Genomic DNA, 258257 nt, shown 5'->3' with positions numbered 1-258257 from the left:
GATTGATGCTCATGATATCAATCACTGGATTTTGTATCCAGACTCGATTATTTTACAGACCGCCGTCATATAGCTGGAATATTGCTGACTGCGGCGTTAAACAAAAAACCAACCAAACCAACCAACGTGATTTGACAAAATTAAATGAGAGGCCTTTTTTTCATATGTATAGGTGTGTTGACTTCTATTGTGTACATAGTTTTAGATTGGCTTTATTTGAATATATAATCAAAAACACAGATTGATTTTGAGAATTAAAATACACCAACTAGCCATGCAGATTACAGATTACAAATTTCTTAATGAGTGACTGTGTGAGTTAGTGATAGCAGAGACCATAACATTTATTATATGGTCTCTGGTGATATTGCCCAATATCAAGTACGATTTCATAGTGTTTTCAAGTGTTGAGTATATGCATGATGTGATTACCGTATTCACCGTAATATACGTCACAGGCACTTATAAAATTGGTTGGGGTTGGGGAGCGCTTATTAAAGCCATACACAAGTTAAATTTGTTTCCAGAGATCAAGCGAGGATGGACATACTAAAACATATTCGGTAATTGTCAGTTAGCAATTATATACCCCTTCAGTGCTTTCGTTTTGTGTCCAATATAGGGGGCACGGGTGGCCCAGTCATCTAAGGCGCCGCAATTTGCTGTGCAGAGTTGCGTCCCTTGGGCACGCCAGAAACCTATGATTGTGGGTTCGAATCCCGGTTCGCCCTGATTATGTTTCTAGGTTTGTCAGCACCATACCCGTGCTCGTGGGTTTCACCGAAGTGGTAAACGTCTGAGACCTGCATCATTTCAGGCTTTCCTCCCATATTAAGCCGTGATATAACTAGAATAATGTTAAAAGCAGCGTTAAACCCAACTCACTCACTCACTCACTTGTGTCAAATAAATGTAATATATACAAGACTACATAGAATGTCATGTAACTTTTCAGTCTGATATGGGGTACTTACTTACAGATTACTTACAGATCAGTCTAGAAGTTGGTAAAGGGGTTGATTATTGGAATTGGGCGTTTAATATGGTGAATACGGTATGTAATATGTGATGTGAGTTATGACAGACTTGTGACGAAGAGCTTTTATAAATTATAGAAGTTACAGATATGAACAGGTTTTATTCATCTTATTGTCATGAACACAAATGTTGTACAATGATCAAGCCTTTCACTGCCCTGCTATATGCTCTCTATGCACTTCACCGTCACATGCATCTTATGTTAGAGTTGTGATGGAAATTAACCTTGTGAGCCTAATAGCCTGAATGTCTGTAACATGGAACAACACCAAGATTCCAATTTCTACGATACATGAAGGCAGACTAACATTATATCTTTAAGATGAAAATATTTTAAGATTTGATTTTGTTCATTGTATTTTGATATAAAAGCATGATAATAGGAGGGAACCAAGAGTCACTTCATTTTCAGAAACTATATTTCTAGACTTGCCAAACTATTGTAGATTTTTTATTGGATATATTTTCTGTAGGTGTTGAAGGATGTTGAATGGAGGCTGGGTGAGGCGGATGTGCCAGGGCTAGCAGGCTTGTGGCACTTTCTGTCCTTGTGGCATAATTGCCAGGTTTGTGAAGTTTTCCATAGTGGGAATGTCAGCTGCTAGGTCGGATTGAGTCATGATACTTGACCCATGATACGATACACCATCCATTTTTGTATCATGATACACCAGACAATTTTGTATCATGATACACCACCGTTTTTGTATTATGATCATGATGATACACCATACGTTTTTGTTTCATGATACACCACACGTTTTTGTATATAGATACACCATACGTTTTTGTATCATGATACACCATTCGTTTTTGTATCATGATACACCATTCATTTTTGTATCATGATACACCATTCATTTTTGTATCATGATACACCATTCGCTTTTGTATCATGATACACCTTTCATTTTTGTATCATGATACACCATACGTTTTTGTATCATGATACACCATACATTTTTGTATCATGATACATCATACATTTTTGTATCATGATACACCATTCATTTTTGTATCATGATACACCATTCATTTTTTGTATCATGATACACCATACAAGTATTAGCGTTGTCTAGTTCTGTTTTACAACGAAGAAATTCATAATACATTAATGACATGCATAACACGCTATCATGAGGTTGACGAGGCAGATTGCAGTGCATGTTGTAGGGGTTTTTCACTGTGGGATGTCATACTAAAAGGGGGACAAGGTTTGGAAAAACTGGCAGCCCTGAAACAAATGTCTCAATTTCAATACTACCGTATTTGATGTAATAAGAGCCCCGGGCGCTCTCAAAAATAGAAATAGGGGCCTCTTATGAGATATTACTTTGGTGAAAAAAAAGGATAAATTTTGTGGTTTATGCTGACAGCCTGAAATGTTTATGTACGACAGATATATTTTTTCAGAATTGGATTGCCCATAATTGAGGGTGCATTTAACACACAATGGCATATTATACACGAATAAATAAGTCTTGTGTACATTGATCAATCGCAAGGGGTGCTAGTCAATATGTTGGCAATATCGCTGTGGGCACTTATTAGAGCGGGGCGCTTATTACGTCGAATACGGTAATTACAAAGTCCTGACTAGCATAGCCCCTCTTTTAGTAAAGCAGAAGTTTTTGTCCAATTAGATATAGATGGTTGATAATGCCTTTAGTACATTTCTACCCTGATACGAAGGTACTGCAGATAGTACATGCAGAGAATCGTGATATTGGGATCTTCACCGACAGGCTATGCTTATGTAAGATAGAGCACAAAGACTGTACACATTGGAACAACATGCTTCACTTTGACTTATATATATATTTCTAAGAGATTATAGATTCCATGCACTGTGGCCAAGTTGTCTCACTGTGACGATTTGCGTCCCTTGGCTGTAGCAGGATCTGCTGGTTGTGGATTGTAGTCATAGATTCAATCCTTAGTTTCTCGGCACCAGACCTGGGCTTCTGGATTCCACAAATAGTGTCCTACTTTTGCAACCTGCATGACTTTGCAGGCCTGTAGGAAGAAAGGACCTGCCACACCCCCACCTCTTGAGGCCTGCACCTACACGCCTGCATTTGAATTTCCTCCGACTGTAGATTTAAGGATTTAGTTTGATCGGTATTAGTCAGCTTTATCTCAGGTGCAAACCTGACATTGTTTCATTTTGTTTTTGCTGTGAATGTCCATACACGGTGTGTTTTTAATTCTTACACTTTTGAAGAGTGTGTTTATGTAATCATATTTTACAATGTTTAAATATTTTTTTATACCACACTTCTATGTTCTGGCCAGGTGATTATTTATGAAATAATTTTTTTATGAAGGAATGTTTCAAGGAATAAGAGTGAGTGAGTATGGTTTAATGCCGCTTTAAGCAATATTTTGGCAATATCACAATCTCATTAAAATCAGACCTTCGTTCTCGCTATTGCTAAACAAAGATCTAAAGATATCCCATTAGGGGTCACGTCAGAACGACCTTTCATCCGACTAATCAGAGCGTCACTTACCAGATTATGAAAGTGACAGTTGGAATGTGATTTCTAATCATGCAACCTCTAAAACTTTAACACGGGGTATTCCGAACGATAGTTACAGGTCTAAGGACTGAACCCACACAATCTAGACCATCTATTAGCCATTCCCGAATGTTCTTTTGTACGGGTTTCAAATTTGAAATCGAGAATTTGTCAAAAATTGTTTCGAACAGTAGTCGTCAATTTGAAATTAGTGCCGTAAAGCACGAGAAAGCTGCCTTCTGATTGGTCATTCCATTGGTGGGTCAAAGATCGCGCAAGGTCGGTCTGACGTGACCCGTAAAGGGATGTCCTCAGATCTTTGTTTAGCAGTAGCGAGAACTCAGATATGATTTTAATGAGATTGGGCAATATCACGGCGGGGGATACCAGAAATTGGCTTCACACATATCCCCCATGTGGGGAATCAAACCTAGGTCTTTGGCATGAGAGGCATCAAGATACAAGAGGTAACCATAGCAGACAGCAACATGTTACGATGGAGACGATAATGGAACTAGGACAACGCAGGAGAACAATATGGCTGTTTTGAATGACTAAAATGAAAATATGTGAATAATGCTGTGTAGTTCTACATGATCTGGATTATTACATAATTAATCAAAGGTTTTCGAAATTAAGATCATTAGGGTCAAACACAAACTGAAGCGATGAAGCTCCTAAGTCGAACAACATGCCTGAAGAGGAACATGTTTTAGAAAAACATGTATTAAAACACATTAATACTGTATGTCAACAATGGCTCAATGACATTTCAATGGCTGTGTAACCTTTAAGAGACTCTAACAAATGTTAGTATAATTATTTTTGAACATGGAGTGAGTTGTATGCACACTAAATATCCTCATATTTGTAGAAGTGAAACGTTTAGCGTTAATCAGGCATTTATCACAAATATGTGCATGCATGTTGAGTTGAAGGAAAGACATTTTGTGTCACCATGGTTACTGCTACCATGGTAACTGTTGATAACATGCCGAATTATCAGGTTATTCATGATACTGATATTTGTTTTCTGCTACCATGGTAACTGTTGATAACATGCCGAATTATCAGGGTATTCATGATACTGATATTTGTTTTCTGTTGAATTGTATATAGGAAAAGAGAAAGGTATATTTCATTTTTTTTGTAGGCACATAATAATTATGTAGACACTGCCTTTTGAGAAAGCACAGATAGAAAATGGCTCATGATTTAACTCTGTTATGATGTATGGAAGATTAGATTAATGTTCTTTAAGTTGATGTTGATATATTGAAATGATGTTTTTAAATTTTTTAACATTAGGAATCCCACAATGATTGATATTTTGTATAAGTTCGTGAAATTGAAGATGAGTTAAATTTCTTAGCCATAGTGAGTGAGTGAATTGGGTTTAACGCAGCTTTTAACAGTATTCCAGTTATATCACGGCGTGTCAGCTTAATGTGGGAGGAAAGCCCGAAGTGATGTAGGTCTCAGACGTTTGCCACTTCGTTGAAACCTTGAAATATAATTGGGGTGAACCGGGATTCGAACCCCGCAATCATATGTTTCTGGCGTGCCCAAGGGACGCAACTCTGCACAGCGAATTGCAGTTCCGTGGACAACGGGGCCACCCGTGCCCCCGCTTAAACATAAACATGGAAAGATTAGGATTAAATTTCTTTTTTTAGTAGTAAATATAAATCTGAAATGTTATTGATAAATATTAATTCAGAAAATGAAGATATTATGAAATATTAACTATGTATTGTATCTAAAACATGTTGATTTATTTAATAGTGATTAAGTGAGTATGGTTTTACGCCGCTTTTAGCAATATTCCAGCAATATCATGGCGGGTGACACCAGAAATTGGCTTCACACATTGTACCCATGTCTGGAATCGAACCCGGGTCTTCGGCATGACTAGTGAACGCTTTAACCACTAGGCTACCAGACCGCCCCGATTTATTCAATATCAGATCATGTTTATGAATGCATGTGTGGATGTAAGTTCAACTAAATGTTTGGCTTCATAAGCCTGTTAAGACTTTTGCTAGCCAATAAGTGTGGTTGGTTGAAAGAAAAATAACTAGATTTGTCAAGCTCAATTTCTTTTTTATTCAGCACGAATTTTGGGGCATTATTGGGGTCAGCCGGGTAAGTAGGAAAACATTATTGGTTACAATATTGTTTGAAGTGCAGGATGTTAATAATTTTTGTATATGTATATGTATTGGGATATGCTTCTGATAAGTCCTCGTTCTCTAAGACTGCAGGGGCCATAGACTACGTCCAGTTTTTGCATCGGTCAGTTACTATGTAGGAAGTTGAAACATAGTGACCCCAAGTGTGGAGAAATTGTGTATTGTATTGTATAATTTTAATGGAGTGATGGGGCATTAAAAAATACCGTATTCGACGTAATAAGCGCCCCGCTCTAATTGACATTGGCTGATATATTGGCTGGTGAACAATCCCAATTAGCACCCCTTCAGATTGATCAATGTACACAAGACAAATTTATTCGCTTATAAAATGCACTCGTGTGTTATATGCACCCTTATTATGGGCACTAAAATTCTGGAAAAAATATATCTGTCGTACTTAAACATTTCAGGCTGTCAGCATAACCATGAAATTTATCTTTCAACACTGTTTTTTTTTCACCAAAATAATATTCTAAGAAGAGCCCCCTACTTCTCATTTTGAGAGCGCCCTGGGTGCTTATTACGTCAAATACAGTATGTTAAATCCAATCCTGAATCCAAAAATTTAAGAATGTACCCTTACTGTCTGTGTGTTAACTAAGTTCAAAAGAGTTTACGTTGGTGTACTTATAATGTGTGGACCTGAAAATTAGTGGTATGGACAGGATTACTGTAAGGGACGTGCAGGGATAGGTATGTTATGTTTAATTTATTGTTTTTTATGATACTCAACACTTGTCGGAAATTTACAATGTCTTGTGACGTTTTCTGTTCTATTTAATCCGATTCACTGTGCATGTTTTTGATTCAGTGTATGATGTGTGTTTGGATCCATACCTAAACTCGGTTCATTCCTCGTAAAGTTTACACCATTCACATGTAGTATTTGTTTTTAGTATTTTGTATTCACCTTTTTGTATTTTTCAACTTTTTTTCCTTCTATCTATAAGTCAATGTGACTTGTACCAGTATGTTTTTTGTTCAGTTACGTCAATTTGAAATTTTGTTTGTTTGTGTAAATGTTGTCAATGTTAATGTAAGTTGACTTGGAATTGCCTTTCGTTGGTGTGTAGAGAAGCTTTTATACATATTTCATTTGTTACGGAGGACAAGGTCTACAGTGAACAAGGAGTTGTAATCTGTACGCAATACACCACCTCTCTTCCAGAATCCATTACATTTTAAGGGATTTTGTATTATGGAAAGTTGTTAAAATAACGTCTGTAACATTTTGAAATAAGTAGATATTTATAAAATTTTGGGTTGGCATATCCTTTTAAAAAACAGGAGACTTATATCATGAGTTTGGTACATGTAGGTATCCAACTTATTATATATATCACTTGTGTAAGGCAACAAACAAATAGACATCCTAATCATGTTAGTTGAGCCTAAGTTTAAGAAGTGACGAAGCTGAAAATTGTAATCATGAGAATTATGTTTGCTACAGTTAATGGAAAATTGATGAATTGCATAATATAATTGGTATATCTTAGAAAGTGAATTAATTGTCATCAATCAAATTTCATTAACAGTCTTATTGTTTCCGGATGAAATATCAGTGTGATGCTAAATGCAGAAAGGATTCATTCATACCAACAGTGTGGTTTTGATTTTATTGTTGTAACAGGCACACATGATTGTGAAAATGTTTTTTTATTAATACATGGAGATTAAAAACACTAATCATGATTGCTTAGATGAATAGGAAGTTATGTGAAAGTACATGTTAAAGTCGTGTAGCCATGTGCTTATTGAAATAGATCTGACATTACAGAGAGATGTATCCAGTCATGCTTGTATCATTGACCTCGAGGGAAGGCCGTTGTCTCCTCGTTCTATAAACCACTGGTATTCCTGTGATATGACAGTAATATTGCTGTCTGTAACATAATTGCAAAAGTATGCTATAGTATAGCAGAGATCTTGCTCTCTGCAGTGTAAAAGTATGCTATAGTATAGCTATAGTATAGCAGAGATCTTGCTGTCTGAAGTGTAAAAGTATGCTATAGTATAGCTATAGTATAGCAGAGATCTTGCTGTCTGCAGTGTAAAAGTATGCTATAGTATAGCTATAGTATGGCAGAGATCTTGCTGTCTGCAGTGTAAAAGTATACTATAGTATAGCTATAGTATAGCAGAGATCTTGCTGTCTGCAGTGTAAAAGTATGCTATAGTATAGCTATAGTATAGCAGAGATCTTGCTGTCTGAAGTGTAAAAGTATGCTATAGTATAGCTATAGTATAGCAGAGATCTTGCTGTCTGCAGTGTAAAAGTATGCTATAGTATGGCAGAGATCTTGCTGTCTGCAGTGTAAAAGTATACTATAGTATAGCTATAGTAGAGCAGAGATCTTGCTCTCTGCAGTGTAAAAGTATGCTACAGTATAGCTATAGTATAGCAGAGATCTTGCTGTCTGCAGTATAAGTATGGATGCCATGGGCCTTCCAGGTAAAGTTGTAATATTGCCCTCAGCATTAAAAAGTTATTCCAGACCAAGACTATGACTTCAGTGTAGTTTAATGTTGCTGACTATAAAGTATAACGTCCTCCTCTGGCCTTCAGTGATATATCGAGATATGTTCCTGGACTAGCTACACTGATTAGACCAATCAACCTTTATTTCAATTGCCTTATGTGGTATTATACAATATATGCATACTCATTTCATTTTTATATACATGTATAATCATTGGTAGTGTTTGAGACACGAGAATTGTGTACATGTACGGTAACGCAATAATGTAGTGTGTAGAGCTGAGAAACTATATTCAAAAGTAATGTATTGTTGAGATTATGTTTGAATGTATTGACTTTGGAGCCAGAAAGACATAAATTACACAATGACATTTTTAAAATAAATTCTTTGAATTACGATTCCTTGTTGGTTTGTTTTCATCGTAATATCACTCTGTAGATTCTGGGGGCCACGGGTGGCCCAGTCGTCTAAGGAGCTGCGATTCGCTGTGCAGAGTTGCGTCCTTTGGGCACCCCAAACCTATGATTGTGGGTTCGAATCCCGGTTCGCCCCAATTATGTTTCTAGGTTTGTCAGCACCATACCCGTGCTCATTGGTTTCACCGAAGTGGTAAACGTCTGAAACCTGCATCACTTCGGGCTTTCCTCCCAAATTAAGCTGACATGCCGTGATATAACTGGAAAACTGTTAAAAGCGGCGTTAAACCAAACTCACTCACTCACTGTAGACAGCTTCTGTAGTAGTTTACTGATTCTGGGGATTCCTCTTCAGTAGCAGCATCTGGGGGTAGACTTGGTCTTCAGCCTCCTATGCTTGTCGTTAGAGGCGACTAAGAGGATCGGGTGATCATGATGTCAATCACTGGATTGTCTGATCCAGACTTGATTATTGAAAGACCACTGTCATATAGCTGGAATATTGCCATGTGGTGTTAAACAACAAACCAACAAAATACACTCTCAAATATTTTTGTGTGAAGTCTCCCACCTGAAATTTATTACCAAACTTGCTGTCAATGTAGAAATGAAGTAAGATCAGTATTTAAATTGCCAAATGGGCGGGTCTGTTAAAGAAGTGCTTCTGAATAAATATTTTCTTAGGTGGTAATGCGGTCATCAGCAAAACTATCGCTGTTGGACCAGTCGGAATGAGTGAGTGAGTTGGGTTTAATGTCGCTTTTAACAGTATTCCAGTTATATCACGGCGTGTCAGCTTAATGTGGGAGGAAAGCCCAAAGTGATTAGGTCTCAGACGTTTACCACTTCGGTGAAACCAATGAGCAAGAAGGTGCTGAGTAACCTAGAAACATAATTGGGGCGAACAGGGATTCAAACCCAAAATCATAGGTTTCTGGCATGCCCAAAGGACACAACTCTGCACAGCGAATTGCTGCGCCTTAGACGACTGAGCCACCCGTGCCCCCAATCAGAATGAAGAATTCTACAATGTCATGGATATGATGGAAGAGTGTTTCACGGACCATTTTCTCTTCGTTGTCCAAGGAAGCTTAAATTGAGGCATTCCATCCAGCTCTGCCCAGATTAGACACCTTTAAGGCTGGCCAGTACACATTATACTTCTAGCATACTGCTGTTGTGTAAAGCAACATCTACACATTCATGACATGATTCCAAACTGCTGAGAACATGAAATGATCTTGTGAACCAAAACAAACAATGGTCTATCTTCAGTTTATTGTCAAAAACAAAACCAACCATCTGAGCTTACATAATTTATCAACCACATAATACATGTTAAAAATACCATTTGGATTATCTCATTACAACCTCTAAGAATATCATATGTACATAATTGTTGGTTCTTGAAAGCAATAGTAAAATAACAATCATATACATTAAACAACATCAAAATATCAATAATGATATGTCGGTACAGGACATGTCAAGTGGATGTTCTAAAATTGGATCAAAACCTGACATGGTTAGCAAGACTCAATGACAACTACAATGCTAAGTAAGGATAACATATATATGGATGACGTCGCTCACAACAGTGATAAAGAAATTTTTCATCCATATATCTTATCCATACGCCAGCTTCTAGTTGCCTCTCAAAGAATCTACAATGTTACCATTCTAGTTGAAATCAAAACAGTCATTGTGTGTACCAGTGGAGAGCAAATGAGCTTAATGTCGCTTGAACATGTATTTCTGTGATGTCACCACGTCAGCTTAATGTCGCTTGAACATGTATTTCCGTGATGTCACCACATCAGCTTAATGTCGCTTGAACATGTATTTCCGTGATGTCAGCTTAATGTCGCTTGAACATGTATTTCCGTGATGTCACCACGTCAGCTTAATGTCGCTTGAACATGTATTTCCGTGATGTCACCACGTCAGCTTAATGTCGCTTGAACATGTATTTCTGTGATGTCACAGCATCAGCTTAATGTCGCTTGAACATGTATTTCTGTGATGTCACCACGTCAGCTTAATGTCGCTTGAACATGTATTTCCGTGATGTCACCACGTCAGCTTAATGTCGCTTGAACATGTATTTCCGTGATGTCACCACGTCAGCTTAATGTCGCTTGAACATGTATTTCCGTGATGTCACAGCGTCAGCTTAATGTCGCTTGAACATGTATTTCCGGATGTCACAGCGTCAGCTTAATGTCGCTTGAACATGTATTTCCGTGATGTCACAGCGTCAGCTTAATGTCGCTTGAACATGTATTTCCGTGATGTCACAGCGTCAGCTTAATGTCGCTTGAACATGTATTTCCGTGATGTCACCACGTCAGCTTAATGTCGCTTGAACATGTATTTCTGTGATGTCACCACGTCAGCTTAATGTCGCTTGAACATGTATTTCCGTGATGTCACAGCGTCAGCTTAATGTCGCTTGAACATGTATTGCCGTGATGTCACAGCATCAGCTTAAAGTCGCTTGAACATGTATTTCCGTGATGTCACAGCGTCAGCTTAATGTTGCTTGAACATGTATTTCCGTGATGTCACAGCGTCAGCTTAATGTCGCTTGAACATGTATTTCCGTGATGTCACCACGTCAGCTTAATGTCGCTTGAACATGTATTTCTGTGATGTCACAGCGTCAGCTTAATATCGCTTGAACATGTATTTCAGTGATGTCACCACGTCAGCTTAATGTCGCTTGAACATGTATTTAAGTGATGTCACCACGTCAGCTTAAAGTGGGAGGAATTCCCAAAGTGATGCAGGTCCTGGGCATTTACTATTTTAGTGAAACCAACGAGCAGGGGTATGGTGCTGACAAATATAAAATCAAATCAGGGAGCCTCTTGGATTCAAACCCAAATTTTGGAGAGTTGCATCCCTCAGGAATCCCTAACCCAGGTCTTAAACGGGGTACAACAGCAGAGAGGTGAAGACCTGTTCTAACCCAGGTCTCCTTGGGCTGCAACAGCATATATCTGAGGACCTATTCTAACTCAGGTCTCCTTGGGCTGCAACAACATATATCTGAGGACCTATTCTAACCCACGTCTCCTTGGGCTGCAACAACATATACCTGAGGACCTATTCTAACCCAGGTCTCCTTGGGCTGCAACAACATATATCTGAGGACCTATTCTAACCCAGGTCTCCTTGGGCTGCAACAGCATATATCTGAGGACCTATTCTAACCCAGGTCTCCTTGGGCTACAACAGCATATATCTGAGGACCTATTCTAACCCAGGTCTCCTTCGGCTGCAGCAAAATATATCTGAGGACCTATTCTAACGCAGGTCTCCTTGGGCTACAACAGCATATATCTGAGGACCTATTCTAACCCAGGTCTCCTTGGGCTGCAACAACATATATCTGAGGACCTATTCTAACCCAGGTCTCCTTGGGCTGCAACAACATATATCTGAGGACCTATTCTAACCCACGTCTCCTTGGGCTGCAACAACATATACCTGAGGACCTATTCTAACCCAGGTCTCCTTGGGCTGCAACAACATATATCTGAGGACCTATTCTAACCCAGGTCTCCTTGGGCTGCAACAGCATATATCTGAGGACCTATTCTAACCCAGGTCTCCTTGGGCTACAACATATATCTGGGGACCTATTCTAACCCAGGTCTCCTTGGGCTGCAGCAAAATATATCTGAGGACCTATTCTAACGCAGGTCTCCTTGGGCTACAACAGCATATATCTGAGGACCTATTCTAACCCAGGTCTCCTTGGGCTGCAACAACATATATCTGAGGACCTATTCTAACCCAGGTCTCCTTGGGCTGCAACAGCATATATCTGAGGACCTATTCTAACCCAGGTCTCCTTGGGCTGCAACAACCCAGGTCTCCTTGGGCTGCAACAGCATATATCTGAGGACCTATTCTAACCCAGGTCTCCTTGGGCTGCAACAGCATATATCTGAGGACCTATTCTAACCCAGGTCTCCTTGGGCTCCAACAGCATATATCTGAGGACCTATTCTAACCCAGGTCTCCTTGGGCTGCAACAACATATATCTGAGGACCTATTCTAACCCAGGTCTCCTTGGGCTGCAACAACCCAGGTCTCCTTTGGCTGCAACAACATATATCTGAGGACATATTCTAACCCAGGTCTCCTTGGGCTGCAACAGCATATATCCGAGGACCTATTCTAACCCAGGTCTCCTTGGGCTACAACAACATATATCTGAGGACCTATTCTAACACAGGTCTCCTTGGGCTACAACAGCATATATCTGAGGACCTATTCTAACCCATGTCTCCTTGGGCTGCAACAACAGAGAGATAAAGGCCAATTCTAACACAGGTCTCCTTGGGCTGCAACAACATATATCTGAGGACCTATTCTAACCCAGGTCTCCTTGGGCTACAACAGCATATATCTGAGGACCTATTCTAACCCAGGTCTCCTTGGGCTACAACATATATCTGGGGACCTATTCTTACCCAGGTCTCCTTGGGCTGCAACAGCATATATCTGAGGACCTATTCTAACGCAGGTCTCCTTGGGCTACAACAGCATATATCTGAGGACCTATTCTAACCCAGGTCTCCTTGGGCTGCAACAACATATATCTGAGGACCTATTCTAACCCAGGTCTCCTTGGGCTACAACATATATCTGGGGACCTATTCTAACCCAGGTCTCCTTGGGCTGCAGCAAAATATATCTGAGGACCTATTCTAACGCAGGTCTCCTTGGGCTACAACAGCATATATCTGAGGACCTATTCTAACCCAGGTCTCCTTGGGCTGCAACAACAAATATCTGAGGATCTTTTCTAACCCAGGTCTCCTTGGGCTGCAACAACATATATCTGAGGACCTATTCTAACCCAGGTCTCCTTGGGCTGCAACAACATATATCTGAGGACCTATACTAACCCAGGTCTCCTTGGGCTGCAACAACATATATCTGAGGATCTATTCTAACCCAGGTCTCCTTGGGCTGCAACAACATATATCTGAGGACCTATTCTAACCCAGGTCTCCTTGGGCTGCAACAACATATATCTGAGGACCTATTCTAACCCAGGTCTCCTTGGGCTGCAACAGCATATATCTGAGGACCTATTCTAACCCAGGTCTCCTTGGGCTGCAACAGCATATATCCGAGGACCTATTCTAACCCAGGTCTCCTTGGGCTACAACAACATATATCTGAGGACCTATTCTAACACAGGTCTCCTTGGGCTACAACAGCATATATCTGAGGACCTATTCTAACCCATGTCTCCTTGGGCTGCAACAACAGAGAGATAAAGGCCAATTCTAACACAGGTCTCCTTAGGCTGCAACAACATATATCTGAGGACCTATTCTAACCCAGGTCTCCTTGGGCTACAACAGCAATTATCTGTGGACCTATTCTAACCCAGGTCTCCTTGGGCTACAACATATATCTGGGGACCTATTCTTACCCAGGTCTCCTTGGGCTGCAACAGCATATATCTGAGGACCTATTCTAACGCAGGTCTCCTTGGGCTACAACAGCATATATCTGAGGACCTATTCTAACCCAGGTCTCCTTGGGCTGCAACAACAGAGAGATAAAGGCCAATTCTAACACAGGTCTCCTTGGGCTGCAACAACATATATCTGAGGACCTATTCTAACCCAGGTCTCCTTGGGCTACAACAGCATATATCTGGGGACCTATTCTAACCCAGGTCTCCTTGGGCTACAACATATATCTGGGGACCTATTCTTACCCAGGTCTCCTTGGGCTGCAACAGCATATATCTGAGGACCTATTCTAACGCAGGTCTCCTTGGGCTACAACAGCATATATCTGAGGACCTATTCTAACCCATGTCTCCTTGGGCTGCAACAACAGAGAGATAAAGGCCAATTCTAACACAGGTCTCCTTGGGCTGCAACAACATATATCTGAGGACCTATTCTAACCCAGGTCTCCTTGGGCTACAACATATATCTGGGGACCTATTCTAACCCAGGTCTCCTTGGGCTGCAGCAAAATATATCTGAGGACCTATTCTAACGCAGGTCTCCTTGGGCTACAACAGCATATATCTGAGGACCTATTCTAACCCAGGTCTCCTTGGGCTGCAACAACAAATATCTGAGGATCTTTTCTAACCCAGGTCTCCTTGGGCTGCAACAACATATATCTGAGGACCTATTCTAACACAGGTCTCCTTGGGCTACAACAGCATATATCTGAGGACCTATTCTAACCCAGGTCTCCTTGGGCTGCAACAACATATATCTGAGGACCTATTCTAACCCAGGTCTCCTTGGGCTGCAACAGCATATATCTGAGGACCTATTCTAACCCAGGTCTCCTTGGGCTGCAACAACCCAGGTCTCCTTGGGCTGCAACAGCATATATCTGAGGACCTATTCTAACCCAGGTCTCCTTGGGCTGCAACAGCATATATCTGAGGACCTATTCTAACCCAGGTCTCCTTGGGCTCCAACAGCATATATCTGAGGACCTATTCTAACCCAGGTCTCCTTGGGCTGCAACAACATATATCTGAGGACCTATTCTAACCCAGGTCTCCTTGGGCTGCAACAACCCAGGTCTCCTTTGGCTGCAACAACATATATCTGAGGACATATTCTAACCCAGGTCTCCTTGGGCTGCAACAGCATATATCCGAGGACCTATTCTAACCCAGGTCTCCTTGGGCTACAACAACATATATCTGAGGACCTATTCTAACACAGGTCTCCTTGGGCTACAACAGCATATATCTGAGGACCTATTCTAACCCATGTCTCCTTGGGCTGCAACAACAGAGAGATAAAGGCCAATTCTAACACAGGTCTCCTTGGGCTGCAACAACATATATCTGAGGACCTATTCTAACCCAGGTCTCCTTGGGCTACAACAGCATATATCTGAGGACCTATTCTAACCCAGGTCTCCTTGGGCTACAACATATATCTGGGGACCTATTCTTACCCAGGTCTCCTTGGGCTGCAACAGCATATATCTGAGGACCTATTCTAACGCAGGTCTCCTTGGGCTACAACAGCATATATCTGAGGACCTATTCTAACCCAGGTCTCCTTGGGCTGCAACAACATATATCTGAGGACCTATTCTAACCCAGGTCTCCTTGGGCTACAACATATATCTGGGGACCTATTCTAACCCAGGTCTCCTTGGGCTGCAGCAAAATATATCTGAGGACCTATTCTAACGCAGGTCTCCTTGGGCTACAACAGCATATATCTGAGGACCTATTCTAACCCAGGTCTCCTTGGGCTGCAACAACAAATATCTGAGGATCTTTTCTAACCCAGGTCTCCTTGGGCTGCAACAACATATATCTGAGGACCTATTCTAACCCAGGTCTCCTTGGGCTGCAACAACATATATCTGAGGACCTATACTAACCCAGGTCTCCTTGGGCTGCAACAACATATATCTGAGGATCTATTCTAACCCAGGTCTCCTTGGGCTGCAACAACATATATCTGAGGACCTATTCTAACCCAGGTCTCCTTGGGCTGCAACAACATATATCTGAGGACCTATTCTAACCCAGGTCTCCTTGGGCTGCAACAGCATATATCTGAGGACCTATTCTAACCCAGGTCTCCTTGGGCTGCAACAGCATATATCCGAGGACCTATTCTAACCCAGGTCTCCTTGGGCTACAACAACATATATCTGAGGACCTATTCTAACACAGGTCTCCTTGGGCTACAACAGCATATATCTGAGGACCTATTCTAACCCATGTCTCCTTGGGCTGCAACAACAGAGAGATAAAGGCCAATTCTAACACAGGTCTCCTTAGGCTGCAACAACATATATCTGAGGACCTATTCTAACCCAGGTCTCCTTGGGCTACAACAGCAATTATCTGTGGACCTATTCTAACCCAGGTCTCCTTGGGCTACAACATATATCTGGGGACCTATTCTTACCCAGGTCTCCTTGGGCTGCAACAGCATATATCTGAGGACCTATTCTAACGCAGGTCTCCTTGGGCTACAACAGCATATATCTGAGGACCTATTCTAACCCAGGTCTCCTTGGGCTGCAACAACAGAGAGATAAAGGCCAATTCTAACACAGGTCTCCTTGGGCTGCAACAACATATATCTGAGGACCTATTCTAACCCAGGTCTCCTTGGGCTACAACAGCATATATCTGGGGACCTATTCTAACCCAGGTCTCCTTGGGCTACAACATATATCTGGGGACCTATTCTTACCCAGGTCTCCTTGGGCTGCAACAGCATATATCTGAGGACCTATTCTAACGCAGGTCTCCTTGGGCTACAACAGCATATATCTGAGGACCTATTCTAACCCATGTCTCCTTGGGCTGCAACAACAGAGAGATAAAGGCCAATTCTAACACAGGTCTCCTTGGGCTGCAACAACATATATCTGAGGACCTATTCTAACCCAGGTCTCCTTGGGCTACAACATATATCTGGGGACCTATTCTAACCCAGGTCTCCTTGGGCTGCAGCAAAATATATCTGAGGACCTATTCTAACGCAGGTCTCCTTGGGCTACAACAGCATATATCTGAGGACCTATTCTAACCCAGGTCTCCTTGGGCTGCAACAACAAATATCTGAGGATCTTTTCTAACCCAGGTCTCCTTGGGCTGCAACAACATATATCTGAGGACCTATTCTAACACAGGTCTCCTTGGGCTACAACAGCATATATCTGAGGACCTATTCTAACCCATGTCTCCTTGGGCTGCAACAACAGAGAGATAAAGGCCAATTCTAACACAGGTCTCCTTGGGCTGCAACAACATATATCTGAGGACCTATTCTAACCCAGGTCTCCTTGGGCTACAACAGCATATATCTGAGGACCTATTCTAACCCAGGTCTCCTTGGGCTACAACATATATCTGGGGACCTATTCTTACCCAGGTCTCCTTGGGCTGCAACAGCATATATCTGAGGACCTATTCTAACGCAGGTCTCCTTGGGCTACAACAGCATATATCTGAGGACCTATTCTAACCCAGGTCTCCTTGGGCTGCAACAACATATATCTGAGGACCTATTCTAACCCAGGTCTCCTTGGGCTGCAACAACAGAGAGATAAAGGGCTATTCTAACCCAGGTCTCCTTGGGCTGCAACAGCATATATCTGAGGACCTATTCTAACCCAGGTCTCCTTGGGCTGCAACAGCATATATCTGGGGACCTATACTAACCCAGGTCTCCTTGGGCTACAACAGCATATATCTGAGGACCTATTCTAACACAGGTCTCCTTGGGCTGCAACAACATATATCTGAGGACCTATTCTAACCCAGGTCTCCTTGGGCTGCAACAACAGAGAGATAAAGGCCTATTCTAACCCAGGTCTCCTTGGGCTGCAACTGCATATATCTGAGGACCTATTCTAACCCATGTCTCCTTGGGCTGCAACAGCATATATCTGGGGACCTATACTAACCCAGGTCTCCTTGGGCTACAACAGCATATATCTGAGGACCTATTCTAACCCAGGTCTCCTTGGGCTACAACAACATATATCTGAGGACCTATTCTAACCCATGTCTCCTTGGGCTACAACAGCATATATCTGAGGACCTATTCTAACCCATGTCTCCTTGGGCTGCAACAACAGAGAGATAAAGGGCTATTCTAACCCAGGTCTCCTTGGGCTGCAACAACATATATCTGAGGACCTATTCTAACCCAGGTCTCCTTGGGCTGCAACAGCATATATCTGAGGACCTATTCTAACCCAGGTCTCCTTGGGCTGCAACAGCATATATCTGAGGACCTATACTAACCCAGGTCTCCTTGGGCCTCAACAACATATATCTGAGGACCTATTCTAACCCAGGTCTCCTTGGGCTACAACATATATCTGGGGACCTATTCTAACCCATGTCTCCTTGGGCTACAACAGCATATATCTGAGGACCTATTCTAACCCATGTCTCCTTGGGCTGCAACAACAGAGAGATAAAGGCCTATTCTAACACAGGTCTCCTTGGGCTACAACAACAAAGAGCTGAGGACCTACTCTTACCCTGGTCTATATATGAGTCTGTTTGTTTTGTTTGTTTGTTGTTTAACGTTGCACTCAGCAATATTCCAACTATATGACAGCGGTCTGTAAATAATTGAGTCTGGACCAGACAATCCAGTGATTGACAGCACAAGCATCAATCTATGCAATTGGGATACAATGACATTCATCAGCCAAGTCAACAAGTCTTTACAACTCAGTCCTGTTAGTTGCTTCTTACGACAAGCATGGGTTGTTGGAGACTAATTCTAACCCGAATCTTCAAGGGTTTATGAGAGTGTGTACGTGACAAGTGTTATAAGGCAGTGTATTTTATTGTTAAACAATGGTTGTCACAATCTAATCAAAATCAGATCTTAGTTCTCGCTACCGCTAATCAAAGATCTGAGGACATCCCAATACGGGTCACGTCAGACCGACCTTGCACGAACTTTGACCGACCAATGGAATGACCAATCAGAAGGCAGCTTTCCCGTAATTTACGGCACTAATTTCAAATTGACGACTACGCTTCGAAACGTATTTTGACAAATTCTCGATTACAAATTTGAAACCTGAACAAAAGAACATTCTGGAATGGCTAATAGATGGTCTAGATTGTATGGATTCAGTTGTTAAACCAGTAACTATCGTTTGGAGTTAAAAGTTTTCGAGGTTGCATGATTAGAAATCACATTCCGACTGTCACTTCATAATATGGTAAGCGACGCTCTGATTGGTCAGATGAAAGGTCATTCTGACGTGACCCCTAATGGGATGTCCTCCTTAGCGAGAACTAAGATCTGATTTTAATTACATTGTGGTTGTCACTGTATTACATTGTTTCTGTTGAGATTTGGTAGAAGCTCATTGCAATGTATTTGGTCAAAGATTAGTTGTCAGGAATGTAGTACTACTTTATTTAGATGCTTGTGTGACGTGTAATCTTCCTGAAGACTGAGATAAAGCATTATGGGAACATGTGGAATATTCTATGTTGTGATGGCACTGTGTGGAAAGTTCCAGCAGTTAGTGAGACTGTGTGGGGACATTTGTTGACAACTTTGGCAATGACCCACAAACAACAAGACCACCTGATCCACACTGACGTGTTGGGAAACAAGTCTCAGAGACAATGCCAAAGTATAGATTAGAGGCTGATTAAATGAGAATAGAAATCAAATATTGCTTAATATACATTAAATATACTTGGCACATCAAGTCCTGAAAACAAAGAAATAATAAAACACAATATATCCACAGGCAGTTGTTGCACAATATATCCACAGGCAGTTGTTGTACAATATAATATTATCAACAGACAGTTGTTGCACAATATATCCACAGGCAGTTGTTGTACAATATAATATTATCAACAGACAGTTGTTGCACAATATATTAACAGAAAGTTGTTGCACAATATATCCACAGGCAGTTGTTGCACAATATATCCACAGGCAGTTGTTGTACAATATAATATTATCAACAGACAGTTGTTGCACAATATATCAACAGACAGTTGTTGCACAATATATCAACAGTTGTTGCACAATATATATACAGACAGTTGTTGCACAATATATCCACAGTTGCACAATATATCCACAGGCAGTTGTTGCACAATATATCAACAGACAGTTGTTGCACAATATATCCACAGTTGCACAATATATCAACAGACAGTTGTTGCACAATATATCAAAAGACAGTTGTTGCACAATATATCAACAGTCAGTTGTTGAACAATATATATACAGACAATTGTTGCACAATATATCAACAACCTGTCATTACACACTAATTCTCCAGACAGCACACTATTTTTCCAGACAGCACATCATGACAACAGACTGTTGTTGCACAATACAACCAATTAGTTGGCATTCCACAAATAGTTTCAAGAACAATACATCAATAAACTGATGTAGTGTAACCATGGTAACACAGATTATGTTTAGAAATATAAGCATAAACTCTGCTTATAGAAATAACTCTCCAGGAAAATACCAGTACATATACAAAAGTATAATATATTTTTTTTAAATATGGTCTAAGTAGGGAGACTGCTTTTCACATTACTTTGAACTACTTTGAAATAATGTTCATCTGAATTTATGATGAAAGAAGTGTGAAACAACATACCTTTTAGATGTAATGTGGGATGGATAAACAAAGTATGTGACATTCGTGACCAACTCGTGTTATTCCGGGACAGGCCGAATAGCAACTCGTGCCCCCCTCTTGGCCATTTTTGCGACTGGGTTCCGTCTAAGCACAAACGGGCATAGCTAAAAGAATTGTCAACTCGTTGCGTAATGAGTCACGTATATTTCACCATATATAATATATATTCTAGATGCTGTTGACAACACATCGGGACTTACATTATGATACAGCATGGTTGAACACATTTAAATGTATCTCGGATATATTTTTAAATGCAAGACATATGTAAAATCAAACATTATTCCTGAGGGATTCTATGACCGAAGTGATTAAAGTCATATGCTCATTCTGATTGGTTTGTCGTATTTTCTCATATAACAATCATGGACAGGGGGACGAGTCTTCTTGCAGGTTACGGAAAGACGCGAGTGGTGACGAATGAGGTGTCTGCAGGCTATAGTAATGGCCATGACATTTGGCTGGTGGCAAGGGCAGATAATCATCCTGTAGTTAGGAGAAGTTCTATTTGTATATACACCTTGACGACTGGCTCTGTGAATTTTGTTTGAAGCTAATATGTGTTGATTGGCTGCTGACTTTATTACACTAGGCAGTCACATGACATATGTGATCACAGATGATGGCGGAATGTGGTGTATACAAACCTATGAAGTATTGATCATTATGACCTGATCATAAACATGGGGAACGTGTACAATCTTGCAGGAAACACTGTAAACAGCGTGCACCCTGTAATGATTGTTTTTTCATGTGTTTTTTTTAATGTCGCTCTCAGCAATATTCCCGCTACATGACGGCGGTCCGTATATAATCGAGTCGGGACCAGATAATCCAATGATCGATATCATGAGCATCGATCCACATAATTGGGATTGATGACATGCATCAACCAAGTCAGCATGCCTGACCACCTGATCCCGTTAGTGGCATCTTACGACAAGCATCGTCACCTTTTACGACAAACATGGGTCTACCCCCGATCTTCACGGGTCTTATATTTATGTCCAAAGCCATGCAGTGGCCAGTAGGGTACAACTGTGAATCACCCTACACAACAATGACCTCTTCAGCCACTCCTATATTGAAACACGAAACATATACACAAACATACCCTGATTGAGACATAAATCACAGTACACATCCAACACTGAAATATGTTAATAAATTTAAATTGTAAATAACAATCCACAACGAAATAACAAACAACCAATATTTGTTGCATAAAAACAAAAAAAAACATTTAAAAGAAAATTAATTGTTTTTATTTCTTAAACGACACATTGTTCTTGTCGTTCTTAACAAGCAAAAAACAAATAGTGTTGGATAAAGCTGATTGTTGGATTAATGAGTGTCAGATTAACGAGACTCGACTGTTTATGTGGTTGAATTGGATTTCATCCCTGGACACGAAGATGAGTCACTAAAACTTGGTAACAGGAGGTAAAAAACAATAACTGTTAAACGGAGGATTTTTAATGCTTCGATTGACAGGAATGGTGCTTGAAAAGTAAGAAAGAAAGGGAAATGTGTGTAAAACCTGTAACACTACCACCATTCCCAAATAATGCAACTGAAAATATATAAGGCTAACAATGTGTATATCAGTATGGTTTTGTCAACATTTTGTCAATACAGCAAGTATCCACATGATCTTTTTGAACAAAATGCAGTTTAAAATGCAATCCAAATACCATAAAGGGATTACAACTACAATGACTTAACAAACTAAAGAAGTTTGAAATATTTCCTACTTTTCACACAAACAATAGGTGAAAAACAATCATAGCCAAATACTTTCTTACACAATCATTTTTTCACATTACACATGATGGATTAATATAAATTTTTGTTAAAAATTCAAAGTAGGTGTTTGACAAAGTAAATAAAAAACTTCCAAATCACAAATTCTTTCACAACCTCATTTTGGGCATTTCATCCCCCAACAAATAATGAAGGAAATCCAGACTACATGACTGTCTGGGTCCTAGCCACCCCAGGTCAACTCAGCAGGGTCAACAACCCTACTCATATCTCAACACTGGGTTACAACCCCAGGGCACAAGGCCCGGGCAGCAGCAACCCCAGGGCACGAGGCCGGGGCTGCAGCAGCCCCAGGGCACAAGGCCCGGGCCGCAGCAACCCCAGGGCACAAGGCCGAGGCTACAGCAACCCGAGGGCACAAGGCCCGGGCTACAGCAACCCCAGGGCACGAGGCCCCTGCTGCAGCAACCCCAGGGCACGAGGCCCGGGCTGCAGCAACCCCAGGGCACAAGGCCCGGGCTGCAGCAACCCCAGGGCACAAGGCCGAGGCTACAGCAACCCCAGGGCACAAGGCCCGTGCTGCAGCAACCCCAGGGCACAAGACCGAGGCTACAGCAACCCCAGGGCACAAGGCCCCTGCTGCAGCAACCCCAGGGCACGAGGCCCGGGCTGCAGCAACCCCAGGGCACAAGGCCCGGGCTGCAGCAACCCCAGGGCACAAGGCCCGGGCTGCAGCAACCCCAGGGCACACGGCCCGGGATGCAGCAACCCCAGGGCACAAGGCCCGGGCTGCAGCAACCCCAGGGCACAAGGCCCGGGCTGCAGCAACCCCAGGGTACCAGGTTGTGGTTTCATCTCCCGCCAAAATCAATTCATTAACTCCCACAGGAGTCCAGCACAGCCCTTTTATTATTCCAATTGAATGTTTTTGACCCACCAGGAGAAAAGGGGCCTTATGGGCGCTGGGATACAATTGTGCTATGATGTCTTAAGATGTCAACTTACATCAGTGAAGATCGCCATATGTCATGTCTTGTTTCAAAGTAATAAATATGATTTGAAGCTTGTGAATTGTATTTTTGTGATCCGAAGATGCTGTCGTCTTACAATATAATGAAAAGTCAAAATGTGATTTTTCACCCCCAAGGTCCTTTATCTCATGGTTGGTCACATACATATTAAAGTATTTCTTTGTCATGTTGTTTGCGTAGAGGCACAAACTCAGCATTAATGAATCAAGACAAACAAGTTTCAAGTTGGAGGAGACTGGGCTGTTGTGTTGGTATTTAATGGGTCAGACAATAGTTTCAGTGGATTCTATCATTTTCGTAAACAGCCAAAAATATTTCCAGTGAATTCAAGGAGAGCATCGGGGATTTTTTGTCAGTGTTGTAGTCACCCAGTATCAGAAACCAATATAGTTTCATCCTCCAGAAAGCTATAAATTATATCTCCTTCATCTTCCCTGGACAACACTGAGAAGTGCAGTTGGTCCTAAGACAAATGGTAAAAATGTCATGTATTTTTTCTCAAATTTCATTTTTTTACATTAATTTTGTTTTGAAACAACTAAAATTATAAAAGGACTTGTATAACTTAAATATTTGAATGTGTATAACAAGAGCAACATATGGTTCATGGACCTATCGTCATGTTTCCGATACATATCAATATGTACTGTGTTCTGCAATATTTCACAATACAATTTTAACTGGCGATACTCATCTCTAGGAATCAATAAAAAAAATTCACAGAAGACAACAAAAATATTAATCAATCAAACAGCAGTGTTTAAGGCCAATATGTACATGTACAGCACCATCTTATTAAACAATGTTGTAGTTAGCCATGGTAGAATAGAGATGAACCGTATGTGTTTTCAATGTAGAGCTAGGTTACCTGGAGACTAAACCATGCTTAATTCAACATTTGAAACCTCACACTGTGTCTTTGAAAGGCATTTAGAAGTGATACACATAAGGAGGAGAATTTATGGATGTCAACTTCTTTATATGAGGAACATAACGTTTCGGAGTACATGCTTACTCCTTCATCATAAATCCTTTTCCTCCTGTGTTTGATTCCAAATTATATTTAGTGTGGTTAAGTCTACAGGTGACCTGGCTCTATATACAAAACACAGTAGGTTTATCTCCTAAATTGATGTTCACCACACTTATGGCATGGTCATGATGATGCCAACTGTCATGATAATGATAATAAGTTGACTGACAGACATAAACAATGTTCTATATTTGTCATGAGCATAATATTGCAAACATGGATCGCATTCCGAATGTACATTGTAAATAGGACAGCCATCGGGTGATTATATTTATTTTGAGCCAATCATATTAGATCGTCCATCTATAACCTTAGGGCCGGGGCACAGTCAAAGCTTTACTAATTGTTTTACTTGTGCTATTACATTCAAAGCACCTTCAAATGTTGAAACAGTGAGTGAGTATGGTTTTATGCCACTTTTAGCAATATTCCAGCAATATCACGGTGTGGGACACCAGAAATGGGCTTCATACATTGTACCCATGCCGGGAATCGAACCTGGGTCTTCGGCATGATGAGCAAATGCTTTAACCACTAGGCTACCTGACCGCCCCTGAAACCATGTGTCTGTGAGGACTAAATACACAAGTATTAGAGACGGACTATATACAAATTTCATCTGTTTAAGTAGCACATGGACACATATTGCCGATTAAGGTCACATTCTGCCCACATAGTTTGTCATACATTGTTTAACCACCTTTGACTAGTGTCACCAGTTATCCCCCCTTGATTGAGGCCATGGACCCATTGCACAAAGCAAACTGAGCTCTACGATCATCGTAAGTCTAAGTTAAAGTATGAGAGTTACGATCGCCTTAGATCAAGATTGTGGAATCACTTGTGGAATGGGGCCCTGGACTGATAGATATGGGTGCAAGATCTCGCCACATTTTCTGTTTTCCAGAGTGAATGTTTTTTAGCATATTGTGAGCGAAGATGTTTCTCCTACCCACCTATATTCCTGATAAAGAGCATAATGCATTCTTAGTAAAGTCCTTCTCATAAAGACTGGTTCCTGACAATATTTGCGTTGCAACCCCTTTATTGTGCAGCAATCTATTTTTAGCCGGCTAGGGATTGCCCTTCTGTTTCAAACAAGATATCCATCATTCAGTGTAGTAAATGATATATCAAGGCTTTTGTCTTCCCAGTAAAACAGAAATAAAAAAATTATTATAAACAAAATTGGAAATGTAATCTGACACATACAAATAACAGAGTAAAAAAGGTGACCAATGTATATCATGTATATATTAACTAATGTTACAGTCATTATATAACGTGGATGACAACTGTTACAATGATAACCAGAGTTTGCCACTAACGTGGCTATATCCCCCGCCCCTGTTGCAGAATTTATGACATAATTAAATCTAAACAAACCCTAACCTTTTTTAACCGAGGTGGAACTTGTCATGGAAATTGTCAAAAAAAGAAGAGTTTGGAACCTAAGTCCATCTTGTTGCCATAGAAACGTAAAAAATAAACATTTCAAAAATTTCTAACTAGCAAAAGGCACCAGTTCAGCATGTACCTGACAAACCTGCAAAGTTTGGTGAAAAAATATTGAACGGTTTATGCGTTGTGCTCCGGAAACAAACCCTACCCTAACAGAACCTAAGTCCATCTTGTTGCCATGGAAACATAAAAAATAAACATTTCTAAAATTTCTAACTAGCAAAAGGCACCAGTTCAGCATGTACCTGACAGACCTGCAAAGGTTCATGAAAAAATATTGAACGGTTTATGAGTTATGCTCCGGAAACGAACCCTACCCTAAGAGAACCTAAGTCCATCTTGTTGCCATGGAAACGTAGAAAATAAACATTTCTAAAATTTCTAACTAGCAAAAGGCACCAGTTCAGCATGTACCTGACAGACCTGCAAAGGTTCATGAAAAAATATTGAACGGTTTATGAGTTATGCTCCGGAAACGAACCCTACCCTAAGAGAACCTAAGTCCATCTTGTTGCCATGGAAACGTAGAAAATAAACATTTCTAAAATTTCTAACTAGCAAAAGGCACCAGTTAAGCATGTACTTGACAGACCTGCAAAGTTTCATGAAAAAATATTGAATGGTTTCTGAGTTATGCTCCAGAAACGAAACATGACGGATGGGCAGAACGAGCCCCTTTCTCTAGATAACAAGTTGGCGACGAGCTGAGGTGGCACTTGGCGACACTTGGTGACACTTGGTGACCTTTGGCGACACTTGGTGACACTTGGTGAAGAGCTAGGAACAGCTGACATCATTGTGCTGGAGACTCCACATACAATAAAGTCTTCAAGAATAATGTTGAACGTTCTGAAAATATCAAACAGGACCATCCATCAATAATCACACAGGTTAGTTTCAATACAATAGATTCGTACAAAATGTAAGGTATGCTACATCTTACACTCTACTGAAAACACATCCACATTTACATAATTAAAAACATACACACAAATTTAGAAACAATGATTTCTCAGTATCTTGCATTAATCTCTTATTTTCTCTCCATGTTGTGTCTCTTCATCATCTCCCATCCTCACACAAACCTCCCATCCCCACACAAACCTCCCATCCCCACACAAACCTCCCATCCCCACACAAACCTCCTGTCCCCAAACAAACCTCCCATCCCCACACAAACCTCCTGTCCCCACACAAACCTCCCATCCTCACACAAACCTCCCATCCTCACACAAACCTCCCATCCCCACACAAACCTCCCTTTCCCCCAAACAAACCTCCCATCCCCACACAAACCTCCCATCCCCACACAAACCTCCTGTCCCCACACAAACCTCCCATCCCCACACAAACCTCCCATCCCCACACAAACCTCCCATCCTCACACAAACCTCCCATCCCCCCACACAAACCTCCCATCCCCACACAAACCTCCCATCCCCACACAAAACTCCCATCCACACACAAACCTCCCATCCCCAAACAAACCTCCCATCCTCACACAAACCTCCCATCCCCACACAAACCTCCCATCCCCACACAAACCTCTCATCCCCACACAAACCTCCCTTTCCCCCAAACAAACCTCCCTACACAAACCTCCCATTCCCACACAAACCTCCTGTCCCCACACAAACCTCCCATCCCCACACAAACCTCCTGTCCCCACACAAACCTCCTGTCCCCAAACAAAACTCCCATCCCCACACAAACCTCCCATTCCCACACAAACCTCCCATCCCCACACAAACCTCCAAACCTCCCATCCTCACACAAACCTCCCATCCTCACACAAACCTCTCATCCCCACACAAACCTCCCTTCCTCACACAAACCTCCCATCCCCACACAAACCTCCCATCCCCAAACAAACCTCCCATCCCCACACAAACCTCCTGTCCCCACACAAACCTCCCATCCTCACACAAACCTCCCGTCCTCACACAAACCTCCCATCCCCACACAAACCTCCCTTCCTCACACAAACCTCCCATCCCCACTAAAACCTCCCATCCCCAAACATACCTCCCATCCCCAAACAAACCTCCCATCCCCACACAAACCTCCTGTCCCCACACAAACCTCCCATCCTCACACAAACCTCCCATCCCCACACAAACCTCCCATCCCCACACAAACCTCCCATCCTCACACAAACCTCCCATCCCCACACAAACCTCCCATCCCCACACAAACCTCCCATCCTCACACAAACCTCCCTTCCCCACACAAACCGCCCATCCCCACACAAACCTCCCATCCCCACACAAACCTCCCATCCCCACACAAACCTCCCATCCCCACACAAACCTCCCATCCCCACACAAACCTCCCATCCCCACACAAACCTCCCATCCTCACACAAACCTCCCATCCCCACACAAACCTCCCTTCCCCACACAAATCGCCCATCCCCATACCAACCTCCTATCCCCACACAAACCTCCCATGCCCACACAAACCTCGCCCATCCTATTTCAGCACCAAGCTCCTCACAGCGATAGCCCGTTCGCCAAACCTTCTATACTATCACTGCCACCAGTTAAATCTCCCCACTGTGATAGGTGGCCACAACCATGCTTGCAGTTGAACTCGCAACCGAAAGACTGTTATGTTTACAAACAAGTGACGACTGCCGTGACGTCAAATACACTTACTGCTGCTAGATTACTTTCTTAGTTTGCCTTTTTGAATTTCTATTTCATTAAAACTATCATGTGATTGGTATAGTATGAATGTAAATGAGACGTTGGATGATTTTCCGTCTACAATCTCGAACCAATCTGATTATACAAACAACAAAGTAAATTCATATGGAAAACATGATCAGTCGTAAACCTTTTCAAAATCAAATATGATGGCATTCCCAAAGACATAAACAAAAGTATAAACGTTACTACATTTGGGGTTAGAGGGAAAAATGCAAGATTCTTGTAATGGCCGCGCCCACACTGGTGGCAGCGACATTACTGAGAGTGTAACGAAGGTGTCACGCGCTGGGAAGGAGCTTGTTTCAGCACAAGGCAAGGGCACATAACTCTGACAACACTTCAGTGCCACATATAGGCAATGCTACGTTGTTTAAGTACTATGTTTACGCAATAATGGACTTTCATAAAATGGTATCTAACAAGAACAGGTGTGGTATTGCATTCATTACTCATGTTAAATATGTACTTAAGAGTAAAAAACAATTTTCTTATGTGTAACACCCATTTATTGTGCCCCTCGCACTGATATTGCTAGAATATTGCTAAAAGTGACATAAAACCCCACACTCCGTCGCAGTGGTGACTCAGCATAACACCACTGCCACAGGCTAATTTGCATATCACGTGACCGGACTTTTCTCTTGTTTGTAAACAAACGCGCTTTTTCAGAAATCAGTATAGAACGGACTAATGCAAGTATTTGGTATATGCTTTACATATTGTTTTGCATAATTCTATAGATATGCTACTACAACTGCGACAGTGAGTTGCATGACAATATATATTTATACATCAAAGTGACCGTATCGCTAGCTCTCCGTAGGGCTTCGATGACAGCACGTGGAGCCGTACAACCAATGTAAACAAAGGATAACTTCGCCAAAACAAGTAGATTTTCACGTATTAGGATACTATCTTAATGAACCATAACCATTCTTTGACATTTGTTTATGAAAATGTGTAGACTTGTCAAACATGAAACGGAACAAAAGCATATGCAATTTCTTGAATGGACTGTGAAAGATGTGACGAATCGTCACATGGCGCTGGCCTGTGGCAGAGGTACTATGCTGGCTGGCTGCCGGCCGCATGGGACTCTGGGTAGGAGAGTGGTAAAACCCAATTCAAACAGTTGCTCTTCTGAAAGAATTTAACTAATCAAACCCTAACCAATTGCTCATGAATATTTATAAATTATGCCCAAACATGGGCATTATTAACATTTTATGCATACGCATTAACATACTGGGTAGTGTCCTGACAGTGGTATTTATTTAAGAATTTCTTCAATCAATGGTAATCAAAAGCCTAGTTGTTAGTACACAGTTGCAAGGACACTTAAAAGGTCAAACAGCACCGCTCTTTCTATCTCGGACCTAGTCGGTATCCCAGCTCAAAAATCAACTTTGTTTCCGGGATGCATCAGCTGATTTTATATCTTCTTACCTTCCATTTTGGAGAAGGAAATTCAAGCACACTTGCACAGACATTTTGCATTATTTGTTTCGGGAATGTTCAGTTTGAGTGATCTGATCATGCAGTTGTGTTCATTCATGTAAGAAATGTGCTTCGAAAGGGCCACTGATGGCAAAGCCATGACACTTTTAACTACAGTAATATGAAATAAATCGGGTGATCATTACCTTCTTAGTGGTAAATCATGGATGAACTGAATCTTGACCCACAAGTAAACAGTGTCAGAAATAGTAGCCTGCCCACTTGCCAAATCCCAGTGACTCTTACATTGGGCTTGTAACATTTACATAAAGCTGGTCTGACTGTCTAGTTAAAAACTGTATCCAATACATATTTATTTCTATGAATCAAGTCAATCAGGGCGACATTTATTGTCAAAGTCTGTTGCAATTTTGTTTTCATTTCTTTGTAGATTATTGGAATACGCGAAATTGTAAACTTTTCCTATACACAGATAATGACTGGTATACATGTATATCATGTATTAGTGATGTGCGTGAACGTTTAAGAACTACCACAAACGTCAGACAGTACAGTACCAAGCAACCTATCAGCTTCAAGGTTGTCTAATGGTCTCACACTAATTCCATTCAGGTTAACACAAATATGTAGGCTGCAGTCATAGGGCAAGTAAAATATGATGACGGCTTGCTATATTTGTTATTAACAAGCCCGCCTGGCCAGTGAAGTTTTAAAAATAATTTATACACTGGTAGTAAAGGAAGAGTTCAGTGACTATGTCGGGTACATTTCTGATTTGATCAGGTTGCATTTTGTACACAGGAAAATACCTGGGGTACCAGTGTTAGAAATTGGCACCAGTCCTGTAGTCTTTGCCAATCTAGTTTCTACTGCTACCTTTGTTAAGTTGGTTGGTTGTTAAACGCCGCACTCAGCAATATTCTAGCTATATGACGGCGGTCCGTAAATAATCGAGCCTGGACAAGACAGTCCAGTGATTGATATCATAAGCATCGATCCACACAATTTGGATCGATGATATTCAACTACTAAGTCAGAGAGACTGACAACCCATCCTGTAAGTCACCCCTTATGACAAGCATGGGTTGCTGAAGACCTATTCTATCCCGGATCTTCACGGATCCTTTCCAAAGTACCCTGTATGACACCACCCCCTTCATCATGTTCAACTGAACTTACCCATAAATCTGAGAAAAACTTTAGGCTTGGATTTCCACTCGACACAAATGAAGTAGACCGGTATCCCTGCTGCAACGATCGCGAGACACAAGCCGAGTTCCAGCGGCTTCTGGTAGACAGACAGGCAGATCAGCACTGTAGACAACATCAGCTCCAGTATCGGCAAGATGATCGGCATCTGCAACAAAGACACTTGTGGATGTCAGTTGACATTGGTGGAATGTGGCTCTCTTCATTACTACTCAGTGTCGGTCACCACCAGGCCCAACGTGGTGTGAGGTATTTGAAGTCGCTATGGAAGTTTGGGGCAATGAAAGATCTTATTAGTAGGGCAAACTGAACTGGCTCAGCAATACATAACAGGCCCTGTAATATATGTCAGTGGACTCCTGATTTGCCACAATTTAATGTCTTGAATCTTGGAAGCAGACATGAATTCAGGGTTTTCTGTCTGGTGTCCAATCTGCACTTGATAAGTAGATAAGACACAAGTCAGGTCGTAAATGGCCTCGAATCGCCCTCTTTTGACTCTAAATTCCACTCACTGCCAGGAACAGCACTTGACATTTTACTCACGCTTCAGTCATTTGCTGCGACTTATAATCCAGAGCTCCAGATAACTTATTGAGCAATTGAGTTTTTACTCTGGGTTTTTTATCTTAATTGGGTTATTACATTTTTCATTGGGTAACCAATATTTTGTCACTCATCTATTCATCACTCTATTGGGTTTTTCACACAATTAGTGAACATTTAAAGATTTTAAAAAATTGAAATAATGTTTTAGATGAAATAACTGTTCTAAATATATAGGCTTGACTCAGAAAGTAAATTTGCTCATATTTGTGTTTCGGAAATTAGCTCCTTTGTACGCATGCTGGAAAAACTTCATTGGGTATTTACGCGTGCTGTTTTTATACATTTGGGTTTTTCATTTAATGCATGTGTTTCTGTATGCAAGATAATTGAAAGTAATTGGGTTGTTGATATTTAGGGGGGGTATTTTAAGCAAATACGCTGCTTATCTGTAGCTCTGTAATCACAACAAAAATACTTACAACGATCTCTACGCAGTGTTCGAAATACCTGCCTGCCCGACCGTCCGAGACGGTTTGATTTCAACTCGGGCTGCCAGATTTTCAAATCCCCCTGCCCGACGGTCGGGTTATATTTCATATGTAAAAATATTCTAAATATTTCCGGATGATAAGCATTATTTACATGATGTATTCTAGGATATTAAATACAAATCTAACCTAAAAAGTGTTTGCTATTTATTTTCTTGCATTACTTCATGTTCAACGAATTCGATTTAAAGTTTTAATTAAATTATCCTGAGAAACATATGATTATAGTGGGCAGGCAGGTTTTGGTCAGGGCTGGCAAGTATTTCAGCTAGCCAGTCCTGTGGTCTGGCTGAAATTTTTGGGAGTTTCATACCCTGCTCTACGGGCACATAATAGCCATGGAGCTACAGCACATCATTTCCTGGTGTCCCTGTGCAGGGCCTACCTCAACAATCGCCTCACTAACTATGGGCTAGGGCTGGCTAAAAAAATTGATAATCGAAATTATCATCGATTGGGAGAAATATTAACGATTATCAATATGGAGATTGTGTTATCAATAATATCTGACATAAACTATTGTGAGGAAATAAAGTTTAAATCTAACGAAAACGTCTTTTTATTGTCAATCGTGTCAATTGCCTAAGACGGAAAGCAACTGTTTTTGTTATGTCTTAATCGTCCACAAAGTAATCCCTGCATAAATGTGCCACCACAAACCAGTGACGTGAAATATGTTGATTTCTTTCGTACTTTTTCACAATTTCCTCAGTTACTTCTCCGATATTTATCGATAATTGATCGATATTTTGTTAACGATTATCGATGTCTATGATCTATATCGATGGCAGCCCTAAAACAGCTGTAAGCGCAAAAGGCTTTTGAACTAAACTTAGGATTGCAATACCTAGCAGATTGAGTGTCCGAGTATACAAATGTCATGGGGTGTTGTTCATGTTGTCAACCAATGGTTGTCCAATCTAGACTAGATTGCTTCCAGGCTGGCGTCTGATCTAGTTGCAAACCAACATATCTATGACTTTTATCATCTGACCTTTTCGACCTCGGAGGTGTTTGGGACAATTTGCACTTACCTTGATTGGCCTTTTGGCCATTGGTTTCTTCCAGCGCAGGTACAGTAGAACTATCAGGACAGAGGACACCATCATACACGTATAGAGGCTCATTGCATCAATCAGCCTAACAACAGACCCAGAGAATAAAATGGCCAGTGCTGGAATACTCTGAAATGTAACAGACATGGTTCTGTACTCCCCAGGGAGCTGAGATACAAATTGAATGTTCACTTATTCATTGACAGGGGAAATAATGTCTTGCCTATAGAGCACAAACCTCAGTGTTTTGAAATATTGACATTTTAAACAGATTAAGAGACATAATTCTTAAAGAATTTAAAAACATATTATTCATGAGTGAGTTAGAGAGTATGGTTTTACGCCGTATTTAGCAATATTCCAGTGATATCTAGGCAGGGGACACCAGAAATAGGCTTCACACATCGTACCTACGTCGGGATTCGAATATTATTCATGAAGTATTTAATAGGCATTTAGAAGTTGGAAGAACATGAATACATGAAACTGTTTTATGGATAACAAATTTTATCCATGTAACGAAGCAACAGAGCTGCTTCTTGCCCTTCATCAGGTGAATATTGAGATAGCATATAGAGTTACCAGTAAAGTATGAAACCCAGCAAAAATATCTTGTTTCCAAGTTCAAACCAGCCCCATCACCCATCCTCATCAGCATCCCAGACCAAGGCCCCTCCAGCCTCCAGATCGGCATAGACTGAGAGTCACCTCCAACAGGACCCCAAGACACATCTTTCAGTAAAGGGCCCACCCAGTCAGCATAGACTGAGAGTCACCTCCAACAAGACCCCAAGACACATCTTTCAGTAAAGGGCCCACCCAGTCAGCATAGACTGAGAGTCACCTCCAACAAGACCCCAAGACACATCTTTCAGTAAAGGGCCCACCCAGTCAGCATAGACTGAGAGTCACCTCCAACAAGACCCCAAGACACATCTTTCAGTAAAGGGCCCACCCAGTCAGCATAGACTGAGAGTCACCTCCAACAAGACCCCAAGACACATCTTTCAGTAAAGGGCCCACCCAGTCAGCATAGACTGAGAGTCACCTCCAACAAGACCCCAAGACACATCTTTCAGTAGAGGGCCCACCCAGTCAGCATAGACTGAGAGTCACCTCCAACAAGACCCCAAGACACATCTTTCAGTAAAGGGCCCACCCAGTCAGCATAGACTGAGAGTCACTTCCAACAGGACCCCAAGACACATCTTTCAGTAAAGGGCCCACCCAGTCAGCATAGACTGACAGTCACCTCCAACAAGACCCCAAGACACATCTTTCAGTAAAGGGCCCACCCAGTCAGCATAGACTGAGAGTCACCTCCAACAAGACCCCAAGACACATCTTTCAGTAAAGGGCCCACCCAGTCAGCATAGACTGAGAGTCACTTCCAACAGGACCCCAAGACACATCTTTCAGTAAAGGGCCCACCCAGTCAGCATAGACTGAGAGTCACCTCCAACAAGACCCCAAGACACATCTTTCAGTAAAGGGCCCACCCAGTCAGCATAGACCGAGAGTCACCTCCAACAAGACCCCAAGACACATCTTTCAGTAAAGGGCCCACCCAGTCAGCATAGACTGAGAGTCACCTCCAACAAGACCCCAAGACACATCTTTCAGTAAAGGGCCCACCCAGTCAGCATAGACTGAGAGTCACCTCCAACAAGACCCCAAGACACATCTTTCAGTAGAGGGCCCACCCAGTCAGCATAGACTGAGAGTCACCTCCCACAAGACCCCAAGACACATCTTTCAGTAAAGGGCCCACCCAGTCAGCATAGACTGAGAGTCACCTCCAACAAGACCCCAAGAGACATCTTTCAGTAAAGGGCCCACCCAGTCAGCATAGACTGAGAGTCACCTCCAACAGGACCCCAAGACACATCTTTCAGTAAAGGGCCCACCCAGTCAGCATAGACTGAGAGTCACCTCCAACAAGACCCCAAGACACATCTTTCAGTAAAGGGCCCACCCAGTCAGCATAGACTGAGAGTCACCTCCAACAAGACCCCAAAACACATCTTTCAGTAAAGGGCCCACCCAGTCAGCATAGACTGAGAGTCACCTCCAACAGGACCCCAAGACACATCTTTCAGTAAAGGGCCCACCCAGTCAGCATAGACTGACAGTCACCTCCAACAAGACCCCAAGACACATCTTTCAGTAAAGGGCCCACCCAGTCAGCATAGACTGAGAGTCACCTCCAACAAGACCCCAAGACACATCTTTCAGTAAAGGGCCCACCCAGTCAGCATAGACTGAGAGTCACCTCCAACAAGACCCAAAGACACAAGTTTGATGCATGTTTCGTTTTTATTTCCATTTTCAAAAAAATCAAAAAATCCTAATACTTTAATGTAATACGATCCAATATAGCACACAGTTACTTCCCTTTACATGCGCACTGCTTTACTGCACATCTTGTGTTATGGTCACGGCGGCAATAGGAGTTTATATGCTGTTTATGTAGGGAGGCCCTTTCCCAGGTTTATGGTACGTAACTGTATATTTGGTGACATGCTAGTTTGAACAAGGTAAAAAAAAACACCACCCGCCCGCACTATATTTTGAAAAGTCATTGCATGAGAACCAATTTTTTTACTTGTTTAAGCCTAACAGAGACCAAGGCACCTACCTACCCAAGGTCACCAAACACAAATGGACACCTTGATTACCTTATTGTTAGTGTAACCATAGTCAGCTCCTTGTTATAACACTCAGTCCAATCACCACGCCTTCAGTATACGTACCGTACTCGACGTAATAAGCGCCCAGGGCGCTCTCAAAATAAGAAATAGGGGGCTCTTATAAGAATGTTATTTTGGTGGAAAAAAACAGAGTTGACAGATAAATTTTGTGGTTTATGCTGACAGCCTGAAATGTTTATGTACGACAGATATATTTTTCCAGAATTAAATGCCCATAATTAAGGGTGCATATAACACACGCGTGCGTATTATACACGAATAAATAAGTCTTGTGTACATTGATCAATCGGAAGGGATGCTAATTGGGATTGTTCACTAGCCAATATCTTAGCAAATGTCGCTGTGGGCGCTTATTAGAGCGGGGTGCTTATTACGTCGAATACGGTAATTGTTTTCTCTCCCGCTAATCTCATTTGCTCTTCACTATATTAGTATCGTTGTACATTCATCTGTGAAGATCCGGGGTAGAATAGGTCTTCAGCAACCCATATTTGCCGTAAAAGGTGACTATGCTAGTCGTAAAAGGCGACTAACGAGATCGGGTGGTCAGGCTCGCTGACTTGGTTGATACATTTCATCGTCCCAATTGTGTGAATCGCCGCTCATGATATTAATCACTGGATTGTCTGGTCCAGACTCGATTATATACAGACCGCCATCATACAGCTGGAATATTGCTGAGTGCAGCATTAAACAACAAACCAACCAACATTAATCCTACTTGTGTAAACATAGCATTATGTGTACATAGATCATGTATATCAACTCTATATACTTCCTCAGTATTCACCTGATGAAATGGCAAGAAGTAGCTCTGAAATGTCGTTCCAAAGAATAAAAGAACTTGCTATCCATAAAAAAGAGGCATGTATTCATATCATTTCATGTTCACTATCCTATCCTATTATTCAGGCATATGGACACAACTGTCTTGAATCTCTTAGTCTAATCTAATCCAATGGAATTTCAGACAAGAAACTTGAGTGAGTGATTTAGTGAGTATGGTTTAACGCCGCTTTAAGCAATATTCCAGCAATATCACGGCGGGCGACACCAGAAATGGACTTCACCCATGTCGGGAATCGAACCCGGGTCTTCGGCGTGACGACCGAAAGTTTTAACCACTAGGCTACCTGACCGCCCCGACAAGAAACTTGAACAGGAATCAAACCCTGCATCAGGCAGCTTTCAGCTCCCTAGCTACAGTCTGTTAAACATGGGAACTGTGACAGTCATAGCTGTAGTGATTTGGTTTATTATGGTGATACCGGATTCGCAGGGTGATTCAATATGTGTGCCCCGGTTAACTGATCCAAGGGACACAACTCTGTATACCTTATGAATAAACGCACATAGTGCAAAACTGTGACCAGAGATGGGCTCGTGTTGTCTCTCACTAGTTACTGAGATGAACAGTTTTTTGAATGAAGCTTGAATACTACAATACCAGTGACATGGCTTTGTAAGTGGAAATCTGGGTAGGTTCATTGACTTCGTCTTGCCGTAAAAGGTGACTATGCTTGTCGTAAAAGGTGACTATGCTTGTCATAAAAGGCGACTAACGTGATCGGGTGGTCAGACTCGCTGACTTGGTTAATGCATGTCATCAATCCCAATTGCGTGAATCGATGCTCATGATATCAATCACTGGACTGTCTGGTCCAGACTCTGTTATTTACAGACCGCCGTCATATACCTGGAATATTGCTGAGTGCGGCGTTAAACAACAAACCAACCAACCAACCAATCATTGACTTCGTCATACAACATGCAACTTGAAAACCACCACTTGCAAACTCACAACAAAGAACGTCGCTGGCCACGGTGTGAGGTACTTCCTGTTGATCATACCCATCAGGCCTGGCATATGGCCATTACACCCAGCTGCAAACACCATCCTGGAAACAGGAACACATAGCTGAAATACAACATCCAGCTGCAAACACCATGCTGGAAACATGAACACATAGCTGAAATACAACATCCAGCTGCAAAGACCATCCTGGAAACATGAACACATAGCTGAAATACAACACCCAGCTGCAAAAACAATACTGGAAACAGGAACACATAGCTGAAATACAACATCCAGCTGCAAACACCATCCTGGAAACAGGAACACATAGCTGAAATACAACACCCAGCTGCAAACACCCTCCTGGAAACATGAAAACATAGCTGAAATACAACATCCAGCTGCAAACACCATGCTGGAAACAGGAACACATAGCTGAAATACAACATCCAGCTGCAAAAACAATACTGGAAACATGAAAACATAGCTGAAATACAACATCCACATGATAATAATGCCTGCCTGATTGTAATAACTCAAGCAGCAAATGGATAAATATGCATTTATTTAAAATTAAAGCCGTGCATAATGTGATCATTAAAATTAAAACTACCGGAACAATATGTCAGTTGAAGCGTAAACACTATGTTGAATAAATTAATGTGATAGATAATAATCTAGGTTAGGTGTACAAAGGTTAAATCTACAGGTAACCTAGCTCTACATTTAACACATGATTGGTCCATCTCCTAAATGTACTGGGCAGCTGAGCTTGCCTCCAGCACGTAGGTTAGCCTACCTGGGTTGTCCGAGGATGAGGACATTGAGGGTGCTGACACAGGAAAGAGCCACCAGCACCGAGATGACCACGGATAGAGTTGGGTGCAGGTGATACCCAAATGTCTACAACAACAAACAAGTCAACTGCCATACTTATAAGGTATAATACATGGAGAACTATGTATTTGAAAGTCAGGGCTCGGGTGAACCAGTCACTCAACAACACCAATAGACTCGAGGAGCTATGGCTTAGGTAAAGGCAGATACTTTTAACGGCAACAGGATTAGGATCTCTGGTGTTGGCACACAGCGATACATACAACAGCAACAGCATTAGACTCGGGGAGCTATGGCTTAGATAAAGGCAGATACCTTTAACAGCAACAGGATTAGGATCTCTGATGTAGGCACACAGCGATACTTACAACAGCAACAGCATTAGACTCGAGGAGCTATGGCTTAGGTAAAGGCAGATACTTTTAACAGCAACAGGATTAGGATCTCTGGTGTTGGCACACTGCGATACTTACAACAGCAACAGCATTAGACTCGAGGAGCTATAGCTTAGGGAAAGGCAGATAATTTTAACGGCAACAGGATTAGGATCTCTGGTGTTGGCACACAGCGATACTTACAACAGCTACAGCATTAGACTTGAGAATCTCTGGCTTAGGTAAAGGCAGATAATTTTAACGGCAACAGGATTAGGATCTCTGGTGTTGGCACACAGCGATACTTACAACAGCAACAGCATTAGACTCGAGGAGCTATAGCTTAGGTAAAGGCAGATAATTTTAACGGCAACAGGATTAGGATCTCTGATGTAGGCACACAGCGATACTTACAACAGCAACAGCATTAGACTCGAGCATCTCTGGCATGGACAGCACCACACAGTAAGAGAAGTTTGTGACAGTGTACAGGATGATCACAGTTACAAAAGTCAGACTCAGGGATCTTGGCACATTTCTGCAATGAAAGGGACATGAAACTTAGAACAAACCAACTTTAGTCCAAGCAACTTGCTTCAGTGGCTCATGATCAAGCTGCCTCACCTGATTGGGTCCTTCACCTCTTCCATCAAGATGGTGATCACCTGCCTGCAACATCAGCACAAACTTTTCAATTATATTTCAAACAGATATTTAAATATTCAGGTACAGAACAGGGCTGTGATCAGTCCAAATTTACTACACAGGTACCCTACCCCATCTTCCCAGATAAAAAAGACATAAAAGTCCAGTTTCCACCCTTGCCGAACTTGGCTGGAATTTCTGGCTCGATCGTAGTGCCACCAGTGGCTATTATGAGTTATGTACCTTCTACATCCCTCCTATTCACTCATATCACTTGCATTTTCTTCAAACAAAATGGCGGCACCCAGTCAAGATGATCTGATCGATAATCAAGATCTTATATTGTAATAAAACAAGTAATGACAAGAGTTCTTTTTGTCGCTTGTATATCGTGTCCCAAGAAGATATTATCGTGATGTACTTGATGCACTCCTGAATTGGCTGCACAATATTGACAATGATGTGTTAGAATGTTAAAAAATTAACTTGTTCCTAGGTTTCTTCATTGAATGTATAGTGTAGAGGACTACTTCAGTTTAGGATATAATAACCAAGTGCTACCTCATAACCCTTGTTGTGGTTATTATTATTTTAAATATATATAGTAAAACCTGCAATTAAAATAACACCATATAAGGATACAATTTTTATAGTTTCAGATAATAGTTTTTCTGATCATTGCATCACAATATTTTTTTTATATTATTGGGTATGTTTTAACTTAATAACTGGTAGATTGGGAGAAAATGTGGGTACATCTTTTTGCTATTTCTGGCTTAGTTTACACAAGATAATCTTAATCCCAGCATATAAAACAATGCCTAGCATAAGAATTAATACATTAAAAATGGTAAATCATTACGTCTAGAGATGTTAAAGTTTACATTTTCATTGACAAAGTTTGTTATCTCTTGTTTGTTCATCTGAAGCGATGCGATGAAGTTTTTTTGCCAACAGCAAAATAATTTGATGAAAATGTCATACTGTTCCTTTGTATGGCTACACACTTGGCTGAGGAAAAGGTGGTAACATTTAGTTCTTGTGTATAATACGCACCCTAACTTTAAAGTCCAAAAAGTAAGAAAATGTGTATTAAACAGAAATATATACGGTAAGCAAAAGTGTTATGATGCAATCAGTGTTATGATGTCAGCAACAGTGTTCATTGACTCACCAACCTCCATATGAGAAGTAGCCAGACACGAGGCCGAGAGCAATGTTTCCCGGATCTGTGGTAGTTCCTTCCCAGAACAGAGGCAGTTGTTCCCTGTATCTCTCTGAAACATAAACTCACTGATGTTCATGATGCCAAGGGTTTAATACAGAGGATATAAATTCGGAAGTTTTTCAAGGACAAACTTTAGAGGAACCTTCAAGCAGACATTCACACATAAACTTCAAGCCCATGTTCCAGGACAACCTTCATACAGCGTTAGGGACATGAACTTCAGGTACCTTTCAAGGACAACCTTCATACAGCATTAGGGACATGAACTTCAGGTACCTTTCAAGGACAACCTTCATACAGACTTAGGGACATGAACTTCAGATACCTTTCAAGGACAACCTTCATACAGACTTAGGGACGTGAACTTCAGATACCTTTCAAGGACAACCTTCATGCAGATTTAGACACATGAACTTCAGGCACCTTTCAAGGACAACCTTCATACAGATTTAGGCACATGAACTTCAGGCACCTTTCAAGGACAACCTTCATACAGACTTAGGGACATGAACTTCAGGTACCTTTCAAGGACAACCTTTATACAGCATTAGGGACATGAACTTCAGTTACCTTTCAAGGACAACTTTCATACAGATTTAATCAGGGTTAGAAACTAACAGTTTTTGTCCACTAGTCCTTATAATGATAACATATAGCAAAACCCTTAAAATGGGCCAATTTCTACTAGTCCTTAGGATACCTTTACTTTTAGGCAGTTTAGTAAGGACTATAGGACTAGTGCCAATTTCTAACGCTGGATTTAAGGACATGGACATCAGGCACCTTTCAAGGACAACCTTCATGCAGATTTAGGAATATGAACTTCAGATACCTTTCAAGGACAACCTTCATACAGATTTAGGAACATGAACTTCAGGCACCTTTCAAGGACAACCTTCATACAGATTTAGGAACATGAACTTCAGGCACCTTTCAAGGACAACCTTCATACAGATTTAGGCACATGAACTTCAGATACCTTTCAAGGACAACCTTCATACAGATTTAAAGACATGAACTACAGATAACTTTCAAGGACAACCTTCATACAGATTTAAAGACATGAACTACAGATACCTTTCAAGGACAACCTTCATACAGATTTAAAGACATGAACTTCAGATACCTTTCAAGGACAACCTTCATACAGATTTAAAGACATGAACTTCAGATACCTTTCCAATCTCATTAAAATCAGATCTTAGTTCTCGCTGCCGCTAAACAAAGATCTGAGGACATCCCATTAGGGGTCACGTCAGAACGACCTTTCATCCGACCAATCCGAGTGTCCCTTACCAGATCATGAAAGCGACAGTCAGAATGTGATTTCTAATCATGCAACCTCGATTAACTGTAAAACGGGGTATTCCGAACGATAGTTACGGGCTAAACGACTAAATCTATACAATCTAGACCATATATTAGCCATTCGAGAATTTGTCAAAATATGTTTCGAAGTGTAGTCGCCAGTTTGAAATTAGTGCCGTAAAGAACGAGAAAGCTGCTTTCTGATGGGCTAATGTTGACTTCTTGTCAGTAATTCCATTGGTCGGGCGGAGTTTGCGAAAGGTCGGTCTGACGTGACCCATAATGGGATGTCCTCACATCTTTATTTAGTGGCAGCGAGAACTTAGATCTGATTTTAATGAGATTGGATACCTTTCAAGGACAACCTTCTTACAGATCTAAAGACATGAACTACAGATAACTTTCAAGGACAGCCTTCATACAGACTTAGGGATGTGAACTTCAGATACCTTTCAAGGACAACCTTCATACAGACTTAGGGACATGAACTTCAGATACCTTTCAAGGACAACCTTCATACAGATTTAGGCACATGAACTTCAGGCACCTTTCAAGGACAACCATCATACAGATTTGATATGACAATCTCTGTGGACATTCTGGTTAAGAATATAAGTCCTTGTCTCCCTGTGGAGATTCTGGGTAAGATTATAGGTCCTGAGTAACCTATACTTGACTACACTGGATTGCCTGGACCAGACTTGATTATTTACAGACCACTGTCACAGAGCTGGGATACTGCGGCAATACACAAACTAACATAAACATGACACACATCTGAGAGGAGTGACATTCACAGCAAGACTTACTGTCACAGAGCTGGGATATTGCGGCATTACACAAACTACTGTCACAGAGCTGGGATATTGCGGCACTACACAAACTACTGTCACAGAGCTGGGATATTGCGGCACTACACAAACTAACATGAACATGACCTTCATCTGAGAGGAGTGATATTCACAGCAAGACTTACTGTCGCTCAGCTTGTACATCCCCCCGATGATGATGATGAGCATGGCTATCACCTTTAATGAACTCAGGACGGACTGGAACTTGGTGACGACCTTCATGTAGAGGCAGTTCAGGAACATCAGAATCACTGAAACATGCAGGAAGACCCTTGAAACATATACAAGACAGTGCAGGCGTGATAGTCTGGCATACAGACCCTGAAACAAAAATATCCAATACAATGAAGAAAGTCTCAGGTTTCTTTTTATGATATTTAAAGATAATTAAACAACTGTTTATTTCTGTAAAACATGTTCATTTCAGAGACTAGATGGTAGTCAAAAAGCATTATTCCAGCTATATGACAGCGGTCTGTAAATAATCGAGTCTAGACCAGACAATCCAGTGATTGATATCATGAGCATCGATCCATGCAATTGGGAGCGATGACATGCATTTATGGAGGTATAAACATAGAAACTGGTGTTCAAACTGTGTTAATCTGCAATAGTGCAAAGTGCACACACTAGATTTTATGGTTATATCTCCATAAACATGATAAATGCAAATATATTGAAGTCAATTCTTATAAATTAACGTCCGAGACCTGTATCACTTGGGGCTTTCCTCCCACATTAAGCTGATATGCCATGATAAAACTGGAATACTGTTCAAAGCCGGATAAAACCCAACTCACTCATACGCAATAATAGCATAGACTTACCACAAGTGAATGCAAGTGTACCAATGTGGAGAAGAAAACACTTATTTCAAAACATGTGTGTGTTTAACTCTGCACTCTGCAATATTCTGGCTACATCATAATCAAGTCTGGACCAGACAAGCCAGTGATTGTTATTATGAGCAATGACCCATGAAGTTGGGAGTTTTGAAGACACAAAATCACCCAAGTCACTGAATCTGACCACCCAATGCATTTGGTCAAATTTACAACCAGCCGAGGTTGCTAGGGACTAGGGATGGGTATTGGATGTTTAAAGTGTATCCCAAAATTGTACAATCCACAAGTCCGTATTGTGAACATATCACAATATATAGCATAATTAAAAATTTTGAATTCAGAAGCAATTTGAAACATCAATGCAGAAGTTCAAAAACGGAACAAAACAAGATGCTGGAACAATAAATACGCAGGGTTGCACGTTCTGGGAAAGTGATGACTTGGTGTTACACCACTGCCACAGAAGGACTCCAGAATGAGAAGCCCGTGAAGACGCCGGGATAGAATAGGTCTTCAGCAACCCATGCTTGCCGTAAAAGGTGACTATACATGTCGTAAAAGGCGACTAACGGGATCGGGGGCCAGGCTCGCTGACTTGGTTGATGCATGTCATCGATCCCATTGCGTGGATCGATGCTCATGATATTATTCACTGGATTGTCTGGTCCAGACTCGATTATTTACAGACCGCTGTCATATAGCTGGGACATTGCTGAGTGCGGAGTTAAACAACAAACCAACCAACCAACCAACCAACCAACCAACCAACCAACCAGAATGAGAAAATTACGAAAACATTTCGAAGGTACATGTATTTGGCAAGTATATAACATTAAACACAAGAAAAGAATTGCTATTTGAAATCAACCCAATAAACCGAGGATTAAATCATGATATTGTGATATATATTGTGGAAAGAATAAACCTCAATTTACCGATATACCCTAATACCGCGCACCCTAAGAGACCAGTAACCTGGAATCACCATGGGGTTGAGAACATTTGTAGAAAGTATCACTTTTATTATTCGTCCACTGTCTGGCTTTCAAGGAGGATTCCATCTTGTGAGTCTTAGTCCACCAAAGATTTGACGCCTAGGAATTACGGATCTGGGCGAACATAGAAAATGAATTGTGTAAGACCCTAGCCTTAAGCACGTATTGCACCTTTTGCATTGTGAGTGAGTGAGTTTGGTTTGGTTTGGTTTGGTTGGATTACTCTTTTAGCTATAATCCAGCAATATTATGAAGAGGACACTAAAAATGGACTTCACACATTGTACCCATGTGGGGAATCGAACCCGGGCCTCGAAGTAATAGCAGGTTATTTTGTTTGTTACTCATTGTCCTTTTGAAGAAAGAAAATGAAGAAAAAAACAAGAAATGTCCATCCCCAGAGACACTAGTACTACCTGGGGAGTGGGGACCCGACCCCCTATTACCCTACCTGGGCACCTGCTATAGGTCTCAAGAGTTGGGTACAAAATGGCCGAATAGGAATTGTTTTACCACAGCCCTGGCAAAAACTATTTAGATACACGTATAAAACAATCTGATCACACACTGAAGTTGATAGATGCTTTATCCTTACTCGAACATATATAAGCTTGCGAAGTCAGAAAGATATGTGAATATCAGCAATACTTGTTGTGTAACCATGGAGTTTTATTGTTAATGTCGTTAGACAGTGTATCACGTGACTAACCACGGGTCCAGGTAGTTGTGTGGTTCCGATGTCCTACTGAGGACCCACCCGACCCGAGTACCCGAGTTACCCGAGTTACCCGTCCCTGCCCTAAGAGACACTGACTACACTGAAGTCAACCTGTTCAGATCACATAATCAGGAAAATGTTGTCAAGTTGGTTGTCAAAAACAATGGATGATGTTAATGTTCTTGACTGTGAAGCAATGGGACGTCATATCACCGCATAGCGCTTCAACTGACCAATCACCTTGATCTGCATGAAGAATCGCTAACATGTGCAAATATTGGTTAGTTATTACAATAAATGTATCAACAGTTATTGGTAATATTCTCAGCTGATATCAGCATCACACCAAATTTAAACTATTTATGAAGAATGCAAAGATATTGTGTATAGCTGCGTAATACCACTCAGAATATATATATATGTGTGATAATGGTTATTAGGAATGATAATGGAAAAAATATTCCACCTCATGGCTACATTCATATCAATACTTGAGTGTTAATACAACTGAGTATTCAACATGTTCAAAATATAGCTGAACACGAGATCTTTCATTTGCTTATTAAAATTGTAATAATGGGTTCAACATGTTCAATTCAATACAATAGTTACATGCATATCAGTGAGTGAGTGAGTGAGTGAGTGAGGTTTAACACCACTTTTAACAGTATTCCAGTTATATCGCAGCGTGTGAGCTTAATGTGGGAGGAAAGCCAGGAGGGATGCAGGTCTCAGACGTTTACCTCTTCGGTGAAACCAAAGAGCACGGGTACTGACAAACCTAGAAACATAATCGGGGCGAACCGGGATTCGAACCCACAATCATAGGTTTGTGGCATGCCCAAGGGACGCAACTCTGCACAGTGAATCGCGGTGCCTTAGACGACTGGGCAACCCATGCCCCATATGATATCAATAATGAAGTGTAAATACTAAAGCATAAAACATATAGCGAAACACTAAATCTTTCATTAGCTTATTTATTTCGTAATCAAATTTCCTTGTGGAAACACAAGCGTGCATACATTATATTCAATATACTTGAAGTTCACCAGACCAGTTGAGCTCACGACCTTATCATATGTACATACAATCTAGGAATGTAGGTCACCATGTGACTACAGGTCATCATGGACAATGTATGTCAAATGATGAAGATATTCCAAGGGGGTACACATACTACAGACAGGCTGCCACTGCCACGCCACGCCATACTATTCATCATGTTAACGAGGCATCTTGCATCCTCATGCCCTTCAGCACTTACTGTAGTCCAGACCCACACTGAATCCTATCTCCTTGACAAAGGCAGAGAGCAGATATGCCAATTTCAGGCAATAATGGTACTCTCATCAGAATCAGTGCAATGTCTGCCAATCATGACAATAGGACAATCAATAGGAATCAGATCAATGAGAACACAAGAACAGACATGTCCACAAATGATTTCAGTGGTCCTAGCTTGTCCTGGCATAGAGATTTATCACGGAAAATAAATTGGGAAAAATTATTATTTTGTTCAAAATTTGGAATGTTTAAAAGTTTGTACATACGTAACATAAAACAAAGCATTAAAACCTGTTCCTATTTGTTGGTCTTGTTATAAGCAGCGTTAGAAATTGGCACTAGTCCTGTAGTCCTTGCCAAACTGCCTAATAGTTAAGGTATCATAAGGACTAGTAGTAATTTGCCATTTTCAAGGGTTTTGCTATATGTTATCATCATAAGGTCTAGTGGACATGGTGGACTAAAACTGTTAATTTCTACCGCTGATAAGTGAATACAGGTTACTTCTACAAAGCTATAAAATCAGTTATTAGTTATATATATTAATACTAGGGCTAGGACGGGTAACTCGGGATCTCGGGCCCGGTGGGTACTGAGTAGAACATGGGTACCCACAGGACTACCCAGACCTGTGGTTAGTCACGTGATATATTTTTGAATGACAAAAATTATACAGAACTCTGTGTGGTGACACTACAAGTCACTAATGTTCGCATTTCTTTCTGACTATGCACCCATTCCTTCTGACTTTTATATGTTTGAATAAAGACAAAACTTCAGTGTGTGCATGACCAGATATTTTTATACGTGTATGTAAAAAGTTTTTGCCAGGGCTCCGGTCAAACTATTCCCAAATGGACACTATGTACCCAACTCTTGAGACAGGTGAGTAAGTATGGTTTTACGCCACTTTTAGCAATATTCCAGCAATATCACGGCGGGGGACACCAGAAATGGGCTTACACATTCTACCCGGGTCTTCGGCGTGACGAGCGAACGCTTTAACCACTAGGCTACCTGACCGCCCCCTTGAGACAGGTACGAGGGTTGGGTCGGGTAATACTGGGGTGGGTACCCGGGCAGTAAATTTGGACTTGTCCTAGCCCAATTAATACATTGTAACATGAATTTGGAAATGTTCACCGGTAGTTCCAACCTGGGAATTATTACTGACATTTGCTGCAGACTTAGGGCCATAAATCGGCCTCTGTGCAGGTGTAGATAAATCCCTGCTGACAGCAGTTTGTTATAGAATTTTTCTGTTCTAAACCATCAGGTCCATCTACCAGACTGATGCTCACATAACTGTCTCAGGGACCAAAGATAATATAGACTACTTTAAAAAAGTGAAAGAATACCTGATTCTTTCATATAACTATTGTAACTATGTCAAGCTATGCCAGATTAACTAAATTTTCCCAAGGCACGGGCATTAGCTAACTATAAAAGTCCAGTTTCCACACTTGCCGAACTAGGCTGGAATTTCTAGGCTCGATTGTAGCGCCACCAGTGGCTATTACCAGTTATGTCCCTTCTATGTCCTTCCCATTGACCAATCAGATTCAACCTCTATCACTTGCATTTGCTTCAAACAAAATGTCGGCCCCGAGTGAGACGATCTGATCAATAATCAAGTTGTATATTGTAATAAAACAGGTCTTTCTTAGTGAGGTGCATCAAATCAAATGAGCACCTTGAAAAATAACATGAAACGATTTGGAAAATATCTGTTGACCCTAAGTTGATGGTACACATGCTTTGCGAATCCTGCAAATGACCAATATCTGCACATCAGGTTACGCACCGGATTTTGATTTTGTTATGGGATTTTGATTGGACTATGCATAGACTCGTTAGAACAGCCAAAACATAACTCCATAATTCCAGTCTAGTTCGGCGAGGGTGGAAACTGGACTTTACAGTCAGTTAACTCCCTTGCCTTGGGAAGATGGATTAAATATAGTAATACGAAAGAATTGGGTCTTCGTAACTTCTTTGGAGTAGTAAAAAACTAGTATATTTGGCTGGGATTTTGTTAGCGACACAATATGTTTTTGACTTACTGCTGCAGCTTGTACAAGATTTATTTGCAAGTTTGTAAATGAGAAAGAAAAGAGTATTGAAGCCCTAGTTGAATGAATTATTTAATTGAAGTATTTTCACCACTGTTTACCTCTTAATCATTACACGATTGGTCAGTCATCAGCTCTCTGCTGCAAAATAATTTAGTCCTATTAACATGGTAATGAATCCATTTATTTGGGGAAATGTAGAACACTTTCTGAAACAATGAAAAGGCCCCATTTGTGATGCTGGGATGAAGATATCAAACTACAAAGCCTAAAAGGTATTCATCCTCATAATCCTGTCACCTGGGAGTGACAACTGTTGATGGGACCATACACTTATGATTCTAGCTGTGAACTCAACCATCTTGAGTGTTCCTAGTTTATAACACACATAGCCCATCACTCACACATGCCAGGGATGGAGAGTGAGGACATGAGTTTGTATGTGCTTGAATGTGCTTGAATAGCAGCACATCTGACCCCTGTTCCAATAGCTGTTTTTTTTTCATTTAAAGGGAGCACTTCAAAAGTTAAATGTAGGAAAACATTAATTTCTTACATTTGGAGACATAATTATGAAAGGGGATACAAAAGAAAAAGGATACAAATATTCTACAATTCATTAACTTTATTAAAACACCAGAAGTAGTGGCGCAACACCAATACACCCAGGAAGATTTTTGAACAGGAATAATCTTTCATGTGTTTCAGTCTACGATCGTGATGATTTTAGAGTACAAACACAGCACCAAGAGCTGTTTTTTAGCATAACTTGAACTGTAAAAACACCAAAATGTTTTGGTCGGATTTTGTCAGATGAAATATTTGCAGACATGTTAACCCACCACCACTGAATTTATGGGTGGGTACTGAGTACGACCCAGGTACCCACAGGACTACCCGGACCCGTGGTTAGTCACGTGATATATTGTTTATTGACAAAAAATATCTAAAACTCTATTTCTTTCTGATTATGCACCCATTCCTTCTGACCTTTATAGGTTTGAATAAACATAAAACTTCAGTCAACTTCAGTGTATGCATGACCAGATCGTTTTATACGTGTATCTAAATACATTTTACCAGGGCTACGGTCAAACTATTCCCAATCAGACTTTTTACACCAAAGTCTTGAGACATATAGCGGGTAGGGTCGGTTAATAGTGTGGTGGGTACCCTGGTAGTAAATTTGGACTCGTCCCAGCCCTAGCCTGTACCCCACATAGGCTGTAGGTTTCGTGGGCCTTTAGTTGGGAATACCGTATTCGACGTAATAAGCGCCCAGGGCGCTCTCAAAATTAGAAATAGGGGGCTCTTATTAGAATATTATTTTGGTTGAAAAATAAATTTCATGGTTATCCTGACAGCCTAAAATGTTTATGTACGACAGATATATTTTTCCAGAATTTAATTGCCCATAATTATGGGTGCATATAACACACGAGTGCGTATTATACGCGAATAAATAAGTCTTGTGTACATTGATCAATCGGAAGGGGTGCTAATTGGGATTGTTCACTAGCCAATATATCAGCAAATGTCACTGTGGGCGCTTATTAGAACAGGGCGCTTATTACGTCGAATACGGTAGCTTCTGTTTATCCATACTTTACATATTCCCGGGACTTGAGGGAGCAGTGAGTGAGCACTAGGTCAGGGTAACACTGCTGGAACACCTGATCCATGACAACAACCATCACCTGTATCAGACGTACTGAACATGCCTGTTGTTGGATTGTTTGTTTGTTTGTTGTTTAATGCTGCAATCAGCAACATTCCAGCTATATGACGTCCATCTGTAAATAATCGAGTCTGGACCAGACAATCCAGTGATTGTCATTGCATTGATCCACGCAATTGGGTAACGATGACATACATCAACCAAGTCAGCAAGCCTGACCACCGATCCCGTAGGTCGCTTCTTATGACAAGCATAGTCGTTTTTTACGGCAAGCACGGGTTGCTGAAGACCTGTTCTAGTGAGTGAGTATGGTTTTACGCCGCTTTTAGAAATATTCCAGCAAAATCACGGCAGGGGACACCAGAAATGGGCTTTACAAATTGTGCCCATGTCGGGAATGGAACCCGGGTTTTCGGCGTGACGAGCGAACACTTTAACCACTTGACTACCCAAACGCCCCAAGACCTGTTCTAACCTGGATCTTCACAGGTGCCTGTTATTGGAATACCCAATTCATCACAAATTATTATTTTAAATAATCAAAAATACAAACTGTGCGGATCTCCTTTAATCTATATGAAACGTGGAAAATTTCCATCAACATAAAAGTACCAAATTAGACGTAATTGAAACACCTGTTTTCAACGTGTTCAAGGATGAGACAATGACGAGCTGTTTTGGTGCATGCCCATTTATCTACTGTTGGTGATCATTAACAGGTTTTAATGAGGCATACATATCTGTGCACAGATAATGAAATGGGATATGTATCAGAAATTAGTCCTAAACCACAAGTACGTGCAGTCGGTGAGGTGGTGGATGTCGGTCTAAACAAACACATGCTATCTGTGTTCTCAGTAGCATTGAGTTATATGACGACTGATACCGATACTATGTCAGCTTAAACAGTGTTGATGTATCCAACCTCTTTTGTCATGAGGACAAGAGGTTTGACCTACTTTCAGAATATTAGAAAATAAAATCCAAATGGAGCCCAGAATAATGCTATGGCAATATAGACTTGCCAAATCACTCTGGATTTGAGTATGATATTTTCTTACTTATTCTCTCTTGGGTCTGAGATACATTATGTATCGACAATGCTTAGCAGACATCATGGTTATAATTTAGAATTGTCTTAAACAATTAGGAGATAAACATGCTGTGTTTTCAATGTAGAGGAAGGTAGGTTTCCTGTAGATTTAACCGGCCTAAATTGAATTTGGAACTGAATGCACAGCTTAGGTAGCTGGCAAGTTATGATGAAAGACTTGCATGTTTTGTCCCCCCTCTTATACAGGAGTGGACTCCACCGGGCACCAGTCAATTTGACATGAGCAACTCATATTTCTTTAAAAAATATAGAATACTGCTAATGAGATCATTCAGAAGCAATTACACATTTCAATCTGGTTTATGAGCAACTTACAAGAACCAAAAACAAAAACGTGTCAGTCCCCTCATATATTTCTCCTCAATTATACTATTTCGACTTTTTATTTGTTCTGCCTTATATTTCTTCAGGGTTTACATAGGATTTCATACTAAGTGCCCTTATATAAGGCAGGCAACTGGGAAACACTGTTATTCAGGTCAAAACCGAGAGGCATCTTACAGTGCATTGTATGCATTAATGTTAGTAAGCCTCGTCTTCTTTATGGGTCCTTTACTCAGTAAAATGCAAGTCACCATGGCTAAGTTATGGCCACAAACAGTAATATGTCTGCCATGGCAGCCATATTGAAAAGCAAGTCTGAACATCTTGAACAAACTGGGGTATTATGATTGATGGGAACAAGCAGGTGAAGTTTCAGCTTCATCAGTGCAGCGATTTCTGAGCAACATATACCGGTAGTCACAGCCAAAAGAAACAAAATACCAAACATGGTTAATATATGAAGAATTTCTCATATTTAAGAGAAATTGATTGGTTCGATGCACAAACGACCATACTGTAATGCTGCATGAACCAATGCTCACATGTGACGGCTTAGATCCAGGACTCAAGATGCACCATTTGTCTTTGTCATTAGCGTGTAAAGTTTGGAAATCATGTGCAGCATATCATGATAAGAATAAAGACACTGTGGTAACACTTGACTGATTGTTTGTTTTGTCATCAAGTGGTACACATTGGAAACATCAGTCCTCAACATACATACTGCTCTATATGTTTCTATGGCTCATGTTTCACTTGGCGGTGAGTATATGTCTACGATGGACACTAGACATACATGCCAGAAGCATAAGCCTCTCAGTCACGATACCTGGTTACCATATTTACTGGGGGCAACACCTGTTATGTTGAAGATTTCAGAAGCCACATGTCAACTTCTGAATAATCAATTACCGTATCCGACGTAATAAGCGCCCCGCTCTAATAAGCGCCCGAGGCGATATTTGTTAATATATTGGCTAGTGAACAAACCCAATTAGCACCCTTCCGATTGATCAATGTACACGACTTATTTATTCGTGTATAATACTCACTTGTGTGTTATATGCACCCTTAATTACGGGCAATTAAATTCTGGAAAAATGTATTTTTCATGTATAATACACACAGACTTTTCTTTTGTATCATTTCAGCCTGTCAGCATAAACCACAAACTTTACGATCTTTCAACTCTTTCACCAAAATTATATTCTAATAAAAGCCCCCTAGTTCTAATTTTGAGAGCGCCATGGGCGGTTATTACGTCGAATACGGTACTTTAACACCTTCAGTATGTTTACGATTTATTTTTGTAAGGCTTGAATCATTTTTATTTCAGCAGTTTTTAATGTTTTCAGCATGCTAAATGAAATCTCATGAGGCTACAACATGGATCATTAAATAAGCTTCATGCACGAAATTTCGAGATAGAGTTCTCAGGTTTTTGCATTCATGATATTTATAGCGGCAGTAATTTTTGTGTAGTTTATAACAATACGGGGGGATCGCCATACGATATATATCCCGATAATATGAGTGCAATACAATTCGTATCCCGTTTCAGTACTTCTATTTCATAAGTTGATATTCTTTTTGCTGTAGATGAATCACAATTCTTAATCATTTGGTTTAAAACTTAAAAAATCAAAGATGGGATCTTAAAAGACAGAAAAATATAGGCTCAAGGGCACTGTGAAATTTGTGGCACTTATTGCCAGAACGCGAAATACTACAGAATCTGTTTTGTTTAACATTTCAAAACTGTTATTATTCTCGTCTTAACACCAAAATAACTTGTAATATACTGTATGAATCGCAATAGAGGCTTTAATGGATGTCAGCTTTTGAAAGATGGCTGATTGTGTTTGGATTTAGTTAATAATAATAAGAATATTAACTTTCAACATGTTTAAATCGCATATTAAAATAAAATGAGAGTAAATTATTCTAAATTATGTCTTATCAAAATAAAATGAAAGTAAACTATTCTCATGAGGTAGTTTACAAATGGTGTTAATCTATTATTGTGAAACAAATATGATTTCTAAGTGTGTCCTTCAAATATAAAACATGTCATTTATAATTTTAACTGTGTGATCACATCCTGACGTAAGTGTAATCCAGGAAATAATTAAGCATCTGATGGATCTCCATCGTGGTATATAATATAGAAGACAAACAAACTTGCTTATGCTGCAAAGTCATGCGTAAACTTGGTCAGTGTTTTCAGACAATAGGTCTTTTTATCCAAATGTGTAAACATGGTAAACATGGTAAACATGGTAAACATGGTAAATATAATGAGATAATGGGTACAGTATTACTCATAGAACTCATTGAAATTAAATTGTAAATTACGTGTTAATGTGAGGAGAGGAGAGGTGAAATGGGGCTTAACGTTCTGTTCAAGATTATTGCACTTATACAGTGATGTGCATTCACGTGTGTGTTGTGGCTGCTTGTACTAGTCCAGACTTCTGCTGGATTATAGCGCTAGCTCACTGAGATACCAAGCCACAGATTAATATGGATACACGTACCACTCGGACACATTATACGGACTCCGAGCCAGGCAGTCCTTGCTTTATAGCTTTAATGGAGAGTGCTAGGTAAGGTAACTTTTAACACCTTTAGGTTCGACCCAGCCAGGGTATCTAACCCACCAACTTTCTGCTCTGGGCAGATGCTCTATCAACTACACTATGGAGGTTTCACGTAAATGTAACTGGTAATATGCTATCTCCTGACGCCTCCTGTTACATCGGAGACATAGGGACCATACATTTATGTTAATACCAGACCCGCCTCTATGTCTTCACTGTAAGTTATGGGTACCATACATTTATGTTAATACCAGACCCGGCCTCTATGTCTTCACTGTAAGTTATGGGTACCATACATTTATGTTAATACCAGAACCGGCCTCTATGTCTTCACTGTAAGTTATGGGGACCATACATTTATGTTAATACCAGAACCGGCCTCTATGTCTTCACTGTAAGTTATGGGGACCATACATTTATGTTAATACCAGAACCGGCCTCTATGTCTTCACTGTAAGTTATGGGGACCATACATTTATGTTAATACCAGAACCGGCCTCTATGTCTTCACTGTAAGTTATGGGGACCATACATTTATGTTAATACCAGAACCGGCCTCTATGTCTTCACCGTAAGTTATGGGGACCATACATTTTTGTTAATACCAGAACCGGCCTCTATGTCTTCACCGTAAGTTATGGGGACCATACATTTATGTTAATACCAGACCCGGCCTCTATGTCTTCACCGTAAGTTATGGGGACCATACATTTTTGTTAATACCAGAACCGGCCTCTATGTCTTCACTGTAAGTTAGGGGTACCATACATTTATGTTAATACCAGAACCGGCCTCTATGTCTTCACCGTCAGTTATGGGGACCATACATTTATGTTAATACCAGAACCGGCCTCTATGTCTTCACTGTAAGCATGGTAAGTTATAGGGACCATACATTTATGTTAATACCAGACCCTGCCTCTATGTCTTCACCGTAAGTTATGGGGACCATACATTTATGTTAATACCAGAACCGGCCTCTATGTCTTCACTGTAAGTTAGGGGTACCATACATTTATGTTAATACCAGAACCGGCCTCTATGTCTTCACCGTCAGTTATGGGGACCATACATTTATGTTAATACCAGAACCGGCCTCTATGTCTTCACTGTAAGCATGGTAAGTTATAGGGACCATACATTTATGTTAATACCAGACCCTGCCTCTATGTCTTCACCGTAAGTTATGGGGACCATACATTTATGTTAATACCAGAACCGGCCTCTATGTCTTCACTGTAAGTTAGGGGTACCATACATTTATGTTAATACCAGAACCGGCCTCTATGTCTTCATCGTCAGTTATGGGGACCATACATTTATGTTAATACCAGACCCTGCCTCTATGTCTTCACCGTCAGTTATGGGGACCATACATTTATGTTAATACCAGAACCGGCCTCTATGTCTTCACCGTCAGTTATGGGGACCATACATTTATCTTAATACCAGACCCGGCCTCTATGTCTTCACTGTAAGTTATGGGGACCATACATTTATCTTAATACCAGACCTGGCCTCTATGTCTTCACTGTAAGTTATGGGGACCATACATTTATGTTAATACCAGACCCTGCCTCTATGTCTTCACCGTCAGTTATGGGGACCATACATTTATACAGAGTATGGACCTAAGCCACGATATCTTCAGTGTAAGTGAGGAGCAATTCATTCACCCGAATTCATCCTCTGTGGGCACCTGTTACAAATCATGTCAGTTTTTGTCAACTGAAGGGAGACAACCCTTTAACTTTCGCCATAACAAGTACTAAGGATGCAATGAATACACTATTAGGCGAATATGATTTGTATCACAAATATAGGGTTATGATTATGAATATTTATTCACGAATACTATAACAAGTCAGCAGTTGATATATTATTTATGATATTCAGGGAAACAATAACAAAATAAATTATTTGACAATTAATTATTAATTTAATATACAGTGATATACCTGATATACTGCACTTATCCAGGTATGAGTATCTGCTCAAATGCGACAGTCTGTGACTAAAATACCGTCAAATTAAATATAAAAAGAGTGTTGTCTTTGAAGAAATCTGTGCATATGTTCTCAAGGATATTTTAAGGGTTAAGGGTCATAAATATTTGATTCTAGTGACCGTGAATAATGAATGGATACGGTTTGATTCACCGTGAATCGTAACAGCCCTCACAAGTACCCATCTGCGTGAAAACAGCTTTACTTAAATATGGCATATATATGCGTGATTTGACTTCTGACTTACATATTTTCACGAGGCCAATGAGCAAAAATCATTGTCTAATTCAACGGACTGTTTTAACATTGACAAGCATGACAAGAACTCATTGTCTTTCCTGCATACTGTTCAGTGTCCACCTGGTGTTTGCTTGTTATATAACGCCACACTCAGCAATATTCCAGCTATATGACATCGGTCTGTAAATAATAAAGTCTGGACCAAACAATCAAGCGATTGACATCATGAGCATCGATCTACACAAATGGAATACGATGACATGCAGCGATGTACCAAGTAAGCGAGCCTGACTACCAAAAGACGTAAATAGATTGTATATACGTCTTTGGAGGACCCAAACCCGTTAGTCGCCTCTTACCACGAGCATGGGTTGCTGAAGACCAATTCTAACCTGGTTCTGCACTGGACAGAGGAAATCACTGTACTTTGAATGGAAGTTGATTGAAGTATTACCTAATAATGCAGCAGCAAGCAGCTTCACTCCCACATCTGGAGGTGTACAGCCAGGGAAAGCTAGTTTGATGATATAAAGGGACGCTGTGTATCCCCCAAGTGCCCATGCCGGTGCCATTATCATCCACAGAAATCCCCACAAGACCACAAACCCCGGCAGAGAACCAAACACTTGCATGACGTAGAAGTACGGCCCGCCAGCCTTTGGCAGTAAAAGCCCGACCTCCGTAAAACAGCCTGACAGGCCAAAGTTTACCAATCCTGACACAACCCACAGAACCAAGGCAAAGCCTGGAGACCCTGCATAATACAGGATAGCAGTGGACGCTATGAATATGCCATTTCCTCCTGTGTTGGCTATCAACATTGTCGTAGCTGAGAACAAACCAATTGATCTTTTGAGTTTCGGCTCTTCCTGGTTTTCTACCGTAACCTTGACAGAAGATTTTCTTCTTTTCACATCACTTTTGTCTGTCATCATTGCATGGTTACTGTCCGGAAAGTCGGTACCGTTAGTTGTTGGTTCTGTCATGGTTAATCTTATACTTCTTCGTTAGATCGGAAACCTGCACATGCCAGTGTTCATACAAGTTCTCGCACTTAGCTACAGCTGTTCCCCGCTAAAAAAAAGTCAGATGGTTGTGAAAACTTCATATATCATTGGCAGCGTTTCGCAGTTTTTAGATTTCACTCCCTAGGGTTTCAATATTGTGGTGGCTGTAAGTGTGATATTGATGTCTCCACATCGCACGATCAGGGAGCCACAGCAAACTGTTTGTAACTGGGTCAATATGCTGTCTATAAATAAAACTGTGCTGCGATTAAGAAGTTGGGCTGTCACATGACCCACCACGATCACGTGATCCCGTGATTTGGCGTACATGGGACCAGTCATTGTGTTGTCAGTACCCAACAGAGCTCGAGCCAAATGTGAGATTAGATTAAACGTAAAATGTCTCCAGGATGAACAACGTCCTGATATGGAATAAGATACGCGGGCTTTCATGTACTGATTTTTACATGGGTTAGCGAGCGTAGATCACATGATACAAAAATAACATTTATTATGTCATATACAGGTAAGAACATTCGTCACCACTCTCCCCTTTCTGTAACTTGCAAGAACTTTCGAAGACTCGTCCCCCTATCGATGAATGTTATGTGCGAAAATTCGACAAACCAATCAGAATGCGCGTGTGATTTCAAGTTCTTCGTCAAAGAATCTCTCAGAAATATTTTTTTGATTTTACATATGTCTTGCATCTAAAGATATACCCAAGACCAAAGACGTCTATATACGTCTTTGCCAAGACACAGTTAAATGTGTTCAATCATACTGTATAATTCCGCAGGTCCCGATGTGCTTTAAATTGCATCTGAAATATATATAATATATGGGGAAATATATGTGAACCATTACTCAACGAGTTGACAATTTTTTTAGGTATGCCCGTTTACGCTCAGACGGCACCCGTTCGCAAAAATGGCTATGAGAGGGGCACGAGTCCCTATTCGGCTTGTCCCGGAATAACACGAGTTGGTCACGAATGAAGTAAGAAAACTTCATGAATAACAACTTCCGGTTTATTGCATTTTGATGTAAATTCTTACACCACTAAAAACTGCTATAAACCGGAAGTTGCTATCCACAAAGTTGTACGTTCTCTTACATTCTCACCAACTTCTAGAATGCTTGGCGGCTGGGTAGCCTCGTGGTTAAAGCGTTCGCTCGTCATGTTGAAGACCCGGGTTCGATTCCCCGGAGAGACGAAACTCCCCGCATGGGCACAATATGTGAAGCCCATTTCTGGTGTGCCCCGCCGAGGTATTGCTGGAATATTGCTAAACGCGGCGTAAAACGACAACTCATTTACTCACTCTAGAATGCCAATCAAACAGTCACCTACAAATAGATTTGGTACTGGCTACTAAATAACGTTATTACCTACACTTACGTTTAGAAGTATTTATTCTAAGATGCTTTGTTAAAAGATCCAAGGTGCCGACTGTGCTTTATCCTGCGATATAAAATAGTATGGGTGGCTATTCGGTCTACAAATATAAAGTTAAAAGGATAAAAGTACGCAATAAAGGTCAAATATAAAGAATACAAAACTAAATGTTACTAATAAAGGTCAAAATATAAAACAAACGGACGCCGGTAAAAAAATACGAAGCTGAAATGAAAGTCAAACAAGTGCGCAAAAATAGTCAAATTATACAAATAAAGTATTAAATGTTTCTAATAAAGGTCAACATACAAAACAAACAGACGCCGGTTAAACAAATACAAGGTTGAAATTAAAGTCAAACATACGCAATATTAATAGTCAAATGTTACGAAAGGACGTCATAAGAAAACAAAGAACAATGTGTACGAAAAAATGTGAGTGAGCACGAAAGGACGTTTACAATAAAGAACGCCAGATGGCCCTGCAATTTGTAAAACTTTCCGAGTTTAATCGGCTTTTTTCGCCGTGTACATTTGATAACTGCATGCCGAAGTTCTCGATGGATTACGTCATTCCCCGTGCACTCACCGTCTGATGTATGCATTGTGTATATGCATGTTGCGTCACCGGTCACGGTCCTTGTCATAAATACAGTATACTGTGTAATCCGACATCTACCTAATATTAGTACATGTACTTAGTATACAACCTTCAATAAACACCCATTTGACGCTAAACTAGGATTAATTTACAATGATACAATTAACTGTTCATGCTTGGTGCAACACGAGGGTGCTATGATGCCGAGATTTGTTTCAGACGCACATTTTCAAAACATCTGAAAAGTGAACGTTGTGCGAGAATTTGTTTTATTTAACAGCTTTTCGGAAACTGTATGGGAATAAAATGCTGCCTAATATCCGAACGACAAAAATAAATACCAAATGGATTTGTATGCATATGTATAACGTTACACATTCGTTAGGAAAAATAGCTTGCCATTAATGAAGAAAATCGATTTCCCTCTATGGCGTCAGTGTTCGTTTTCACACCTGATTCATTTCGCTTGATTACATCTAGGCCATTTTTATTTGTGACAAAGACAATGTGGCATCTCTCATGCCGCGAGATTATCCCAAACATATTCAAACCACTGTGTCCGCAGACACAAAGATGCCGGAGGCTGGCGTTGGTGCCCCGTGAATCTAGGTCAGTGTGATGTATATGCAACAAGTATATGTACACACACCAACATAGGTCTGCCAGTACTCATGGGTCGTTTCTTCTATGTGTATAATGTTTATAATAAGGAAAATGTATATAACTCCACTAATATTTGATAGTTTTACCAATATTTAGTTCCATAAAGGAATATATATCGTGTTATGTAGCATGTTGTGAACAGTACCACTGCATTCCTTGTCCTTGAAAATGTAGGATTCGCCACCGGAATCAAGATCCAAGGTGGCCCAGAACCTGAGCTACTGGTAAAATAACCGTTGGCGGTCATTGTTGCTGTAGGGAAAATATCTGATGGACCAACAGCTTAAATTTCGTCCTCAGGGCATGATCTGCCAGTGTGCCAAAGCTCATTCTTGTGTCATAGTTCCAAAATACGTCATATTTTCTTCTATTTTTCATAAGTAATTTTGACTTTATAAAATAATACTAAACAACATATTTTGTGTATATTACTCAATAATTTGTGTACTAAAAGTCTATCTAAGTCGGCGATGATATACGCCGGTCTTCATTCACAAGTTTTGGTTGATAAGCATTATGTATAAAGCGTTAAGACTACATGCGTGTACCGTCCGAAGTCTACTATCAGTCGGTGTTGATATACCCCTGCATTCATTTCCAAGATTTAGTCTATGAGCGTTATGTGCTAATCGTTAAGACTACAGGTCCGACGAGAGAAATAAACATTAATCAATGATAACGCGCTCCCCGAGAAAACTTATGTAATTTTAGTCACTTCTGCATACTCATGCCCTTCAAAACTGCGAGGTAATCTCAACAATTCAGAAAGTCAGTACATTAGATTAGCAACATTGTGTAGGTATTGTTTAAGTAATAATTGAAAATGCGACCATTTGATGACCTAAGAGCATCGGTGATATAAATAACAGTCTTTATTCGGGGTACCTCACTGATGAGATACACGGAACAAAGACTGGCCACTAATAGATGCTTCTCTTGGTTGTTTAAGGTGTGCGGTCCCACACTAATTCCCCGACAACTAATTCTAGGAAAATGAACTTGCCACTTCGAAGTTATGATTTTGTCTCCGCACAATCGCTTTCCAGTGGTTTACAGTCAATGTCAGTATCACAGCTTTGAAAACTCACTTGTGATGTATGAAATTATTGGCGGTTCTCATAAATATGTTTTTATTCTTCTTGGGTATATTTGCATACAAAGGTTATCACGTGAACTATTTGCTCATATAAATATGTTACCAAGTGTTATGAATGAAATATTGGGAAGTACAGCATTGTTCTCTCACATTTCACGTTTCGAAAACATGTATAACTCCGCCATTATTAAATATGTGGATGGTTTTACTACAATTTAGTTCCTCATAAGCTATATAAAAATTATTTGTTGTTATGTGGTTGCTAGCGTGCTGTGAATAATACCACTGCATTCCTTATCCTTGAAAATGCAGGATCAGCCCCCGGAATCTAGGACCTAGGTTGCATGGAACTTCATGTACAATGTACATGTAATAACAACCTTTACACAACCAGATATGTTTTTTAAAACTAGGAGCCAATTTTTGTTTGTTAGAAATAACATTGTAAGAATGTAATTTTTGTGGCATACATTTTCTTATTTTTCCCTGCAATGTGAAGCGTAATTATATTTTTCAAGAATTTTCGGAAACAATTTTTTTTTTCGATAATATCCCAGACCCAAATGGTCGCCCCCTTACAACTATGTGGTATCGCTAAGATCGTTTTATTAACCCGGTCAGGCGAATTTAATTACACGTGATGTGTAGTTGTGCCGACAGACATATGGTTGTTGACATACTTCTAACAGTTAGTTTCTAGGAGCAGATTTCAACAGATATAACACGACTACTTGATAACAGCTATCCAGGAATTGGAGATTATAATTAAGGCGATGGGTACATTCGTGTGTGTATCTTATGATTTTTCGAATCGCTCTCGCTTTGGCTATACAAATGTTCTGACAATCCCTTCATAATACACATTCACTCATGTGATGCAAAGTACAGGGCAGCATGAACCCGTGAAGATCCGGGTTAGATTAGGTTTTCAGCAACCCAAGCTTGTTCTAAGAGGCGACTATATGTATGCTTGTTCGTCAGAAGCGACAAACGGGATCGTTGGTCAGGCTTTCTGGCACCTGCTACTAGGCCAAGAGTCCACGATGGCATTCGTGGCAAACACCGCCGTCGGACAAAATATGAGCTTCCGATGCCAAATATGGCAAATACAGTTAGAAACTACGCTGCAAATCACATGTTGCAATTATGGATGCCGAACATATCGGCGTAGGCCTAGTAGTCGTTAAGCTGGAACCTTTGGATTCTCCAGTTGAAAAGCCGCGGCATTCGTGACCAACTCGTGTTATTCCGGGACAAGCCGAATAGCTTCTTGCAGGTTACGGAAAGGGGCGAGTGGTGACGAATGAAGCCGCGGAAGACCAGGTTTCAATAAAGAAACAGTTTATCCTGATCATCAACTCAGGCTCCGCTAGACCGCTTACAGGGCGGATTGCTTGAATCAGTGATCATTGTCAGTGTAAATTGTTTTTTCTTTCTTTGTCGTCTATTGATAAATTAGCTGATACGTTTTTATTATTACTTTATTCTTGTTTAATGACACGTGGTCACACGATCACAGCTCCATGATAACCAGCCAACCAGCATACCAGCCATTTAAAATGCATTATTAATTTGCAAGCTGTTACATAGTCAGCCAGCCACTACAGTAATTAATCGTTTTCACCATAACATTTCAGTTTACGTGAAAGCCCAATGTGCCATACTTTACCAAACGCTTTTGAAATATCACAGAATACCATACAGGAGACCTCTTTGTTATCGACTGCGTTACTCCCAATTGAAACTGGCCGATGGTATAACCTCAATAGGGAAGATAGGCTTTGCTCTCTTTGTAAAAATAAAATTGGTGATGAATTCCATTTTATACTAGAATCCCATGAATTGGATCATTTAAGAAATAAATATCTCCCATTATATTATTGTAAATATCCAAATACTGAAAAATCTGTTTCACTTATGACTTGTTCTTATAAACCTCTCCTCTTACGACCAGCGACCGCCTCCGTGGTCTAGTGGTAGAGCGTCCGCCCGGAGAGAGGAAGGTCCGGGGTTCGATCCCCGGCCGCGTCATACCAAAAGACGTTAAAAGATGGTACTTGTTGTTACCCTGTCTGGCGCTCGGCATTAAGGGGCTAAAACAAGGACTGGTAGGCTCGGAGTCAGTATACTGTGTCTGAGTGGGGTATTCATGTTAAACTGCGGCATGGTATCTGAGTGAGCTAGCACTATAAATCGGCATCAGTCCGGACTAGTACAAGCAGCCACACACACACACACACACACACACGTGCATGCACGTCGCTATATAAGTGCAATAATCTTGGACGCGACGTTGAACCCCATTTCACCTCACCTCACCTCACCTCTTCTTCACACATGAATATAAATAATACTACCAGTTGGTGGACGGTCGAGTGACCGGCTTGATGTCCTGATTGGTATTTGTACAACGAATCCCCATGAACATACCTGTGCAAGAACACAACTCGTCCCGAAACAGAAGAAGAAGAAGAAGAAGTTTATTTAAGTGTCTAATATCGCTGTACACGATGAAACGGGCATAAAAACATAAACTATGCAAGCATTACCCGGCCATACAGGCCTATGAGACACTAAACATCACTAACACCACCGCGGCTGGGGATTTCTGTAGAGGTATGCACTGCATCAGAAACAAACAACTGATCGACGTATGAGAACTGTGGGAAGAGTGGATCCAGTAGAGTAGCTTCCTTGCAAAGGTTATATCGAATATCTGAGTAAAATGGACATTTTGTCCGAAAGTGAACTTCGTCTTCTATTACTTTAGAGTTGCAATATCTACACTGTCTTTCCTAATACAGCTTATCAAGGATAGTGGTCTGTAGTTTGAGGATAGTGTTCGATCACCTTTTTTGAAAAGTGGCATCACATGAGCTAATTTCAATTGGCTTGGATGGGAAAGCGTTCTCACTTATATCACTTATTTCATCGGGGAAGGGGGTGGGGGTCACGGGTGGCCCAGTCGTGTAAGGCACCACGATTCGCTGTGAAGAGTTGCGTCCCTTGGGCACGCCAGAAACCTATGATTGTGGGTTCGAATCCCGGTTCGCCCCGATTATGTTTCTAGGTTTGTCATCACCATACCCGTGCTCGTTGGTTTCACCGAAGTGCTAAACGTCTGAGACCTGCATCACTTCGGGATTTCCTCCCACATTCAGCTGACACGCCGCGATATAACTGGAATACTGTTAAAAGCGGCGTTAAACCCAACTCACTCACTCACTATTTCATTTTCGTTTATTTCTGGTGTGCTAAATGTTTTATATGTACGCTTTTTCACTTATGGCAGCCTCGCCTTACTTTCATCAACATCAGCAATGGATGCAAAAAATACTTGTTTAACCGATTTGCTACATCTATATCTGGGTATATATTTTGGCAGCCGTCTGTCTCATACATGCGCAGAGGGACAATAGATATTGATAGCAACAATTAAGAAAATTTGTACAACTCTAAAATGAAATGGTCTAAATTGGAGTAAAACATTTCCTTTGCATAATATATCATATTTTTTACTTTGTTTCCTTGTTTTCCGTACAATGTTCTGTTTTAAGTTGTTTTTCTTGCAATTTCTTTTCCTCATTGCTTTCCGTAATTCAGAACTAAACCATGGTTTATCATTCTGGGGGACACCACGCATGGGCTTCACACATTGTACCCATGTGTAGAATCGAACCCGGATCTTCGGCGTGACGAACGCTTTAACCACTAGGCTACCCCACCGTACCCATTTGCCATCACAAAACATCATTATTAGATATCTAAATGCGTTTCAGTGAAACAAACAACGTGAACGTAGGAACAATAGTCACGTAGAAAATTAAATGCTACACTTCTTGTGTTGAGGAGAAACATAGACACAAATGTCTGGTGCTGGTCATTTTCACGCTTCATTGGGCCCGGGTTGAGCTCCACGTCCCCGCAAGCTGTAGACATAGACACAGTTTTACACATCTTTTATCACGTTACATGCCACATATTAAGAATAGGAAATTGGGAAATAAATGAATATTACAACTGACGGACCACGTTCCAGTATCTTTAACCTGCCAAAGGTCAAACCGATAACGCAGATCGGACAGGACCAGCATCTGGTCAGAAAGAGTAAGGCAAACAAGTGTAAGGCGTTGATATCTTTGTCTGTATCTACAGCTGCTTATCGTCCACCTTTTATCAAATCACCCGTACCACGTGTACATTTGTGACATACTAGCAACTGGTAAGCTATTATTCTTACTAATAGTCACTCAGAAACACCTCACCAATGCCTCCGGGGCGGCCGCGTAGCCTAGTGGTTAAGCGTTCGCGCTTCCCGCCAAAGACCCGGGTTCGATTCCCGACATGGGTACATTGTGTGAAGCCCATTTCTGGTGTTCCCCGCCTTGTTATTGCTGAAATATTGCTAAAAGCGACGTAAAACCATACTCACTCACTCAATGCCGCAATGGTCGTCTACAGCGGTACCCCAGCGTGGCGAGCTGATTCCCAGCACATGTCTTCCAACTTCCATAAATCACGAGCCGTCATATAGCTGGAATATTGCTGTGTGCGGCGTTAAACAACAAACAAACAAGCAAACAAACAAACATAAATCATGATATACAGAAAGAAAAAAGTTAAGCACACCCTAAAATATTATATTTTATTTTATTGTTTGGTCCCAATATTTGTAACAGTCATGAAAGATATAATTACGGGAAGAATTATGTTTTCTCGAGATGATGTAATCAGTCATACGTGAGGAAAGCTCACGTGCCTTACATGGTATGCCGTGCAGCATGCCTCGAGTATCTCTAAAAGCAGTATATCCAAACGTTAAAATTGCTTTCTTAAACTCGGTTTTTGACCATGGCACGAAGGCGATTATCAAACACCACAAGATGTCAAATAATCAGCTTGCATAACGCAGGAAGGTCTTGTAATGCCAATGGTCGGAATTTGGGGTATCATCACACTGCAGTAAGCCGTTTAGTCGAGAAACATGCTCAGACTGGTGATGTACAGGACCGTCCCAGATCCGGTAGACCTCCTGTGGCGACACATCGCGAAGACAGGGACCTTCTTCGTTTCATGCGCCGAGAACCCTTTTTGACAAGTACTCGTCTGAAACAGCTGTGGCTGCCCAATAGTCGTTTCTGCACCAGAACCGCCAGGGGCCGACTGAAAGCAGCAGGAGTGAGGGCTAGGCGAGTCATAAAGCGTCCCTTGTTGAGAGAACACCACAAAGCTGCTCGTTTAGCATGGTGTATTGCGCGACAGAACTGGAATCTGAGAACTTGGAGACGGATCCATTGGTTTCTGCTTCACGTCACTGATGGAAGAACGAAAGTTTGGAGGCACCGGAACACGGCCTACACCCCCAGAAACATTAACCCGACTGTTGCATAGGGCGGGGGCTCGGTAATAGTTTGGGAGTGTATCTCTCATGATTGCAGGTTGGATTTGGTCACCATAAGGGGCAACTAAACAGGGGCTCAGTACATCCGGGACGTTTTGAGGCCAGTCGTCGTTCCTCACTTTGACAACCACCCTCTTGCTACTCGACCTCAGTACATGGATGACAATAACAGGCCTCATCGTTCGCATGCAGTCGTGGATTACATGAGGGCCAATGCAATAACGACTCTACCCTGGCCAGCAATGAGCCCAGATTTGAGCCCCTTGAACATATTTGGGATATTCTGGGGCGGCGCATACAGGCACGAGATCCTCCTGTACAAGATTTACGCCAATTGGAAGCAGCATTGCATCAGGAGTGGTTGCTGTTGACCCAACAACAGATCCAACGTCTGACTGGAGGCATGACACGTAGGGTGGAATGCGTCATCCGGGCACGTGGCGATTATACCCGCTACTGATCTGTTTCACGTGTCAAGTCAAGTAGAGACTTTAAGGAACATTTTCACATGAAACATCAAACGTAACTCGTTTACTTAATCCTGAAGCTCCATACTTTTTTGAGGTATTGTCGAAGGTCAAAAACAGTACCTGTTACCATGATGTTTTTGTCAATAAAATTCAATCACAACTCACCAATATCTTCTTTCGTGAAGCTACCTACATCTTTGACGATCATGGAAACGTCCCCCCCCCCGCCCCCCCAAAACCCCCCCCACCCCCCCACCCCCCCACCCCACCCCCCCACCCCCCACTCTTCCTATCTTGTCTGTCCATGACGATGGAGTATCACACAGCTTGTTCACGGAAGACGTCCTGACGGCCCATCTGGAAAATCTCCGGACGTACAGAAACTTTTTTCAGTGGTATTGGATCAGACCACAACTGTATTTTCCTCACAGTCGGCACCGCTCCCTCTTGCTTCTTCGAAGTCTACATATACCGTCTTTTTCCTTCATCGTCCTCGTCTGCTGCGCTGATCATGTCAAGCTTTTCCCACCTAAGGACATCTCTAAGACTGCGGCTTACTGAACCCTCTACAGTCACTCCTAGCACAGTTTTGTCTATTTCTCGACACCTTCCAGGTCCCCTATTCGACATTCTAAAGACTCTTCTCCTGGGGATCGGTTGTCACAGGATCGCCGCTCAGACTCGTCAGACCATTTCCTCGATCAAGACTCGCGCGTATCTGGTCCTCGTGAATGCTCTTATGAGGATCGACGATCCTCCGATAAGGATCAGTTTGCGAGGACTCACAGTTCAGTCGCAGAACTCGAATGGATTGGCAATCTAGGGGTCTCTCAGACTCACCATACTCCAAAGCATGTGATTCCTCACAGGATCGACGGACTTTAAATGTTCAGCGACCATCTCAAGATCAGTGCACCACTTTCAAATTTTGACGTGCTGCACAGGATCGATTCACCTCCAAGGATCGGCTCATTTCCAACGATCGCTGATCCTCTAGGAGCGACAAGTCTTCAAGTCATCTGGACGCTCGCCTCCGTAATCGTTCTTCCTCATATAGCTATCATCATCAATGATGAGATTTTCCTTGGAACACTGCTTTGTATAATTGGGTGGCACGGTACTCCAAACATACTGTTTACCTGGATTACTGTCCTCGACTGAGATTCAATCCTCTCCATCAGCACAGAGATAACCCTTATCGCTCACACACTTCCAGCAGATGCTCTTCCCCAATGCATGGCACTTGTCCTCCAGTGCACCACTCGGGTTCCCTGTCTTTGCCTCTGGTTCGACTTCCATCTGTCTCGGCTGTGCCAGATCCTTCAGTGACACAACATTCATCCACACAGATACTTCCTACCTCATGGAATCCTAAGGGTCTAACCCCCATCCTGGCACAGCAACTTCAGTCTCTCTTAGAAATGGTGACATCAGACTGCCTCATTCAGTCGGGTTCTCCTATGGATACAGTAGCTTCCGTTCTGGCTTCTCTTTAGCATATGACATCGGCAGTTGCACCTACTTTCCTTGTGGATTCATTGCCAGAGGAGGATTTAATTGATCGTCACACCAACCCTGCTTCTTCTCAAACAGTTTTGATTCTGGATTTGGATTGCAGATATATACCCCAGCTTCATCTTTTGTGGTCCCCTCTGCAACTTTGCCAAATATTATGCTTCCTCACAGACCGGTTCTATTTGATATGGCTAAAAATTTGGATAAAGTCTTTGGGTCCTTTCACTGGCTACATGATCTATTACAGTCCCCTCACTTTGTATTGGCTGATGCAGGCAATCATGGCCTATTGACTTCTTCTACCGAATTGGACAGTGCCTTAGCAACTCTGGCCCCTAAACTACGGTGGACGATAGAGATTTGGTGTATCTAGATACTACCATTCGTCAAACACAACCCTACTCTCCAATATTATATCGGCAACGGAGGCTCTTTCCTCAGTTTTGGATCACTCATCTTCTCCTGAGGAAGCTTGCATACGAGGTGCGGGGTAAATTTTACCTTAAGGCAGCATGGTGTCCTTTAACATTGTTCATGCTTTGGTCAACTCCTTCATTTTTTGCTGGACACATTCAAGACATTGCACAGGAGACTCAGCATGACACCAGATTTCTACTCACCGATCTTCATGGTCCAAAAGAAAGATAGCTTCCAACTCGTCTCATTTTTAATATGAAAATTTCAGCAAGTTATACCTAGAGATACTGGCACACTCCAGATGATGCCAATTGCGTTATTACCTACGATTCTTCGTCCCGTCGACTTCATGAATAGTCTAGATATACAGGACCCGTATTTACACATCCGCATCCATCGTACCACAGCTTCTCTGGTTCATTTTCTTCAGCTGCCACTACAAATAGAATGTGCTCCCAATTCTTTGACCCCGTGGCTATCTACCCACCTCACTGAGCCCATCGTCAACTTCCTGCATGTTTGAAGCTTTGTCTTGAATCATACAACGATGACTGCATTCAGGCCAACGTAGATCCAGACATTCTTCTCCAAGATCTCAACTTCATGCAGCGTCTTCTTCATCAACTCGGCTGGCTCATCAACACCAAAAAATCTGAGACGATTTTCACTCAACGTCTTTAGTATATCGTGGCTCTGTTCGTCACATGCCTAGGCAAGATGTTCGTGCCCCAAGATCACTGAGTGAAGATCCAACACCTTGTTCCATTGGCACTCAGTCACTCCCTCTGCGTCAATGGCAACAATTACTCGGTCTCCTGACGCCAGCACAGGCTCTCACCAGAGAGAACAACTCCACCTGCAACCAGTTCAGTGTTTTCTCAAGCCCTACCTTCAGAATGATGATTTTAATTTCCTTGCCGAATCACCTGTGGCCACATCTCCAATGGTGGCTGGTACCGCCAAAAGGAGTCTCCTTACGGATATTCATCCCCACTCTACATCTCTTCATCAACGCCTCGACTGAGTGTCGGTGAGCTCATTGTCAGGAGCTTCAAGTGGCAGGGTGGTGGTATCCAGAAGAAAGCCATCTTCACCTAAACACATAGTTCAAAGCAGTGATTTTGGCAGTGTCAGACACTTCGTGCCTACAGTCTGATGATCCAGTCGGACAACCTATTTGTCGTCTGGACCATGGGTTGCACCAAGTCAGTGTCACTACTGTCTCTGGCTCTCGACTTCTTTCAACTGAATGAATCACTCAGCATCCAATTCTGGAGAGACACATCCCCAGCCCAACCCAACAGACCGTCTCAGATGGAATTTTTCCTCAATCCTGTAATTTTCCAGTGGATTTACCAATTATTTCCATGTCCTCACGTTGATCTTATCGCAAACCTCTTCAACTCAGCAGTCCTGGTTCGTATCTCCCATCACCGATCCTCAGGCTTGGATACCATGGTTCATTGGCAACCTCACGAGAGGGCCTACACGATTACGCCTTTCCTTCAACTTGGGTTATTCCTTGAGTCAAGCAGATGATCCATCAGTCACCACCCACTGCTTTTGGTCGCCCTATTGGACAACTCAGAGTTGGTTAACAACTCTCATCTAACTGCAGAGATGAAGATTTCATTGCCCACCACTAAGGGTCAATTGACCGTCTTCTTCAACTTCACTCAGTATGTGCGTTTGGTACATTTACAGAATCTCTTGTTGCCAGGGGTTACTCCAGGCAGTTAGCCAAGACCATTTTGGAGGCTCATAGATCGTCAACCAAGTCACTGTACAAACATAAGTAAAGGCTTTTGAGGCCCACTGTCGTGCGCATGATATTTCTACATCCAAAATAATCATGAACTTTATGATTCTACTTTAGCTATGTATCTAGTTGCAATCAATTCCTTCGTCGCTACTACTATGGGCACACAGTTCTCTATGGTTGCGTAACTGCAATTCAATGTTAAAAGTTGGCAGTCCACTCATCTCGGTTCCGACCACCAAGCTGCGATCATAACGTCATACTTCGCCATCTAACTTCGACGGATTCTGAGCCACTTGGCGAGAAGGAGTTCGAACATTACTATTCCACCTTTGACATCCATCTAGACTACTTGGGATCTTGCAGACGCATCCTATTGTCAGTACTGTGCTTTGGATCTATCTTGATGCTGTGAAACCTCTTTGGCATTACCATAAGAGACTTTATATTCAGCTTCTACGACAGCTTTGATGGAAGCCTCTTGTTCCACAATATCATTTTTGATTCCATCGGTTATTCTCCAGGCTTATACTTTTACTAGCCTGCCTGCTCTGGTCACTTCCAACCCTCATGAAACTCGAACTGTCGCCTCTACTATGTCTTTATACAGTAATTGCACTTAATGGCTACAAGGAAGGATGTTCCTGGAAGACATCTCTGTGACTGACGTCCAAGGTCTGCATCAGTTTGGGCCATTGCTTCTGCACAGCAAATCTCCAGGACACATCTGTGCGAGATAGGTTTATAAGGCGTGTATCCCATCCAGTTCCTTGCACAACGTCTTATTTCTATATACAATAAACCTTGGCATTATTTGAGTTTATTATACTTTTTCAGGTTTTCCAAGACTGAGTATCCGATTGGAGGATGCATTCACTTTGGTCTTCACCTGGAAGTCAATGTGAGGAGCAGCCAAATTCCGGTGTGCCGATCCTCTGTTCCACTCGCCTCTGCCTTATGTATGTGTTGTTGGGTACTGCTTCGACGATTCTTTTGTGGAAATGGTCGATCGTTGATTTTGTCGTCTTAAACTATCGTTTCCTTCCCTCAGACTTGATCGATGGTTTAGATGACAGGTTAAAAGAGATGCCAAGATGACGTGTCCTGTCACCCATGGGACATAGTCTTATAGTTTCAATTGGCTGGAGTCCATCTCTGAATCGATTTTAGGCTCCTTTACTATGAACACGTTTCACATGTTGTTCCCAATTTCATTTTTTCCAGGTATCAGGGTCACAACACTTTTAAAGAGTGTTTCTTTCCCAGACTGCTTATCCTATCTCGCACCTTATATGCCCACCCGTCTCTTCCCGCATCACAATTCCTCTAGCCTATCAGCACAAGAAGGAAAATGAGTTGCCTGTTGAAATCACATGTTCAGCGCATGTAGGTCGACCGTCATGAACAGCCTGCATGGCCCAGATCAGATCTTTGGGAGGTGACCATGGTGATGCTGTGTGTATTCGGGTGGATTGCTTTCTCAGAAGCTGGAAACCTTTGTTTAAGCATGTTTCCACTTAGGATCGAAAGAAGAATAAGAAATGCATAGTGTGAGATAGTATATAAATAGCTCAATTGTACTCGTGATTGTAAGTTCTGGTATAAACACTTCTGAGGGCACGTACATCACAGGTTGTTTATGCATGATGTGAAATTTGATTGTGATTAGGTGTTGCACTCAAGTTCAACGCCACGGTGTTTTTAACGATAGATATGAGGGCTGGTCAAAAAGACCTAAGCCTGACTCATTTGCAACAATAGGCCATAACAAAGTGAACTCGTCAATGTAGTACATTGTTTGAGTAGTTCATTGCAAGTGTGTTTGGTCTGTTAAGGGCGTTTGTATATTAGTGACAGGCAGTTGAAAGTGATAGGGGTCCAAATAGACACAGAAATTGTAACGAACGAGTACCGAGCAGTCGTCAAGTTTTTTACTTTGGAGAAAAGTACACCCCAAGAAATTCAAGACCGCATGTCACAAGTGTATGGGGATAAGTGCCCTAGCATCTAGTATTTCACAGTTAAACGTTGGGCAGCTGTGTTTAAGGCTCGGAGAACAAGTCTTGATGACGTCCATCAACTTCCTAAATGAAGATTCAGTCAAGGAGATAGAAAAAACTTCTACTGTCAGATAGACGTATTACCATTGCTGAACTTGAGGGAGCCACAGGTCTAAGCCATGGATCCACTGAAACTATTATTCATGAACATTCACAGATGAATCAGATAGCTGCTCGTCAGGTGCCAAAGTTTCAAATTCTGATTTAAGGAAAAAGGAACTGACATTGCCAGAAAAAATATAGAGCTAATTGGGGAGGATATTGACAAATTCAAAAAGAGATTAGTAACGGGTGATGGAACATGGGTCTACCACTATGATCTCGAGTCAAAACGTCACTTCATGGAATGGCACGATTCTGCTTCTTCTTAGAAAGTCAAAAGACTGGTGCCTACTCTGCTGATTTGCTTCATTGCCTTAAAGATTATATCAAAGAAACGCGGCGAGGAATGCCGACTGATCGTGTTCTTCTTTTTCAGGACCATGGATCTTCTCACACCTCTCAACTTGCAAAGGCTGCTGTGCAACATGTGGGTTCAAAGAGCTTCCTCACCCGACTGTTAGCTACCGCTGCTGCTGCTGTTGCTGCTGCTGCTGATGATGATGATGTTGGAGATTTAACGAGCGCTTCCGGAGGACCCGATTTTTCACTCGAAGCTGTTTGGCTTCTTCCAGCCAAGTAAAGGTACAAGAATGGGATTCGCAAATTGTATCCATGTGGGTAATCAAATCAGGTAGACACTGACCACTAAGCTAGTCATCGCCGTTCGAAAAGATGAACTACTTGTGTGCAGAAACATCCACGCTACAATAATAAGTCATTTCATAATACCATTAACATCCAATCTCATTAAAAATCAGATCTGAGGACACCCCAATACAGGTCACTTTACAATGACCTTTCGTGAACTTTGATCTCCGACGAAGGTACTAACAAGATATGGATATTGGCTGATCAAAAAAGTAGTTACCTCGACCTTTACGACACCAGTTTCAAACTGGCGACTTCCATTCCAGACTATACTTTGAAACATATTTTGACAAAGTTTTTAAAATATGGATGGAATGTGTAATAGATGGTCGAGATTTATGGCAGTACTTCCCATGCCATAAATCATTTTTTTTTTAAATCAGTCGTACAGCCCCTAAAGGTCGATCGGAATACCCCGTGTTGACCTTTTCAAAGTAGTATGATTAGAAACCACATTCCTACTGTCACATTCCGATCTGGTACGCGACGCGCTGGTCGGATGAAAAGTCGTTCTGAAGTGACCTGTATTAGGATGTCCTCAGACCTTTGTTTAGCGCTTGCCAGGACTCAGATCAGTTTTTATAAAATTACTCAACATCCAATCTCCACGTCATTGCCAATGACACTGCATACTCACGAAGGCTGGACATCGGTACAATGGTAGTTCTGGAACAGGAATGTTTTAAATCTTCACTGAAGGTGCTTACCGACGAGGATTCCTTAACGGTGGGGGCGAGGAAGAGGAATATTGTTCCAAAGAAAAGTTGTGAAGGATAAACGTTTACAGGGGAAAGATTTCAATCGAATTGATTGTATAATGAGCGATCTTGATGGAATGTAAGGATAAACAATGATTGCGATTTGTTGTGAATTTCAATTTGCATACATACATATAACTAACACCCTGTTTGGGTAATAAAACACCAGCTGTCCTCGGCCCTAATCCACACAATAAATGCCTGTCGGGGAATAATCCCCTGAGTAAACAACTGAAGGCATCTTCGGTGTTCTGACTAAGGTGACATAAGTTGTGGACACGGCAATAAAATGGATATGCACACAGAAAAAACAAATAATGTATTGAAATATCCGAGGCAGGTGGGAGCAGACTGCACGTTGGCCGATCGTCAGGATTGTTGAAATTATTGAATCCCTTCAATGACGGGATTTTTCGTTTGGAGGACGATTTCGCCTGTCCTTGTTTTATCACCTGTTTTATGCTATTTCCGTTTTTCAAATATAGTTTCGGTAAAGCATTGTGATTATATATACCCTTAAGTATTAGGGGTACTTCGTATCATATAAAAGGTGTTATGTAACTCCGTTCTATATGGGCCTGTGGCCATTCATACAATAAAGCATTGAAGTTGAATACCAAAGAGACCTATCCACCCTCCAAAGGTATCAAAAGAAATGAGTGAACCAACCGTTTGTTGTGTGGCTTGGTTCATCATAACGACTGGCATTGGATGATTCGGAAAAGTTAAAACAAGAGCGGATCCAGCATATTTAAAAGGGGGGGTCCAAAATATTAAAATCCTCTCCCAGGTAAATTTGTTTCCTACAACATAATACACTTGATTGAATGGAGGTGGTGGGACACCTGGAGCCTGCTATGGATTCCGCCTTTTTACAACAACCAATATCTGAGAATCACTTAATTCACTGTGGCTTGGTTTGATATGGCTTCAAGGTATTAACATGACAGTAACGTGTTCTACAAATGGTATTAACACAAGGTAGACATCCCGATTCTTCACTGCAGTTCTGGGAGATATAAAGGACCAGTTCAAAAGTCTTAATTTTTTAAATTTTGAAACATAACGCCCACCCCTCCAAAAAAACCCCGAATTCTGAAAATGTTGAATTTTCCGTACTACTCAAAACCACACTGTCATGACCTCGTGGAAAGACTGATTGTATTCAATGACAATTCCGAACAGCATGTGCCTTTTGAGTCCTATTGTGTTACAGTTTACATTACCAGTTGTGCTAAGAGCTTGCGGACCGAGTTAGTTGCTTTTTCTCTCACATCGCCCAATCGTCATCACGCGCATGTTTCCTAACCCACAGCGAGGAGTGAGTGAGTGAGTTTGGTTTAACACCGCTTTTAACAGTATTCCAGTTATATCGCGTCGTGTCAGCTTAATGTGGGAGGAAAGCCCGAAGTGATGCAGGTCTAAGATGTTTACCACTTCGGTGAAACCCACGAGCACGGGTATGGTGCTGACAAATATAGAAACATAATGGGGGCGAACCGGGATTCATAGGTTTCTGGCGTGTTCAAGGGACACAACTCTGCACAGCGAATCGCGGGGCCTAAGACAACTGGGTCACCCGTGCCACCTACAGCGAGGACGACTTGGTCCGAAATGTCATCCCGCCCTGGCAGAGATAACAAGTATGTGGGAAATAGGTTCAGTGAAATAGGATCAGTTTCAGTTTTTACTGACATCACTGCTTGTCCCCATCGAATATTCGTGCATACTGGGTTGGATTTTTGCAGCCTTATAGGATAAGAGCAATTCCTTAGCCTGCACGTCGCTCTTATTTAAATCCTAGGTTGAAGATGTATGGGACACTGGGGGCCGCAAAACAAACAAAGACGACTGCAGTGTAGAAATTGTCGAATATCCAGGGTGAAGGTTGAGTGCTGCACCAGGGTGCCGTTCTACAAAGGATCTTAGCGATAAGGTGATCGTAACCCATACCTTAACATAGACTTACGACAATCGTAGCACTAAGGTTGTTGTGTACAACGGCACCCAGGACTTGACCCTGCTAATGTTTCAGCACAATGCATGTGATAAAGTAGCTAACGTCTAAATAAAAACGACAAGACCATTTTCATAATCAGAATCATGCGATTATGAATCACTATCAATTATTTAGTAATAACAGATTTCGCGAAAAGAGGAGCATATCCTGTCCCAGTGGTGGCACCCATCACAAACACATGCAAAGGCAAGTAAAAACATAAAAAGATGTGCTGAAAAAGCTGAAAGCTTTACTAAGGCCTTGAAATCTATTAACTTTTGAGCAAGAGTCGTATGCCGCTTTTTGAAATCTTCCTGAAAAGAGGAGGCTCGACTGTGGAAATGGTGTAGGACTATACATTATAACATCGGTGCGTATTCAAGACTCCATGACCAAAAAGTCATCAGGTACATGTTGTTGCGTTTGTTCAATAGCTTCATGTACATCAACCGTATTTTCATTAATGACGTCGACTTCGTCATCATAAAATGCTTAACATACGCTCAAAGCAGAGTCACATCTTATATAGTTGTAAATTAATGGGTGATGATTGATCTTTGTCCAAGTGGAGATATATGAAGCATTGCAACCTAAATTTAAGAAAAAAACCGAATGTAGAGCTTTTACCCGTCTCGGTTCCATGAGGAGCATAAAGAACCACATACTAAACCCTCGTTAGGCCGACCAACCTGCTTTACGGGAGAATATTGTAAGGAACGCCTTCATATACTACTCAAAGGAAGGCCAAAACACACAACTCTTTCATAGTTAATCGACCCGTGAAGATCCGGAGTGATTGAGTTAAGTAAATTGTACATCATAATGATTAACAAGATATGAAACTCGTCTTCCGATAGACCCAGATTGACAATAAGTACAAATACTATTTGAATAGTCTTTGTTCTTCCAAACATGTTGCATTTGTAAACAATGTGAAGACATTCTAAACTTAAAGGAGGGATTTATCATTATATTTTAAATATTTCTCAGGTTCAAACACAGGTCTAATGTTTCACAGACTGTGATTAGCAGACTATGGAACAACCAACAAACTCAGTACGAACGATCGACCACGTTCAAGGCGTTCCAGGTCAGCGACAGGTGTACACTCTCAGAGTGAGGCACCTGATCGTCAGCACACAAAGTCAGCCATCTAACCCACTCAGCCATCGAGGCTTCCATAAAAAATGAAAGTCCGACAACTTTTAGTCTAGATCACGTACTTTGTGTACCCCTCTGACAAGTGTTAATTGGCACGGCTCCCATTGTCGAAAACTATGAATACACAATGCCATTTAGAAAGTGGTAATGTAAAAGATAGTGTCAGTTGTAGAATAGTCGGGCCTAAGCCGTCCTTGTTCTTCACTAAGTAATTTAGTTCCACACACGGTTTTCAAAAATGTTTGTATATAGTTAACCCATGATATTTAAGAGAGACATTTCTCTGTAGTTGGATCGTTTATTCACTTTCTGGGATTTAAACAAAGGAACGATCACCAATGTTCCATACAACAGGGAATATACCCAAATCTAATACCTTATCAAAAAGTCTCTCAAATAATAAGCGACAAAAACCGTTCCATATTCATAAGAAATCTCCGCCAAAAACAAAGTTGATTGTACGATTCCGACTCTATCATGAGCATGAATCAAATAGTGGTGACACCAGGTGTTCACGAACGCACAAACAAAGCACCTGAGGATTTAAAAACTCCATGATGAATACCGTCTTCACCCGCTGCCTTGTTCCATTTTAAATCATTGCTACACTCTAGCACCAAATCTTTTTCATCAGTAAAGTCACAAGACAATATCTCCTTTGAGAAGGAAAACTATTTTGCAGACGTGAGAATCAACATAATTATATACTATTGTATCGAAGCTAGACAATGACACTTATCTTTACAACGTAATCGTTCCTTAAAGTAATCAAACCACTGCTGAGGAGTTACATCGGTCACACTAGATTCAGACATATAATGCTTAAAAGTGCTCCAGAATAATTTGCAGTCTGCTTTCTTAGCCGCTTCCTTGATATCTTATGTCTCATCAAATAGAGTATATTCACGTTTTACCGGACAATATCGTCTGATATGATGGTTTGCAATTTAAGTACTTTCGTCGATTTGAATCACAAGCAGCATATTCTTCTCTGATCTAAGCTTTGCGCAATCCTTGTCAAACCATGGAGGTTGGCGTAATGTACTGCACTTTGACGACTACATTAGCTCCTGCCTTCAATAGCAAAAACTTAGGGCATCACATCGTATACTGTTTGAAGACAAAAGCTATGTGCTTTAAATACCTTGAGCTGTATGTCATGCTTTTTAACTTCAGTTTTGTTTTCTATTCTGCTGTGTGGATGTGTGTATGAAAGTGGAAAAAATCAAAAAAATCAGAATCTGTTTTCATATTATTAAAAAACTATTATACTCAAAAATGATTGCACCACTTGCCTTTCCATGGTGTACTGATAAAACCACATAAGCCTCCAACAAAACCTCAGAGTTCGCTGATGACTCCTCCGAAATAGGCAAAATACCAACCAAAATCAGAGTTTGAAGTGCACCAGTGTTCTCCAAAACGGCAATAGGCTTAAGCCGACACGAAACCTTTACTTACAAAAGGTATGTACTCCTGGTTCACAACAACAGACTTTGATGACTGGTCTACAACAGCTATCTCCTTATTAGCCGAAGCACAAAAAGGTTGTAACTTGACATTCGCAAAAGCATTCGGGGACGAGGTTTCCACGCCCTGGCTTGCGGCAATATCTAATGTATATTCACCCAGCGGCGATAGTGGTCAAGCTTCCGAGATGGAAATTCGGGAATGATGAGCGATCCTCACATGAAAACTGGTACCGAAGCGATGAAAAGCATGAGAGACGAAATGTGTGAGAGATGAGAGAGGCATGCTATTGTCCACTTATATACCGTCTACCTAGCTTCCAGAACTTTCTAGACCTTTCTGGAAAGACTCTATACAATTCTGGACGAGTCTCGCCGTTTCCGGAAATCACCACACCACTCCAGCATCTAAATATAGTAACTTCCTGACGACTGCTTACCTTAAATAGAACGACATTCCTGACAACTAATCACTGACAAAATACAATACAATGAGCCTCTACCGAACCTCAACAGAAACAATGTGACACAATTATAATCATTGTTAAACAACTAGTGGACGAATAATGCATTCGAACCAGTGTTATTTTTTTCTTCTAAATGTGTCTGTGTTGATAAGAAAACGTACAACTTTATGCATAACAATGATTGTCAGTGTTGATATAACATTCTGAACATCATTTTGTAGTTTGTAATAGTTTAAACAACTTTAAACAGCAACTTTAAAGTTTAAACAACATATCACTATTCGTTAAGTTGTTCTTAAAATTCTCGATATTTTGTCAGTTGTTCAGTTTTAGTTTCTAGTATATTCAAATCCTGGAATGCATGACATTTGTTAGAAAGGTCACAGTATCGCAATAATGACAGGGAAATAGTGCCTACGTGCAGGTTCATCACAAGCGGAATGCGGCTTGACCTAGTTTCGGTCCTCATCTAGGTGTACAAATCGACCATTTGATATTTGTTTTCTCGGTGTGTTTTTTGGTTTTGTGTCGAGATTTGATATTTCTTCAGTTTCAGCTACAGCACAAAAGCAGATATTTTTCTAATTTAAAACTATGGGCCTGAATTAATTTGAAAGAAACACCTTGCAACAAAGTAACGATATTTTTGTGGCAGGCAATTTCTTTTTTTCAACAGTCTGAAGCATCATTATTTTTTATTATTTTTTAAAGAATTTTCGTGACACTTTATTTTTTCGATACAATCCCGGGCTCTTTTAGAGAAGATGGTCTTGAGTGTTGACCTGAAATTGCTGACATCCTCGGATCGCCTGACAAGCACCGGAAGTTCATTCCATAGAGAAGCGCCAGCTCTGCTGAGAGTTCTGTTTCCACACGTTGTGGAGAAGATGGCGCCACCATCTGTTGTTGGCATGCCCGTAATGCCTGTTCATGGTGGTAAAACTTTGTAAGTTCTTGTAGGTTCTTGTTCCTGGTTCTTGGAGCCAGACCATGGAATGATTTGTAGACAAATACCAGCAGCCTGACCATGATTCTCTGTCTCACTGGCAGCCAATGAAGACCAGTGTTATGTGGTGGCGCATTCGACATGGACGCTGTATACTGCACACGCTGTATCTTGTCCAGATGATGTTGCTGAATGCCATGCATGAGTTTGTTGCAAGAGTCAAGTTTGAAGTGACAAATGCAGGGACTAAGCACTAGACAGAGTCTTTGTCCACATATCTACTGATCTGTCTGATATTCCTTATCCTATATGATGGAATGCGACCCGTGAAGATCCGGGGTAGAATAGGTCTTCAGCAACCCATGCTTGCCGTAAAAGGCGACTATGCTTGTCGGAAGGGGCGACTAACGGGATCGGGTGGTCAGGCTCGCTGACGTGGTTGATGCATGTCATCGTATCCCAATTGCGAGGATGGATGCTCATGATGTCAATAACTGGATTGTCTGGAACAGACTTGATTATTTACAGACCAAATTGCTTGATAGGCATTACTTAGAAGCTGACGGATGACAAGGTAAAAACAATTTAATGGATAACAACATCTATGATACTGTAAAAAGCGACGTTTCGGTATAGATCCTTAACAACTTGACAACGGTATAAGGATCTACACCGAAACGTCGCTTTTTACAGTATTAAAGAAGTTGTTATCCATAAAATTGTGTCAACCTTATTTACAGACCGCCGTCATATAGCTGGAATACTGCTGAGTGCGGCGTTAAACAACAAACGAAAGAACGAAAACATGATGCTATGCACTTTCGCAGATGTTATTCACATGGTTTCCTAAATTGAATGTTAAATCAATGTTCACGCCTAGATTTCTTGCATGACTGCTTGGTTGAACAATACTGTCCCAACCGGGATATTAGGACGTTGAAGATGACATACACTTGTGAGTGAGTGTGTTGGGTTCAACGCCGCTATTAACAATATTTCAAATATATTGCGATGTGTCAGCTTGACGTGGGAGGAAAGCCCGAAGTGACGCAGGTCTTAGATGTTTACCACTTCGGTGCACAAACCCACGGGCACGGGTATGGTGCTGACAAACCTTGAAACCTAATCGGGGCGAACCGGGATTCGAACCCATAATCATAGGTTTCTGGCGTGCCCAAGGGACGCAACTCCGCACAGCAAATCGCGGCGCCTTAGACGACTGGGCTACCCGTGCCACAAGGGGCACGTATGTAGCGTGCATCTTCTCAGTATGCTTCAACATTGGCCAAGGGTGTCCCTGTGGTCTTAGGCGCCATATCTCGCTGAGCAGAGTTGTCTCCCTTTCAGTCACCACCAAAACCTGGAACTCCTAGATCCACAATGAGTGTTTTATGCTTCTCAGACACAATAAACGTGCTTGTTTCACAAAAGTTGTAAGACCTGCATCACATCGAACGTTCCTCCCAAATCAAACTGACATGCCACTGTTTAAACTTACTCAAATCAGGTGGCTGCTTGTTTTTGTGTGTGAAACATATCGTAACACGTCATGAATTGTCCCATCATGTTATACGAACTAATATCCCTACCGAAGTGCTGTCTGATATACCATCCAGGTAGAAGAGTGAGTGAGTGCGGTTTTATGGCGACTTTAGCAATATTCCAGCAATATCACGGCGGGGGACACCTGAAATGGGCTTCACACATTGTACCAATGTGGGGAATCGAACCAGGGTCTTCGGTGTCATGAGCGAACGCTTTAACTACTAGGCTACCCGACCGCCCCTGCAGGCAGTAGAATAAGAAGAGTGTACCGACCAGTTGTTCATTGTGGATTCGAGTCTTAGACTCGCCCCGATCACATTCACGGCATTGGCAGTCGCATCATCTGACTGTAGAACCTTTGCACCTTTGTTCTGGAACTATCCGTTGTTCATGCACTCGAACACACACGAATAAAAGAAATCACAACGATTTTATTCCAGAAACAGTATACATAAATTCTTAAAAAACAGACATGTTAACATGGCAGTAAATTGAGCAGATCTACGTTGGATGTCTAACATTCTAACATCAAGATACTTCTTACATTCACAAAACTGGACCTGGCAGTGGAACATATAACACATCATAATACCGACTAATGTGCATTTTCAATTCATAGACCGCCTCCGTGGTCTTGTGGTAGAGCGTCCGCCCGGAGAGCGGAAGGTCCAGGGTTCGATCCCGGGCCGCGTCATACAAAAAGACGTTAAAAGATTGTACTTGTTGTTACCCTGTCTGGCGCTCGGCATTAAGGGGCTAAAACAAGGACTGGTCGGCTCGGAGTCTGAGTTGGGTATTCATGTTAAACTGCGACATGGTATCTCAGTGAGCTAGCAACTATAAATCGGCATCAGTCCGTACTAGTACAAGCAGCCACACACACACATACACGTGCATGCACGTGGCTATATAAGTGCAATAATCTTGGACGCGACGTTAAACCCAATTTCACCTCACCTCACCTTCAATTCATAGATTGCAACCTTAACAAAGAGATCATCCGCTGTGCTTAAATTCAATCGGAAATTGTTGCAGCTTTAAAATTTTAAAAAAAAGCAGCATCTATGTGATCAGTGAATATGGCGCGAACTAGTCAAAGTATTTATACATTTAACTGTTTTGCGTTTTTAGTTTGAATGCGTATTGTGCGCGTTTTTATTGTCAGGAAAGTACCACGTACGGCTCCTGAGAAAAACTATAGAATACAGTTCTCTAACGAAGCGCTACCAATGACACGCATCGTCACTACTTCACGGGCCTGCATACACGCCCGTGAAGTATTAACGGTGAATGTCCTGGGTACAGGTTAAAGTAAGCTCACGTGGATGGACATCTGTTTTCCCAGTAACCATTGCAATTGACACATATTGTTTCTGTTCATACACAAACCATGTTCTCAACAAACTTTTATACCGACAATCACACATCGAGATACGCGGTCTTTCAAAGACATTTCACATTCGCGTTTGTAGCTGCCATGTTTGATCGTGCCCAAGTCTGACTACATCACTTCCGGCATTAAGGCCACGCCGACTTTGATCAAGTGTAAATTCCTACTCTCAATTTACAAATAATTTTAAAGAGCATGTTTGGATTTCTTATCCTCAATGTACGAAGAAAGTTATTTTTATTAAATAGCTCCCGTACATCTGTTGTGTTTTTCGTGTATTAAAATGTTTCATTTGAAGAACCACTGATTGTTTTGGGATTTCGCAACATATAGATTTCGGAAATGAAATTGAGGTAAATGAATTATCAAAGATGTAAATGTCATCTTAAATTATTTAAAAATATATGAAAAATTAATCAAATCAATTTTAATAATCGGAAAGGAGCCTTCCGTAAGTCTAGTTGTTTCAAGCCCTACCAACCCGGAACACTTTATCCACACCCAAAATCATGTAATCCTGGAAGTAGAATATGTTTTCAATAAACAGGGTGTCTAAATGATATCTAAATATAGACTCCCTTACAAATCAACAAATCAGCATTACTGCTAATCGCTTGTCTGTAGCTACGATGTCTGTTACGTGACTGAACGCGATGAACACGTTTTTTCCATGGGGTAGGCCACAAAAATTGTTCTAACCTTGGTTGTTCATTGCATGTAAATATCACTTTGGGAATGACTGATGAATTGAAATATGTTGAGATCATAACCGGGAATAATAAGACCGTTTCAATTTAACGGAACATTTCTCAGGTGCTAACATTTGAGGAACGCAAAATGTGTTTTTTTTTATGATACTTCAAAATGAGATATTATGACTTGAAATTTCATTTTTACAAAATGACAACGTACTCAAAACCGGGATGTTCAGAACCTACAATGAGGCATCCGGCGAAATATTCCATTAATTCTGGTCTAGTTGTATTTCCTCAAACAACCACGGTGAAGGTATGACGTGAACTGATGGTTGACGTGGAACATGTAAAATATATACGTTAATATGGAATCCTAGATATAGTAGCCACATCCCTCAACCAAGCCATTCGTCACCACTCGCAACTTTCCGTTATGTTTTTGGTTTGTTCCGAAGTGACACGAATGGATTTAGGAAAAATGATTGCGAGTTGTGGTGAATGGAATAGGTAAGGTTAGTCGTCTTTCGCATCTTATCGTATCTTTTAAAAAAAGAACTACGATTTTATGTCCTATGGACAAATAACAGTCAACGAAATATCACGAATGAGTAAGTTACTTGCAATGGAAAGACACGTCAATTCACGAATGAATAAGGTACTTGTAACGGAAACATACGAAAAGACACGAATGAACAGCAATAGCGTGAACAAAATGAAAGCATTCGGATTTCAAAGACAGGTATCGTACTCTGTAATCTGACAAATGTCACTGGACAATAACACGTGCTGATTTCTCAAGCATGTTTGGATTTGGCATTTGTAAAGCTGGAGAAATCCAGTGTCCTAAACTGGTTCCACTGTTGGTTCGCGCGGCAAGTAAAGCGCTGTTAGCCTGGAGCCCAGTCACTCCAGTGCCCTGTGTTCTACATGAGAGAAGCTGCTACCGTTATGTGACTACAGAATCCTACAGTTTAACCAACAAAACATGACATGGTCGACATATAGTCTATACTTTACAATTTAATCATTTGTTCGTCGGATGTATTGGTTATAACCATGGAATCTCCGAAGGGACATTATTACATTGACGACAATGCCCTTCTAGGATTCCGTAATAGAAGTCAGTGGAATTCGAACGTTTTGAACTTTCTTTCAATGGAGTTAACTCTTACCAAAAATATAAAAAAATCACTTTTCTCATTGATGGTGTTAGCACTTCGTATGTTTTGCACCAGACTATTAAAGTAACATCGAACGTTCATTCCAAGCACAGACAAATTCCATAACGATGCTTACCATATTGTCCAAATTTTGGCGTCATTAGATTTCGCCACACACGAGCCCTAAATGGTAGTTGTACAATGGTAGCGTGTGAAGAAATGTAATTACTCAGAGACGTATATACGTCACGTGTAACTGGGGGTATTCCTGCCTTTGGGTTTGTTTAATAGGCTTTATGAGTGCATTGCCAGAGATGATACTTTAAGAGGGTTATCATACCTCCATGTCAGCATGACGAGATCTAATTGGTCCACGTGATCTTGATAAAATACCGTGTAACCCGCCTTGGAAGCTTATACATTTCTCAGCGGGAGCATAAATCTCTTATACCCCACCACGAACAATACAGGCTGCACGTGGATTCCGGCTCATGGTATAAAACCTAACGCGGGACGCATCAAATCCCATGTACCCCGAGTGATCCTGCTACAACTTATATCATATGTTAGCTGTTCAAAACTTTGATCGGACGTCTCCCCCCCCCCCCCCGACGTTACTTTTGTGGCTACGTATGGCCATCTGAAATTTTAGTCCGAAAAGTATTGTCCTCGGTTTCGTTGTCAACGTATTTTAAGACAAAATTGCGAATCCGACGAAGAAATAACTCCATTGTTGTGGCAAAACTAAACCATGATGAACTATGATGGGTGACCTTGACTTCAAGGGGATCAAGTTAGATAACTCTGAACTCGAATGATCCGTCAATACCACCGAGATGATCCGAGGAGAAGGACGCTCCAACTTCTCGCAGGCCGCGACTCCGGGGGGTGATCTCAAACTCGAAAGATATAGTTTCCTTTGGTCCAATGGGTTTTCTGAAAGGCAACGGGAAGAAGCATCACGGATGGGTTCTGGAGGGGCTTAACAAATAAGCGCAATAACGAAGACAAATCCATATGGGCAGAGACAAACATAACACAAATCATCAAATCATTATGACGGAAATAACAGAGGCAATCTGAATCAGTTGTACCGAATATATTATGGAAGAAAGATTAAAGGGAGCTGCAGTATCCAGAGAGGGATCGGGGCTGCAATTTAGGTGCGCACCCCCTTTTTTTCATAACCTCCCATGTTAACTGCATGCCCACTCGGATGAATCACTTAGGTATTATTTGCATCCTCTTTTTTCCAAATCCTGGTCATCTTCGCGAGGCAAGAGCTTCCACAAACTTATTTATCAAAGTCTAGTTTCCACCCCTGCCTTATCAAACCAATTTTCCTGTGCTAAAAATGTTTGGACTATCACCAATATCGATATCAAACGTATCACAAAATCAACATCCGAAAACATGGCCGCTGCCATAGCGTGTCGAATTTGCGCTGACGTCTTTTTAACAATTGAGCAAAGACAATTATTTTCTAAGTCTTTCCACGTCATAAATCATGTCGCTTGTAAGCGGTTCACTGTTGAGAACAGTCATTGCCAAAACTGGTACACATTCGTATGATAGTTTATTTACTGCTGCCTGTCTTTGTTGACACGAATATGTCATTTCCATCTACCCCTCAACAACTGCCTTTATTTGACTGTCAGGGATAAAATGGTGAATGTTTTCGTTATCTGATCGACCATTCATTGTAGTCGCCATGTTTGAAGCCGTACGAGCCAAGATAACCGATTTGATTGCATAAAGGGGCACAACTCGTGACCTGCGCGAGGTGGACCCACGATCGATCCAAGGAAAGGGGGCTGGGTGTGACAAGGGTAGAAACTAGGCTTTAATATAGGCTAGTGAACATGCTTGACTCGGGAAGATGGACAGTGCTGGGCATGAGAATGTTTGATTTTAAACAAAGGTATACACATCGATGAAAATAAGCTTGGACAATGCCATAACGATACTTATCAATTATTAAATAGAACAGAATATATATATTCTTCCACATATTCTGTAACTCTGTAGAATGTTTTCCTTATATTCCAAAGGTTAGGAAGGGGTGATTCATTAATGAGACACCAACACGCCCGAACTTACTTGTAGTCAAACTGTTGAACCTTGACCGCCGACCCCCCTTCAACCTGAATCGAAGCACCGGTCACCTTGATCTCCAAAGGATTCGTGAAGGACACTTTTCCAACATATTTTTCCTTAGGACGGATTTTGCCAGGGACCTGTGCAAGACGAAAACAATGTGTTAACTGTCTGCTGATACTGAATACAATGTGTTAACTGTCTGTTGATACTGAATACAATGTGTTAACTGTCTGTTGATACTGAATACAATATGTTAACTGCCTGTTGATACTGAATACAATGTGTTAACTGTCTGTTGATATTGAATACAATGTGTTAACTGTCTGCTGATACGGAATGCACTGTGTTAACTGTCTGCTGATACTGAATACTATATGTAAACTGTCTGTTGATACTGAATACAATGTGTTAACTGTCTGTTGATACTGAATACAATGTGTTAACTGTCTGTTGATACTGAATACAATGTGTTAACTGTCTGTTGATACTGAATACAATGTGTTAACTGTCTGCTGATACTGAATACTATAAGTAAACTGTCTGTTGATACTGAATACAATGTGTTAACTGTCTGCTGATACTGAATACAATGTGTTAACTGTCTGTTGATACTGAATACAATATGTTAACTGTCTGTTGATACTGAATACAATGTGTTAACTGTCTGTTGATACTGAATACAATGTGTTAACTGTCTGCTGATACTGAATACAATGTGTTAACTATCTGTTGATACTGAATACAATGTGTTAACTGTCTGTTGATACTGAATACAATGTGTTAACTGTCTGCTGATACTGAATACTATATGTAAACTGTCTGTTGATACTGAATACAATGTGTTAACTGTCTGCTGATACTGAATACAATGTGTCAACTGTCTGCCGATACTGAATACAATGTGTTAACTGTCTGCTGATACTGAATACAATGTGTTAACTGTCTGCTGATACTCAATACAATGTGTCAACTATCTGCTGATACTCAATACAATGTGTAAACTGTCTGCTGACACTGAATACAATGAATTAACTGTCTGCTGATACTAAATACAATATGTTAACTGTCTGTTGATACTGAATACAATGTATTAACTGTCTGCTGATACTAAATACAATGTGTCAACTGATACGCAATGAGTGAGTGAGTGAGGTTTAACGCCGGTAAAATCAAAAGGTGAGGAACCAGGCGAAATGGCGAGCGTATCCTGCCTCGCTGATGGCAACCGTCACAAACACATGCAAGTGCAAGTCAACTGTTCACCTGATTAAAGAGGTAAATTACGCCACTTACTTCGATCAGAAGTGGCGGTTTAAGGAGACAGAAGGCCTCTGTGTCCGCCCACATCTGCCTGGTCTCGGTCACTCTGTAGTTGGCGCACGCCTGGAAGGTGGCCTCTGCGTTCAGCTTGCTCTGGAACTCCTGGCGGCTGACCTTCACCGTGATCTTCTCCTCTGAGAAGGAACCAATTCAACATTAGTGACATCTTCCCGAGGCAAGGGAATTAAGTGACTCCAAAAGGCCAGTTTCAACAATTGCCGAACGAAGCTGGAATTTCTGAGCTTGATTGTAACGCCACCAGTGGTTATTACGAGTTAGGTCACTTGTATATGTCACTCCTATTGACCAATCAGATCACCTCTCATATCACTTGCATTTGCTTTAAACAAAATGGCGGCGCCAGTCAAGACGATCTAATCGATGATCAAGATGTATATTGTAATAAAGCGGGCGCAGTGACATCAACTCACGTGAGCATTTTGATTAAAACCATGAAAAGATTTGGAAATATCTGAAAATAAACGCTAAGTTGACGGGACATATTGCAAATCCTGCAATCGACCCAAATCTGCACGGCAGTTTACGAACCGGATGTCGATTTCGTTTCGCGATTTTTACTGGACTGTGCAAAGACTCGTTAGTCCAGCCAAAATATAACTCCACAAGTGTAGAAAAGGTCTGAGACCTACATTACTTCAACAGGCTAAAAATAATGTTTAAACTTCCCTATTTTCACTCACGTTGTTTGGCTTGGATTTTCACATCGGTTATTTCTCCTTTCAGCCGCTTGGCGGGATTGCCGGTGTAGTATGACGTCAGCACGGACATGCGCCCACGAACAGTTCGTGTTTGGCTTGATGTGTTCTTTATAATCATGGTAACCACGAAGTCTTCTGACACGGAGGCCGTTTCAGGTACCTCGAGGCAAAACTCGACGTCAGATTCCACGTTCGTGCCGTAAATATCTTCATCTTCACGAGAACTGAACTGGTTGACGAACTTGACAACTTGCCTTTCCTTGTCCGAACCTGCCACAGAGAGGTAGAGAGTATTATATGAACAGGATGGGATAAACAGAATAAAGCTGTAGCAGGCCGTTTATTATTATGATAAATAAATGAATAATGAATGGATGAATGAGAATTTCCAGGATCACCCAAACACATGCATTAATTTATTGAAAACTGTAGTCGTAGTAGTAGGATGATGATAATGATGATAATGATGATGATGATGATGATGATGATGATGATGATGATAATAATAATAATAATAATAATAATAATTTCCAGGATCACCCAAACACATGCATTTATATATTTAAACTGTAGTGGTAGTAGTATGATGATGATGATGATGATGATGATGATGATGATGATGATGATGATGATATTAATAATAATTTAGGCCACAACATGCCTCCTACCTTCAGGATACTTGTACAGGTGGGTCACATCCTCCCGCAATGGGGAGTTCTTGGCCTTGGTGCTGATGAACTTCCCGACGGCGTGGCTGTTGATACGGAGCACTTCCATGGCGCCATCTCCATCAACCTGCAACGAAGGAAGCGAGTGGCTGGTGTTTCAGGACAGTCAGTCATCATGTAACATGTACGAGATGTTGTGACAGGGAGAGGGGGAAGTCAGGACTTTACATGAACATTGTATATTGACACTGAGAGTGACTTATGACACAGATGGGAAACACTTCTGAATATGTACTCAGGTTGTCAGCATCATACCTTTGCCAGTGGGTTTCCCAATCTTCCCGAGGCAAGGGAGTTAACTAACTATAAAAGCCCAGTTTCCACCCTTGCCGAACTAGGCTGCAATTCCGGAGTAACAGTTCGGCTGGACTAACGAGTCTATGCATAGTCCAATCAAAATCGCGTAACGAACTAGACATCCCGTTCGTAAACGAACATGGACTTCAACGTGCAGATTTCGGTCGACTGCAGGGGTATCAAAGCATGTATACCGCCAACTTGGCGTCGACAGATATTTTGCAAAGCCTTTTATGTTTTAAATCAGGGTGCTCAAGTGATTTGATGCACTTCGAGGGGTAAGACCCGTTTTATTGCAATATAGATCTTGATTATCGATCAAATCGTCTTGACTGGGAGCCGCCATTTTGTTTGAAGCAAATGCAAGTAATAGGAGAGATGGAATTTAAATGATCAATAGGAAGGACACTGAAGGGACATAACTCGTAAAGCCGTTGGTGGCGTTACGATCGAGCCTGGAAATTTCAGCCTAGTTCAGCCAGGGCGGAAACCGGACTCTTATAGTCAGTTAACTCCCTTGCCTTCCTTCAACATCAAGCTGACACGCCGTGATATAACTGGAATACTGTTCAAAGCGGCGTTAAACTCCAACTCGCTCACTCACGCATACCGCTCATTTAGGACCGACCTGCCAATGGACCTTGTCGCCGTTCACCTCGCTAAAGACGAAGGCTGTGTCGTAGCTGAGGTACACGTGACCTTCCTTAATGGCCTTGAGAGACGCCGGGCCGCACCTCATCACGCCTGGCAATGGACAAAGTAGCATTTACGATTTCATATACAACAGGTGAGGGACGAAACACAAAGCATAAAAAGCACTACCACCTAGTCCCTCTCAAACATTATACATACACATATTAGTTAATATTCAACACAAAATAATATGTCCACTGCACAATATCTATTTGAACATTTCAAAACTCACATAGTCATCTTCGATCACCCAGTGTACTATATCTCTATTCCACTACTGAACCTATTAGCCTCAATTGCTTTGTTTTGAGCCCTATTAGAATGACAGTAATAAAACAGTCCTATTTAAACAGCCATCCAATCAAATCACTTATATGAGCGAAACATATTCTGTGCTAAGTTAGTGATACGCTATGACGTCCAGGGCATGTATCCTAACGTAATGGAGATAAAATATTCTGGATACACGAGGATGCCGTAACAATGTTCGATTATAGTTTTAGTATACCAGTGCCTGAATTTCTTCTTTGATTGTATAAATAATAAATTATAAAAAAATATTCTTGAATGTATTCTATGTTTCGATGTCAATTTGCAGTATCATATTGAGGGGCCATGCTCCCTGGTATTCTGACCATATCAACCGCACGCCGTGCCACGTGTGACGCCGTGACATTGTCTTCATGTTATGAACAACGGACGCGTTGATGTACACAGTTTAATTGGAGTCGGCTGACACAAATCTGAGTGTGTTACCTTCACTGCATTCCTGTGGCGTGGAATCGTGAGCCTGCCAGCCATCGTATCCATTGGGGAGGTCAAGACGTCGCAGAAAAGACTCATTCCACACGTGGAAGTTCCTGGGAAAAGTGCCAGAGGGTTTATATCACTAACGCGGAATGTGGGACAAAAGACAATATATTCCTCCGCATTCGCAGTTTACTGGCTGTGAACCTCTTTATCAACGTTCTGCAGTTTGGTAGGTACATGTTTCTGACACCCTTTACATATATACAAGACTATAGTGTTGCAGGTCTCTTAGGCAATGATTATTAGTTTCATAATAATTTCTAGATGATGTATATATTAACAAGCAGCTCTCACTTTACAAGACTTGCCTATCATAAGGATAGAAATAATATTCATCCATGGACGTGAACAGCCTTGGCGCAAAGCTATCTTGGTGGTCGTCAAAAAATGAAACATGTATTTCGTGAGCTTACAAGCTCACAATCACACACAGCCGACGACCACCTCCAACTGAGCTATGTGTGTCGGCCTACCAGACGGAATCGTCCATCCAATCCACTGGTTCCCCCTCCTCGTCCCAGTGGGAGTCGATGGTCATGCTGCTGTCGGTGTCGTGGGCGGACTCGAAGTTGGTGACTGATCGGGTGCCAATACCCAGGCTGCGCAACACTGTAGAACATAGCAAAGAGAGGCGTGTGAAAGGGTAACTTGGCTACCCACATGGGTTTGTTTGTTTGTTTATGCGGCGTTTGTTTGTTAATGCCGCACTCAGCAATATTCCACTTATATGACGGCGGGATGTAAATAATAGAGTCTGGACCAGACAATCCTGTGATTGACATCATGAACATCGATCCACGCTTCGCCGTTGTTCAATAATATCTCAAAACTAGTTTCATAACAGTACATTTTGCAAATGGTGGTCTCCATAATGTAGGGCTTGTAAGATATGATGAGGGTTTGCAACATTTATTTGTTAAGCTCTCCTGGCCAGTGAACTTTTGGAACTAATTCATACACTACTTGTAGCCGATTTTTATATTGACTTGTCGCTACACAGAACTATCTTACATTTATTTTACAGAGCATACTAGGGCGGTCGGGTAGCGTACTGTCTCACATGGGCCCTTTTCTGGAGTTTCCCGCCGTGATATTGCTGGAATATTGCTAAAAGCGGCGTAAAACCAAACTCACTCACTCACTCGAGTGAGTGACTTTGGTTTTACGCCGCTGGAATATTGCTAAAAGCGGCGTAAAACCAAACTCACTCACTCACTCTAGTGAGTGAGTTTGGTTTTACGCCGCTTTTAGCAATATTCCAGCAATATCACGGCGGAGGACACCAGAAATGGGCTTCACACATTATACCCATGTTTTTACTTATAAAACAAAATATAATGTCCTAAGTAAATACAGAAGAAGCTGAACCAGAACTCAACCTACACGTGGTCACCACTCCCGAGAACACCCAACACTGGCCATATTTCACCGGCTTTCTGGTCTTGTAAAACTGCTCCAAGATGGCGACACTTCCGGGCCACAACCATGGCGCAGTTGAATTTTTAGGGTATGTCTCTGTCCAGCGGCCTTCCAGAACACCGTCGTCGTCGTTGCTGTTAGTCTACAAATTATGTTAAATTACGTTAAAACTATGTTAAATGCATCGGCAGTACGTAACAGGTTTTGCAAACACTGCGTTCTTGCATCAAGGAAAATCATCGTGTATGCCAAAACAACATATACTGACGATGTTTGAGGGGTGTTCATTTAATGTTTGATTGTTTGTTGTTTGACGCCGTACTCAGCAACAATCCACTTATATGACTGCAGTCTTTAAATAATCGAGTCTAGACCAGACAATCCAGTGATTGTCATGAGCATCGACCTACGCAATTTGGAAACAATGACATGCATCAACCAAGTCAGCGTGCTTCACCACCCGATCCCGTTAGTCGCCTTTTACGACAAGCATGGGTTGCTGATGACCAATTCACAGGGGTCAATGGATGTCCTTAAGCTGGTATCGTGAACGTGGATGGCATTTACTTGTTGGTAATAATAAAAAAAAGGGACATCCTGCGTTAATAGTTTAGATGTTCCCAAATTAACCATCTTCCCGAGTCAAGGGAATTAACTGACTTTTAAAGTCCAGTTTCCACCCTTGCCGAACTAGGCTGGAATTCCTGGGATCGATTTTAGCGCCACCTGTGGCTTTTACGAGTTATGTCCCTTCTATGCCTCTCATATGGACCAATCAGATTCCACCTCTCGTATCACTTGCATTTGTTTCAAACAAAATGGCGGCACCCAGACAAGACGATCTGGTCGACAATCAAGATCTATATTGTGATAAAACGGGTCTTACATCGCGAAGTGCATCAAATCATGTGAGCACCTTGATTTAAAACTTGAAAAGATTTAGAAAATATCTGTTGACAACGAGTTGACAGTTTACGAACCTGATTTCGATTTCGTTTCGCGATTTTGATTGGACTATACTTGGACTCATTAGTCCAGCCAAAATGTAACTCCATAATACCAGCCGAGTTCGGCAAGGGTGGAAACTGGACTTTTATAGTGAGTTAACTCCCTTGCCTCAGGAAGATGAAATTAAACTGTGAATTTCATTTATAGTGGAAAAAATAGCCAGAGTGAAAGGTTTTCAATTGGACTTTATCATTTGCTTGTTTCAGTTGAATACGTTGTTCCATTTCAAGGACACATTTTTAGCAGGTGTAGCGGCAATAAAATGTCAGAGTCACGTGATGGGATTCGAACCACGGACCTTCTGATACGAGGTCGGACGCTTTGTCCACATGACGAATTAGCTTAACCTATCAGCAAGCTGACAAGGTAAGGATGTCATCTTTGGGAATCTTCTTTGCCCTAATACATAGGGAAACAATAATTGTGACCCGCCTGGAGAAAAGGGTGCTGGGATACAATTGTGCTATGACGTCATAAAGTTGTTTGTCAGCAACTTACTTCAATTCGCCATATGTTATTTTTCTATCGTTACTTCGTAATGTAATAAAAGGATTATTTAAAAACCTTTCAGGTTACATGTCTACTTTCAAAACATCAACTGGATAACCGAGGCTGCATACAGACATATATGAGTCAGTGTGACGATATGAGTTCGCTCCCCTGAACGTTTCTAGCGTCTGTTGGGCAATTAATAGGATCAGATTTTGTGTTTGATTGTTCAGCGCCGCAATATTCCAGCTATGTAAATATCGAGTCTAGACCCGACAAACCATTGATTGATATTAAGAGCAAGGTATCATATTGTCGTGTTCGTAACGATCCCGCCCAGTCAACAAAGTCAACGAGTCTGACCATCTGATCCAGTAGGATGCCTCCCACGACGAGCACATGTTGTTAGGGACCAGTGAGGGTTTTCATATAGAAATGTGTTTTGTAGATATGCTTACCATGGCCGAGATTGCTCTGATGACAGCAACCGGGCTCCCTCTCGCTGTGTCCCCCAGTTCCGCATTGTCCAGCAGCAGTAGCGCGGCGTCCAAGCAGGGCTCATCGAACTGGTCAAGAGATAGCCAACACATATAAACGAAACGAATATCCAATAGAACCGTTTTGTAGAACCTATTTAAACTGGCGGCCAAAATAAACTTTACCATAGTTTTAAATCACTCAAACAAAAAAGATAGATGCAGGAAGTAAAATGTCTGGACAAAATCATAATCTAAAAGAAATCAACATTTAAAATGACAGTCATTTAGCATGCAGGGATGGCCCAATCGTCTGAGGCGCTGGGAGTCGTTGTGCGGAGTTGCGTCCCTTGAGCGTATCAGAAAACTAAAGATTCGGTCTGATTATCCTTCTAGGTTGGTCAACGTCATATCAATGCTCGTGGGTTTCGCCAAGGTGGTAAATGGTAAGTATCAAAGACCTGCATCTCAGTGTCCTCCCATATTGAGCTGACACGCCGTGATATATCTGAAATACTGTTTTAAGCGGCGATGAGACAAGACATTCTTACTTATGTGTGCCTTGCTGGCCGTTACACTGACCTGTCCGAAGTTCCAATGTCTGCCTCTGTGGTTCCTTGATGACCCAACCCATATACGGCCGGAATCTCTCAGCACGTACTCGTCCCGGTCACTACTGTCCGGCATATACACCGCGTCATCTGGTGGGCAAACAAGGCAGACACTTAGCGCACATACACATGTACGACATAGGTCATACCTTATAGCACATATACGACATAGGCCATACCATACAGCACATATACGACAGAGGCCATATCATATAGCACATATACGACATAGGACATATCATATAGCACATATAAGCCATAGGCCATATCATACAGCACATTTACGACATAGGCCATATCATATAGCACATATTCGACATAGGACATATCATATAGCACATATTCAACATAGGACATATCATATAGCACATATACGACATAAGTCATATCATACAGCAAATTTACGACATAGGCCATATCATATAGCACATATACGACATAAGTCATATTATATAGCACATATAAGCCATAGGCCATATCATACAGCACATTTACGACATAGGCCATATCATATAGCACATATTCGACATAGGACATATCATATAGCACATATTCAACATAGGACATATCATATAGCACATATACGACATAAGTCATATCATACAGCAAATTTACGACATAGGCCATATCATATAGCACATATACGACATAAGTCATATTATATAGCACATATAAGCCATAGGCCATATCATACAGCACATTTACGACATAGGCCATATCATATAGCACATATTCGACATAGGACATATCATATAGCACATATTCAACATAGGACATATCATATAGCACATATACGACATAAGTCATATCATACAGCAAATTTACGACATAGGCCATATAATATAGCACATATACGACATAAGTCATATTATATAGCACATATAAGCCATAGGCCATATCATACAGCACATTTACGACATAGGCCATATCATATAGCACATATTCGACATAGGACATATCATATAGCACATTTTCGACATAGGACATATCATATAGCACATATACGACATAAGTCATATCATACAGCAAATTTACGACATAGGCCATATCATATAGCACATATACGACATAAGTCATATTATATAGCACATATAAGCCATAGGCCATATCATACAGCACATTTACGACATAGGCCATATCATATAGCACATATTCGACATAGGACATATCATATAGCACATATTCGACATAGGTCATATCATATAGAACATATTCGATATAGGCCATATCATATAGCACATATTCGACATAAGCCATATCGACACATATACGACAGGAAATAGACGTAAATTCATTCTCGTGCTTTGTGACAACGATGTTCCCGCTTCTTGTGTTTCTACGTCAGACAGGTTTACATTGAAACAGTCGGTTCACAGTGGGTTGTTGCTTGTTGTTATGGCTAGGTTTGGTCAGTTCACAATGTCAATAACAGTAACTACAAGTATACAAGCAACTTGTAGTTACTGTTATTGACATTGTGTGGCTTAAGGTATAATACATGCATAAGCAGAACAAAAATCTGTTAATATACAATGGTTTTAATTAAGTATATTTTATTGCTTGTAATTTCGGTTTGGTAATTCACTGGGCTGGCATTATTTTAGATATTATAGACCAATTTGAAAAGAAATACCGGAGAAGTATGTATACTTTAATAAATTTAAACCTATTAAATTACAAACCAGGCGGAGAAGCGATGAAATAAAATGAAAAAAGAGCTGACATGTTTCCATAAATTCATCCACCAATAGATAGCGTGGAGTGCCTGAGATTTTACGTTCGCATCGTTAAATATGGATAACGGCAGAGGGTTGAAGAATAACCCAGTTCTGTTCCTTTGTTTTAGGTGTTTAGTGTTTCGCTTGTTCTTTAACGCCACACTCCGTGTATATAACCCTACCTCTACACCAAGCATTGGAACTACACTGAACATATGACATATTACATGTATATATGATCCTACCTTTACACCAAGCATTGAAGAGAACAAAGACATCCTCATCCTCCAGTTCATATCTGTTTATTTTCTTTTCGCCCTCTATCTTGCTCTCAACGTACACGCTGTAGCGGCCGACGATGGCGCGTTTGAAGGCCGTTACTGTTGCCGTCAGCTTGCTTCCAGTGATGTTGACATTATTCACGATCCAGTCCCGGGCACGCTTGGGAGGTTTTGTTTTAGCGAGGAGGGGGAGACGGAGTAGACTGCCTTTGCTCTCCTGGGGGCGGGCACCTGTCAGAGATCAATTACATTAATATACATGTACGAGATCATTTGTTATGTTTTTTTCTTTCTACTCTTGATCGGGTTCAGTGAAAGTCAATTAATCAAACTCGAATTTCTTGACATCTTCACACAATTGCTAATTAAACAGTTATAAGCGTTAAAGATGATGAAAAAACCCAAATGGTTTCTCCTTTGTTGGATCATGGGGTACCCATGTGGTTTAAGCCATCGATTGGTTTAGTGTGTCCTCTCCTCCACCACCAAACCGAAACACCCTCTCTCGGTGTGCCCGATATGCTTGAATATTTTTATAAGCAGTGCAAAACCAAACAAACAGCCTGGTTCATTTCGTTGAAACGCCCTTTGCGGACTGGCATTATATCTTTATAAGAATAAATGAATTTGGGTTTTGGAAACAAAACTGGAAAATAATATTTTGTCCTCCACTTGTACAATTTGTACTCCAAACTATAAGTTGGATGGCCTGAGGAAAATGTGTTTTAAAAAATAATTAATCATAAAATGGTTTACAATTATCTAAGAATAAAATGGTGAGTTCATCAGGATTACCTGTTGTGAATTGTAGAAATATGACGTCAGAGCTTTTGGTGATGGCTCGGTCGAATGTGATGGACAGGTCAAACGCTTGGCCCCTCCTGATGACCAGGTCCTCCTTTTCGAACTCGTCCGTGTGGTGCTTCTCCTTGTTGGACTCCTTGTGGAGATCCACGGACGACACCTTGATGGCTTTGGCTGAAATAAAAATCAGGTTTTTGTTTGTTTATTTCTTGCTTAACGCCGCACTAAGCAGTATTCCAGCTATATTCCGGCAGTCTGTAAATAATCAAGTCTGGACCAGACAATCCAGTGATTGAATATCATGGATCCACGCAAATGGGATACGATGACATGCATCAACCAAGTCATCGAGCCTGACCACCCGATCCCGTTAGGCGCCTCTTACGACAAGCATAGTCACCTTTTACGGCAAGCATGGGTTGCTGAAGACCTACTCTACCCCGGATCTTCACGGGTCTAAACAGCAGGTGTACCAGTGAACTATATGAGGTCTGGACAACAGATAATCCATGTAAAGACCACAGGACCATCAGAAACGTATCGAGTTATCCTTATTTCGAGACAACCGGAGTGTCGATATATCGGACAAGATTCTACAGAGACAATAAACCCATCTCTCACTTATATAGTGTGGAAGTAGTATTAGTGAAACCACGTCCGTCCGTTTGCCGGAACTAACTTACCTTCTGCAAGAACTCTAAGGGCCGCAATCCTTTTCCTGTACTCCTCATCACTGAACATGCATCGTCGACGTCCCTCTTGATCTCCTCCCATCAAGCGACATCTCCGACTGCGTGTTCTATAACAATGAAAAGGTACGTTTAGTAGAGACAATGTCAGCGTGGCGTCAAGCAAGTCATGTGTTTTAGTGAGTCGCGAACTACAGTGACAAGTTTGGGGCAAAAGAGAAAACCAGATGGGGGATGCAAAATGTATACAACGGAAACATTTGCGTCTGTAAGTGTAGAATTACTCGATTAATCGTTATTTTTGTTGATTCAGTTATTTATTTTTGTTTATTTACATGAATCAACAAACGTTTAAAAAGATACCCACTGTTGCAGACGCACTTTAGAAAGTAGGAAGCAACTTCACATAATATGCAGTGAGTTAAAACGCTTACAATATATGTCATTGAGTGAGTGAACACTTTAATCATTTTGTGCGATTTGGGTTATAAAAGTAATTACAGACAAGAAACAGTATTCCGCTGTGGCAAATGCGTGGGTTGATGTTTGTCAAATTCTAAAATGGGTCGGCACTTGGTTTTTGCTGGATACAGGATGGCGATAAAGACCAGACGACAAACTTCCATTCAGCATTGGAAATGTTCAAAAGAGGATGCACAACCATTATTAACACCAAAGATGACTTTATTTATACATAACATATATATATCGAAACGTCGCTGTTTACAGTATTAAAGAAGGTATTTAAATCTTCAATATTTATTTTCATATATACTAACCTTTTTTATAAGAAAGATCAGAAAAACAAATGGTAACTATGTTGTGGCCTAACTCACTGTGAATGATTTTGAAAACGGGACCCCGCCAAGAGGCGGTTTTCAAAAATAAAAGACTTTTTTTTTTAGATCCATAGTAGTGCACGTTTGGGGCTTATATCTGAAAGCTTATCTCTGGGCGTACCGTCTCATGAGTGATGAGGGTCTCTCAACAGAAGACAGGGCCCGTGACTTCATGAAACAGGTGCGTGTTTATGTTCAACAAACAAGCAAGGGGCTGATATTATCAAACATGTTTGTTTTGCAATAGGCGGTGATTGGGGCGTGGTGTGGCGTTGCCTGTTGGTATTTTCGAGTCGGGAAACGCTCGACTGTTTGTATCGAAATGGTTAGTACACTACCAACGCATCATTTCGTGAATGGAACACATGGGACTTCTCCACTAACACATTAATTTCGCATAAAAAAGATATACAGTTTGAGAGTAAATGGAATCCCAACCCAACAATTCCCAACAATGGTTTTACGCCGCTTTTAGCAATATTCCAGCAATATCACGGCGGGAGACACCAGATATGGGCTTCAAACATTGTACCCATGTCGGGAATCGAACCCCTTGTCTTCGGCGTGACGAGCGAACGGTTTAACCACTAGGCTACCCGACCGCCCCAAATGGATTCAATACCTCATATGGGGTCAGGGTGTTGAGGTTTGAGGTGTAAGGGGTAGTAGTGGAGGGAACACCGCTGCTCAATTTCCGAAGTGAACACGAGATTTGCCAGTGTACAAGTAACAATTGCAACCACACAGTATATACATAGTCTCTCATACCGATACTGAAACTTTTAGCAAGTCTAAATTTCTACAGTTCCAGGAAAAGGAAGAGATTTCTATGAATTAGATATCTATAATACATAAAAAGCAATTTAACACCCCCATCTTCTAAAAGAATCAACAGAAAAAAGAACAGCAGCGTCGATGTGAGACCACAGTGTCGACGTGAGACAACATCGTCGACATGAAACCACAGGAGACAGCAGTGTCGACATGAGACCACAGTGTCGACATGAGACCACAGGAGACAGCAGTGTCGACATGAGACCACAGTGTCGACATGAGACAACATCGTCGACATGAGACCACAGGAGACAGCAGTGTCGACATGAGACCACATCGTCGATATGAGACCACAGGAGACAACAGTGTCGACACGAGACAACAGTCGACATGAGACCACAGTGTCGACATGAGACCACAGTGTCAACATGAGACCAAAGTGTCGACATGAGACCACAGGAGGCAACAGTGTCGACACAAGACAACAGTCGACATGAGACAACAGTGTCGACATGAGACCACAGGAGACAACAGTGTCGACATGAGACAACAGTCGACTTGAGACAACAGTGTCGACATGAGACAACATCGTCGACATGAGACCACAGGAGACAACAGTGTCGACATGAGACAACATGAGACCACAGTGTCGACATGAGACCACAGACCACAGGAGACAATAGTGTCGACATGAGACCACAGACCACAGGAGACAACAGTGTCGACTTTAGACTACAGACCACAGGAGACAACAGTGTCGACATGAGACTACAGACCACAGGAGACAACAGTGTCGACATGAGACCACATAAAACCACAGGAGACAACAGTGTCGACATGAGACCACAGACCACAGGAGACAACAGTGTCGACATGAGACCACAGACCACAGGAGACAACAGTGTCGACATGAGACCACAGACCACAGGAGACAACAGTGTCGACATGAGACCACATAAAACCACAGGAGACAACAGTGTCGACATGAGACCACAGGAGACAACAGTGTCGACATGAGACCACAGGAGACAACAGTGTCGACATGAGACCACAGACCACAGGAGACAACAGTGTCGACATGAGACCACAGACCACAGGAGACAACAGTGTCGACATGAGATCACAATGTTTATAAGTATTAACGTAAAGCCCCATCGTCTTAACGATAGAAGTTAAATGCGTCACAGTATGTGTGTCTTTGACCGGCATCTAGTACTGCCACACGTGTCCAAGGTTCCGGTTCAGACATACTTTCTACACCTCACTTCCCGATGCCGACAACAGTTGCAGTGTAACGGCAGTGACGGGCATATCTCGACAAGGACATCCGCCCACAGACGCTGATTCACACTTGAGAAGTGTAACGTCTTTAAGATTACGTTTTAATAAACTTTATAATTTTTGTGGTTCAATTTTCATTAGTTGATATCAACGTTTAGTTCTGGAATGTTATTTGGAGACTATATGTTTTTGACATCTACAGCTACAAAAACCAGATATTTTCTTGTAGATAAGATAAGATTTATTTCAGAAACGTTCCATTACGGGACAGATGCAATTTTAAAAGACAAGACATTATGATTCATATATACATATATACAGACATACATAATTTACATTCCTGTAAACACATACAAAAACAGAACAACCAATATTACATATTTGATGATATTATTATACATAAAGTGTCAACGGGTGATTATGAGGGGTATGTATTGTTTGAAATGAAAGATATGGAAACAAATGCAGTTGATATTGACTGCTTCATTATTTGACAGGATGTAGTTAAATAATTTGTCTTCATGACTGTGGACATTTACATTTTGTCTGGATAATTTTTCAAAGAGTATATTTCTTTCTTGAGTGTGTTTAATACAGTGAAGTACGTAGTGTTTTTGTATTCAAACTATAAGCCTAAATATCTTTTGGGTAAAAAACACCTTGACGCGATGTTTTCTTTTAGGCAGACATTTTTTGGGCAACAGTCTGATAAATCCCATTGATCCACCTGCCAGCACCCCCAGAATTTCAAATGCTCGTGGCCTAAAACGTTTACACTTTGATGAAACCCACGAGTACGGCTATAGCGCTAATTCACCCTGGACCACATGTACAGTGCGCACTCTGTTCAATCTAAACCGGCCTAGATGATACATTTATATAGATATCATCAGTATTGGATTCTTTTGTTCAAAACAGAGAAATGTTTTGTGTAATAAAAAAAAGATGGATTATAAAACAAGGATCATAATCAAGAAGGACGCATCAGCGGATCTTCCGATGGGAGAGGGGAGGGGGTGTATTTAATGAGATCCCGGTTATGAACAAAGCTCCCTGTTACATCCCAATGCCTCGCTATAACGTGCGGCGAATCATTTACTCGGCAGCCTGGGTTCTCTAGCGCGTTCCCTTCCAGGAGGGTAGGATTACACACTTGAACGCCAAACTTACTAGAAAAATATCCTCGTCACTTCAAATTTGGGTCAGATTTCCTCAAAGAGTAGATTCTTGGCTAATAAACGTTATAATGATCTGACTGTGGTGAAGTCCTTCAGTTCATTCCAAACTCCGTCCGTAAGATGATAATTTAGTTTGTATTGACAAACGTATGTTGCACTTTCAACTTAACTCTTAACATAGGAACGGACCAATTTTGTTTTTAGGTTGGGGTTTAAAGTAATTTTATCCTCTACCAAAAAGACATGTGTATTTTGAGCGAGATAAATATGTCGTTAGTTCGGTCGTTTCTGTTGTCGTATTGGCATCTGCGTAAGTACAGGAAATACTCCCACGTTCAAAATTACCATCCCACGTCACCATTATTCATCTAGGTCTGCACCCGGACGGATCCCTAGTCACCAACTGTCTAACAAATGTTTGGCAGTTAGGAAAAGTAATATTCATGTTCGGAACCGTAAAACGTGGAGTGGAGTCTGGGAGTGGAGTCTTAGAGTGGAGTCTTGCAGCGGTGTCTTGGAGGAGGAATCTGGAGTGTATGGGAACTGACTTCATTATTAGAACGGCGAAATTTGTTGCAAGTTGTAGCGAATAGTATGTGACAGGCAGAAAGGAGACTGATAAGGGCGGAGGACTCACTGGGCTGGAATGACCTCTTTGTTTATACACAGTGGGAGCTTGCTCCTACTGCCCGTCTCCTAGTCCTGCACCATGACCGTGGAATATATTTATTTTATGAAAAAACATAATCTAGAAATGCATACAAAAGCAAGGCTTGCCAACTCAAGCTAGCTCTATCAGCATAGGGATTTTTTTTAAATTTTAGAAGTCAAGAAGGATATTGTGTAATATAAGATTTCAGAGACTAAATGTTAATCTACCCGTCTCCCACCCGCAAGCCTCTCCCACTCTGTAGGTAGCCTTGCTCCAAGGCTATAATAAATGATATGTCCATGGATGGGTAGTGGTTCTATCTTTATAGGCAAGTCTAGATAAGTCTAAGGAAGCAAGTATTTTATAGGGCCCTTATTCTTGTGCAAGTCTATTTCTCTTGCCTACTTGCCACTTTGGTAAAACAAGGGAATACTGACTCCACTCCAAGGCTCCATGGCTCCATGCCTTCATGTTCTGCTTCGAGTTGTTGGAATCATGATCTAATTTTTCAAAGTGTTTTTATTCATTTCAACAAATCAATTTGTATGTCTACCCTCTCTGATAAACCACCTCCCGTGCTCATGGGTTTCACCAAATAGGTAAACATCTAAGACCTGCACCACTTTGGGCTTTCCTCCAACATTAAGCTGACTCGCCGTGATATAACTGGTATACTGTTCAAAGCTGCGTTACCGCCTCTGTGGTCTAGTGGTAGAGCGTCCGCCCGGAGAGCGGATGGTCCGGGTTCGATCCCCGACCGCGTCATACCAAAAGACGTTAAAAGATTGTACTTGTTGTTACCCTGTCTGGCCCTCGGCATTAAGGGGCTAAAACAAGGACTGGTCGGCTCGGAGTCAGTATACTGTGCCTGAGTGGGGTATTCATGTTAAACTGCGACATGGTATCTCAGTGAGCTAGCACTATAAATCGGCATCAGTCCGGACTAGTACAAGCAGCCACACACACACATACACATACACGTGCATGCACGTCGCTATATAAGTGCAATAATCTTGGACGCGACGTTAAACCCCATTTCACCTCACCTCAAAGCTGCGTTAAACCAATCTCACTCATTCTGATAAGCAAACAATAAGCTGTTTAAAATACAGTCATGTGATACGAACGTTGAGATCAGGTTACACCCTAGACAGATAGCAGAGATCGAAGGTAAGGAGGTCAAGGTCCAAGGTGTATAGATATATAGTCGATAAGCCGATTGGATCCGAGTGAAAGCGTCTCCGTCACCAAGCCGGTACACCGCGATGAACCCACATGCTTCAGTTGACAGGTGGCGGCATATAACCGACGCCATTTCTGGGTGACCGTGACATCGACTTGGTCTGGACTAACGTTATCAGTTTTAATGGATACGTGTGTAGATATTATTATGTCAAAAATAAAATGAATTTATTCCCAACTGTATTAAAGTTAATAAAATATGAATATAATGTCCTACCGATGTATTAATGTCATATCTTTCCTTCTATATGTGAAAAAACCCGTCAGTTATGTGTATAAGTAAACAGTTTCGGCTTCATCGACATAAACATTTGGATAGGGTCAGCTTAAGGGTCAGTTTGGGGCAGTGTAGTCCTGCACCATTACTGAAATTTTAATTGTTTAAGTATTTTATTAAAACTAAAAGCCTAGGCAAGTCTAGATCAAATTAACCAAGTCTAGTTTGCTTGAAAACAGCAGAAGAGGAAAGTTTCTTTCGAAGAAAATGATATATGTTAAAGACATGTTTTCATTACCTAAGTGTTAGTCTCGGGGCAGTGGCAAGGAAACTGGTAGTCTAACACTTATATATATATTTTTTAGAGAAAAAAGCAACTATATTCAAACAGATAAGAAGCCCCAGTGAGATAGGGGATTCATAACCAGTGGAAAATCTAGAAATCTAGGGACTGTGAGATAGACAAGGAACCCCGTTGAATTTTACTTACGTAATGACTTGTGCGTTACTATTCCAACAACTGTCACTAGTTATATACAAGTGATTTACAGTAAAATACGTTTATTACGAACACGCTTGTAACGAACTGACGGATATAACGAACTTAACTTTTGGTCCCGGCCATTTGCTGTATAGAAGAATAGAATAGAATTTTATTGTACTGAACACCCTCATAGGGCAGGGTACAGACTATCTACATATGAACATGTATATAATTATAGATATGACAGGTATATGTATATTATGTACATTTTGTATAGAGGCATTATTTCATTTACATCATATAAACATTTATGTATATTAGGTTATTGCTGGCAGCGTACACTTAATTGGATTGAATATAATAGAATTTTCTTATGGCCTCAGCTTGAACATGTGGTATATAGTCCGGGCAACAAGACTTGACCATTCTTTTGGTGGATTCATAAAGTGTTTTAAGAGGTTTGTTTTATCGGTCTGGGAAGGGTCGCCTATTTCTACCAGTGCCATCAGATTTCTCCTAAGGTCTGTATATAGTGGGCAATAAGCTGTTGTATATATAGATGTGTGTATATATATATAAATAGATGTTGTATATATGCTTCTAACGTACTACGGTTATAAGGAACTAAAATTAGTGGTCCATTTGAGTTCGTTATAACCGTAATATACTGTATATGCAAACTGAATCTGACAAAGCTCGCCACTACACCACTTCCCGCTGTTTGTTATCTCTGCAGCCATGACCTTGTACTTGTAACAACCAGACTGTAAAGTAATTACGCCCCCTACCGTTCGAAACAGTACTTCCTCCTGAACCAGCTGGTCAAAGGTTATCCCGTATGTGATCTATTGTGGGAATATCCGCTTATGGTCCTTAACAACGTTCGTTTTGTTGAAGGAAATAGCACCCCCAGTTGGCGTTATACATGTAGGAGTTTATACACCTCTTGGAGTTTACGTGACACTTAAAACATAATGTCAACCACCCTTGTTTCATCTAATGCTTCCGTCTCTTGTAACGTGACATTTGGGTTAACAGAACTATTAATGCCGTTGTAATTATATACCGAAGCCGCGTAATAACGGGGTTTCCTGGTTCGTGACTGCATATGAAAGTATGCATAGGCTTCATTGTGTAGATTATTCATAGTTCGGGATGATGTTTTTATTACACAAATTTTGACATTAATTTTTACCTCATTTGATAAAACAAGGTGGCCACAGGGTGTATTCATAACATGCCAGATAGAAAATTATATGTCTTTTGCATCGGTTATTAAAACGTTGGCCCTCGCCGAGATAACAATATTTAGGATTTCTTGTGCCAAGACATATAAAATGGCCCGCACTGTGATGTAAAAAGAGCATATTTTTTAAACGTTTTTCTTTCTGCCATCTCTTGATTGTCTGGATTTTTCACAGGCCGCGTCACAAGGCTGGTGTTATGCTGTGTGGCGTCAGATAGTTTGTCTTACAGACCTTGATAAATATATATATATATATATATATATATATATATATATATATATAAAATACAGCCAATGCAAGTCTATAATGTTTGGCAAGTCTAGATTACTGCAGTATCAGGAATGAAGAGAGTCACTGGGCTCCGTTTTATTATATTTTTATTAAGATAACTGAACAACTGTTTTTTTCTGTACGATATGTTCATTTCAGAGACTAGATGTAAGTCTAGGCGTCAGGCAACAAACAACGACGTGGGCTACCGATGTTTCACGAACACCTGTCGTCATCACTGGGTTTCAGTGATCCATTCATATAACATGTTTGATTGGCCCACATAGAAGTAGACGGATGACAAAGTAGACACAATTTATGGATAACAACTTCTTTATTAACAGTGAAGGCGACGTGTCGGTATAGGTCTTTATACCTTCTCAAACACCGAAACGTCGCCTTTACAGTAAATAAAAAAGTTATTATCCATAAATTGTGTCTACTTTGTCCATTCATATAATTGTCATCCCTAGTTACTTTTTACGCCCAGTGGAATCTGTGTCGCCGGATAACCGAGGCTGGCTATTCTTTGGCGTTGACGTTTTATAATAATTGAATTGCTATTGCTACCTATGATTATCTTGCTTTAGGGTTACCATGGTTATTTGCATGATTGGACCGCCACCGTGGTCTAGTGATAGAGCGTCCGCACGGAGCGGAAGGTCCGGGGTTCGATCTCCGGCCGCGTCATACCAAAAGACTTGTTGTTACCCTGTCTGGCGTTCGGCATTAAGGGGCTAAAACAAGGACTGGTCGGCTCGGAGTCAGTATACCGTGTCTGAGTGGGGTATTCATGTTAAACTGCGGCATGGTATCTCAGTGTGCTAGCACTATAAATCGGCACCAGTCCGGACTAGTACAAGCAGCCACACACACACACACACACACACACACACACGTGCATGCACGTCGCTATAAACCCAATTTCACCTCACCTATTTGCATGATTGAATACAATAATTAAAACCTTTTCCAACTCAAAACTCAGAAAGCCACGACGGCCATGACAAGGTCATGTCTGATATCTCTACCACACGGTTGAGAGCATGTTAACTATCGCCCATTAACCGTCACAGGAGTTGACGTGCATCACAATAGACAGTAGGAGGCATGGTTCGGGCATTGTCAACCTTAAACGAGACTCGTTACATGCAAGTGCTCACTGCTGTGTAGCTATGACAACAATTGAAAAGAGTCACATCTGGGCTCAAATTCATATTATCATAAAAGTATAAAAGCAGGCAGGTTGATGGATGTTCTAATGTTGACAAATGTTATTGAAATGTTTCTTTTGTATACGGTTTCATAGGGATTGCTGGTAAGATTAACATTCAATTTGGATTTTATCATTATAAACATTTTCGGATGTAAATAAAAAACGCCAACGCCAGATAATAAAAAACCCATTCGATTATTCAACAAAACAGATTCCATTGGGTGTATAAGGCAAATAAACGGTGAAAATTATATAAATAGATCACTGCCACACACTAACGACACCGTGTGTTGCGAAAAGGGTTCCTGCCCCTGAGAAATATCATCTACATGTGTTTGGACACAGGTGCTACCATAGAACCTTTAATGTTTGTTTGTTCGTTGTTTAACGCCGCACTCAGCAATATTCCAGCTATATGGCGGCGGAACCTTTAATGACTGTGAATGTGCTCTTCTAACAAAGCCATGTTCTAATAGCCGACATCATGGAATCCGCCAACGGGTCAGTATGGACAAATGAAAGCTTTTGAACAGAAAATGATGGCTGCCAACTAGCCACGGAGTTCTCCGCATTCCCTAGCCATGCGCCATGACTGCGCGGAATATCTCCATGTAATTTAAACAAACCCAGTCTGGATGACAGGTCGAACAAGTGATATTCCATTAGATCATATTTTTAACAGAGACATTCATAAAGTGATAAAATATTTCATAGACTAAAATATTTCATTAGTCTGCAAATTCACCAAAGGTCAAGGACAGTGACGCGCATGTGCAGGTGACGCTACCTTGGGCATCAAAACAGACGCCATGAATTGGAGCGTGAATAGCTTTCGCGGAGGTCAAGGTCAGATAGCGCAGCTTGTCTGCGATATATCAGGGAGATTACCCTTGTTGAGCTGTACTAGTGGAACATGTGGACGTGTTATCGTTAGGTCTAATCTCCAAATGCGAATACTTAACGCTCCACGTCTGGTGACAGGGCACATTTGATTCAGTCGGCATACTGGATCAGTGGAGTCGTGAAGCTGTCGGGCTCGCCATTGATTAAGGCTGGTGAATGGGTGAATTATTTAGGTCAGATTAATTAGGGGTGGGACTGAGCAGCCACGAGTGCGATAGCGCGGAGGAACAGGCTCGCCACATGCCAGCTGTACAGGTTGTTGTCTTGCTGGAGTAGAAACGTCATTGCCCAGACATATGTCTAGCAGCCTTGTATGAAGGGATTCCAACCCTTCTGTGTAATCAGAACCAAACATCCGAGGAAGGTCTGCATCAATAACCATTGACATTCGTCAAGGCTGAAAGTTTGAAATTCTTGTACTTATTTTCAAATTTCATTTAATGCTCCCTCCACCCCCACGTAAATCAGTCTCAGATGTCAGTCAAAAATGACTCCTAGATTAACGCTCTGCTCAGCACATCTCCTATGCCCCATTTCTCCCCCACCCATTCCCCGTTGAGCCTTGTGACCCCTCCCATGCACAGTGCACCCAACCGCGTCTGTCCTGTTTTCGCCATTCTCTAGAAACCTGCAAATTGCATTAAACCCCCTGCTCATTTTATGATACGACAAACTTATTGTTCAGGATTGTACAGTGTTATGCAACACGATGTAACGTAAACCATGTTCCTTTCAGCGTCGGGCATATCAAGTATCAAGCCTTGCAAGAAGGCTACCAATTTATCTCACAGCCATGACGACCATTGTACATTTTGAATTTGAAAAGTGACGCATGCGTTATGCAACGCCTACATTATGGTGTGTATGAAATTAGTTTCAATACATTGAAACTTGATCCTTGGCTCCACCGTCTGGCATTCTTGCAAGTGGTATCGCGAAATGGCGATCACTACCATACAACAAGTAAACTTATAAGCTATTATGACGTTTATCTCGATGCATTACAGAATCGATATACAAGACAAGGGAGGACATTACACCGGATCAGATGCAACATAACTGCAAATGCTTGTTACCTGTGTTATCGATCTGTGACATACAAACAGACGACATATTACTGTATCGGTGCATCGTGAATAGTGTGAATAATATGTCCGGTCCACATCGAAACCAGCTTTCCAATTAAACGCTTTATGTATAATATAGCCGACATGGCACGCATGCGAACATAACAAATGAATATACGTACGCTCTGAAGTTGTATCTTCGTCGACGAGGTTGCTCCGCTGCTCTGCTGCTTGTCCGTCCGCGACGACCACTACGTCCACGTGCCATAATGCTCCGAAAAAATTCAAAGACCCAGCTCCAGAAAACACAGATCCAATACTTTATGTCCGAGTAAGGGGGACAATGACAAAGTGTTTCCGACTTGCAAAAGCACAACACCAACGAGTACTGGTCCGATAAGTAAGCTGTGCTGGCGTGCCACAAAACAACAAGCTTCCCTACCCGGTAGTACAAGTCAACTCACCAGACTGATCGCGGTCACACTAGGATGAACGAGCGTTAGGCGTTATAGCGAGGAGGTGGCGTATTGAGTTATGGCTGGGCTGTTGTTATTATTGTTGAACTGAATATTGTTGCAGGTTTGGGCTAGTTCACTTTAATTCTTACATCTCGTTGCAAGCTGTTATATGTTAGAGTTATGATGTAGTCATAGGCGTGCACAATGACTATGGATAGCTGCATTTAGTTTAATGGAAACCAGGCTAAATGACAAACAAGGCAAATCAAGCTAGATATATTCCACAAAATCAGAACCAGACAAAGAAAATATAAAACGAGAAGAAATATTGCGTTATAAAAGATTTAACTAAAGTTATCCCTACTTTTAAAGTTTAAAGTGTCGGTATTGTTCTAGGTTGCTGTTAAAAATGTATCAAATATGAATCTTGTTTAATAGTAAATGAACAAAATTATACTTTTATTTGGCTTTGTAAATAATTGTTTATTGTACTGGATACGACAGGTAGGTTCGTGTTTGAAAGAAATGGCGCCTCCGTGTAATAATGGATAGTCTGAATAAGTAGGAACTGATCGCCGATAGATCACCTACATTCAGATCTCTACAGAAGCTTGGTCCCAGTTTCACACATAGCACGCAAGGTCAAGACCCGCAACGACAGCTCTACGTTATCAGGCTGCGGAGTTATAAACTTTACGACATTTAGCCAGTGCCACTTGGGAGCGGGGGTGGCGGGTACTGTAGTATCTAATGTTGTAGTCTCCTCTACGGATCCTGAATAAATACATCCGAAAATTCTGAAGCAAGTATACAACATTCTTCCAGCCTATACGTCTTCGGTTTCAGACTCCGAGATTCAATGTGCTCACTCAAATAAATTAAAAAACAACTTTTAAAATATTCTTATTTCAGTGACGAGATGTTTGTCTAACATGCGTTTAGGAACAAAGGTAGTCTGTCTTACAGATCCTGATTCAAATATATATCAAATACAGCCCATACAAGTCTATAATGTTTGGGAAGTCTAGATTACTGCTGAAAATGAAGAGAGTCACTGGGCTCCCTTTTATTATATTTTTATTAAGATACCTGAACAACTGTTTTTTCTGTACGATATTTTCATTTCAAAGACAAAGTCTAGAACTAAGGGTACATAGTTTTGTCGTAGATTAGATAGTGTTATCGATGTGATAAACTAGCCCCATAAACTTGCAATTAGTAGAACGATTCCAGGGGGGGGGGGGGGGGGGGGGGGGGGGGGGGGGTGTCCCGATCACTATCTCCCCTTTTTGAAAACTAAGTTCAGTATATTGTTGTAGACAGTCCAAATATCTTGAGAGAGGGTTTTGATAATTTGGAGCCCTCCCTTTCAAAGATGCCGGATCCTCCCTTGCGATCCGTTCAATGACGCAAATGAGGTCCCCGGGCAGGGACTACTTTTAAGCCACATCATATGATCTCTTGCCACATACACGGATACATTGTCTGCTTGATCAATAGATTATTTACAAAAGTTCCCGGTATGTTATGCGAGGTTTCCCGATGTGTGTGTTTCTATATATAGACAATCGCGGCTGTATATATTTTGGCACTCTATGACGATGGGGTGGTTCACTCAAACCTCACTCATTCATACGAGGTTCTATAGTTACTTCTTTGATTTCTTTGAAATACGTCTTATACATGGATTATTTGCAAAATGACATTATAATATAAAGTGATTATTACCCTCGTATGTTTCCGTATCGTGAATATCATATGTTAGAAATAAAATATTTGCATAATAAATAATTTATTCCTTACAAAATTATGATAGATATGATACAGAATCATACTCAAATATTACCTCGGTTGCTATCATCCTCCAAAATGATCATGGAACCTTCCTTCCATGCATGCCCTCAGCCGTTCAACTTATGTGATATTCTATTATATTGATGTCCGCTTTGCATACAGTATGCCAACCGATCGTATGAATTCACGGGTAGTGTATACCTATTATTCACTGATGGAAGAACGTGGTGTATTCAACCCCTGAAGTACTGATCGAGGAACGTGATGTATACAACCCCTGAAGTAGTGATGGAGGAACGTGGTGTATACATACAACCCCTGAAATAGTGATGGAAGAACGTGGTGTACACAACCCCTGAAGTATTGATGGAGGAACGTGATGTATACAACCCCTGAAGTATTGATGGAGGAACGTGGTGTATACAACCCCTGAAGTACTGATGGAGGAACGTGGTGTATACAACCCCTGAAGTATTGATGGAGGAACGTTGTGTATACAACCGCTGAAGTAGTGATGGAGGAACGTGGTGTATACAACCCCTGAAGTATTGATGGAGGAACGTTGTGTATACAACCCCTGAAGTACTGATGGAGGAACGTGGTGTATACAACCCCTGAAGTAGTGATGGAGGAACTTGGTGTATACAACCCCTGAAGTAGTGATGGAGGAACTTGGTGTATACAACCCCTGAAGTACTGATCGAGGAACGTGATGTATACAACCCCTGAAGTACTGATGGAGGAACGTGGTGTATAAAACCCCTGAAGTACTGATGGAGGAACGTGATGTATACAACCCCTGAAGTAGTGATGGAGGAACGTTGTGTATACAACCCCTGAAGTACTGATGGAGGAACGTGGTGTATACAACCCCTGAAGTACTGATGGAGGAACGTGGTGTATACAACCCCTGAAGTACTGATCGAGGAACGTGATGTATACAACCCCTGAAGTAGTGATGGAGGAACGTGATGTATACAACCCCTGAAGTAGTGATGGAGGTACGTGGTGTATACAACCCCTGAAATATTGATGGAGGAACGTGGTGTATTCAACCCCTGAAGTAGTGATGGAGGTACGTGGTGTATACAACCCCTGAAGTATTGATGGAGGAACGTGGTGTATTCAACCCCTGAAGTAGTGATGGAGGAACGTGATGTATACAACCCCTGAAGTAGTGATGGAGGAACTTGGTGTATACAACCCCTGAAGTAGTGATGGAGGAACTTGGTGTATACAATCCCTGAAGTATTGATGGAGGAACGTGGTGTATTCAACCCCTGAAGTAGTGATGGAGGAACGTGATGTATACAACCCCTGAAGTAGTGATGGAGGAACTTGGTGTATACAACCCCTGAAGTACTGATGGAGGAACGTGATGTATACAACCCCTGAAGTAGTGATGGAGGAACGTTGTGTATACAACCCCTGAAGTAGTGATGGAGGAACTTGGTGTATACAACCCCTGAAGTAGTGATGGAGGAACTTGGTGTATACAATCCCTGAAGTATTGATGGAGGAACGTGGTGTATACAACCCCTGAAGTAGTGATGGAGGAACGTGGTGTATACAACCCCTGAAGTAGTGATGGAGGTACGTGGTGTATACAACCCCTGAAGTATTGATGGAGGAACTTAGTGTATACAACCCCTGAAGTAGTGATGGAGGAACTTGGTGTATACAACCCCTGAAGTAGTGATGGAGGAACGTGGTGTATACAACCCCTGAAGTAGTGATGGAGGAACTTGGTGTATACAACCCCTGAAGTACTGATGGAGGAACTTGGTGTATACAATCCCTGAAGTTGTGATGGAGGAACTTGGTGTATACAACCCCTGAAGTAGTGATGGAGGAACTTGGTGTATACAACCCCTGAAGTAGTGATGGGGGAACGTGGTGTATACAACCCCTGAAGTAGTGATGGAGGAACTTGGTGTATACAATCCCTGAAGTAGTGATGGAGGAACGTGGTGTATACAATCCCTGAAGTATTGATGGAGGAACGTGGTGTATACAACCCCTGAAGTAGTGATGGAGGTACGTGGTGTATACAACCCCTGAAGTATTGATGGAGGAACGTGGTGTATACAACCCCTGAAGTAGTGATGGAGGTACGTGGTGTATACAACCCCTGAAGTATTGATGGAGGAACGTGGTGTATACAATCCCTGAAGTACTGATGGGGGAACGTGGTGTATACAACCCCTGAAGTAGTGATGGAGGAACGTGATGTTTACAACCCCTGAAGTTGTGATGGGGGAACGTGGTATGTACAACCCCTGAAGTACTGGTGGGGGAACGTGGTGTATACAACCCCTGAAGTAACGATGGGGGAACGTGATGTTTACAACCCCTGAAGTATTGTGATGGAGGAACGTGGTATGTACAACCCCTGAAGTATTGATGGAGGAACGTGGTGTATACAACCCCTGAAGTATTGAGAGGGGAACGTGGTGTATAGAACCCCTGAAGTATTGATAGGGGAACGTGGTGTATACAACCCCTGAAGTATTGATAGGGGAACGTGGTGTTTACAACCCCTGAAGTACTGATGGAGGAACGTGATGTATACAACCCCTGAAGTAACGATGGAGGAACATGATGTTTACAACCCCTGAAGTTGTGATGGGGGAACGTGGTATGTACAACCCCTGAAGTACTGATGGAGGAACGTGGTGTATACAACCCCTGAAGTATTGATAGGGGAACGTGGTGTATACAACCCCTGAAGTATTGATAGGGGAACGTGGTGTATACAACCCATGAAGTACTGATGGAGGAACGTGGTGTATACAACCCCTGAAGTATTGATGGAGGAACGTGGTATGTACAACCCCTGAAGTACTGATGGAGGAACGTGGTGTATACAACCCCTGATGTACTGATGGAGGAACGTGATGTATACAACCCATGAAGTACTGATGGAGGAACGTGATGTATACAACCCCTGAAGTACTGATGGAGGAACGTGGTGTATACAACCCCTGAAGTACTGATGGAGGAACGTGATGTATACAACCCATGAAGTACTGATGGAGGAACTTGGTGTATACAACCCCTGAAGTACTGATGGAGGAACTTGGTGTATACAACCCCTGAAGTAGTGATGGAGGAACGTGGTATGTCGACCCCTGAATTATTGATGGAGGAACGTATATATATATATAATGTAATGTGTAATGTATTTGAAACAATGAAAACTCACCTTCGTTGCTGTTCTATTTGACATGCGTCATTGTTACATTGCGCTTGGACCTTTGGGGATTCGGGGTCAGAATAGGAGGCCCCCTGCCTCAAGAATGTCGCAAGAGCTGAGTCAAATTGGGTTGTAATTATAATATTATTTATTAGTTTTTATTTTATGAATAATGGACCATAGATTCTCTTCATTTTCCTCAAAAAACTGAAAAGAAATCGTATTGTAGCTTTTTATATTTCTCAGGAACATAGCACAGAATTCCTCTCGCTCATGTGAGTCCATTGATTGGACGTCTGTTATCAGCGCCGTGTCACTCGCATCAGACTAAAAACATAGCTATTGCGACAAATGGGTCAAGCTCGATGGAGATAATATGTATACTGTACTGAGTCTTTGAAAGGCATTTAGAAGTGATAAATATAAGGAAGCGAAATTATGAATGCCAACTACTTTATCATAAGGGACACAACGTTTCGGAGTATATACTTACTACATCATCGGGTGAATAAATGCTACGAAGCAGACAACATATCTATGTACCTGTAAGAATAACAAAGATGATAGGATAACAAAGGCGGAAACTTAACAATGGAAGCCAACAGTTAATTTGCGCTGACAGGTGATTAACAATGGACAAATAGAAGCCAACACTTAGCGGTAAATTAGCTCAGATAGTTGATAGCGATGGACAACTGGGATCCAGGACTTAAATTATCACTGATTGGTAATAGGCAATGGACAATGGGCAATCCCCAGTTGCCCCCCTCGATTTTTTCCCCCAGAAAACAGTTTTAATCAAGTTGGGGACAAGTGATACTTGTACAAATATTTGCGACAGGACATTGAGAATCCGCATGAGAGTAGCAGGAATGGCGACAGAAATGTATCAAAAACGCCCCCTATTGGCAAGTCACCATCGGAGGTTCTGTTGGACATGGTGTTCAGTTCGACGGGCTTGGAATCTGAGTACCTGGCAGAAAATCCACTGGTCGGATGAAAACAGGTTCATTGTAAATGTCATGGATGGATGACTGAGGGTCTGGAGACACAGGGATATGGCCTATACACAACCGAACATCAGGCCATCTGTCCCTTATGGGGAAGGCTCGTTAATGATTTGAGGTGTAAAGCTGGAGCCGGTCACCACAAAAGGGGACCCCACAGCTAAACAGTACATTCGAGTGAGTGAGTGAGTGAGTATGGTTTTACGCCGCTTTTAGCAATATTCCAGCAATATCACGGCGGGGGACACCAGAAATGGGCTTCACACATTGTACCCATGTCGGGAATCGAACCCGGGTCTTCGGCGTGACGAGCGAACACTTTAACCACTCGGCTACTCGGCCGCCCCTCAGTACATCCGAGATGTCCTAGAACCCATTTCGACAAGCAACCACTCGCCACAAGGCCCATGGAAATCCGGGGTAGAATTGGTCTTCAGTAACCCATGCTTGCCGTAAAAGGGATCGGGTGGTCAGGCTCGCTGTCTTGGTTGATGCATGACATCGTATCCCAACTGCATGGATCGATGCTCATGATGTCAATCACTGGATTGTCTAGCCCATACTCGAATATTTACAGACCGCCGTCATAAAGCTGGAATATTGCTGAGTACAGCGCCTAATAACAAAAAAACTCTATCCACAAGACCCCAGTTCATGGATGATAACGCCATGACCACATCCTTCGTTGTCAGTGACAACGAACCTCCAGAACAACGCCTTGACGGCTTTCCCTCGGCCAGTCAAGATCTGAATCAACTTGAGCATCCTGTGGCGTTGTATACAGGCACTGGAGCCTTCTGTACAGGTTCTGCGTGTGTTGGAAGCAGCTTAGACTAACATTTAGTCTATGAAATCTTATATTACACAATCGAACCCCGGACCTTCTGCTCTCCTGGCGGACGCTCTACCACTAGACCACGGAGGCGGTCTTAATAAATATGAACATCATAACCAAAAGCTACCCTCATTTTCTCAATAATACAAATACAAGCCACGCCTAGTGACCTCGAGAAGGTACTGATGGGGTTGGTACATAGCATCTACTAGTATATTACAATATAATCAGATACGGGTTGATTGTTCTATTGGTACATAGCTGTTGCCCCTTATGTTATGAGAGTAAATGCATTTAGAATGTCTCATTATCACAAGGGAGAGACACATAACATATTTATATTAATGGGGGCCCCCAAAATGCCTGCTCTTAGGGAACTTTATTTCTAAAGGCAGCGAGAAATAAACTCACTCACCGTTGCTTGTCATTTAATGTTATGCCAATGTCGCTGAATCATTCTTACATAAAAAAATGGCGCGCTTTTATGATGACAAAAAAAACAAGCCACGGCCAGACCGAGGCAATATTAAAAGTTTAAAAATTGAGACCACAACCCAAAACACAAATGACATTTTATTGAAAACTCAGCGCTTAAAGTCACAATAGAGAGGGTTGGCGTGTTTATTGCAAACAAAATCCGGGCTGCCGAAACATAACAAACCTGTTCGGCATTGTAAAGAAGCACCCGTTAGACCTGTTTCAAACACGAGCGCTATTTTAAGAGCTAACATACAAATACGGGTAGTGTCCTTTGAGTAACAACGCTACCCTCTTAAAATGAGATCACCGGGTCATGTGCTATTGATTCACATGAGCCATCTTACGCGAGAATTTGAGAATTATGTCTTTTGATGTTTGATAAGGGGTGAATAATGTTTGGTGATGTTTGAGGCGGATTCGAATACAGTGAATAGTTTGATACAAGTACGCGACAGATACTTGAATTCTACTTTCAACACAGTGCTACTTGGCTGGCCCATGAAGGTGCTTCTGTGCCCTTTGTATGGTACATCATACAGGTTCATATAACAAACATCTGATGTGTCAAATAAGTTCGTTGCATATTAATCTTGTATTACTGGAATACTGATGAGTGAGCGTTAAACAACAAACAAATCATTAATATATTTTTACACGTGGGTCATAATGACGCATAGACTGGAAGTGGTCACTTATTCCAAAATAAGTGAGTGAGTGAGTGTGGTTTTACGCCGCTTTCAGCAATATTCCAGCAATATCACGGCGGGGGACACCAGAAATGGGCTTCACACATTGTACCCATGTCGGGAATCGAACCCGGGTCTTCGGCGTGACGAGCTAACGCTTTAACCACTAGGCTACCCGACCACCCATATTCCAAAATAAATTAACAAACATACGAGATATATTTGATGGCACACAAACTGTGTGTTTCGAATGGCCTAAAAAACAGTAAGCAAAAAAATCAAATTTAATTTTGTTTATTTGTTGCCAAAGTCCCTGTCCTGTTTGTTACGTGACGTTTGTTAACAAAGTAGAGACTCGACAAGTCTAACATTTGGGTACTGGGTACTGGGTACTGGGTACTGGGTACTGGGAATTAGTTGTAGACTTCTTTCAATCTGTGCATGGGCGGATTTTTAAAAGGGTGGGGGGTGGGGGGTGCACAATTAGGATATATTTATTGTCTTTGGTGGTAATTTATACAGAAATAAAGATTTTATTCGAGATATAAAAAAGGGGGGTGGGGTGCGCCCCCCCCCCCCCCCTTCCCTCTGTATCCGCCCATGCTTTGTATACATGTCTTTGAACCAGGGTCTTCGGCGTGACGAGCGAACACTTTAACCACTACCTACCCGACCGCCCCTGTGAAGTTAGAAGAGTGAAAGTATACTAGAATACCGCCTCGCGATGCGATAGCGTACTGATAAATATCACGTTTTGCATGGAATGTGCATGCAGACAACTGTCCTTTAAATGTAATGTCCACAATGCATTTATTGGGATAGAAATATACACCACGTGATCATATGGCGATCTCTCATTGGACAAAATCCTCCAGCAGTGGCGACTGCCGGAACTGCACGTATTTAAGCCTTCTCGTTATTTAGCCCGCTTAATAACGAAAACATATACCGGATATTCTTCAACATGTGTTTTAGCACACTTCTAATTCGCCAATTCCCATTAATATTGCATATAAGCACTGTTAGAGGTTTCAGTATTTACAGAGCACATTGCAGGTGATATTCTGGATATTTAGTGTGGCATTTTAAAAGCATATGACAAAGACGCATAACTGCGATAATGGTTTGTTATTACCATTTTGACAGGTGTCATTTCAATTTTGAACATTTCTGTCTCAATGCTTTCAAGCTGAAAATGAAAATCATGTCTTATGTTAAAGTGTTGCTCTCATTCCATTTGTGAGTATTGTTTCATTACACATGTGATTCTGATTTTTCTCATCATGTTTTTGTCCTTTTCCGTTTTTAAGCCCTGGGCTTAAATTTGGATGAAATTTTACTCAACTAAAACAGGAATAATCCGTAATAAAGCCCTGGGCTTAAAAAACGTGCAGTCCCGGTACAAAATGTGTTGTCTGGTGTAGTTTCAATTCGTTTTTTATTTCAAACTGCTAATACTATAATACATATCTGAGACACGTAACTATTAAGATTTCATGATAAATAAGCTCGTGGTTTGTTTTCAGCAAAGTCAAAAATATTTTGTACAAACATATTACTTATGTCTCTAAAACCACCGACCTATATTACTTACATACGCCCATACGCGCGCTATAACGGCAGGGTTGTTGTTTTGGGGCGGAGAGTTCGAAGGGATTATACGGGCGCTTTCCGGGAAACTTTACAGACAGACAGACAGACAGACAGACAGACAGACAATAGTTTATTAACGTCTCACTCCTGTACATACATAAAACAGCTTTGTACTACTTGACATAGATAAAATGTACAGAACCATTCAATAGAATTATGAGCGACGAATTATCACAGAATTTATACATAAATGATATAAAGATGATACAGTAAAAAGTTATCCATATAAAAGATGTTTTCTACGATTAAGAATTAAAAAGCAGACTTTGGCAAGTATAAAACACACACTGGAGGTATATCTAAAACATTATAAGATTTAGCAATACATTCATTAAAAAGAGTTGCCCTGATATCATCATATAATACGCAGTGAAACAAAACATGGACCTCGTCTTCTACGCTGTCATTACAGTGAAAACATTTTCTGTTGTTGACAGGTACACCTTCGTATCGACCGATTTCCACTCGAATAGGAGCCACGCCACATCTAAACTTGGCTAGTGCCGATCTATAGGTTCTGGGCATCTTATTTGAAACATAGTATTCTGTCCCATATACTTGTTTGTAACATCGATACATTCTCAATTTATTAAGCCCATTTCGCCCCTCTTCCTTTCTTAACATATCACTCCAACGGGTAACATATTCATTTTTACACCATTGTTCCCAAACAGAAAATTTATCAATAAAACCTGTAGCGTTTACATGGTTGGTTGGTTTGTTGTTTAACGCCGCATTCAGCAATATTCCAGCTATATGACGCCTGTAAATAATCGAGTCTGGACCAGACAATCCAGTGATCGATATCATGAGCATCGATCCACGCAATTGGGATCTATGACATGCATCAACCAAGTCAGCGAGCCTGACCACCCGGTCCCGTTAGTCGCCTTTTACGACAAGCATAGTCGCCTTTTACGACAAGCATGGGTTGCTGAAGACCTATTCTACCCCGGCTCTTCACGGGTCTTTTACATGCACAATCGAGAATATTAAATTGTTTGTACCTGAGCATAAAAGTTTCATTTAAGAATAAAACCCTGTTGAAATTACAGGTAGGAATATGCCCCCAGTGCCTCATACTCGTCCTGTGAGACGACTAGAATGGGAATCGGGTGGTCAGTTCTGTAAGTTGTTGATTGCATGTCAAAGTTTCCAGATAGAGTGGATCGCTGTTCATGTTTTCAATCACTGGTTTTGCCTGATGCAGCTAGGCTTGATTATTTACAAGTGGCGTAGCTACCATGTAGCACAAAAAGCAAGTACTTACACTTTGAATTGGTTATTGGTTACAAAAATAAAATAAAATAATGATTTAAAAATACTTTGGTGTGTTCTTGTTTCAGGTCGTTTGTTATAGTTACACAGTCTTTGGTTAATTTCGGGGCACGGGTAGCCCAGTCGTCTGAGGCGCCGCGATTTGCTCTGCAGAGTTGCGTCCCTTGGGGAGACCAGAAACCTATGATTGTGGGTTCGAATCCTGGTTCGCCCCGATTTCTAGGTTTGTCAGTACCCGTGCTCGTGGGTTTCACCGAAGTGATAAACGTCTGAGACCTGCATCACTTCGGGCTTTCCTCCCACATTAAGCTGACACGCCGCGATATAACTGGAATACTGTTAAAAGCGGCGTTAAACCCAACTCACACACTCACTGTGGTTAATTTTCAGGTTGACCAGCCCACCAGTGTCAAAATTGTCGTTGATAAGCTGGTTCGACGTGTTTGATAAGCGTTATGAATGTTTAAGAAAAAATGCGTACGGCAATATTATTGCTTACATTTTAATTACCCCTAGCTACGCTCCTGTTTCTACAGGCCGCCGTGAAGTAGCTGTAATACTGATGACCGCGAAGTCAACGACATCCACTCGCTCATCAACCAATTCCTTCAGGCAAACCACTTTTATGAGATGCGCAACGCGCCTTTTGATTGACCTCTGAAAATGAACATAATTTTTAATTAAATCAAATAATGTATATTCAACAAGGCAATGACCTTCTGTACTATGATTCCGAAATAAATACATAAAGGATATAAAATGGTGGTTGTCAAATACCCAGTTTATCACCGAGTGGCGTGGATTATATTCAATATTAATTTTAACGAGTAGCCACTATCTCGTGAGTTTCGTAATGTGATACACGTCTCAGATTTGCATCGGGCTTTCCAACTACTTTCCTACTCTCAAATTACCGTGCACTACTTTTCAAGATTCGAGTTCATATTAATGGGTGTACAAGAAGCAAATTAAGGTTGGTAAAAAGTATAGCGCAGACATTGATTTTAAGTACGCTTACTTTAATTGTAGTCGAAATGCTATAGAGTTACTCCCCTTGGGGCACCTGTCAAAATGTAAACTTCCGGTCACTCTTTGCTCTGTCTCACTTACACAAGGCGGTGACTTTTAATCTGAGACTGACAGAACTCGCGGTGACCTAGCGTCCTGGACTTGATGTAGTAGTTGTCCGTTATAACCAGCTAGTCATTACTGACATGTCTCCCTCGTGACAACAGATAGGTATGTTGTTTCTTTTCATATCCTTTAATAACAAATTTAGTCAAGTTACTTTGTGTCACTCTGTGACAGACTGTGTGGGACACACCCCCTGTGATGTTGTAGATAGACCAAAGAGGCGGTGTTCTGTTTGACAGTGTTCCATATCGGGTGCATATCCATTCACCTGTCTCACACATTTCTAATCAAATGCGGATCGTGTCACATTACATCGCACAAATAAATTCTGCATGACGATTTTTTTGCTTACATATGATATATTGACTTACAGTTGATATGGTTTGGTTCACATTAGTACAGCTGTTTATTGTCAGATGTTGCAAACAATGTGAGGCTGTTTAAACTGACATGATATTTACCAAATCTTTGACAGGCATACAGAAGTTGTATGCAGAAGAGTGTGCATGTTGTTTTTTGCCAGCCAACAATATTTTATCTATATCTTTGGCAGCTTGGAATTGAATCTGTCCCAGACACACCAAAGGAATAATTACTGTAATGAGCAAAAACTTACCATTTCAACGTCAAGGTCTGTGTGATCTAACATATTTATGCCATGGCTCACAACTTATTACAAAAGCATTTAAGCACCTAAATGTTTAAACAACATGTTTTGATTACCATAATAAAGTCTATGCTTACCTGCCAGAAGAGTTTAGTGTTGCCTGAATGTGTGCACTGAGGCTTTCACACATTCACTTCGCCCTTCCCGACTATGAAATGCATGTTCTGACAAAGAAGTTACCAAATCACACATATATTCTATGTATAGAAATGTAGAATAAGATACTGAAGAATCACAAATGTAATGTACCCCTTCACCATTGTCAATAATTGATTTACTAATAATGTTGATATTAGTAAATATTTAATTGTTACTTCCACAAAATATGTTCAGTATATATGGCACAAGACTGCATTTGTTTGCCTTTAGTTAAATGCAGACTCTGCAGGTTCGAATCCCACTTGCAACGTTTTTCAGCAGATTGTTATGTCAGGTGACAGTATCATCAAAGTCAGTGTCAGAAAAAAGGAAATTTAGTAATTTCCAATTTGTGTTTAACGATCAATCTCTGTTTATTAAAGGAAGGAGCTGTGGTTCTATTATCATGATTATTGGATAATTTTTATTGTTTCATAAGAGTCCTACAACTACTATTGGTCCAGTGTAATTCGAGTTACAAGAAATAGTGCAGATTTCACGTTGTCATATACACTCCCTGCACCATCCACCTTGAAACTTGAGACTACCACAGGTTGTGTTGCACAACAGGTGTAGGTTGACCAGGACAAGTACCAGCATGTGCTGCACGTGATGCAGACACAAGAAACATGCTTAACCCAGATCATCTTCCCAAGGCAAGGTGGCCGCATCATACCAAAAGATGTTAAAAGATGGTACTTGTTGTTACCCTGTCTGGCGCTCGGCATTATGGGGCTAAAACTTTGTGTTCTCCAGGTCTACATAATTTTGTGTTCTCCAGGTCTACAGGATTTTGTGTTCTCCAGGTCTACATGATTTTGTGTTCTCCAGCTCTACAGGATTTTGTGTTCTCCAGCTCTACATGATTTTGTGTTCTCCAGGTCTACATGATTTTGTGTTCTCCAGCTCTACAGGATTTTGTGTTCTCCAGCTCTACATGATTTTGTGTTCTCCAGGTCTACATGATTTTGTGTTCTCCAGGTCTACAGGATTTTGTGTTCTCCAGGTCTACAGGATTTTGTGTTCTCCAGGTCTACATGATTTTGTGTTCTCCAGGTCTACATGATTTTGTGTTCTCCAGGTCTACAGGATTTTGTGTTCTCCAGGTCTACAGGATTTTGTGTTCTCCAGCTCTACAGGATTTTGTGTTCTCCAGCTCTACATGATTTTGTGTTCTCCAGGTCTACATGATTTTGTGTTCTCCAGGTCTACATGATTTTGTGTTCTCCAGCTCTACATGATTTTGTGTTCTCCAGGTCTACAGGATTTTGTGTTCTCCAGGTCTACATGATTTTGTGTTCTCCAGGTCTACAGGATTTTGTGTTCTCCAGGTCTACAGGATTTTGTGTTCTCCAGGTCTACAGGTATTTGTGTTCTCCAGGTCTACAGGATTTTGTGTTCTCCAGCTCTACAGGATTTTGTGTGTAAAATAGCTTCACTGATATGCCTGCAAAGTTACTATATATTTGAAGATCCCAATTGTGTTTGCATCCCCCTTTGTCATGTTTGTTGTAGATGGACTTTCCCTGGCTACTAACATAAAGTAACAATGATTGTGGACTGAAATATTGCAACAGCAACAAAGATGGATGTCCTTGACACCCAAGACTACAGCCAGTTCGACAGCATCAGCACCGACAGCAGCCCGCAGCATCCATCAGGGCACCGGATGGAGAGGGGGTCTATCCTGGAACCGCCCGTTGATGACCAAGTCTATTATGTTTCAGATGATACATATGGAATATTTGCCAGTGTGAGTAACCATGGTAACAGCTATTTATGCTGAGTAATCAGTGTCTGTGTGCTTGTTGTTTAACCCGCAGCAATATTTCAGCTGTATGACGGCCACTGTATATATAATCATATGTGGAGCAGACAATCCAGTGATTTATATTGTGAGCAACGATCCATGCCAGCGAAGTAAGAACCATTTATGTTGAGTAATCAGAATGTGTGCTTGTTGTTTAACCCGCAGCAATATTTCAGCTGTATGACGGCCACTATATAAATAATCGAATGTGGAGCAGACAATCCAGTGATTAATATCGTGAGCAACAATCCATGCCAGTGGAAGTAACAGTTTTAAATGCTGAGTAATCAGAGTTTGTTTGTTTGTTGTTTAATGGCGCACTCAGCAATATTTCTGCTTTGTGACATTGGCCTGTAAATATTTGAGTCTGGACCAAACAATCCAGTGATTGACACCATGAGCAACATCCCTCGCTGTCATGGTACAATGTCCCACATTTAGCCAGGTCACTGAGTCTGACCACTGACTCCATCTAATCACTTCTTACAACCAGCACAGGATACTGGAAATCCCCACCGTGTAGTGTCATGTATCAAGTCCAATTTGTTGCCTTAGAAACAAAAAAACAAAAATGTAAAAAATTCCTGAATAACAAAATGTACCAGTTGAGCACATGCCTGATGTATAATCAAAGCTTCATAAAGAAATATAGAACAGTTTAGGAATGAACCCAGTTTGCTGGTTATAAAACTGAAAAACTCCCTAATCACGAAAGGCACCAGTTCAGTGCTTGCTTGGTATGTATATAAAGTTTCACGAAGAAGTATTGAACTTTTTATGAGTTCAGCTCCCGAAAATATCCATATCTTCATTTGAAACAAAATCCAACGTTTTAAATCAGAAACAATATAATTTCCAAACAAATCTGAATAGCAAAAGGCAACAGTGAATATGTGATGTGTAAGATGGATGAATGAATGAAATATTTAACAGTTTATAAGTTATGCTCTGGAAACGAAAGTGCTATATCTGTTTCCATGAGCAATCACAACTTCTGACTCACTGTTTTCCCTTGATCCATCACCCCCACCTTTGACAAAACGTCTGAAAAACAGAAAACTAATTTGTTTTGTAAAAATGTACCTGCTTAAAACATTTTCCTTGTTATCAAGTTTCATCTACCTTTGTCAACAGTTACTGCAGACAAATGGTAACCTTGGTAACCCTCAAAGATCCTGTTAATCTTGCCTCCTATTTTACCTATTTTTGCTTCCTTTGGTCATACAAACTGAGAAACTGACATTTTTATGCTGGTAAAATACATACACTCACCATTCAGGGTGCCAATGGTTGATCTTCTTCAATCTAATCTGTTAGATTCAAGTCCCATTCATTAATAATCTTTAGGCCAGAGCTCTATGGATATTTTTTGGAGCTAAAGTTGTAAAAAGTTTGGTACTTCTTTCTGAAACTTTGCATACATATCAAGCAAGCGCTGAACTGGTGCCTTTTGTGATTAGGGAGTTTTTAAAATTTTTGTTTTTCAGTTGCAAAGCCAGCAAATTGGACTTAAGTTAAAATGACGGTCGGGTTCATTCCTAACATGCCTAAAGTGTTCAATATTTCTTTATGAAACCTTGCATGGTACATTTTGTTTTTCGGGAATTTTTTTAAGTTTTCTTTTTTTGTTTCTAAGGCAACAACTTGGACTTGATACATGACACTACACTGTGGAGATTCCCAGTATCATGTGCCGGTTGTAAGAAGTGATTAGATGGAGTCAGTGGTCAGACTCGCTGACCTGGCTTTGTACCATGACAGTGAGGGATGTTCCTCATTAAGATCAATGACTGGATTGTTTCATTTTTTTCAAGGTCTCAGTGAGGTGTTAATTTACAAACAAAAATATTTAGAGGGGTGTAGAATGTCGATGACTTTGTCTTCTTGTTTACCTTTCTATTTGAGAGGACACTGTGCGTTATTTATGGTCTCACAGTAATGACAGTTTTCCTTGTTGGTTTTCTTTGCTGAAATGAGATCCCCTTATATGATATTTACACAATCGCATTATAATCAGATCCTAGTTCTTGCTACTTCTAATCTTTGTTAACCTTTTTAAGGTTGCATAATTAGAAAACACATTCTGACTGTCACTTTTCTGATCTGGTATGCAATGCTCTGATTGGTCAAAATGAAGGCGAAACCGCATTATCGGTGGTTCGAGAAGGGAGCTGACTCCATTTGCCTAATCGAAAGTTTGAGGTGGGCCCACATTCGAAACTAAACGCACTTGTTGTTGAGAATATATACTACGTAAACAAATCCACATTACGAACTGCTATTTTGTCTATTTAGAATAAGTATTATGACTTATAATTGGATTAAAATGTACAAATGCGATGGCAATGCAGTAGAACTCACTTCTACGAACATCACCAAACTAGGTCCTGGGGTCATTAATATTCATGAGTTTTTCCTTTATAGAACAAGTTCTCGGAAATGAGACCGTATAATATTATATAGTCACTGTGTAGACATATTTTCAGGCTTATATCGTCACCAACACTTATGATTAGATCGATGTGTTAAACTGGAAAAAGTAGAATGCGTGGTATTGCCTGTGTAAATTTAATTTGAAGTTTCTAAGTTTCTTGCTTTGTAACTATTTTTGTAAAACTAGTGTGGTCAGCTATGATGACGTTATTCAAACTTCAAAGACTTTTGTGACTTTCGTGGAATTAACGTCTCACGAAATGATTTATAAAGATATTTCCCATCAATATTACAAAATAAGAATAATATATAATGTCACATACACATGCAAAGTAAAAACAAATGTGAGCCCACTAGCCTAAATGACTTCGTCAACCCAATGAAACCCAGCGATTTACAAATGTGGGCCCACCTGTTTCGATCACTATAAGATGGGAACAATGTGGGCCCACATTTTAGGACATGGTTATAAGTGAGCCAAGCTAATGAAGCTTAGCGATTTTTTTTAATGTGGTCCCTCCTGTTGCAATCACTATGACGGAAGAACGTCTACCCACTAGGCGATATACAAATGTGGGCCCACTTGTAATGTTTAGATCACCATATATGACAGGAACAATGTGGGCCCACATTTGAGAAAATGATTATCAATATTTAAGTAGAATTTTCGCGATTAATAAATGTGGTCCCTCCTGTTGCAATCAATATGACGGAAGAACGTCTGCCCACATTTAGGAATTGATTATCAGAACTAACGAAACAACCTAACAAAGCTTGGCGAAATACAAATATGGGCCCACTTGTTTTGATCACCATAGATGATGGGAAAAATGTGGGCCCACATTTTAGAAAATGGTTATGAGCACTAAACCAATCTTAGAAGATGTATGGATGGAAACATAAATATATAATGCATTCAAACATTTAATTAAGAATACCTTTTACCTTAGGGGTAAGCTGGATCAACAATGTACAGCGTGGGTGACGCCATTTCTTGCAAATACGAAAACAAGAGAGATAGCTCCCGTTTGAAATTAGAGTGACCTCCCTTTCCCAATATGAACCACTGAATATGCGGTTTCGCCAAAATGAAAGGTCGTTCTGAGGTGACCTGTAATGGGATGTTCTCAGGTCTTAGTTTGGCGGTAGCAGGAACTAGGATCTGATTTTAATGAGATTGTATAAATGTCATGTCATGGGATCCCATTTCAGCGGTATTGAGAAATAAGATCTGATTTTAATGTGATTGAACATTTATATCACTGCACTGTGCCAAGATATCAGGTGTTGAAAAAAGGCCACTCTCATCACAGGTGTCAGTTAAAACAAGAGAACAGCATTATCACTATCCCCAGTCTTGGGGCACATTAGAATTTTGTTTGATCTTAAAGTAGTGAATATAAACTATGAAAAAAGAGTCCTGTAAAATAAGAAAAGATAGGCACTAGGTTCGCTTTATGTCATAAAAAAATATGATTAAATGTGAAATTAATACACACAAAAGTCCTCTTCTCTGGCAAAAATAATTCATTGCACCAATTCTAGAACTCAGTCTCGATAAGTATCTCTTAGGTAAGCCAGCTTCAGTAGTTTCTGGGAAAACTTGTCCCCGTTGCACACAATATGCACGAAGTTGATAAGCACGGACCAAGGGCCATAATTCGTAATAAATAATTTATGGCACCAAGTTTCGAACTCAGTCTTGTCAAGTATATCTTATATGCAGAGCTCCGGATAAGCTTTTGGTGTTGTGGGTATTTTACCCATGCATTTTAAAATCATTGGGTATCAGTAATTCTACCTGCGTATTCAAATTTCTGTTACCCACTAGTTTTTACACATGCGGGTATTTAAGTTAAATATTTAAAAACACTATTCATCTAGTCCCTGCAAACTGGTGTCGTGTGGGTTTGAGAGCTTTATAGGACTCAAAAATACCACGATACTTCCACAAGAAAGTTTGATGGCAAATGATCATGATGTAACTGTCATCGTAGAGTTTGGCAAGGTTGACGGAATGCCCCTTTATAATTTCAAAATAAGTTGCTGATTTGCTAATCATATACGCAGGGTTACTTCACAATATTTTGATGATACGCACAAGTTTTATTTTTGTAATGTTCGTTGTGTATTTGATACGCTTGGATTATATTTTACTGTGTATTTCTGCATTTCTGATGCGTATTTAACACAGATACGCAGCTTATCTGGAGCTCTATATATGTGAATGCAAACATTCATTCAGGTAACTTCAGTAGTTTCTGAGACAACTTGTCCCCACTGCACACAGCATGCACTAAGCTGGAAAGCACGGAGCAAGGGCCATAACTCAGTAAAAAATGTATTTAAGACACCAATTTTCAAACTCATTTAACATCATGACCAGTAACATCAGTGAGTAAAAATTTCATTTCTGTAAATAGTTTTTGAGAAAATTTGTTCCTTTGAAAAGAAATTACTAAGCTTTTGGAATAACATGTGCATACAAAAATGTGATGTCATTACTTTACAACTTTATAACTATAAAAAATGTTGGTCTATGAATTACCTGCAAAAAATGGGCCATAAAAATAACATCATTTCCTGTGTTTATCAGTTGTTAGTTTACAAAACACTGTGGGTGAATAACGGGTTATTAACTTGTGGTAGCCTAACTGACCCTCTTAACAGAACTTGAACTAGATTTAACTGAAGAACTGGGAAATAGATTATCAATTCATTGTGAAAGTGGAGCATATTCGCTGCTGTCTATCGTAATTTATGAAGAAAGAGAATAACTTCTTGAAGGAGCCATGTGTTATTATGCCAGATTTAAAAAGACACAGTCACATTTGAGATACTTTCTGATGGTATGTATGGAAGTCTTGAAACTTTTTGAGGCGCAACTTTTTTAATATTCTCTGCAGCGGTTTAAGGCTACGGCTTGACCTGTCATTGATAAAAAGTTGCCCCCAGTAAATGTCATGTCCAGTGGTTTTGTAGCCATCGTGTAAATGTCATTCAAATGATGTGTGAAAGTGTGTTTGTTGCAAGGAACAATGCATTTGTCTGATATTCTGTTAGACATTAACATTAGAATATTGTGCCATTCAAGACGATGTTTGACAGTGGGGATTCCAGTGCAGAATCGGTCCCCAGTACCCATTGCTTGTCACCATGTGGGGATTCCAGGGCAGAATCGGTCCCCAGTACCCGTTGCTTGTCACCATGTGGGGATTCCAGGGCAGAATCGATCTCCAGTACCCATTGCTTGTCACCATGTGGGGATTCCAGGGCAGAATCGGTCCCCAGTACCCATTGCTTGTCACCATGTGGGGATTCCAGGGCAGAATCGGTCCCCAGTACCCGTTGCTTGTCACCATGTGGGGATTCCAGGGCAGAATCGATCTCCAGTACCCATTGCTTGTCACCATGTGGGGATTCCAGGGCAGAATCGGTCCCCAGTACCCGTTGCTTGTCACCATGTGGGGATTCCAGGGCAGAATCGGTCCCCAGTACCCGTTGCTTGTCACCATGTAGGAATTCGAGTGCAGAATCAGTCCCCAGTACCCGTTGCTTGTCACCATGTGGGGATTCCAGGGCAGAATCGGTCCCCAGTACCCGTTGCTTGTCACCATGTGGGGATTCCAGTGCAGAATCAGTCCCCAGTACCCATTGCTTGTCACCATGTAGGAATTCGAGTGCAGAATCGGTCCCCAGTACCCGTTGCTTGTCACCATGTAGGGATTCCAGTTCAGAATCGATCTCCAGTACCCATGCTTGTCACCATGTGGGGATTCCCGTGCAGAATCAGTCCCTAGAACCCATTGCTTGTCACCATGTGCCGATTCCAGGGCAGAATCAGTCCCCAGGCTACTGTCCCGTACTTCCAGGCTACTTGGCTGTAATATGGGAATTTTGGAATTGCCTCAGAAAACAACTTCCGGTCCTACTAAAATAGATTCTGTTATTTCCAGGGCCGTGACTATGAGCCTGTGTACGTCACTCACAAGTACACAGAAAAGGAGAAGGAAACTCTAGCTTCCTTCGAGAGCTTGGATTATCTCCCCTCACACAGCTTCGTGTACAAACACTGGATCAAGAGACAGCTCATTACCAGGTAGGTTTGCTTTGTTGAAATTCTTTTTATCAAGCACTGTTCAGCCCATGGTATACGCATAATTTATATGGTGTAGAAACCTTTACAAGTTGTTTTGAAAGTTATAAGATGTGTTCATATGGATGAGAATTAGATTTTGTTATTTTGAACACTTGCATGTGTATAGGACTTATTACAACATTAAATGCACATGTTTTGTTTGTTTGTTGTTTAACGCCGCACTCAGCAATATTCCAGCTATATGACAGCGGTCTGTAAATAATCGAGTCTGGACCAGACAATCCAGTGATTAACATCAAGAGCATGGATCCACGCAATTGGGATCGATGACATGCATCAACCAAGTCAGTGAGCCTCACCACCCGATCCCGTTAGTTGCCTTTTACGGCAAGCATGGGTTGCTGAAGACCCATTCTACCCCGGAATCTTCACGGGTCTAATGCACATGTAAGGCTAATATGTGTCAAAGAGGCTGCTTTTAGTTTTAGACTTTTTTCAGCAATTGTTTGATCCAAGCTGATTTTCTTAAGCGATGCAGATATATTGCCAGTAATTAAGAAAATAACACATGGCCACCAATAACAAATAGAAAGTTAAAGGACATACCCTGAATCATCCCCCACTAAAACATCCCCCATAAATTGTATTAATGTGAACAGGGGGTACAGTAAACCTGGATCTGCGTCTGTTGGAGTGCTGTATTATACATGACTGTTCCACGTGTTCCAGGTTGGAGCTGGACCGATGGCTGATGATGGGGATGATCGGCTTCGGAGTCGGCCTCATTGGCTTCCTGCTTCATCAGCTGATTGAGGAGGTGGCCAAGTTCAAGTGGGATACCATACAGGGTTTCCTGGATGTAAGTCATGTGTCACACAGATCTTCCTGGATGAAAGTCATGTGTCATACAGGTCTTCCTGGATGTGAGTCATGTGGCAGGCAGGGCTTCCTGGATGTAAGTCATGTGTCATACAGATCTTCCTGGATGTAAGTCATGTGTCATACAGGGCTACTTGGATGTAAGTCATGTGTCATACAGATCTTCCTCAATGTAAGTTATGTCTCATACAGGGCTTCCTGGATGTGAGTCATGTATCATACAGGACTTCCTTGATGTGAGTCATGTGTTATACAGGGCTTCCTTGATGTGAGTCATGTGTCATACTGGGCTTCCTGGATGTGAGTCATGTGGCAGACAGGGATTCCTGGATGTGAGTCATATGTCATACAGGTCTTCCTTGATGTGAGTCATGTGGCAGGCAGGGCTTCCTGGATGTAAGTCATGTGTCATACAGGTATTCCTTGATGTGAGTCATATGGCAGGCAGGGCTTCCTTGATGTGAGTCATGTGTCATACAGGGCTTCCTGGATGTAAGTCATCCCTCAGACAGGGCTTCCTTGATGTGAGTCATGTGTCATACAGGGCTTCCTGGATGTAAGTGTTCCCTCAGACAGGGCTTTCTCGATGTGAGTCATCCCTCAGACAGGGCGTCCTTGATGTGAGTCATGTGTCATACAGGGCTTCCTTGATGTGAGTCATGTGTCATACAGGGCTTCCTGGATGTGAGTCAGTGTCATACAGGGCTTCCTGGATGTAAGTGTTCCCTCAGACAGGGCTTTCTCGATGTGAGTCATGTGTCATATAGGGCTGATATGATAGTTGATGTTTCAGGACGATAAGATGGTTATTGCCTGGTTGCTGATGTTTCAGGACGATATGATGGTTATTGCCTGGTTGCTGATGTTTCAGGATGATAAGATCGTTTTTGCCAGGTTGTTGATGTTTCAGGAAGACAAGATCGTTTTTGCCAGGTTGTTGATGTTTCAGGAGGACAAGATCATTATTGCCTGTTTTTTGTGTTTCAGGACGATAAGATGGTTATTGCCAGAATGTTAATGTTTCAGGAAGACAAGATCACTATGGCCTGTTTTTTATGTTTCAGGACGATAAGATCGTTATTGCCTGGTTGTTTATGTTTCAGGACGATAAGATTGTTATTGCCTGTTTTTTTATGTTTCAGGACGATAAGATCGTTATTGCCTGGTTGTTCGGTGTGGGCTACAGTATCCTGTTCATTGTCTTCAGCGCTGCAGTTGTTGTGGTGAGTCTGTAGTTTTAATCCGCGACACTTAGATTACTGTGTAAAATCTACCAAAGTGAAGCAAATAGTAATCCTTGCTTAAAGGCACTTCAATGTTTGTATGAAAAAACATCTGGATATTACTATGGAGTATATGCATGGATTGAGAAATTGTAAATTAGAACTGAAATCAAATCTAATATGCAAGTGGAATGTGCACTTAATATTTCTAAATCTGATAAGCAATTATTCTGTTTTCATGCTCATATTTTTAAAAGTTTTATCATTTAATGCCAAAAAAATTAATAATTAATTGAATAGAGTTTGGGAATTGTCATGTCTTCCTTAAAACTGTTGTTTATCTCCCCCTAGTTCTGGAGACCAAGTGCAGGTGGCTCTGGCATCCCTGAAGTGACCGGCTTTCTGAATGGCACCAATATCCGCCATATCTTCAACCTCCAGACAATGATCGTCAAGTTCCTGTCATGTGTGGCAGCCATTGGTTGTGGGATGCCAGTCGGCCCCGAGGGCCCAATGATCCATTTAGGGTGAGTATCATGTAGTACAGTTGATCCTCATTATTTTAAACTTCGTTGTCAAGTACAGTTGATCCTCATTGTGATGACCTTGGATGTGCCAATTTCCTGGTTGTCTCGCACTCACCTTCTGACCCCTGCCATTTCCTTCTATATGTCTCATCATTTATACTGGGATCTGTCCTATCTAAAAGTGAAAAATCTATCACATCAGGATTCTGCGCAAAGATCTCTCTCAAGTGGAAACCAAGCAGATTCCAGGTTAATTTGGCAAGGGTGGAAACTGGACTTTTACATTCAGTTAACTCCCTTGCCTTGGGAAGATGTGATATCTGAGGAGTTCGTGACGTTGACAAAATTGCTTGTGGGCAAGTTAAACTTGAGGATTTGTGTTATCAGGAAACATAGGCTTACAATAGTCGTAGCACTAAGATCGCTTTGTGCAAGTGGGCCCTGATTGCTTTCCTCATGGTTGCACTCTTCCCAGAAGTAGAAAGATCTGTTACATCCTCTGCGGCAATGCAAAACGTACCTTAGAAACAGAATGGGAGTTATTGTCAATAGGTCTTGCACTGATGCACAGTCACCCCACCGAAACTCTAGATGCACACTTGGAGAGAATTTTGATTATTTGGACCACTCCCTTTCAAATGTACAGATTCAGCCCTTGTCAGGAATGTCAAGTTGTGCATGTCTCCATTACAGCCAAGGTAATAGTTTTGCCACTTTGATATGTCAAGGGTCAAGGGTCAAGGGTCAAGGGTCATGGTCATGGTCATGGTCATGGCCAAGGTTAAAAGTTGATTTACCACCTCGATAAGGAGTGTGAGTGCTGTGTTTATCTACAAAATCTTCAAGTGACATTAAAAAAAGATTGGTTCAGTTTGTGGACCAGCACACCTTAGTGATTCTGACTACACTCTGTCCGTTCTTCCACAGAGCCCTTGTTGGAGCAGGGATGAGTCAGGCCAGGTCAGAGACACTCAGGATCAAACTGCCATTTTTCCAGCGGTTCCGGAACTCGGAGGACAGGTAAAAAAGCACTTATTTCAGTTGATATGGGGACGGTGGGGTAGCCTAGTGGTTAAAGTGTTCACTTGTTACTCTGAAGGCCAGGGTTTGATTCCCCACATGGGTACATTATGTAAAGCCCATTTTTGGTGTCCCCTGCCATGATCTTGTTGGAATATTAGTAAAAACCATCCGAAAACATATCTCACTCACCCACTCGCTGTTGATAGGATCAGTTACAGTGTTCTTGTACTACTGATCTTCATTGGTGCATTGTTTTGGCATTGACTGGGGACTTTAAACACAGGGTTCAATTGCTTACCTATGACAAACTTTATATATGGAACCCATGAATATTAATTTCTTACTAATCACATACTACTGTCACATTGCTCCCAAATAGATATTTGATATTAGATATTAGATGTATTTGATCTCATTCAGGGGACCCTATGCAGAAAGATGTTAGATAAAGTTTATGTCAGTTTGTGTTCTGGAACACTGACCATGGTCCCTCCTAGAATTATCCCTGTACTGATATACTGATGGAAAACATAGTTGGAAACATGTCGCAATATTTAGGTATTTACTGCCAAGTTCAATAAACTGACTCATAAATGTCATCAAGTGAAAAGAGTGAGTGAGTGAGTTGGGTGTTATGCAACCTTCAGTAATACTGTAAATCCTGAAATTAACGCGAGCGTGAATTAAATGCAAAAATTGGGAGTGGTCTTTGCTCGCATTATTAAACACTGCATTTATATCAACAATAAGACATTTTTAAAAGCAGAAATACCAACTCAGACATACGCTGAAAACAAACAACTACCGGGTATGTATTACACATCACTGTTTATTTAGCAGCACTTGTAACAAGTATATAAACAATGCCATTCAAACACTAATTACCTCCTGTGAATTGTCACTGCTGGGGTCAAGACAAGAGTTCTACACACTTAGGTCATCACTGATCACACCTGCAAGTCCAGACAGATGCCACCCACGCAAAACGGTGTCTTTGTTCTTTGCGACTGCGTCAAAGGCCAACACGAGCCAGCCCGCATGTATTTGTTTTAGCGGAAGTACTCTAATCAGTGCTAATGAGCCCCTTTGCGATTTCACGATTTACAGTATTTCAGCAATATCACAGCTGGGGTCACCATACATGGGCTTCGAACATTGTACACATGTGGGGAATTGAACCTTGGCCTTCTGTGTGAAGAGCGAACACTTTAACCACTTGGCTACCCCACCAGGATCTAGTATCTGATATTTTTACTTTACATTGTCAGTCATCTTCAGGATGCATTCAAAATTTCCATGTCAGCTGTTCCCTTATGGTATCTCATCAGTATGGATGATATATTACACATTAAATACATCGTTACTAAAATTTTGATGAGTGAGTTAGTGAGTAGAGTTTTATGCAGCTTTTAGCTGGGCTGACTATAAATGGGTTTCTTGTACCATGTTGGGAATCAAACCTAGGCCTTTAGCTACCCCACATTTATATATTCTTGTTTTTGTTATTTTTTCATGAAAAGATAAATATTCATACCCATTAATCTTGACATTACCAGGAGAAACTTTATCTCTGCCGGGGCGGCCGCAGGGGTGTCGTCAGCATTTGGAGCGCCAGTAGGCGGGCTGCTGTTCGCGATGGAGGAGGTGTCGTCGTTCTGGACCACGGCCCTGTCCTGGCAGATCTTCTTCTGTTGTATGATCTCCACCTTCACCACCGATCTCTTCAACTCCGCCTTCGAGGGATTCAGCTACACCGGGGGTTTTGGCGAGTTCAAGCTGGAGAGATATATTCTGTTCAACGTGAGCACTTACAGAGCACATTGACTTCATTGACACTAAAAAATTTCTTTTTATCCCCATCAGCTGGGTGAGAATGGCTCCCCAGTACTCCATTACTTACCCTAAGAGGGGATTAATTTTAAGTGGGTGGTAAGGGTGACTTGGTTGATTGTATGTCATCCTGCTTGACGACATGGGACGTTGCTCATAATATCAACCACTGGTTTCCCTTGCCCAGATGGTTACTTACAGGTAGTTGTATTATTGATGAAATACTGCTGACTGTGGCATAAAATGAACAAAAATGAACCTCATTATTTTTGTAATATGTAATGGAGTGGTTTATTTCAAAACACTTTTTTCTAAAGACAAGGTCATCCTTGGAGGATAATGTTTAACCAAACAGCTACATGGAAGAAAGGATTCTCTGTGTCAGGATGAAAGTGAGTTGTAAGGGTCACAGGCCTAGGAATCTTACTTTGCTGTGCAGAGTTACCTCCCTTGGGTGTGCCAGAATTCTCTGATTTGTCCTAGGTTCTTGGTTTGGCAGCACGATACCTGTGCTAGTGGGTTTCACCAATGTGGTAAATCTCTAAAACTTCCTTCACTTCAAGCTTTTCTGCCATATCAAGTTTACATGCTATTATGTAACTGTAAAACAACATAAAACCCCACTCACTCACTCACCCAGTGAGGACTGCCTCCATAGTCTACTGGATAGAGCATCCCCCCCAGAGAGCAGAATGTCAGTAGTTAGATCCCGGACAGCAATACACCAAAATATGTTCAAAGATGGTACTTTTTGTTACCCTGTCTGGTGCTCGACATTAAGGGATAAAACAAGGACTGGACTAGCCGTCTCAAAAGTTGGGTATCCATGTTAAACTGTGGCATGGTATTTCAGTGGGTTAGCACAATAAAACCAACATTAGTCCAGACCAGTACACACAGCAAAACACACACACATGTTATATAAGTGCAATAATCTTGAACGCAACTTTAAACCCATTTTTACCTCACTCACCCAATGAGTCGTAGTTCTCAGTGTGATGTCCTGTGTGTTCCAGATCAGTAAAGGTGTTAATGTCAACATCCTGATGTTCATCCCCACCGTCGTGGTGGGCGTCATCGGTGGCCTCACCGGCGCCCTCTTCACCATCATCAACCTCAAGATCACTCGCAGTAGAAAGAGACTCCTGTCCCGGATTGCCAAAAGTTGGGGGCAGAAAACTTTCAGGCTTGTGGAGCCTGCAGTAATAATGGTAGGTGGAACAGACATACATCCTGGATTATCCTGGGCATTAAGTCTTCATTCTGTACGAGGGGGGCACGGGTGGCCCAGTCGTCTAAGGCACCGTGATTCGCTGTGCAGAGTTGCGTCCCTTGGGCACGCCAGAAACCTGTGATTGTGGGTTCGAATCCTGGTTCGCCCCGATTATGTTTCTAGGTTTGTCAGCACCATACCCGTGCTCGTGGGTTTTACCGAAGTGGTAAACGTCTAAGACCTGCATCACTTCGGGCTTTCCTCCCACATTAAGTTGACACGCCGCGATATAACTGGAATACTGTTAAAAGTGGCGTTAAACCGAACTCACTCACTCACTCATTCTGTACGATCAATATCTTGGACCTCTATGGCACCATTTCGGAAGTGATATCACCCCCTGATTGCTCCTAGCTCCACTTGGCAGAATTTCTCTCATTCATGGGAGTTTTTTTATCGGATGGCTGTTTTTAGCATCATACTGTTTCGAACAAGCTCAGAACAATGCTATGATCGCCAGTGGATCCAGGGTGGTAACCATAACAGAATGGATGTATGATACCCTGGATTATTAAGGTTGGATTGCAGTTGTTCATCACCCCCTACACGGTCTTGTCCATGCCCCATATGATAATTCTTATAGAACTGTGAAGATCTCGGTCGGATTAGGTCATCAGCAACCCATGCTTGCCGTAAGCTCCAGACTGACTGTCAGTAATGGCGTGTGTTTCAGGTGATTGTGAGACAGATTAGCTCCAGACTGACTGTCAGTAATGGCGTGTGTTTCAGGTGATTGTGAGACAGATTAGCTCCAGACTGACTGTCAGTAATGGCGTGTGTTTCAGGTGATTGTGAGACAGATTAGCTCCAGACTGACTGTCAGTAATGGCGTGTGTTTCAGGTGATTGTGAGACAGATTAGCTCCAGACTGACTGTCAGTAATGGCGTGTGTTTCAGGTGATTGTGAGACAGATTAGCTCCAGACTGACTGTCAGTAATGGCATGTGTTTCAGGTGATTGTGAGACAGATTAGCTCCAGACTGACTGTCAGTAATGGCGTGTGTTTCAGGTGATTGTGAGACAGATTAGCTCCAGACTGACTGTCAGTAATGGCGTGTGTTTCAGGTGATTGTGAGACAGATTAGCTCCAGACTGACTGTCAGTAATGGCGTGTGTTTCAGGTGATTGTGAGACAGATTAGCTCCAGACTGACTGTCAGTAATGGCGTGTGTTTCAGGTGATTGTGACTACCGTGGTGCTGTTCCTGCCATCAGCCTTCTCCTGCTCGTCCTACAGATGTATAGAGGGGGCTACTGGCCCAGTTGTGTAAGTGTGAGAGAGTAAGACTCGCTTGTCTCCCTTTGTGCCATGACGGGAGACTTCCAGTGGGATGTCATTAAAATGAAGGGTGGTGAATGACACTTATTAGTCTTCAACTAACATAGTCGGAATCAGCAGGTAACAATAGTGCAGGCTCAGCCCAGAAACTGGAAACAGCCTGGGGGGGCCTGTGAAGTAATATCGCAAAGGGACTCAAATGACCTCTTTCTCATAAATAAAGTGAAAAATGATAAAACTTTAAAATCAACTCTTCAGACACAATGAAGATAACTTTGTTAAGGATAAATAAGACCTTATTTTGACTGAAAGGGAAAAAAACTAGTTCACATTGTTGAAATTTGATTTAGATTTATTTGCTCAGGATGAGCTGGTACTTTGTGTGATATGTAGCACTGCAGTTGGATTATAATCAAGAATTTACCTGCTCTCTTAAACTTTGAAAAAAATTGAAATTAAAGAAAGTGGTTCAGAATATCTTCCTCAGACGCCCAGTGTTGGTGACGGTCACCATGCACAGAATTTCCTTTGATTTCAAACTAATGCCTGTGGCTCTTAACAGGATTTCTCTATTTCTCTGCATATTTAGCCATGTTGTGAGTGTTATACATACCCCATTAGTTACAATTATGAAAGCTTGAAATTTTATATACCAAACTGAATTGCTACTAACATTTGCTGTTGACCTGAATATTTGCCTCTAGGAACACCCAGATCAACCAGATCGCCTCTATGGCCTAGTGGATAGTGAGTGAGTGAGTTAAAGTTTAGCATCACATCGGCAGTATTTCGGCCATATAGCGACCCTAGTGGATAGTGTCCTGGAGAGCAGAAGGTCAGTGGCTTGATACCCGGACGTGTCATACGAAGAGACATTAAATGATGGTGCTTGTTGTTTCACCCTGGTCCTTGGCATGAAGGGCATGGAACTAGGACTGGTCGCCTCGGAGTGTCTGAGTAGAGTATCCCTGTTAAACTGCAACATGGTATCTCAGTGGCCTAGCATAGTACAACTGTCTTTAGTCTAGACTAGTACAAGCAGCCACCCACGCACACAGCCACGCACGCACGCACCCTCGCACGCACGTACCAATGCATGCAGCCACGCACGCAGCGTGCACGCACGCACACACGCACGCAGCCACGCAGCCACGCAGCCACGCACGCAGCCACGCACGCACGCAGCCACGCATGCAGCCACGCACGCACGCAGGCAGGCAGGCAGGCAGGCAGGCAGGCACTATATAAGTGCAATAACGTGAAACCCAATTTTACTTCACCACCGAGACCAACCAGTAGATGCTTGTAAACATTGTTGTTTCTTTCACAGTTCAGACTGTTTAAATGACACCCGCAATGCGCTGCACATCGAGTCAGCTGTAAAAACCTACACGTGTGTCCAGGGAGAGAAATGGCAGGTCAACGAGACCACCTGGCACACCAATGGGACTTACAATGAATGTGAGTATACTTTCAACTATACATTGTATTTCATGTAGGAAGTTCCTGCTGCCTTGTGATATATGGAACTGTAGTATGTAAGAACAGATGACACCCATGTCCATTGGCTAGATGTCCCAGATTCTGCCTAGGCCCACACTACGATCTTAGTACTAAGATGATCATAACTCCCATGTTAATCATAGACTTATGACAGTCATAATGCTGAGATTGCTTTGTGGAGCATGGACGTTACCATGATGCTGTTCTCTGCATCAGGTTAAGTCGTGCCGAAAATCTCACCCAGTTCAATCTCATTAAAATCAGACCTTAGTTCTCGCTACGTAGAAATTAGTGCCGTAAAGCACGAGAAAGCTTCCTTCTGGTCATTCCATTGGTCCGCCAAAGTTCGGGCAAGGTCGGTCTTACGTGACCCGTAATGGGATGTCCTCAGATCTTTGTTTAGCGGTAGCGAGAACTAAGACCTGATTTTAATAAGATTATATATCAATACAAGTTGATAAGAGGTTTTTACTTTTTTTTACAACTGTTGATATATTTGATATCAAAAGACACAAGGATGAGGTACGACTCATCCAAGGTCATTCTTCCAACTTTTCAGTTTGTACACAGTAATCACCAGTGTCTTGAGTGTAATGGGTAGAATTCCCGGCCACGTCATACCAAAAGATGTTAAAAGATGGTACTTGTTGTTTTCCTGTATGGCACTCGGCACTATACATTATTGGGTAGTGATGTTCAAATCGCATTGTATTTCAAGCAAAGTCAACTTAATTCAATTAATACACATGTGTACCATTAATGAAATTACACTTAAATGTAGGACACCTTTTAATATTTCTTCTGTCTTGTTTTGTCAGTGGCCTCCTTGTTGTTTGGTACTCTGGAGACAGCCGTGAAGCATCTGTTTTCTCGCGGGACCCACGTCCAGTTCGGCTACGCCACGCTGTTCACAGCCTTCCCCTACTTCTTCCTGGCCGTGTGCTGGTCCTCCGGCACCTCCGTGTCCTGTGGCATGCTGGTCCCCATGTTGTAAGTAGCTGGTCCCCATGTTGTAAGTAGCTGGTCCCTATGTTGTAAGTAGCTGGTCCTCCGGCACCTCCGTGTCCTGTGGCATGCTGGTCCCCATGTTGTAAGTAGCTGGTCCCCATGTTGTAAGTAGCTGGTCCCCATGTTGTAAGTAGCTGGTCCCCATGTTGTAAGTAGCTGGTCCCTATGTTGTAAGTAGCTGGTCCTCCGGCACCTCCGTGTCCTGTGGCATGCTGGTCCCCATGTTGTAAGTAGCTGGTCCCTATGTTGTAAGTAGCTGGTCCTCCGGCACCTCCGTGTCCTGTGGCATGCTGGTCCCTATGTTGTAAGTAGCTGGTCCCCATGTTGTAAATAGCTGGTCCCCATGTTGTAAGTAGCTGGTCCCTATGTTGTAAGTAGCTGGTCCTCCGGCACCTCCGTGTCCTGTGGCATGCTGGTCCCCATGTTGTAAGTAGCTGGTCCCCATGTTGTAAGTAGCTGGTCCTCCGGCACCTCCGTGTCCTGTGGCATGCTGGTCCCCATGTTGTAAGTAGCTGGTCCCCATGTTGTAAGTAGCTGGTCCCCATGTTGTAAGTAGCTGGTCCTCCGGCACCTCCGTGTCCTGTGGCATGCTGGTCCCTATGTTGTAAATAGCTGGTCCCCATGTTGTAAGTAGCTGGTCCCCATGTAAGTAGCTGGTCCCCGTGTGGTAACTAGCTGGTCCCCATGTTGTAAGTAGCTGGTCCCCATGTTGTAAGTAGCTGGTCCCCACGTTGTAAGTAGCTGGTCCCTATGTTGTAAGTAGCTGGTCCTCCGGCACCTCCATGTCCTGTGGCATGCTGGTCCTCCGGTACCTCCGTGTCATATGGCATGCTGGTCCTCCGGCACCTCCGTGTCCTGTGGTATGCTGGTCCCTATGTTGTAAGTAGCTGGTCCCCATGTTGTAAGTAGCTGGTCCTCCGGGCACCTCCGTGTCCTGTGGCATGCTGGTCCCCGGTAGATGGTTCCCGTGTCCTGAGTAGCTGGTCCCCTTGTAAATAGCTGGTCCTCTGCTGTAAATAGCTGGTCCTCTGCTGTAAATAGCTGGTTCTCTACTGTAAATAGCTTGTCCCCATGTTTGTTTTTTGATGAACGGGTATTTAACATGCTATATATCAAAATCGAGGGGAGATATAATACACTAAATAACTGAGGATGGATTATGGAATCTTTACAGCATTTTACATATTTTAAAATACTTTAAGTCAAACACTGTTGTGTCGAAGTATAAGGGACCTTCGTAAGTACTTTGAGTTATCCATGGTTCAACACAACCAAAAATGATAAATAAAAAAGGAATATGCAGGGACCAAACTTTTACTTCGAGACACCCGTAAGTTTGTCACATCAAAGTTCGACACATCAAAGTTTGACACAACAGTGTTTGACTTTGTCTGTGAAATCAAAATATTAATCATCATTACTGAAAGACATCATAAGACTGAAAGACATAATTAATCAAGGTTATTATTTACATTGTGGGAATGTTCAATATGAAAGTGTTAGGCAATACACACTCAAAGACGTTCTCTGCTTTCAGGTTGATTGGATCCTTATATGGTCGTATTATTGGTATCGCCATGGTTTCCATGTTTGGAGTCCACTCTGAGACTACGGGCTACTGGGCGTGGATGGATCCAGGGGTCTTTGCTCTCATCGGAGCCGCCTCCTTCTTTGGGGGCGTGTCCAGACTTACCCTGGCAGTCACTGTCATCATGGTGAGTGTCCAGTGTGAGGTCATGACAATAGAGGTGAGGTGAGGTGAAATGGGGTTTAACGTCGCGTCCAAGATTATTACACTTACATAGCGATGTGCATGTACGTGTGTGTGTTTGTGTGGCTGCTTGTACTAGTCCGGACTGATGCCGATTTATAGTGCTAGCTCACTGAGATACCATGCTGCAGTTTAACATGAATAACCCACTCAGACACAGTATACTGACTCCGAGCCGACCAGTCCTTGTTTTAGCCCCTTAATGCCGAGCGCCAGACAGAGTAACAACAAGTACCATCTTTTAAAGTCTTTTGGTATGACGCGGCCGGGGATCGAACCCCGGACCTTCCGCTCTCCGGGCGGACGCTCTACCACTTGACCACGGAGGCGGTTGACAATAAAGGAGATATGTAGGTGAGATAATGATCACCAGGCAACTAACTGATGCAGTGTTATGTTTTAGGTTGTTGTTTATTAAAGATGCCAAGATCAGGTAATGATTACACACTTTTTATGGATAACAATTTCTTTTGTGCATTGTATTATGACAAAGAATAATAGAAGTTGCTATCCATAAAATGTGTCATGTATTCATGTTCTTCCAGCTTCTAAATGTCCATGAAACACTTCAAGATCAGGTAACAAACTTGGAATTATTCTAATTAGCAGTAAGTAAAAGCATGACTGCAGGAAGATGCTGTTTGACGTGTTGGCGGACCTTTGTCAACTCTCATACATTATAGCATGTGAGTTATCTAACTTACAAAGGAGCATTATACCCCTAGGATCACAAGCCTTACAGACGTGGTAGGGTAGCTTTGTGGTTAAACTGTTGAAAGGAAAGGGTTCGAATCCCCACATGGGTACAATGGTTGAAACTAATTTCTGGTGTCCCCTCCCGTGATATTGCTGGAACATTGCTAACAGTTGAGTAAAACATGCCCTAGTTCCTTCTACTAGTGTATTAAATATACGTATACAGTCACGTGTCGGTTATCTGACAATCGGCTTTTTCCGACACTAATGAGGGGAACCCATTAAATCAGTGCTATTTAGACCCGTTAATCCGACAGTCTCGCACTCCGACTCCGACACACCTAATTTGCAACAAACTACTGAAATCACTCATTAATCAGTCTCGTTAATCCGACACAGTGATCAGCGTACGTCATCTGCCCACGAGTACACCACCCCGTGTTTTGATGCGAGATGAGTCGACTGGTAGCTACATATTACAACGGCTGCAGAGATAAACAAGCTTAACAATAAACAATTATGGAAAAATTAGTGTTTGTAATGTTATCTATTGTGTAGTTGTCTGATTTTCGATCACGAACATTGATGCAACTTAATTTCTTTTATCTGACATACTTGTTAATCCGACATAATCATATGCAACCAACCATGACGGATTAACGGGACTTGACTGTACTAAACTAAAGCATTACAGGGATGGGTATTATTTATCTTTCTTTTTCTGGAATGGGTCAATAATGATATAATATCTGGTTATTTGTCACCGACATTAACAGGTTCCTAGACTAAGCCTTACTGGGGCCTCTGGGTTACAATTGGTCCTGACCAACCAGTATCTGTCGTAAGAAGTGACTAAATGGATCAGGTTCACTGGCTCAGTGAATTGGTTAATGGCGTGGGTCGTTCCACATTATTATCACTGGTTGGTCTTTCCTTGTATGGTGGATTAGGTTTGTGTTTTCGGATGGAGCTGTTTAATGATGTGTAGGTTCTACTTGATAAGCTTATTGTTTTGCACGAGGAAACAGCACATTTGACTAGAATATATGGCTTTTTAGAACTAACAAACGACTTTAAATGTTGTAATGGTGGATTGGGTTTGTGTTTTCAGATGGAGCTGACTAACGATGTGCAGGTTCTACTCCCGGTGATGGTGGCGGTGATGGTGTCCAAGTGGGTGGGAGATTTCTTCACTCATCCCATCTTCCACGCCCACCTTGAGCTGAAGTGTATTCCCTTCCTGGACACAGAGCCGCGGGTCATGAACGAGGGGAAACTGTACGTGAATAACCCTGTTGGCTTCAGTCTTGTCCAGTATTTAATGTATTACCCATAGGGCAAGGATAGTGATGTCATTGTTTTCAGTAATTCTCGTGGCAATATCGTTGCCGATTGATCTTGTGACCGCAATTGGACTATCAGTATAGTGACTCGAAGTGCAAACAGGGTCAATTGTGACATGACAAGCAAGTAATGTGACATCTGATCTCTTATGTGGATGATATGCCTACTGGTTATGCCTACTGGTTATCTTGGTGTCCAGGCTTCAGCTGAATCTGCTGTGTGTATGATATTCCCCTACCTACTGGTTATCTTTGTTTCCAGCCTTCAGCTGAATCTGTTGTGTGGATGATATTCCCCTACCTACTGGTTATATTTGTTTCCATCCCTCAGCTGGATCTGTTATGTGGATGATATTCCCCCACCTACTGGTTATCTTTGTAAGCAGCCTTTGGCTGAACCTGCTGTGTGGATGATATTTCCCTACCTACTGGTTAGATTTGTTTCCATCCCTCAGCTGGATCTGTTATGTGGATGATATTCCCCCACCTACTGGTTATCTTTGTAAGCAGCCTTTGGCTGAACCTGCTGTGTGTATGATATTCCCCTACCTACTGGTTATCTTTGGAAGCCGCCTTTGGCTGAACTTGCTGTGTGTATGATATTCCCCTACCTACTGGTTATCTTTGTAAGCAGCCTTTGGCTGAACCTGCTGTGTTGATGATATTCCCCTACCTACTGGTTATCTTTGTAAGCAGCCTTTGGCTGAACCTGCTGTGTGTATGATATTCCCCTACCTACTGGTTATCTTTGTAAGCAGCCTTTGGCTGAACCTGCTGTGTGTATGATATTCCCCTACCTACTGGTTATCTTTGTTTCCAGCCTTCAGCTGGATCTGTTATGTGGATGATATTCCCCCACCTACTGGTTATCTTTGTAAGCAGCCATTGGCTGAACCTGCTGTGTGTATGATATTCCCCTACCTACTGGTTATCTTTGTAAGCAGCCTTTGGCTGAACCTGCTGTGTGTATGATATTCCCCTACCTACTGGTTATCTTTGTAAGCAGCCTTTGGCTGAACCTGCTGTGTGGATGATATTCCCCTACCTACTGGTTATCTTTGTAAGCAGCCTTTGGCTGAACCTGCTGTGTGGATGATATTCCCCTACCTACTGGTTATCTTTGTTTCCAGCCTTCAGCTGGATCTGTTATGTGGATGATATTTCCCCACCTACTGGTTATCTTTGTAAGCAGCCATTGGCTGAACCTGCTGTGTGTATGATATTCCCCTACCTACTGGTTATCTTTGTAAGCAGCCTTTGGCTGAACCTGCTGTGTGGATGATATTCCCCTACCTACTGGTTATCTTTGTTTCCAGCCTTCAGCTGGATCTGTTATGTGGATGATATTCCCCTACCTACTGGTTATCTTTGTAAGCAGCCATTGGCTGAACCTGCTGTGTGTATGATATTCCCCTACCTACTGGTTATCTTTGTAAGCAGCCTTTGGCTGAACCTGCTGTGTGGATGATATTCCCCTACCTACTGGTTATCTTTGTAAGCAGCCTTTGGCTGAACCTGCTGTGTGGATGATATTCCCCCACCTACTGGTTATCTTTGTTTCCAGCCTTCAGCTGGATCTGTTATGTGGATGATATTCCCCCACCTACTGGTTATCTTTGTAAGCAGCCATTGGCTGAACCTGCTGTGTGTATGATATTCCCCTACCTACTGGTTATCTTTGTAAGCAGCCTTTGGCTGAACCTGCTGTGTGTATGATATTCCCCTACCTACTGGTTATCTTTGTAAGCAGCCTTTGGCTGAACCTGCTGTGTGGATGATATTCCCCTACCTACTGGTTATCTTTGTAAGCAGCCTTTGGCTGAACCTGCTGTGTGTATGATATTCCCCTACCTACTGGTTATCTTTGTAAGCAGCCTTTGGCTGAACCTGCTGTGTGTATGATATTCCCCTACCTACTGGTTATCTTTGTAAGCAGCCTTTGGCTGAACCTGCTGTGTGTATGATATTCCCCTACCTACTGGTTATCTTTGTTTCCAGCCTTCAGCTGGATCTGTTATGTGGATACCCCTACCTACTGGTTATCTTTGTAAGCAGCCATTGGCTGAACCTGCTGTGTGTATGATATTCCCCTACCTACTGGTTATCTTTGTAAGCAGCCTTTGGCTGAACCTGCTGTGTGGATGATATATGCTATAACTACTGTTTTCTGTTTCCAGCCTTCAGTTGGATCTGTTCTGCGCCCGAGATATCATGTCGTCTCCTGTGGTGTCAGTCCACCAAGTGGAGTCTGTAGCTTCATTAGCTGACATGTTGCTAAGCAACTGTCATGGTGGCTTCCCAGTGGTTAAAAGGGACAGGAACAATGAAGAAGTTTTCTTCGGTTTAATTACAAGGTAAAGGTTTGTTGCAATTGTGCTTTTGTTTGTTTGTTGTCTTAGCGCTGCTCTCACTTATACACCAGCAATATGACTGCAATTGTTCTTTAAGGTGTTGACATGACATACATCAATCATTGATTATGAATTAGATATTTATTTATTATCATTACTTATTTATACACGCTTTAAATGTATTGTTGCTCATGAGAACTGATCTTAGAGAGAGTCAATGTTCACACTTTTCATTATCCTTTGTGGTTTGGGGGTATGTTTTAAGGCCAAAAGCCACGCTCAAAACATAGAATAGAAGTAGTTTTTATTTTTGTTTGCCAGATCGTTCCATGTTAACTTAATTAAAAAATTTAATTAAATAATAATTAATAAGATGCATTGTATGTTGTCTCTGGCTATTGCAAGCACATATAATTAGAGAACAAGGTTATCTCAAAAGAAAAGTCATATCCTGTTAGAGTGAAAAAAACATTTAACACCAGCATGTATTTTTTCCCAATTATTTTTTTAGATCCCCCAACCAAAGCTAACTGATTTGCCAAATATCCAGAAAAAAAAGAAATATTTTGTTTAAACACATATAAGATTGTTTTAACCATAAAGAATTTTTAACTTTAATAATACGAAACACACCCACCTCTTTCATTGACAAGTGGCGGAGAGGTAGCCTAGTGGTGAAGGCTGTGACTTGCAATGCCAATACCCTGGTTTGATTCCCAACATGGTAAGTTTGGGTTTCCTTCCCCATGACAGCTATGACAAGTCAATATCACTCCTCATTCAACATTGGTGTAGACATATGAATAGGAATATTTTGAATACATGACACTTTTTTATGGATAGCAACTTTTATTCTTTGTACGATGTTTCAGAGCTACTTCTTGCTCCTTCGTCCATAGAGTACTGTGTATATATGAGTCATGATGTTTGCACACCACACGATGGGATTTATGTGCAAAGAGAATGATATACTGACGACGCCAATTGGTTAGGATCAATGTACAAAGATAATGATATAATGACGAAGCCGATTAGTTAGGATTAATGTACAAAGATAATGATATACTGACGAAGCCGATTGGTTAGGATTAATGTACAAAGATAATGATATACTGACAAAACTGATTGGTTAGGATTAATGTTCAAAGATAATGATATACTGACGACGCCAATTGGTTAGGATCAATGTACAAAGATAATGATATAATGACGAAGCTGATTGGCTAGGATTAATGTACAAAGATAATGCTATACTGACGAAGCTGATTGGTTAGGATCCATGTACAAAGATAATGATATACTGACGAAGCCGATTGGTTAGGATTAATGTACAAAGATAATGATATACTGACGAAGCCGATTGGTTAGGATTAATGTACAAAGATAATGATATACTGACGAAGCTGATTTGTTAGGATTAATGTACAAAGATAATGATATACTGACGAAGCCGATTGGTTAGGATTAATGTACAAAGATAAAGATATACTGACGAAGCCGATGGGATAGGATTAATGTACAAAGATAATGATATACTGACGAAGCTGATTGGTTAGGATTAATGTACAAAGATAATGATATACTGACGAAGCCGATTGGTTAGGATTAATGTACAAAGATAATGATATACTGACGAAGTCCATTGGTTAGGATTAATGTACAAAGATAATGATATACTGACGAAGCTGATTGGTTAGGATTAATGTACAAAGATAATGATATACTGACGAAGCCGATTGGTTAGGATTAAAGTACAAAGATAATGATATACTGACGAAGTCGATTGGTTAGGATTAATGTACAAAGATAATGATATACTGACGAAGCTGATTGGTTAGGATTAATGTACAAAGATAATGATATACTGACGAAGCCGATTGGTTAGGGTTAATGTACAAAGATAATGATATACTGACGAAGCCGATGGGATAGGATTAATGTACAAAGATAATGATATACTGACGAAGCTGATTTGTTAGGATTAATGTACAAAGATAATGATATACTGACGAAGCCGATTGGTTAGGATTAATGTACAAAGATAAAGATATACTGACGAAGCCGATGGGATAGGATTAATGTACAAAGATAATGATATACTGACGAAGCTGATTGGTTAGGATTAATGTACAAAGATAATGATATACTGACGAAGCCAATTGGTTAGGATTAATGTACAAAGATAATGATATACTGACGAAGTCGATTGGTTAGGATTAATGTACAAAGATAATGATATACTGACGAAGCCGATGGGATAGGATTAATGTACAAAGATAATGATATACTGACGAAGCCGATGGGATAGGATTAATGTACAAAGATAATGATATACTGACGAAGCCGATGGGATAGGATTAATGTACAAAGATAATGATATACTGACGAAGCCGATGGGATAGGATTAATGTACAAAGATAATGATATACAGACGAAGCCGATTGGTTAGGATTTATGTACAAAGATAAAGATATACTGACGAAGCCGACGGGATAGGATGATGAAGGAGCAAGAAGTACCTCTGAAATGATGTACAAAGAATAAAAGAAGTTGCTATCCATAAAAAAAGTGTCATGTATTCATGTTCTCCCAACTTCTAAATGCCTATCAAAGACCTCGGGAGTATTTTGAATGTAATTTGAGTCCAATACGCAGATTCTTGCAACATGTAGACCATGTTTTCTGTGTCTGCAGGAATGAACTGATGGTGTTGCTGATGCATGAGGAGTTGTTTCAGTCGGACGACCACGTCGACTTCCACGAGGGTAACGACATCACTTGGGTTGATTACGAGAAGGTATGATCCAGGAAGGCTGGGAGAGTTGGCTCCTGTTTAAAGGAGGAACTCATCTGGGGAGGGTGGTCTCTTTAGCACGTGTTCATCTCGGGATGAAAAGCTTGGAGAGTTGATTCCTGTTTAAAGGAAGAACTCATCTGGGGAGGGTGGTCTCTTTAGCACTTGTTCATCTTGGGATGAAAGGCTTGGAGAGTCGATTCCTGTTTAAAGGAAGAACTCATCTGGGGAGGGTGGTCTCTTTAGCACGTGTTCATCTTGGGATGAAAGGCTTGGAGAGTCGATTCCTGTTTAAAGGAAGAACTCATCTGGGGAGGGTGGTCTCTTTAGCACGTGTTCATCTTGGGATGAAAGGCTGGGAGAGTTGATTCCTGTTTAAAGGAAGAACTCATCTGGGGAGGGTGGTCTCTTTAGCACTTGTTCATCTTGGGATGAAAGGCTTGGAGAGTCGATTCCTGTTTAAAGGAAGAACTCATCTGGGGAGGGTGGTCTCTTTAGCACGTGTTCATCTTGGGATGAAAGGCTTGGAGAGTCGATTCCTGTTTAAAGGAAGAACTCATCTGGGGAGGGTGGTCTCTTTAGCACGTGTTCATCTTGGGATGAAAGGCTTGGAGAGTTGATTCCTGTTTAAAGGAAGAACTCATCTGGGGAGGGTGGTCTCTTTAGCACTTGTTCATCTTGGGATGAAAGGCTTGGAGAGTCGATTCCTGTTTAAAGGAAGAACTCATCTGGGGAGGGTGGTCTCTTTAGCACGTGTTCATCTTGGGATGAAAGGCTTGGAGAGTTGATTCCTGTTTAAAGGAAGAACTCATCTGGGGAAGGTGGTCTCTTTAGCACGTGTTCATCTTGGGATGAAAGGCTTGGAGAGTTGATTCCTGTTTAAAGGAAGAACTCATCTGGGGAGGGTGGTCTCTTTAGCACGTGTTCATCTTGGGATGAAAGGCTTGGAGAGTCGATTCCTGTTTAAAGGAAGAACTCATCTGGGGAGGGTGGTCTCTTTAGCACGTGTTCATCTTGGGATGAAAGGCTTGGAGAGTCGATTCCTGTTTAAAGGAAGGACATATGTGGGCAGGGTTGTCTCTTTAGCACTTGTTCATCTCAGGATGAAAGGCTGGGACAGGTGGTTCCTGTTTATAGTTTTCCCTGATTATGTTTCTTGATTTGTCAGCACTATACCCATGCTTGTGGGGTTCACCAAATTGGTAACCATCTATGACCTTCCTCCCACATTAACATGACATCGCGTGATATAACTTGAATACTTTTAAAAGCGCAGTTGAACCCAACTTACTCACTCACTCCTGTCTAAAGGAAAAACATATCTGGGGATGGTCATCTTTTATTACACTTGTTCATCTCAGGCACCACTTACACAAAGCAATCATAGTACCCTGGTATGTGCTACAAGCACCCTAGCTCCCATAGTTTACACAGACTTACAATAGTGCTGCAATCGAAATGCTTCAGTCGTTATGAGCAGCCAAACTTAAAGTTCTCCTCAGCTAATATGGATATACTTGTCTTCTAATATGGATATACTTGTCTTCTGTAAACATGTTTTCTTGGCGCCTAGACTGACTGATCTTAATCTCGGTGTGAATATTCTTCCCAAAGATTAACCCACATTTGTTCAAATGTATCTGATTGATTGGTTACAATTTCTGTGATTGACCAAAAAATAAATAAAAATATTATCATCCTGTCTTCAAATGCGTGACTGATGAAGCTGAAACATCTATGAATTTTACTTTAAGTGACTGATGTTGTGAAATTATTTAACCAGGTGAGCTACAGTATCTTTCCATTATTCCTTATTATGACAATGGTTCCATGTTCTCATTTGTCTCCAGCTCCTGTTGGAGAAGATGCCCAAACCAGAAGATGCAGTAGACACATTCAAGAGATACCACGAGGACTCGAAATACAGGGATATGTTTCTCAACTTGGTAGGTGGAGCTGTAGTGTCATGTCACACTCACAGATCCATTGGAGACATACCCTATTTCCTCAATTAAACTCCAGGCCTCCAATGAACGCCATTGTCCCTGCTAAACAGAAGCATTTTAGAGAACTAATAAGTTACTCTACCAAAGATGGGGCTGTGGAAATCATTAGTCAGAAATTGAAATCATAAGTGCCAGGCCTCGATTAAACACTGGGCTGAAGTGTGTCTGAAAGGAATATACACCGAGCATTTAATGGAGGAAATACAGACATCTTTGAACTTAATTAATTTGCCAGATAAAATGAATGTGTCTGTGGTATGTTATATACCTCATCGGACAGATCAGGGTGAGAAAAATTACATTATTTTCGTGACTGTTAGTCTCATGTGAATTCATTGTGACTGTTAATCATATGTTTCAGATTCAATAGTTAGCCTTACTTAAGGAATCGATGATGAGTGGGAGTTGATATCATACACTATAAGACTGCAGGGAGAATAAACCATGAGGGGCGAATATCCAGATCTCGAGAAATGACATCATGATAGAACAATGTTTTATCGTAAAATAAACCACACTTTTTTCTTTAATGTTGTTTGCGATTTATCGCGTAGCTACCTTATATATTTAATAATGTTCTTTGAACTGATATACATTTTACATAAAGACTGACACAAATGTGTTATTTAGGACAGACTTTTCACAGTGTCTTCCGACATTGTTAATCTGGCAGTTTTTTTTACATGTTTATTTTGGGTGAAAGATTTTCCAAAATGCGGGTTAAAGTGATGTCATATCTGATTAGGTCCCAGCAACCTGAGCATCTTGAATAGATTGACTAGACGCTGAGAGTCGCACATTGTAAGCCTGAGAAAATCATCTGTTTACAGAACCCTTACATCAACCAGTCAGCGCTCTCTGTGCAAGAGAAGTTCTCTCTTCATCGGACGTACATCGTGTTGAGGACACTCGGCATGCGCCACCTGGTGGTGACAGATGCAATGAACAGGGTGGTCGGCTTCATCACACGGAAGGACTTGATGGGTTTCAGTATTGAGGAGAAACTGAACTTAGTAATGGAGAAACAGATCGAGATGCAGGAGCGTCTTCTACACGACCAGGAACTGCATGGCTCCGAATCGATATCATAACAACCTGTCGTCATTAGGAAATGAGCAATACAAGTGCTGTATAACCAATCAAAAGAGGAAATAGTCTTTCTGATTGAATTTAATCCATCAATTCCAATGGAATGGAAAATAAAGACTGTTCATTTTTGACATATAGTACTCAAAAGAAGTTAAGGAACACACAATTCTCTCATATTACTGTAAATCTTAAAATTAATGTGAGAGTGAAGTTAATATGAAAAATACAAAAGGTCCTTTTCTCTCTACAATTCCAATGGGGTTGTGGGAGGTCGCATGACAGATTAACTTTAATAATATGAAAGTAACTTCTTTGGAGTAGTATATATAAATATATATATATCTTGATGAGGTCAGGGTCAGAGGGACCTTGACATTTGTAGTAATATGTTGATAAACACTTATGATCAGAGTGACCTTGACCAATAATTTCTTGGTAATATTTGGGTTGAATGACCTTGACTTTTGGTCAAGGTAATGATCAAAGTGACCTTGACCTTTATGACAGCAGTCAGTGAGGTTAAAGTGACCTCAATCTTTGTGTTGGTTTTTGGATACACAATGTGGAATGAGTGAGAAAGGCAGTCTCTGAACAAAAGAATGATTGTAAATGTTTTTATACCTCACCATGGTTATTCCTATAAGACAGTGGCAGTCCATGTTGTTTGTGTTTGGTAGAAATCTGCCATCCAATAGTTTGTTCTGATTCTTTTTTTTTTCAGTGGTGGGGCAGCCTTGTGGTTAAAGCCTTCGCTCATAACGCCAAAGACCCGGGTTCGATTCCCCACATGGGTACAATGTGTGAAGCCCATTTCTTGTGTCCCCCACCGGGATATTGCTGGAATATTGCTAAAAGTGGCGTAAAACTATACTCACTCACTCATTCACTTTTTCAGCCAACATGTACATACATGATAAGCAGCATTATCCACTGAAAAATCATCGACAAATATTGTGTGAAAGTGATGATCTTTTGAAGAGAATATCACGTTAATGTTCCATTTATTATTGGTCGGGAAACAATGGTCAAATTGTTCTCTGTCTGTATCTGAAACATCATTGCACCATTCAATACTGACATCATTCCATATTCCGACCAGTATATGCCTGCTTCGTCTCTCTTTCAGACCCCAGGGCATATATTTAATAAAACAACACCCCCTTTCCTCACCCCAATTCTCAGCTCTAGCAGCCTTTATTCATCCATTTTTGTTATAGTTCCTGAATACTCAAGAATTCCTTGTTGATTTAGCTCATTTTTACCTTATACTTAGTTTTATTATGTGGTGTAATCCCTGTCTAAATGTCACGTTCTCTCTATGTACAGCTGGGCAGGGGTGACTGAGTGGTGCTGACCGTCATGTGTAGAGTTATGGCCCTTAGTTCACAGGATCTGCTAATTGTAGGCTCTGATCCAAAATTTACCCTGATCCTTAGTCTGGCAGGTCAATACCACACTTACCAGCCATTTGGGTTTGGGCAGGGTATGATAAGATGCATTATGATAAAGTGAAATATTTTACGAATATTGTCAATGAACATTGCCAGTAATTTTTACTTATTATTGATTTCACAATCTGTCATGGTGGGTGTGGCTCCTGTAGAGATCATGTTGGTTGAAAGAAGCAATATGTTGATATGACTATGTGTAAGCCAGTAACATCATTCCTTTGTCACATAGTTTCAGCTGGACAAGTTAATAGATCGTTAGAGTTCAGGCGATTCAATATAAAAGATGATTAATTTTGTACAAGAAAACAGCTTATCATGCTGATGAATTCTAAGAAAATTTAAATTACTTATTTTAGGCCCCAGATATAAGATATTCCTATTGGCCAGAAATTGGTGATGTTTCTGCAGTACCGGTGCTCATGGATGGCCCGAGAGATAAATGGGTCACTACCTGTGTCCTTGGTGCTGTCCTCCTTGATAACCAAATAAGGATATCATAAAATTCATGGACCAAACAAATATTTTGAATTAATCGAACATCATTAATGATAGACTTTCTGATTTGGTGATAAATGCAGATGGTCCATTTTCACGAACGCTATATACCTCTCTGGCTGAAGGTGTCCGAAACCGGATGTTGATAATGCCAGAATGTTTGATGTCTCTGATGAAGGTGTCAGAGACCGGATGGTGATCATGCCAGAATGTTTGATGTCTCTGATGAAGGTGTCAGAAAGTGGATGTTGATCATGCCAGAATGTTTGATGTCTCTGATGAAGGTGTCAGAGACCGGATGGTGATCATGCCAGAATGTTTGATGTCTCTGATGAAGGTGTCAGAAACTGGATGGTGATCATGCCAGAATGTTTGATGTCTCTGATGAAGGTGTCAGAGACCGGATGGTGATCATGCCAGAATGTTTGATGTCTCTGATGAAGGTGTCAGAAACCGGATGTTGATCATGCCAGAATGTTTGATGTCTCTGATGAAGGTGTCAGAGACCGGATGTTGATCATGCCAGAATGTTTGATGTCTCTGATGATGGTGTCAGAGACCGGATGGTGATCATGCCAGAATGTTTGATGTCTCTGATGAAGGTGTCAGAAATCGGATGTTGATCATGCCAGAATGTTTGATGTCTCTGATGAAGGTGTCAGAGACCGGATGGTGATCATGCCAGAATGTTTGATGTCTCTGATGAAGGTGTCAGAAACTGGATGTTGATCATGCCAGAATGTTTGATGTCTCTGATTAAGGTGTCAGAAACCGGATGTTGATCATGCCAGAATGTTTGATGTCTCTGATGAAGGTGTCAGAAACCGGATGTTGATCATGCCAGAATGTTTGATGTCTCTGATGAAGGTGTCAGAGACCGGATGTTGATCATGCCAGAATGTTTGATGTCTCTGATGAAGGTGTCAGAAACCGGATGTTGATCATGCCAGAATGTTTGATGTCTCTGATGAAGGTGTCAGAAACCAGATGTTGATCATGCCAGAATGTTTGATGTCTCTGATGAAGGTGTCATGGGACACAGTTGTTATGTTGATATGTTTTGTGCAATATGAATGGCATTCTCATATTCTTGTTCGATGATGGTTTTGTTTTATGTCAGATTCCCAGGTGTTCTTCTTGGAAAGATGTCTGAGAAATAAGGTTTCTTGTTTGACTGGGCTGTACACTTACCGAGCCAATATTTCACAAGTGTGGAATCAAATTAAATTAAATTAAACAAAATATTTTCCCACTTATCAATAAATTTCAGTTATTAAAACTAGATTATGAATAGAAGGAACATCAATACATTGAGTGCAGTGCAAGACATGTGAAGTGCTGACTGTAAACAACAGGACAAATGAACATTCAGATTGGGCATGGGCGGATCCAGGGGGGTCCAAGGGTTCTGGACCCCCCCTTCCCCCCTTCCCACCCCCACCCCCACAGACAGACAGACAGACAGACACACACACACACACACACACACACACACACACACACACACACACACACACACACACACACACACACACACACACACACCCTTGAAAACCAATTGTAGTATGTTGTAGGCGGTAAAAGTAAAATTGACTGAGAGAGGATTTGATATTTTGGACCCCTCCCTTTTAAAAATGCTGGAATCTGCTCTTGTAGGGCATGAAGAAGTTTCTCTGGTTGGAAATTATATCCACTGTGGTTTGTTTAATGGTATTGACTCATTAGTCATTTCTAATCTTTGTATTTTATCATTGCATGAACAAGTAAACAAACAGGCCCTGCACATCTATATGTAAATTGTTCACTGCTGGTTTGCAGGACTTTGAGGTAAGGTTTTTAAAGGGGATCACGGAATAGGCCAACCCTACAGAAGAAATCGTGGAAACTATATATGTTTTTTGTCTTCCACTGAATGCGAACTTACTTTTTTACCACCTCCACATCCCCAAACCACCACCTCACACCCAAACACAAAATGTAAAACAAATCTGCCTACTTCAAGACAATATGTAACAGTAAGTTGAACAATGACACAAGCATAACAAAGTCTGCACACATGGTAATATATTAAAATTAGGGCTGGCTATTGATATAGATTATAGAAATCGATAATCACAAACTAAATATCGATCAATTATTGATAAATATCAGAGAAGAAACTTTAAGCAAATATGCAAGAAAGTCCTGAAAGAAATCAACATATTTCACGCCACTGGTAAGCAGTGACACATAAAACACAGATTACTTTGTGGACATTTGAAATATAACAAAAACAGCTGCTTTCTGTTTTCGATAGTTGACATTATTAACAATAACAAGTCTGTTTCGGTAAATCTATTAATTAAAGTAACATTTTCAAAACGAAAAAGTTAATAATCTGAAAAGATTTGTTTTGGTTTTGTTTACTCATTTACCAAGCAGTATTTTACACAAAACCTCCATAAACCAAGAAATACAACAGTCTGACCTCGTACAATGTTTATCAGTGTTGTATGATACAAGTGTTGTCAGTAATTGATGTAGCACTCCCTCCCTTGTAAACTCTATTAGTTGTGGGGCAGACATGATGTCCCTTTTGGGATGACAGGATGACTCCATTGTAACTGATGGTGTTCAATGGTCTTTAAAGCATTAGGGTACAATTACATTGTCGCAATATCTCAAAAGAGATATCGCTTTTTCTCACCCAAGCGATATCTCCTGTGGATGTCAGTATTCAAGTGTACGGTGTACAGGAATATGTTCCCTGGTGTCATGTTTGTATCTCCACTGTACACGTTGTTATGTCTTTGTTGTGATGTCCTCTTGTACAGAGTGTCTTACATTAAGAACTACCATGATGGGTTGTGAGAGGAGTACGTGAATGATGCAAGGATACTGAATACACCAGCTGAAAAATATACAACCTTAAACGATCTTATTTTGTGATAAAGATAGACTGAAATTTGAAAAAAAAGAATAATATGCTAAAATTATATTGAATATGAATTTTGTTTGCAGTTTTATTTTCAACTGTTTTGTCAACATTTTGGTCATATTTGTGAAACATTTTCAATTTTACATTCTTATTGTTTACATTTCTCTTATAATTAATGAAAAAAAAAAAAAAATTCTCTCTGAAAAATCTATAACACGAGATATTAATTGGTCTTGCTGAAAAAACAAATGTTGATGGTTCCTTGTGCAATGATTTTGAAAAAATACTGGAGCAAGTGTGAAGTTCTCATCTGTGTTATGCAGCCTATGTGATAGATATACATATATCTGTGTGAGCACACACACACACACACACACACACACACACACACACACACACACACACACAGATATACATGTACCGGGGTATATCGATCTGTTTTTATTGCATTATTTGCTATTCAGACATTGCAGGAGAATCACAATTTTTGTTTTCTGACCTGAAGGTATTTGACATTGTGTACTTACATGGGTGTGCTTTAAGAAAAAACTCAAACAACAAACTTGCTTCACTTGACTGTACATAACCTTGTACAGTGATACTTCCAAGATGCTATTTTCTTATGAAAATAATAAATTAGTACAAAAACATTGTTGCATTCAAATCTCTATTGTTCGACTGCAATGTGTGTGTTTGAGAAGAGCTTGACCAAGACAACATGTCTGCTAAGAGCGCTAATCCTAATTGGTAAAAGGCTGTTCAAATGAAGTTTACTTGAGAACTCCAGTCACTATAAACAACTTCAATCAATGTGACCTTTCTAGCCTGTCGGGGACACGGGTGGCCCAGTCGTCTAAGGTGCCACGATTTGCTGTGCTGAGTTGCGTCCCTTGGGCGCGCCAGAAACCTATGATTGTGGTCTCGAATCCCGGTTCGCCCTGATTATGTTTCTAGGTTTGTCAGCACCATACCCGTGCTCGTGGGTTTCACCGAAGTGATAAACGTCTGAGACCTGCATCACTTCGGGCTTTCCTCCCACATTAAACTGACACGTCGTCATATAACTGGAATGCTGTTAAAGGCGGCGTTAAACCCAACTCACTCACTCACTCACATTCTAGCCTGTCAGACTGCTCTTTGAACAAGGGACATGGGCGACACATTGGTCTTTTGATCCCTGTCCAGTTGCCTCCCTTAGTCCTCACAAGATCCGTTTAAAGTGTTCAAATCCCAGATTCACACTTAAAACGAGGGTTGCCTGAAACGTTCTGAGCCTGAAGGGTGAAAAGAAAAGTAAACTCTTTTAACAGTTTGCATGTATTAAGTACAAAACATTCCATGATTACAGGCTGCATTTGGACCAAATGCTGAAGACCTATTCTACCCCGGATCTTCACGGGTTTGTTTGCCTAGATAGAACACGGGAACATATGGTATAAGTCAAAGCAGGGAATTGTATCAGACATCATTTTTGTCACTGATGCGTCAAGCATAGTCACCTTTTACGGCAAGCATGGGTAGGTCTTCAGTAACCTATGCTTGCTGTAAAAGGTGACTATGCTCGTCGTAAGAGGCGACTAACGGGATCGGGTGGTCAGGCTCGCTGACTTGGTTGATGCATGTCATCGATCCCATTTGCATGGATCGATGCTCCTGATATGAATCACTGGATTGTCTGGTCCAGACTCGATTATTTACAGACCGCAGTCATATAGCTGGAATATTGCTGAGTGCGGCGTAAAACAACAAATAAAACATACCAAACCAACTGATGCGTCACATTTGGAAATGCCCTAAACATGGCTGAGGAAAGTATTGATAAAATATATGATATGGAAATGGATGATTGACGACTCTCCACACGGCAATACAGTAGGCGTCTCTCGTGAAAACATTCTCAGGAGTGAACTGGGTCTGGCAAAGGTTTCAGAAGGGTTCGGAACGCTGGGTTCAGAAGCTTCGAACTCCTGATCAGAAACACCCCAGGTTCATCATCTCTCGTGAGAAGTGACGTAGTTCTGAAATAGACCCAGATTATTCTGTTGAGCGATTTGTAACCATGGATGGATCTGGGGTTCACCACTGTCAGGCAGATACTTTAACAGCAGTGAAAGCAGTGGAAAATCTAACCTCTCTTAACTAATCAGCTGGCAAGGACAATGCACCCGCGCACAATCCTGTTGTGGCCATGGTTTCAATGCATGGCGGATGGTTTTTGAAGGAAATGAACATCCTCCGTATTCACAGATTTGGCACCGTCAGATTCCGAGTTCTTCACAAACTTGAAGATCCTACTATCTAGCAAGCATCACGCAAATGATGATGAAGTCATTTCTGCTGTTGAGGACATTTTACACCTCAAGTAGGAAGCCTTCTACACCAGTGGGGTCCAGTCACTCCAGCATCGTTGGCAGAAGTGTGTTGATCTCGTAGGGGATTATGTTGAAAAATAATAGGTGAGGTGAAATGGGGTTTAACGTCGCGTCCAAGATTATTGCACTTATATAGCGACGTGCATGTACGTGCGTGTGTTTGTGTGGCTGCTAGTACTAGTCCGGACTGATGCCGATTTATAGTGCTAGCACACTGAGATACCATGCTGCAGTTTAACATGAATACCCCACTCAGACACACCAGCCGACCAGTCCTTGTTTGAGCCCCTTAATGCCGAGCGCCAGACAGGGTAACAACAAGTACATCTTTTCACGTCTTTTGGCATGACGCGGCCGGGCATCGAACCCCGGACCTTCCGCTCTCCGGGCGGACGCTCTACCACTAGACCACGGAGGCGGTCTGAAAAACAATAAGCCACGAATTCTATAAGCGCAGTCCATCCAAGTTAGGCTCAGATTTGTTTTCAGCTGTTCATTGTCTTGTTGTCAGGCGCGAAACTACCATTGTAGCAGAAAAGCACTTGCCTACACCTGAAAAAAGCAAATTCTTTTCTAAATAAGAAAACCTCAATTTACCATCTATGCAGCAAATTATTAATTGAAACTCTACACGATCGAGCGTGATATTTATTGTCTAACTTGAAAATCGCACTTTCAGATTTTAGTGGTAGATGGTTCATGAAGTTGTGATTGTTTTTGATTACTTTAAATTGGCCTAGTTCCGCCCGGGGTGTCAGCAATATCGCCATGTTTGGGGGTTTCACAAAAGTAGAAAAAGTTTTCAACTTATGCCCCCATCACATACACCGAATAATATGACTGAACTACCTTTCAAAGCCCGGTGAAGCCACTCACACACTGTTAAATCGAACCCAGACCTTCAGCGTGCCAAACGAACAGATTAACCCCACTAGGCTACCCCGAAGTCCCAATCATTCGCTCGGCAGTATCGCAGTTATCTCCCTTAGATTAACCGTCACGCAAACTCCCAGCTTCAAAGACATATGGTTACGGCCGTTGATTACACACACACCACACATGATAACCAGTGATAACACGACAGGGGTGACAAGAGTTCTCACTGCCGTGTACCGACCGATACGACCCAGCCAGGAAGGTTAAATCTAGATGTTCCTCAAAACTAACAAACATACGTATACGAAGAAGGACCCATTGTTCATTACTTAAGGGAATTGAAAGAACTGCTGATATTCTTACAAGGTGAGCGTTATGTAATCATCTCAGCTGCTTGATACCGCTATAAGAAGTTCATGCTATAACGCGATCTGCATGTCAGATAAGACTATAACTTCTACAGCTATCGATACAGATAACGGGATACATCGTCGTCTACTGTACAGTCTTATTGCACTCTGGTCGACATCTTCGCTATAACCTTGTCTGTAAACATATTTTTTAATTCATGCTCTATGTGTACATTCATTTCTTGTTTTTATATCTGTTTTGTACATTTTTCAAACTGTGTTGTCTGAAAAGTATTTTATTTCAAAAATACTCGAGGTAAAATACAGATTCTTGTATCTTTACTGAGCATTACCGTTTATAAAGGACATTCAATGTCTTGCGTTCACTTGTTTCATAAAACAATATGTTTTTATTTTAAACTTGAGCAACTCTATTGCTTTGAATACATCTTCTATTTTGAATGCTTGGTGGAGGGTCATTATCAATATTGACTGAGAAAGGTAATCTAATAGGCAGTTGTACACATCATTCACATATTAACCACCACCTGTATGAAGGTAGTCTTATGGACAGTTGTACACATAATTGACCCACCAGCTGTATGAAGGTAGTCTAATGGACAGTTGAACACATAATTGACCCACCAGCTGTATGAAGGTAGTCTAATGGACAGTTGTACACATAATTCACACACTGACCCACCAGCTGTATGAAGTTAGTCTAATGGAGAGCTGTACACATAATTCACACACTGACCCACCAGCTGTATGAGGGTAGCCTAATGGACACTTGTACACATAATTCACACACTGACCCACCAGCTGTATGAAGGTAGTCTAATGGACAGTTGTACACATGATTCACACATTGACCCACCAGCTGTATGAAGGTAGTCTAATGGACAGTTGTACACATAATTCACACACTGACCCACCAGCTGTATGAAGGTAGTCTAATGGACAGTTGTACACATGATTCACACATTGACCCACCAGCTGTATGAAGGTAGTCTAATGGACAGTTGTACACATGATTCACACATTGACCCACCAGCTGTATGAAGGTAGTCTAATGGACAGTTGTACACATAATTCACACACCGACCCACAAGCTGTATGAAGGTAGTCTAATGGACAGCTGTACACATAATTCACACACTGACCCACCAGCTGTATAAAGGTAGTCTAATGGACAGTTGTACACATAATTCACACACTGACCCACCAGCTGTATGAAGGTAGTCTAATGGACAGTTGTACACATGATTCACACATTGACCCACCAGCTGTATGAAGGTAGTCTATTGGACAGTTATACACATAATTCACACACTGACCCACCAGCTGTATGAAGGTAGTCTAATGGACAGTTGTACACATGATTCACACATTGACCCACCAGCTGTATGAAGGTAGTCTAATGGACAGTTGTACACATGATTCACACACTGACCCACCAGCTGTATGAAGGTAGTCTAATGGACAGTTGTACACATAATTCACACACCGACCCACAAGCTGTATGAAGGTAGTCTAATGGAGAGCTGTACACATAATTCACACACTGACCCACCAGCTGTATAAAGGTAGTCTAATGGACAGTTGTACACATAATTCACACACTGACCCACCAGCTGTATGAAGGTAGTCTAATGGAGAGCTGTAGACATAATTCACACACTGACCCACCAGCTGTATAAAGGTAGTCTAATGGACAGTTGTACACATGATTCACACATTGACCCACCAGCTGTATGAAGGTAGTCTAATGGACAGTTGTACACATGATTCACACATTGACCCACCAGCTGTATGAAGGTAGTCTAATGGACAGTTGTACACATGATTCACACACTGACCCACCAGCTGTATGAAGGTAGTCTAATGGACAGTTATACACATAATTCACACACTGACCCACAAGTTGTATGAAGGTAGTCTAATGGAGAGCTGTACACATGAATCACACATTGACCCACCAGCTGTATGAAGGTAGTCTAATGGACAGTTGTACACATAATTCACACACTGACCCACCAGCTGTATGAAGGTAGTCTAATGGAGAGCTGTACACATAATTCACACACTGACCCACCAGCTGTATGAAGGTAGTCTAATGGACAGTTGTACACATGATTCACACATTGACCCACCAGCTGTATGAAGGTAGTCTAATGGACGGCTGTACACATGATTCACACATTGACCCACCAGCTGTATGAAGGTAGTCTAATGGACAGCTGTACACATAATTCACACACTGACCCGCCAGCTGTATGAAGGAAGTCTAATGGGCAGCTGTAGACATAATTCACACACTGACCAACCAGCTGTATGAAGGTAGTCTAATGGACAGCTGTACACATAAATCACACACTGACCCACCAGCTGTATGAAGGTAGTCTAATGGAGAGCTGTACACATAATTCACACACTGACCCACCAGCTGTATGAAGGTAGTCTAATGGACAGTTGTACACATGATTCACACATTGACCCACCAGCTGTATGAAGGTAGTCTAATGGACGGCTGTACACATAATTCACATATTAACCACCAGCTGTATGAAGGTAGTCTAATGGACAGTTGTACACATAATTCACACACTGACCCGCCAGCTGTATGAAGGAAGTCTAATGGGCAGCTGTAGACATAATTCACACACTGACCAACCAGCTGTATGAAGGTAGTCTAATGGAGAGCTGTACACATAGTTCACACACTGACCCACCAGCTGTATGAAGGTAGTCTAATGGAGAGCTGTACACATGATTCACACACTGACCCACCAGCTGTATGAAGGTAGTGTAATGGAGATATGTACACATAATTCACAGGTGTTTCCATGACGTGAGGACACCGCCCTTACGAGCGCCACGACTTCACCATGGAGCATCCGGGTTCTTCCCCTGGGTATTCCAGGTTTACTGACACCGGTGAGAACAGTTCGGACTCTCTGAACAAACCAGCACATCGGCAGTTACAAGAAACTGGGTCAGCCTTCGAGCCCCCAACAGACGATCAGATGTTTCATGTGAGCGATGACAACTATGGGGTATTTGAAAGTGTAAGTCGTACATTCCATCTTGTTCATGTTCATTGGAACCCATGGAGCGTTATTAATTATATATACTACTCAAAACAAGTTCAGGAACACTCCCAAATGGAAGGATGTGTGTTGCACTTAGCACCAGCCATAGCAGATTAACCATAGTCATTAGAAAAATTCGGATGTTCTTTAACGTCTTTTTAGTAGTATATGTACATATTAGTTCTCTTCCACAACGTATCTTTCCTGGTTTGTTATAATCATGCTTGTGTCTTTTGTAACAAGGTATTCCCCAGGGAAAAAAAGAGCAGAATTATTGTGTGTGAGAAATAACGGAGACCAAAGAGCCAGTACAAGATGGCTGTATTATTGCCAAGTTATATGATAGTGTAAAATCCCTCACTTGGGACAGAATTAACTCTCAACTGAGAATTCCTATGTTCGAATGCTATAGTAACAACTACACAAAAGGTTTGATTTGAGCATGATTTGAGAATTCCTAGGTTGAAATGCTATAGTAGTAACTGCGTTAAGCGACGAACATTTTGTTCTCCATCGCAAGTGAGGGATAATTCATTGTATGATTTCTAGAGCTGGATAATTTGTTAACAGTGTTACTAAACTTTTGTCTATAAGTGACAGAGCCTCGAATATGTATGTCTTGAAGTAGTGTTTATCTGAAGGTCAACCCTTAGGTCTTCACGTCTACCACTTTCCATCTTCATCTTCGTGAATAAGGGAATGTGAAAAATAAATGTGACTACTGAGATTGTATCGTGATATTTCCAGGGCCGAGACTATGAGCCTGTGTACGTTACTCACAAGTACACAGAAAAGGAGAAGGAAACTCTAGCTTCCTTCGAGAGCTTGGATTATCTCCCTTCACACAGCTTCGTGTACAAGCGATGGATCAGAAAACAAGCTATCGGCAGGTTGGTTTTTATAATGTATGAAACGCACTGAATAATTCACCTTCATTAATATGTAAAGTGTATTTGTTGATCCGTAAATGTGTCTGTTTTGGATTGTTTTGGTATTTAAAATAATTGTGTGTGTATACGCTTTTATACTTTTTCACATGAATTCTCTTCCCAAAAGATTCATTTTGTTTTCAATACGAGTAGACCAAGCACTGGAAAAAAACGACAAAATGCATTCTTTTGATGTTTTCAAAGTGCTTTGTCGTCTCAAAAAGGAAATAGGTGATAGAAAAGTGTGCGAACTCGAAAACTAGTTCGGGCATTTGGTCTTTTGGGGCGGTCGGGTAGCCTAGTGGTTAGAGCGTTCGCTCGTCACGCCGATGACCCGGGTTCCATTCCCGACATGGGTACAATGTGTGAAGCCCATTTCTGGTGTCCCCGTCGTGATATTGCTGGAATATTGCTAAAAGAGGCGTAAAACCATACTCACTCTTTTGGTCTGTAATTTCGACTTATTACATGCACCTTTCTATATTTTGAGACACATCTAAAAGGCCTTTATTTATTGGCAGGCTTTTAATTGTGAGGAAGTAAAAGCATTTTTTTTCATTTTGGCAGTGGCCTAAACGTATACGTCATTGCAATTCAATTCGAATTCCTGACATACTTCCATTTTCTTGGACACTTTGTGACATTTCCTTTCGCCACCAAACCTCGTTTCGGAATTGAATGAATTGATTAATGACACTCAGGAGAAGCTATGGTAGAGAACTGGTCCATGATATGTATCATCATAGATTGGACATATTATACACTGGAGGGTGTGGCGTTAGGCCCAGCTCCCTTCCTTGACCACTCATATATGCTTGTCTCAATCTCATTCAAAATCAGATCTTAGTTCTCCATGCCGCTAAACAAAGATCTGAGGACATCCCATTAAGGGTCACGTCAGACCGACCTTTCGCGAACTCTAACCGACCAATGGAATTACTGACAAGAAGTTGATATTAGCCAATCAGAAGGCAGCTTTCTCGTGCTTTACGGCACTCATTTCAAATTGGCGACTACGCTTCGAACCATATTTTGACAAATTCTCGCTTAAAAATATAAAACCTGAACAAAAGAACATTCTCGAATGGCTAATAGATGGTCTAGATTGTAAAGATTCAGTCGTTAAGCCCGTAACTATCGTTCGGAATACCCCGTTTTAAAGTTTTCGAGGCTGCATGATTAGAAATCACATTCCGACTGTCACTTTCATGATCTGGTAAGCGACGCTCTGATTGGTCGGATGAAAGGTCGTTCTGACGTGAACCCTAATGGGATGTCCTCAGATCTTTGTTTAGCGGTAGCGAGAACTAAGATCTTATTTTTATGAGATTGTGCTTGTCTGACCCGGCTAACTCTCGAGATCTCTCGAGATCTCTCGAGATCATTCCAATGTACATGTCCTCCATATTGGTTTGTCTGCTTCAGACAGTGTTGATTTGGATAGTTTTGACTTTGGTGTTGGCCTGTTGGTAGATTGGAGCTGGACCGCTGGCTGATGATGGGGATGATCGGCTTCAGTGTCGGCTTCATCGGCTTCCTGCTGCATCAGCTGATCGAGGTCATAGCCAAGGTCAAGTGGGACAATATACAGAAGTTCCTTGACGTGAGTTCTCAGCAGATGCTTCCCAAGTTTTGTAGCGCGAACACCCTACCATGACACAACAATAATTTAGAGAACTACCCTATTATCAAAACAATGCGCTTGTTATGGAACTATATGCACAGGGAATATTGAAGCTGGATAACCGATATCTCGTTTGTAACCAGTGCCGCTGTAATGAGACATCCAATTACTGCATTATGTGAGCCCCTTTAAGTGACTCGTGGTTTTTCAAGAGAGCGACCTCAATAGAATTATCATTGCGAACACAGTGATCGAATATATATTCCATACAGTCCACCGATATCTATCAACAATCATATACCTCAGTAGTTTTACGTAATTAATGACGTTAGTAGTTTCTGTATGTCACTCTCTGTGTACGTTATACGAGTGATATCCCGAAGAAAATTATTTGTATCGTAGTTTATGTGCGCACACACTGGGAGAGAGACGATGTCACAGGCTGTATCAATGCCCTGCTAACATCTGACCGCCTCCGTGGTCTTGTGGTAGAGCGTCCGCCCCGAGAGAGGAAGTCCCGGGGTTCGATTCCCGACCGCGTCATACCAAAGGCGTTAAAATGTGGTACTTGTTGTTACCCTGTCTGGGGCTCGGCATTAAGGGGCTAAAACAAGGACTGGTCGGCTTGAAGTCAGTATACTGTGTCTGAGCGGGGTATTCATGTTAAACTGCGGCATGGTATCTCAGTGAGCTAGCACTATAAATCGGCATCAGTCCGGACTAGTACAAGCAGCCACACCCACACACACACGTGCATGCACGTCGCTATATAAGCGCAATAATCTTGGACGCGACGTTAAACCCAATTTCACCTCACCTCACCTTCTAACATCTCAAGGGCGGTGGACCAGCCTGGTATTGTTTTGTTTGTTTGTTTGTTGTTTAACGCCGCACTCAGCAATATTCCACCTATATGACCGCTCTCTGTAAATAATCGAGTCCGGACCAGACAATCCAGAGATTGATCTCATGAGCATCGATCCACGCAATTGGGATACGATGACATGCATCAACCAAGTCAGCGAGCCTGACCACCCGATCCCGTTGGTCGCTCTTACGACAAGCAAAGTCGCATTTTACGGCAAGCTGAAGACCTATTCTACCCCGGATCTTTACGGGTCAGTCTAGTGGTTGAAGGGTTAGCTCGTCTTACCTATGATTCGGGTTCGATTCCCAACATGGGTACAAGGCCTATTTGTGCTGTCCCCCGTTGTGATATTGTTGGAATATTGTTAAACACTCACTCTCAAAACGCAGGGTATGGTATGACTGACAGTGTCCTTTCGGAATGTACTTCAGATACACAAAACAAAATACATGCAAATCTAATCTTGCCTCTGTAAAGGAAACATCAGATTTGATGACCTTGCCCCTGACCTCGTTATTATCTTCCTGAACTGCAGCAGGACCAGATGGGTATTGCGTGGGTGTTCGGCGTCGCCTACAGCGTCATCTTCATCAGCTTTAGTGCCGGCATCGTTGTGGTAACACTGACTTTCTTACCCTGCCAATACACGCAGAACAATGCATGTTGAACTCTTAACTACAGTCAGCTAGCTAGATAATACTATCGAAAAGGTAAAATCTTACCGGGTCTCGGGACAATTTGCAGTTTCAATGTATGTCCTTCGCCACTTTATTTGCCGGTTAATAATATTACGATCAGATGTCGATCAATCTCGAAACAAATGATTACACTACGTGAACAATGCCTTTGTTTCATACAATACGTTCATGAAAACGCCTAGACTTTGTCTGAAAATAACCACCTAATCTTTTAAGATGTAATGAAACAGAATTTACAGTGTAAGCTATAAATTAAAATGATTATTTGGGTTATTTTGTATACTAGTAATACATATACATGGAAAATATTAAGATGATGAGAACCAATTGATTAATATTACTGGTTACCATAATTGTGACCTCATGATATTTGGTTCATTGCCCACTCCTAGTTCTGGAGACCAAGTGCAAGTGGCTCTGGCATCCCGGAAGTGACCGGCTTTCTGAATGGGACACATGTACATCATATCTTCAACTTCCGGACAATGATTGTCAAGTTCCTTTCATGCGTGGCAGCGATTGGCTGTGGGATGCCAGTCGGCCCCGAGGGTCCAATGATCCATTTAGGGTGAGGGATATTTAACTGCCCCGCAGTTATAAATGCAGCATTCATAGTGATTGAGTATGGTTTTACGCCGCTTTTAGCAATATTCAAGCAATATCACGGCGGAAAGACCGGAAATTGGCTTCACACATTGTACCGTACCCATATGGGGAATCGAACCCGGGTCTTCGGCGTGACAAGCCAACGCTTTAACCTCTGGGCTACCCCACCGTCCCACAGCATTCATAGATATCATTAGTCAGAGACCTAGTCGCCTATCTATTAGACATTACAGAATGTTCTTTTCAAATTTTGAATGGTGAACTTAGTCAAATATTTTTCAAAGCGTGGTCTGGAATGGAGGCCGCCAGTTTGAAACTGGTGCTCGAGAATGCTGCTTCCTGATTGGCCAATGTCGACTTCTTGGTGGTCATTGGTCGATCAAAGTTCGAGAAAGTCTGACGTGACCTGTAATGGGATGTCATCCGATCTTTCTTTAGCGGTAGCCACAACTAAGATGTAATTTTAATGAGTTTGCGATCACTGCTTCAAGACACTGTTTTTTTCAAAGGCAGTTTTTTAGACCCAGCCCCGATTTCAGCTCAGGACCCCAGTGAACATGTTTGTGTGTATAAAACATGAGGCAATATTTTCCCAGTATATAAGTGAACAAATTATGTTTTCTATAAACATTTTAATATTTGTTCTTCGTTTAAAGTTTAATTCATATCATTCAAAGCCTTTAAACGCCAATTTTGTGATGTATAGCAATACCATATATCCGACAACCCCTACAACTTCGCCTGCCACAAATATATTTTTATGTTGAAGCACTATCACGTGACAACCTTTCCAAGTCATATTTTGATTCTGCACCGGATTCCAACTTGTATTCCATCTCGAGCTCCAGGGGGCGTTGCCAAAAATAGGTCACCTGATAGAATTAGAATCAGGTTTATTCTATAGATTTGTAACCTGTTTTAGAATTAGCTTTCCCTGCCTACCGGCGTTCTTTGTTTTAAAAGTGCCAGGAGAAACAAGACTATGTTTTAACTTGCTTTATACTGTACAGAGGGCTGGTCCAGGAGAAACAAGACTATGTTTTAACTTGCTTTATACTGTACAGAGGGCTGGTCCAGGAGAAACAAGACTATGTTTTAACTTGCTTTATATTGTACAGAGGGCTGGTCGGAGCTGGATTGAGCCAGGCAAGGTCAGAGACCTTCAAATTCAACGCCCCGTTCTTCAAGAGGTTCCGAAACTCCGAAGACAGGTCAGAAGAATGAGTGTGGTACTTCCTAAGTCATGACGACTTTGGCCTGAAGGCATGGAAATGTGTCTGGTACTAAATACATGCATTGCCAGGCCTATGTTTGACTATATTCAGCCGTAAATGGTTTGAACATTAGAGTCAGTGTCCAGTCTCATTAAAATCAGATCTTAATTTTGCTACCGCTAAACAAAGATCTTGGGACATCCAATTACAGGTAATGTCAAAACGACCAACTTTGACCGACCAATGAAATGACTAGCTTACAAGAGATCGACGTTTGCCAATTCAGAGAGCAGCTTTCTCGAGCTTGACGGCACTAGTTTAGCTGGCGACTGCCATTCGAGACTACTCTTTGAAAATGTTTTGACAAAGATCTCGATTCATTGAAAACTGAACAAAAGAAAAATCTGGGATGTTTGATAGATGGCGGAGATTGTATGGCAGTAGTTCTCACGGGCTATGGGGAGTTTCTTCGGTTAAAATGTGTATCCTACTGAAGCGAGAGACGATTTTGACGGAATCAGTCGAACAGCCCGTAACTGCCATTCGGAACACCCCATTTTCAACTTTGCATGATTAGAAAACACATTCCGACTGTCAGTTTTCTATCTGGTAGGCGACGGTCTGATTGGTCGGATGAAAGGACGTTCTGTTGTGATCCGTAACGGGATGTCCTCATATCGTTGTTAAGCGGTAGCGAGACCAAGATAGTTTCCCAGTCTTCGCATAGTGACATATTTTCCCGGGAACATAGTGTGACGCGCTGCATAAGGGCAACACTCATATAGACTTGTTCCAGTCTGTCTCTGCACTGCATCATCTTTATCATGCGTACTGACACAGCCTTTTTGCGCTTGTATTGGTGAATCTGTTATATATCTGGTAATACATGACCTTGCATGGGATTTGTTCTTCTTTGTTGTATAAAGAAAAATTAGAGCTGCTAAACCTTCTGTTCCCCATATCATTACTGCCTTCGTGTTCTAATTGCGTGGATCGATGCTCAAGATGTCAATCACTGGATTGTCTGGTCCAGACTCGATCATTTACAGACCGCCGTCATACAGCTGGAATACAGCTGAATGCGGCGTTCAACAACAAACAAACAAACAAAATCTTTACTGCCTGGCAAAAGAAGTATACGACTGAAACTTGGATTCGACCGGAAAATTACAAACTCTATCATAACGCTACTAGGTGGAAAACAGTCCCCGAAACATAGCAAACTTAAGGTCCAAAATACAACTATGATACCGTTTCAAATACATCACCGTCGAATAACACTTTCTTGTTTGTTTCATTTTAAGGCACCATCGGACCATTTTTGTGCCAGTGCCATACCCATACTCGTTGATTTAACTAAATAATAAACTCTTATGATCCGCATAAGTTTTGGCTTCGTGACACACAAAGCTGGCACGCCATGATATCATGGAAGCACTTGTCAAAGCGGCGTTAAACCCAACTCGCGCACGTATTCCTGTGACAAGTTATTTGAAGAAGCGTCTGTAAAATACCAGTATTTTCTCCAGCGTTCGAGAAGACTGCCTTCAACAATAATGTTGTTGACTGGAACATGTTAACCGAATTTCACACACAATACACTATTGACCAAAGGGTATAATATTTACAGCGCATGGCCGTTATTTACAGGAGAAACTTCGTATCCGCCGGAGTGGCCGCGGGGGTGTCGTCAGCGTTCGGTGCTCCAGTCGGCGGGCTGCTGTTCGCGATGGAGGAGATGGCGTCGTTCTGGACCACGGCCCTGTCCTGGCAGATCTTCTTCTGTTGTATGATCTCCACCTTCACCACCGATCTCTTCAACTCCGCCTTCGAGGGATTCAGCTACACCGGCAGCTTTGGCGAGTTCAAGCTGGAGAGATACATTCTGTTCAACGTGAGTAGCATGCCGGATTAAATAGCCGCTGAGTTTGTTGGGGCTTTAGTGACAAGCATGGTATCAATAACCTAAGAACAGGATTCACTATGCTGTACTATATCTAATAGGTAGAGAGAGCAATACAAACATGAGGAAGGCATCATTTGATGTATACCATTGTCCAATCTCTTCCATGCTATAAACCCAGCTTCAAATGTCTTTGGACCCGTGAAGATCCAGGTAAGAACAGGTCTTCAGCAACCCATGCGTGCTGTAAAAGGCGACTATGCTTGTTGTAAAAGACGACTCACGGGATTGTCTGGTCCAGACTCGATTATGTACAGGCGGCCGTCATGAAGCTGTAATATTGCTGAGTGCGGCGTTAAATAACAACCAACCAACCACCCCTATCCCATATCCGTCTTTTAAAGAAAGCTTGACCAAATTACCAAATTATTGTGATTCTTTTTTGTTGATAACGCTATCAGATACTGTAAATCGTGAAATTAATGCGTCTCCAAATGAATGCGACCGCTGACCCCTAGTCAATAATGCGACTCAGTATGAATGCGACACCCCCCTCCTCACTTACTTACTAATAATGGAGATTTTACGTGCGCTTTCCGACTTCAGCGTATTTCGCACGCGGGCCCGTCCAAGCCATTTAATGTGTTTCCGAAAAGGGGAAAAAGTTGTTTGGCAATCCAGTAGGGGTGATTTAGTGGTTGCTTATATAGAATTTTGGAAATTTTGAGATTTGGAAAAAATGCCAAGAGGGCATCAGTGTATTTATATCTAAAGAAAATGTCCTCTGTCAGGTTTACAGGAGAATCCTCACCCTCATCCAACCTTACATTAACCCAATCACACACCAAATAGTACCGCTCATTAGCACTGATTAGAGTACTTCCGCTAAAACAATACATGCGCGCTGGTTCGTGTCGGCCTTTGAGGCAGTCGCAAAGAACAATGACACCGTGTTGCGTGGGTGGCGTCTGTCTGGACTTGCAGGTGTGATCAGTGATGACTAAGTGTGTAGAACTCTTGTCTTGACCCCAGCAGTGACAATTCACAGGAGGTAATTAGTGTTTGAATGGCATTGTTTATATACTAAGTCTTGTTACAAGTGCTGCCCAATAAACAGTGATGTGGAATACATAGTTGTTTGTTTTCAGCGGATGTCTGAGATGGTATTTCTGCTATCCAAAATGTCTGATAGTTGATATAAATGCTTTGTTTAATAATGCGAGCAAAGACCACTCGCATTTAATTTCAAGATTTACAGTACGTAAAGATTTTAAATATTTAACACTATGTTACACAATATGAGCGTGGAATGTGCGAATATTTTTTAACAGATTGATAAGAGTGTTAACATAAACATCCTGATGTTCATCCCCACCGTCGTGATCGGCGTCATCGGCGGCGTCACGGGCGCCCTCTTCACCATCATCAACCTCAAGCTCACCCGCGGCCGGAAGCGACTTCTGTCTTGGATCAGCAGAAACTGGGCGCAGAAGGCTTTCAGGCTAGGGGAACCTGCCCTGATAATGGTAAACTAAAATACAGGCATAAGCGCTAGTAGTGCCATATCAAATCACCGCCTCCGTGGTCTAGTGGTAGAGCGTCCGCCCGGAGAGCGGAAGGTCCGGGGTTCGATCCCCGGCCGCGTCATACCAAAAGACGTTAAAAGATGGTACTTGTTGTTACCCTGTCTGGCGCTCGGCATTAAGGGGCTAAAACAAGGACTCAGTATACTGTGTCTGAGTGGGGTATTCATGTTAAACTGCGGCATGGTATCTCAGTGAGCTAGCACTATAAATCGGCATCAGTCCGGACTAGTACAAGCACAAACACACAAACACACATACGTACATGCATGTCGATATATAAGTGCAATAATCTTGAACGCGACGTAAAACCCCATTTCACCTCACCTCACCATATCAAATCGGCCCAGACTCGGTTTTAGCTTTTCAAGGAGAGGCTATCTGAACGACCACTGCATCGAGTTATGTGCAGTATGTTGAGAGGATCAGCAACCCTGCGGAGTCCTTCACTTCGATGAAGTCGTCTGTCCTGAAAAGTGAAACAGGAGGCTTTCTGTTTGTGGTCAGGACCAGTCACTTCCCACTCGAAACCGTCAATGTGTGATTTTGCATCAAAATGTGAATATGAAATGTAGATTATGTAATGAATTTAATGAGACTGTCCAACACATTGTCAGTGGATGCCCAGCTTTGGCACAAACACAGTATCTTAAACGACATGATGGTGTAGCTCATTTTATTGCCGTCTTCGCCATGCTTGTTGTTATGACACAGAGGTCCATCCATGGTACGCTACAGAATATGACGTCATAGAAAAAGATAAATACAAAATTCTTTGGAATAGGCCCGTTTACAGCCCCAGAAGTATCCAGACCAAGAAACTTGAACTTGTCCTTTTTCATGAATCCAATTAAATCTTTATATTATTGAATTTTCTGTCCCCTTTAACACTAATGTGATTGACAAGATTGAGGAAAAACATGCCAAATATGCAGATCTCGCTTTCGAAATGTCATGCTTGCATCCCAAGTACCAAGTTGTCCGACTCCCCATTGTTCTCGGTGACTTAGGTTTGGTATCTCCCAGTCTGTTGACTGATATTGGGAGAGTGCCCGGGTTTGCTACCAAGAATACAGCCCTTCTGACAATCTGGGTACTGCAGAAGGCTGCAGTGTTGGGGAGTCTTCACATTCTCCGAAAAGTTATTGGTGGGTTTGACTAGGCAGCGCTTCCTGGGAGAAGTCCCATTCGCTGTCTGGGCTGCGTGTAGAGGGGACAAGGGCCCCGAGCTGATGAGCCTTACCAGCCTGACTGTGCCAGGATCACCCAAACCCTCTTTGCTGCATTTTTTTATTTTAATCTAATAATAAAAATAATAATAATGGTAATAATAATGATAATAATAATTTTATTTTGATCTGTGTATAATGATAATACTAATAATAATTAGTTTCATTACATGTGTGTTTCTTGCTCAACCAAATAAGGATTAACAAAACACCAAGTGTTCTGTAATGGGTGATACAAAATCGATGATAATGTACCCTTTTTTCAGACTCGATGTCGCTGATGTACTGACACCGGTGATACAGTTGTTGTATTAACCATCATTTAACATATTCTGCTCTTCTACTTCTGTAACCATTCCAGGTGATAGTTACCACTGTGGTGGTATTTCTGCCCTCGGCGTTCGCGTGTTCTCACTACAAGTGTATGCAAGCGGAGACTGGTCCCATCGTGTAAGACTACCTGCTACTATATTTGTTTCATTGTAACATAAAACAAAAGGATTTTCGATAGTTTTACCGGTATCCGCGACCATTTAGGAACTATAACTCGTTATTTCGGTGTTTATTAATAATGATTCTGTCAAAAGATTTTTTCTGAACAAAAAAGGTTAGGGAACATTAATATTTGCGGGGAGGAACATTAATATTTGGGGGGATATTTTTATTGAAATTGTGTGCTCAGTTTTCACTACAAAAAATATCCCCAAAAGTTTTCATGATCCCTAACTTTTTTGTTTAGTATTTATCGTCTAAAATGAAATATAGAAAGAACGCAACAACAAACCCAAAGTGGTTTCGCTTAAGAGATATGATCTGTTATTATTAAATTCCAAATTTAAAACCTAACGCTTTATCGTGTTGTTTCAAATGAAATTCTACCTTGACAAGATCTTTTACAAAGAAAAGTTGGAATGTGTGATTAGTTACGACCATTGCTTTCGCTGAATATCATCAGTGTGCGTGCATTTGGACTGTCGGTTTGTCTGTTTGAAGTGGCGAAAGAGTGAGTGAGTGAGTTGGGTTTAACGCCGCTTTTAACAGTATTCCAGTTATATCACGGCGTGTCAGCTTAATGCTTAATGTGGGAGGAAAGCCCGAAGTGATGCAGGTCTCAGACGTTTACCACTTCGGTGAAACCCACGAGCACGGGTATGGTGCTGACAAACCTAGAAACATAATCGGGGCGAACCGGGATTCGAACCCACAATAATAGGTTTCTGGCGTGGCCAAGGGACGCAACTCTGCACAGCGAATCACGGCGCCTTGGACGACTGGGCCATCCGTGCCCCCAAATGGCGAAAGAGAAGTGATTAAATATACATGTACATTGATGAAGATTATCTCGCAATATCCGTTATTGGAACTAGATATCCTCTGCTTATCCATTCAGAACCGGGAAATGCCCTGAAACAAAATAACGTCAGTAGAGACATGAAGATTATAGAACCAAGAAGTGAGTGTTGTTTTACGCCGCTTTTAGCAATATTCCAACAATATCACGGCGGGGGACACCAGAAATGGTCTTCACACAATGTGCGCATGTGGGGAATCGAACCTGGGTCTTCGGCGTGACGAGCGAACGCTTTAACCACTAGGCTAAGCTGTAGTGCAGATCCTTCAACCATTGTGTAGTGTTTGTTTCGTTTCTTGTTTAACGCCACACTAAGCAATTTTCCAGCGATATGACGGCGGTCTGTAAACAATCGTGTCTGGACCAGACAATCCAGTAATTGACATCATGAACATCGATCCACGCAATTGGGATACGATGACATGCATCAACCAAGTCAGCGATCCTTGACCACCTGATCCCGTGAGTCGCCTTTTATGGCAAGCATGGGTTGCTGAAGACCTATTTTACACCGGATCTTCACGGGTCATCGTGGAGTGATCTACTTTAGCCACACTCTCGTGAATTATTGTTATGTGATTTGGCATTTCTCGCTATATATTTAATCGTTTCGATGATCAATATTTGGGGAGATTGTTATAATGTTTCAGAACAGACTGCTTCAACGATACCCGCAGTGCATTGCACGTAGAGCCGGCCGTCATGACCTACACGTGTGTCAAAGGTCACAGCTGGCAGATCAGTCAGACCACGTGGTACACAAATGGGACCTACAATGAATGTAAGTGGACAAAGACTTTTTCAATAATCAAATTGTAACTTTCAAAACACACGTTCCAGCCCATATTACCAGTGTCTACATTTAAAGAAGACAGATGGTGGGGATGTGGGAAGTTCGCAGTTGGCGAAAATACAAGTTGTGTATATATCAAAAGTTGAACATGTATTTATTTCATTTTTCCGTACGTGTCACAATTCCGTGCTGCCCTTATTCATCTGATTCTTTATTCTTCAGGGGGCACGGGTGGCTCAGTCGTCTAAGGCGCCGCGATTCGCTGTGCAGAGTTGCGTCCCTTGGCCACGCCAGAAACCTATGATTGTGGGTTCGAATCCCGGTTCGCCCCGATTATGATTCTAGGTTTGTCAGCACCATACCCGTGCTCGTGGGTTTCACCGAAGTGGTAAACGTCTGAGACCTGCATCACTTCGGGCTTTCCTCCCACATTAAGCTGACACGCCGCGATATAACTGGAATACTGTTAAAAGCGGCGTTAAACCCAACTCACTCACTCACTTTAACACATATAAATGTTCCTCTTTATAAAACATTATTGACCGTTTAATTTTGATATTTTGAGGCTTGTGGTCAAAGAGAGACTACGACGTTCTGCTTTCCAGTCTAGGACTGAGCGTTTTGAAAACAGCCTCGTGTTCAAATCCGTGTAATAAGAGTAGTAAGAGTCAGATTGACATGAATCATAAACTTCGTGTAATTTGCCTAGTCCCCCTGTAAATGTTTAGTGAGACAGGCCAAAGCCGTGTTCAAATCTTCCACATGTCGGAAATATGTGTGAAGGTCATTCGTTGTAGCCCGTACGTGATATTGCTGGTATACTGTGCGGCGTAAACCACACTGGGTAATATTTTCAGTGGCCTCCTTGTTGTTTGGTACTCTGGAGACAGCCGTGAAGCATCTGTTTTCTCGCGGGACCCACGTCCAGTTCGGCTATGCCACGCTGTTCACAGCCTTCCCCTACTTCTTCCTGGCTGTCTGCTGGTCCTCCGGCACCTCCGTGTCCTGTGGCATGCTGGTCCCCATGTTGTAAGTAGCTGGTCCCCATGTTGTAAGTAGCTGGTCCCCATGTTGTAAGTAGCTGGTCCCTATGTTGTAAATAGCTGGTCCCCATGTTGTAAGTAGCTGGTCCCCATGTTGTAAGTAGCTGGTCCCCATGTTGTAAGTAGCTGGTCCCCATGTTGTAAATAGCTGGTCCCCATGTTGTAAGTAGCTGGTCCCCATGTTGTAAGTAGCTGGTCCCCATGTTGCAAGTAGCAGGTCCTCCGGCACCTCCGTGTCCTGTGGCATGCTGGTCCCCATGTTGTAAGTAGCTGGTCCCCATGTTGTAAGTAGCTGGTCCCCATGTTGTAAGTAGCTGGTCCCCATGTTGTAAGTAGCTGGTCCCTATGTTGCAAGTAGCAGGTCCTCCGGCACCTCCGTGTCCTGTGGCATGCTGGTCCCCATGTTGTAAGTAGCTGGTCCCCATGTTGTAAGTAGCTGGTCCCCATGTTGTAAGTAGCTGGTCCCCATGTTGTAAATAGCTGGTCCCCATGTTGTAAGTAGCTGGTCCCCATGTTGTAAGTAGCTGGTCCCCATGTTGCAAGTAGCAGGTCCTCCGGCACCTCCGTGTCCTGTGGCATGCTGGTCCCCATGTTGTAAGTAGCTGGTCCCCATGTTGTAAGTAGCTGGTCCCCATGTTGTAAGTAGCTGGTCCCCATGTTGTAAGTAGCTGGTCCCTATGTTGCAAGTAGCAGGTCCTCCGGCACCTCCGTGTCCTGTGGCATGCTGGTCCCCATGTTGTAAGTAGCTGGTCCCTGTGTTGTAAGTAGCTGGTCCCTATGTTGTAAGTAGCTGGTCCCTGTGTTGTAAGTAGCTGGTCCCTGTGTTGTAAGTAGCTGGTCCCCATGTTGTAAGTAGCTGGTCCCTGTGTTGTAAGTAGCTGGTCCCTATGTTGTAAGTAGCTGGTCCCTGTGTTGTAAGTAGCTGGTCCCTGTGTTGTAAGTAGCTGGTCCCCATGTTGTAAGTAGCTGGTCCTCCGGCACCTCCGTGTCCTGTGGCATGCTGGTCCCCATGTTGTAAGTAGCTGGTCCCCATGTAAGTAGTTGGTTCTCCGGCACCTCCGTGTCCTGTGGCATGCTGGTCCCCATGTTATAAGTAGCTGGTCCCCATGTTGCAAATAACTGGTTCTCTTGTAAATAGCTGGTCCTCTGCTATAAATAGCTGGACCTCCATGTAAGTAGCTGGTCCCAATGCTGTTAGTAGCTGGTCCCAGTGTTGTAAGTAACTGGTCCTCATGATGTTAGTAGCTGGTCCCCATGTTGTAAGAAGCTGGTCCTCCGTCACCGTGCTATGGCTTGCTGGACCCTATTTTGTAATTAGATGGTTCCCTTGTTCTGAGTAGCTGGTCCCCTTGTAAATAGCTGGTCCTCTGCAGTAAATAGTTGATCCTCTGCTGTAAATAGCTGGTCCCTATGTTGTAAGTAGCTGGTCCCTATGTTATAAGTAGCTGGCCCCTATGTTGAAAGTAGCTGGTCCCTATGTTGTTAGTAGCTGGTCCCTATGTTGTAAGTAGCTGGTCCCTATGTTATAAGTAGCTGGTCCCTATGTTGTAAGTAGCTGGTCCCTATGTTATAAGTAGCTGGTCCCTATGTTGTAAGTCCTATACCTCCTTGTCCCGTGGTATGCTGCTAAATCGTGATGTATTTGCAGGTTAATCGGCTCCCTGTATGGCCGCATTGTCGGCATGATTCTGGTGTCCATGTTTGGAGTCCACACCGAGACGAGCGGCTACTGGTCGTGGATGGACCCCGGGGCCTTCGCCCTCATCGGAGCGGCCTCCTTCTTTGGGGGCGTGTCCAGACTTACCCTAGCTGTCACTGTCATCATGGTGAGTGTCCAGTGTTAGGTCAAAATGAGTGAGTATGGTTTTACGCCGGTTTTAGCAATTTTCCAGCAATATCACAGCGGGAGACACCACAAATTGGCTTCACACATTGTACCCATGTGGGGAATCGAACCCGAGTCTTTGGAGTCACGAGCGAACGCTTTAACCACAAGGCTACCCCACCGCTCCAGGTCAAAATGAACATACATGATAATGAATCGTGGTGTCATACACCACACGTGCGGCATTAAACGGACATGTATAAGTAATATCATGCTGTCCCTAAGGAAACGTTAGCATGAAGAATAGTTACCTTTGGAAAGTTACCACTAAAGGAATAAAAAGTTACAGCTACCGCTGTGACCACTAACTACAAAACCGCCTCCGTGGTCTAGTGGTAGAGCGTCCGCCCGGGGAGCGGAAGGTCCGGGGTTAGATCCCCGACCGCGTCATAGACGTCAAAAGACGTTAAAAGATGGTACCCTGTCTGGCGCTCGGCATTAAGGGGCTAAAACAAGGACTGGTCGGCTCGGAGTCAGTATACTGTGTCTGAGTGGGGTATTCATGTTAAACTGCGGCATGATATCTCAGTGAGCTAGCACTATAAATCGGCATCAGTCCGGACTAGTACAAGCAGCCACACAAACACATACACACGTACATGCACGTCGCTATATAAGTGCAATAATCTTGGACGCGACGTTAAACCCCTTTCATCTCACCTCACCTCACTAACTGCAAATAGATTTAAAAAACAGCTACCGCCAGAATACGGTTACCTTTGAAAGAAAGTTATCATTGATGAGCAGTTACATGTGAAGTTATCGTTAAAGAATAAACTGCCATGCAGAAAATACTCCCTTGTTTGATGGTGGCTAAAAATGAAACAAACATGAAATGTTATTCGATGGTGATGTACATTAAATGGTAGAGGTATCATAGCTGTGTTTTGGACCTACAGTTTGCAGTGTTGCGGCGAGTGTTTTCAGCCAAGTAACGTTTTTATGTTTGTTGTGGTTTGGTCAAATTTAATTTTCAAGTGCATACAGTAAACTACGGTTATAACGAACACGCTTATAACGAACTGACGGTTATAACGAACTTACTTTTTTGGTCCCGACTATTTGCTGTAGTTATGCTGTATATTGGCTTATAACGAACTACGGTTATAACGAACTAAAATTAGTAGTCCCTTTGAGTTCGTTATAACCGTAGTTTACTGTACTTTCTTATCCCGGGAGTTTACTGGTACTATTGGAGCACAATAACCGTTAAAATACAGCTGTAAAAACAAATTTTCCATTATCATACGAAATCTCTGCCTATCGTGTGATTCCGACTATATCATAAGCATGTGTTCACGGCCCACTGTCAAACAGTGATGGCACCACGTGTTCGCGAAAAAGTGAGCGAATCCTGCCCCACCGGTGGCATCCGTCACAAACACATGCGAAGGCAAATCAATTGTGCACCTGAAAAAAGCAGGGTACAGTTGTACGGTTTTCCTCTACGATGGGTTTGTGTTTTCAGATGGAGCTGACGAACGATGTGCAGGTTCTACTCCCGGTGATGGTGGCGGTGATGGTATCCAAGTGGGTGGGGGACTACTTCACTCATCCCATCTTCCACGCACAGCTGGAGCTCAAGTGTATCCCATTCCTTGACACAGAGCCAAAAATAATGAACAATGGAAAAATGCGAGTATTTCTATGTCGTTTTCTCACCATTGCCGTCTTTGAGATGCATCAAACTGTGTACCCGCGTGTCGTCCCAGATGTTAAATAATATGGTTAGAATTGGTCTGCGGCAATATGCTTGTCGTAAGAGGCGACTAGTCGGATCAGGTGGTCAGGCTCGCTGACTTGATTGATGCATGTCATCGTATCCCAATTGCACAGATCGATGCTTATGGTGTCAATCACTGGATTGTCTGATCCGGACTCGATTATTTACAGACCGCCGTCATATAGCTGGAATATTGCTGAGTGCGGCGTTAAGCAACAAACAAACATAATATGGTCTAAAGAGAAAGATCAAGAGATATTCCCCTCGTGACTAACTTTAGGTTGTGTCATGTTTCCAGACTTCAGCTGGACCTGTTCTATGCCAAGGATATTATGTCCACGCCAGTTGTGAGAGTGCATCAAGTAGAGTCGGTTTTCGTAATAGCAGACCTGCTACTGACGACCACTCACGGGGGATACCCTGTGGTCAAGATGGACAGGCACGGACAGGAGATCTTCTATGGCTTAATTACAAGGTCAATGTGTTTTCAAATCGTTGTAGGCCCACTGCTAAAAAATATCTTCTTCGAAAGACCGTTTAACTTCTTAGAATCTTGAATACAATATGGGGGGTACCCTGACTATGTGTTTGATGGGCACAGATGAGTCAGTGTTCTAAGGATCCGCAAATTGTTGTGCAGAGTTGCATCCCTTATCTGTCAGGATCCGCTGATCTCTGGGTCTGAACAGAACATTATGATCCTTGGTTTGTCAGCGGAAAACACCTGCATGGGCTTTCCTCACAGATTAAGGTGACAGGCTGCGACAAATGGCATATTGCTCAACGCGGCGTAAACTCACTGGACCCGTGAAGATCCGGGGTAGAATAGGTCTCCAGCAACCCATGCTTGCCGTAAAAGGCGACTATGCTTGTCGTAAGAGGCGACTAACGGGATCGGGTGGTCAGGCTCGCTGACTTAGTCAATGCATGTCATCTTATCCCATTTGCGTGGATCGATGCTCATAATGTCAATCACTGGCTAGTCTTGTCTAGACTCGGATTATTTACAGACCGCCATCATATAGCTCGAATATCACTGAGTGTGGCGTTAAACAAATTACCAAAATATTGTGATTCTTATTGGTTGATGACACTATCAGATATGTAGACATTTTAAATATTTAACACTATGTTTAACACTACGAACGTGGAATATGCGGATATTTTTTAACAGATTGATAAGAGTGTTAACATAAACATCCTGATGTTCATTCCCACCGTCGTGATCAGCGTCATCGGCGGCCTCGATTATTTACAGACCGCGGTCATATAGATGGTATATTACTGAGTGCGGCGTTACACAACAAACAAACAAAACAAACTGTACGTGTTTGGCAGGCTGGAGCTGATCGTGCTGCTGATGCATGAAGAGATGTTCCAGGGAAATGATGAAGCTGAGCCACACGAAGAGGTCAAACTTGTAAACTATGAAAAGGTGAGACCGTGCCATTACTGATCAGCATTCGTATTTGAGAAAACAGTACCCATTGTCAATGCAGGCGGTGGGGTAGCCTAGTGGTTAGAGAGTTAGCTCGTCAAGCCGACGGACTTGGTTCGACTGCCAAATAAAAATACAACACGAATCTCTCTGCTACAGAAGTTGCTATCTGTACTATGTACACCCATAACACTGGTAATAACTGTTTACAAATAAACAAGTTGGAAGAATGATTTTTGATTATAAATAGAATCGGGGCGGTCGGGTAGCCTAGTGGTTAAAGCGTTCGCTCGTCACGCCGAAGACCCGGGTTCGATTACCGACACGGCGTAAAACCATACTCACTCACTCACTCAGACACTATCTCACCTTTGTGTCTTTTGATATAAAATATATCAAAGCTTTAAACTATTATCGAGTCGTGTGAGATTCTGTATACAGTGTCTATTCTTGGTGTTCCCAGGGGCGGTCGGGTAGCCCAGTGGTTAAAGCGTTCGCTCGTCACGCCGAAGACCCGGGTTCGATTCCCGACATGGGTACAATGTGTGAAGCCCATTGCTGGTGTCCCCGGCCGTGATATTGCTGGAATATTGCTAAAAGCGGCGTAAAACAATACTCACTCACTCTTGGTGTTCCCAGCTGATGCTCGAGAAGTTGTCCAACCCTAAAGTGACCTTCGACACCCTACAGAAGTACATAAACGAAGAGGACTACAAGCAGCGCTATATCAACCTGGTAACTACCACTGCATTCGGCGACAGTGCACCTTTCGACTTACAGATCGACCAACCAGGGTCAAAAAACACAATCAGAAATAAAAAGAATTTAAATTTATTTCAACATACCCAACCACTTTATCCTTGACTGATTAGAAAACATATATAGATACAACTGTAAAATATATTCACACAAAACCAAAATATTTGTTAAGTTTATAAAAATAATTGATAATTAGTCAATTCTTTTGGTTGTAATCTCTGGCCACCGTAAACCTCTCACGGGGAGAACAAAGCCTTGTCAGAAATACATACATATATTATGTAAACATAGAACTAAATGTCCAACACATATCGAAACATTAGTAACATATGTCTTCCCCAATAAGTCAACTAGACAACGTCAAATGAAATGAGAAACAGTCCAGCAAAATAAATGTAACTTGACAGGCAAAACTAAGTGCCGAGTTTGTTTTTGGAGTGATTGAAATTTGAAAGAACCGTTGTTAAATTTGATTTTTTATATGTAACTTTCACTTATTCCTGTAAAACGTAATCTGTAACTGGGAAATTTTGTGTAAAAATAAATTGGTTCAATAAAGTCTGTGGTAAGAAATGAATTTACAACCATATGATCCCTACCATGTTTGAGAGGTTGTGAATTTGATAAGATGTCTAAGATACCCATAAACAGTATACCAACATTTTTTTTAATTTTTAGAAATTTTAAAGAAAATTATATATAGAGTGCTGACAAAGCGCTAGTATAGATCATGTTGTATATAATATCGCTAACTTAAGAAGTTTTCAATTGAAAATCAAACATAAAGAGAAATAACTGGGAGGTAAAGTTTTTGTGTACGGTGGCCCATAAGGGACATGGAGTCTGTTTTTCAATATTTTGATATTTCACTTACTGTTATCGTAACCTTTTGCAAATTAAGACGATTTGTCATACAAATATGTGATAAGTCATGTATAAAAACTTTATAAATCTTTATAAGTTTTACGAACGCTAAACCACTAATTGCAGACAATTATGTAAATATTGAACGTCAAGGCCAGAGAATAACCAGTCTCGATTATCTGCCGAAACAGATTCCATTGAGCGTAAAAGGCAAAATAGCGGTGAAAGATAAGTAAATGGAGCCCTGAAAATCAGTGGTGACACCGGGTGTTCGCGAAAGTAAAAACCTTTTTCTGCTGACAGAGTCCGTACATCAACCAGTCATCCTTCACAGTGCCGGAGAAGTTCTCCCTTCATCGTACATACATCGTACTGCGCACACTCGGCATGCGCCACCTGGTGGTGACAGACGACGAGAACAGGGTGGTTGGCTTCATCACACGCAAAGACTTGATGGGTTTTAACATCGAAGAGAAATTGAACTCAGTGATGGAGAATCAGATTGAGACGCAGCACAGGCGAGAAACACTTTGTAGTGTATCGTCCTTACCCTCTTGATATTTGTATTACTTTATTTTAACTGATATTTCTCCTCTGGGTATGGGAAAACACCATGTCCAGGCAATGATGCACGTGCGCAATGAAACCTCGTTGATCCATACAGTAGCGTTGAAATCATCCGGCTTAACAAGTTTTCGGATTGCCTAGTCATGGGTACTGGGTAATGTCACCTTGTATGCGTGCAAGCGCTTCCCGCAGGAATAGTCCGGGTTGTTTCCAGATTAACGGTGTCTAGATTAGCGAGGTTTCACTGTATATGTAAAGACAGCGGACATTAATCCGTATTTTGATTCAGACGATTTCATTGGAATAACACTGTCCGGATTAACGGGGTGTTATTTTATCAGTGTTCGAGCCGACTATAGCAGGTTTTAATTATTTTGAGGAACCCACAAACATCGGGCCCGATTTTGAATGGTACTTTTTAATATTTTAAAAAGAACGTAAAGCACTTTTATTGCATCATGATTCAACGTTTTTACAACACTGCACACTACCACGTGGACAGGCGTTTTAGGGGATGTTTTGTTTCCATGTTAAAAGTAAGTATTAAAAAAAGTAAAAAGTAAATTGATCAATTGAGATTAAGAACAGTTTGGATGCAACAAGTGACTTGATATACTTCAGTAATTTGTAGCGAAATTACAAATATTTTCCGAATAAAATAAAATGACAGTTATTTCCAGTTACATTGCATCTGTATGTAATACGTTTATATCTATAACGAACTGCAATCCTTCTGATCCATGGCACATTCATTGAACTTTATTTACACTCGGTGTCCGGGACGCCAACATCGGCATTACAGGGTGAAATTAATAAGAGTTACCTCCCTTTGTCCGATGCTGTACAAGCTCCTTCCCAGGGCCTTAACATCTTACCCTCACGGTATCATCGAGATAGTATATAGAGAGCTCCTAGAACGGGCTATCGCTGTGGGGAGCTTGGATGTTGGATTCACAAAACTATAATTAAAAAAAATACGAACAGAGGAACCGAGGTAACTGTTTGTGTGTTCACGACATAATACCGAAGTATAACAACACTCACCTACTTCATGGAAGTCAATCCAGTTTTCTTACTCTGTGACACTGTATATAGGCTGAAGGTCTTAAGTTCAATAAACAAATTTTGGCTTGACATCGAATAGTTTTTATTCTTACGATAGCCCTGTTAATTTTCTTGTCTTCGAAGGGTGACGAGTAGTTCAGTGTACCTTGTCCTACATGTAAGTCCCGCTACCTCTCCTACCAGGTCCCACTTGCAAAAAGCGATCTTAGCGCTAAGATGAACGTCACTCCCATACTTTAACATAGGCTTAAAGGGGCACTGATCTAAAGCAATTCCCCGGGGCTGGTTGTTGCCTTTGTTATTGTTTTCCCCCGTGAGTACCCGGATGATATAGCAGAACCCTAGACAAGTTCGCGGCCTGTGCTGCGCAATTCGTAAGCGCATTTGTCACTTTTATTGATAGTATAAGGGCGTATGGTCACATTTATCGACAAAATGAAATACAGTTTGGGAAATAATATGGAAATGTAGGTATCTTTGTGGGTAACATCGGTAATGGTGACGAACTTTTGATAAGTCACTTGCTTAGTAAATGTGCGATTTTCGTTTACACTATTTTGACTTGCAACACAAAGTAAATATTTCTCCTGAGCATTGCTTATTTCATCGTGTTTATATTTTTTACAGTCAAAATGTGCAAAAATTTCACTTAGGAAATATATTTAAAGCCTGAATATTCAGTTAATTTAAAAATATGTCCATCTGTATTATTATGATAACGAATTCCAAACATTTTTATGTTTAATATCATCACCAAGAGACTGAAAATGTTACGATGAAAAGTACATTTCTATATTGTTTGGCTTCTAATCCTACATAATAATCTATTGTGATGTTTATAAGCCCTTTTGATCGTCTTAATCAGTTTTAGTCAATCTGTTAAAGAAATGGACAGATTTTTAAGTCAAATGACTGAAATATTTACACATTTCATAAACTGCCTGAGAGAATCACATTTTACAAGTTGACTGTAATATATACACGCTTAAAAGGAAAAGACTTGTGAAAACAACGTCTATCGCGCATCGAAGAATTTCCCAACCTAGACGTAGAGGAACAGGAATGAATCTGTCCAATGCTACAGCAAATGAAGGGAAAAAAAATGCAAATGTCATAATTAAAACCTACCAAATGTATGTGTATAATATTAGGCAGCTTCCTTGTTCGAGGAATGTATCTGTGAATATCCACACAAAGAAACAATATCCCACACCTCTGCAGCTGTACAAAGAAGCTTATTCGATGTCATGTGTCTCTGTAACAATCAAATATTTAAAAAAATATATATCGTTTCGGGATATTATAACCCGTGTTCGTGGGTCCTACTATTTAACGTCCGAGGACGCCCGGGAACGTCCGGGAGGTTTAATCAGACCACCGGAAACGTCCGGGAGGTTTTATCAGACCACCGGAAACGTCCGGGAGGTTTCAACAGACCACCGGAAACGTCCGGAAGGTTTCATCAGACGTCCGGGAGTTTAAAAATACATATAATAAAAACCTTTGGGTGAAACGTAAATAGCGTGTGTATATTTTGGTGTAATATACATCTAATAAACGGCAGAACAAGTGTTGTTTATTTATAGAAAACACTTCAGTTACTGTATTATAAAAAGAGTTCTTCACACTTAGTCATCAACTTAATCCAAAAATCTCTAAATAAAATACAACAATGGGCAGACAAATGGGGCTTCTCCCTTAACTCAGATAAAACAACAGGAGTAGTATTCAAACATAAAAACATGAAACCCGCCTACCCAATCCTCCAGCTAAACAACCAAACAATCAAATTCCAAAAACAAACCATTTTCTTAGGACTCACATTCGATCAACACCTCACCTGGGAGGCTTACGTCCAAAACCTAAAAACTAGATGCAGCAAAGACCTTAACACACTAAGATGTCTCACCGGCTCTAACTTGGGAGCCTTCAAAGATACCCTCCACTCACTCTATACAGCACTAATTAGATCAAAACTAGACTACGGCTGTGCCATATACAATACCCTAAACAACTCTCTATCTAAAAAACTTGACTCAATACAATACCAAGCACACGCACCCAACATGGCACCTCCTACACCTCACTACAGGGGAAATGCCACTAAATCTAGGCAGGGAACATCTAAGCCTTAATTTCTGGGCCGCGTCCCAAACAAACCCTCTCATCGAAAACTTAATTAACCAAAACATTAGCCCAAGAAACCAAACTGTAGCTCGCAAACACCCCTTACTCACCCCAATATCCCAAAGAATAACCAACTACCTCAATAAACACCAAACTCAAAATCTTAAACAAAACTGCAAAAAATCAAATATCTTCACCCCTAAACTCAAAATACCCAATATAGACACAACGCTAGCTTACCAAATAAATAAACAAACCGACCCAAACATAGCTAAAACCACCACACTTGCATATATACACGAAAATTGGCCAAATTGGTGTCACATATACACGGACGGATCTTCAGACCCGATCTCCAACCACACAGGCTTCGGATTCCATACCACACAACCAGTTAAATCTACACAATCTTACCGACTCCCTAACAACCAATCTATATTCACGGCCGAACTTATGGGCATGGCCTCAGCCCTGCATAACCAACAATCTAAAAACAACAATAAAATCCTAATTCTCACCGACTCCCTTAGTGGACTACAAGCCCTACAAAACAAAAATACCCCAAACCGACCTAAATTAATAAACCAAATACTTAAAAGCTCCAACGACCTAACAAAAGCAGGCAAACAAATAACCTTCTTGTGGATCCCCGCCAACGTAGGAATTTACGGCAACGAAAGCGCCGATAAAGCAGCTAAATTATTTCTCAAAATCAGAAATAAGCCTAAACCTACCCATCTCAAAATCAGAAATTAAAAGTGAAAACAAACCCAAAATGACCAAAAAATGGCATAAGCAATATCAAAACTCAAATAGCCAAATCAAAAAAGTACCTAGAAAATCACTAGCCAAACCAAAATCCTAGAACCCCCCCCCCCCAAAAAAAAAAATTGACAGATTAATTACAAAACTCCAAACAGGACACACGAACCTAAACAACCACCTAAAAAAACTTAAAAGACACACCACAGGAAACTGCCCCCACTGCAAACAACCAGAAACCACAGAACACGCACTCATCCACTGCACCCACTACCAAACACACAGAACCACACTACAAACCACCCTCAATCTAAATAAGGCTCCTACTCTAGATGAAATACTAAACCCTCAAAATAAACTAGAAATCTTCAAGGCCCTAGGCGTATTCCTAATCAAAACAGATCTAATTAAGCGCATCTAAAAACTCATAAATCTACCAATCCAAAATCCAATAAACATACAAACACCCACCTCACCCTTAGTTCCCTCCTCCACCCACTTCGGCATTTATTCAAAATTTAAAAATTCCAAAAATTCAATATAAGCAACCCCTAAAAGCCCCCTCTTGGATTGCACACACCACTTTCATCCTTTTCGCAATACACTAAATGGCCCGGCCAGGCCCGTGTGCGAAATACGCTACAGTCGGAAAGCGCACGTTAAATCTCCTATATCAGTCAGTCAGTTAGTCATCACTGATCACACCTGCAAGTCCAGACAGACGCTACCCACGCAACACGGTGTCTTCGTTCTTTGCGACTGCGTCAAAGGCCGACAAGAGCCAGCGCGCATGTATTGTTTTAGCGGAAGTACTCTAATCAGTGCTAATGAGCGGTGCTATTAGGTGTGTGATTGGATTAATGTAAGGTTGGATGAGGGTAAGAATTCTCCTGTAAACCTAAAAAGAGGACTTCTATGGAATCTATGGCTAAAAACAGACTACAACATTTACTAACTCAAAATAACATCATAAACCCAGACCAAAGCGGTTTCACTCCTGGCCGCTCAACCTTAGATAACCTCGCTCGATTAGAGCAGGACATTAAGACATGACAACTCAACAAACAATATACAACAGGCATCTTCTTAGACTTTTCCAAAGCTTTCGACATGGTATGGCACGACGGGCTAATACACAAACTACAAAAAATAGGACTCAAAGGTCAAATAATAAACTACATCCAGGACTTCCTAAACAATCGTAAAATAACCGTGGGTATAGACCAATCGCTATCGGACAAATGTCCCCTAGAAAATGGCACTCCCCAGGGCAGTATCCTCAGCCCCACACTCTTCAATATAATGATAAATGATATATTCGAGGGCCTATCCCCTAAAATATACACATATAAATTTGCGGATGATGGAGCCTTCTGGAACCGCTTTAAAAGCATTAAAATGGCCCCAAATCTACTTTAAAAATCTCTAAACAAAATACAACAATGGGCTGACAAATGGGGCTTCTCCCTTAACCCGGAAAAAACAACAGGAATAGTATTTAAACACAAAAACATGAAACCCGCCTACCCAAACCTCCAGCTAAACAACAAACCAATCCAATTCCTAAAACAAACCAAATTCTTAGGACTAATTTTCGATGAACATCTCTCCTGTGACGGTCACATAAACAACCTAATAACCAAATATAGCAAATATCTAAATACGCTAAGATGCCTAACTGGCTCAAACTGGGGGGCCTCCAAAGACACCCTCCTCTCACTCTATATATCACTAATCAGATCTAAACTAGACTACGGCTGTGCCATATACGACACCCTAAACAAATCCCTCAGCAAAAAACTAGACTCAATCCAATATCAGGCTCTAAAACTAATAACACGAACTCAACATGGCACCTTCTACACTTCACTCCAGGCCTTAACAGGAGAAATGCCACTAAATCTACGTAGGGAACAATTAACCCTAAAGTTCTGGGCCGCGTCTCAATCAAACCCCCTAATCCAAAACCTAACAAACAAAAATATCAGCCCAAAAAACCAAGCCCTAGCTCGAAAACACCCTCTACTTACTCCAATATCCCAAAGAATAACCAACTACTTAAATGAACACCAAATAAACAATCTTAAACAAAACTGTAAACAATCAAACATCTTCACCCCAAAACTTAAAACACCCATAATAGGAGCTAGCACAATAATTAAACAAACCGACCCAAACATAGCTACAACCACCACACTAGCATACATACACGAAAATTGGCCAAGTTGGTGTCACATTTACATAGACGGATCATCAGATCCTATCTCAAAACACACAGGTTTCGGAGTCCACATCACACAACCAACTAAAGCCACACAACCCTACCGACTCCCAAACAATCAAACCATATTCACGGCCGAACTAATGGGCATGGCATCAGCCCTTCATAATCAACAATCTAAAAAACACCAAAAAATCTTAATACTTACCGACTCGCTCAGTGGACTGCAAGCCCTCCAAAATAAAAACACCAAAAACCGCCCTAAACTAATAAATCAAATACTAAGAAGCTCAAACGACTTAACTTAGGCAGGCAAACACATAGTATTCATTTGGATCCCCTCCAACGTAGGAATATACGGCAATGAAAACGCCGATAAAGCAGCTAAACTATCCCTTAAAATCCCAGAAATAAGCTTAAACTTACCCATCTCAAAATCAGAAATTAAAAGTGTCAACATGCAAATAATCACCAAAAAATGGCATAAGTTATATCTAAACTTAAAAAGCTAAATAAAAAAAGTTCTCAAAAAAAACCTAACCAAACCAAAGATTTTACATCCGTCCAAAAAAATCGACAGAGTAATCACTAAACTCCAAACAGGACACACCAACCTAAATAACCACCTCAAAGTAATAAAACAACACGCAACAGGAAACTGCCCACATTGCAAACAACTAGAAACCCCAGAACACGCACTCATACACTGCACCCACTACCTAAGACACCGAACTACACTACAAACCACCCTCAATCTAAAAAAGGCTCTTACTCTAGAAGCAATCCTAAACCCACAAATTAAACTAGAAAAATTCAAATCCTTATGCGAATTTTTAATCAAAATAGGACTAATAAATCGCATTTAAAAACCCAATAAACTACCAAATCCAAATCACATAAACAAACATACTACCATACCCAGCTCCCGTAGTTCTCCTCCCAAAACCTCTCGGCATTTATTCCAAATCTCAATATTTCCAAAATTCTATATAAGCAACCACTAAAACCTCCCTACTGGGTTGCCAAACAACTTTTCTCTTTTCGGAAACGCATTAAATGGCCTGGCTGGGCCCGTGTGCGAAATACGCTGGAGTCGGAAAGTGCACGTAAAATCTCTAAGTAAGTAAGTAAGTAAGTAAGTAAGTAAGTAAGTAAGTAAACGTACGTACGTAAGTAAGTAAGTAAGTAGGGGGTGTCGCATTCCGCATTCATATTGAGTCGCATTATTGACTAGGGGCCAGCGGTCGCATTCTTTTGGAGACGCATTAATTTCACGATTTACAGTAACTGTAGTGTAAATCATTTAAACCTGAAAGCTGTATTTCTCACCCTGTATATATTAACTTTTTCTCAAATATACAACAAATACGATTCTAAATGCTCCAGTCCTTACATTGTAAATGTGTTTGTGCTTGAGGCATTCTCCTAAGCACTGTAACACGAGATATGACTCAACAGTCTTTCATGACTGTATGTATTTTAGTATACGGCTACACCAACTTTCGATGATTTTCGAATCTCCCGAATTAACATTTGCCGGATAAATGACTCGTGGGTACTTAGTATTCTCCCTATGATAATAGATAGAAACAGGAATTGGTCGGAAAGCGCGTTGTCCGGACTTTCCGGGGTTTCTCTGTAGGCACTCTGGTTCTATATATTTTGCCTTTGCATGTGTTTGTGAAGGGTGTCACCGATGTTCTCTTATTCGCGAACACCTTCATCACTATTTGATAGTGAGTCAAAAACACATTCTTATGATATAGTCGGAATCGTACAATGGACTCCTACAAAAAAACCTTATGATTGTGGTACTGGTTTTTGTCGCTTTCATTTAGGCTGGTCTAACACCAACGCCACATTAAGTGAAAGGGTATTTGTATTCAAAATAGTATTTAGACTGAAATTAATTCAAATAAATTTCAAACAATTTATACATTCTGATATATATGTGCCGCTCCAACATCCATCTCTTTCCTTAAAACAATTCTTCTCCTTGCCATAAACCTGTGGAGAAATGGGTTAACATAAGATTTCAAGAATTGCATTGCTGGTCTTTAGAGGTCACATAGTCTTTGCTTGGTTTGGAGAACGTGGGCCGAAGGCGTGGATCATTGAGCATGTCAGTCACTGGTTTGTCTGACCCACGCACGATTATTTACAGGCCTCCGTGCTGGAGTTCAGTGTTGAACAATATTCACTCTCTACTTGTTGTGTTTGTTTGTTAGTTGTTTAACGCCACACTCAGCAACATCCCAGCTATATGACGGCGGTCTGTAAATAATCGAGTCTGGACCAGACAATCCAGTGACTGACATCATGAGCATCGATCTACGCAATTGGGATACGATGACATGCATCAACCATGAGAGCGAGCCTGACCACTCGATCCCGTTAGTCGCCTCTTATAACAAGCATAGCCGTCTTTTACGACAAGCATGGGTTGCTGAAGACCTATTCTACCCCGGATCTTCATGGGTGCACAATCCTTGTCAATAATCAGACGCATCATTCAAGAAGAGTTCAATCATTTGGGTGAGTTTACTGAAGTCGTATTACTAACGAATCCAGCTAAGATAACACCATTAGGTCCAGATTAGCCATCTAACAGTTGCCTAAACCAACTAGTATGTACGGAACATTGCTCTAATCTCCTCGATCATCAGCAACATGTTGCGTAGACGGCACGTAAGTAGCCACACGTGGTCAGTCAACGCCCCTTTGTAGATGATGCATGGACGTTTGACCACTTGAGATAAGAAGGAAGTATACAGACTGACCACTAGGGGTTATCACTCGCCGATACACTTGGTATTAATGTGAAAACAAGAGTCTTGATGAAGACAATATTTACCCTCATCAACGCCAAACAGAGCGGTATTATGGACTTCAAAGAACCCTTGCCATACACGCTGACCCGTCTTAATGAGAGAGATAGCTTACACAGAGAGAGGCTTTTATTGACCTGAGGTCATTTGCCTCAAGTCTTTGATAAATTACACCGTTTTTATCTCAGTCGGAGCGTCTGTGTTAGTGTTTAACAGTAAACAGTGGCACGCGACTGGCTGCCCGCTACTTGTTCCTGATGGGTATAAGAATAGTATCCCTTGTTTGTATCGGTATCGGGCGGTAATAATTAGTGTTAACAGGCCACTAACTGGTTGAAATATCGCGTTTAGCGCCTGTTGATGCTAAATGCGAGGTTTCCAGTAGGTCGACTATAGGTTTCCGGCTTATCCAATAGGAGGTGGGTGTTGTATCACGCAGGATGTAGTATCGAGGTGATAAATGCTACAGGGGCAACGCTTTACAACGACAAGGTGTGCCGACGTATACGGGTAACCAAATCGATGGAATTTGTTGGTGTTTAGTCTAGTCTTGATACAAAACATTTGGGGTTGGTTGGTTGGTTTGTTGTTTAACGCTGCACTCAGTAATATTCCAGCTATATGACGGCGTTCTGTAAATAATCAAGTCTGGACCAGACTATCCATTGATTGACATGATGAGCATCGATCCACGCAAGTGGGGTCGATGACATGCTTCAACCAAGTCAGCCAGCCTGACCACCCGATCCCGTTAGTCGCCTCTTACGACAAGCAAAGTCGGAGAATATCTTCTTATATGTAGGTTGTTAAACTGTTGTGATAATTGCTTTTTAATTTTTTTATTTTAATTGATCTTCTTTTCAAAATTTATGATATAATCTAAAATCCAAATAATAGGATCTATGGAACGACAGTTTATATCGACAGGACGCGTTATAACGGAGCACGGACCACTGAAACTAGGGGAAAACTATACTTTTGTTTCAACAACTGTACATATGTATTCTTCCTGTGACAATTCCTGGTTGATGCATGTCATCGTTTCTCAAATGCGTAGATCGATGCTCATGATGTCAATCACTGGATTGTCTGTCCTCGATTTACAGACCACCGTCATATAGCTGGAATACTGCTGAGTGCGGCGTTAAACAACAAACAAACAAACTGTGTCATTTCATCGAATTATAGATGCATCGCCATCGTCCGTGGCTGACAATATAACATAGTCCACAGTTGATAAGTTAAACATCAACAGTCCATGGCTGACAATATAACATAGTCCACAGTTGATAAGTTAAACATCAACAGTCCATGGCTGACAAATATAACATAGTCCACAGTTGATAAGTTAAACATCAACAGTCCGTGGCTGACAATATAACATAGTCCACAGTTGATAAGTTAAACATCAACAGTCCATGGCTGACAATATAACATAGTCCACAGTTGATAAGTTAAACATCAACAGTCCATGGCTGACAATATAACATAGGCCACAGTTGATAAGTTAAACATCAACAGTCCATGGCTGACAATATAACATAGTCCACAGTTGATAAGTTAAACATCAACAGTCCGTGGCTGACAATATAACATAGTCCACAGTTGATAAGTTAAACATCAACAGTCCGTGGCTGACAATATAACATAGTCCACAGTTGAACATCAACAGTCCGTGGCTGACAATATAACATAGTCCACAGTTGATAAGTTAAACATCAACAGTCCATGGCTGACAATATAACATAGTCCACAGTTGATAAGTTAAACATCAACAGTCCGTGGCTGACAATATAACATAGTCCACAGTTGATAAGTTAAACATCAACAGTCCGTGGCTGACAATATAACATAGTCCACAGTTGAACATCAACAGTCCGTGGCTGACAATATAACATAGTCCACAGTTAAACATCAACAGTCCGTGGCTGACAATATAACATAGTCCACAGTTTAACATCAACAGTCCGTGGCTGACAATATAACATAGTCCACAGTTGATAAGTTAAACATCAACAGTCCATGGCTGACAAATATCAATAGTCCATGGATGACAAATTAAAATATCAATAGTCCTTGGATGACAAATTAAATAATAATAGTCCTTGGGTGACAAATTAAAATATCAATAGTCCATGGATGACAAATTGAAATATGAATAGTCCATGGATGACAAATTAAAAGTCAAAAGTCCATGGATGACAAATTAAAATACCAATAGTCCATGGATGACAAATCAAATATCAATAGTCCATGGATGACAAATTAAATATCGATAGTCCATGGATGACAAATTAAAAATCAATAGTCCATGGATGACAAATTAAATATCAATACTCCATGGATGACAAATTAACCATCAATAGTCCACGGAAGAATATATCAACATTCCTGATATGACAAATTAAAAAATAATACTCCATGCACGACAAATTAAATATCAATAGCCTATAGATGACAAATTAAATATCAATAGCCTATGGACGACAAATTAAATATCTATAGCCTATAGATGACACATTAAATATCAATAACCTAAAGATGACAAATTAAATATCAATAGTCTATGGGTGTCAAATTAAATATCTATAGCCCTTGGAAGACAAATAAAATATTAATAGTCCATGGATGACATTTTAAATAACAGAAGTCACATTGGATGACAAAATAAAATATTAATTGTCCATGGAATTAAAAGTAAAATGTAACCAGTTCACATCGATGCAATATAGATAGTAAAATAAACAAAATACCGTTGCTCGTTAAACTGTCCATAGTTTTGATGTAAACTAAATTCTCTTAAAAGGGCATGTGGCTATCCATTAAGTAAGTATTCACATATATTATGAGACAATAATGAAATTCCTTAATCGACAACATGGACATTTGGTATGTTAAGCATTACCATTACCATCAAAGTATTGATCGAAATATCCACATTCTATCATGATAAACAGAGGGACAAAGGAAAGTATAGTGAGTTTGTTTTGAACGTAATTGAAAATTGAAAGAATTGTTGGTAAATTTGATTGTGTCTATTTAACCTTCACTCATTCCTGCTACAGTGTGTAAAAAGTAATGTTTTTGAGTAAACGTGTGTAAAAAATATTGGTTCAACGAAGACTGAGGTAAGAGATGAACTTGCAACCGCATGACACCTACCTTGTCTGAAATGTTGCAAACAGATACCAATCAACAGTTGTGTATCATGCAGTATATTTTTTATTTTTTATTTTTAATTAACTTGTATATTATAAAATCAAACTATGTAGATATATTCTTTGAGTGCTGACTAAGCGCCAATTCTGTTAATTATTTTTAATATATTATCGCTAACTTAAGATATTTTCAACTGAAAATAGAACATATGATAGAATCAATTGAGACGTATACAGTAAACTACAGTTATAACGAACTCAAAGGGACCAAACACAACAACAGCACAAGTGGGCGTTTCAATCTGCCTGGGAGAGGACTGGGGCTGAGAGGTGCAGTCGACTGTGACCAACACTGACGTAGTGGGGTGTAACATCCGACACGTGGAACTAATAGGAGGGTATCTGTGTGTGTCTGTCTGTGTGTGTGTGTGTGTGTGTGTGTGTGGGGGGGGGGGGGGGGGGGGGGGGGGGCGGGGGGGGGGGGTGTTGCTGGGGAGATGAGATATATGAATATTTGACACTTTCGTTATTATGTGTATGTCAAATTCAATAAAGAAACCATGATCACGTGTTATTTTTAAGACATGCACCCCACCGATTTTGAAGCAAACGGGTATATTATTAAACCAAATTGCATAGCGGATTATGTCCTTTCAGCTGACTAACTCTTGTATGTTAACTTTGTTAACTTCTAACAATTGTATGTTAACTGCTAACTCTTGTTTTACAACTGGGGATTTCAGAATGCACCTCTCCTTTCCCAAAACACTGCCTTTGTGTTTTTCAGGTACGCGTGCTGGGGACATATTCTGTCCACAATCCTTGCGGGGCTCACTGACATGAAAACGTCAAAGGAATAATCCCAAACGCACGTTATAAACAATATTTCAGTTCGACATGTACGTGTGTTATTAATTTCCCAAACTTGTTTTCATCTTGTCTTTTGTCAAACACTCTAGACTACTACCTAGACACACTACACACTGTCTACTCACATGAAAGGACCATTTGGAAGTAATGATTAAAGTCATCAAGTCTTCAAGTACAAGTGCATCAACTTCAGACTGATTCAAAGAATGTTAATACGGAAGTGTGGTTACTGTACCCACTGAGCTTAACTCAACTCACATATAGGACAGAATCAAAGCTAATCGTCATCACACGCGGCATTTAACGCCAATATTCGTTACACCAATAGCACCACATATTATTATAGTGATGAGATTTGAAGGCTGTAAACATAATTGGATTTCAATAGCTTGCGTCAATATCAAAGGCTACGGAAATTCACTAAATACCTGTTCCAATGATCTTCCTTCAAATGTTGGCCTTGGTTTCAAAGGCTTGGAAATTTGTTAAATACCTGCTATAATTCTACTTTCACTACTTAGCTAGACTACGAGAGGTATATAGAGGTAGCAACTGCGTCTAATTCCCCTTGGGAGGGGGTCTGGCTCGTCCTTCGGACTCCCTACGGCGTCCTCTCGAGATCTTGCTTCAAGACTTTGAACACGACATGCCTCACTTGGGCCGCAACAGCTGCACGTGCGGTGTGCACGCGCGCTCGTGCTCATCACGCGCTCCCTTCTGACGCCTTTAATTAATAACCCATCTTCAAGACGGACAATGTTTCTCAATGGATCCGTGTTTGTATGTTGATATGAGTCTGTTTGTAACTTCTAACTTTCCTTTCATCGCGTGAGGAAGGGGCCGGTCACGAGCGGCCATCTTTCCGTGACAACCGGTACTTGGCGTGAGCTGCCTTTGAAGTCTGAGTGGACTTGATGACTGATGTTGAATTTAAACAAACTATACAAAAGAGGACGCCAGTTTCACTCCAGGGTTTATCAGGTCTAGAGCTGCTGTAAAATAATAGCGTCAAACCCCTTCCGATATTCATAAGAAATCTCTTGTTTACGATTATATCATAAGAATGTGATTATGAATCACTATCAAATTGTGATGATATCAGGTGTTCGCAAGAAGGTGAGCGTATCCTGCCAATTCGTTTGCGGGCACGCCAGGGCATGAAAGGCAAGTCAACTGTCACCTGAAAAACCACGAGAGGTGAGGTGAGGTTAAATGGGGTTTAACGTCGCGTCCAAGATTATTGCACTTATATAGCGACGTGCAAGTTGTGTGTGTGGGTGTGGCTGCTTGTACTAGTCCGGACCGATGCCGATTTATAGTGCTAGCTCACTGAGATACCATGCCGCAGTTTAACATGAATATCCCACTTAGAAACAGTATACTGACTCCGAGCCGACCAGTCCTTGTTTTAGCCCCTTAATGCCGAGAGCCAGACAGGGTAACAACAAGTACCATCTTTGAACGTCTTTTGGTAACGAGAACATACGGTAAAGTCAAAACAGGTAATTGCATTGGGCATATTTTTTGTTGCTGACGAGTTGACATTTCCTTCACGTGTCTACCATAAAACGTTTTGAAAGTTTTAGCGAGGCCTTGAATGTTTTAACCCTGATCAAACAACTTTTGGACAAGAGTCGTATGACGCTCTTTGAAATCTTCGTTGAAAGAGCATGCTCAATTGTACCTCAAAATTTGTGAAATGTAGACAGCAAAGGCTGGAGTTTCTGGAATATTGTTCAACATACAGGGAAAGTTGACGTCAGTTGACGAAAGTTGTCAAAGAGTCAGTTTCTGTCACTCTGAATCTTTATGCATAGATTTAGATATGAAACAGATGAGGATGTTTCTAGTGTTCTGTTTGGCCGTTATTGAACGAAATAAGATCATCGATAATCCTAAAGCTGACGTTAAACTTCTTGGCCAAATTCTCTTGTTTTGATTTTGCCAATCCGAGCAGAAATTCCAATCAACATGGATACACATGAGCATTGGTATGTCTACTTATTGCATAAATGTCTCTCTCCCAATATGAGTGAGTGAGTATGGTTTTGCGCCGCTTTTAGCAATATTCCAGCAATATCACGGCAGGGGACACCAGAAATGGGCTTCACACGTTGTACCCATGTCGGGATTCGAACCCGGGTCTTCGGCGTGACGAGCGAACGCTTTAACCACTAGGCTACCCGACCACACCTCTCCCGATATGAACACAGATGTTTTCAACGAGGAAGTCCGTCATTTCACCTAAAGAATTCTCTGTTTCTCAGTACCCAGTTACTCTGTGACGATGTTTGTGAAATTATATGTGGTGTTATGTAACAATAATATGGACTTTGCGAGGTGATGTTTCCACCCTTGCTGAACTAGGCTGGAACTATGGAGTCTGTGCATAGTCCAATCAAAATCCCCTAACGATATCGAAACCCGGTTCATAAACAACATGGCAACTGCCGTGCCGAATTCGTTCGATTGCAAGATTTTCAGAGCATGTGTACCCTGGGCGTCGACACATATTTTCCAAATACTTTCATGTTTTTAATCAAGGTGCTCAAGTGATATGATGCTCTTCCCGACGTAAAACCCGTTTTGTTTGATAAAGATCTTTATTATCGATTTTGTTTAAGCAAATGCAAGCGATATGAGAGGTGGAATCTGATTGGTCAGTAGGGGGATATAGAAGGGACATAACTCTTAATAGCCACTGGTTGCGCTACGATCGAGCCTAGAAATTCCCGGCCAGTTCGGCGATGGTGCAACTGGGCTTTTAAAGTCAGTTAACTCCCTTGCCTCGGCAAGATGGTAACTGTTATATGGAAACAATGGTGTCATATAACTGCCTCGTGGATAAAATGATGTGATGTAACTGCCACGTGACAAAATAGACACAATTTATGGATAACAACTTCTTTATTTACTGTAAATATATAGATAATCATTTTGTCATCTGTCAACTGTCTCCTGATTCAAGGCGCCTGATTTAACTATCACATGGATCCAATGGTGTGAAGTAATCATGGTTACAGGAGCTAATCCAGCTAACACTTAGTCAATGAAAATTTTTTCGAAAGTTCGAAAGAACCTTTCCTCTTCTCCTGTTTTCTGTTTTCTGAGAGTACCCCTCCCTCCCTTGTTGTATATCCTCTTTGTTCTGCCGGGGCACGGTTAGCCCAGAAGTCTCAGGCGTCGCGATTCGCTGTGCAGAGTTGCGTCCCTTGGGCACGCCAGAAACCTATGATTGTGGGTTCGAATCACCGTTCACCCAAATTATGTTTCTAGGTTTGTCAGCACCATTCCCGTGCTCGTGGGTTTCACCGAAGTGGTGGTAAACGTCTGAGACCTGCATCACCTCGGGCTTTCCTCCCACATTACGCTGACACGCCGTGATATAACTGGACTACTGTTAAAAGCGGCGTTAAACCAAACTCACTCACCCAATCGTCGTTCTGTCAGGGCAGCGGGGTAGCCTAGTGGGGTAAAGCGTTCGCTCGTCACGCCGAAGACCCGGGTTCGATTCCCCACATGGGTACAATGTGTGAAGCCGTTTCTGGTGTCCCCCACCCTGATATTGCTGAAATATTGCTAAAAGCAGCGTCAAACTATTCTCACTCACTCACTTTGGCAATTATTATGCGTCGTTCTTTTTGAAACATTTAATGTGATGGTGTATTTTGTTAAGGTTTTACTTTTTCATTTATTAGTCTCTTCAGAAATGAAGCATCTATGTATTTTATCAATCACGAAGCACAGATGACATTGGTCATTGTTTACCCCGGCGTATGTTTATCTGTGTTCCAGCAGTTTTAACAGACAGTATGTTTCGCAGGAACAGCGAGATGTGATAGCCATTTCCAGCGCCATATCAATCGACTGAGGAACGAAACGGAAATCGTTTTGAAGAAGAGAGTTGATAAACTGTGATAGATACATGCGCAGAAATTTACAATTTCATACAAACACTGGAGTGTATGAAAAATATATCGACATGTTTTTCATCTGAGGAGGTTCGTCCATTCACGTCACTTCGTGACACACAACCAAACTGTTTGTAAACATATATCTTCCCACGTGGGCGTCAAATAAGACATTGTCAGTTGTCAAGTGTCGAATTAATTTTATTCAGTGCCACAATCTCCCAAGCGATTTCTTCTTAATTTGCGAACCATCTAATAACAATCTACCTCCATTTGGTACCCTGAAGTCTAATTAACGCAGCATGGTTATTTGAATTCCACGAAGACATTAGCATCTTGTCTGGCTCGTAGACTCCGAGCGCTCACTCAAGGCACCTGTGGTTGTCAGATTATTCGCGTGCCGTGACGTAGCGAGCTCGTGCTGCGACGTTGCGCGAGGGGCAGCCCCGAGTGATTAACACGGCACCTGATTGGATGGCTAGCACATGAGTTTCTGCAATTGGTCTGGTGGATGGTTTCGGCGGGTGTAGAAGTTCTACAACTGCACACAAAGAGTGGAATCGGTGCCAAATAACGGTACACTTGTCTTGAGAACGCGCCTAGAGAACGATTTGATGCTTACAAAGTTTTTTCCTTTGCAAACATGCCCCGTGCGTTCCTGATCAAGAAACACCCAGCTTTTGGGTGTGTTGGCGATTCCGAATCAGACCTACCTTGTGTGCAAGACTCATCCTGCTTTGTTACACCCGTCAATGGCGACTTTCACTCAGGTATGTTCAACTTATCATTTTGTACCTTTCAAATATTTTATAAATATCCATATTTTTCTTGTTACTGTTCCTTAAAAAATTCTCATAAACATTTAATGTCAACAAATATACAGGGTATCATGTTTAGGTTACTTTGAAACTTATATTGTATGTTTGTGAAGCTACAAGTTTTCCAATAATTTTCTAAATTCATTTTGAGTGTTTGAGAATTGTTATATTTTTGTACGATGCCATCTGGTATTTGTGTGAATGCATTATTAGAAGAGAAAATAAAACTTTAGTTTATTGTTATTTTAAAAACAATATTGTGTTTATCTGAAAAAGAATATTACATTCATTCACATATAAAATATATTCCGTTCCTGTATAAATTCAAAATTATTCTTATTTATATTCTTATAAGTTCTATAAGTAATAACTATTCCATTATGTTGTGATAATTCTATCTAAGAAACATATGTTTTCTCTATATCGCCTGACTGTAATATTCTCCTATTGTACTACAATTACACGAAGTAAGCAATTATTCCACAGTAACTTCGTTTCCTATTAAATTAAACTATATCCCACCACAACATTCAAAACAGGACAAGCATGTCATAGTCAATGAAATTTTTAGAATTTCTTTTGTTTAAAAACAACAGAGTTAAGCTATTTTTCACTTGAGCATGTAATTTCCGAAAGCCTCGCGCGCATTTCTACTTTATGCTTTGGAAACATTCCAGTAACAAATTTCTCCAGAATTTCCCTTTATTTGCTTTCATTAATAACCATTTCCTTCGGTTCTTAACCAAATGCTGAAATGATTTCAAGTTATTTGAAACACTTCTGAAGCGGTAATAATGTATTTCACAACTTTCAGTAAAATAGTTTTTTAAACGCACACTTAAGGTGATTAATTTTCCAACTGTAACATTGTGTACCCTCCGTCCTTAGGAACTGAACGCTGATATTTTTTCCCAAGGTTTACAAGTTTAATTCTTTAAGCTTTATAACATTTTATTTTCTTACATTTTTTTGTAGTTTTTTCTATTTCAATCAATTCCCAAATGTTTATGTCTGTGTTTTTTTTCAGTCGCAGTCAATCTGGAAAATCGGGAAAACAGTTTCGACTACCTCGCCATGAGCCCCGGGGGTAAGACTGCGGAGAGCGAGACCAGCCCGGGGGGTGCCTCTCGCCAAAGTCCCTCTGACACGGGAGTTAACAAGGAGTCAAGTCAGAGACAAATTGCCACTGAAAGAGACGAAAATGGAATCATCAGAAATTCGGAAAACGAGACATCGAAGGAAGGGGAAATGGCGGAACGATTAAACAGCAGTTTGGTTTCAAATGAGACGCAAAACACTCCCAAGAGCGCGTTCAAGCCGATCGTTAGACCATGGTTAATTGAACCCGTGCGTGACAAGATACCCTACGGGAATCAACATGTTCTTCGTGCTAATAGCTGCCCAGGGGATGTAAGGCGAGGGGATATCAGCTCGGACAATTATCTACCCCTCCCGGGTAAAGAAGTATACCCCCCAAACTGCCTCTCCCACCTCGACGCTATTCGTTTGCTGCGTCAACGAAGCTCGTTCTATCAAACATCGGCGTTCCATTCCAAAGCCAGCCCCTATCCGAACATAAACGCCTGGCTGGCCTGTCTCAGAAACAGCCGACCTTATCAAATGGTCAGCCTCCCACAAGGAGGAATGGTACCCAAAACGGACCAAATATACCCCGCTACCCATTCGCAACCCCCCAGATACAACTGTGAAGCATGCAGTAAAAGTTATTCCACATTCGGCGGACTTTCCAAGCATAAACAATTCCATTGTACGTCTCAAATAAAAAAAGACTTCAAGTGCAAATTTTGTGAAAAATCCTATTCCTCTTTGGGCGCCCTGAAGATGCACATCCGGACCCACACCCTCCCCTGCAAGTGTAAGCTGTGCGGCAAGGCCTTCTCCCGGCCCTGGCTGCTCCAGGGTCACATCAGGACCCACACGGGGGAGAAGCCTTTCTCCTGCCCCCACTGTGGCCGGGCGTTCGCGGACCGATCCAACCTCAGAGCACATCTCCAGACCCACACGGACATCAAGAAGTATGCCTGTAAACTGTGCACAAAAACCTTCTCCAGAATGTCATTGCTGTTAAAACACGAGGAGGGGAGCTGTACCGGGATGGTTCGGAGAACGTGAGGGGGACACTGTAGTGGTCCCTGGGGTCGGGGAGGGGGAGGGGTGGACTGACAATTATATCATTGGAAATTGTATGAAGAACCATAAGGCCGTCATTTCTCCCGGACAATTATACATATTTCGTTGCTGTATATAATAAACATATTTTTGAACCCGGAATGGGTTTGCATCGTGCTAAGAACACAGGTTAGTAAATTAACAGGAATACAACCGCAAGACAAAATGCGAAAATATTGATGCTTTAGAAACAATTCCAGGACCAATTGGTATGATTTATCATTATATCCAGATGTGTATTCCCTATGAGATTGACGTCTCTGTTCATTCACGTCTTTGTCAGTTAAATCATGTAAATGTGTCAACCGTAGTTGATGTAAGAGTAGGTCAACTGTTTTGTGAAATTCAGTGTATCACATTATGTCTGTAAGAATGTATATATAAATACCTTTGTGTCAGTGAAAGGGAATATGTATAGGCATGTAGCTATCACGAAGAATAAATAATTTATTTTCAATATATATTGTGTCTGATTGTTGCTTCATTCTTTATTGGTTTAAAACGTTATCAAGATAACAGGTTGATGCATAATCAATGAAAGAGTCCATGGTTACTATATAATCACATGGGAGCTTCATTCGAAAATAAGATATTTCTCTGATAAGTCTGGACAGACATTGATAATTTTCCTATTGTTATACTACTACTACTACTACTACTACTACTACTACTACTACTACTACTATTACTACTACTACTACTAGAATCAATTTGACAGTTATGTCAAATGAATTGGCACTTTTGAGAGTGGTCTTTATTCTTTTCAACACTTCCATGGAAGGGTTTTCATGGACAGGTTTTGCGTACAATGGAAACTGTTTCGGCGGATAATCGAGGCTGGTAATCTCTTGCGTTGAAGTTGTATATTTTCTATTATATAAAAATTAGCAAGTAATTGAACCCAGCTGATATTCTGATGATGCAGGCAAAGAAAGAAATACCGAAATGGTGAAGAATTCACCTTGGTGCCACGAACACACGCACAGAAAGAATATGTGTTGAATTTCGAAAAGTCAGCATTTTTTATTCTTTATTTGCCGCACTAATGAACATATTTGAAGATTTTCTGTAAAAATTACAATTTCCAGTGAGCTAAAAAGGGACTTGTATATGGTCATTTTGTTTAGAAAAATATAAATATCTGTCACAAATATGCGTTTGTTTGTTTATTAAAACTGCACACATATGTATCCAATTTTAACTGTCGACGCATGATACATGTTTCTTACATAAACTTATATGTATTTAGAGTTACAAGTAAAAATTTAATTGACACAACAGTTTGAAAGTACCTACTTTGATATTTCGTTTATATTTGTAGCCAAAAAATAACACCGTCTCAAAAAAAATTCTTTTGGTGGAATAGAGGACAAAATAAATAGGCATAAGTGTTGGAACACAACATATAAACAACAAATACACAATGAGCGGAATATCTCCCTGACAGCACAACAACAACGACGAGTTTCCAGCTCAGACATACATGAGTTGAGCGAAGATCCAGCTCAGGCTGTGGGCGTTTCCTCTGAGCGACACATCCTGCTAGCGGTCGTCCGTATAGTCGAAATACCAGACTACATGAAAATATACATGGAGATGGACATTTTATACAGTTACACAAAGATGACACGTAAACACAAATATCACAATTCCCCACTGGAGTTAATTAAGACCCTATTGGGTGAGGATTGCGTAAAGAGGAGGGTCTTATGGCTTTTGTTATTGTGTAATACGGGTTGCGCAACATAGCCATTTAATAAATCATAGTTGAAATGAACCTGAATAAAAATATTTAATACAAATAAATTAAACATAGGGTATCTGACGAAACATTCTGCGTCTATCTGTGTTCTACACACACTACAACAAACGGTGTCTACATATTTTTGTTTGCAATTTAAATAAATAGGGACGCGGGGGAACCCTGCCATCATAAGTCTTTAGTACTCTATTTAGAGGCGACGATTGGGATCGGTGCTGGGGTATGAAAGAAAGCGAGGCAGGTTGTTTACAGGAAGGATGCTTAATTTCAAACACGAAACCCACCACCAAGCCTACCACTGGTGGCTGAAGGTGTTTACATCGGATGTTGGTTAACTAGCTGTTGGTTAGCTAGGTAGGCGAGCAACCGAGAGGGAAGGACTGTTTCTAGACTAACATTAAGTCTCTAAAATCTTATATTACACAATATCCTTCTTGACTCTAAAAATAAAATAAAATTCCCTGTGTGGAATAGAGCTAGCTTGAGCTGGCTAGACTTGCTTTTGTATGCATTTCTAGATTATTGTTTTTAATAAAATAAATATATTCCACGGTCATGGACTACACTGTTTCATGCGCTATCCTTTTCGCGAACGTCTGGTGTCATCACTGATATACAGTGGTCCATTCGGAATTTTTTCACAGCTATTTTGCCCTCTGTTTTCGCGGATAGTGGTTATTCTCTTGCAGGGACGTTCTGTATTTTGAATCAGTCCATCGACATTGTCGACAGGTATCATTCAAAACATGTTTTCGTCTATCGTTCCAACAGCTCCGAGGGGATATGAACGCTTTAATCATTAAAGCAGTGAGTAGAAATCTAAAACATCTTCTCGGGGAGATGTAGTATTGTTACCCTGGTGCACAGCGTTTTATCAAAGCAGAACTTTGCTGATAAGTTTATCGCAATGACTTAACTAAGGCTATTGAATGGACTGTATTCAATGATACCATATGAAAATATTAAGGACAACAACGTTTGTAAAACATACGTTCCTATTACTAAGGACATTCATTGTGAAGATGGCTTATATTAAAATTATGATTGTATTCCTTTTTCTCAATTTATTTCAACTGTATATTTTTATTTTGTAACATTTGGAAGGCTTTTTTTCCCCATGTTTAACAATGTTTAACAGACAATGTTTAAGTACAGATATTTGCTTCCGCCATGTCTCGACCAAAATACTATTAATCCAAACGGACATTATAGATATATAGGGATATAATCGGTCGCATATAAAAATCCCCGATATATCTGTGGCATTTATGTTTAAAACAATTACCAATATCTATTCATATACAGTTTTTTTCTGTTTTTATATTTATATATATAAAGGAAAATAAAGAAAACACCGATGTTTGATGGTGGCCAAAATGAAACAAACAAGAAATGGTTATTCGGTGGTGAGGCCTTTGATAACGGGAACCTAGCTGAGTTTTAGGCCTTTGACTTCAAATAAAATCACAGATATAATGAACTCAAGGGTGATTGAATATTTCCATACATCTGACATGAAGCAAAGTATTAAACCAGGGAAGAGAATTTATGGATGTCGACTTCTTTATTATGAGGAACACAAACACAACGTTTCGGAGTATATGCTTACTCCTTCATCAGGTCAATGAAATATTCAGGAGTAAGCATATACTCCGAAACGTTGTGTTCCTCATAATAAAGAAGTTGACATCCATAAATTCTCTTCCTCATGTGTATCACTTCTAAATGCCTTTCAAAGACTTAGTATTAAACCTATAAAAATATCGTCCTTTTAAACTCTCGTGTACTCCCACATCCCTCACACAGCGAGCCACAATGCAATGTAACCGCCCTCACGTTCACCTCTCCTTCTCAATCTAACCAAAACTAATGGCTTCTCCCATTTCCCTGAAAGATATATGACTTCTCGACGATTAAACCTGTTCTCGCTCGTTCCGGTAGTGTCAAGACAAGCGCACTACACGTGTTTTTGCGTGATTGAGAAGGCACAGCGCCATCTAGTAGCGACTTGGAACAGTCGACTGTCGAAAGTGCGATAGACAGCAACCCAGTCTAGAAGCGACTGGCAATATGATCCGTATACATAGTATCACAAACGCATTATTCATGCTCGACCTGCCATTCCACTTCTGTTTTGCTCTTGATAGGTGGTGCTCCTGGGTATTATGTAACCTCTGATCTTTTTATAGCCTTTGTGCAACGTTGAAATACCGTTACACTGGCGTTAAAGACCGACATGCTAGTATACACGAGGGAGCGAATAGATATGTTAAATAAACTTGCAACATTAATACACAATGCATTTATCGAATACAACTTTACACATTGAAGCCATAAACTATTTGAATAATTATATCAATTGAAAAACCGCATAAAGAAATATAACATAGCTAACCTGGAAATACCGCTTTTCGATCAATTACCGTAAGGCACATTTGTTTGATGTTTGTTGCTTAACGTCGAACTCAGCAATATTCCAGCTATATGACGGGGGTCTGATACTACTGTAACGGTTTTACATTAATCTGGACATTTGTTAATCAGGACGATTTCACATGGAACAACACTGTCCGGATTAAAGAGGTTCCATTCTGTCAAATTGTGTGAGTGGCGTGTACTACCCGTAGAGCATGACATGCTTACCCTTTTCGCGAACATCTAGAGTCTTCACTGATTTTCAGTGATCCATTGAAAGTGTTTTCACCTCTGTTTTGCATTTACGCCGAGTGGAATCGGGTGAGGTTAGGTGAAATGGGGTTTAACGTCGCGTCCAAAATAATTGCACGTGCGTGCACGTGTGTGTGTGTGCGTGTGTGTGTGTGTGGGTGTGTGTGTGGCTGCTTGTACTAGTCCGGACAAATGCCGATTTTGTAGCGCTAGCCCACTGAGATACCATGCCGCAGTTTAACATGAATACCCCACTCAGACACAGTTAACTGACTCCAAGCCGACCAGTCCCTGTTTTACCCCCTTAATGCCGAGCCGAGGGAATCGAACCCGGGTCTTCGGCGTGACGAGCGAACGCTTTCACCACTAGGCTACCCGACCGCCCCACAATTTTGTAACGTCTCCTGTTTGAATCGAATCGAATATATATATATATATATATATATATATATATATATATATATATATATATTCGAGAGAGAGAGAGAGAGAGAGAGAGAGAGAGAGAGAGAGAGAGAGAGAGAGGAGGCGCATGTGAACGGGGTGTAAGACAAGTATTTTTACACACGTTCATGGGGAAAATATCATACTATCTTACGTTCAAGATAAATCTATCTTTCATTGACTATTTAAGTGTATGTTTTTCACACACACATCAACTGAAATCCTTGACACTAACTACTCAAGCGAAATTTACACCCCCAAACAAGTGAAAAGATGACATACAAGGTTTATTTATGACCCCGAGATGTTCGGAGAGTTTGTTTAGGACGTGATTCTCGTGAGATCTCACGTATTGTTCATCCGACTTCGTCACGCTCCACGAACAATGTGACATTTAAACCGTAAGCCTAACAACTGACGTAGACCCCTATCCTTCATAACGTTATAACCCGTGTGAAAGACGAAACAGACACCTGATGAATGGATTTTCATTGAAATGAATTATTGCTATCTGTTCTTCCAAAATACCAAATTGATTAAAAACGAAATGAGCGTGGAAGTCGACGACTTAAAGAATGTCAACCATGGCCAGTTTCACTCATGCCTGACGTCATCGTGTCCGACTGTAACCAAACCGAGGCTTCAATTATCGAGATCGAGACTCAAATTTCATAAAATGAGGTTTATTTTACAAAAAGCCATATTTCGTTTCGTGCAGTGGCTATGGTTGACCAGTGATTGCCTCGTAAATAATTTAAAACTAAGATTCAATCTGAAGTTCGGTTCGGGCGGTACAGGCATCTCACAAACGGGCCTGGGTCTTTAAGATTTAGTTCACTAATTCATTCGGAGGTCATTCTTGAAGTATGGTGGTGTTCATATATTATACTACACTTGTACTGGAGGACCGAGGGGTCTCTAAGTGAATTGTAAGAAATATATACATCATTTCCAAATACAGTAAACTACGGTTATAACGAACTCAAAGGGACCACTAATTTTAGTTCGTAATAACCGTAGTTCGTTATAAGCATATATACAGCATATATTCAACAAAGGACCGGGACTAAAAAATTAATTCGTTTTATCGGTCAGTTCGTTATAAGCGTGTTCGTTATAAACGTAGTTTACTGTATATACTTTCACGTATTAAGCAGTATTGCTGCAAAGCATTACTCGAGAATGGTCTGGGGTTGGGGTTGGGGGTGTGGATGTGGATGTGGATGTGGATGGGGTTGGGGTTGGGCATGTGGATGGGGTTGGGGGTGGGTGTTGATGGGATTGGGGATCGAGATGCGGATGTGGATGAGGATGCGGATGAGGATGTGGATGTGGATGTGGATTTGGATGTGGATGTGGATCTGAATCAGTCTCCCTAAAAGATCTTGTATTTTGAAAGTGCACAATAGGAGTACACATACACGCACGCACACACAATTAATTTTTCACAGTGACATCTTTTATTCATTTATCCATCTTAATTTGAGAGGAGATAATATTTTAATTAGAGATGTTGTGTCTGGATGATATGTTGATACACTGACTACGAGGTGGCTGGGGTTTCAGGGTATTATATTCCAGCAAGTGTTTCCCCCAATCCGCATATGTATTCTTAAAACGAGAGTTGGGGAATCAGCTCGCTTGGCAGAGGTACCACTATACACGACCTACCCACACAACAACACAAGACCTGAGTGAATAGACAGTCAGTTTATTAGACAGCCACGGAATCATATATATAATCAGTCAACAATAGAATGTTTACAATCAATTATTAGAGAAGATTTACAATCAGTTATAGAGGTACATTAGATGAAGAACATTAGATGAACATGATGAATCATTACACAAGATCACGATACATATTCCACGGTACACAACCAAATACAACAGTTTACATATGACTGAATATAGTACACCCGACACACTCTAGCTAATACACTACCCGAGTGGGTATTCACACAAGATATATTCAGTTCAGCCACAATACATATTCCAAAAGGTAAACAAAGTAATACAGTGAAAAGAATTGGCATAATCTAAACACAGAAGTAGTAAATGGGAATATCAAAGATATACACTCAAGTATGACATTTTCAGTTACCAATTAAACTTGCAGGTTTTGCCAAGGGTAATAGCATATAGTCAAGAATTAACATAGTACAAGATAGTAAGGTTTCTTACCTGAGTGATTTGGTTTGTTGTTTAACGCCGCACTCAGCAACATTCCAGCTATATGACGGCGGTCTGTAAATAATCGAGTCTGGACCAGACAATCCAGTGATTTATATCATGAGCATCGATCCGTGCAATTGGGATCGATGACATGCTTCAACCAAGTCAGCGAGCCTGACCACCCGATCCCGTTAGTCGCCTTTTACGACAAGCATAGTCACCTTTTACGGCAAGCATGGGTTGCTGAAGACCTATTCTACCCCGAAATCTTCACGGGTCTTACCTGAGTGGACAAGCAGTCAGTTTATTAAACAGCCACATGATGATTTGTGAGTGTCTGTTGTCCGTATGTATACCTATTCTAGCTACTACACATAATCTCATTGACTGATTATACTGACGATAAAGTTGTTATTGCGAACTTTAGTGGCGCTATCTAGACAGCATTATATAGTTCAGTTTCAGGAATGATGACAAAGGTGTTTATGAGTAAAGTTTAGTAAGAATAATAGTTTACCAGTTCCTAGTATGCCACGAATGTATACGTGTTACGGACGATTTGATAAGGGTGGATGATAAAGATATTCACGCCTTATATTTGTTTGCCTGACCCTATCTGACCAGAACCATGAGAGATGCGGGTCCTGTCCGATATGCGTTATCGGGTTGACCCTTGGCAGCCTAAAGATAATGGAACATGGTCGTTAGTTGTAATAATTCCCTCATTTCACAATTTCTAATTCTTAATATGTGGCATTTAACGTGAAATTTTTTTGGTCAAACTTTGTTCATTTGCCCCATGTTAATAATTCGACAACGGTAGTTCAAATTTCTCATCTTATGGTAGTGGTAGAGCGTCCGCCCGGAAAAAAAGGTTAACATGCTATATTCTTTGTCAGGGATTTCAGGGACTGTCGGAGACGGAAATATACACTGCATGGGAGGGATAGAGTGTGCGTGAGTCTTTAAGGCAATAATTATTAGGTTAAATCTTAATTTCTAGATTATGTAAATATTAGGAACAAGCTGTCCCTATAAGATACTAGAGTGTCCACATATGTAAACTTGCGTATTAGGGGGGTAGAATTACTACACATCCATGGACTTATCTTGGATCATCCTTGGAACAAGTCTGTAAGTTGGGTTAAACGGCGCTTGGAACAGCATTCCAGTTATACCACGGCGTGTCAGCTTAATGTGGAAGGAAAGCCCGAAGCGATGCAGGCCTCAGACGTTCATATGGCGCTTACAAACCCAGAAACATAATCATAGTGAACTTGGGATTCGAACCCACGACCATAGGTTTCCGTCATGCATAAGAAGGCAGATCTGCTACCCGTGCTTCCCAAAGGGGAAAATTACCATACACAGTCTGAAAATACCGCATAAACGCATAATTGTATATCTTGCTGGGTCCGTTTGCATAAAGTCATCATAGCTTTATCTTTTGTAACCCTTATACATAAGAGCTAAGTTCGTTTTGTGCAAGTCGGACCCCGTGTCGTTTCGTCTAAGAACGGGTTTCTAATGATGATTTCGATGTTTCTTCGCTTGGTCGTATCCAGCGTTCGGGGTAAAAAAAGATAATAGCAACTGTCACACATGGGAGATAAAATGTTGCAAAGTTGGATAAAAAACGTCACCCTCTCTTAACGTCACATTTAGCACCACCCGTCTGCCATATATAAGCTACGTTTTTATTGTTCGGAGACGCAACATCGAGATCGTCTAACTTATCACCCTACTATAAAACCAAGATATGGAAGAGGGATGGGGCAAAAACGTACGGTAAACAATAAATCTAAAAACTTTACCTCTCTACACCTGCCTCGTTGTATAGCCTGCCCTCGACATGTGCTGCCAGGGGTATTCCGTGGGAGAGGGTGGCGGAGGGGGGTTGGTATTTTAAGTGAATTACAACCCTACCGATCACAATCTGCTCTGTGAAACAGAAGTATACAGTTTCAGCTTGAAGGAAATGTACTCGCTATAGATCGTATTTCAGAGTACAGTAAACTACGGTTATAACGAACTCAAAGGGACCACTAATTTTACTTCGTTATAACCGTAGTTCGTTATAAGCATATATACAGCATAACTGCAGCAAATTTTAGGGACAAAAAAGTAAGTTCGTTATATCCATCAGTTCGTTATAAGCGTGTTCGTTATAAACGTAGTTTACTGTACGTGAGTGAGTTTGGTATTACACTGCTTTTAGCAATATTCCAGCAGTATCACGACGAAACACTAGAAATGGGCTTTGAACCCATGTGGGGAATCGAACCCGGGTCCTCGGTGTCACGAGCGAACGCTTTAACAACTTGGCTACCCAACCGCCCCGCTTCAGAATGATCAGTGTGTTGATATAAGGATGTCATACTGTCAAAGTTTTGTTTTAGTTCGAAGCTAATAAAATAAATTTAGATTGAGATGGTCATTGTATAGTTATAATGAGTGAAATATATATCTATTTCAGTTATGTCAACCTGATATCTTTGACAGCTTGTCAACGGCGGATCGGTGGAAGGTGGGGAGAAAAAGAGTTCTAAAAAGGACCTGTTACCTTCACTTTCGCAGTTTTACCAGGATGTTTGTAGCATAAACATCTGTTACCACGAAACAAGAAGGAAAGTAACTTCCGGCGTGGTATGAATCACATCAAATAATGGCACATGTAAGACCAGTATGTTAACGGTATGTACCAGTGGTACCCGTACAAATACATGCAAAGGCAAGTCAATTGTTCACCTGAAAAAACACGGGAACATATGGTACAAGTCAAAATAGGGAATTGCATCATATTTGTCAAATGTGTCGAATTTGGAAATTTCCTCCACATGCCTACCACAAACATTTTTGAAGGCTTCATTGAGGTCTTGAATGTTGTAACCTTGATTAAACAACTTCTGAGCAAGAGTCGTATCACGCTGTTTGAGATCTTAATGGAAAGAGCATGCTTGATTGTATCTCAAAAGTTGCGCAATGTAGACACCAAAGGCTGGAGCTGCTGGAATATTGCTCAACATGAAAGGAAAGTTGACCATTGGTAATTTGAAGTCATCCCTCCTGTCATACAGTCTTGTGGAGAGTGTTTTATCACTCTGAATCTTTATATGTAGATCTTAATATGATTTGTCTGTTTGTTTGTTTGTTTGTTGTTTAACGCCGCACTCAGCAATATTCAAGCTGTATGACGGCGGTCTAAATATGAAACAGATGAGGCGGTCTCACTGGTCTCCTCTATTTCTAGTTCAGGTGGGTAAATCAGTGGAAGGGAATTGGCTAATTCATTGTTATTGAACGATATCAGATCATCGATATACCTGGAACTTAAGTTACATGCCCATGATACAGTCGGAATCGTGAATCGACTTTTTCTTTCGACAGAGATTTCTTGAAAGGGTTTTTCCACTTTTATTTCACAAAAAATGAAAGAATTTCTTGAAGCACTGACTGAAAAAATATTATGCCTCGAACAAAAATCCCCGGCGCCCCAAGAATATAATGCGGTTCGTCCTTTCAAAAACTTAACGCGGAGTGTTCCTGTTCTGTGTATCCATTGTGTGGTGAGCACTGGGGAGGTAGTCGGTGATAAGGTTCTCTCCATGGCGGTGCGGACGGGACAGTTGCTGTCGTCGGTCCCATGCACAAATGAGCACACGCTATTAGCTGAAGTTTTTTTTATACAAATGGCATGTAGATATAAAATACAAGCATTTCGTTTACCATTATTAACATGGACAATTCATTGTGTGAATGCCACCGAGCCTAGATGCAGTCGAACTAAAACTGAACACAACGTGAACACAATGTGTTTAAAAACACATCTATTGTGCCAGTATATATATAGACAGATGGGTTTGATGTTAAAAAGTGTCATAATATTTAATTGAAAGAAATATGTATTGATATACTACAGACGTTCAAACAGAGAGTTAGTGAGTGATTTTATGCTGACAATGATTGATGATTGAATTATATACAGCAGGATCAATATTATACAATATACAATAATTTACATATGATTGAATAGTACACCTACAAAAAAACCGACACCCTCTCACGAAAATGAATTGCCCAAGTAGGCATTCACCAAAGGTACAGACCATGTTGGTCATCATACATATTCCAACCCAAAATGACCTAATAAAGTGAAACATTGTTTGATAGGCATTACTTCGACGCTGACGGATGACAAAGTAGACACAATTAATGGATAACAACTTCTTTCACACTGTAAAGGCGACGTTTCGGTATAGATCCTTCCACCGTTGCCAAGCAAGAACAAAACCATTACGACAAAGTAGACACAATTTAGGGATAACAACTTCTTTCATACTTTAAAGGCGACGTTTCGGTATATATCCTTCCACCGTTGTCAAGCAAGAGCAAAACCATTACGACAAAGTAGACACAATTTATGGATAACAACTTCTTTCATACTTTAAAGGCGACGTTTCGGTATATATCCTTCCACCGTTGTCAAGCAAGAGCAAAACCATTACGACAATGTAGACACAATTTAGGGATAACAACTTCTTTCATACTGTAAAGGCGACTTTTCGGTATAGATCCTTGCTTGACAACAGTACAAGGATCTATACCGAAACGCCGCCTTTACAGTATTAAGGAAGTTTTTATCCATAAATTGTGTCTACTTTGAAAAGAGAAACAGATTAACATGATCTATTTACAGCAGTATTATCTGAATGATACACAAGAATAAATATTTCATATTAACTGCGCCTGTGTCATGGCGCTTTCTGACTATTTCCTCAAAATACGTTTTTCACTTCAAATACGTCTACGCTCTTAACCGAAAGTCTGAAATCCAAGCATCTTAATTTTAAAACGGTACAGACAGCTTACAATGTGGCACACTTTGAGACCAGCTCCAACAATTTCCGGTTCGTCTCGCTAAGTCTCGTGTGAGTTGCCACAAGAGTAGACAAATGAGATCTCACTAAGTTTAAACTGCAGTAATAATGTGTTCAACGCAATAAATACTGTTCAAACTTCCCTAAACGTACACGGACCTGTTACGCTGCATCTGATTAGCTAGAAAAGAAATAAGTTAGCATCAATTTACAAAAAAACAGGAGAGGCTTGCGGAGAATTTCAATTTAGAAATATCTGACAAATTTATTACCCCTCGTAATTTGCTTGCCATAGAATCATCAGCGGTATGCTCGACGATGTTACGAAGAACGAAAAACGAAGAAGTCAAAAGCTTAACATTGATGTGGAAACTGGACATAGACTTGGAATCAGACATAGACGTGGAAGCTGGACATAATTGTGGAAGCTGGACATAGACGTGGAAGCTGGACATAGACGTGGAAGCTGGACATAGATGTGGAATCGGACATAGACGTGGTGGGCTGGACATAGACGTGGGAGCAGGACATAGTCGTGGAGGCTGGACATAGACGTGGAAACGGGACATAGATGTGGAAGCTGGACATTGATTTGGAAGCTGGACATAGTCGAGGAGGCTGGACATTGATTTGGAAGTTGGACATAGATGTGGAAGCTGGACATAGACGTGGAAGCTGGACATAGACGTGGAAGCTGGACATAGATGTGGAAGCTGGACATAGACGTGGAAGCTGGACATAGACGTGGAAGCTGGACATAGACGTGGAAGTTGGACATAGACGTGGAAGCTGGACATAGACGTGGAAGCTGGACATAGATGTGGAATCGGACATAGACGTGGTAAGCTGGACATAGACGTGGGAGCTGGACATAGTCGTGGAGGCTGGACATAGACGTGGAAACGGGACATAGATGTGGAAGCTGGACATTGATTTGGAAGCTGGACATAGTCGAGGAGGCTGGACATTGATTTTGAAGTTGGACATAGACGTGGAAGCTGGTAATAGACGTGGAAGCTGGTCATAGACATGGAAGCTGGTCATAGACGTGGAATCTGGACATGGATGTGGAAACTGGACATAGATGTGGAAGCTGGACATAGTCGTGGAAGCTTGACATAGATTTGCAAGCTGGACATAGATGTGGAAGCTGGACGTAGACGTGGAAGCTGGACATTGATGTGGAAACTGGACATAGACGTGGAAGCTGGACAAAGACGTGGAAGCTGGACATAGATGTGGAAGCTGGACATAGACGTGGAAGCTGGACATAGATGTGGAAGCTGGACATAGACGTGGAAGCTGGACATAGATGTGGAAACTGGACATAGATGTGGAAGCTGGACATAGACGTGGAAGCTGGACATAGATGTGGAATCGGACATAGACGTTGAAGCTGGACATTGATGTGGAAACTGGACATAGACGTGGAAGCTGGACATAGACGTGGAAGCTGGACATAGACGTGGAAGCTGGACATAGACGTGGAAGCTGGACATAGATGTGGAATCGGACATAGACGTGGAAAGCTGGACATAGACGTGGGAGCTGGACATAGTCGTGGAGGCTGGACATAGACGTGGAAACGGGACATAGATGTGGAAGCTGGACATTGATTTGGAAGCTGGACATAGTCGAGGAGGCTGGACATTGATTTGGAAGTTGGACATAGACGTGGAAGCTGGTCATAGACGTGGAAGCTGGTCATAGACATGGAAGCTGGTCATAGACGTGGAATCTGGACATGGATGTGGAAACTGGACATAGATGTGGAAGCTGGACATAGATTTGGAAGCTGGACATAGATTTGGAAGCTGGACATAATCGTGGAAGCTGGACATAGACGTGGAAGCTGGACATAGTCGTGGAAGCTTGACATAGATGTGGAAGCTGGACATAGATGTGGAAGCTGGACATAGATGTGGAAGCTGGACATAGATGTGGAAGCTGGACATAGATGTGGAAGCTGGACATAGACGTGGAAGCTGGACATAGACGTGGAAGCTGGACATAATTGTGGAAGCTGGACATAGATGTGGAAGCTGGACATAGATGTGGAAGCTGGACATAGATGTGGAAGCTGGACATAGACGTGGAAGCTGGACATAGACGTGGAAGCTGGACATAGACGTGGAAGCTGGACATAGATGTGGAAGCTGGACATAGATTTGGAAGCTGGACATTGATTTGGATGCTGGACATAGTCGTGGAAGCTGGACATAGCTGTGGAAGCTGGACATAGACGTGGAAGCTGGACATAGATGTGGAAGCTGGACATAGATGTGGAAGCTGGACATAGATTTGGAAGCTGGACATTGATTTGGATGCTGGACATAGACGTGGAAGCTGGACATAGATGTGGAAGCTGGACATAGATGTGGAAGCTGAACATTGATTTGGATGCTGGACATAGACGTGGAAGCTGGACATAGACGTGGAAGCTGGACATAGACGTGGAGTGAGTGAGTGAGTATGGTTTTACGCCGCTTTTAGCAATATTCCAGCAATATCACGGCGGGGGACACCAGAAATGGGCTTCACACATTGTACCCAACATAGACGTGAAAGCTGGACATAGATTTGGAAGCTGGACATAGTCGTGGAAGCTGGACATAGACGTGGAAGCTGGACATAGACGTGAAAGCTGGACATAGATTTGGAAGCTGGACATAGTCGTGGAAGCTGGACATAGACGTGGAAGCTGGACATAGACGTGGAAGCTGGACATAGATTTGGAAGCTGGACATAGTCGTGGAAGCTGGACATAGACGTGGAAGCTGGACATAGATGTGGAAGCTGGACATAGATGTGGAAGCTGGACATAGATGTGGAAGCTGAACATTGATTTGGATGCTGGACATAGTCGTGGAAGCTGGACATAGACGTGGAAGCTGGACATAGATGTGGAAGCTGGACATAGATGTGGAAGCTGGACATAGATGTGGAAGCTGGACATAGATGTGGAAGCTGAACATTGATTTGGATGCTGGACATAGTCGTGGAAGCTGGACATAGACGTGGAAGCTGGACATAGATGTGGAAGCTGGACATAGATGTGGAAGCTGGACATAGACGTGGAAGCTGGACATAGATGTGGAAGCTGGACATAGATGTGGAAGCTGGACATAGACGTGGAAGCTGGACATAGACGTGGAAGCTGGACATAGATGTGGAAGCTGGACATAGACGTGGAAGCTGGACATAGATGTGGAAGCTGGACATAGACGTGGAAGCTGGACATAGATGCGGAAGCTGGACATTGATGTGGAAGCTGAACATTGATTTGGAAGCTGGACATAGACGTGGAAGCTGGACATAGACTTGGAAGCTGGACATTGATGTGGAAGCTGGACATAGACGTGGAAGCTGGACATAGACGTGGAAGCTGGACATAGACGTGGAAGCTGGACATAGATGTGGAAGCTGGACATAGATGTGGAAGCTGGACATAGATGTGGAAGCTGGACATAGATGTGGAAGCTGGACATTGATGTGGAAGCTGGACATAGACTTGGAAGCTGGACATTGATGTGGAAGCTGGACATAGATGTGGAAGCTGGACATAGATGTGGAAGCTGAACATTGATTTGGATGCTGGACATAGACGTGGAAGCTGGACATAGACGTGGAGTGAGTGAGTGAGTATGGTTTTACGCCGCTTTTAGCAATATTCCAGCAATATCACGGCGGGGGACACCAGAAATGGGCTTCACACATTGTACCCAACATAGACGTGAAAGCTGGACATAGATTTGGAAGCTGGACATAGTCGTTGAAGCTGGACATAGACGTGGAAGCTGGACATAGACGTGAAAGCTGGACATAGATTTGGAAGCTGGACATAGTCGTGGAAGCTGGACATAGACGTGGAAGTTGGACATAGATGCGGAAGCTTAACTCTCCTGTGCTGACAATTTATATTGTAATGCCGCAAACAGCAAAAGTCAATCCAGTTTACGCTAACATGTACATTATCGAATCTGGACGAGGCAAACCAGTGACTGGGCAGCGTATGAGCAGCGAACCACATCATAAGGTAGCGATGACACGCATGTAACCACAGAGTCACAGAACCGGATCAACGGATCCATGATAGTCTCCTCTTCGGTTACTGCGTACTAATTCCTCTCTACAATCCACGGTGCTAGGTTAAAAGAACTGTATCAATCACAATCAACGTGAAGAAAGAATGGACACTTCAATATGGGTTTTATACCACTTTAGGTAATGTTTGAATGACAGGACTAAATGATACACCAAATCCAGATTCACATATTGTGCATTGTGGGGATTCGAACTCGTCTTGAGTCCTGGCGCACGGCCACTGCAAACGTCACATTAACTTGAGAAAAGCATATTTGAAATGAATAAGGATGGATTGAGTTGTCAGGCTCGCTGACATGGTTGATCACGTGATATCATACTCTGGTGACAGGAGACGATGCTCATGATGTCAACCACTGGTTTCTCTGGTTGAAACAACCACTAAAGCAGCTTTATAGTTGTAGCTGTCAATCGGAGAGGAAATATATTTAAGGTGAGGGAAATGGGGTTAAACGTCCCGTCCAAGATTATTGCACTAAAATAGCAACGGGTGTGTGTAGCTGCTTGTACTAGTCCGGACTGATGCTGTTTATGTTGCTAGCACACTGAGATACCATGCCGCAGTTTAACATGAATACCCAACTCAGACACAGTATACTGACTTCGAGCCGACCAGGCCCCTTAATGCCAGACGCCAGACAGGGTAACAACAAGTACCATCTTTTAACGTCTTTTGGTATGACGCGGCCGGGAACGCTACCACTAGACCACGGAGGCGGTCTAACATAGTGAAGGATCAGGGTAACCCTTACTTCATGCTAAGTTGAAAAGTAATAAAAATGTGCACCGTCGTGTGAGGTCACAAAAAATATGAAGGAATCAAGCATTAATGTCTCCCCGTTCTTCCCGTGCGCACCATTTTGCCATTACACAGAACCGGGCTAAGTAGACTAAATGGGTAAGCATGAGTGCAGAATTTTTCCCGTGTAGTAATTTGTTCAACTACCTTTCAAACACCCCTAAATAATCCCGCGGCAGGTGAGACTACACTTGTGTCTATTTTACAAACAGGAAAAACTAGCATATTCCTCTTTCACCCATGCTTAGCTAATCACTCTCATTTGAAACTGCGGGCTGCAGTCGAATTAAGCCAAGTTCTACAACCGCTAAAAACATTAGGACCGGAAAGGTTTCCGACATTCGTGTTAAGCTTAGTTGCTTGCGACAAAAACAGATTTGGTAGTTACTTGGGTCACTGTTTTCAAAAGAGAGCTTTCTGGAAGATGAACGTAAATATCCGTCCTGTTTGTAGCTCAATTAAGAAGATATTAATACAAGTGCCCCCTCCCGCCATGTTTCCGTGATGACGTCACTGTTTCATGTCACGTGTGTGGCAGACGACATGTCATTGCAACGCCCCCTGACGGATGTAACAACTGTCAATGGAGTAAACAGATCAGTGGTGTTTGTGTAGAGTTGTACATGCCGCGTTTCCTCGCGTTATTTTACTTAGACTATGCAGGTGCTGTCATATAACATATGCAATTCGTCCGTAAAGCTGCCTTTCCAGATGCCTGGTCCGCCATTTTGTTTTTTTGTGTGCACATGATGTTTATATTCATTTAAGCAATCGCGATCCCGCAACAGTTTATAAACCCATGTTTCCATACGAAATGTTTTCCAAAAAAAATAAAATATCTTTTGTAAGCGTTTTCCTGCAGATAAGTTTTTTTTGCTTTTGGTGGCAGAAGCAGAAAAAAATATAAAGGCCAGTATCAATTTCACACCTAGTAACTCTTTGAAATAGCTCTGTTATGTTAGAAACATAACTCTCTTGTTTGGTCGACTCATTCATAAAAGAGCTTTGAATAAGATTCATTGCGCATGCTCTCTGTTGCAAGGTATATCTGTTTCGAACAGTGTCAAATTAAAGATTATTTTCCAGTCGCTTTCCGAGTCGGAATTCGGTAATCGACACCGATTGTTTAACACAAGACAAACAAGCCGCGTGCTCGGGCTGATTGAACGTGCAGTCCGTGCCTTGTTTGTCAACGTCATCAACACCTGTCATCTCACGTCATGAGTGCGCATGCGCTATAATTCACCGCTGTCGTTCATTGGGCCTTCTAAAGCCTCCAGTAATTTATTGGTCCGGGTACCTATATTTCTGATACTTGATCAATTATATTCCTAGACGGGTCCATTAGTCCATAGTTAAATATATAGGAACCCATAAATCTAGCATCGTTCAGCCACATCAAAAGCCTTTAAATACTTTACGCGTTTGTCAATTTCAGTGCATTGATTTTTACCCCCAGTTTGTCAATACCATACCATACCAACATTTTGTGTGGTAAACATCAAAGGTCTGCAATAATTCTGCATCCCTTCGTTCATTCCTTAAACATTAATCTGACAGGCCATGATATTGCTGAAATGCTGTTCAAACCAGTGTCAAACCAAACTGGGGATTTGGGAGTGGGGGTTGGGGGCGCAGTCGTCTAAGGCGCCGCGATTCGCTGTGCAGAGTTGCGTCCCTTGGGTACGCCAGAAACCTATGGTTGTGGGTTCGAATCCCGGTTCGCCCCGATTATGTTTCTAGGTTTGTGAGCACCATACCCGTGCTCGTGGGTTTCACCGAAGTGGTAAAAGTCTGACACCTGCATCACCTCGGGCTTTCCTCCCACATTAAGCTGACACGCCATGATATAACTATAATACTCTTCAAAGCGGCTCACTCACTCACTGTAATACAAAAGGTAAAAGCCTAACATTGTTTTCTTCTTAACGTACACATTTTAACAGACTCACTCACTCACTCACTCACTGCAATACATAAGGTAAAAACCTAACATTGTTTTCTTCTTAACATACATATTTTAAAAGACTCAACACTTTGCTCTTGAGATTAAATGTAGCGGTGTCAGCTTAGTGTTAATTTACGTGACGGGTTTAACCACAACAAACAGACGCAGTTGGTGGTGTGTTGACACTGATATACGTACAGACTCAATTGGTTCTGGGTAATCGGGCTTGGCCCGGAATGTTTTCAATTCATCTGAGGAGACAGCTTCCTGCTGAGCGTTGCACATTGAAACACTCGGACAAGAGTAATCGGCCCTGCAGCTAATCAAGAGTTGCGTCACGTGACGTTGATAGGGGGCGCTGTTACGTAGCGGATGTAATGAACCGTGAAACCGTGACAGTTGAGGAGCTCATAGGCGTAGTGAAGTAGTTTCTGTTATTTGATTATTATAAGTTTTATTGAGTATAGTATCGTTACACAAAGTGAGTGAGCTGGGTTTTATTCTGCTATGAACATCTCATTTATATCACCGTTTTGTTTAAACAAAAAGATGGACTCATATAGACTCTCGAAATGTCAATGACGACATGACATTTAGTATTTTTGAAAATTTTGCAGAACAATTGTCAAAATATATTTTGAATCATATTAATAACGGCTAACCATTATTAAGAGGGTAGCATATATCAATAAATAGTAAATATAGCGTGAAAAAACAACATAAATATTTGTATTTACTTACAAACCCCCTCGGGGCGGTCGGGTAGCCTAGTGGTTAAAGCGTTTGCTCGTCACGCCGAAGACCCGGGTTCGATTCCCGACATGGGTACAATGTGTGAAGCCCATTTCTGGTGTCCCCCGCCGTGATATTGCTGGAATATTCCTAAAAGCGGCGTAAAACCATACTCACTCACTCACTCACTACAAACCCCCTCACCCCACCCACACATACCCACACCATACACCTATTCGCAACTGACGGATGTCCGAGTAATATAAACACCCCCACTGTCCATGTGACTAATCCACCTCACAGGGTTCTCCACGCTGTGGGGGTAATTAACACTCTACCTTCCTATTTACCGCTTTATCGACATCGGCGTAAACAAAATGGCGTACGTTCTCGCTGCTTCACGGAACATGCCCCATTTGTGAGGCGGGCGGGTGGGCGGGCAGTGACAGACTAGTATGGCTAGCAGCTGTTGCGAGTATATCGGTGCTATCATACGGCTCCATTAGGCTCCTCGCTAGGCTCCTCACTTGTAGGAATGCGATGAACAGCTAGATAGGAGTGTGCACGGCGATGTTAAAAGACGGGAAAATTAGCCATGATGGAGCTAAAGAGCTGACGATAAGGAGACAGGCTCACAAGGGCCCACTCGCGTGTCGGATGCTGAGACCGGATAGACTATATACTGCTCTGTCATTACTTGTAGGTTTATTACAGAAGAAGAAGAAGAAGAAGAAGGAGAAGAAGAAGAAGAAGAAGAAGAAAAAGAAGAAGAAGAAGAAAAAGAAGAAGAAGAAGAAAATGAAGAAGAAAAAGAAGAAGAAGAAGAACATTATTTTATTTACGTGTCACACACTGTACAACAATGACAATAAAAATACACAAATAGTGTGTACAGTGTCCGGCCATTGTGGCCTACGAGACACGCAGGACGTCACATACATATGAGTAAAAATGAGAAATATCACAGTACATACATATACATAAAAATGAGTTATCGCCAGTGCAAGGTCAAAAGTTGAAAGGAGAACATTCTGATACTAAGAAATAAAATACATTGAACTAAGTTGGTAGAGACGAAAGACACAGTTGTCTTCGCTGACATATTACATATGTTCACTGATACTTTGATGGGGATGGGGACTGACTGGCTTCGATGAAATAGACAAGAACAGCGGTCACGTGGTACATGACACTCCTGCACTGAAAAAACAAATTAGATATAACAAATTATGCAACCTCAAAATGTGCAACCCACAAACCTCGCCATGAAGCTATTACATAATGGAATCTAAATCCTGTGGTCAAAATAGGTATATACGACATGTGGTTGGTGAAACTCTCTTATTTCGATATATCAGATCCTGGCCCTCGTAATAACAAGTTAACCCCAACGTGCCGAAATAGCCACGCTGACGTTTATAGTCACCTTGTGAATACTAAGAAAGTCATAGACTTACGTGAAGTATGAAATATTTTATTTTACAGGCAGGATAAGGGCCCTCTTTTGTGAGGTGAGGTGAAATGGAGTTTAACGTGGCGTCCAAGATTATTGCACTTATATAGCGACGTGCATGTGTTTGTGTGGCTGCTTGTACTAGTCCGGACTGATGCCGATTTATAGTGCTAGCTCACTGAGATACCATGCAGCAGTTTAATATGAATACCCCACTCAGACACAGTATACTAACTCCGAGCCGACCTGTCCTTGTTTTAGACCCTTAATGCCGAGCGCCAGACAGGGTAACAACAACTACCATCTTTTAATGTCTTTTGGTATGACGCGGTCGGGGATCGAACCCCGGACCTTCCACTCTCCGGGCGGACGCTCTACCACTAGACCACGGAGGCGATCGCCCTCTTTGGCCCTCGGATGTACATCAGTTAAGGAAGGACAACCAGTGCAGATGGTTACACATGTTATCAAATACGTTCATGGGAATGGGAGTTAGACTTTGTATAGACTCTGTAAATCGTGAAATTAATGCGTGTCCGAAAGAATGCGACCGCCGGCCCCTAGTCAATAATGCGACTCAATTTGAATACGACATCCCCCTCCTCTCAAGCATCAGTGGATTTATATCTAAAGAAAATGTCCTCTGTCAGGTTTACAGGAGAATCCTCACCCTCATCCAACCTTACATTAATCCAATCACACACCAAATAGCACCGCTCATTAACGCTGATTGGAGTACTTCCACTAAAACAATACATGCGCGCTGGCTCGTCGGCCTTTGATGCAGTCGCAAAGAACAATGACACCGTGTTACGTGGGTGGTCTGTCTGGACTTGCAGGTGTGATCAGTGATGACTAAGTGTGTAGAACTCTTGTCTTGACCCAAGCAGTGACAATTCACAGGAGGTAATTAGTGTTTGAATGGCATTGTTTATATACTTGTTACAAGTGCTGCTCAATTGGCCGCGTCCCAATCAAACTCTCTTATCGAGAACTTAATAAAAAACAATATAAGCCCTAGAAACCAAGCCCTAGCCCGGAAAAATCCACCACTTACTCCAATTTCCCAAAGAATAACCAATTACCTAAATGAACACAAAATACATAATATCAAACAAAACAATAAATCATCCAATAGCTTCACTCCAAAACTTAAAATACCAATAATAGACACAACACTAGCTGATACACTAAATAAACAGACCGATCCTAACATCGCCAAAAAAAAAACACTAGCATACATACACGAAAATTGGCCAAATTGGTGTCACATATACACAGACGGATCCTCAGATACGATCTCAAAACACACAGGTTTCGGAGTCCACATCGCACAACCAACCAAAAACACCCAATCTTACCGACTCCCAAACAACCAATCCATATTCACGACCGAACTCATGGGGAATCAGCAATCTAAAAAACACCAAAAAATCCTCATCGTAACCGACTCCCTCAGTGGACTACAAGCCCTCAAAAATAAAAACACTAAAAACCGCCCCAAACTAATAAATCAAATACTCAAAAGCTCAAACAACCTAAGTAAGGCAGGTAAACAAATAGAGTTCATTTGGATCCCCACCCACGTAGGAATCTTTGGAAATGAAAACGCAGATAAAGCAGCAAAATTATCCCTTAAACTCCCAGAAATAAGCCTTAACTTACCCAGCTCAAAATCAGAAATCAAAAGTGTCACTAAACAAAAATCAACCAAAAATGGCAAAATATATAGTATTACCAAAACTCAAATAGCCAAATCAGGAACGTACTCAAAAAAACAACTAACTAAAGCAAAAATACTACACCCATCCCAAAAAATCGACAGAATAATTATTAAACTACAAACAGGCCACACCAAACTAAATAATCACCGTAAAATAACTCACTACACACAACAGGAAACTGCCAACATTGCAAACAACAAGAAACACCAGAACACGTACTCATTCACTGAACACACTACCAAACACACAGAACAACATTACAGACCACCCTAAATCTTAAAACCGCACTTACACTAGAATCAATCCTAAATTCACAAAATAAATTAGAAAAATTCAATGCCTTAGGCATATACCCAATTAAAACAGGACTAATTAGTTTAAACCCCAAAATAAATATTAAAACCAAAACTACCTTATCTAACAACCACCCAACACACACAGCTCCCTTAGTTCGTCCTCAACCCACTCTTGGCATTCATTCCAAATCTCAAAATTTCAAAATTACTATGTAAGCAACCCCTAAAGCCCCCCTCCTGGGTTGCACAAACTCACTTTTTCCCCTTTTCGGAAACACATTAAATGGCCTGGCCGGGCCCGTGTGCGACATACACTTGCAGTCGGAAAGCGCACGTTAAATCTCCAATATATGTGTGTGTGTGTATCGGTGTGGGTGCGGGTGTGGGTGTGGGTGTGGGTGTGGGTGTGGGTGTGGGTGTGGGTGTGGGTGTAGTAATATCCAAAGTTGCAACTAATTTTTCTTTCTTTTTTCATATATTTTAAATGTACCATTATGTAATTAGTGTCTCGTAGGCCAACTGGCCGGGTGCTGTTTTTTTAATGAAATGTTTATATGTCCATATATTTAGTACTGCAGCATGTGGCACTTTAATAAAACAATTTTCTTCTTCTTCTTCTTCTTCTTCTTCTATAAGTAAGTAAGCTGCTCAATAAACAGTGATGTGGAATACATAGTTGTTTTCAGCGTATGTCTGAGTTGGTATCTGCTATCCATAATGTCTTATTGTTGATATAAATGTGTTGTTTAATAATGCGAGCAAAGACCACTCGCATTTTTCGCATTAAATTCACGCTCGCGTTAATTTCAAGATTTACAGAATTTCCAAACCAAAAACAACAGTAACTGCTTGAGTAAGGCTAACATGTGCCCAAAGATTATTTTTTAAGGTTTTGGGGAACCGTTTTCCTAATATTTGAACGCTAGCAAATCTTTGACCCAAGTTGATTTTCTAAGGAGATTTAGATCAAAACATTGCAAACATATGGTAAAACAATTTATCTTGTGTCACCGACTTGCTCATAGTTCGAATTGTTCTTGAGGCTCTTGAAACGATTTAGACATAATCGTGTTTTTGATCATGTCAGACGTAAAAGACTTGCAAGTAAAGGAATGAAAAATACCTATTTGTCTGCCGTTGGACAATTTCCGCTACACTATAATTTGAAATTTCCATTGAGCAAAAAGGTGCAAGACTAAATAAGACCCTTCCAAAGGTAACTCGCCGTCTTTAACCACATCAAAACAACGTATTATAGTCTGTTGGTATGTCTCCCGGACCCCAGAGAATATATTGAAAAAAGGAATCCAACTCTAGTCTAGAATGATTTGGCAAGTCTAGCTTGCCTCAGCCTGAAATTAAGCATTGTTTTGGGCTCCATTTGGGTGAAATGTTAGTTAGACCAGGTACTGAGGTACCAGAGTGGTTATGAAGCATTCTTTTTCTTACTTACGACCCAGTTATCGGAGCTTCAGGCCTGTTATCCCCGACAATGCTCCCCATTTAAAAACAAATAAATAAAAGGAAACACAAATTTTAAAATAATTAAAAATAAATCGCGTAATATTTCTTTTTCATAACTGTACAAATCAATAACCATCTTTCCAATAAATGCTGAATATCAATTTGAGATATTTCGGAATATTAAGAGAGAAAATTATTTTACATTCAATTCCAGATATCACGAATATATACATACACTATTACCTCAATTCGAGATACCAGAAACTCATAGATGATGAAAGAACATTGGGCGTTCTGCTTATTTCTTAAATTCAGTTCGGTATATCAGAAATTTTCGACATATGCAATTTTATAAATCAGTGAAGTTTGACAGCTTGACGTACCTTGAATTAGATTTGAGATATCTCGAAATATTTTTTAGATATCTGCAAAAAGATCTTTTTAATATTATAACGACTTGCCGTAGAGCTGTATTCAAGAATGATGTGACTCCCGCCATCGAAAGCCATGTCAAGAAGTTAACAGTATCAGCTTCTCAACCTTGATGTCTGTGTCACGTTAGCAATAAGGTCTGCATTACGTCAAGGTCTGCTGAGCAGCCACCACCCTTTGAGGTCCCCATTTCTAGGACGATGAGGGCAATAGTTTGTGATTATGATGTTTATTTTTCACAAATTACATATTTTTTTAAACAATACCGATTCTCTGCATGCTCTGCCGCTCGTAAAAAGGAAGTCGACATATTTTCGATGCTGTCGGTCCTTTCTGATTCATATGTAAAAAACCCGGGGACATACATGCTGACATAAATCAAATTGTCATAAAAACGTCATAATTCACAGATCATATATGTGTCGCGATGCACATGGTCACAGTTTTTATGATTTACAGAGCGAGAAATTTCCGGTTAATTACATTTTGTGTTCCATCGTCCATCAAACGACTAAGAGAGCCGTGGAAGCGTGGTCGTTCTGTCTAAATGAAGTATAAACATGCTGCGTATCCTCTCAGTCTTACTGACCCTGTCCCACGAAATGACCGCTGTTCTCATGATGACCGTCATAAATGTGAAGTATCTTTTTTCAATCTGCGTTCGTTTTTGTTCCGAACATGCGTTCCCTATTTTATATATAATGGTACTCGTTGTGAGAGTCGTGCATTCGCTGCATGCGACATATGCTCCCGTTCCAAATATTTGAATGGCAGGATCGGTGAATGAAATGCCAGACACTACAGAAAAACTGTAAATATGGAAGTCTCGGGCCGACACAAAGAGGTGTACGCCTTGACTGTAATATGAGACAATGGATGCAAAATGTGATGATGAGAATGATGGTGAATTATAGAACCAAGATGGCGACGATGGCGGGTAAAACTGCGATGCCAACATGCGATGATAATTGATATTTTGAGGATGATGTGAACATGACGTGTTTGTTTGTTGTTTACCGTCTCAGTAAACAATATTTCATGCATGCTAGTGGTTTATTTCAGTGAACGTCCAATGCAGCCGGGTACGATGACGTGCAATTAAACCAAGTCAACGAGCCATCCACCCGATCCAGACATGGGTTCCTGGGCAAGATTTGCTACTAATGAGGCCAATGAAAGTGATCCATACAACACCGAAAATGATATTGATGAAGAATAGAAACTGATAAAGAAGACAATGGCCACCTTGACGCCAATGACGTTAACGGGAGATGCTAATTTTGATGATGCAATGCAGCAAACATGGTGATGATGATGATGATGATGATGATGATGATGATGATGATGATAGGTCAGGTCCCCAGCACCCCACGCTGTCTCCTCTTGAACAGACCATGTCAGAATAGATACCCCCAGACACATCAGGCGAGAGTAGGAGTCCATACTTGCCGTGTGGGCCGACGGGTGGTTACAAATTACACCTGTGACCTGGCTTGGTCATCGCCGTCACGGTTCGTTGTTTTTTAAATCAATGTTTTTCTCGTCCAGAGGTCATCATTTGAACAACCCAACATATCTGTATCTATATCTATAAATACGCTATATCTGCAATATTGGCGGCTGTGCCGTAAAATAACGTAAACTTAGATGTCAAATGATCTATTCCATTTCATCATTTCATGGACATTTTCTCAAATAAAGCGAGAAACCCCTTTCCATATTCAATAGAAATCTCTGCATAAAGCACCCGTCACAAACACATAGACACATACACACACACGCGCGCAAACACACGCATGCACGCACGCACGCACACACACACGCGCACGCACACACACACACACACACACACACACGACAGAGATGCTGTTAAACTCATGACACTCGGAGTTGTTATCTGTTAACTTGAACTGTAAACACACTGAAAAGTTGATTTTATTGGAAGGAAAACTTGGCTTGCTTGAGGGACCATAAAATGACGCAGGGTTTGAGTTTCATCTGTGCACAAAGATTCAGAGCATAACAAAGTAGACACAACTTATGGATAACAACTTCATTATTTACTATAAAGGCAACGTTTCGGTATGGATCCTTACACCGTTGCTTGAAACGTCGCCTTCATAGTAAATGAAGACGTTGTTATAACCAAACTGTGTCTACTTCGTCAACTTCTAAGTAATGCCTATCACACAATTCAAGATTCAGAGCGACACAAAACTACCAGCTAGACAAGAGTATGACAAGTGGGATGACTCCAACTTATCCTTTAACACAAACGCTGTCCATTCCAAACCTGAAGTCGGTCGGTAGCAAGTACCATTTACTCGCTGGGCAGTCAAAAATGTGATTTTACCCGAGCACATGAAGTATGATTTAGGCAAGTTTCAGGCCTCTTAATTAATATTTTGAACGAAAACGAACTTGTATGATGCACCGAAGGGCTTCTGGACCATAATGGACCAAGCTAACCCCCTGTGTTTATGTTTAACAATCTTCCAGCAGCTCCAGCCTTTGCATGTATTAAGTACAATATACATTCCATGCTTACAGGCTGCATATATTAAGTACAATATACATTCCATGCTTACAGGCTGCATTGGAATATATTACACAATATGGAAGGATATTTCTGCAGGCATCCGCGTGTCATGAAATTTGACAAACGTCGCTACCGCGCTGTCATCAAGTTTTTCCATTTGAAAGGGCCAAAATCTCGAGAAGCTCTGAGTAGAGAATGGTTCTTCAGCAACCATGCTTGTCTTAAGAGGCGACTAACGGGATCGGGTGGTCAGACTCGCTGACTTGGATGATGCAAGTCATCGTATCCCAACTGGGTGGATCGATGCTCATGATGTCAATCACTGGATTGTCTGGTCCAGACTCGATTTTTTACAGTACGCCGTCATATAGCTGGAATATCGCTGGGTGTGGCGTTAAACAACAAACCAACAACCGTTGATGTTGATGATGATGTCGATGATGTCGATGATGCTCCTTCCGTTGCCAGTATGAAGAGGTGGGAGTTCAGGAAGATGAGGTAGACCTTCAGCTGCCACCACTAAGGAAAATGTTGATAAAATACATGATATGATTATGGATGATCGACGACTCACCACACGTCACAGCCAATACAGTAGGTATCGCGCAAGGGTGAGTGAGTTGGGTTTAACGCCGCCTTTAACACTATTCCAGTTATATCGCGGCGTGTCAGCTTAATGTTGGAGGAAAGCCCGAAGTGATGCAGGTCTCAGACGTTTACCACTTCGGTGAAACCCACGAGCACGGGTATGGTGCTGACAAACCTAGAAACATAATCGGGGCGAACCGGGAATCGAACCCACAATCATAGGTTTCTGGCGTGCCCAGGGGACGTAACTCTGCACAGCGAATCGCGGCGCCTTAGACGACTGGGCCACCCGTGCCCCCGATCACGCAAGGGAATTTACGTCGTTTGGAAGCAGATCAATCTGATTATCCGATTATAGCTGTACAAACACCTCACGTCTCCTCCTCCGAAGAAGGCAAATTTGTTACTTAAGTTGGCAAGGTGATGGCTTCGGTTTTCAAAACGAATCTTACTGATGGACGAGCTCCCGTAACGTCAGACCATTCATGGCCAATATTACATTTATCTACTTGGGTAAGAGTTACTGAGTAAATGCTGACATGGACGCTTGTTAACACCAGTTGGACCCAGGCACTCTAGCATGGTTGGCATGTGTGTGTGTGTGTGTGTGTGTGTGTGTGTGTGTGTGTGTGTGTGTGTGTGTGTGTGTGTGTGTGCGCGCGCGCGGGCCTCGGAGTGGAATATGTGTTGAAATATAATTAGCAACCGACTTAACTTTGTCCATCATATTGTATGGTTTGAAATTTCCAATAATCATCCGTTAAACCTCAGTGGTTATGCAAAATACATGCATTAAATCCTTGGGGATTTGACAATATACATCCATATTGTCACACTTCATCACATTAGGGCGTGCATCACGTTATCAACCTGACCGCTCTGCCCTCGTGAAAAACCTTGAATCTTACTGACTGTTGAGTTTCCTCAATCAAACAACCTTTATCTTGATCGTTTAGGCATATACTTGTGATTTATGTAGAGCCCGACAAAAATGATCAAAATAAACATCCAAACACTCTAAGAAGGGTTCAGTTTTTTTTACATTTTATTTTATTTGACCGTACCTCCAATAAAAAAAATAAGTTTGACCAAGACGTCCATCATGTAATAAAAAAGGCCAAACATAAAGTATAATGATCAATTGTTCATGGCCGGTATGATAAGAAGAAGAAGTATATTTACATGAAGGCCTCAGACCCATATACAAAGCCATATACACACAGCCAGTACAGACATTATACCATACATGCATACAAGCACACAAAGACATCGTCTATACACTACATCCAGCTTTGACAATATACCATACATGCATACAAGCACACAAGGACATTGTCTATACACTACATCCAGCTTTGACAATATACCATACATGCATACAAGCACACAAGAACATTGTCTATACATTACATCCAGCTTTGAAAATATACCATACATGCATACAAGCACATAAAGACATTGTCTATACACTACATCCAGCTTTGGCAATATACCATACATGCATACAAGCACATAAAGACTTTGTCTGTACACTACATCCAGCTTTGACAATATACCATACATGTATACAAGCACACAATGACATCGTCTATACACTACATCGACCTTTGAAAATATACCATACATGGATACAAGCACATAAAGACATTGTCTGTACACTACATCCAGCTTTGACAATATACCATACATGCATACAAGCACATAAAGACATTGTCTATACACTACATCCAGCTTTGACAATATACGATACATGCATACAAGCACATAAAGACTTTGTCTGTACACTACATCCAGCTTTGACAATATACCATACATGCATACAAGCACATAAAGACTTTGTCTGTACACTACATCCAGCTTTGACAATATACCATACATGCATACAAGCACACAAGGATATTGTTTGTACACTACATCGACCTTTGAAAATATACCATACATGTATACAAGCACATAAAGACTTTGTCTGTACACTACATCCAGCTTTGACAATATACCATACATGCATACAAGCACATAAAGACTTTGTCTGTACACTACATCTAGCTTTGACAATATACCATACATGCATACAAGCACATAAAGACATCGTCTATACACTACATCCAGCTTTGACAATATACCATACATGCATACAAGCACATAAAGACATCGTCTATACACTACATCCAGCTTTGACAATATACCATACATGCATACAAGCACACAAGGACATTGTCTATACACTACATCCAGCTTTGACAATATACCATACATGCATACAAGCACATAAAGACATCGTCTATACACTACATCCAGCTTTGACAATATACCATACATGCATACAAGCACATAAAGATATTGTCTATACACTACATCCAGCTTTGACAATATACCATACATGCATACAAGCACATAAAGACTTTGTCTATACACTACATCCAGCTTTGACAATATACCATACATGTATACAAGCACATAAAGACATTGTCTTTACACTACATCTAGCTTTGACAATATACCATACATGCATACATGCATACAAGCACACAAGGATATTGTCTGTACACTACATCCAGCTTTGACAATATACCATACATGCATACAAGCACATAAAGACATTGTCTATACACTACATCCAGCTTTGAAAATATACCATACATGCATACAAGCACATAAAGGCATTGTCTATACACTACATCCAGCTTTGACAATATACCATACATGCATACAAGCACACAAGGACATTGTCTATACACTACATCCAGCTTTGACAATATACCATACATGCATACAAGCACATAAAGACATTGTCTATACACTACATCCAGTTTTGACAATATACCATACATGTATACAAGCACATAAAGACATTGTCTATACACTACATCCAGCTTTGACAATATACCATACATGCATACAAGCACACAAAGACATTGTCTATACACTACATCCAGCTTTGACAATATACCATACATGTATACAAGCACATAAAGACATTGTCTATACACTACATCCAGCTTTGACAATATACCATACATGCATACAAACACACAAGGACATTGTCTATACACTACAACCAGCTTTATTTTTTCATTCATAAGCATGTAAATAAGTATTGTCATAAATATTTTAATTAACCTTTATTGTTAGTGCCAAAAACTGACTTAGGGGCATATGATCTAGTTTATTTCAAAAAACTTTCACATTTTTCTAACATCTTCAAACAAATACATATAAACAAGAATTCGTCCACTTTTCCGTTACAAATAGCCAAATATATCCCGTCAATTATAAAAGGCCCGCTCCAAATCTTGACATAATTTTGTTTCTAAAGATTTTGTTTTCTCTTAGATTAGGAGACATTTCTCTGGTTTTAATAAACTCTTTAATTCTTAATAAGACTGTCTGTCTGGATACACCGAATGTATCAAAGAGCCCTCAAATTTGTCCTTGGTTGTGGAAGCGGTAGTAAAATCCTTTTAAAAGCCTAAGTGTTTTCGCATATCCACCAGTATTACCACAGAGGAGAACTTGGTACACAATACGTTTTAGCAGAACGAATTGGGATAAAACATGTTTCCAGGTTGAAGATTTTCGTTAAGTAAATTATGAAACAGGAACCAAAAGGTTACTCGAATGAACTGGCGTGTTATATCGCCAAGTACTGACTCGTAAATAAAAGCTTGAAAACACCTTAAGCAATAGTTGTGTTAAGTGGAGCTCCACAGCTGAAATATTAGGTTGTATATAAAACGAATAAGAAAAGCAACTGGAGACTAAATCCATAAATGATAACACGCTCTGTTCCTCAGGCTGGAAGAAACACACGGGTTTATGACTAAGTGGAAACCAATGCAGTGAAAAGGTATGAAAAGGACTAAAAAGATTCGTAAAAACGGCGTTTCTTTTCTACGTTTTTGCTAGTTTACAGCTTCCAAGATAATAATTAAATGGGCATGAAATTAAGCAGGAGTGAAATAGCACTGATTTATGACCGACCGGGAGAAATGTTTAAAGACATTTTAACATCTTAATCAGTGTTTGCATTTCAAAGGAGGGACCTGCAGAGATTTGGTCGGAAACTACATCACAACAAACACGGTACACATGTAACAGTAATGCTGGTTAGACTGGCACAAGTCGTTGTGTTAACGGAACACCTATTGTGTTCTACCTTGTAGTCATTGTGTTAATAGAGTAACTATTGTGTTCTACTTTGTAGTCATTGTGTTAACGGAACAACAATTGTGTTCTACCTTGTAGTAATCGCATTAACGGAACAACAATTGTGTTCTGCCTTGGAATCATTGTGCGGTGCATAAAGAACTGCTCACCATCATCTGGTGGGATATTATCAGTCTGGTGTACAGAGAACTGACTACCATCATCTGGTGGGATATTATCAGTCTTGTGTAAAGAGAACTACCATTATCTTGTGGGATACTGTCAGTCTGATGTACACAGAACTGACCACCATTATCTGGTGGGATACTGTCAGTCTTATGTACAGAGAACTGACCACAATCATCTGGTGGGATACTGTCAGTCTGATGTACAGAGATCTGACTACCATCATCTGGTGGGATATTATCAGTCTGATGTACAGAGATCTGACCACCATTATCTGGTAGGATATTGTCAGTCTGATGTACACAGAACTGACCACCATCATCTGGTGGGATACTGTCAGTCTGATGTGCAGCGAACTGACCACCATCATCTGGTGGGATACTGTCAGTGTGATGTGCAGCGAACTGACCACCATTATCTGGTGGGATACTGTCAGTCTGATGTACAGAGAACTGACCACCATCATCTGGTGGGATACTGTCAGTCTGATGTACAGAGAACTGACCACCATCACGGTTTGTTTCTCAATTACAGAGAATTTACAACAGAAACATTTGATTTAACCGTGGGCAAGTTTTGTGCACACAAAAGCAAACTCAACGGAATGGTTTGCCTGTACAAATACAGATAGGAACAGACTCATACTCACTTCGAAAATAAAGCAAACCCTTGTACATGGCTAACGTCCACTTTACAACACATTAAATGTTTGATGAAAACCAAAAAGGTGTACAGTGATTTTAGTACTGTGTTTTCATCCGTGTTGTTAGCTAGCCATACACTGGCCTGCAGTACATGTGTACTTAGAGAAAGGGAGGCTACCATGATAATCGGTGGGAAACATTGACTAGATGAGTGCATACTATTTTGCGTCGCAAGCAGCAATAATCCAGCTATATCACCATGACCTATAGGACGGTCGGGTAGCCTGGTGGTTAAAGCGTTCGCTCATCACGCCGAAGACCCGGGTTCGATTCCCGACATGGGTACAATGTGTGAAGCCCATTTCTGGTGTCCCCCGCCGTGATATTGCTGGAATATTGCTAAAAGCGGCGTAAAATCAAACTCCCTCACCATGACCTGTACATAATCCCACCTTCATCAGGCAAACAACCAGTTAATCTGACAGCGTGATCAACGAACCAGTCACGATGACACATTCTGACAGGACACCCATTGTTACCAGCCGATCCCAGACTCTTAGCACACAAGCATTCGCGACCTATTCTATCCCGGAATCTCCAAACGGGGTCAAAGCCAGTTGTGAATAACAATAATCTAATCGTGTCAAGAATAACATTTTCATTGAAAAATCACTAAGGAAAAACAAATATGAAAACGAAATTTGTAAATAATAATATATAATAATATGTGAACCCAAGTGCTGTATGATCCCAAAGTATTGCAATGTGAGCATAAAGCTAAGGTGAGGTGAGGTGAAATTGAGTTTAACGTCGCGTCCAAGTTTATTACACTTATATAGCACTTATATGGGTTCGTGTGTGTGGCTGCTTGTACTAGTCCTGACTGATGCCGATTTATAGTGCTAGCTCACTGAGATACCATGCCGCAGTTTAACATGAATACCCCACTCAGACACAGTATACTGACTCCGAGCCGAAAAGTCCTTGTTTTAGTCCCTTAATCCAGAGCGCCAGACAGGGTAACAACAAGCACCATGTTTTAACGTCTTTTGGTATGACGCGGCCGGGGATCGAACTCCGGACCTTCCGCTCTCCGGTCGGACGCTCTACCACTAGACCACAGAGGTGGTCGTATAAATCAAATCAAAACACAATGTTTATTGTATGATAGGCCGTAGGCCCAAATACATGAAGCGGATACAATACAGTACAGGATACTTTTACAAATTAATCACATGTTTCATTTCAGTACATTTCAGATTTTGAAGGCATATTTGAAATATAACATAACAGATTTTAAATCGTGATAATTTGAAGTTTCCATAAGGCGAATAAATTATTAAACTGAAGGCCGAAATACATATTTATTGGGTATGCATTGCTCTCGAATATCTCTTAAGGATGGATATTTTAAGGGTGAAATGATACAGATCTTCGATATTGTTTAAATTACAATATGTACATAATCTTTCATATTTTGGAATTTAGTGGCGTCTCCCGGTATCAATATTAAACATTATATACCCTTACCCGAGCAAAATCGAATTTATTACATATTTCTCTCCTTCTAGGCTTATCTTAAAAAGAGTATAATATTCATATCTAGTACTAGATGATAATATATTGGACCCTTCTTGGCTGTACACATATTTCAAACGGGCTTGAAAAAGGTTACGAAACCGAGCTACAGTAAACTACGGTTATAACGAACTCAAAGGGACTACCAATTTTAGTTCGTTATAGTGAGTGAGTGAGTATGGTTTTACGCCGCTTTTAGCAATATTCCAGCAATATCACGGCGGGGGACACCAGAAATGGGCTTCACACATTGTACCCATGTCGGGAATCGAACCCGGGTCTTCGGCGTATCGAGCGAACGCCTTAACCACTAGGCTACCCGACCGCCCCTATTTCGTTATAACCGTAGTTCGTTATAAGCATATATACAGCATAACTACAGCAAATAGTCGGGACCAAAATAGTAAGTTCGTTATATTCGTCAATTCGTTATAAGAGTGTTCGTTATAACCGTGGTTTACTGTATACATCCAACAAATGTGACCCGAAATATGGTTGAATGAACCATGGTCGACTGTGGGAGCAAAGGGAAACTCGGCTGTTCCAGGCCGGAAACGGAAATCGTTTACATTTTCTCGGATCCAAAAAGATGATGACATATTGTACAGGTGGAATTGATTTAGATGCCTCATGGGATTTGCAAAACCAGCATCTTCTGGTTATGTTTTCTTTTGATACTGTTCCATGTAATTAAGTGTCGCATCCTGCCTCTTGAACGCTGAGTAAGTCGTCATGCCACATACACTTTCAAGGTAGAACATAGTAAAGTGTTTCAACATGGCGCTTAGTGAGTCTCTTAAAGATCTTATTACTGCGTTGAGAGGTGTCAGGAGCTATTTCATGCGCTGCGACTGTGAAATTACAACTTGACATGATACAATTACTTCTAAGAGGGCGTCATGCCGAGTGACCATGTTGGAGATTCAGGAAGGAAGTTTCAACCACGCATGTGCAGACCATGACTCCTTTAAGCAGCGCGCGCCACTGACACTACCAGAACGGGATCCACCTGTTGTCTCGCGTGTAGCACTTGAAGCGAGTCGACCAGTTCCGGTCCGCGATATTCATTTAACTTATTTCCTCAAGGTTTCATTTAAAACTAATCATTTTGCCGTAAATCATTTTTATTGCATAGACCAACTGAGAATTTTGTCAAAAAAGTGTTTTTTGCTCTACAAAATCTAATGGTTTGAAATTTGCCATATGTTTCTGTTTATGAAGTCAGTATGCTTCCAGAGATTCTCGAGACCTTTCACACATGGGTCAACAAAATTCAAACAAGTATCATTAATTTTCTTCCCCTGTTAAACACTTCTCAAACAAAAACGTTAAATGCTCGGTCAAAAATGAAAATAAAATGCCAATATCAAGCTGTAAAGTCATCATCGTCTGGTAAACCCTGATACAAGCATTACACTGAGGAGATTAGACTTGTGCATGGACTCCCATATGTTTTCATTAATAACATTTTTTGTCTTTTAAATAGCAATCATACACGCCATTGACATGTCAAAGTCGGTACAAATAGTTTATAACGGGGTTTTCCCCGAGCAATTAAAATTTCTGACATCCTAATTCAGACTTGTGTTTTTCTAGGTTTAACGGGACATTAGACTCCTGCAAGAAGGCTGGGAGGGGCGGGGGTGGGGGGTGGGGGTATGGGGTGGGGGGGGGTGGGGGGGTGGGGGGCCTTGGTTAACAGTAGATATCACTAACAGAAAATTGTAGGGTACAGACCGCTATTTCAAACAAGGGGGCATACAAATTGTCAAATATTGAACTATTTTCAATGTGTCAATCAAATCATTTTGTTTCAGCCACTAAAAGGAAGAGATCAGGAAAGAGTGGATCGCCCTACTTGCAGCCTCTTTCATTTTGAAAAGATGTGGATAAATGCCCATTTGGAGTTAAACATGAATTTGATTTTCTTGTCAAAATATTGATCCATTTTCGAAAAACTGGGCCGATACCTACCTTTCAAGGACAAACATAACACAATTTTTTTATATGGTGACAACCGGTTTTTTTTCACATTCAATCATAATCAGTAGACCAGGCTTATTTTGTTTCTCCGTTTCAGTGATCGAATCATAACACAAATAATATTGCTGCTGTAGCTCCTTCACGGTATCATACCAGTCTGACTTCCACGTATCAACACGTTTAGAGTATCCGAAATTCTGTTAGTAATACACGTGCTAATTATTCTGTATAAGTGTTTAAAAAAGGTATGGGGCGCCATTTGTTAGCGTTGTCTGTCTCAGTTAGGCTTTGGAATACAGGTAATGACGCTTTTATTGATCTTAGTAGTAAATGAATTCTTCATATACAGTCAGACACCGTTGTGTAGAAGTTGAACGAACCTGGGTAAATAATTCGAGTTATCCGAGGTTTGACACTACCGAAAATGGTGAAGAAGGCTTACACAGGGACCAAGTTTTTGCTTCGAAATAACCGTATGTTCGACACAACGGTGTTTGGCTGTGTGTTTCCTTTATAAACCTGAAAATGAAAAATAATATTTGAAAGATTCTGCAGGGAAGCCATCAAAACCGGGACTATTATGCTTCAAGGTAAATACAGCCTTGTTTAATTGCATCCATACTAATTAGTAAGTCTAATGCCTTATCCAACACAGGAGTATCTTTATTATCAAGAATACCATAGACAACATTCAAATTGTGATATTCTTATCTGATCAAACATTCCTGCTTTAAGTTATATTTTTGGGGAGATCCCTGTGCGGATATGCTGTCAAAGCCACGCATGGATCTTCTTATTAAAAAAGGCCTTTGTCTTTGAATGGTAATACAGGTGTGAACCGACACGCCCAAGTCACAATACGATGTGTATGTCATTGTACTATGATCACGATATAGTGTTTTTGGAGTAAAGTGCGTGAAAATGTTATACAAATAATATTTGTTTATGTCAAATTTCGTGTTTAAGACATGACTACATAATGAGACTGAATGCGACATACCCTTGTGCGATAGTGTGCCTGGGTGAGCGAGCAAGTTTAGATTTACGCTGTTTGGCAAATTCCAGCACTATCGCGGCAGGGGACTTGTTCAATGGGACCCGGGGTTTCGGGGAGGCTACCCAAGGCTACCCAAAGTTGGGTGTGGTACAAAACTCGAGCTTTCAGAATCATGGACAATAGGTAGAGTACATAAACAATCGCGCACGTTCAATAACAAGTCATTAGTAGCGTGTGTGACCACCAAATGCCTCAATACACGCAAAAACTCTTCGACGCACAGAAAAAGTCAGTCGTCTGATGAGGTCACGTGGGATTTGACGCCATTCTTCTTGGAGGGCCAAGATCAGTTCTTGCCGGTTGGCTGGAGAGCGTGGTCAAGTCCCAGAGGTGTTCTATGGGGGACATGTCGGGTGAGCGTGCAGGCCACGGCAGGACGTTGACGTTGTTGGCTGCGAGGAAGTTAGTGACAGTTCTGGCTGTATGGGCTCTAGCGTTGTCATGCTGATAAATGACACCACGTGGCTGCTGTTGGAGAAATGGTAGGACAACTGGACGAAAAATGTTATCCATGTAACGCTGAGCTGTCAAGTTTCCGTCAACGATGACCAGCGGTGTCCGCTCCTGCCCACAGATCCCTCCCCACACCATGACACTCCCTCCACCATATGGTACGACCTCCTGCAAGCAACACGCCGCCGTTCGTTCTTCCCTTCGGCGGTAAACACGTTGTCTTCCATCAGCCCTAAACATACAGAATCGACTTTCGTCAGTGAAGACAACCCTCTGCCAGTCACGTCGTTGCCAACGTCGTACAGTCCGGGCCCATCTCAATCACAGACGACGATGTTGCGCTGTCAATAGCTTCCCTCTGTATGGTCTAAAAGCCCTGATTCCATGAGCCCTGAGTCTCCTGGCCACTGTCTGTCGACTAACCCTGTGACCTAAGGCATTTGTCGCGGATGACGTCACTGTCAGGAAGCGATTTCGGAGGTGCAAGGTAGGCAAGTACCGGTCATCATTGGGCGTGGTCGCCCTGGGTCTGCCTGTTCTTGGCATGTCAGCGGTCCGCCCTGTCTGTCTGTAAGGTTGCATCAAGTTGGTAACGGCAACACGGGAGCAAGCGAAGGTTCGTGCAATATGGGCGTGGGTGGCTCCCATCTGTACCATACCCAAGGCTCGTTCACGTTGTTCGACTGTGAGTCGTGGCATTTCTTTTGTGTGTTTTTTTTTATATCTGTGGATGTCTGACTTGCCGTTGCAATCGTTTTATACCCTTACCCGCACGTGCATTTGCAGTTGTCCGTGGTGCACGTGTTTTTCACTTTTTCGTGTTATCTCGCAAACATGTAACAGACGATTAACATATTCTGCATACACTATTGTTGTATTTAGGTTATGTGTTTTAGATAGACTTCATCGAAAAAAAATTATACTTTGTCTGAAATTTATATTTTCAGTTGGTAAAGTTTCTTTTGGACGTCAGTATATATAGCTATTGGTTGAGCGTCCGCCCGAGGGTCCGGGATTCGATTCCGCGTCATAGCAAAACAGGTTAAATGATGGTACTTGTTGTTGCCCTGTCTGGCGTTCGTCATTTAGATGCTCAAACAAGGACTGGTCGGCTCGGAGTCAGTATACTGGTGGGGTATTCATGTTAAACTGCGGCATGGTATCTCAGAGGGCTAGCACTATAAATCGGCATCAGTCAGGACTAGTACAAGCAGCCACACACACACACACACACACACACACACACACACACACACACACACACGTGCATGTAAGTCGCTATGTAAATAATCATGGACGCGTGGTTAAAACCCATTTCACCTCACCATATAGCTATCAAGTGAGTGAGTCGGATTTAACGCCGCCTTTGGCGATATTTCAGTTACATAATGGTGTGACAGATCAGCCGATTACTACTTTGATGAAACCCACGAGCCAGGTTTGGAATTCGAACAAACGATTGGCGGATCCAGGAACGGCTAAGGGACGCAACTATGCACAACGAATGACGCCTTAGACCATCGGTCACAAAAGCTGTCAAGGACACACCAGGACATGTAGAGATCAGAGGGGGAAGGGTTTCAAACGACCGACTAGCAGATTTGGAGTTTTAAATTACGCGTCAAAATATAAAAAAAATATTTTATTATAGCCTCAGACATAACAAAATCTAATAAAATTTTAAAGCTGTTTTTATTTGAAGTGCTCGAAGGTTTTAAAGATCGCAAAAAGATAACTATTTTTATGATGATAATTTCAAATAAAAGGTATCAGCCTTTTGTCATTCCAGACGATAATTCATTTTTATGGCTGTGACCATATTACGTATAAAGAATATATCTTTAACTTATGTAAATAAAGATGTTATCTGTGAAACGGAAAATAGAATACTGCGTTTATTTAGTTATACGAGGTGAAATAAAATTGTGTAAAAACTTGGTAATCAAGACTCTAACGTGTAAAGGCAGTCACACCGTTTGTCGTGGAGGAAATAAAATTTCTCACAAACGATTCTTCAAACGGAATATTTTTTCCAATTACGTGAACGTAATAAACACTAGAAGATAAGCTGAAACAATGCTGTGATAAGAGCTTTCCGTTACGAAATGGTCATCAACTACGATTGTCCAATTTGTCAAAAGCAGAATGTCTGGTTTTTACAAATTGCCTCCCGGAACATAAACGAAATGAGCTTGTGAATGGTAAACGAAGTAGCATGTGGAAACGAAATGGGATTTTAAACATATCCCCGCACATGTTGCGAAGTCTGTAATATACATAAACCCTCGAGCCCAAGACACGTGCATATAAGAAATTAAGAGGACGATAGCGCGTGAAAGTTATGCTTGACTTAGTCAATTTGCCAAGCAAATAGCTGCACAGCGTAAACACAAAACCATTCACAAGATAGCTATTCCCTCCGTGCATGTACTTTGTTTAGACGCTGTTTCCTACTTGAAGATTGAGGCTTTGGTCTGGTTTCGCCCGGCTGGAAGTGTAAATAACTCACAAGTGTTTGAGAATCTCAGTATCTTCTTGGCGTGTCTTTTTACCATTGGAAGACGAGGTCCCGACCTCTGTAAGACAAGTGCGTCTGTGAACACACAACGTAAATAAACAAATTAAGGTGCAAAGGCTTGTGCGTGTGTAAAGACTGGATTCCTAGCAAGACATATACTCCATAATTGCTAACAGCTTAATTTTCCCCCAGAAAGCCAATAGGTCTAATTTAGAAGCCGATGATATCTTGTTCGAGTGAAGCTGGCAGTACAACTGTTTCTCGTCTGATAGAAAGGTTAAGTAAGTTTTGAATGGGTTGGGGTACACAAAGAGCTCTTAGTGTGTAATTTCAAACATCGAGTTACAAATGTCTATTTTAAGTCAGTGAATGTTTTTCCTTTCCACTATTCCCTGGATTTTAACTTGCACAAAATTAAATATTTGAATGGGAATTCAGGCAAATTACAGCGTTATGACCCCATTTCATGTTAAATGGCGTCAAGGTTAAATGACGTCAATGTTTAAGTAATGTTGTCCCTGTGTTTACCTGCGTCCTGAATCTCATTAAAAATTTAATTTAGCTGTTGAATATTGTTTAACCTTTATACATGTTAGAGTGAACACGCAGAACTTTCACAATATTATGCACAAAAGATATATTTATGAGAATCCTAGGTAAAATATGGAAAACATCGTATTTGTCGTAGCTTCAAATATACGCCCAACGGGTGAAGTCGGACAAAGTGATTTGAGTTTGAGAAGTGTTTCAGTTTTGTCACAGTGCGGGAGTGTATATCACGTTGTGGTGGTGTAAGTCACGGTGTTTGGGATAAACCACAAATGGATGCTGAGCACGTGTATGACTTTAGTGCTAACAGAGCAAGGATCATAGTCTGGGCAAACATGGATTCGGATTCAGGATCAGCGGATCCTGATACACATCAGACGGAACAAAAAACGAGTTTCTTCGCATCAAATCCTTGCGCCACCATCTAATTTTAATAGACGTGACAGTAGTAGTAGTAGTAGTAGTAGTAGTAGTAGTAGTAGTAGTAGTAGTAGTAGTAGTAGTAGTGGCGGTGAGGCGGTGGTTTTATCGTGGATAGTGGTGGTGGTTTTAGTGGTAGTGGTGGTGTGGTAGTGGTAGTGGTAGTGGTAGTGATGGTGGTGTGGTAGTGGTAGTGGTGGTGGTGGTAGTGGTAGTGGTAGTGATGGTGGTGGTGGTAGTAGTAGTGGTGGTGGTAGTGGTGGTAGTAGTAGTAGTAGTAGTAGTAGTAGTAGTAGTAGTAGTAGTAGTAGTAGTAGTGCAGTTGTATTCGTAGCTGTGGCAATGCTAACAATTGTATAGTATCAGTATTTACAGGTGACGTGTACGATCAGTGGGGAACAAACACCAACCACACAAACCCTCCCAAAATGGTGACTTTCAAACCTAGAAGCATGTACAACAAAGACAAAGCTCAAGTCTCGCCTGTTACCGACATCTTGGAGAGTCACTGAGCAGTTTTCAAGCTCCCGGGGTACAAGGAGTCCCATGTGTATAAAGGAACATTCCAGCGCAGGCACCCCAGCATAAAACAACACAACCTGTATTAAAGAGTGGAGAGCTAATCTAGTCCGCACACAAGCCGTCATCATATATCTATCCATCACATTCGACAACATCCAACTCCTGGGAAGGAACGCCAAATGTCGTATGTTGTCGCGTTAAAACACGTTGTTTACTTGCAGGTGGCGAGGGCGCGTGTTTATCTAGGTGTCAGGAGGGGAACCGTGACGACATTAACGACATTTTCCTCCCCGATGTGAAGTCGAAATTACCGCGGTGCATGTCGGGATGGGATGCTGACTGACCTAACGTTCGGTCGTTACCGAAGACGTTTTCAGTTCATGGCATTTCCCGTTACCAACGGTGCATGTCGGAATGGGATGTTGACTGACCTAACGTTCGGTCGTTACTGAAGACGTTCTCGGGTCATGACTTTCCTCGCTGTCGACGTCCACAGTTCTTGATAACGACGTTCAAGAACTGTGTTACTTAGGGACCTAGTCCTGCACCATGACCGTGGAATATATTTATTTATGAAAAAATAATAATCTAGAAATGCATACTAAAGCAAGTCTAGCCAGCTCAAGCTAGCTCTATTCCACACAGGGAATTAAGGAAATCAGCATAGGGAATTTTTATTTTAATTTTAGAGTCAAGAAGGATATTGTGTAGTATAAGATTTCAGAGACTAAATGGTAGTCTATTAGGGACCATAAATGCTCTCCGTCGTGTTTTCAAAACGAGACGGTGGCATACATTTCCTCCCTAGCGTTACCCTTGTTATCGTGCACGTGCATTTAAAAAAAATAAAGGTCTGATGTTATTGTGGACTGTTACAGATGTTTGTAGATGTTTAAGAATTGACTTTCACTTTATGAGTTCATTGACGTGTGAACCCTCATAGAGTGAGGGCCAAACTGTATGAACGTCGGAGCTTGAAACCGATCCCATCACACAGCATCAGTAGAATGACTGATAACAAGTGGCTTGGAGACTCGAGCAGTGATGTAATATGCAGGGCAATTGCATTCCTCAATCCGAAATCCTTTATTCCCCAAGGAGCTGAGAAAGCAATTTGAAAGTACACCGACCGTTCGTTTAAAAAAAGCCATGGGACTGTTTTAAGGCGTGGCTAAGTCTTAATATGAATATGTGTTGATATGTTTAATCATTATGTAATTTCTTCTTTTTTATCTGTATTATTATCTACATTACCGTTATCGTTATGTAGGGATGACTTTCGAGGGGTATTATACTATTGGAATAGTTAAAAACACTACTGATATAAAAATAATGATACATGTGAAGATCCGGTGTACAATAGGTCTTCAGCAACACACGCTTGTCATAAAAGGCGAATATGCCTGTCATAGGAGGCGACTAACGTGATCGACTAACTCGCTAACTTGGCTCATGCATGTCATCGTATCTCGACTATCTGAAACAGATTCCATTGGGCGTGAAGTCAAAATAGTGGTAAAAATTATATGATTGGAAAACTGAAAATAACCATTATTTATGATTGACTCGGTTTTCTACCGCCTGTGTCCCTCATCGTGTAGACCCGTGAAGATCCGGGGTAGAATAGGCCTTCAGCAACCAATGCTTGCCGTACAAGGTGACTATGCTTGTCGTAAGAATCGATTATCGGGATAGGGTGGTCAGATTCGCTGACTTGGTGCATGTCATCGTATATCAATTGCGTGGATCGATGCTCATGATGTCAACCACTGGTTTGACTCGATTATTTACAGATCGCCTTCATATAACTGCAATATTGCTGAGTGCTGCGTTAAACAACAATTTCTGTAAGTGGCATTTAAAGATGGTGTGATGAACAAGAACAGGATTTTGATGATAAACAACTTCTTCATTGCAGTTGAGGCGACGTTTCGGTGTAGTTTCTAACAACTTTATCATGTAAAATATGTACAGCAAGGTTCAGAATGGTTTCAAGAAAGATCTTTGTATCCGAACTAATGGGAAAGAGTATGAGTCCCAGTATGTATATATTTATGTAATAACGTCTGTCGATAGTGTCATTCGGCATCGATGTTAACTATTGTTATTTAACTTGTCATCGATCAGTCGTTATACCTCTGTCATCAATATAATTGTGTTTATCGTTCGTTATTAAATCAGTATTATTAACAAATCATCATGACAACCCATGTTGCTTGTATTATAAATAAATAAATAATTGCAAAAACTAAATATTGTTTATTACCCATGCATCACTGTTACATTGCTGATGCTTCGTAGAGGTATACACATCTTCACGTTATAGTCATCATCATCACCATCAACATCATCATCATCATCATCATCATCATCATCATCATCGTCACCATCATCATCATCATCGTCATCATCGTCACCATCATCATCATCATCATCGTTATTATTAGTAGTCGTAGCAGTAGTTGTAGGAGAAGTAGTGGTGGTGGTAGTAGCAGCAGTAGTATATTTCTTCTTTTTGTTCTTAATATTATCATTATTCTGAAAACATGGTGGACGGAAAACGTGGTTACCATACTTGCTGCTGCAGCAAGTGCATCCCAGACTTCTACTAACAAACCCAATTACTCACAACGCTTCTCGGTGTCGTCTTCCAATGATACCATAGAGCAACACTGCTGAAGGTGTAATCCCCATCACTAAAGCCAAATAGAGGAGGTGGGGGAGGGGGTCAGCCGAGGGGCTGATAAGGGGCTGGCATGTGGGGCTAATCCTTTACCTAGCTAAGTATACAAAGGTGGATATCTGGGTGTTAAAGGGAGGTAATCAGGTGATGACATGAGCTGTCGACGAGTAAACTGACCCATCTGGTGTCCACGTGGCGTTGTTTTCACAGTGTACGGATCTCTTCATAGTCGTTCTTTCTGTTAGTACTTACAAATATTTTTCGCGTAGCTAAAGAAAAATGTCAGCGTAATGTTTATTATTTCCCGTAAAACACAGTCATGCACAGCCGACTTGAATGTACACACGCCATTAATTATAAACATATGACAGCTGTGTTTGATCGGAAATGTTTTAAGAATCAGGTAATGATCTATGTTTATGATAAAAAGCACGGTTACGATCATTGATCAACGTCCGTTTGGTCGATAATGCCCCGGTTCGATTCCCTTCAATGGTGCCACGCATCGCCCCCAGCCTATGTATTGCCATTGACATAACTGGTACCAACAACCAACAGTGCATGCTGGGATATTAGTAGGGTCATTAAACATTACTCACGCCCCAATACGTAATGAAAGGCTTTCATATAATACACGAAGTTGCTGTCCATAAAAAGAGGCATGTATTCATTCACCTGAAGCAGGAGCTAGAAGTAGCTCTGAAACGTCATACAAAGAATACACGAAGTTGCTGTCCATTATAAAGTGGCATGTATTCATTCACCTGAAGAAGTGCAAGAAGTAGCTCTGAAACGTCATACAGAGAATACACGAAGTTGCTGTCCATAATAAAGTGGCATGTATTCATTCACCTGAAGCAGGAGCTAGAAGTAGCTCTGAAACGTCATACAAAGAATAACGAAGTTGCTGTCCATAATAAAGTGGCATGTATTCATTCACCTGAAGAAGAAGCAAGAAGTGGCTCTGAAACGTCATACAAAGAATAAACGAAGTTGCTGTCCATAAAAAAGTGGCATGTATTCATTAAGCCGAAGAAGAAGAAAGATGTAGCTCTGAAACGTCATACAAAGAATAAAAGAAGTTGCTGTGGCATGCGTTCATGTTCTCCCAACGTCTAAATGCCCATCAAAGACTTTACCAGAAAGAGACACCTTTGTTCTATTAATCGTTTTTATCTTTCGCGGGATGTTATATTCCACTCATAGCCACAACAAACTTTAAACAAGGACATTGAACTACACATATCTGACAAGAAAGCTTCCTGTATGTAGTGTAGTAGTTATATCTGTGATGTTCAAATTAAAATAGTTTAGATATTAGGTGCACTGTGATACTTTTCTTGTACACAATGTGCCTTTGGCCACTCTCATTAAATGCCATTAACCATATATTTCCTCTTTTAGATTAGCAATACAATTAAGGGAATAAGTAGATTTATGTATTAAGATTTTATGAATGATTAATATCAAAATTGTAAGCGAAATAATATTTCAGTAGATATTTTGCATTTGATGTTACTAAAATAACATAGAATCATGGCCTCGAAGGTCACACAATAGAAAATCAAGAATTTTCTAAAAAAATATCGAATTGTGCGGTTGCACCAATAGCTGTCCCTTGGTGCGTGCAACGGATATGTCAAGACCCAGAACGTGTTTTGAAAGCTGTTAACATATTCTCTCTGCTTCCATTGAACGGACTTGACGCTGGGACCGTTTAGACTCCTGGGTGGGCGTTTGCCCAACTCATTCGGAACTATCACTTGTTAAATACAAACTAGTTGTATCTCTGTTGTCTCTCACTCGCCGTGCATTCAGATCACACCCATGACCGCCCAGTTACGAGTGTCCGTTACTTCACAGTATGAGATCCGATTGAGGAGCTAATCTGCTAATTACGAGGCCAATGTTTATGCAAATAAACCTCTTATCGCATCTTTGTATCGATTTGTTTATCTCCCCTGAAAGTGGCGCCCCCATTACACTCGTGGCGCCCTCTAGTGAGGGGATCAACAACATGTTGGTTTACTGTCGGGACTTAGAGTTGAAGTGCCACGCAGTAATTACTGTGTTCAAACCCCGGGGTTCGTAATCCCTCACAAGAGAGGGATTTCTAGCGCCATGTGGATGGGCAAATGTGTTCGTGTTTAGAACTAATCGTATCTGTATATAATCTTAATGTGAAAAAAATGAAACCACGTGTGGAAATATTCCAGAACACGTGACACATCTTACTTTACCATTTGACTTGATGTTTTATTGAGCGAACTGACAGATAGAAAACCAACGAATGAATATATATCTGAAAGAAAATACGTAAATAAGTTTAAGGGCGGAAGGTTGAATATAGATGAATGCATATCTTAATCATGAGTGAGTGAGTGAGTGTGACGGATGCATTATCGGATGAACAAACGAATGAGTATTGAAAGACGCTTGACGGAATGCATTATCGGATGGATAAATGGGTGAATTAACGAATGAATGATTGTATGTCGGATGAATGAGACGAGGAACAAATAAATTTGGGAAGGAAAAATGAACAAATAAATGATTAAAATATAAATCTGTAACTAGCTGTGAAAGAATCGCAACGTGAGAGAGGCAACTCCAAATTTCCATTTCTTTACATTATCGCAACCCCATTGTTACGAAGGCCAAAGAAATCCCATCTACCACATTTGCCTTTCTTCCTTACACTTTGTGTATCTGAACACGCGCCCCACACAGATAAAGCAGTGTTGTATTGGCCCGCGGATCGGTCTGAGGTATCTTATAATGAACGTGGCACGGTCCGCCACCGTCAAACTGCACCCCTGCGCACGGTCCACTTCACTCTTGTTCTTATCTCATTTAGGAAATCACATTTTCCACTTTACTCCGTGTCCGTTTGTAATTACCGATTCTTAATCTTCTAAGACTCGAAAATAAATTTAAGATCGTATTATGCAACCTCATCACAAACGGAATTGGATCGATCATCGATGCGGAAAATGAGAAAATTCATCCAAATATTGGATTACAAACAGTCAGGCGTTGGAGGCTTTTGGATTCAACAAGAATTCTTCGAATAACAAGGATACTGAATTATGCAAATATGCACGGATAATCCTTGGCTCAAGACACGTCATAAGGGTGGAACATTTTGCGTTTTTGTGCGACCAGGTTATAAGCCGACTTCATTCGCTTAGTTAACCTGTAGTCATCTTTTGAACTGCCAATGCCATGTTTAAATCAATATAAGATGGGCGAGGATGATTGTGCTTATGACTAAACAAATAGGATTGAACGCTGGCTTTGTTATGGTTGCAATAGTAGGTGAATGTCACAGCGGAACGGAGAATAGAAGTAGTAGATAGGGAAGAAGAATATTATTTTGTCTCTCTTAATAAAATAAACTTTACCAGTGTCTATTGAAAATGAACAATAAAGAATTGATTACGATATATATTATATATGCTCACTGGCCATTATGCTATCTCCAAAGATGCTGACTGGTGATGATGGTGATGATGATACGAATGGGACGAAGTAAAAGGATTTTATTAATGCGTATCACTTCGTGATCTTGAACATGTTTGAACACTCTGGGAGAACTTAGAGTGGAAGGTGCAGGACCAGTCTTGATTGGGCTACAAGTCATACACATAGCAAGGTACTAACAGGCAAAGAATTAAAAAGGTTTATATGAAGATATATACGATATATAAGATGATAACTGACATGCTTATGTAGATGTTAATAACTACGACGCAGCAGAAATGTAACAGTTATGCATGGTGATGATGATGATGATGATGATGATGATGATGCTGGTGGTGGTGATGGTGACGATGCTGACTATGACGTGAAGATGTATATACCTCTACGAAGCATCAGCAATGTAACATTTATGCATGGTGACGGTGATGATGATGATGATGATGATGATGATGATGATGATGATGATGGGAGGGCGATGACGACGACCATGTTCATGACTATTGAAAGTTAACATAACAAGAAAAATCAGCAATAATATACATATAGCAGCATATTTCTTTCCAATAATTCTGTAACAGTAACACCCAAGAGAACAGATGTTATCAGGTTTTCAATGAATAAAGTCCCCCCCCCCCCCCCCCCCCCCCCCCTCTCTCGTTACAAGCAGAGTTTGATTCCGACTTCAAAGAGCATGTGTCGGACATCCTTCTAACACATTAGACGGGGTATCGTTCACTTAGCGACAAGTGTGGAGTCGGCATGGGGGTACAATAAGCAGGTGGTTTCTACCCCGAGATCTAGACCCAGCGTCGGCAACTTCATTGTTGGCTATTCTGTCTTTTTGTCAGGAGAGCGTCCGTGATCGTATAGCGCGCCATTAAGCATAACAGAGGTCTCAGAAGCACCTGTTTGCGGCGAGGGTTTTGCAGGTACCAGCATATGATCTAGCTCATAACACGCACTGTCGTACCTAGCCTTTGTTGCGATGAATACGGAGGGATTTGAAGAAGAGACCATTATAGATGAGAATAATAATCGGCAAAGTAGAGAACAGAGGCGGGCTTGGGTTTGAATGGCAGGTTACCACAGTGAAACCAGAAGCATAGGAAAACCTCACTTTGCACTATAACACATTGTTCCTTCGCTTGAACCCTGCCTTGCTTGCGGGTATCGCTTTTCGTTATAAGCCAATGTAATGTTCACGCAGAAACAAAAAATTATACAGAGCAGGTGCATGTCGGGATGGGAGTATGGGTTATGGGGGTATGAGTGTCAGTTGTACCGCTCTGTAATTTGTAGGCTAATGCAACTATAGATGAATCGATTTAGGAGTGTGGCAATTGTTCCGTTTTACCTTACAGAGATAGCGTTAAGATTTAAATAATGCAATTATTTTCAAATAATTTAATGGTTTTTTTCATGTAGTTGTAGACATTATTTGAGTCTTAAATGTATGTGTATATTTTGTGTGTTATCATATCACTAAGTACATGGAGGCAGCAAAATATACTTGAACGTGTGGATTTTGGTGCGTATTTTTTATGTTTGGAAGGACTCTTCGAATTTTGGGGGTCAATATCTATTATTAACACCGCATCTACATTGTTTAATATTAATTTATTTATGTCAC

At 41.3% G+C, this 258257-nt stretch overlaps 6 protein-coding genes and 1 long non-coding RNA gene across 10 annotated transcripts; 5 read left to right on the top strand and 2 right to left on the bottom strand.

Moving 5' to 3' along the window:
• Positions 1-12367: 12367 nt before the first annotated feature.
• LOC125381155 lies at positions 12368-15107 on the top strand. Its single transcript, XR_007221716.1, has 3 exons — positions 12368-12456; positions 12531-12628; positions 15016-15107. It is a non-coding gene; the product is annotated as an uncharacterized LOC125381155 (long non-coding RNA).
• A 7718-nt stretch (positions 15108-22825) lies between these two features.
• LOC124117249 (spidroin-2-like) lies at positions 22826-23539 on the top strand. The gene has a single exon (XM_046479073.2). It carries the CDS (start codon positions 22826-22828, stop codon positions 23537-23539), a length of 714 nt encoding a protein of 237 aa, XP_046335029.2.
• A 3173-nt stretch (positions 23540-26712) lies between these two features.
• Positions 26713-58567, bottom strand: LOC124135276 (Y+L amino acid transporter 2-like). Of its 2 annotated transcripts, none has more exons than XM_048397497.1 (10): positions 57755-58567; positions 43547-43672; positions 41209-41311; positions 40014-40058; positions 39804-39927; positions 38978-39081; positions 38185-38281; positions 33652-33801; positions 31491-31668; positions 26713-26991 (listed from the first exon to the last, which is right to left on the bottom strand). In XM_048397497.1, exons 1-10 carry the CDS (start codon positions 58284-58286, stop codon positions 26936-26938), a joined length of 1515 nt encoding a protein of 504 aa, XP_048253454.1. In that variant the 5' UTR covers positions 58287-58567; the 3' UTR covers positions 26713-26935. The 2 variants fall into 2 exon arrangements, with proteins under 2 accessions (XP_048253454.1, XP_048253455.1); XM_048397498.1 differs by having other exon boundaries at positions 41213-41311; positions 57755-57991.
• Positions 58568-83193: 24626 nt separating this feature from the next.
• LOC124135421 (hemocyte protein-glutamine gamma-glutamyltransferase-like) lies at positions 83194-112050 on the bottom strand. Of its 2 annotated transcripts, none has more exons than XM_046500776.2 (15): positions 111742-112050; positions 100184-100299; positions 99492-99674; positions 98661-98927; positions 96669-96787; positions 96069-96176; positions 94078-94255; positions 93168-93303; positions 92641-92744; positions 91820-91935; positions 90835-90961; positions 90149-90436; positions 89421-89581; positions 88128-88264; positions 83194-86963 (listed from the first exon to the last, which is right to left on the bottom strand). In XM_046500776.2, exons 1-15 carry the CDS (start codon positions 111825-111827, stop codon positions 86822-86824), a joined length of 2268 nt encoding a protein of 755 aa, XP_046356732.2. In that variant the 5' UTR covers positions 111828-112050; the 3' UTR covers positions 83194-86821. The 2 variants fall into 2 exon arrangements, with proteins under 2 accessions (XP_046356732.2, XP_046356820.2); XM_046500864.2 differs by having other exon boundaries at positions 86841-86963; positions 88124-88264.
• An 11962-nt stretch (positions 112051-124012) lies between these two features.
• On the top strand, positions 124013-158863 carry LOC124117330 (chloride channel protein B-like). 2 transcript variants are annotated; one of them, XR_007221715.1, is made up of 19 exons: positions 124013-124185; positions 126401-126638; positions 133085-133227; positions 133957-134086; positions 135249-135329; positions 135681-135856; positions 136784-136876; positions 138436-138679; positions 139726-139920; positions 141160-141248; positions 142591-142721; positions 143582-143753; positions 145309-145486; positions 147350-147516; positions 149759-149935; positions 152627-152729; positions 154577-154672; positions 155563-158740; positions 158794-158863. XR_007221715.1 is itself a non-coding variant. In XM_048397495.1 (18 exons), the coding sequence occupies exons 2-18, from the start codon at positions 126471-126473 to the stop codon at positions 155821-155823; spliced, it is 2604 nt and encodes an 867-aa protein (XP_048253452.1). In that variant the 5' UTR covers positions 124013-124185; positions 126401-126470; the 3' UTR covers positions 155824-158863. The 2 variants fall into 2 exon arrangements, 1 of the variants encoding a protein (XP_048253452.1); XM_048397495.1 differs by having other exon boundaries at positions 155563-158863.
• A 5266-nt stretch (positions 158864-164129) lies between these two features.
• On the top strand, positions 164130-189585 carry LOC124135628 (chloride channel protein C-like). Its single transcript, XM_048397496.1, has 18 exons — positions 164130-164298; positions 167121-167350; positions 168122-168264; positions 169777-169906; positions 171331-171411; positions 171886-172061; positions 173218-173310; positions 174964-175207; positions 176548-176742; positions 178390-178478; positions 180030-180160; positions 181030-181201; positions 182864-183041; positions 184569-184735; positions 185122-185298; positions 186162-186258; positions 186901-186996; positions 188188-189585. The coding sequence occupies exons 2-18, from the start codon at positions 167171-167173 to the stop codon at positions 188440-188442; spliced, it is 2604 nt and encodes an 867-aa protein (XP_048253453.1). The 5' UTR covers positions 164130-164298; positions 167121-167170; the 3' UTR covers positions 188443-189585.
• A 16346-nt stretch (positions 189586-205931) lies between these two features.
• Positions 205932-208832, top strand: LOC124123219 (zinc finger protein 358-like). The gene is made up of 2 exons (XM_046486551.2): positions 205932-206163; positions 207239-208832. Exons 1-2 carry the CDS (start codon positions 206037-206039, stop codon positions 208342-208344), a joined length of 1233 nt encoding a protein of 410 aa, XP_046342507.2. The 5' UTR covers positions 205932-206036; the 3' UTR covers positions 208345-208832.
• Positions 208833-258257: the final 49425 nt, after the last annotated feature.

This window comes from Haliotis rufescens, unplaced genomic scaffold, assembly GCF_023055435.1.
Source record: "Haliotis rufescens isolate VD_foot unplaced genomic scaffold, xgHalRufe1.0.p SCAF_17, whole genome shotgun sequence".
Lineage (NCBI taxonomy): Eukaryota > Metazoa > Mollusca > Gastropoda > Lepetellida > Haliotidae > Haliotis > Haliotis rufescens.
This window is presented reverse-complemented; position numbering and strand designations above follow the sequence as displayed.

Bases quoted from the DNA above. Each gene is read 5' to 3' on its own strand.
- LOC124117249 (XM_046479073.2), top strand. From the start codon at position 22,826: ATGACTGTCTGGGTCCTAGCCACCCCAGGTCAACTCAGCAGGGTCAAC.
- LOC124135276 (XM_048397497.1), bottom strand. From the start codon at position 58,286: ATGACAGAACCAACAACTAACGGTACCGACTTTCCGGACAGTAACCAT. The intron at 40,059-41,208 runs GTGAGTCAATGA...CTGATGTTGCAG, and splicing joins TACTTCTCATATGGAGGTTG to GCAGGTGATCACCATCTTGA. The intron at 33,802-38,184 runs GTGAGTTTGCAA...GTTACATTTCAG, and splicing joins GGCCAGCGACGTTCTTTGTT to AGTATTCCAGCACTGGCCAT.
- LOC124135421 (XM_046500776.2), bottom strand. From the start codon at position 111,827: ATGGCACGTGGACGTAGTGGTCGTCGCGGACGGACAAGCAGCAGAGCA. The intron at 98,928-99,491 runs GTAATCCTGATG...GATCTCTGACAG, and splicing joins ATTTCTACAATTCACAACAG to GTGCCCGCCCCCAGGAGAGC. The intron at 93,304-94,077 runs GTAGGTTGAGTT...TATGTTCTACAG, and splicing joins CTCGGGAGTGGTGACCACGT to TGTTGCGCAGCCTGGGTATT.
- LOC124117330 (XM_048397495.1), top strand. From the start codon at position 126,471: ATGGATGTCCTTGACACCCAAGACTACAGCCAGTTCGACAGCATCAGC. The intron at 138,680-139,725 runs GTGAGCACTTAC...TGTGTGTTCCAG, and splicing joins AGAGATATATTCTGTTCAAC to ATCAGTAAAGGTGTTAATGT. The intron at 154,673-155,562 runs GTAGGTGGAGCT...ATCTGTTTACAG, and splicing joins GGGATATGTTTCTCAACTTG to AACCCTTACATCAACCAGTC.
- LOC124135628 (XM_048397496.1), top strand. From the start codon at position 167,171: ATGGAGCATCCGGGTTCTTCCCCTGGGTATTCCAGGTTTACTGACACC. The intron at 184,736-185,121 runs GCGAGTATTTCT...TCATGTTTCCAG, and splicing joins ATAATGAACAATGGAAAAAT to ACTTCAGCTGGACCTGTTCT. The intron at 186,997-188,187 runs GTAACTACCACT...TTCTGCTGACAG, and splicing joins AGCAGCGCTATATCAACCTG to AGTCCGTACATCAACCAGTC.
- LOC124123219 (XM_046486551.2), top strand. From the start codon at position 206,037: ATGCCCCGTGCGTTCCTGATCAAGAAACACCCAGCTTTTGGGTGTGTT. The intron at 206,164-207,238 runs GTATGTTCAACT...GTTTTTTTTCAG, and splicing joins CAATGGCGACTTTCACTCAG to TCGCAGTCAATCTGGAAAAT.